The sequence below is a fragment of the Carcharodon carcharias genome, chromosome 22 (genome assembly GCF_017639515.1).
Source record: "Carcharodon carcharias isolate sCarCar2 chromosome 22, sCarCar2.pri, whole genome shotgun sequence".
Taxonomy (NCBI): Eukaryota; Metazoa; Chordata; class Chondrichthyes; order Lamniformes; family Lamnidae; genus Carcharodon; species Carcharodon carcharias.
The window spans coordinates 59727633-60015990 of NC_054488.1; the positions used below are offsets into that span (position 1 = coordinate 59727633).

The window sequence follows — 288358 nt, forward strand, 5'->3', positions numbered from 1 at the left end:
ATGAGGAGTATCCTTGCTAATTGTCCCCTCTGCATATCGCAGTGGCCCCATTAACTGTCTCACCCAAGACCAACTGCATTAACACAGCCTGGTGACTGCTTTCTATATTGTATGATGTACAAAATTAGATATCAATAGAGGATTCTACAAACACATTCATACCTGCCAAAAGATTGACAAGTCATTTTGTAATCTTTTTTAAAAAAAGAGATTAATGTAATTTTGCTCTCCTTGTTGGATTAAGCAAGGCAACTTACAAATCCCTTGCAGCATTAAAAGGTCAGTAAGAACTGCGGAGTACGACACACAGTTCAGAGAAATGCTTAATTTAAATTGAGAAACTTTTGCTGTACGTAACATAGGAGTTTGTAGTTATACAGCATTTCTCTGATTTATTTAATTCCATATCCAATGACAGAATGGGGTATACAATCACACTATACAATACAGGGGCACTCCATCCTTTATAAGATCCACGTAATATAAAAATTGCAACATTAAAAAACCTTAGTGGACAAGAGGATGGATCATAGCCATTCATGATTTATGACAATATTCCCTCTGACTGCCCGGTTGAGGCTGGCAGACTCCAGTGAGGCATTTACAAGCTGGGTCCTCTTCTGAGAGGAAGACACTTGTCTGATCTCACTGCTGTCTGTAACTGGCCCTATTTATAACACTTGTGGAAGCTTTCTAAACCAAAGTTTGTAGCTTTGGGTTGAAAGGGTTTTTTGTGGGGGTGGGTGGGGGTATTTGGCACAGAAAGGGAGGGAATGTTCAGAGGAGAGAGAAGAAAACAAGGAGTAAAAAAATAAATCAAGACTGCTCGTTAAACAATATATGTAATTAAATACTGTTGTAGCCTTGAGCTGGGAAGGGGTGGGCAGAGAGGGCAGGGATATACAGAAAAAATAGTCAGCATTCCTGCTCCCAATCCCTATCCAGTGACCCCTGCTGGAATGTGTGCAGCGCTAATGTCGGATGAGCACTCACACATGGATTGTTAGGCAAGACAGCAGAAGGTACCAGCAGAACAGGAGGGGACGGTTTGTTATTTCTCCATAAGTGTTATAAATAGACTCCATGCACTCAAAATAAACTATTATGCATCGGATTTTTACATTCTTAGACAGCAGATACTATTATTCCCACTGTAATTAAATTAAGAACCCAGCATTCTCCCACAGTTTCACATCACTTTACTGTACAAAAAATGATTTCACAAAACACACACATATACACAGTGGACAGCAATTACCAAGTAAAAGACCAGGGGGAAAAATACCCCAGTAATATAGTCTGCCTTGAGTGTGTAGTAATTCACTGCACAATAAGTACTGTCAACAAGTTGGGATCTTCATGGAAAACTAGCTGCAAGGGCTTCCAGAGTACTTTTAGGCAGCTCCAAGTGCGCACTATCCAAATAATGCAGAAACCTGCAAAAATAACACCAGAGTTTGTAAATTAAAAAGATTTTGATTTGCTACAAATACACATCGGCCAGAATTTTTAGCTTGGCGGGTGGGCGTGTGCCTGACCTGACAGAGCGTGAAATGATGCACGATCGGCCGAGCGTGCCGACATCAACGTGCAGTGGTGCGATAGTTTGGTTGCCGGGCACACACCGGAGTCAGCAGCACGCCCACTGGTAATTAAAAGGCCTGTTAAGGCCATTAAGTTATCAGTTGACGTTAATCTTTCACTGCCCGTTCAACCTAATGGCTGGCGGGCGGGCAAAACGGTCAAGCGGCCTTTGCAATTTTTTTGGAAACCTCATCCATGGGTGGGATGCGGTTTCCAAAAGCAAATAAAAAATAAAAGTTTTTATTTTATTTGTAATTGAAAATGACAATGCTCGTGTGACGAAGTTTTCTTACATTTTTCTGCTCTTTTTTTTAAAAAAAAAATTGTCTCTTCATCTCTAGGTTATTCAGCACTCTCTTGTACACTTGCGCAAAGTTCGCACTAGGCCCGCTCTCCCTCCCTCCCTCACCCCGGCCGCACAAGCAGCCCTGAGCGCTGCCACTCGCATATCGCCCTGGGCGTGCCTTAATTAGCCTGCCAGTATGAAATCACAGCGTGGTGCCAATCACGGGCGGTGGTTGGCTTCCTGACTGATCCCGCAGGCCAAGGGCAAGATTCTTCCCCACCAGGTCAGTCTGTGTCTGATTGAGAAGACAGATGTGGGTTTGTGGACCTGAATCTCCGTGGCGTACGTCCTAGATCAAGACTGTTTTAAACTAGATCTGCTGCAGATAATACACTGCAAGCTCAAAAGCAAAGGGCAGGTTTCTCTAGCCCCAACACCGGTGGGCATTGTTGCGGGTGGGATGGGAAAATTTGGAGAGCCGTTAAAAGTCAATGGCTCTCCAAATTTTTCCGTCTGGCTCGTGACGATGCCCACTGGTGTCGGGGACAGAAAATCCCGGTCTAAGCCTCTGTAAACTGGCAGCAAAATAACTCAATTATTCTGAATCATCTTTGTCGTTCCACCACCATCCCACCTGAATAAAACATTATCATCCCAGATTAAATCACCAAACCCAGACAAACAGATTTTAGTAAACCCTAGTGACTGGTAAATGAAGCAGTTGCACTGTGAACTGTGAAAACACCCAAGAATACAGTTCCAGACGCTGACCTACTTTTTAAAGAGTGAAGTATTGTTGATGTTAGATTTGTCACTAGTGGTAGCAGTGAGAGTGAATTAAAATAGTTAGACAGCCTTAAAAACGTGTGACCCTGTGAAACTATTCCTGTGATACCAATACACAAAATAAGTTGTGATAATGTGGTTTTAAGATATCAGAGGATTAGGCTAGTGCTTCAGTATATGGCTGCATATAGGCTTGTCTGCAATTTATTGTAAAGGAATATTTCCATTCTGTGAGACACAGTCAGTTGGAGGCAGAGTGGCTCCCCACAGGTAGTTTTAATGAGCGAGCAGGGCATATCACACAGGGGCATTGACACAGGTTTTGGCCAACTTAAGCAAGTAGCATGAGGAGAAACCTAAGGGCAGGTCCACCATGGAGGCTGCTGTCAAGAAATAAGTGAGAGAGGAGATGAAACAAATGATAATCAGAAGGTTCAGAACTGAATCATAGTGTTTTTAATTGGTTTAGCTAACGAACTCATGGGCTGAATCTCACCTGCATTCTATCCTTCTAACTGAAAGGAAAATATAATTTTAACATTGAACTTTAACTCTGAGTGGGGATTTTAGAGTGTGAATCAGTGAAGGGAACCATTCTCCTTTGGCCTTTTGCTTCAAATAAATCTTCGCTGATAAGTCTTTAAACAAAGTTGTGGAGAAACATACCTGCGTTTTAGTTTGCCTTGTTCTTTCAATTTCTCTGTCCTGCAGATAGTGCGGAGAGCTGGCAGATATTCCACAGCACTTGCTCGCCTGTTACCCAGACTTACAAATGCCTTGCTAGAGAATACAGTTTTCAGCACCTCTATTCTTTTAGATGCAGTGCTGAAAGACAGACAACACACGCATATTTCAGCATTTCCCAAGTTCAACCTCAGAAAAAAAATCCTTCAAAAGGTGCTACTGATCTCACATTTATTTTCTCCTGAATGTGCAGCAGCTTCTCTGATTTTAAGCTGCTTGTAATGACCACACATCTCTATCCTTCACCTTCCTGCAGCTTGATCTGGATATCAAAGTGACTGGATGTCAATCTTACGCCAATCAATACTCACTACTGCTGTCAGAAGAGTATTAAAGATATCAACTTGTTATTCTTTGGCAGAAAGATCAGCTTCAGTTAAAATACTCAAGAGGATTGAAAGCAGTCTCAGTCAGGAAGGTTAGGCTTTCTTGTTGGGAGTTCCTGCGCGCAGGTGTGAAATGGGACGGAATGGGCTCTTTCAGAGAGAGAGAAGGAAAGGATCTCCCTGAGTGTCTTTGTTTGACTACATAAGAAGTTATGGAAATATGACAATTGGCAGGAGGGCTAAGTGGCAACTGAGCTGAAATGTCAGCATGGCAACTTAACACTCACTCATCTCATGCAAGGAAGAGAGACAAGGGAGAGACAATTTGCAGCAAGTGATTATTAAACTTTTTGGTACTGCTCGCTTTAGTGACTTCACCAAAATTTCAAAGCACTAATTAGACTTTGAACCAAATTGCTACCAAAGCATTGACAGGAGCAGTTGAAAATATTTTCTGGTTTCTAGAGCATATTGGAGATTTGGTGGAGTGGATGGATGGAAGTGAAGGCAGGAAACAGCGAGATACAGGTTACAATGGAATTCCCCTTACATTAATAATCACTGACAAAGTGACAAACTGTTAGTAGAGGAGTGTTGGTGCAAAGTTGAGATATTTGAAGCCTACCATTTATCCTGTACTTGTACAATACATATGCAGAATAACAACCCAAGCAGGTCAGTAAAGTGCATTTATATATTTAATCAAAAGGTCATGGTCAATCTGAACGCTGGAAGGTCTTACAGGAAATAAACTGGATGAATAACTCGTTAACTAACAGCAACAAAAACTGGTTAAGGGAGGCATTGGCCCTTTGTCTAATGCTCTGGTATCTTTTACATCCACCACAATCAATGGGAGAGACAGAGCTCTGATTTAAGATCACATCTGAAAGACAGTTTCAGGAAATCCACCATGCTACAGGAATGATCCATTCAAGGTCTAGTATGAAACTTAGATCTACATCTTTTGACTCAATCAAGTTGACAATGGATAGATTAAGGGAAAAAGAGCCCCCAAGATAATAATTTTACCTATCAAAGGATGTGAGAGGAAACACAGAAAAATTAATTAGATTAAAAATTAAGGAGATTTCAGAGCCTGGACGCAGGGCTAAAACAGTGTGGAATCTCTGACGACATCTCTCATCATATAAAGAAACACATTGTGATGTTTGTATGAAATGTTTGACCCATTCTGCTCTGGTGCAGTTGAAAGAGGAAGTAATTCCAAAATAACACTATCTCAAGTCTCATCTGAGACCGTGAAGGCATGGTTGGTTACACCTCAAAGATCACTCTTCTAAGAATGTGGATGCTTGTTCATTCTACACACTTTCCAGGACCTGCACTAACTGAACTGTAAACAGTACACTACAGAATGTCACTTTGGCACAGCAGTGACAGACCCATTTCTTAAACAGGGAAATGCGGGTTTGAAGTTCACTTGAGCATATAATCCAGACTGGTAGCCAGTGCGGGAGCAGCAGTGCAGATGGAGCGCCGCCAGAGCAGCAGTGCAGAGGGAGCGCCGCGCCACTAGAGCGGCAGTGCAGAGGGAGCGCCACGCCACTTAGAGCAGCTGTGCAGAGGGAGCGCCACGCCACTTAGAGCGGCAGTGCAGAGGGAGCGCCGCCAGAGCGGCAGTGCAGAGGGAGCGCCGCGCCACTAGAGCAGAGGGAGCGCCGTGCCACTAGAGCAGCTGTGCAGAGGGAGTGCCGCGCCGCTAGAGCAGCTGTGCAGAGGGAGTGCCGTGCCACTAGAGCAGCTGTGCAGAGGGAGTGCCATGCAGCTAGAGCAGCTGTGCAGAGGGAGCGCCGTGCCACTAGAGCAGCTGTGCAGAGGGAGTGCCATGCAGCTAGAGCAGCTGTGCAGAGGGAGCGCCGTGCCGCTAGAGCAGCTGTGCAGAGGGAGCGCCGTGCCGCTAGAGCAGCTGTGCAGAGGGAGCGCCGTGCCACTAGAGCAGCTGTGCAGAGGGAGCGCCGTGCCACTAGAGCAGCTGTGCAGAGGGAGCGCCGTGCCACTAGAGCAGCTGTGCAGAGGGAGCGCCGTGCCACTAGAGCAGCTGTGCAGAGGGAGTGCCGTGCCGCTAGAGCAGAGGAAGCGCCGTGCCACTAGAGCAGCTGTGCAGAGGGAGCGCCGTGCCACTACAGCAGCTGTGCAGAGGGAGCGCCGTGCCACTAGAGCAGCTGTGCAGAGGGAGCGCCGTGCCACTAGAGCAGCTGTGCAGAGGGAGTGCCGTGCCGCTAGAGCAGAGGAAGCGCCGTGCCACTAGAGCAGCTGTGCAGAGGGAGTGCCGCGCCGCTAGAGCAGAGGGAGTGCCGCGCCGCTAGAGCAGAGGGAGCGCCGCGCCGCTAGAGCAGAGGGAGCGCCGCGCCGCTAGAGCAGAGGGAGCGCCGCGCCGCTAGAGCAGAGGGAGCGCCGCGCCGCTAGAGCAGAGGGAGCGCCGCGCCGCTAGAGCAGAGGGAGCGCCGCGCCGCTAGAGCAGAGGGAGCGCCGCGCCGCTAGAGCAGAGGGAGCGCCGCGCCGCTAGAGCACAGGGAGCGCCGCGCCGCTAGAGCACAGGGAGCGCCGCGCCGCTAGAGCACAGGGAGCGCCGAGCCGCTAGAGCACAGGGAGCGCCGCGCCGCTAGAGCACAGGGAGCGCCGCGCCGCTAGAGCACAGGGAGCGCCGCGCCGCTAGAGCACAGGGAGCGCCGCGCCGCTAGAGCACAGGGAGCGCCGTGCCGCTAGAGCACAGGGAGCGCCGTGCCGCTAGAGCACAGGGAGCGCCGTGCCGCTAGAGCACAGGGAGCGCCGTGCCGCTAGGGCACAGGGAGCGCCGTGCCGCTAGGGCAGCTGTGCAGAGGGAGCGCCGCGCCGCTAGAGCAGCTGTGCAGAGGGAGTGCCGTGCCGCTAGAGCAGAGGGAGCGCCTTGCCGCTAGAGCAGAGGGAGCGCCGTGCCGCTAGAGCAGAGGGAGCGCCGTGCCGCTAGAGCAGAGGGAGCGCCGTGCCGCTAGAGCAGAGGGAGCGCCGTGCCGCTAGAGCAGAGGGAGCGCCGTGCCGCTAGAGCAGAGGGAGCGCCGTGCCGCTAGAGCAGAGGGAGCGCCGTGCCGCTAGAGCAGAGGGAGCGCCGTGCCGCTAGAGCAGAGGGAGCGCCGTGCCGCTAGAGCACAGGGAGCGCCGTGCCGCTAGAGCACAGGGAGCGCCGTGCCGCTAGAGCACAGGGAGCGCCGTGCCGCTAGAGCACAGGGAGCGCCGTGCCGCTAGAGCACAGGGAGCGCCGTGCCGCTAGAGCACAGGGAGCGCCGTGCCGCTAGAGCACAGGGAGCGCCGTGCCGCTAGAGCAGCTGTGCAGAGGGAGCGCCGTGCCGCTAGAGCAGCTGTGCAGAGGGAGCGCCGCGCCACTAGAGCAGCTGTGCAGAGGGAGCGCCGCGCCGCCAGAGCAGCTGTGCAGAGGGAGCGCCGTGCCGCTAAAGCAGCTGTGCAGAGGGAGCGCCATGCAGCTAGAGCAGCTGTGCAGAGGGAGCGCCATGCAGCTAGAGCAGCTGTGCAGAGGGAATGCCGTGCCGCTAGAGCAGAGGGAGCGCCTTGCCGCTAGAGCAGAGGGAGCGCCGTGCCGCTAGAGCAGAGGGAGCGCCGTGCCGCTAGAGCAGAGGGAGCGCCGTGCCGCTAGAGCACAGGGAGCGCCGTGCCGCTAGAGCACAGGGAGCGCCGTGCCGCTAGAGCACAGGGAGCGCCGTGCCGCTAGAGCACAGGGAGCGCCGTGCCGCTACAGCACAGGTAGCGCCGTGCCGCTACAGCACAGGGAGCGCCGTGCCGCTACAGCACAGGGAGCGCCGTGCCGCTACAGCACAGGGAGCGCCGTGCCGCTACAGCACAGGGAGCGCCGTGCCGCTAGAGCACGGGGAGCGCCGTGCCGCTAGAGCACAGGGAGCGCCGTGCCGCTAGAGCACAGGGAGCGCCGTGCCGCTAGAGCACAGGGAGCGCCGTGCCGCTAGAGCACAGGGAGCGCCGTGCCGCTAGAGCACAGGGAGCGCCGTGCCGCTAGAGCACAGGGAGCGCCGTGCCGCTAGAGCAGCTGTGCAGAGGGAGCAGCGTGCCGCTAGAGCAGCTGTGCAGAGGGAGCGCCGCGCCGCTAGAGCAGCTGTGCAGAGGGAGCGCCGCGCCGCTAGAGCAGCTGTGCAGAGGGAGCGCCGCGCCGCTAGAGCAGCTGTGCAGAGGGAGCGCCGCGCCGCTAGAGCAGCTGTGCAGAGGGAGCGCCGTGCCGCTAGAGCAGAGGGAGCGCCCTGCCGCTAGAGCAGAGGGAGCGCCCTGCCGCTAGAGCAGAGGGAGCGCCCTGCCGCTAGAGCAGAGGGAGCGCCCTGCCGCTAGAGCAGAGGGAGCGCCCTGCCGCTAGAGCAGAGGGAGCGCCCTGCCGCTAGAGCAGAGGGAGCGCCCTGCCGCTAGAGCAGAGGGAGCGCCCTGCCGCTAGAGCAGAGGGAGCGCCCTGCCGCTAGAGCAGAGGGAGCGCCCTGCCGCTAGAGCAGAGGGAGCGCCCTGCCGCTAGAGCAGAGGGAGCGCCCTGCCGCTAGAGCAGAGGGAGCGCCCTGCCGCTAGAGCAGAGGGAGCGCCCTGCCGCTAGAGCAGAGGGAGCGCCCTGCCGCTAGAGCAGAGGGAGCGCCCTGCCGCTAGAGCAGAGGGAGCGCCCTGCCGCTAGAGCAGAGGGAGCGCCCTGCCGCTAGAGCAGAGGGAGCGCCCTGCCGCTAGAGCAGAGGGAGCGCCCTGCCGCTAGAGCAGAGGGAGCGCCCTGCCGCTAGAGCAGAGGGAGCGCCCTGCCGCTAGAGCAGAGGGAGCGCCCTGCCGCTAGAGCAGAGGGAGCGCCCTGCCGCTAGAGCAGAGGGAGCGCCCTGCCGCTAGAGCAGAGGGAGCGCCCTGCCGCTAGAGCAGAGGGAGCGCCGTGCCGCTAGAGCACAGGGAGCGCCGTGCCGCTAGAGCACAGGGAGCGCCGTGCCGCTAGAGCACAGGGAGCGCCGTGCCGCTAGAGCACAGGGAGCGCCGTGCCGCTAGAGCACAGGGAGCGCCGTGCCGCTAGAGCAGCTGTGCAGAGGGAGCGCCGTGCCGCTAGAGCAGCTGTGCAGAGGGAGCGCCGCGCCGCCAGAGCAGCTGTGCAGAGGGAGCGCCGTGCCGCCAGAGCAGCTGTGCAGAGGGAGCGCCGTGCCGCCAGAGCAGCTGTGCAGAGGGAGCGCCATGCAGCTAGAGCAGCTGTGCAGAGGGAACGCCCTGCCGCTAGAGCAGAGGGAGCGCCCTGCCGCTAGAGCAGAGGGAGCGCCGTGCCGCTACAGCACAGGGAGCGCCGTGCCGCTACAGCACAGGGAGCGCCGTGCCGCTAGAGCACAGGGAGCGCCGTGCCGCTAGAGCACAGGGAGCGCCGTGCCGCTAGAGCACAGGGAGCGCCGTGCCGCTAGAGCACAGGGAGCGCCGTGCCGCTAGAGCACAGGAGCGCCGTGCCGCTAGAGCACAGGGAGCGCCGTGCCGCTAGAGCACAGGGAGCGCCGTGCCGCTAGAGCACAGGGAGCGCCGTGCCGCTAGAGCACAGGGAGCGCCGTGCCGCTAGAGCACAGGGAGCGCCGTGCCGCTAGAGCACAGGGAGCGCCGTGCCGCTAGAGCACAGGGAGCGCCGTGCCGCTAGAGCACAGGGAGCGCCGTGCCGCTAGAGCACAGGGAGCGCCGAGCCGCTAGAGCACAGGGAGCGCCGTGCCGCTAGAGCAGAGGGAGCGCCCTGCCGCTAGAGCAGAGGGAGCGCCCTGCCGCTAGAGCAGAGGGAGCGCCCTGCCGCTAGAGCAGAGGGAGCGCCCTGCCGCTAGAGCAGAGGGAGCGCCGTGCCGCTAGAGCAGAGGGAGCGCCGTGCCGCTAGAGCAGAGGGAGCGCCGTGCCGCTAGAGCACAGGGAGCGCCGTGCCGCTAGAGCACAGGGAGCGCCGTGCCGCTAGAGCACAGGGAGCGCCGTGCCGCTAGAGCACAGGGAGCGCCGTGCCGCTAGAGCAGCTGTGCAGAGGGAGCGCCGTGCCGCTAGAGCAGCTGTGCAGAGGGAGCGCCGCGCCGCCAGAGCAGCTGTGCAGAGGGAGCACCGTGCCGCCAGAGCAGCTGTGCAGAGGGAGCGCCGTGCCGCTAGAGCAGCTGTGCAGAGGGAGCGCCATGCAGCTAGAGCAGCTGTGCAGAGGGAACGCCCTGCCGCTAGAGCAGAGGGAGCGCCCTGCCGCTAGAGCAGAGGGAGCGCCGTGCCGCTAGAGCAGAGGGAGCGCCGTGCCGCTAGAGCAGAGGGAGCGCCCTGCCGCTAGAGCAGAGGGAGCGCCCTGCCGCTAGAGCAGAGGGAGCGCCCTGCCGCTAGAGCAGAGGGAGCGCCGTGCCGCTAGAGCAGAGGGAGCGCCGTGCCGCTAGAGCAGAGGGAGCGCCGTGCCGCTACAGCACAGGGAGCGCCGTGCCGCTACAGCACAGGGAGCGCCGTGCCGCTACAGCACAGGGAGCGCCGTGCCGCTACAGCACAGGGAGCGCCGTGCCGCTACAGCACAGGGAGCGCCGTGCCGCTACAGCACAGGGAGCGCCGTGCCGCTACAGCACAGGGAGCGCCGTGCCGCTACAGCACAGGGAGCGCCGTGCCGCTAGAGCACAGGGAGCGCCGTGCCGCTAGAGCACAGGGAGCGCCGTGCCGCTAGAGCACAGGGAGCGCCGTGCCGCTAGAGCACAGGGAACGCCGTGCCGCTAGAGCACAGGGAGCGCCGTGCCGCTAGAGCACAGGGAGCGCCGTGCCGCTAGAGCACAGGGAGCGCCGTGCCGCTAGAGCACAGGGAGCGCCGTGCCGCTAGAGCACAGGGAGCGCCGTGCCGCTAGAGCACAGGGAGCGCCCTGCCGCTAGAGCACAGGGAGCGCCCTGCCGCTAGAGCACAGGGAGCGCCCTGCCGCTAGAGCAGCTGTGCAGAGGGAGCGCCCTGCCGCTAGAGCAGAGGGAGCGCCCTGCCGCTAGAGCAGAGGGAGCGCCCTGCCGCTAGAGCAGAGGGAGCGCCCTGCCGCTAGAGCAGAGGGAGCGCCCTGCCGCTAGAGCAGAGGGAGCGCCCTGCCGCTAGAGCAGAGGGAGCGCCCTGCCGCTAGAGCAGAGGGAGCGCCCTGCCGCTAGAGCAGAGGGAGCGCCCTGCCGCTAGAGCAGAGGGAGCGCCCTGCCGCTAGAGCAGAGGGAGCGCCCTGCCGCTACAGCAGAGGGAGCGCCCTGCCGCTAGAGCAGAGGGAGCGCCCTGCCGCTAGAGCAGAGGGAGCGCCCTGTCGCTAGAGCAGAGGGAGCGCCCTGCCGCTAGAGCAGAGGGAGCGCCCTGCCGCTAGAGCAGAGGGAGCGCCCTGCCGCTAGAGCAGAGGGAGCGCCCTGCCGCTAGAGCAGAGGGAGCGCCCTGCCGCTAGAGCAGAGGGAGCGCCCTGCCGCTAGAGCAGAGGGAGCGCCCTGCCGCTAGAGCAGAGGGAGCGCCCTGCCGCTAGAGCAGAGGGAGCGCCCTGCCGCTAGAGCAGAGGGAGCGCCCTGCCGCTAGAGCAGAGGGAGCGCCCTGCCGCTAGAGCAGAGGGAGCGCCCTGCCGCTAGAGCAGAGGGAGCGCCGTGCCGCTAGAGCACAGGGAGCGCCGTGCCGCTAGAGCACAGGGAGCGCCGTGCCGCTAGAGCACAGGGAGCGCCGTGCCGCTAGAGCACAGGGAGCGCCGTGCCGCTAGAGCACAGGGAGCGCCGTGCCGCTAGAGCACAGGGAGCGCCGTGCCGCTAGAGCACAGGGAGCGCCGTGCCGCTAGAGCAGCTGTGCAGAGGGAGCGCCGTGCCGCTAGAGCAGCTGTGCAGAGGGAGCGCCGCGCCGCCAGAGCAGCTGTGCAGAGGGAGCACCGTGCCGCCAGAGCAGCTGTGCAGAGGGAGCGCCGTGCCGCTAGAGCAGCTGTGCAGAGGGAGCGCCATGCAGCTAGAGCAGCTGTGCAGAGGGAACGCCCTGCCGCTAGAGCAGAGGGAGCGCCCTGCCGCTAGAGCAGAGGGAGCGCCCTGCCGCTAGAGCAGAGGGAGCGCCCTGCCGCTAGAGCAGAGGGAGCGCCCTGCCGCTAGAGCAGAGGGAGCGCCCTGCCGCTAGAGCACAGGGAGCGCCCTGCCGCTAGAGCACAGGGAGCGCCCTGCCGCTAGAGCAGAGGGAGCGCCCTGCCGCTAGAGCAGAGGGAGCGCCCTGCCGCTAGAGCACAGGGAGCGCCGTGCCGCTAGAGCAGAGGGAGCGCCGTGCCGCTAGAGCACAGGGAGCGCCGTGCCGCTAGAGCACAGGGAGCGCCGTGCCGCTAGAGCACAGGGAGCGCCGTGCCGCTAGAGCACAGGGAGCGCCGTGCCGCTAGAGCACAGGGAGCGCCGTGCCGCTAGAGCACAGGGAGCGCCGTGCCGCTAGAGCAGCTGTGCAGAGGGAGCGCCGTGCCGCTTGAGCAGCTGTGCAGAGGGAGCGCCGCGCCGCCAGAGCAGCTGTGCAGAGGGAGCGCCGTGCCGCCAGAGCAGCTGTGCAGAGGGAGCGCCGTGCCGCCAGAGCAGCTGTGCAGAGGGAGCGCCATGCAGCTAGAGCAGCTGTGCAGAGGGAGCGCCCTGCCGCTAGAGCAGAGGGAGCGCCCTGCCGCTAGAGCAGAGGGAGTGCCCTGCCGCTAGAGCAGAGGGAGCGCCCTGCCGCTAGAGCAGAGGGAGCGCCCTGCCGCTAGAGCACAGGGAGCGCCGTGCCGCTAGAGCACAGGGAGCGCCGTGCCGCTAGAGCACAGGGAGCGCCGTGCCGCTAGAGCACAGGGAGCGCCGTGCCGCTAGAGCACAGGGAGCGCCGTGCCGCTAGAGCACAGGGAGCGCCGTGCCGCTAGAGCACAGGGAGCGCCGTGCCGCTAGAGCACAGGGAGCGCCGTGCCGCTAGAGCACAGGGAGCGCCGTGCCGCTAGAGCACAGGGAGCGCCGTGCCGCTAGAGCACAGGGAGCGCCGTGCCGCTAGAGCACAGGGAGCGCCGTGCCGCTAGAGCACAGGGAGCGCCGTGCCGCTAGAGCACAGGGAGCGCCGTGCCGCTAGAGCACAGGGAGCGCCGTGCCGCTAGAGCACAGGGAGCGCCGTGCCGCTAGAGCACAGGGAGCGCCGTGCCGCTAGAGCAGCTGTGCAGAGGGAGCGCCGTGCCGCTAGAGCATCTGTGCAGAGGGAGCGCCGTGCCGTTAGAGCAGAGGGAGCGCCGTGCCGCTAGAGCAGAGGGAGCGCCGTGCCGCTAGAGCAGAGGGAGCGCCGTGCCGCTAGAGCAGAGGGAGCGCCGTGCCGCTAGAGCAGAGGGAGCGCCCTGCCGCTAGAGCAGAGGGAGCGCCCTGCCGCTAGAGCAGAGGGAGCGCCCTGCCGCTAGAGCAGAGGGAGCGCCCTGCCGCTAGAGCAGAGGGAGCGCCCTGCCGCTAGAGCAGAGGGAGCGCCCTGCCGCTAGAGCAGAGGGAGCGCCCTGCCGCTAGAGCAGAGGGAGCGCCCTGCCGCTAGAGCAGAGGGAGCGCCCTGCCGCTAGAGCAGAGGGAGCGCCCTGCCGCTAGAGCAGAGGGAGCGCCCTGCCGCTAGAGCAGAGGGAGCGCCCTGCCGCTAGAGCAGAGGGAGCGCCCTGCCGCTAGAGCAGAGGGAGCGCCCTGCCGCTAGAGCAGAGGGAGCGCCCTGCCGCTAGAGCAGAGGGAGCGCCCTGCCGCTAGAGCAGAGGGAGCGCCCTGCCGCTAGAGCAGAGGGAGCGCCCTGCCGCTAGAGCAGAGGGAGCGCCCTGCCGCTAGAGCAGAGGGAGCGCCCTGCCGCTAGAGCAGAGGGAGCGCCCTGCCGCTAGAGCAGAGGGAGCGCCCTGCCGCTAGAGCAGAGGGAGCGCCCTGCCGCTAGAGCAGAGGGAGCGCCCTGCCGCTAGAGCAGAGGGAGCGCCCTGCCGCTAGAGCAGAGGGAGCGCCCTGCCGCTAGAGCAGAGGGAGCGCCCTGCCGCTAGAGCAGAGGGAGCGCCCTGCCGCTAGAGCACAGGGAGCGCCCTGCCGCTAGAGCAGAGGGAGCGCCCTGCCGCTAGAGCAGAGGGAGCGCCCTGCCGCTAGAGCACAGGGAGCGCCCTGCCGCTAGAGCACAGGGAACGCCCTGCCGCTAGAGCAGAGGGAGCGCCCTGCCGCTAGAGCACAGGGAGCGCCCTGCCGCTAGAGCAGAGGGAGCGCCCTGCCGCTAGAGCAGAGGGAGCGCCCTGCCGCTAGAGCAGAGGGAGCGCCCTGCCGCTAGAGCAGAGGGAGCGCCGTGCCGCTAGAGCAGAGGGAGCGCCGTGCCGCTAGAGCACAGGGAGCGCCGTGCCGCTAGAGCACAGGGAGCGCCGTGCCGCTAGAGCACAGGGAGCGCCGTGCCGCTAGAGCACAGGGAGCGCCGTGCCGCTAGAGCACAGGGAGCGCCGTGCCGCTAGAGCACAGGGAGCGCCGTGCCGCTAGAGCACAGGGAGCGCCGTGCCGCTAGAGCAGCTGTGCAGAGGGAGCGCCGTGCCGCTAGAGCAGCTGTGCAGAGGGAGCGCCGCGCCGCCAGAGCAGCTGTGCAGAGGGAGCACCGTGCCGCCAGAGCAGCTGTGCAGAGGGAGCGCCGTGCCGCTAGAGCAGCTGTGCAGAGGGAGCGCCATGCAGCTAGAGCAGCTGTGCAGAGGGAACGCCCTGCCGCTAGAGCAGAGGGAGCGCCGTGCCGCTAGAGCAGAGGGAGCGCCGTGCCGCTAGAGCAGAGGGAGCGCCGTGCCGCTAGAGCAGAGGGAGCGCCGTGCCGCTAGAGCACAGGGAGCGCCGTGCCGCTAGAGCACAGGGAGCGCCGTGCCGCTAGAGCACAGGGAGCGCCGTGCCGCTAGAGCACAGGGAGCGCCGTGCCGCTAGAGCACAGGGAGCGCCGTGCCGCTAGAGCACAGGGAGCGCCGTGCCGCTAGAGCACAGGGAGCGCCGTGCCGCTAGAGCACAGGGAGCGCCGTGCCGCTAGAGCACAGGGAGCGCCGTGCCGCTAGAGCACAGGGAGCGCCGTGCCGCTAGAGCACAGGGAGCGCCGTGCCGCTAGAGCACAGGGAGCGCCGTGCCGCTAGAGCAGCTGTGCAGAGGGAGCGCCGTGCCGCTAGAGCATCTGTGCAGAGGGAGCGCCGTGCCGCTAGAGCAGAGGGAGCGCCGTGCCGCTAGAGCAGAGGGAGCGCCCTGCCGCTAGAGCAGAGGGAGCGCCCTGCCGCTAGAGCAGAGGGAGCGCCCTGCCGCTAGAGCAGAGGGAGCGCCCTGCCGCTAGAGCAGAGGGAGCGCCCTGCCGCTAGAGCAGAGGGAGCGCCCTGCCGCTAGAGCAGAGGGAGCGCCCTGCCGCTAGAGCAGAGGGAGCGCCCTGCCGCTAGAGCAGAGGGAGCGCCCTGCCGCTAGAGCAGAGGGAGCGCCCTGCCGCTAGAGCAGAGGGAGCGCCCTGCCGCTAGAGCAGAGGGAGCGCCCTGCCGCTAGAGCAGAGGGAGCGCCCTGCCGCTAGAGCAGAGGGAGCGCCCTGCCGCTAGAGCAGAGGGAGCGCCCTGCCGCTAGAGCAGAGGGAGCGCCCTGCCGCTAGAGCAGAGGGAGCGCCCTGCCGCTAGAGCAGAGGGAGCGCCCTGCCGCTAGAGCAGAGGGAGCGCCCTGCCGCTAGAGCAGAGGGAGCGCCCTGCCGCTAGAGCAGAGGGAGCGCCCTGCCGCTAGAGCAGAGGGAGCGCCCTGCCGCTAGAGCAGAGGGAGCGCCCTGCCGCTAGAGCAGAGGGAGCGCCCTGCCGCTAGAGCAGAGGGAGCGCCCTGCCGCTAGAGCAGAGGGAGCGCCCTGCCGCTAGAGCAGAGGGAGCGCCCTGCCGCTAGAGCAGAGGGAGCGCCCTGCCGCTAGAGCAGAGGGAGCGCCCTGCCGCTAGAGCACAGGGAGCGCCGTGCCGCTAGAGCACAGGGAGCGCCGTGCCGCTAGAGCAGAGGGAGCGCCGTGCCGCTAGAGCAGCTGTGCAGAGGGAGCGCCGCGCCGCCAGAGCAGCTGTGCAGAGGGAGCGCCGCGCCGCCAGAGCAGCTGTGCAGAGGGAGCGCCGCGCCGCCAGAGCAGCTGTGCAGAGGGAGCGCCGTGCCGCTAGAGCAGCTGTGCAGAGGGAGCGCCATGCAGCTAGAGCAGAGGGAACGCCCTGCCGCTAGAGCAGAGGGAGCGCCCTGCCGCTAGAGCAGAGGGAGCGCCGTGCCGCTACAGCACAGGGAGCGCCGTGCCGCTACAGCACAGGGAGCGCCGTGCCGCTAGAGCACAGGGAGCGCGTGCCGCTAGAGCACAGGGAGCGCCGTGCCGCTAGAGCACAGGGAGCGCCGTGCCGCTAGAGCACAGGGAGCGCCGTGCCGCTAGAGCACAGGGAGCGCCGTGCCGCTAGAGCACAGGGAGCGCCGTGCCGCTAGAGCACAGGGAGCGCCGTGCCGCTAGAGCACAGGGAGCGCCGTGCCGCTAGAGCACAGGGAGCGCCGTGCCGCTAGAGCACAGGGAGCGCCGTGCCGCTAGAGCACAGGGAGCGCCGTGCCGCTAGAGCACAGGGAGCGCCGTGCCGCTAGAGCACAGGGAGCGCCGTGCCGCTAGAGCACAGGGAGCGCCGTGCCGCTAGAGCACAGGGAGCGCCGTGCCGCTAGAGCACAGGGAGCGCCGTGCCGCTAGAGCACAGGGAGCGCCGTGCCGCTAGAGCACAGGGAGCGCCGTGCCGCTAGAGCACAGGGAGCGCCGTGCCGCTAGAGCAGCTGTGCAGAGGGAGCAGCGTGCCGCTAGAGCAGCTGTGCAGAGGGAGCGCCGCGCCACTAGAGCAGCTGTGCAGAGGGAGCACCGTGCCGCTAGAGCAGCTGTGCAGAGGGAGCGCCGTGCCGCTAGAGCAGCTGTGTAGAGGGAGTGCCGTGCCGCTAGAGCAGCTGTGCAGAGGGAGCGCCGTGCCGCTAGAGCAGCTGTGCAGAGGGAGCGCCATGCCGCTAGAGCAGCTGTGCAGAGGAACGCCGTGCCGCTAGAGCAGCTGTGCAGAGGGAGCGCCGTGCTGCTAGAGCAGCTGTGCAGAGGGAGCGCCATGCAGCTAGAGCAGCTGTGCAGAGGGAGCGCCATGCAGCTAGAGCAGCTGTGCAGAGGGAGCGCCATGCAGCTAGAGCAGCTGTGCAGAGGGAGCGCTATGCAGCTAGAGCAGCTGTGCAGAGGGAGCGCCATGCAGCTAGAGCAGCTGTGCAGAGGGAGTGCCGTGCCGCTAGAGCAGAGGGAGCGCCGTGCCACTACAGCAGCTGTGCAGAGGGAGTGCCGTGCTGCTAAATCAGCTGTGCAGAGGGAGTGCCGCGCCACTAGAGCAGCTGTGCAGAGGGAACGCCATGCTGCTAGAGCGGCTGTGCAGAGGGAGCGCCGTGCCGCTAGAGCAGCTGTGCAGAGGAGCGCCGTGCTGCTAGAGCAGCTGTGCAGAGGGAGTGCCATGCAGCTAGAGCAGCTGTGCAGAGGGAGTGCCGTGCAGCTAGAGCAGCTGTGCAGAGGGAGCACCATGCCACTAGAGCTCCCTTCAAGGGCAACTAGGGATGGACAATAAATGCTGGCCCAGTCACTGAAGCCCACATCCTGTGAATGAATAAAAAAAAAAACTTCGGTTCTGGGGGCTGTGGTTCGAACCCATCGGCTATGGTGCTGTAATTCAGTTTCCCATTTGTCTTTGTTTATGGTTAGCTCATACTAGTTTGGACATAGATACCTCTGGTCCCGCCCCATGGGAAATTCTATCCCACCACTGGCTTGTATTTTTTTTAAATTTTCAATACTGTTGAAGTTATCTGTACTGAACTTCGTTTCATGCATTTCAACAAAGATTTAAATATACTAAAATCTTGCCTGTACTTCTAAATCTACAACTCATCTTTGCATCATCAGTGACTAACTAGACAGCCTAGATTGATACCGAGATCCCAGATTATTTATGTACATCAAGACTAGAAGAGGGTTCAAGCTCAGACTGCTAGGATACCACGCTCCACAGTTACCCTCCCTTACCAACACCCACTCTGTACTCTCATTAGCCAGTTAGTTATCTACATAAACATCCTATTCCGAAGTTAACACACTGCTCCGACTGACAAGCTCAGTTTTTCACAGAGTCAGGAATTTATAAAAATAAAACCATAGTGGCAGAAATTTTGCACACTTATTCAAGAAGTTTCACAAATTTTGCAGAAGTCAGTGAGGCAAATAACATGCCAGAGAGAACAAGATACAAGTGTCAACTGTTAAATCCCACCTTGTGATTCAAGTATGTTCTATTTGTGGCATCACAGATGTAGAGTTTGCAGCAAAATCTTTCTGACTTCCTCTTTTAAAAAAAGAGGAAGGGAAGAACTTGCATTCACTGAACATTTTCAGTCTCAGGGCATCACAAAGCCAACAAAGCGCTTTCGAAGTGTGTCACACTTTTAAAGTACAGAAGTACAGCAGCTACTTTGTGCACAGTAAGCTCCCACTGACAAAAATGTGATAAACAACCAGGCAATGTATTTCAGTGATGTTGACCGAGGGATAAGTAATAGCTCCAGGACACTGGGGAGAACTCACTTGATCTTTTTTGAATAAAACCATGAGAACTTTTAAGGCCACCTGAGTAGGTTTAACACCACTTCCAAAAGACAGCACCGCTGATGGTGTAGCTCTCCTTCAGTACCACACTGGAATGTTGACCCAGATTTTATCCTCAGACCCTGGAGTGGGGCTTCAGCCACATTCTACTGACTCAGGGGGAGAGCACTACCCACTGAGCCAAACGGCTAGTGCAGATTCCTATACCTATACTTACAGAATCATTAAATCACTGAGATAAATACTCATTTTTTTTCTTCACATATAATAATGAGGGAGCCATAAAATTTAAAGGCTGGGGAATCTCTACAAGTTCAACTGCACCACCAACAGGTGTTTAGTGGCATTGCACCCACACAGACAGTACCATAATTGGGGGGAAAAAAAACAATCATTCTTGGGACGTGGGCACCCCTAAAGAGCCAGCTTTTTTTTCTTGTGCATTTCTTGGGCCTTCTTCTTAAAGCACTTACGTAGATGACTAACTGGCTAATGAGAGTACAGAGTGGGTGTTGGTAAGGGAGGGTAACTGTGGAGCGTGGTATCCTAGCAGTCTGAGCTTGAACTCTTTTCTAGTCTTGATGTACATAAATAATCTGGGATCTCGGTATCAATCTACGCTGTCTTGTTAGTCATTGATGATGCAAAGATGAGTTGTAGATTTAGAAGCAGGGGCAAGGTTTTTAAACAGCTTTAAATCTTTGCTGAAATGCATGAAATGAAGTTCAGTACAGATAACTTCAACAGTATTGAAAATGTTGGGAAGGTGCTCCCACTGTTAGGAGGCCCAAAGTTTGACACAGTGACGATGATGGAACTGTTAGGATGGTGTACAACTGGAGGTGACAGTATCCCCACAGACCTGCTGCCCTCCTCTTCCTAGATAGTGGAGGTAACAGATTTGGGAGGTGGCACTGAAAAACCCTTGGTGAGTTTCTGCAGTGTATCCTGTGGATAGTGGATGCTGCAGTCACAGTGCACCAGTGGTGGAGGGAGTGAATGTTTAAGTCAGTGGGTGTGCTGCCGATCAAATGGGCTGCATAAGTAAGAGGATTGCTTAGTACGACAAAACAACAGAAAATGTGGAAACGCTCTGGAGGTTTGTCCATTTCCTCATGACTGGAAAATATTCGGTCAACAGCATTTACAAAAGAACAGAACAAGGGAAAGGGGAAAAGGAAAAAGAAATTGAATGTCTTGGGAAATACTTGGGTGAAGGACTGGAGACAGTTAAATGGCAGCAGGAAACAAAAGGAGGTATAGGTGAGAGAGATCAGAAATAAAAGACGTTTATAGGCATGTGTGAGAATAGCTAAAAGAGCTGGGTACAAAGAGAAGCGTGAAAAGCAGCAGGGTGGGGTGTGCAGCAAAGATTCCTGCTGCCCGGATATCTAACAGAGCCTCATGTACAGGCTGCATCAGCTCGTGGCTCATCGTAGGAATAGGTTGTCCCCAATCCTAGATATTAATTCCAGAACAGGCAGAAATTTAAAGATTTAACACTGACCAAGTCTGTGAGAATAGCTCCCACATAGCTGGGCAGGTGTGTGGTCGTGCTATAAGCACAAACATGTCGTGCAGGGGACAAACAGGCCGTACGCAAACAGTGATCCCTTTAAGAGGCACGCATACTTGGTAAGCTTAAAGGATTGAGCAGTGCCACAAACAGGCCAGACACAGCAAAGGGTTATTAGAGACAACGCTGGTGACAGGGTTGCTAAGTAAAAGTTACACAGTGATGGATTGCAACAGCCTGAGAAACAAGTTCTAAATTTTCCCCTCCACAACTATATATAGGAGTGGGGGGAGGGGGGGAGGTATATATGAACAAGGAACTGTAATAACATTAAAAAAAAATGTCCTGGTGCAATCCAGTGAATTAAATAATTTTAAAACACAGAATGCAGTTATAAGCGTCAAACATACCTGGTGTGATAATGGGAAGACTGTGTGAACACAGCATTACGGTTTTGGTGATTTGGAATGTGAAGGGTGAGCTCCTCCATTGGGTCTTTCGCTGGTTCCTCGCACTTGGTAACTGAAGGATCCACGATTTGTTGAATCTGCGACCGACACTTCTTCCAGCTCAAGGCTTCCACAGTTGCTCTCATCTCCCCAAAGCTGTGGGAGGACCACCAATCTCCCAACTCCACACCCCCCTCATCCAACATGCCGTTTTTAATCTCTGCGGCAGCCCAGTGATAACCACTCTGTCCACATGAACCCTCTCTCTCAACCGCACCTCTGCGTAGACAGCAGTCCAAGAACGAGATACTGTCTGTGAACTCAGCTAGAGATCCGAGACACAAAGATACCGCCTCACAACACTTATGTTCTGCTAGTGTCCTTGGCTTCTTTTCAGTAATTTTGGAGGGATCAGTCTCATTCCTGGAGGGACCATCCCCACTCACTCTGCTAGCTTGGCTTTCTGCTGCTTTTCCAGCAACACAAGGTGAGGTAGGAATTTCATTTGGTAAAGTCACAAAGGTACTGCTCTCATTCAGCTCCGTGTCAAACAAGTCACTATCATCGAACAAGACGTTTCTTCTGTGTCGTTTCGTTCTGCCCGAGATTTTTACAGGACTGGCATCGACTGATGTGTTACTATCCTGAAGCCTTCTTCCAGCTGTACATGCGGGATTGCAGATGGAAGGCTCAGAGTCCTCTGCAATCAGATTTTCAGGCCCCTCTGGATCAGGGACAACTCGGACTGGCAGAGGCAGAAGAAACGCCAAGTTATGGAATATGAAGTCCAGCCGTCTCCTCTGGAACTCCAGGAGAATCTGCACTTGACTTCTCCACTGCTCCAGTGAAATGACCTCCTGCTGAAAGGCAAATCACAAACCATACAGATACAGACCAGTATTAAAAAGAGTCACTGGAGCACCTGCTGTAACCCTCTCAATGTGTCAGAGCTTCAGAAGAAATCTACACTGCAGGCTGTTCTCAACACAAAAGCTATTTAAAAAAAAACATTTGGGTTCACTACTTAAGAGTTTCTTGAATCTACTCATGTACAAGGTAAACTATTTCTTCTGCTACTGTCTGTCCAGAGCACCACATTTGACTCCCTCGATGTATTACCTTACAACCAATGTGTGATGATTCCTCACAGCTGAGTTTTATATTTGCCAGTCTCTAGCAGGCTTGTCTTGTCTCTGGGTTCTTTCCATTATGAGGCACTTCTAGTCAGCCAGATCGTTAACCTGACTCTCGGCCTCTGACCAGCAGGTGGTATGCTGGCCATTAGTTTGGTTCCTACTTTTCCACTGTTTGGATGGGCCAACTAGAAGGTTCAAGTGATCAGCTATTTAACTAATATTCCATTTTAACCTGTCTCCCCCTTTCTCTGAAGGTGCTGACTCCCTATGGGAAATGATTCCACGGGTACTGCCCTACCACTCCACCACCCTCAGTATCTCGCCCTTCACATATGTACCTCAAACAAGGGAATAACGGTTTATATTTGTTAGCAGGGAACAGTTACCTTGAACATGGAAAAGAGATCACTTGAACATCCAGTAGTGTGTTTTAAGCCAAGCAGGTTCTCTGTGCATCCTGCGCTACATTTGGGAACATCCTGCGTCTTTACAATGGAGCCGTTCTTTGATGAATTCTCCAGGGTGTCTTCAGCAGCATCAGCATTTCCAACTGATTCTTCTCGAGCTGGGCTTGGAACCATGCTCATTTCTTCAACTGAACAATGATGAAATCCACATAAAAAGGTAAAGAACGTTTTTTAAAAAAAATAAAAAGTACATTTTTAATTTTGGAACAATTACACATTATACTAGATATGAAACACAATAACAATCTCTGTAACGATCTTGTAGGACATATGGGACCTCATTTAAGGGCCCTCATGTCTCACAGCAATACAGCAATTTCACTAGTTCTGTTGGGAACTGCTATTTTTTTTATTCATTCACGGAAGGTGGGCTTCGCTGGGTGGGCCAGCATTTATTTGCCCATCCCTAGTTGCCCTTGAGAAGGTGGTAGTGAGCTGCCTTCTTGAACCGCTGTAGTCCATGTGGTATAGGTACACCTAACAGCACTGTGGGTCAAAGTAATTCAAAATTCTTGATTCAGTATTATAAATATGAACCTCATTTGGGAAGAGCCAGACTGAAGATTATTCAGGTTTCACTTACCTTCAGCAGGGAGAGGCTTATCCACTTGGTAGCCACCTCCAGTTCTCACCCAGAACTGCAAGTGGAGGATGCTCTGTCGTATGTCACACTTATTAAGAGCAAGTAGCGCAGTGAGGTCCTTAGTATCAGTTCTTAAATTTTCAGCTAGGCACAAGAGCTGGAGGTAGCTGGCAACATTTGTCTGGTGTAAAAGAACAGAAAACAATACCCTTATTTTCATGGAACAAAACAAGGCTGCATATGTAGTGATGTCATGAGTATCAGCCAACTTGGAGATGATTGCAATTCCCCTGTCAATCATGCCTGGAGACCGCTGTGCAGTCTGTGACTGGGATTGATTCCATGCACATAATTTATTTAATGTAACTATCCTTGAACTCACTGCATTTACTGGAGAAATAATCCTGCTTTTATTGGAAGGCTGTGTTTGTAGTTTCAAGATGGGTTCTGTTTGCTGCAGTTCATAGAGACTCTGCTTCAATGGGCTGTTTGTTGTAAAACAGACTGTTTGCTGCAAGTCCAGCCACAAGTCCCACCAATGTTTGACTTATTGGCCAACACAGTGGCGTCAATACTCACTTTGATAAAGTAAGGTAATCTTATGTGAGTTTTAAAAGCTCAATACTAGGCTTGGTGAAAGCACTTCATATTTCAACATATGGCCTTGGATGGTTGGTGAAAACAACAGCCTTAACTGGGCAGTTAGCAGCATCTGGTTATGTTCTGGATCCCCCATTATATGTCATAATGGAGGGGACTGCGCTCCACTTCCCCACCAGGCTTACACTGAAAACTAATCAAGAATTCCCCAATTTCAGGGGTCAATGCCAATGAATGAATATCCCAGCATGTGAATGAAGACAAATACATCATAAACGAAATATGGTGTAACTTTAATCACCAAACAGCAATTACGGAATGTAAACAATAAATGAAGCTAGGCAGTATCCCACACATTTTGCTTTTATCTTAGTGTCCCACACATGCTTTGTTCTGGATTAACTCTAGTTTGTGATAGGGATCAAAAACAGAAAATGCTGGAAAAACTCAGCAGGTCTAACAGCATCTGTGGAGAGAAAAAAAAGTTAACGTTTCGAGTCCTTATGGCTTCTTCAGAGCTCTGAAGAAAAGTCATAAAGACTCAAAACGTTAACTCTGTTGTCTTTCTCTCCACAGATGCTGTTAGGCCTGCTGAGTTTTTCCAGCACTTTATGTTTTTATTTCAGATTTCCAGCATCTGCAGTATTTCACTTTTATCTATGTAATCAGGATGGTAAATGATAGGCAGGGAGTGGATACCAGTAACTGATATTCGACTTACAAGAAGATTTTAAAAGGCAAAAGTCACTTCCTTGTGCTACTCACAAAGCCAAAGTAGAGGTGCCAGAGGTGGGTTTGCTGGTTATTCGCTATCTATAGTTAATGCAATGCTTGAGGAGACTCTGGGAAAACATATATTGTACCCATATTTGAAACCACCAGGGATGCCCTTTCCAGATGACTATTCTGAAAATAAGGCAGTGCATCTTTCACATGACTCCCATTCTATGTTTAATAGTATCATCTGCAACAGTATGCTGAATAATTCCTGCCTGAGCTTTGAAGCAGTTTTGTAAACAGGTTACACAAATCAGTTAAATCCTGTAAGTCACCTGATAGATATCTTGTCATTCTATCACAGGATTTCTTACTGCATGTGGTGCAATGGAGAGAATGAAGTTTAACTTCTTCAAACCAACAATGGGATGAGTGAGGAGAATATAGGGAAGCCACAAATTGATTTATTTCTGTCACAGTTTATAGTGTCAGATATTATGACCAAAATAGTTGTAAACGCATGGAGAGAGCTTGAGACTCCTCTGCAGCATGGATATAAACTGGTTATCTATATTTTAAATTGCAGCTTGTGTGTAAGCTTTCAAATATATTTCATGGGTCCCGCTTTTTGAACTGAGAATTTTCTGACACTCAGGTGAAGGACTCAAGAGCTAAGTGTGCCCATAAGACTATACCTCAGCACCAGTCAGTCAATGCCTGCAGGAAATGTGGGAAAGCAGGAGATGAGAATTCTGTAATACTCAGAAATAAGTAACAAGAACATAGAATCATAAAGTTGATATATCACAGAAGGCTGCCATTTGGCCTGTCGAGTTCATGCTGGCTCTCTCTGTAAGAGCAATTCAGCAAGTCCCAATCTCCCGCCTTTTCCCTGTAACCCTGCAAACCTTTTATCTCCAGGTAATTATCCAATTCCCTTTTGAAAGCCACAGTTGAATCTGCATCCACCAGGAGGGAGACAGAAAGTAGGAAACTATAGGCCAGTTAGCCTAACATCTGCCATAGGGGAAAGCTGAAATCCACTATTAAGGAAGTAGTAGCAGGACATTTAGAAAATCATAATAAAAACCATGTTGAGTCTACTTGATTGTATGAAAGGGAAATCGTGTTTGACAAATTTATTAAAGTACTTTGAGGATGAGTGTGGATAAAGGACAACCAACGATATAGTGTATTTGGATTACCAAAAGGCATTAGATAAGGTGCTACCATAAGAAGGTAAGAGTGCACAGTGTTGGGGGTAGAGGATTGGTTAGCTAACAAAACTAGTCAACAGAAAAGAGTCAGGATAAATGGATCAATTTTCAGTTTGACAAACTATAACTAGTGGTGCGCCACAGGGACCCATGCTGGGCCCTCAACTATCTACAATTTATAATAAAACTTGAATGAAAGGATTGAGCATATTGTAATTAAATTTGTTGATGATACAAAGAAAGGTGGGAAAGCAAGGAGGACACAGGGTCCACAAAGGAATGTAGGTAGGTTAAGTAAGTAGGTAAAAAATTAGCAGATGGAGTATAATGCAGGAAAACAGGAGGATATTCACTTCAGTAGGAAGAATAGAAAAACGGAGAGGGTTACAGAACGCTGTGGTACAGCGGGATCTGGGTGCCCTCATACGTGAATCACAAAAAAGGTAGTATTCAGGAACAGCAAGTAATTAGGAAGGCAAATAGAATGTTGGCTTTTATAGCAAGGGGGATGGAATATAAAGTTGGGAAGTCTTTCTACAACTGTACAGGGCATTGGTGAGACCACATCTAGGGGAGAGTTTTCTCCCCGTCAGGGGGGTTGGACAGGAGCGGGCAGGCGTGCAGCCAATCGCCGCCCACAATCGGCTGCGCGCCCCCAATTCACGTGGGCAGGCCAATTAAGGCCGGCCCAGCGTGATGCGCACCTGGAAGCGCTGAGCGCTCCCTGTGCGGGCGGGGGGAGTAGGCTGAGTCGGGGCCTGTGAGGAACGCAGAAACCTCCCTGAGGCAAAGAGCTGCCTCAGGGAGATTAGTTTGATTTTTTTAAATTTTAATAAAGGCAGAAAAAAATTAAGACGTCCCCCCATGTGACAGTGTCATATGAGCTGGGACATTTCAATGAATTTTATTGAAAAATTTTATTATACTTTAAAAACCTTCATTAAACCTCAACCTGCCCATGGATGAGGTTTCATGATAAATGTGAAGGCCGCTTGGGCTCTTTGCCTACCCACCAACCTTAAGGTTGGATGGGCAGCTCAGTTAAGCATTTTAATTGATATTTAAATGGCCTTAATAGGCCTTCGACAGTTCGGTGGGCTCACAGCCAACTCCAGTGCGCACCCGCTGGCCCTACTGAATATCTAGACCCTTAATGATTTTGAACAGCTCAATTAAATCTCCTCTTAACCTTCTCTTCTCTGAAGAGAACAATCCCAGCTTCCCCAATTTATCCTTGTAATTCAAGTCCCTCATCCCTGGAATCAGCCTCATAAACCTTTCCTACACCCTCTCTTTAAGTCTTCACATCCTTCGTAAAATGTGGTGCCCAGAATTGGACCCAATTCCCCTGTTGATGCCAAACCAGTATTTCATAACTGTTCATCATAACTTCCTTGCTCTTGTATTCCATTGCTCTTTTTATAAAGCCCTAGATCCTGTATGTCCTTTTAGCCACTTGCTTAACCTGCCCTGCCACCGTCAATGCTTTGTGTACATATACTCCCAGGTCTCTCTGTTCCGGCACCCACTTTAGAATTGCAGTTTATTTTACATTGCTTCTCCTAGTTCTTCCTACCCTACAAAAATGTATCACTTCACATTTTGATATTAAATTTCATTGGTCACATGTCAGCCCATTCAGCCAGCCTGCCTATGTCCCCTTTAAGTTCATCACTATCCCCCTCAGTTCACAATACTTCCATGTTTTGTGCCATGAGCATTTGCATAGCACTTTCATGAACTGAGGAAGTCCCAAAGCATTTTACAGCCTATGAGCTACTTTTTGAAGTGTAATTACTGTTGTAATAGCAATATGGCTGTCAAATTGTGCAAAGCAAGGTCCTACAAACGCAATGAGATAATAACTTGAGGAGCTACTTTGTTCTGTGTTAGTTTATTGGCTAGAGACATTTGAGAACTTAAGATGTTTCATTACAAACTACAACAAACAAAAAAACTGAAGAAACTTACTGACGATGGCACTTTAAAGCAGATTTCTTCGAAGCAGCACTCAAACATTAAACTGAAGTTGGGATCTAAGGATCAATAACAAACACAAGGGCTGATAACCATCCAATTTTTAAAAGTACAATATTTCAACAGAGGTGCACACACATGACAAAGCACCAACCAGCTGCCAATGGAACTTCCCCATGTTGCTGACTGGCTGCAGGTGGCACATGACAGCAGACAGACCAGGCACAGATGGCACAATGTTACAATTGGGAGACGCATCAAGACCATTATTTTAAAAAGTAGAACAACCCATTTTAGGGCAACTACTAGATTGTAGTTTGGTCGAACAGAGACACGTGCCCACAAGTTTCCACTCAGACTCCCCATCTCAAGTTGGGAAGCATTTACTAAATGTGTGATGGTTTCTCTCACTCTGACCGCTCAACATTGTATTGATCAGGGTTCCGTATTAGTGCTAACCCTGCCTCTGTACTAACTTAGATTATAATTCCCTCTGTCCTCATCTCAATCTAATTCCATATTATTCACATTGTAATACAGGATTTTTAACCTGAACAGTGACAGGATCTCAGTTTAAAACGTCATCCAAAAGATGATGTGATACAACCCCACTTCAGTACTCAATCTTTTCTTCAGGGTTGATGTCCATGTTCCCATCTACTCTACTACAGCTCCTTATGATTTGGAACACATCTATCAAATCTCCCCTAAACCTTCTCTGTAGTAAAGGAGAATGCTCTCAGCTTCTCCAATCTCCCCACTGGGCTGAAGCCCCTCATTCTGGTTACTTTGCTCCTAAAGCTCTTCTCCAAGACCGTGACATCCTTTTATTGTGGTGCCCAGAATTGGCCACAATATTCCAGCCGGGCCTAATCAAAGATTTATAAAGGTCTAGCATCAACTTTCTTGCTTTTATACTCCATGCCTCAACTGATAAAGTCAAGGGTCCCATATGCCTCAACATTTTGATCTACTGTAAAAAGATATGAGTTTCAACGCTCAAAGATCCTCAATTCCTCAGGGGGAGAAATAAAGGAATAACCTTTAAGTTTTTAGTAACCGCATGCAAATAACTGGTGTGTGTGTGTGTGTGTGTGTGTGTGTGTGTGTGTGTGTGTGTGTGTGTGTGTGAAGAGATGGATAGAATACAAAACAACTAATTTTTGCAGGCAGAAAGACATGGAAATTCCCCAACTGTTGCTATCGCTAAGCACAAGGAAATGAAGCCGTGCGATCTAAGCTTTAAATAGAACGCATCACAGATACTTACCAGTGGTGGTGAGTATAACTGGCCGCTTCGCAGTTGCCATGAAGGTCTTAACTGCATTTAGAAATCCAGCATCATCATCAAATATTACATCTACCTGTTAGAAAAAAACAGGAAGAGCAGCATGAGCATTACTGAAAGCAACAAGCAGTAGAGAGCATGGTGAGTTGTGCAGTGGGTAGAAACTACGATGCAGCATCTCATCCTTAGAAATGACCAGGTTCATTCTGAGGTCCTGTATTGTATAGTAGGTTGAAATTGATAGGGAGATTGCATATACACAGAAACGTGTGTGTTTAAGTGTACAAGTACATGCTTATGCATAAATGCACACAGAATTGTTACAGTGTAGAAGGCGGCCATTTGGCCTATCATGTCTGCACCAGCTCTTCGAATGAGCAATTCACCTAGTGCCTGGTTTCATTTAAACCAGGACCATGCAAGCTTTCCTTCTTTGCATCCACTTAGGCACACTGAAAGTAAACTCACAGGCCACATGTAAAGTCTAAATCGACGTCCTCATGAACTCACATGGATCTCGAGCAGCGGATACCAACAGGTCATGGAGTTTTGATTTAGGATGTATGCAGTAATACAACAAGTGTTAAGAACAGCCTCTCTGAAACTCAAAATTCAATCCGGACAAACCAACGTGTGAAGGGAAAGGCCTTCACTGGAACAGGAGGAGGCTATTTAGCCTCTCAAGCTTGTCAATTAGATCATGGCTGTTCTATATCATCATCAACTCGCTTTGGTCCTGTAATCCTTCATACCTTTGTCTAACAAAACCCATCAATCTTGGTTTTGAAATTTTCAGCTGATCTCCAGCCTCAGCATTTTTGGGAAAAAGAAGAAAGGAGTTCCAGATTTCCACTATCCTTTGTGTGAAGAGGTGCTTCCCACAACATCCTTGAATGGCTTAGCTCTAATTTTAACATTATGCCCTCTTGTTCTGGACTCCCAGCAGAGGAAATAGTTTCTCTTTATTCAACCTATTAAACACTAGAATTAGATCATCCCTTAATCTTCTAGACTTAAGAGCCCGGAATTGCCCAAACTTGGACACCTGCGTGACCACTGCTGAAGTTGGGACATCTCCACTGCAGATCTTTAGCACGTCTAGTTTTATCGAGTGTAATTTCATTTCCTACGTATGCAAAGGAAAACTGTCAAAAGAATACATGTATGATGTCCAAAATCCAGCACCCTCGGGTATGAGGCCATGTGGGATTTTGGATTTTCCAAGATTTTGAACGTTCCACCTGGCGTGTTGCTCGGAGTTGACACGTTTTGTTATAATGCAATAGGTTCAGTCAGAGAGAGTTCCATATGTCAAGTTTACATCCAGTTCTCATGCAATATCAATCTTCAGTTAGCAGCTTGATAATGTCTGGCTTTTTACATTTTGAGAGCATGTTGCTAATCGGAATCAGATATATAGTGAGCGATGATAAGCTCCTCATGGTCCAAGCTAGAACCAATCCAGAATGGGGTTCCCAGAATCCAGTCATCTGTGCAATGTCTGACCAGCATGCCATTTCAAAAATGTCCGGTTACTGAAATTGCTTTACTCAATTCGATGTATTTTCTTCTTTGTGGACAGTCATGGTCGAAGGTACTCTCAAGATAACCTAATGTACGACAGCATGTCAATTAGCAGCCTTTTAGCATGGCAGCTCCGGTTCAAGACTGGCAAGCATTTTTCAAGCAGACAAAAACCAGTGTGCAATGGCTCAGACAATAAAGTTCTCTGCTACAAAAATGTCTATTTCTGGACAATTCCAGTTTTCAGACTGCCGTATTTTAGGTATTGTACCTGCAATGATTTTGCCAGGTAATTTTAATTACCGTAACTGTTCTTTTAGTCATTTTACTTGTTGTATCAAGTTGGGTAAAAACTAGTAATGGAATGTAAACCGGACTGGGATGACTGAACGTTTGTGTGTGTTCATCTGGTTACAATATACAAAATACAGTGGCGCACAACAGCTCATTAAAAAACAGCCGTTAACCTAACAGCTTTGTGATCTGCACTCTGGGAAACCTTGGGCCGTTCAGCATTGCAATTACTTGCAAGAGAAAGAACCTTCCTCAACGATTCTATTATTCATAGGAGTTTGTGCGCTGCTAAAACATGGATACATTATGTCCATCACAAAACTCAAACATTAGCACCTGAAGAGGCCTTATTCACATCTAATGAAGAGCACACTGATTACCAAAAATGCTGAGTCGCTACAGCTCATGAGGTGAAAGACATTGAAGCATCACTGATCCGTTACTATCACACCTAGGCAAAAAAACACTCAAAACTAACAATTTTCATTTATAAAGTATCTTTAACATAGTAAAGCATCTTGAGGCACTTCATAGCAGCATTATGAAGAATAATGTGACAGAGCCACAAAAGGAAATATTAAGGCAAGTAGTTAAATGTTTGGTCACAAAAGTAGGTTTTAATAAGCGTCTTAAGGGAGGAAAGAGAGGTAGAGGAACAAAGAGGTTTCGGGAAGGAATTCCTGAGCTTAGGGCCTAGACAGCTGAACACATTGAAGACATCAGTTTTAACAAAGCAGTATTACATTTAAACCAATAACTCCAAACTTCTGCAATTTATTGAAATGCTTTACTCATCTGACAGGGAGATCTATCGTTGGAAAAGATAGAAGAGATGCCGTGCATGGAGGTTTTATCTTTTTATTCTTTTACCAGTTATGCATTCAGGTGGGCTTGACTGTAGTGAATATTTGCAAACATACCTCCTCAAACAGGATGAGTGACGTGGCACTTTTTCTGCTGGATTCTTCAGAGCCTGTGTCTTTGCTCCCAGACATGGAGGGAACCCTAGTTACATCTGTAACCTGGGGGCTGCTTTTCTGGGCCTTATAATTCTTCCGTGGTTTGTCTAAAGAGAGCAGGAAAATCTTCAGCAACTTTCCACTAATTCTCAGCTTCATCACCAAGTATAGTTTGAAGTCTGGCCAGATTTCTTTTATGCGCAACTCTCAAAAAAATAATGTTAGACATTCAGTAGCTTAAGCAACAACACTCTGTGTGAAAACTGGTTTTCCTGTTTAAAAAAAAAGTTGCCCTGTTTACAAAAGCAACAACTTCCATTTATGTAACACCTTTAAAGTAGTAAGAGATTCAAATGCACTTTACAGGAGTATTTGCAATCACGATCTCCCACATAGAGGGTCAGGCAGCTTCCCCCACAGGAAATTGGGAAATATTTCTAGGGTGGGACTTTGAAATCCTGTGTCACAGAGCGACACCACCTGTGATTTCCAAACACAACAAAATTCCAATTGAGGCCATGCTGCGCGGAGTCACGCTGCATTACTTGATGAGTGCTGGCAGAGTCAAGAAGGCACGTACCATTCGTCTCCTTTTCTTCAAGTTTTTCTGTTTCTTCACTTCTGTTAGGTTTCGACGGGCCTCTGAAGAAATTGGCTAAAGACATGGGCGTTAGGTTCTTCTTTGAGCCCCTTCCCTTCGGGGACTGGGGTGCCTTCCTGGGCGACAAGACCACTTTTCTCGGAGAGTTTGTTTTCTCTGTGGAAACAAGGGTAAAGTCATTTTAATAGCCAAAAGAAACAATTCAGCTTGCTCCCGTAAATGGGCCCAACGGAGCTATAGGGCAGAACTTTGCCTTCGGATGGCGAGCAGGCCCCAATGGCTTGGCGATGGGTGGACAGCTGACCCCCGCCACCGAAACGGGGCCCGCCGCCATTTTGAGTGGGAGAGCCAATTAAGGCCCGTCCAGCGGCATCCCCGGCAGGAAGCGCATAGCAGGGGGTGGAGGAGGGATTCCCCAGCTGTCAAAGTGCGCTCTTTCGCGCATGCACATGAAAGAGTGCACTGCTCCCTGAGACCAAGTGCTGTCTTAGGGAGATCACTGACAGGTTAAAAAAAAAAACACCAAAAATAGAAAAAGATTACAATTATTAACATGCCCCCCCCTCATGTGACAATGTCACACGAGATGCAACATGTTAATAAAAAGGGCATAAACTTTATTAGACTTTTTAAAAACGGACACGAAACCTCATTCCACCAGTGGATGAGGTCTCATGTTTTATCAGAAGCCCGCTGGGATTCCTGGCCTGCCCGCCAGCCTTAAGGTTGGATAGGCGGGTCTTTAATTATCTTAATTAGCCTGTCAATGGCCTCAATTGGCTATTGACAGGTTGGCGGGTGGACAGCTGATTTCGCATTCCGCCTGCCTTCCTGAAAATTTAAAAGGGACCAGGATGACGTTGGGAGTTCCTCCCGACATCATCCGGCGTCATGTTCCCATCGGCGAGTGGGCCCCGCCCCCAAATCGCCGACGGGAAAATCCTGGCCATAATTTGCACACCTACAGAATGGTTTCTCATTTCAACCATGTTATGATATGCGGTTGTGAACTCAGGAAATTCTCAGACTCCAATACATCTGACTGAACTTGGCCTGGTTAGGTCATATTTAACGGTGCAGGCAACTACACAGGATCTATAAAGCGAGGGGTCAATGGCACAGGCATGATGAGCTGAATAATTTAATGATTACTTCAAAGTAAAAGAGCCTTAAAATTGCTTGCAAGCCAACAGCTTAAGTAAACTGACCTGAGGAAAGTGTTCATTGGTGATGTCATTTTAGTTGCAGAGCTACAGAATTATGCAGTAGAAAAGGAGGCCATTCAGCCCATTGCAGGTTCTTTAAAAGACTTATCTAATTAGTCCCACTCCCTTGCTCTTTTCCCAGAGCCCTGTAATATTTTTCCCCTTAAAGTATTTATCCAATTCCCTTTTAGAAGTTACCAATGAATCTGCCCAAGGAGCCCATTGCATTCCAGATCATCATAACTTGCTATGTAAAACTAAAACAAATTGTACAAAATAGGGAATTTGGTGGCGGGGCACTAAGACTTTGTACTTACTCGGAGATTTGGCTGTTTGAGAAGGCAAAAGCTTGTTGCTGTTGAAGAAGGCAGGCTTGAGGGCATTCGCTCCCTGTTTATCAACTTGGTGAGATTGAGTGGCTTCTTTTAGTTGAGAGAGGATCTGTCTGCCACTTCGCTGTGAGGAAGCATTTACTTCAAATACCTAAAAGCATAAACACTCATGTAAGTGACATTCAACACCCAGTCTTGCAGCTTATTCCAACGTCCTACAACAAAACATCAAGGAAAGAACTTTCCAGTCGGCAATGCGGGGGCGTGTGTCCCGACGTCACCGCGAGTCATTTAGATTTTCGGTTCGGCCGGCGCGCAGTCGAGTCAGCTGCACACCTGCCGAGCTGTAAAAGGCCTATTAAAAACTAATTGATATAATTAAATGAGCTGCCCATCCAACCTTAAGGCTGGCGGGCAGGCATGGAGCGCTGGCGGCCGTCGCATTTTTCATGGAACCTCATCCACGGGCGGGATGAGGTTTCATGAAGTGTTTAAAAGTTCAATAAAAATTATTTTAAAAGTTCACTGACATGTCCCAGCTCATCTGACACTGTCACATGGAGAGACATGTTTTAAAAGTTTTTAATTACTTTATTCAGATGTTTAAAAGAGGTGCCTCAGGGAGATTTCTGGGCTCGCGCGTAAGTATGTGGCCCAGACTCAGGGAATACACCCCCCGCCCACACAGGGAGCGCTCAGCGCTTCTGGGCGAGCGTCAGGCTGGTCGGGCCTTAATTGGCTCACCCGCATAAAATGGCGGTGCAGACCTGATTGGGTTTGCACAGGCTCCTGCCCGCCCCCCCCCCGTTTCTAATATTTTAAAAAACAAAGACCTTTAAAATGGCTGAAAATGTGTCTGCCTGTGACCCCCTGAACAAAAGAAGCCACTTAGCAGTTTTAGGAAAACTCATGCCAATGATCTCTGAGGAGCCTCAAATGACCCCCCCCGAGATATTTAACAGTCACTGGAATCCAGAAGATGAATACGAATCCTTCGCCAAAGATGGTGGTGAAGTGGGAGTCATGTGACATGGGCTTCTGGCTTGTGGAACAAGTAATATTGCCTTGCTGAAGTGAAAAGCGCAGTCTGCTGTTTAATATCTGACTAGTAAGCCACACCGAAGGAGCTCTGGCCCAGGTTGGATGCCTGGCTCCATCTACTCTACTTCTGCTGGAAGTCTGTACCATTGCCTACAGGACTGATTCATCTCTGCGTGTCCATCTGATCTTGTGAAGTCCACACCACCGGAAAGCGAATCGGTTTTCAGCCCACGACCTCCATGAGGAATACCTCATTGGACTTTAACTCTCAACTCTGGAACCCCACATGAAACAGTATTTCTTTTCTCTGTGGTCTCTGTACTATAAATCTTTTATTTTCTCTATCCCTCTCTTTACTATCTAAATGTGAGGGCGGGGAGGCATTCAAGCACACTTTTTTCACAATTTGAGTGTGTGCAGATAAACTAACTGGGTTCATCCGATCTCGAGTTTGCTGTAGGGTTATAAATAGAAAATTGGACTGCACCAAAACTGAGGGGTTGGGAAATACGCCATTACTTATAGGAGGGAAACAAATTAGAACACCTTTCTGTTTACGGGCGTGGTGAGAGGAGAAATTAGAGCTGTTTAACTTAACCCTCCTCCTGCCCATAACAGAGGCCAAAGTTATAAACATATCTTGCTCTGAAGATAGATAGCTGACAGCCACATAGTTGAGCACATAGGAACTGCTCAAGTGTGAATGGTGCTATATTAACTTGGTATTCCTTTTCATACCAACCAGTCGAGGTTCCTACAACATAACTGACATCATGAATGCAATGTACTGTGCCATAACATTAAATACACATTAAATAACACAAGGCACATTGGTGACTCATGCACCATCAATGTAACCAACGCGGTGTCTGCTGGCACTCTCGAGGCCTTCCGTGCTCGGTGGGCACCGCGGGAACTGGGGTGTTTTGTTGACCCCTTTAATCACATTTTGATTTAAAGTTTGTAAGTTTCCTTTAAACTTTGTTCTTGGTTTTACAGCTGACCTGAATTAGGGGCTGTGCCTGATTTATCCCAATTTTGTTGATTTGGTTTTCATTTAAAAGATTATCAATGTAACCAACTTCAAAGGGCAGGGAACCAGAGGTAACTCAATAGCAAGACACGGTGGCAGCAAGAACACTAAGGGAGGTGTAACTGCACACTTCCTATTAAAAATAAGATTTCAATTTTTATGGTTGGACTAAATTAAGTTTTATCATTGGAAGCTTATTTTTCTGCCATACCCATGATTGGTCAATCAGTTTTTTTGGTCTACTGTGCAGAATTACAAGGTAATGCAGAATTTAAAAAACACTAATACCCCTCATTTGTTAAATAGTACAGATTTGGGACACTAGATACCTTAAGTTAACCAATGGTCAGGTGGGGGAAGCTACAAACATCCTAAATACCCCTGGGCTGGGGAGCAGATAATCAGCCAGGGTCCCAAACCCTGATAAAAACAAAAACCTGCGGATGCTGGAAATCCAAAACAAAAACAGAATTACCTGGAAAAACTCAGCAGGTCTGGCAGCATCGGCGGAGAAGAAAAGAGTTGACGTTTCGAGTCCTCATGACTCTCAGTTCTGTTGAAGTGTCATGAGGACTCAAAACGTCAACTCTTTTCTTCTCCGCCGATGCTGCCAGACCTGCTGAGTTTTTCCAGGTAATTCTGTTTTTGTCCCAAATCCTGATGGTTATTCAGTAAAGCCCTCCTTCCCACAGAAGTGAACTTATGCAGAGGTTAACTGAGAGTAGGATTAGACCAAACCCAGTATGGGTCAGTGCCTTCAGGAAAGAAAAGTGGAGAAAAACAAATGATACTGTACACACCTTAAATTAGCAGGAAACAACATCTACATGCATTAGACCTAAACAATGAAAGGCATTTCCTTCCATCAGAATCTCAAAAGACAATGACAAATTAGCTTTCAAAATGAACTGCACGTACTTATAGCCACTTGCATTGGAAATTCCTTCGCAGGAAGAGTGGGGGCAGGGGGAGAGTTCTCCTGATTGTCTATTGTGACTTTGACAAACACCAATTTTGTCTCTATCCAGGATTTCCACTGATGTGCTACTAAAGTGAAGGGAGTCGACTGAGAAAATCCTTGAACAAATTCCCAGTGTCTTAACTTCAGCTGTTTGGGGGAAAAAAGGGTAATATACCCAAAATAGGAGCACAAACCTTAAAACCCAACTCCTGAGCACAAGCATAAACTGCAGCCGTTTTCCCAACTCCAGGCGGTCCAGTAATTAGCACGGTATTGCACAAAAAATCCTCATCCTCAGAGCTCTCCATGTTAAAGTCACTATTGTCCCAAATATCTGAGAATAGTTAAGAAGAACAAAACAGCTTAGAGATAAAAGCACAGACACTGGATATATCAAAACAAGACCAGCATCCAAAACAAAAAAATAGCAACTTTGGCTGCAACCGTTAAACTCTTAAATTAAAGCTAGATTTGCACAAAATCAAAATCTTTTTAATTTAAAAGAGCCCTGTGTGTTAACATATTTCATCTTATCTATAATGCTATCATTTGAAATAGCAGGGGCTGAGAAACTACCACTGAATTTGACAGGGTAAAGAAGCATAAAAGAGATTCAGTAAAACACCAAGATTAACAATGATTCTTTCATACTAAAGTCCAAGTCTAGTCCTAAAATAGCTTACAATAGGAACTTAAATTTACTTCATAAAAAATATTGATCAATTTAATAATATGAACCTTTTCAGAGCTCACTGGAGGTCTCCATGAAGAATGAACTCAAGATTTCTATTTCCATGAATTGCTGAAATTGTGAAAACACTCAAAAGTAACTTGCATTTATAAAGTGACTTTCAGGACTTCAGGATTCCCCAAAGTGCTTTAAAGCCAATTACGTATTTTAAACCAGTTCTGTCGAAGGGTCATGAGGACTCGAAACGTCAACTCTTTTCTTCTCCGCCGATGCTGCCAGACCTGCTGAGTTTTTCCAGGTAATTCTGTTTTTGTTAAGTATTTTAAGTGTAGTCACTGTTGCAATGTGGTAAACACAGCAGCCAATTTGCGCACAACAAGCTCCCACAAACAGTATTGTAATAATGAGCAACTAATCTGATGTAGGGATGTTGGTTGAGGGATAAATATTGGTCGGTAAACTATTTTGTTACACTGAATCACAGCATTAAAAACACACAAGTGCATTCCATCATATTTTTATTTGAAAGCTGACAGGGAAAACACCAGTTTCTGTTGAGTGAAGCACACATCTCCAGCTCTTGTGACACACAGAGTGGAAATCACACCTGAACATTTTGAGACACCACACTGAAATCAAGCTACAACATCACACAGAACAGCAAAGTTTAAGAATGCTGCATACCCAGTTTCTTATCCTTTTCAGTCTTTCTTTCTTTCTGTTTTTTCTTTTCTTCCTGATCAGCCCTCTTCTTCCATTCCATTAACCAACTGTTTTATTTCCAAAACACAAAAATATGCATTAAGTGCATAGGACGACATGCATATTTGATTCAGACCTCTCCCACTCCCCATGAATACCGCACTTTGTTTTCCCATCTAATTCACAGGGCTCTTTTTAAATTATTTTTAAATTAAACAATCTGATAGTTTGGTTTGTAAATGTCATTCCTGGTATGATTATGAGTATCGAAGACTGGAGAAGTTCATGTTTAATCTCTGGTTTTTGTTGTAAGTTAATCGTCCAATTCTGGCCCCTTGAGCATCACCGATTTTTTTTTGCTCTACCAATGGTGGCCATGTCTTCAGATGCCTAGTCCAAAGCTCTGGAATTCCATTCTTAAATATTTCCACCTCTCTCCTCCTCCTTTAAGAGAATCCTGAAAGCTTTGGTAACCTGTCCTATTATCTTGTTATGTGGGTTAGTGTCAAATTTTGTCTGATAACATTCTTGTGAAGCTTCTTAGACCATTTTGCTACATTTAAGGGGCTATATAAATGCAAGTTGTTGTTAACTGAACACAAACCCAAGAAATAGGTACAGAAGTAGACCATAGGGCCCAACGAGCCTGCTCTGCCATTCAGTACAATCATGGCTGATTTTGGGCTTCAACACCATTTCCCCACCCACTCCCCATATCCCTCAATTCCCTGAGTGACCAAAAATCTGTCTATCCCAGCCTTAAATGTATTCAACAATGGAGCATCCACAAACTTCTGGGATAGAGAATTCCAGAGATTCACAAGTGAAGTGATGTAATTTCTCCTCATCCCAGTCCTAAATGATCGGCCCCTTATTCTGAGACTGTGCCGTGTTTTAGACTCACTGACCACCGGAAACAATCTCTCAGCGTCTACCCTATCAAGCCCCTTCAGAATTTTGTAGGGTTCATTGAGATCACCCCTCATTCTTTTGAACTGTGGGAGAATATAAGCCCAATTTACTCAGCCTCTTATCATAGCAGAATCCCCTCATTCCAGGTACCAATTTAGTGAACCTTTTCTGTATCGTGTCCAATGCAAGTGTATCGATTCTTAAATGTGGAGACCAGAACTGCACAGAGTACTCTAGATGCAGTCTCCCTAAAATCCTGTTGAACTGTAGCAAGATTTCTTCATTCTTGTACTCCAATCCCATTGCAATCAAGGAAAGCATGGCATTTGCCTTTCTAATTGCTTGCTGCACCTGCATGCCAACTTTCTGCATTCCTTGTACAAGCACTCCCAAGAATCTTTGAACATCAACACTTATAAGTTTCACACCTTTTAAAAAATATTCTTTTCTACTCTTACAACCAAAGTGAATAACTTTATTGTCTGCCATCTTTTTCCCCCACACACTTAACCTGTCTATATTTCTGCAGCCTCTGTGTCCTCCCCACAGCTTACGTTCCCACCTAGCTTGTATCATCAGCAAACTTTGATACATTACTCTGTTTCTTCATCCAAGTCATTAATATAGATTGTAAATAGCTGAGGCTCCAGCACTGAACCCTGTGGCCCACTATTCACTGCCTGACAACTCGAAAAAGCCGTGTTTATGCCCACTCTGTTATTATACGGTAAACAATCCTCTACTCATGCTAAAATATTACCCCAAACTCCTCTACCAGAGTCCACTTGCCAACCAATCTACACTTTCTTCTCAAGGGGAATAAATTGTTGTTCCCTTAACTGTTGGTTTATTTTGCATCTCTGTCCTAATGAGTGCAAGATAAAAAGCTTTAATAGCATGTCTCTTTGTTCAGCAACACTCAAGTTCTGTACTACCAAACGACTAATTCAACACTCCTTAGTTTGACACTCTCCAAGATTCAAAGGTGGCACATATTTGTGAAACTTTATGACAACTTCCAGGAGGCATAATCAATGTATAACTACAGTTATTCAGTAGTGGGTGAAAGTTGAGTATGGGTGTTGACCTTGAAGTTTTGTTTTGACAATTTACTAAGCTGCTTCAAGGTTTTATGATGAAGGCAATGTGCAGAGCAGTATATGTGGGAAGGGGGAGAAGAAAGAAGAATTTTCAGCGTCAAGTGAACAATTACATCTTCATATATAAATATGAGAAATGGGAATGTATAATGCAACTGTCAATTATTGTTTAATTCTATTGACTTTCCAGAAAAGGTTTTTGAAGTCCAATCTGGTTGGGTCAGTGTTCCTGTACGGCATAGGACATACTTGAGGATCAGCACTAATTTTCAGTCCTCTATACTGAATCTAACACTTTCATGCTGTCAAGCAGTTCAATCTGAACCACTGTTACAGGGTACTGAAAGAATTCTATCCCCACACCCAATTATCCCACAAATAGCTTTCTGAATCACACCAATCTGATGGACTATTGTAGTTAGTATTTTCTGAGGAAGGCCTTGGATCTTCTATTTTAGGGTAAATGAGTGAAGCCAATTTCAGACTGCCCAGTAAACACCTGTTACTTGCAAGGAAATTACCTGCGTAATTTCCTGATAGCACTGAGATTTCCGACAAGTTCATTGGAGTGCTGTGGCTGGTATTTCTCTGTCCATAGAAGATCTTCCCTGATTGGGTCTGAAAATGAAAATTCAATTAGAATTTCAAATAAAGGAGAAAAAAAACACCAAAGCTACTTAATGAAGGATATAGAGGGATAAGACTGCCCTCTTCCCCTTTTCTGGGATTAGAATTGCATGGAGATATTAACAGCACCATAACGGAAGGGACAAAGATTGGTCAGCTTCTCCACAGCTGGCAACTGAGCCTTCAGTTGTCTGGGCCCTACGCTTGGAAATTCTCTCCGTAAGCCTCTCCGCCTCTCTATCCTTCCTTTAATTGGTCCTTAAAACCACCTCTTTGGCGAAGTGTTTGGTCACCTGTCCTTATGTCTCCATCTTAGGCAAAAATTGACACCAAGCCAGATTACATTCCGGTGTAATGGATTGAGGCATTTTACTTTGTTAAAGGCACTATGCAAATACAAGTTGTTGCTATTATGTAATATGTCCTACGTGCGGTTCTCTCATACACAATGAGCTTATGATTGCACCTGGATTCCAGTTGGAAGGGCTGCTGAATAGAAAGAAAACTAGGAAGCCAAGTCAACCTCATCACTTTCTTATATCTTGTGGCAATCAACTGAAGAACAGGAATTATAAAAAACTGGGTATAAGTTCTCTGCCTCTTCAGTCAAGGAATTTAACATAGATGGATAAGGCTGCCTCCTCCCATCTTTCTCATAAAGTAATACAATACCCATGGCTGGTTCATTGGGTAACTGCACACATGGTGCTGAAGCACATGTGCAAAGGTTCTCTGCTCAAGAAAATTACTGACTGGGACAATATTACAGCTTTATCTTGAATTAGTACTGTGAATTATCAAGCAAATATTAAATGTATATTTAATATACATTTTCAGAACTCAGCTTTAAAGATTTTAGTCTTTCTGAGCCCAACTGACAACGGGTTTTACTGATAACTGTTAGGGAACAAAAATACAAAGGATAGGGAGCTCAAGGGACTGAAAAATCTCACTCCTGTTCCCATGTACGTGGCAAACATAGATCTGACTAAAATTCAAAGGGCTACTCAGTAATGAAAATTAAATTACCGTCAGAAGCAGCAGCTTCCTCCCTCTTTGGTTGGTCAGTTAATTTGGAAACCCGTGACGGAGCAGGCACATTCTGTGTTTCTGCTGCTCTGGTTTTACATTCCAACTCCTGCTGCTTTATCTTAATAGATCGACTAAGGCGATTTTTGGAAGGAGCCACGCAATTCTGATTTTGGGCGCCTTTACTGTTTCTCTTGGTAGATTTCTCAGATTGTGCAGACACCTCTGGAGTGTATTCTTCCACATCAATGATAATAACAGAGTCCTCATTATTGTCAAGTATTTTCCTCCTTTTTTGTTTCTGGTCCTGTCTTTCCTTCTTTCTCTTCCTTTTACCCAAAGTTTGTTGTGGACTGCTACACAGAGATAATACTTGTTGGGGCTCAGTATCAAGCTCTATTACAGAACTGTCCGATTCATTAGAGGGTCCTGTAAATCAAAGGAAAAACACACACAAAGTTTGTAAACCAGTATAAATATGTCATGCATCCCACATAAAACTGAGGGCCCAGAACTCCTCACAAACACACAAAGCAGATTGACTGAGGTATGGTTCGTGACGGTACACAGGGACAACAAAATCTTCTGTAATTCACCTGATGTTTTGAAATCAAACCTAGTAAAATAATTTGTGCAATAACTTGGAAAAGGTCACTGACAAGGTCATTGATGAATGAACTGGTGAAAATGTTGTGCACTGTTGTCTTTTCCTGAACTCATTTATGGTGTTAAAGATGGCCTAGGATAAACATCTTTGTTAATCTTTTACAATGAGCAGGCTAACCGTGTGTAAATCAGTATAAACATATGCATTATTCTTAATATTGTGCATTTAGCAGTTCTATGATAAATAAATTATCTGCTGGCCTGCAGCCCAAGAGTGTATATTCAATCTGTCTGCTGCAGACGAGGTATATCATTTGACAGGTTGTGGAGTGATCCAGTAAAGCAGAGCTTAGTAATAAGGGTATAGGGTAGACAGTGTAGCTGTGATGTTGCTGGACTAGTAACCAGAGGCCCAGACTAATACTCTAGGTACTTGGGTTCAAATCCCACCATAACAGCTGACGGAATTTAAATTCAATGAATAAAATCTGGAATTATAAAGTGAATCTCAGTAATGGTGACCATGGAACAATAGATTGTCGTCAAAAACTCTCTGGTTCACTGATGTCCTTTAGGGAAGGAAATCTGCCATCCTTACTTGATCTGGCCTAAATATGACTCCAGATCCATAGCACTGTGGCTGACACTTAACTGCCCTCTGAGATGGTCCAGTAAGCCATTCAGTTCAAGGATAGTTAGGGAAGGCAACAAATGCTGGCCTTGCCAATGACGCCCAAAATCCCATCAAAGAATAAAAAAACTCTATTCAATCCAAATCTTCTTGTTGCTTGCCTAAATATTGGCCAGGTAAAGGCAAATTCCATAGCGTAGAGTTCACAGGGTTCATTTAGCAGAGTCATTGGTGACTATGAATTTAAGAATATAGAACATTAAAATCCCAAAACATGTAACCCTTTGCCAATCTCGTTGTTTTTTTTTTTATTCATTTATGGGATATGGGCATCGCTGTTTAGACCAGTATTTATTGTCCATCCCTAGTTGCCCTTGAAAAGGTGGTGGTGAGCTGCCGTCTTGAACCGCTGCAGTTCATGTGGTGTAGGTACACCCACAGTGCTGTTAGGGAGAGAGTTCCAGGATTTTGACCCAGCGACAGTGAGGAACAGCGATATATTTCCAAGCCAGGATAGTGTGTTGCTTGGAGAGGAACTTCCAGGTGGTGGTGTTCTCATGTATCCGCTGTCCCTGTCCTTCTAGATGGTAGCAGTCGTGGGTTTGGAAGTCGAGTTCCTGTTGTACATCTTGTAGATGGTACACACTGCTACCACTCTGTGTCATTGGTGGAGGGAGTGAATGTTTGTGGATGGGGTGCCAATCAAGTGGGCTGCTTTTCCTTGATGGCGTCAAGCTTCAAGTGTTGTTGGAGCTGCACTCATCCAGGCAAGTGGAGAGTATTCCATTACATTCCTAATTTGGGCCCTGTAGAAGGTAGACAGGCTTTGGGAGTCAAGAGGCAAGTTACTCGCCACAGGATTCCTAGCCTCTGACCTGCTCTTGGAGCCAAAGTATTTATATGGCTAGTCCAGTTTAGTTTCTGGTTAATGTTAACCCACAGGACGTTGATAGTGGGGGATTCAGCGATGGTAATGCCATTGAACATCAAGTGGTGAGGGTTAGATTCTCTCTTGTTGGAGATGGTCATTGCCTGGCATTTGTGTGGCCACTTGTGAGCCCAAGCTTGGATATTGTCCAAGTTTAAACATAACTGTAATTTAAATAATTTAATAACCATAATTTAACCATAACTGTGGACAAACACCATCAAAAGATTTCATATCACTGACCTGCTTTGAGAGCCTCTGCAAGGTGTTCTTTTCGTTTCTGAAGTAATGGTTTGAAAAGTTTCCGTACAGGAAAGTCTGGATTTGATGACTTTATCTCTTCAAGTAAGGACTTCTGGATGTCCTGAGAGAATTCTGTCCTCCTGTTAGATAACTGCAGCATAAAATTACAAACTTTAAAGCCGTCTGATTTCTCATACAATGAAAGACAAACTTTCAAAGGGGCCATTTTCCCACAAATTTTATGTACATTCTCTTCCTAATAAACAGCTCCAAAAGTAAAGTCAGTGCTATCATTTAGACTTTATTGAAGCTTAGTAGTGGATGTGTGAAATTTCCATGTAGCAACACTAAGGTTCTACCCTTAATATGGTTCAACAAAGTTTTTTTAAATTCATTCATGGGATATGGGCTTCGCTGGCTGGGCCAGCATTTATTGCCCGTCCCTAGTTGCCCCCTGTGACAACAGGTGTGAAACTTTAATTTTGTGTCTCCAGGAACTGTGGAAAAACACAGCAGTCATAGCAGGACACATTTTATTCCTCCAAAATTGGGTTATATGAACAAGGAGCAGGAGTAGGCCATTTGACCCCTTCAGAGAGGGTATCCTGAGCTGTATGTCATGAAGGTGAAATTCTGGTGGTAGATTCAACAAGGAGCTGAATTGAAAAATCAGAAATGAGGCTTAGTGTAGTGCTTTAAGTATTAGCCTTCTCATGGTAAACTGGTGCAAATAAGCCCAGTGACAACACTGGGGGGCATTTCTAAACACATAACTGGAAATTTTACAATGTAATCCTACTTGCAATATTAAACTATTATCATTGTGTTAGAACTGAGTCATAAGGAAGTAGTTTTGTTAGCTGAAACAGCAATTCATACTTACACTTGTGTCTGAAACATATGAATGCAAATATCAATTACACATTTAAATAAAAGCAAAATACTGTGGACACTGGAACTGCGAATAGCAATTCTGAAGAAGAGTTATATTCAATGTGAAACATTGACTCTGTTTCTCCTTTCACAGATGCTGCCAGACCTGCTGAGTATTTCCAACACTTTGTTTTTATTATTAATTACACATTGCTCAGTACAAGCCATCAGCATCAAATCTAGGGTTTTCTTCCAAATTCGCTATTGTCCTGAAATCCCAAACAGGATCGTGTTTCCAAATTGAAAGAAAGAACTAGGATTTATACAGCACCTTTCACAATCTCAGAATATCCCAAATGCTCACAACAGTCTCACTATTGTAATGGCAGAAAACACTGCAGTCAATTTGGCAACACAGAAGCTGCTGAGGTTGTTGAAATTTCTTTAACTTTCATCTTTTTTCTTTAAGGGGAGGAAAGAACCTGTATTCACAGAGCACTTCCAATTCACAGAGCCACATACAGCCAAAGTAGGAAACATAGCAACCAATTCGTACAAAGTAAGCTCCCAAAAAGAGCAGTGAGATAAATGACCAGATAATTTATTCTTGGTGATGTTTGTTGAAGAATAAATATTTCCCAGAACATTAGGAGAACTCCCCTGCTCTTCTTCAAATAGTTCTTTGGCGTCTTTTACACCCACCCAAGAGTGCAGATGGAATTTCGACCTTCTGACTCAAGAGGTGAGTGTTATCACTGAACCAAAGCAGACACAAAGACAGGTATCCTGCACCCGGTCTCTGTTACTGTTGTTCTGAACCAGTGTACTCTGCTGGCTCATTCTCCAATCTTTCTCCATTCTAAACAGATATTCTAAGCACGATCACAATTGAGCTCTGTAGTAATTAAACATCAATACAACAAATTAAAATTAGAAAGGTACCACGAGAATCACTAACCCCAGTCCAAGATGCAACAGTGGTGGTTGTGTATTTCACTTCAGAGAAATCTCCAAGGGCAAGGGAAACTTTCAGAATTCCTTCTATTCCTTCACTCACATCCTGGAGGCGGTTTAGAATAGCTGAGTTGGGCCAACCTAGGTTCCATAACAATGAAACTAGACAACAAAAACAAAATCATGTTCATTTATAGCAACTAGCTAGAATTAATTTATGAAATGGTGATGTGATGTGCTAAAGGACCACATTACAGAGCAAGCGTATTAGCAGAATGACCAGAAGTACTCGAAATAGATTATACCACGGCCATGTTATAGCACAAGTAAAACTTTCCATTTGTACAGTCCTATCGCCACATCAACCAACTAAATATATTGATCCATGCCAGTGCACAACATGGAAACATCAACACAAGTTTATCTTTGTCCATTTGCCCAACAGGACAGTTTTAGGTATGCGTAGAAATAATGTGGAAGGAGATCTGATCCTGAAAACTACTAGGACATTTCCTGTGGTGCTGATCATGGCAAGCTGAAGGATGGTTACCACATTTCTGGATATTTTGACCATTTTTCCCAGTGAGGATTTATTTTTAAAATGTGTTACTAAGTTGAAGTTTGCTTTAATTGGATTGGATTCTCAGAACAGCCCCATGCTGGGGTGTGAATCAGAAACGAGGTGAAGCATTTAGCTAAATGAGTTCAAGCAAAGGAAGCCCGTTAAGAGTCTTCTTCATCACAAAGTCATTCAGAGTTCTGAAGAATCATACAGACTCGAAACGTTAACTCTTCTTTCTCTCTCCACAGATGCTGCCAGACCTGCATTTTTCTAACATTATGTGTTTTTATTTCACATTTGCCCCTTAAGCCTATTCCACTGCCATTCATGGTTGATCTGTACACATCACCTGCCTTGGCTCCATATGCTTTGTTACCCTAGGCTAGCAAAAAAAAAATCTATAATAGTGCTGCAGCATCTTTATTCTGTTCTCTTAAGCAAATGCAAGTTATGCCCATTAACCTGAGGGATAGATCATAATTCATTTTTGGTATGTTTCACCATAATGTGAAATAAAGCAGGTTAGGGGATTCCAGCCAAACCTCATTTCTACTATTGTTAACTCAACCTACCTTCAAGAGAGATTGAAGAGTTACATGTGAAAGACATAACTATCAGATCCAGATCACAAGGGAATGCAATTGTTATATCTGATTTATGTTAAGTTGCAACTTTAATTTATAAAGCACTCAAAATATAGAAAAAAGTGTTCCAAGAGGCTTCACAGTGGTGTAATGAGACAAAAATGATATTTGGTCAGTGCCTAAGAACTAAGTCAAAAACGTGGGATTTAAAGTCTGTGGGGCAGAGGCAAAATGTTGGAGATGCTGGAAATCTGTAATAAAACAGAAAATGCTGGGAACATGCAGCAGGTCAGGCAGCATCTATGGAGAGAAACAGAGTTAACATTTCAGGTTGATATCCCACATCAGACCCATTTTCTGTTTTTATTCTGTACCATTGTTCTAGGTAACAGAAGGCACAGCCAACCAATGATATGGTGAAGGGAGGCAGGCAAATATCAGAGGTCAAACTTGAAAGAACAAAGTTCCAGGGAACTGTAGGAGGTTAAAGAGATAGCAGGGTACGAGACACAAAATAACTTAAATGCAAGAGTGAGAATCTCAAATGGCTTTCTCTCAGAGGATTTCCTGACTTTGAGGGAGGGGTGGGGTCAGAGTGTCGGGGAGGAGGTTGGTTGATGCTATGTGTAGGAAGTAGCGTATGATGCTGCCATTGACTTTGATTGGCAAGCTGCTCTTTTCCTGTCCCTTCTCACATGTTTGGAATTTTTCAGATGCAAAGAAAGAATTTGTATCTTAAAAACCAAAGTCAAAATCCAAGTATAATATACAAATTAAGAAGCAACATCTCCCAACTCTGTTAAGTGAACACATCATAAACAGCATTACTGTTCCCAAACTTAAAAATCTCACCTTGACTTTTTTGCTGGACATGAACAACGGTTTGGAAAGCAGCACTTGCAGCAGAGTAGACCTCCATCACTGCTGCAGTCTTTGCTATGTGTTTTTTCAACGTATCTGGTAATCCACTCATGAGAAACTGACGCTTAGCTTTAAATTGTTCATCATCCTGAGAGTTTTCTGAACCATTACAACTTTGTAAAACAAACAAACAGTCATATTATATTTCTTGACCACATTTCCGATATAAACAGCGCTCCTTCCAGCCATCAAAGCTTTTTTTCTGTCTCACTGTTACAACATACAAGCTTTGGTTATATACAGGGACAGGGTAGCCACTGAGCAGGCACAGTGAAATGTGGTGCCTTCAACACTCTGGTAAACAATCTCTCAAATCAGAAGCAGCTAGTATTTATACAAGAACGATATTCATCCCACTGAGGTGGATTCACCATTCTATTAGATGATGGGGTACCTTAATCTACCTGCATTGGTTCTGTAATCCTTTATACCCTTTCCTAACAAAAATCTCAGTTTTTAAATTTTCAATTTATCCCTTAACAACTTCTGTAGGGAGAAGGTGGTGTCGTGGCAATGTCACTAGACTAGTAATTCAGAGACCCAGGCTAATGCTCTAGGGACATGGGTTCGAATCCCACCATGGCAGCTAGTGGAATTTAAACCTTGAATTATAAAGCTAGTAATGGTACCGTGAAACTATAAATCGTTGTTAAAAACCCATCTGGTTCACTAATGTCCTTTAGGGAAGGAAATCTTACCTGGTCTGGCCTACATGTGACTCCAGCCCCACAGCAATGTGGTTGACTCTTAACTGTTCTCTGAAATGGGGCAACTCGGTTCAAGGGCAATTGGAGATGGGCAACAAATGCTGGCCTTGCCAGCGATGTCTACACCCCTTGAATGAAGAAAGAATTAAAAGGCCCAAGGTGACAAAGTTTTTCTCTACTCAACCGAAATTGCAAATTTAATGTAACTTCAAGGCAGAATTCAATATTAAGATGCTCTGAAGATTAAAAAAAAACCAAGCCCCATATATTAAACAAATGAGATAATGCGTCAAACACAATATTCCTTTTTTTAAAAAAAAAGGCAGGGGACATTCACCAGAATGGCACCAGAGATGAGAGACTTCAGTTATTTGAATAGAAAAGCTGGAATGGTTCTCCTTAGAACAGAAAAAGTTAAGGGGCAACTTCATCGATGTGTTCAAAATTAAGTGAGGGTTTTGATAGAGTAGATAGAGATAAACTGATCTTACTAGCAGGAGTAACTTGTAGATTGGAATTGGATAAATATTTGAAAAGGAAAACTTTACATCATTAAAGGGAAGAGCAGGCAAATGTGACTAATTAGGTAGCATTTCCAGGGTTGGCACAGGCACAGTGGACTCTTTCTGTGCTCTATGACTCAATTAAAAAGATACAGACACAGCTAATAAGGTACTCACCTGTTATCGTCAATAATGGTGATGGGTCCTGATGGTATAGCTTTGATTGCTTTTTTACCGCAAAATATGGAAGCAACCTTGAGGTCAGCTGGATCAAGACAAAACTTAAAATTAAAACCAGTTCTTCAAATAGTGAAAGTAATCGTGTGCATTTGGAATGACTTGCACGTACAGCACAGATTGGGGGGGGGGGGGGCGCAAACAATTAACAGCATTCACTTCCCAGGGGCAACTGGGAACAGGCAACATTTTTTCTTCTCTTTATTCTTTCATGGGATGTGGGTGTCGTTGGCAAGCCCGGCATTTGTTGCGCATCCCTAATCGCCCTTGAACTGAGTGGTTTGCTAGGCCATTTCTGAGGGCCGTTAAGAGTCAACTATACTGCTGTTGTTCTGGGGTCATATGTAGGCCACGTAAGGTTGGTGGGGTTCCTTCCCTAGTGAACCAGATGGGCTTTTACGACAATCAATGATAGTTTCATGGTCACAATTACTAAGACTAGCTTTATATTCCAGATTTCTTAACTGAATTCAAATTCCACCAGCTGCCACAGTGGAATTTGAACCTATGTCTTCAGAGCATTAAGTATCTGGATTACTAGTCCAGCGACCTTGCCACTACGCTACTGTCTCTCCTTAATTAAAATAAGACAAGTGCAAGGCAGAGTGGATGAAATACTAGAGCAGGAGGATAAAACTTTTCGTAGACTTCTACACAGTTATTCAAAGACTATAATTCAATCTTGTGGCATTGTTTTTTTTTTAAAAACCAAAATGGCTGTTTTAAAGCTTTATGTTAAACAAGTACCGTAGAATTATGTTCACAAAGGGCTGTAAAGATCATTCCTAGTTTTCAGGCCAAAAAAAATTTGGGATTTACTTCAAAAAGGCCACGCAGTGCCCAGTCTATGTTACCAGGAAATAAACAATGTCTAGGAGTTTGCTACAAGAATATAACATATTTGAAAGCTTTGGATAATGTCTAAAGGGCCTGAGCAAAGGTCAACCTTTGTATGATTATTCTAAACCCCACGAGTGTGACTACACATAATTTCTTACCAACAAATTCCACATAATGAAGTCTCTTCAGTATAAGTCTGTTTACTTTATATAATGTGCCAATTTCTTTATGTAAGCAATATTAGATTCTCACATGCCTTTGTCACTTCCAAACTTGACTATTCCAATGCTCTCCTGGCTAGTTTCCCATCCATTTCAGCTCATTCAAAACTTTACTGCCCATGCTCTATCATCCATTATGTTCACCAATCGCCTTACTGAGCTACACTCACTCCTGGTCTTACAGTGTACATGTAGGAACATGAGAAAGCCAGTTAGCCTCTTGACTATGTTCCATTGCCATTCAATAAGATCATGGTTTATCTGAGACCCAACTCCACAGAGGCACTTTCGCCCCATATTCTTTAATACTTTTAGTTAACAAATGCTTCTGTGCCACTTGTCTCAACTACCTACTGCAGTCACACAATCCACATTCTCATCATTGTCTGCGGAAAGCAGTTTCTCCCAAATACTTCATTGGATTTATTAATGACCCCTAGTTTGGGACTCCCAAAAGTGAAAACATTTTCTCTACATCTTCCTAACGAACCTCTTCACAATTTCAAAGACCACTATGAGCCTTCTCTTTTCTAGGGAAAATAGCCACAGCTTCCTCAATCTCTCCTGATGGGTATAATTGCTCAGTTCTGGTTTCATCCATATGTATATATTTTTTTAAACAATTTCTCCAGTGCTTCCATATCCCTTTTTGCAACATAGAGACCAGAACTGTGTATACCAAATGTGGTCTAATTAAGGTTGCAAGTTAGTTTAACACAATTTCTCTGCTTTTCAATTCTATTCCTCCAGACAATCCCCCCTTCTTTACGCAACATCTATTCTTTGATTACACTTTGGGGCGATTTTCCATTGTAGTTCTATATAAAAACACTCTTAGGCATGTAGCCAATGAGTAAATTTACTGCCAGTCCTGGCAGACATTAGTGGCATAATAATACTGTGCGCACAATTGCCAATTCATTATAGACATTTAAAACTTGGCTCTCAGTGCTGACATTGCACATCTTCAGAATTGACACTGTGGCCACTGACCCAAAGGGCATGCATCAATGAAAGGCTGTAAGTTTCTGTTCATGCAAAGTGCTGCTGTTTACAGTATTTAGGAATATGGCACTTTGTTTGAATTTAAATGATAGCGCTTCATTTACTACTAATATTAACTAATTAAATGAGTTTCTGAAATTGTTAAGGAGCAGGATAGTGCAGCTATACAGCATGTTGAGTTGTAGAAACAGGTTTATGCCAGTTTCTGCCACACAGCAAGTTCCTGATTTCATCTACAATGCTATTAGGAAGCATTGAGCAGAGACCAAAAAGAGGGAGAGAAAGTCGTTGTAAAAAGGAATGTCCCAGCAAGTTGTTACACCTTGCTACACAGTGCCACTGATGAGCAACTGGTGGAGATTCTACAGCCTGATTTCTCAGCCCTGGCTGAAGAATATGGGCAGAAAAAAGACTTCACAAAAAGGTGTAAGGCTGCTCCCTTCAGTAAATTACCAAACAGGAAGATCTACAGGGAAGGGAATTATTTAGATTAAAAAAAGAAAATATTAATGGAACTGTTATTTGTTTTAGCATGTACTAACCTGCAGTGCTCTTGGCTGCTGATGTGCTACCTGAATTCTTTCCCAACATGTCACTTATATTCTTCAATGTTTTGGATTTCTTTTCACGTTGGATTGTACAGTCAGAATTGCTTGCTGCACTTGAATTCAACTTAACTGTCAAGTCCTAGACAAAACAAATGTAAGAAATGAAAAAATCTGTTATCAGGCTGCAGTGATGCTCAACAGACAGGACCATCAGAAGTAATATCACTATTACATATACCAGATATGCAAACAGGATTCTGCTGAAGAGTTTTCATCTGTGATTAGCAAAAATAAAATCTTGCGCATTAGCAGCATTCAGGAATCTCAATGAATTTGTAAAACAGTATAAACATTTAATTAAAAAAAACAAAACAACAGTACAGAACAAGGATGCTGAATAAAAGACTACCCTGCTTTAGAGCAACAATGTGTCTTGGAACACAGCGTCATACAATCATCTATATATTTTCCCTCCTCTCTTGAAGAAATGGGCTTCAGCTGGGGAAATGGTTTCAAAACTGACTCACAACTGGAAGCCTTCATACTAAGTGTCAGTATACTCCATTTATCTAATTTACTGTTTGTTGAACCTTGCTGTGCACAAGCTGCTGTCATGTTTTCCCACAAAACAAGTAAATACTCTTCAACAATAACGCAAAAAGCTACACAAGTCACTTCCTTTGGTCTCCCTGCTGGCTCGTTTCCCTCCCAACTTCAGTCTAGTTCCTATTGCCTATTGAAAATTGGAGACGTTTCAGCAGGTTAAATACAGGAAGAAGAATTCCATCAAAGACACGGCTGCCTTTACTGGTGGTTCGGATGGAAATTAAAGATTTCATGGCAGTATTTTACTGGCAGCAGACAGTTGTGCACCTGAACAACATTCCTCTCAAAACTAACATGAAAAAGATGTCAACTGGTTATTCACCCCATTGGCATTTCTGGGATCTTACTCATTGTAATTTGGTTGTTGCATTCACCTACACAACAAGAGTTCTCTGCAATTCATTGTAGGTGAAATGCTGAAGAGTTTCTGACAGAGAAGACAGACACTATAAATGTGAAGGAGGAGTCAAAACTGACAGGAGAGTGTTGCAATTTTTTTTTACTAACAAGTTTGGAGGGTTAAAATAACACAAGATAGGGCTTCACTAGTGGAAACGGAAAGAACAGAGTGTGTGTATAACACACACACACACACACACACACACACACACACACACACACACACACAGACACACACAGACACACACAGACACACACAGACACACACACAGACACAGACACAGACACAGACACACACACACACACACACACACACACACACAGACACACACAGACACACACACAGACACACACACAGACACAGACACACACACACACACACACACACACACACACACACCTGCTAACAGCATAAAGCTGAGCATTTTGGTGGACAGATGCTTTGTAGTGCAGTGCTACACCTTATGAGAATTCTCATTTTTTTTCTGTTCATTGGTTATGATCTAGAATGCAGTGCTTGAAAAGGCAGTGGAAGCAAATTCAATACAGGTAACCAGACCCTGTATCTGGGAAGCTAGGGGCCAATGTGTACCAGATATGGGGATTTTCCAGATTTTGGGTCCTGGGGTGGTGAAGGGCGGGGATTGGGGAGTGAGGGAAAATAAGATAACTGAAGCCGGGCTGATTTCTCCGCCAAGCAAAGGAAGGGACGGGGCAGGCCAGGTTGGCTTCACCGTTAATCCCGGACCCAAAGAACAGGGAATCAGCGCGGCACGAACCAGACATGACAGACAGGAATGCCCAGATGGGGATTGTGGTTTCCAGGGCAGGGACCAGTTTTCGGGTCTTTCCGGATTTTGGGACACCGGATAAGGGGTCTTATCTGTAGTAGATTTCAAAAGGGAACTAGATATATACTTTTTTTTTCCAGGCCTATGGGGAAAGAACAGGAAAATGGGGCTAATTGGATATCTCTTTTGGAGAGCTGGCACAGGTGCAATGGGCTGTCTTCTGTACTACAAGATCCTATGTTGGGGCAGGGGATGTCATCTCAAAAGTGGATCAACTTATAAAATTTTATATGGTAAATGCAGAGAGAATAAAAATTAATACAAAGGGAAGGATACCTTGTGGGATCTTCAATAAGCTGCATTGTAAATTGGCAGAAATTGCATTTAACTTCAACTGCCTGATCTAGACTGTGCTATGGGGACAGGAGGCAGTCAGTCAACAAGACAAGGCAGAAAGCCACCATGAGCCACTCCTGCGCATCTCATTTTGACCAGCACGAGTGATGGCTGGGAGCAGGTCGGCAAAAACATCCTCTTGGGTAAAGAACAAATATCACATACAGGAATAGATATTTTATTAAAATGCTAGAATCTGACTTTGCAAACAGCCAGCTCTCAGGGTGCCTATGCTGATTATTGTTGTTAAGTATCTTTCTTAAAAAAACTAAAGACAAATTCGGGTGATTTAGGACATTCATAGTTAACAAAAGTAAACCAGTTAAAAGCCCTGAATGCGTCAGTCTTGGGAATTAGAATAATGACAATAAAACAACATTACGAAGATTTCCAGCACAGAAACAGGAATTTCAGCCCAACTCGTCTGTGCCAGTGTTTGTGCTATACAGAAGCTTCCTCACACTCCTCTTTATCTCATCCCATCAACAAAGCTTCATTTCTTTTTTCCTCATGTGTTTATCCAATTTCCCCTTAAAAGTATCTATGCTGTTGGCCTCAACTACTCCACGTGATAGCAACTACACATTTTCACCACTCTCTGGGTAAAGAGGTTTCTCAGAATTCTCTACTGAATTTATTAGTGACTGTCTTGTATTTACAGCTCCTAGTTTTGCTCTCTCCTACTAGTGAAAACATCAGCTGAGGTACCATTTCTGTGTGGTGCAGTAGTAAGGGCCCAAATAGCTTTTCAGGTGAAGAGTTCAATATTCATAAATACTCAATTCCCAACAGACTACTTCAATCAGAAACAATGACGTTATAGAGATAAATTTATCCAAGCAAATTTGGATTAGATTGTAACATTTTATAACAGCATTCAGAATGACATATCTGCACACCAAGTGCCTTTTGTGAATCCTCTTCTGATGTCAAACCCAATGGTCGAATTCCACACAAAACAAACCTGTCAGGCATTGTTTAACTTTTCATGATGATAATGACTTGTCAAACTGGGAGTACCAAACCACCACTCCCTGCTTTTCAAATGTTGTTTTAGTTTTTCATAAAATACTTGAAATGCTAGTACCTCAGTCCCATGAGAATTCTCATCAGATTTGGACTGCTGTCGATTTGACCGCCTAAGAGGCGTAATGGGTTCCACAGGATTTCTGCACTTGCTCTGTTCTTTGGCTTTTTCAACTAGTCTCTTTGCTTTGACCATATTCTTGGATCTGCACATTCGCTAAATAACAAAACATTAACAATTAGAAAAATATCATCATATAATGAAAAAAAGAAAGATCCTGCATTTGTATTACACTTTCCACAACTTTAGGCCATTCCAAAGCACCTTACAGCTAATTAAGTATTTCTGAAGTGTAGATACAGTTGGAGTGCAGGAAACTTGGCAGGTAATTTGCACAAAGCTCCCACATGCGATAATGACCGGATAACCTGTTTTTTAAAAAAAAAGTGATATTGGTTGAGGGATAAACATTGGCCAGGACACTGGAAGAACACACTATTCTTCATCAAGAATTAGGGGATAAGAACATAAGAACATACAAAACAGGAGCAGGAGTAGACCATTCGGCCCCTCGAGCCTGTTCCGCCATTCAATAAGATCGTGACTGGTTTGTTTCGATTTCCACATTCCCATCTAACCCCGATAACCTTTAATTCCCTTGCCTAACAAGAATCTATTTACCTCTGCCTTAAAAATATTCAATGACCTCGCCTCCACCACCTTCTGAGGCAGAGAATTCCAAAGTCGCACAACCCTCTGAGAGAAAAATTCTCACCTCTGTCCTAAAAGGGCAATCCCTAATATTAAAACAGAATCATTTACGTCCACCCAAGAGAGATGTGAGCTTCGTTATGTCTCACCAAAAGTAGGCACCTCTGAGTGCAGCATCCTGTAACTTTAGATAATTATACAATTCTCTTTTGAAGGATGACATTGAATCTGGCCCCACCACACATTCAAGCAGAACATTCCACATCCTAATCATACACCTTTGCTTCGTTTGCCATTCACCTTAAATTAGTGCCCTCTGTTTCTCGACCCTGCTATCAAAGGGAACAGTTTCTCCTTATCTAATCTGTCCAAACCCCTCATGATTTTGAAAACCTCTATCGAATCTCCTCTTAAAACTATCTTCTCTAAGGAGAGGAACCCCAGCTTCTCCAACATATCAACATGGCTCAAATTCCTCATCCCTGGAAACATTCTCATGAAACTTTTCTGCACCCTCTCTAATGCCTTCACATCCTTCCTAAAGTGTGGGGCCCAGGATTGGACACAATACTGTAGTTGAGGTCAAACTAGGGTTTATACAGGTTCAACATGAACTGTACACTATAACCCTAAAGTACAGGATCCTGTATACTTTTATTAGCCACTTTCTCAATCGAACATGCCGCCTTCAATGATTTGTGCACTTATAACCCCAGGTCCATCTTTTTCTGCACGCCCTTTAGAATTGTACCCTTTAGTTTATATTCTCTCTCCTCGTTTTTCCTACCAAAATGAATCACTTCACATCTCTACATTAAGTTTCATCTGCCACTTGTCCACCCATTCCACAAGCCTAAGTCCTCTTGAAGTTTACCACCATCCTCAATTAATTAAAATCAATTAAGCACGATCAATTAAAATGTTGATCTCTAAAATTTCTGTATTTGGGAACATTTTGTCTACTCTAATATTTTAAAAATGTGAAACGGTTTTTATAAAGAACTCCAACCATATTTTGAAACATCATTCTACAGATTTGAAAGGACAGTGTAACACATGCACACACACACTTTCTCTCTCCCCCCCACTGGTTACAATAAACCTTATTAAGATAAGGTTATTTTGGAAAATATAAATACCTGGATGCTCCTGGGAGTAAATTCTACGTTCTCATCCATTTTCTTTGCTTTTACATCATTTTTTGACCGAGTGATCCGTGTAAACTTCATTCTGAAAAGCCAGTACATAAAATGTAGTGAAAATCTCATTCTGCATTCTGTTCACATTACAGTTTTACACTGCAACCCCATTATTCTAGTTACAGTTTACTGCACCATACACAGCATCACATTAAATACCACAGCACAGAATTAATCCATTCCAACAACCAGGTCTGTGCCTGTGTTTATACTCCACAAGTCTCCTCACACCTTACTTCATCAACATATCTTTCCATTCCTTTCTTCCTCATTTACTTATCTAGCTTCCCTTAAATATATCTCGGTTATTCATCTCCAGTACTTCATGTGGTAGCATGTTACACATTCTAACCATTCTGAGCAAAGATTGATTCATAAAAGTTTAGAGTATACACGTGGCATTCTAATCATGTATGAGCATATAAGCCACTTGCCCAGTGATGCACAGGTTTAATGTGCATAATCATATTGGGTGTATGATCATAGGAATAATTAGCCCCAAACCTGTTTCTCTATTCTATTAGATCATGATTGACCAGTACCTCAACTCCATTTACCCACTTTTGCTTTGTATTCCTCTATAACCCTTATCCAATAAAAATCCATTGCCCTCAGTCTAGAAAATTTCAATTGACCCAGCGGTTACTTGTTTCATATGCAGATGAATCCATTGAAGACATATTAAGAACCAATCGCTGCAACATCTTATAACAAGGGTACCACCCTCTTCCAGCCCTCCCCCACCCCGCCACAAACTGTGAGGACAGATTACTCACAGCTACCCTAAAGTCATTTTATAATTGTCAACACAGGTTAGCCATGCAAACAATGAGTCCATTTTGTCAAGCATTTTACCTCCTTCTCAGAATGATGTGGTCAGGCTCATCATGCCAAGACATTTAGTGGAAACAAACGATATCTGGGTTGTTACATGCAAGACACTGTCAAGGCCAGGCACCAACACAAAGGGGGAAATCCCAACATTCAGGCCTGTTGGTAAAACCAGCACATAGCCAAGCTAAAAATTTCAGACTGCACACCACTAGCTGGACTCAGCTGGGCAGCAGTGGAGGCACATCTTGCTTCAGTACCTTTGAAGTAAGGAGAGAAGCCAGAGTTCCAGCTCCTATCCAGTAACCCTGCTGCAAAGTCTGTGCATGGCACCAGTGAGGACAGAATTGGCTTCAGCTGTGAGGCCCCCACATGATCAAATATTATCCAGATGTCCAATATCTTAAGTTCATGCTGCGAGGTAACTACACCACACCATGGGTCACCATTCTCAGGAGAGAAGAAAACTGATTCAAACAAAAAACAAACACTATGCAGATGAAGGGAGAAGGAATCTACACTTTCAATCTCTCTGTAGTTGATTACAAATAGAGGCAAATGCTTGTTGCAGGGATCTCCTCAACTTCTAGCTGGGAATGATACACAATCTTCTTTCCTCTAGTCAGGAACAGTTTAACTTTTTTTTAAAAAATCAGGGGCGTATCATATCAAAGATTATAATAGCACCAAAACAAACTAGCTAAGAACAGAAAGCTGTGATTGCACATTCATCAGATTCATTTTAGCCCTAGCTTAATGTAAGTACAGGTGTGTAGGTCTCCAAGTCACCAATAGTCTTCAATCATATGGGAGCACAAGAATGTTACAACTCAAGAATGGTAATTTGAGTCTGAACTGATGGTTTACTTGAGATGGACCTACTCACTTTTTCACTTGTTACCATATCCCTTAACAGCTTACCCCTGTACATAGTTAAAATGGACACATAAATGTTTATTAGTTGTAATTATTGTAGGGATACAAATGTTTCCTGGTTAGAATTCAGTATTATCACCTGGATCATTTAACATACAAATACTCATTTAGTCAACATACACACAAATTGATCAGCTTTAATGTTCTTCCCATGAGACTTGTGTGATGCTCTCAATTCATCCCTTCAAATACCTCCCATCACTAGCACACCTGTAACAGACTTGCAAGCACCAGTAATTCGGAAGAGAAACCCCAGAATTATACAGATATATGTTTTGCCACAATTTAAAAGATATAAGCATGAAAATCATATTTTGCACGCATGCATGCCATTGCACTACAATGGCATCTTTATGGTAACACGGGAATCTATAAACTCATTTTCCATCCCATCCCTCATACACTGAACTGTTCAAGTTAATCAAAGTTTAAAGTAACTTCCCCATTTTATAAGATACAATCTTTGCTTTACCCCAAGTATTTAGGAAGAAAATATATTGGCATGAGTATATGGAATTTAGATTGTCCAAAAAGAAAGGGCTACAGTAATTTCCATAACTGAGGACTGAAAAATAAGTTCTATAATATAATAATATTCAATCACTAATTACAACAGCCTTGTGTTCTCGTATCTCTCTCCTGTCACGTACAGTACTTTCCAACACTTCCCATATTAATATCATTCACATGCCTACTTGGAACGTGTCTTGACCTTCCATTAAGCAACAAATTCTAATTGGCTATAACAAAATGCACCTAAAGCCATCAGAAAGGTGAGTGAATCTCTGCAGCCGGATAGAAAAGGGTACTGTTTATCAAAATTTAACATATGTAACATTTCGGGTGTAAATGTAAAAGATAGATAGATCAAAGAGTCACAACCAATACTTCATCTGTGTGGAGATGTGAAATACACATTACCTGATCGGACTCTTGTTACAGGTCATAGGAATCATTTCTGCTTTGTAGATGCTATTTTCTTCAGAAGACCAACGTGTCAATTTTGGGGTTGACCTATGAGCTGGGACACCCAGACAATCCACTTCAATGGCTTTATCTGGTGTCAGGCAATAGTCCAGAGCATCTCTTTGCTGTCTAAGGCTCCTCCGCGTAATTCTACAGGTTTCACTCGATCGAGTCGTTGCTGGATCAAAAGGCTTTGGGTCTTTTGATTCTTTAGCTATCTTATCGCACGTTTTCAGATCAGGATCAATTTCACAATCATCTGGATTTTTACATTCTGCTTTCCGAACTTTTCTGCGATTTAGCTTTTTGTTCTTTTTCGTGGTTGCACCTCCAGACTCACTTTTCTCCAGCCTAGAATCTTTACTGCCTTGGTTTGACATCTCAGCATTTGTAACCTGGACAAATTCTTCTTCTCCCTTCTCTAGACTGTGCTCATCAACATCTCCTTCACCTTGTGTTAAAACTTGCTTTGAGCTTTTTGGTTTCTGCGCCACCTTCTTGAGTCCATTTTTTTCTGGATCTGAAGAGGGTGGTCGTCTGAAAGCATTCATAAACTGCTCCCTTTCAGCTCGACTACACTTGGCCTTCACGGGACTCTTTTCAGTGGCGTCCAATACCGACAACTCCAACTCCTCTTCCGCTATCACCACATTGGATCTCCTTGCAGGAGCTGGATCGGTGCTCTCGACAGGACAGGGGCTCTCCGGCTGGATTTCAATCACTTCACTTTCAGAGTCAGCTTTCTTGCGCAAAAAGATTGATGCTATTTTTTTCTGTTTCCTTTTGGAATTTTGAGCTGAGGTAGATATAGGGCTAGAGTGAATCTGAACATGAACTGTCACTGTTTTAGGGGAGTTTGGCTGAGGAGCAGCTGAACTCATGTCTTCCAATAAATTGGGAAGCTTGTTACTTTCCTCGATTATCTCAGAGTCGTCCCCTGCTGCTTTTTCAGCTGAAGACTCTTCAGTTTCTTGGTTCTTTATAAAGTCTTCAAATGACACAGTAACTGTACTGTCATTCACCTGAGAAGTCTCGTCAGCTGTAGTATCCAAACCTGTCTCACTGAGACACATTCTTTCACTTTCAATAGCCACAGGAATAGTAGCTCCTTTAGCCTCTGGACTTTCAACCCCCTTTTCACAGCTGTCATCCTTTGCCACAAGCTCAACATCTGGCTGCCTTGAGGGATCTTCATAATTTCCTGCAACCTTTCTTTTTCGTGTTTTTTTGGAGAGTTTTTTACTCGAATGATTGACAAGCTCTTTGCAGCTTTTCTTTCTGTTCCCCGGTTTTGTCCTCCTACGTACAGTATTAACATCCACATCAACATTGTCCTCATTTTCTTCAAATAGTTCTTGGCTTTCTGCACAAAGTTGAGCAATCAGTGCAGCTGTATCACTCCCAAGAACTCCGACACCCGATCTCACGCCGCACACCTCTCCAATGCTCGAATTGCTAGTATCGCTGATTTCTACCACCTCATGACATTCATTCAATTTATGGCTTAAGTTAATTCTTCTACTAAGCCTTTTCCCCTTTGGTGTTTGGCACTTTTCCTCCGAGACTATTGATGTTTCTTTATTACGGTCCACAGATGTTACGGTTGAATTCTTTCTTTCACATTCACTGGATGCATTTGAAGCAAAATTTTGTCTACTTGGTGTTTTCTTGAAGTAATCCATTATATTACTGGATTTGGGTGATGGAAAGCCAGTGTCAATGGATTTTGATAATGGTGAAAAGTAGCTTGTGATTGTGTTTGTGGAGGAATCCTCTGCATCTTTTTTCGGTTTCTTACTCGGCTGTAAAACAAACACATTGAAAAATTCCAGCAGCATATAATAGCACCAATCACCTGCACATTGCATCTCTGTTCCAAAATGACTTTTTAAAATGTGACAGCAACACAATTACTGCCCGTTTAATCATCACCAATAAATTCTTGTCCAGTATATCTGATAAGAACCCTTACACTCTGTTTACTTCTTGCCACACATTACATACTCCATTAACTGGAGCAGCAAAGTAATACATTAAACTATGTAAGCTAAGTGAATGACAGGTTAACAATTGTTATTGTTACTGTACTTTAAAAAAACACAGCATCCAGAAAAATGCAAGAGGTATTTGAAAATAAAGATCAACAGTAATCCAGATATTCTCACCTCATCATATTCCTCCACTGTACCAGCCATAGCAATGATCCCAACCATACCAGCAATTTCTACCCTCCTTGGCACTCAGAAAGCAACCTGTGAAGGGACGAGCAAAGAGCACATGAGAGAAACTTCCCTCTGCAATCACACAAATTGGTTTTCTTGCCCAGTCTCCAGTAGGCATTCAAAAATACACATAAGTTAGAGTTTTTTTTTTTACACAGCAATAGTGAACGATATTGAAACCCATTTCAGACTAAGCCTATCTCCAACATATGCTAATACATTATACATCCATATTCAAAGCCACACACACACTTGCCTTTAAGAAACCTCAGGTCGAAGGCCGTGAACCCACATTTCGTTGCTCCCTTTTTGCCCTCTTACAAGAGCTGGGCCCTCAGCCTGAGAAACCTCCTCTTATAATTTGCCTTTTCAAATAAAACGGAAAAGCCGCCACTTACTCGCATTAGTTTAAAATTACACTGCATGTTTTATAGAAAACATAGTTTAAAATGAAGCTGATTACATTATTTTCCATCCCCCCGGTTGTCTTGTGTTTTTTTCCCCCCTCTGGATACCCCAGAGAACTGGGAGGAGGAGGAGGGGGGTGGGGGGGGGGGGGGGGAGGAGGGCTTGGGAAATCCTCTTTCAAACGGGCGCCCGAACCAGCGAGAAATGGCGCCAATTCGCTTTGACCTTTGACCCACCGCCCAACCGGCCAATCGCGCGGGCCGGCCGGCGCGTGCCCGTCAATCGCAAGGCCAGGCCCCGCCCCCAAGTCCCCGCCCCTCCCCGGATTGGCCCTGCCCACGGGCCCCACTCCCCCCACACACACCCCCCCCCCCCCCCCCCTCTCCCCCTGCCCCGCGGCTGATTGGCTACCCTCCCTTTCCCCCCCCCCCCCCACCCCGTCAGCTGTCAATCACCCGGGCCCGGCGGGGCTTGATTGACGTGAGGAGGAGGAGGAGGAGGAGGAGCGGGGGGGGGGGGGGTGGGGGCCGCTCGAGCAGGCTGAGGAGATTTGTTGGGCCGCGGGCCTCATCCTGTCAGACAAGCCGGACTGGACTCCCTCTCCCTCTGCTTGGCTTCACCTCACCTCATTATGAGCTAAATACTTGGACGGGGGTGGGGTAAGCCTCTTTGAAAAATGCTTTTCTTTTCGGTGTTGAAGTGGGAACCCTCATCTTCTGAATGTCCGCCTGGTCTTTATTCGCCGCAAGCGGTGCCGCGGACTCCCTGAGGGGAAGCGGGTTTTGCCGGATTGGCCGCAGTGGAGCGGCGACCCTTCCAAAATCATTGGCGTTTTGTCTGAATATTATCATTATTTGTTTTGATATCGGACCTTTTTTTTTCCTTAAAAAAAAAAAAATTTCTTACCTGTCTTAGTCTGCACTTTTTTTTTCATTTAAAAAAAAAGTACCTTCGCCTCGAATTTTAAAGAAGTTTTATTTCAATAACTTGTTTTGATTTTATATATATATATATATATGTGTGTGTGTGTGTATATAGACATATATATATATCTATATATATATATATATAGATGAGAATTGGTCTGAATCTCCCCAGTTAACCGGGCGAATGTCGTTTTGGCTGCTGGCAGCACATGGGTTTCTGCTTTGCAAAGAAAGTGCATCGTTTATTTTTAAATGTGTTTCCCCTTTTCTGAGGTTTTGCAGTTCGGGGGGGAGGTGATGCGCCTTTCTCAAGGCGAATTGGAAATTGGGTGCATTTACCATCGGGTTTTTGTTGTTCGGTCTCCCTACTGGTGTTGACTGACTGACTGACTGACTCGGGAAGCCCATGTTTGAGTGGAGTGGAGTGGAGTGGAGTGGAAAATGTGCCTGTTGTGCGTGTGTTCCTTATTCTCGTTGTGTTACTTATTGCAATGTCCCTGATTCCCAGTTCCAGGCAACTGTGCCCCAGAGGGGGTCTCTCTACAAGAAAGGGGGATAATGAAAAGGTAGGTGGGTCAACTTGTGCTGCCCTCGCTGCTGCTGCTGCTGCAGCTGCTGCAGCTGCCGCTTTGCAGAGCTAAATAAGGAAACGTCAGAGAGCAGACCGACTAATTCTGTGTTGCAGGGAGAATGATGAAAATGAAGGATGCCTTCAGTTGCCAGGATGGTATGTGGTGACATAACTTGCAGATGATGAAGGGAGATTAAAGTTAAGGAGTTCTTAAGTGTTTAAAAAAAAAATTACGATTTAGTTCGCAATATCCCCTGAAGAAAAGACCTGGAATATTGAACTAACATCACACTACTTTTTAGTGTGAACATTTCATGCTGTTTTTGTCTTTTCTATACTCTGTTTAGAATTTTCCCTCCTCAGTTTTTAACATATTATTATAAATGTTTTACAATGGACTATGATCATTTCTAACATCCCTTTCTCCAGCCACCCTCAATGCACTGACCCATGTCAGGTTGGCTGCAGTACTTCAACCATTTTTTTTTATGTGCAAGTACAGATGGAATTGAGAGGCTATTTAACTATACAGTGCATTTCAGCCGATATCCATGCATATGTGTTTTTTAGATGGGGTCACTTGATGGCACTCAGGAGTGGAATCCTGTATTTCCCTTCCATCCCCCCTCCCCTCCCCTGTTTCCCAGTTGCCACACTAATTGAGACCAACTCATCCTAACTGAGACCAACTATAAGCCAGAAAGCAGACTTTTTTGTTATTGGAATGTGAGCATTGCTGGCTAGGTCAGCATTTATTGCCCATCCCTAATTGACACTGAGAAGGTAGTGGTGAGCTGCTGCGGTCCATTTTATGTGGGTACACCCACCACAGTACTGTTAGGGCGTAAGTTTTGATCCACCGATAGCGAAGGAACAGTGATCTCATTCCAAGTTAGGATAGTGTGGGACTTGGAGTGGAATTTGCAGGTATGGTGCTCCCATGTGTCTGCTCCCCTATCTTCCTATGTGGTAGGGGTTTGTAAGGTGCTGTTGAAGGAGCCTTGGCGAGTTGCTACAGTACACTGCTGCCATTGCACACTGGTGGTGGATGGGGTGCTGATCAGGTGGACTGTTTTTCCCGGATGGTGTTGACCTTCGAGTGTTGCTGGAGCTGTACTCATCCACCACGCTTGTGAAATGTGCCCAGTAGATGGTGGACAGGCTTTGGGGAGCCAGGAGGTGAGTTACTCATCAGAGTTTCCAGCCTCTGACTTATTCTTATAGTCACATTGTATGGCTCATCCAGTTAAGTTTCTTGCCAGTGGTAACCACCCGAATGTTGATGGTGGGCATTCAGCAGTGATAGTTCCGTTGGATGTCATGGGAAGATGGTTGTGTTGCCTCTTGTAGGAGGTGGCCATTGCCTGGCACTTGTGTGGTGTGAATGTTCCTTGCCACATATCAGCCAAGACTAAATGTTGAATCCTGGGACCTTCTGGGTGTGTGTGGCTCTCTGCTGCATGAAGTGATGGATTCATTCACTGAGCTGGTTGTTTAAATAAATGCTCAGATTCTCATGGTCAGTGCCACAGTGTGGTAGACTACATGTAATTGCTTGCAATATGACACAGGTAGTTTTTCAAACTTGTATTGAAGTCTGAAGAGAATTGTTACAGTTGCCCTGAAGGTTTTTTGGCTGAAAAGTGGTGTGCAGTCAAACTTCAAAGGAAAAAAGCTAACACACACAGGGAGTTGACTATTTTTATATGAAGTGTTAGTTGCACTTCTTTTTGTATATATGGGGTGGGTGAAAAGCATGGATTAGTTTCATCTTCATGGTGCCATGCCAGTGACATGGTGCCTTTTGTTTTAACTGTTCACCCCACCATGTAATGTGAAATTGGGCCAAGCAGACCTGAAGGTCCTAGATGTGATCCCTGGCCTGTGTTGTGTCAACTGGGTACCTTAGTGGTTATGTTACTGAACTAGTAATCCAGACATGAGTTCAAATCCCACAATGATGATTGGGAAATTTAAATTCTGTTAATTAAATCTGAAATAAAATCCTGGAATTTCCCTCCCCCTAAAAGCGATGTGGGTGTACTGACACCACATGGACTGCAGCAGTTCAAGAAGGCAGCTCACCACCACTGCTCTCTGAAATGGCCTAACGAGCCATTCAGTTGGATCAAAACCACAGCAATGGACTGGGGTGGTTCAAGAAATGGCTCACCATCACCTCGGGCAATTGGAGTGAGCATTAAGCATTGCTCACATTCAATGAATGAATAATCATTAAAAAAATAGTCTCTATCTCCCAGATATGGAGAGGAGGAAAGCCATCGGCTATAGTAGGTTCTTGCCTCTGGTCATTAACCTATGATATACAAAGAATGCATCTGTGGGTGTCTGGTGAGAATAGAATCTGGGCTGTGATGTCCTTTGTGGTTAAATAGTCTCATGAACACCTGTAGTGGATGAAAATGGCTGACATATAAATGTGTACTTGAACACCATGAAACTATATGCCAGAGTGAGTCAGCACCTTCAAAGAGATAGAGGTGCGTGGGGGGCAAGTTAGTTTGTCAAACTTCCTTTCATGAAGACCCCTTTTTAAAATGGAGGTCAAGAGTCAGAGTTAACGTACTGTTAATACACTTTGTAATCTGTACGTTATCATTCACTGTGTACATAACTTAGACTTGTAGAACAGAAGGAATTTTATATCATTAAGAAGGACTGAAAATAACACTATGAATGAGTAAGACTAACACAAAGTATGCTGGGTTCTGCTTGGAAACTGGAACACACTGTGTGGACTTGTGGTGTTCATAGAAATCGGGTAGTAAATTGTGCTACACACTTTGCATATAGAAATGTATAGAAAATACTGCATGGTGCTATGCTTCATGGTGCCTAAATATAATCAGTTCATGCGTGGAGCTCAAGCCTCGCCACACCACATGGTAGATGCAAGATTGTATCCGTTTAATTACATATAGTTATTTCATTATGTTGGATTTTTAAGTATTAAAAAGGAAATCCTGTAATTCTGAACATAGTGCACACAAGATGAGCAGAGTGACCTGCACAAGTCAAACATAGACTGATTTCTGAAAGATGGTTCTTTTTATCTCTATTATATTATTTTAAAAAGTGCTGGACTGCAAAAATGATGTAATATTAGCTTGTAGCTTAAACCTGATTGTGTGGATCAAAACATAATTGAGCCGAGGTATCCATTAGAAAATTATATTGCACCAGGAAATCTGCATCTTATTTTCAAAGGGTCATATGTTAGATCCACTGGAACTTAGTGTGCTGGAAAATATATATTTCTCTTTGTTATAGATTTTGCTTCTACTCCTAGGAGTTAGTATTACCAATGATGGTGGAAAAAAATGCCTGAGATTCAATTATTTAATGGATGGGTTGAGCATCGATGGGTCCAAGGCCTTTTCTCATCTCTGTGACTTTACATACTCTTTCTAAAAGGGTCTTTTTTTTTTTTGCTTATAAACCCCTCTTGTATCCATAGTAGCCAGAATCTTTTGACAATACACTGTGGGTCATGTAGATCCAATGAAGGAGCTAGAGGGACCAGTTTGATGGGCTGAATGGCCTATTCTCATTATTGACAATTTTTTTTGAAAGAACCCCACCACATTTTTCCTATTTTAAGTAGTGATTAGCTTACAGTGCATTTTCTGTTTTTATTTCAGACTTAAACTAAAAGCTTGGTGCTTTTATTATCATTTTATAAAGCTGTATGGTAAATGGGCAAAATTTTAATACTCTTTCTCAATGTCAGCACCTGGGTCGTCGTCTTATTGTGTCCACGGACAGTCTATACATGGCCCAGCCAGAACTGGACACATTTTTGCGCCTTGTTGTTGAATTCGGCAAGGCAGAAGCGTTCACGTCGCGGCCCTGTTTCAACCAATTCTACCATCACCACGCACAGCAAGTAGCACCTCGGTGTTACGCTTGGAAGAAACATGTTGCAAGTTTCCAGAAATTTTCTTTTTGAAAACTTCTGCATCATAAAGCCTGATTTTGCTATTTTCTTAAATGATCAATGAGAGAAGCCACATTAATTTGTCACATTCTAGATGGAGGTGATAGCATCAAGGACACTGTGTATTTATCTATTGGCTGGCCTGATTGATGGAAGTTTGTTAGTCTTTTTGAAGAGCTTCAGAATGGACCAGTGGTTCAGTGAATTGGTTAAGGAACAGTGGTAAAACTATGGGCTGAAGCCTTGGCGGGGAGAACGGCATTTGGTGTGAAAGTAGCAATCTGAAGAACACCTCCCCCATCACCACCAATCTGGGTAATCCCGGTACGTTTGTGGCTGTGAAATTCCTGGTGGTTTCTGCTGACACTGTCTGATGAAGCTGATTTTTGTTTTGTAGTGAGTTTTCAAATTTGGTATGTTGTGTCCATATTGTGTGAAAAAAAAAATCTAGTGTGGAGTAAATCGTTTAATGACAGAGCAGGCTTTTTGCTTTTTTTAAATCAAGAAGCTGAGTGGACAGGTATATTGCTGTACAAAAACAAAAATACCTGGAAAAACTCAGCAGGTCTGGCAGCATCTGAGGAGAGGGACACAGTTAACGTTTCAAGTCCGAATGACCCTTCAACATATTGCTGTCTCTAGATTAGGTTGTGAAGAAGATATGAAATATTGTGAAAAGAACTAATCTGAAAAGAGATGAGATAGGTTAACATTTCTGTTATAAACCCTTCATCAGGTAGATTGACAAAGGGTCTATATGTGAGAGGCAGGTGGGCTGAGGTGGTGAAAGAGCTTCAGTGTATTAGCTTGAGAGCACTAATTAGCCTAAGAAAGTACCTCCAGTTTGGAGACTGCTAGTAATGCAAGATTAATGGGCACTGCTGAACACATCATTATCATAGATAATGATTTAATTTGCTATAAGCATTTTAGACTCAATTATTTTAGTGTTTGTTTGTACTGGTGACATTGGCATCATGTACAAAATTGGCACAAGAAATGGGAGGGATCAAAGAAAGGTAAGCATTTCGGAAATGGAGCTCTGTCTGTTCAGCGCAGTGGGTAACTACAACACCTATCCCAAGCATGGCTTGAAGCTATCAATCCCTAGTCTGTGCTTATTTGGTCAATATCGCAGAGTATCTATGCATGTTCTCCAGTTGACCTCAATGCCTCTCATTTGATTCCAACCACTAGTTATCATTGCCCTCTAGGGCTGTGTGGGTGTTAGATAATGCCATGATTGGACTTGGCTGTTTTACTGCTGACGCTTGATGTCTGGGCTCAGCAGTTAGGAGTGGTCACATGAATGAAGTATGAGAGCACTGAAAAAATGAGGCACAACCTTTGGTGATGAAGGGAAAAATATGGAGGTAGGGGAAGGGAAAGATTTCCAAAGCCAACAGTCTGCTTTATGGATGCCCATGGTCACTGGGTCAGGAACTCAAGAGAGGGTAGAAAATTAGCAGTGGGGAGAAAAGGGGAAGTATGAAAATCAAACTACAGTGCAGGGTCATAATGAGAGTATATGTAAATGATACAGCTGGCTGTGCCAGTCTTTCTGAAAGCAGATACTAGAGTGTGTTTTTGAGTGTCCTGTTTTATGTACTCTTAGGTTTTACATCAATAATGTTTCTCCCCACTTGACAACTTGCAGGCGATACTGTACCGAGTGTTGCGATGGTGTCAGTCATGGTTTCACGGGGAGCACTCTTGCCTGAGTCAAAAGTGGGCTCAGGACCCCCATCAGAGACCTGAGCATGTAATTAAGGCTGACAGTGCAGCACTGAGGGGATGTCACACTGTCTGGGAGGGATGCCGTCTTTTGGGTGAGATGTTAAACTGAGGCCCTTTCGTAGAGTCATAGAGGTCTACAGCAGAGAAGAAGGCCCTTTGGTCCATCGAGTCTGCTCCGGTCAAACAAGTACCTAACTGTTCTAATCCCATTTTCCAGCACTAGGCTCATAGCCTTGTATGTCATGGCATCACAAGTGTACATCCAAATACTTCTTAAATGTAATGAGGATTTCTGCCTCTACCACCCTTTTCAGGTAGCGAGCTCCAGATTCCACCACCCTCTGGATGAAAAAATTCTTCTTCACATCCACTCTAAACCTCCTGCCCCTTACCTTAAATTTATGCCCCTGGGTTATTGATCCCTCCACCGAGGGGAAAAGTTCCTTCCTGTCTACCCAATCTATGCCCCTCATAATTTTATACACCTCAATCAGGACCCTCCTCAATCTCCTCTGTTCCAGGGAAAATAACCCCAGTCTATCCAATCCCTCCTCCATAACTAAAACTCTCCAGGCCAGACAACATTCTGGTAAATCTCCTCTGCACTCTCTCAAGTGCAATCACATCCTTCCTATAATGCGGATTCCAGAACTGCATGCAATACTCTAGCTGTGGCCTAACCAGCGTTTTATACAGTTCCAGCTTAACCTCCCTGCTCTTATATTCTATGCCTCCGCTAATAAAGGCAAGAATCCCATATGCTGTATAGCCACCATTGTCGGTGCAGACTCGATGGGCGTCTTCTGCGCTGTGATTCTGTGATGCCTTCTTAACCACCTTTATCTACCTGTCCTGCTACCTTAAGGGACCGATGGACATGCACACCAAGGTCCCTCTGATCCTCGGCACTTCCCAAGGTCCAACCATTCATCATGTATTCCTGTGCCTTGTTTTTGTCTATCTGTCCTTTCAACTCAATGGAAAAGATCCCATAGCACTATTTGAATAATAGCGGTGCTATTCTTGCTGGTGGTCTTGGTCAATATTTATCCCTCAGCCAGCATCACTAAAAATAGATGATCTAGTCATTTACAGCATCGCTTGCTGTACTTAAGCTGACCCAGTGCATTTTCCTACATTTCAATGGTGACTATACAGCACAAATACTTTATTGGCTTAAAAGTTCTTTGAGACATCCAAAGGTGATGGAAGGCACTTTAGAAATGCAAGTTGTTTATATACTTGGCATGAGGAAAGAGCAAGGCTAATGGAAATAACACTTCGATGAATCAGTTCGAGGAATCATTTGGCAGCCCTGAAATGGGACTGCAGTAAATCCAATAAGGAATTTAGAAGAAATCTGTTTACTCAGAGTTGTTAAAATACAGAATTAGCTGATGTGTGGAGTAAGAAGCATAAGAAATAGGAGCAGAAGTAGACCATAAAACCCCTCGAGCCGGCTCCACCGTTCAATAAGATCATGGCTGATCTGATCTTGGCCTTAACTCCACTTTCCTGCTTGTTTGCCATAACTGTTGACTTTCCTATCGTTCAAAATCTGTCAATCTCAGCCTTTAATATATGCAATGATCGAGCCTTCACTTCTCTCTGGAATAGAGAATTCCAAAGATTCATGACCCTCTGAGAGAAGAAATTCCTCCATATCCCTGTTTTAATTGGGAGTCCCCTTATTCTGCAAATGTGCTTCCTAGTTCTATATTCCCCATGAAGAGAAATATCCTCTCAGTGCCTATCCTGTCAAACCCGCTCAGAATTTTGTGTGGTTCAATATGATCACCTCACATTCTTCTAAACTCCAATAATTATAGGCTCAACTTTTGCTCGTAAGACAATTCTTTCATCCCAGGTAAAATGTTAGAAGCTATTATTAAAGATGTCATAGTAGGGCACTTAGAAAAAATCAAGACAATCAGGCAGAGTCAGCATGGTTTTGTAAAAGGGAAATCATGTTTAACCAATTTATTGGCATTCTCATAGTGTAGGGGGTAACACATTGGTATGGATAGAAGATTGACTAGTTAACAGGAAGCAGAGTTGGCATATCTTTTTCTGGTTGGCAGGATGTGACAAGTAGTGTGCCATAGGGATCAGTGCTGGGGCCTCAATTTTTTACAATTTACATAAATGGCTTGGCGAAGGGAATGAAGGAATGGTGGCTAAATTTGCTGACAGCACAAAGATAGGTAGGAAAGTAAATTGTGAAGAGGATGTAAGGGGGCTACAAAGTGACATAGGTTAAGTGAGTGGGCAAAGATCTGGCAAATGGAGTATAATGTGGGCAAATGTGAAATCATTCATTTTGGCAGGAAGAATAAAAGAAAGCTTATTATCTAAGTGTTGAGAGATTGCAGAGCTCTGAGATTCAGAGAGATCTGGGTGTCCTAGTGCATGATTCATGAAAGGTTACTATGCAGGTGTAGCAGGTAATTGGGGAAGCTAATAGAATGTTATCATTTATTGTGTTGGGAATTGATTACAAAAGTAGGGAGGTTATGCTTCAGTTGTACAGGGCATTGGTGAGACCACATCTGGAGTATTGTATACAGTACTGGTCTCCTTATTTAAAGAAAGATGTAAATGCATTATAAGCAGTTCAGAGAAGGCTTACTAGACTAATACCTGGAATGGCAGGTTGTCCAATGAGGAAAGGCAGGACAGGTTAGACCTGTATCCACTGGAATTTAGAAGAGTAAGAGACAACTTAATTGAAACCCTTAAGATCCTGAGGGGTCTTGACCAGGGTGGATGTGGAGAGGATGTTTCCTCTCGTGGGAGAATCTAGAACCAGGGGTCACTGTTTAAAAATAAGGGGTTGCTCATTTAAGGCAGAGATGAGAATTTCTTTTCTGAGGGTTGAGAGTCTTTGGAACTCTCTTCCTCAAAAGGTGGTGGAAGCAGAGTCTTTGAATATTTTTAAAGCAGAGCTAGATAGATTCCTGATTAACCAGGAGTGAAAGGTTTCGGGGGTAGGCAGGAATGTGGGATTGAAGGTACATTCAGGTCAGCCATGATCTTATTGAATGGCAGAGCAGACTTGGGCCGAGTGGCCTGCTCCTAATTTATATGTTTATATGAACCTAGCCAACCTTCTCTGAACTGCCTCCAGTACAAATATATCCCTTCTTTACATAAGATGACCATAACTGTACACACTACTCTAGATTTGGTCTCACCAATGACCTGCAGTTGTAGAAAGACTTCCCTGTTTTTATACTGCGTCGTTCTTGCAATAAAGGCCATTTGTCTTCCTAGTTACTTGCTGTACCTGCATACTAACTTTTTAAAAATTCATCCTTGGGATCCCTAATTGCCCTCATGAAAGACCTCTGCTTTATTGTATAATGTTATTCTAAGTGTCCTGCTACTGCTTTGTTAATAATGTATTCCAGCATTTTTCCATTGACAGATGTTGGGCTACCTGGCCTATGGTTTCCTGCTTTTTGTCTCTCTTTTTTTTGAATAGGGACATCAATTTCCAATCTGCCGGGACCTTTCCAGAATTTAGGGAATTTTGGAAGATTACAACCAATGCGTCCCTAGAATGTAGGCCATCAGGTCCAGGGGACTTGAGAGTCCATTAGTTTCCCTGGAACTTTTTCTTTAGTGATAATTGTTTTAAGTTCCTTCCTCCTTTTTGCCCCCTGATTTTCTACTCTTATTGGTATGCTTCTAGTGTCTTCTACCATGAAGATAGGCATAAAATATTTCCGGACACTTGGTAGTTCAGAACTTGAATGTGGTTGGGAAAAAAAGAGACATGCTGTCAAAGCTTTTCGTCTTACACTCATCAGGACAGATGCAAGAATGCCAAATTTCAAAAGGAACAACAATTTATACTGCATGAGAAAAGGATGCTGATTGGTTGACAAATGGACTCTGATTGGTCAAAGCATTGCCATGGGGAATGCATCAGGGAACGGTTTTCCCCCAAGCTTCTGTTTAAATTCACAAAAGCCAACTGAATGGCCTACTTCTGTTGTAAGAGTTGTTGAAATCTTGTGAAGCTAATATATGCCTAGTAATTTTTCTAATACCATTTTCAATTTTATATTAAACGTTGTCCTTTTTTAATAATCAGCCATTTCAAGGATGTGGTTGTGTGGTTTGAAACTGCTCACAATATATCATGTACTACTTGCCTATTTTTTTTCAAATTCTTTTAAAAATGAAAACTGGTTCAGCTGCATCAGGCGGAAACTTGCAGAAACCACAGTTATTATCTTGGCTTATTTGCCATTCTTGCACTTCTTCATTTAGCTGCAGCATGTATGGTGTCGCTTTCGCGAGCAGCATGCTGGGATTGTGAAGTCCCTGCTGCTCTTTAGAAGGCATGCAAGGATTTTTTTCTTTTAATTCCTGACCACCTCACTCCTGCTGAAAATTCAGAGCAAGACTTAATTGCAAGTGACCTACCTGTCTTGTTATTAGTTTATTCATACCAAGTAGGTTGAAACTTCAGCCCTTGATTTCAATAGACTCCAGGTCCTTCTGGTTTTAGTTGTGTGTGTCCTTTTTTTCATTTCTTCAGTTCCACCTCCCTTGCTATCCCCTTTTTTGCTTTCTTCCAGACCGCTTCCAATTTTCTCCATGTCTTTGAAACACAGTTTTGCTGGGGTTAAGGTTCCATTGTCTCCAAGTGCATTCTGGTACCATATGCAAGTAGCAATTATTTGTGTAAGTATCAGTAGGCTATTTAACCACAGAAGGCATTGAATCCTGGCAGAGGCTGGAATCTTGCCTGGTTTGTTAGCCTTCCCCGGCTGCTAACACTACCGTACGTATTTTCACAAAATCGGTGGAGGAGTGAATCTGGAACTTTCTTGGCCTGTGTGGTTTAGCACCTTAATGGATGGCGCATTTATTGTCAGGGGAGCTGATGAATTCCTTATAGCTTTTCAAGAAAGTGAAGGGTGTTGTCCATTAAATGCTTTAAGGTATGAGGAAAAATGTATTTGACCCAAATACTGTTTATGTTGATCAGCTTTGAAGCAACTGCACCTCTGTTTTGGAGCGAGATGTACAGGTGAGCCTATGTGGTTCAGTACTCATTGAGGTACCACATAGCAGGAAAGTACCAGATCCTTTCCTCTGCTGACTTAGCTAAGCTGTGCATGGTTGTGCATTCTTTCTGTCAGACGGATAAACCACCTTTTGAGCTTGTCTGTGATTGGACTCCAAAATGATGGCACTAATGCATTTGGCCAGAGGAAATCAGAGTGGGGCTGGACTGTGACATTCAGGAACTGAAACAGTAACGACGCTTCGTATTGGGTGTAGGGTCAGTTCGAAGCCAAGTTTAAACTATCAAAGTGCTGATTGTGTTGCCAGCCTGGCTTAGTTGATAGCGCTGACTCCTGTAGGTCCGAGTTATGGGTTCCATTCCCAGTTACTTGAGTTTGTACTGTAAACTGACAGTGTTGAAGGGGTGTTGTATTATGTTAGAGGTGCTGTATTTTGGATGTGATGGTAAAGATCTCGAGGCATGTGAAAAATGGAGAGGGAAAGATTTACCAGTCCATCCAGTCTGTCATACATAAATATGATGCCTTGTGTATCACAGCATAAACATTCCCCATCCTGCCATGTAATCTCCTGGGAGAGGCAAAAAAACCAGATTAACCCAATTAGGGGGAGAAAAATCTGGAAAATTGCTCTGGGTGATTGGACACCACTCTGGCTTTGTGATTTAATATTACAAGGTACCTATTTTGTACATGATGATCTCCCCACCTCAGCAGAAACATGTCTACTTCTTGCTTGAAAGAATTCCCTGAATTGCATAACAGAATCAGAAATACCTGGAAAAACTCAGCAGGTCTGGCAGCATCGGCGGAGAAGAACACATTTGACATTTCGAGTCCTCATGACCCTTCAACAGAACTAAGTAAAAATAGGAAAGGGGTGAAATATAAGCTGGTTTCGGGGGGGTGGTGGGCTTTGTTGGGACAAGCAGCCAGTGATAGGTGGAGATAACCAAAAGCCGTCACAGACAAAAGAACAAAGAGGTGTTGAAGGTGGTGATATTATCTAAAGGAATGTGCTAATTAAGAGTAAAGGACAGGACAGATAAGGTACAGATAGCTCTAGTGGGGGTGGGGGAATACTGAAAGGTAGAAATAAACAATTGGTGGAAATACATTTAAGAATAATGGAAATAGATGGGAAAAGAAAAATCTATATAAATTATTGGAAAAAACAAAACTCTGACATGTCCTCCTTCTTCCTTAACTGAGGTTTTCCACCCACGGTAGTTGACAGGGCCCTCAACCATGTCTGGCCCATCTCCCGCGCATCCGCCCTCACGCCTTCTCCTCCCTCCCAGAAACATGATAGGGTCCCCCTTGTCCTCACTTATCACCCCATCAGCCTCCGCATTCAAAGGATCATCCTCCGCCATTTCCGCCAACTCCAGCATGATGCCACCACCAAACACATCTTCCCTTCACCCCCCCCCCCCTATCGGCATCCCGTAGGGATCGCTCCCTCCGGGACACCCTGGTCCACTCCTCCATCACCCCCTACTCCTCAACCCCCTCCCACGGCACCTCCCCATGCAAACGCAAAAGATGCAACACCTGCCCCTTCACTTCCTCTCTCCTCACCGTCCAAGGGCCCAAACACTCCTTTCAAGTGAAGCAGCATTTCACTTGCACTTCCCTCAAGTTAGTCTACTGCATTCGTTGCTCCCAATGCGGTTTCCTCTACATTGGAGAGACCAAACGCAGACTGGGTGACCGCTTTGCAGAACACCTTCAGTCTGTCCGCAAGCATGTTCCAGATCTCCTTGTCGCTTGCCATTTCAACACTCCACCCTGCTTTCTTGCCCACATGTCTGTCCTTGGCTTGCTGCATTGTTCCAGTGAAGCTCAACGCAAACTGGAGGAACAGCACCTCATCTTCCGACTAGGCACTTTACAGCCTTCCATTCTGAATATTGAGTTCAACAATTTTAGATCTTGAACTCTCTCCTCCATCCCCACCCCCTTCCCATTTCTTCCCCCTCCTTTTTGTTTTTTCCAATAATTTATATAGATTTTTTCCCCACCTATTTCCATTATTTTTAAATGTATTTCCACCCATTGTTTATTTCTACCTTTCAGTATTCCCCCCCCCCCACTAGAGCTAGTTGTACCTTATCTGTCCTCTCTTCTATTCTTAATTAGCACATTCCTTTAGATAATATCACCATCTTCAACACCTCTTTGTTCTTTTGTCTGTGACAGCTTTTGATTATCTCCACCTATCACTGGCTGCTTGTCCCAACAAACTCCACACCCCACCCGCCCCCCCCCCAAACCAGTTTATATTTTACCCCTTTCCTTTTTTTACTTAGTTCTGTTGAACAGTCATGAGGACTTGAAACGTCAACTGTGCTCTTCTCCGCCGATGCTGCCAGACCTGCTGAGTTTTTCCAGGTATTTCTGTTTCTGTTTTTGTTTTGGATTTCCAGCATCCGCAGTTTTTTTTTTACCCTGAATTCCATGTTCAAGTCAGCAGCCTGTTCCACAAGTCCACAATTCTTGGAAAAGATTCATTTCCAGACATCTGATCCTCCCCAATGCAGTTTGGTTGAAACAATCTGTCTACTCAAACATATCAAAAGCCATCATTGTCTTGTAAACTTCAATCAAATCATTCCTAAGTCTTTGCTTCTCTAAAGCATTGAGATCCTGCTCTTTGAATCTGTCTGGATAACTTAGACACTTGTAAAATTTTGAATTAATCTAGTAATCCTTATCCACATCCTTTTAAAAGCCTCAATATTATCCAGCAAGTGGAGAGACCAAACCTGGACTTCGTATTCTAATTGTGAGGCCTAAACAAGGTCTTGTACAGGGATAAAACAGCATGCTGTGTTTTAGTGTTTGTCTTGCAAATGCAAGCTCCTAGCTATTGTTTCCCTATTTGAAGAAGAGCGGAAACTGTTTGGAATATCTGGGGATGAGATTAGATGCTATATAAATGTAAAAGCCATTTCTTGAGGCTGTGATCCTACCCAATAAGTGTTTTACTGAGCCTGGTTTCAAACCATGGCCTGTAGATCTTGAGTGCCATTTGGCCCATGATTCCTAGACCACATGGTTCTGTTTACATTTGTATTCCATACTGCTTCGTTCTCCCGGCTGTACTTAATGTTTGTTGTCTCATCAGAGCTAATTCCAAAAGCAGAATGCTGTGATCTGTTAATATGTGAAGTGATATGATAGTGTAAGTGTCCCAACTTCCTGTCCCACCCCTGTGTGTGCTGTGGCATGATAGGCTGGTTTCTGATTCTTGAAATTTGAGCTGAGTTCAAGTTAACAGATTACCAGATTTGATCTAGCTATTGAGAGAGCTGCTATTCAAACTGAGCTATGAAACCTAGAAAATCACAGGACGTTGTAACAATTAGCCTTGTTAAGGCTATCCTGATTGAATATTTACACTTAGGTAGTGGCTTTCATCTTGAAATGATTCTTAAGTGGTTCTCACAACCTCTTGAAAACCATGACAGTTATTTATAAATCTGAGTTAAAAAACCATTTTTTGTCCCCTCGCTTCTGTTTGCCGTTTGGAATTTTGTTCTCTTATTCCTTTCTGCGAAATTTAAAAAAAAAATAACTCTTGGGCTCAGCATTTCATATTTTTCGAGTGACCCAGTTTTCCAAAGTTCGATGCTCATGTTCCACGTCATCCTTTGGCTCAAATCTGTTAGCATCAGGGACTAGTTGGATTGAGTTGTACTCCTTTCTGTGTCTCTCCATTCCAGTTAATTGTCATTTTACTCTTCACTTTTAAAAAACACATTTTTCTGTTTTCATTCAACAGTCTTAACATTTGCAATTCAAACATGAGTCTTTTTTAAAATTTCTTGGCTCATCCCATATTTGAGTATGTAATGCTGCTCTTAAAAACTGGGCAATGGGGCACTACTGGCATCTGGATTTCATTCCAATTGATACTAATAGGACTAGTTGCTTGTTTTGTGCTTTTTTTTTTTGTTGTGTCCCCTTCTTCCCTGCCTCCACCAGCCACACCAATATCCTGAAATATCTTTGGCCTGGGCTTAAAGGACATTGTTAACTCATTGTGTACGAGGGGAACTTTACTGTGCATTTTATTTGCATTGTGTTTGATGCTGACACTTGGCTTAAGAAGTCTTATTGTCTCGATGGGTTTACTATTGTGTAGCAAAATGATCCACTTTCCATTGCTAATGACTCATTTGTGCTTTTTGTGCACAGAAATGTTACCCCAAATTATAGATTTATGAAAAATGTTTTCTTTAAAAGATAGCTTGTTTGGAAAATGTATTATGTTTAATCTATGGAATAGTTGCATATTTTACCAATATAATTGAAACACTACACTGATTTAAAAAAAAGAGAGTCAGAATTTCAAAAGTTAAATATTTTGGCAATTTCCAAAGTTAGAGAAGAGGTTATGAAAGGTCATAGAGGTCTACAGCACAGAAAAAGGCCCTTTGACCCATCGAGTCTGCACCTGTCAAACAAGTAATTAACTATTCTAATCCCATTTTCCAGCACTTGGCCCATAGCCTTGTATGCTATAGCATCGCAAGTGCACATCCAAATACTACTTACATGTTATGAGAGTTTCTGCCTCTACCACCCTTTCAGGCAGCAAGTTCCAGGCTCCCACCACCCTCTGGGTGAAAAAGATTCTTCCTCATGTTCCCTCTAAACCTCCTGCTCCTTACCTTAAATCTATGCCCTCCGCCAAGGGGGAAAAGTTCCTTCCTGTCTACCCGATCAATGCCCCTCATAATTTTGTACACCTCAATCATGTCCCCCATCAATCTCCTCTGCTCCAGGGAAAATAACCCCAGTCTAACCAATCTCTCCTCATAATAAAACTCTCCAGGCCAGGCAACATCCTGGTAAATCCCCTCTGCACTCTCTCGAGTGCAATCACATCCTTCCTATAATGCAGATTCCAGAACTGCACGCAATAGTCTAGTTGTGGCCTAACCAGCATTGTATATAGTTCCAGCATAACCTCCCTGCTCTTATATTCTATTCCTTGGCTAATAAGGGCAAATATCCCATATGCCTCTTAACCACCTTATCTACCTGTCGTGCTGTCTTAAGGGACCGGTGGACATGCATACCAAGGTCCCGCTAATCCTCTGTACTTCCCAGAGTCCAACCGTTCATTGTGTATTCCCATGCCTTGTTTGTCCTGCCCAAGTCCATTACCTCACACTTATCTGGATTAAATTCTATTTGCCACAGATCAGCCCTTCATAGCCAAAGGCACTATATAAATCTTTATTATTAATGCAGCTCCAGAGCATTCCCAGAACTTTGAGAAACGATATACAAATATAAGGTATTGTGGAAGACTGGGTTCATTGCTCTCCACTGTTGTAACTGAAAACTCAGAGTCTCTGTCCAGACCTTGAAACATTGGCTGCTGTGCCTTTATTTTGGCTCTGGGTTTTGAAAGAACAATTGGTAGGATTGATTCTCTCTTTAGAATCCTTTCTTTAGGCAAATAATGTCTAACTACATATGGCAATAAGTTCTCACGACACCTTATAATATTTGTATGGTTTCCCCAAGTCCTTGGAATGCTCTGGAGCTGCATTAATAATAGAGAAAGACTTAACTCATTTCATGACTTTTCAACGTCCCAAGCGCTTCACAGCCAGTAAATTACTTTTGAAGTGTAATCACTGTTTTAGGAAATATGGCAACCAATTTTCTCACAGCAAGCTCCTACAAACTGCAATGTGATAGCCACCTTACCTGTTTTTGTAATGTGGGTTGAGGTATAAATAGTGACCAAGACACCAGGTACAATTCCCCTGTTCTTAAATTGTTTCAGGTAGCCACATGCGTGCGTGTGCTCTCCCGTGAAAACCTGAAGTAAATTTCAAGCCTTTTTTTTTTAGGACAAATATCATTCCATGTTGATCTGCTCCCAAACATGGAAAGTCACTTGGGTGGGGTTGACTTTCACTAAAATTCTTGCGTGTATGTGAAACAATCCTTAAATCATTACAATATCAGGAAAATCATTTTGGGAAAGAGAGCAAATACTAAGTTGTATTTGACCTTAGGGATGGGATGGGCAATAACCTGTATTTTGAGGCAGCATTTCTAATTATACCTATAGTGTATTACACCATAATCAAAATCTCCAAATGTCACTTTCTAGGTAGTTTTTATTGTGAAAAACAACCAAGAGGGAAACGGTAAACTGGGATTTGTGGTAACTGCTGTGGATTAGAGAGAATGTGGCTTGCATTTTCCATTGCAGTGTCATGATAATTTAAATACAGTGAAAGATTATTGCCATGTATTGTGTGTAGGGAGAGTGGGTTTGAAAGTCAAGTCAGAGCATTTACTATGGGAACTAAAATTAAATAGAATAAGGAAGCTCTAAGGTTGTGTATTCAATCTTTGCTGCTGATTTCAGCTGTGGGACATTTGGTATCTCAGCCATTGTGCCTGGAATAGAGGGGTGGAATCAGCTGTAATACAATCATTTGATGGCTATCCTGAGATTCCTGCTAGAAAATCCTTAAGTTAAACATTGGTTAAGACATGACCTGGCTTGGCTGCGATATTCTCCCCATTGACCTTCACCGTTTAGGTGCATGAGAGACTTGTGGCCACTTGGCTGAGGTACTGAAAACTTTCAGCACTTGGCTATTCATCACCCCTGTTCTGCTCTTTTTCTTATTTGTGCTGTCTGCTTTAATGCCCTTCCCAAGTTATTGCACAATACTCTCCTTTGGGTGAAGAGATCCTCCCTAGCTTTTTTCTTCCAAGTAATTTGTGCGCAATTATCTGTTGTTGTTGAGTGATATAGTATTCTTCTTAAAGCAGTATTATCTTTCCCATGATGATCAAAACTGGTCTATTGCACATGAACTGCCTAAATGTCTTATTACTGTGTATCTCTCTGCTATTGCAACATACCTAGTCTGCCATTTAACTGCAGCTGGGCACTGAGCTGATCATTTCATAGATTTATTCACTATAATCTATAGATATCTCCACTGCTCCGCATAATTTTATCATTTTCCCAGTAAAACCTTGTTACTCTCTGGTCCTTTGCTCTTGTACTAATTATTTTATAGTATTCAATTGCACCTACCACCTATTAGCTCAGTGATCGAAATCCATTTGAGCCCTACTCTTGGAAACTTGGCAATTATATGTACTGTAGCTTTATCCAAGTTATTATATGATATCAACCCTGGAATACTCTGCTTATAATCTCGTTATTGCTTTAAAAGTTGTTAACTGTTTCCCGTTTGCAATGTGACATAGCACTTGGCAAAACAAGAAGAGGGTACTCCGCATAGTGCATACCTCCGCCACACTGTATTAACTCCATGTTGTGACAATTACACTGCTTTTCCTTGGGGCTTTTTCCTGCCTGGTTGATGCTCTAGCTACAAAGCTGAAAGAAATCTTTTTAAGAGCTTCAATCTCACTGAGGAGGCTTCAGGCCAATCCATATCCAACAACCTGCTTTGAAAACTCTGCTCAGGTTTTGGCCGCTGTGACAAATTCTACCACAGCAGTTGAGATAATCCACAACATTTTTTTGAAAAGAAACCCACAACATTCTAGAACAGTCAACACCATTCAAAAAAAAATTCTGCAACATTCTTCCAAGAAAAGTCAATTCACCCTAATATTAACGGGTCCTTTTTAAAAAAAAAAATTCCAGGATCCGGATCTGCATCTTTGCCAGAAACTAATCCGTTCTTCTTTGGGCCATATCCTGTATACCAAGTTTCGTTGGAATTGATCCATTTGTTTTTGAGATTTTTTTTTACTGACAATGGGTGAAACGTTACCTCCACCCACCTTCAGTGGTGAATGTAGTTAGTGTAAGATTGCAATAAATTACTATTTTGTTAGTACTAACCTGGCATGGGGCAATCTGGTTTATAAAGGCAGAATGAGTAAGCAAATAGTTGAAAAATAAATAGAAAATGCTGGAAACAGCCAACAGGTCAGGCAACATCTGTGGAGAGAGAAAAAGTGAAAGTCGCCATAGTCCCAAAGGACCATAGGCTGCTCTCTCATTAGAGAGAGAGAGAGAGAGAGACACGAGTGGTGGTGAGTTTAACTTGAGGGTCACCATACCTTGGGTGAGGTTGAGAAGGTGGGGCCTTCATAGATGCGATCAACCAGTGCAGGAATTGAACCTGCACTGTTGGCGTCACTCTGCATCACAAACCAGCCGTCCAGCCAAATGAGTTAACCAACCCCCCCAACAGAGTTAACGTTTTAGGTCAAAGATCGGGCCAAAGTAAATAAAGCAAATAATTGGCTTTGAAGTCAAATCTTGCCAAGATTTTGTGGAGCTAACTGATGGACACAGTTTCTCACTATTATTTTGTGCTTAGGAAAAAATCACAATGATGGAGATTGAAGCTCAGACTGAGCTGCTTCAAGAAGCCAAGGAGAGTATCGAGGCAGCAAAGAACTATAAGGATGAGCTGGAACAGCGGCTACAAGGACTGAATCAGGCAAGAAAACAGGTCAGTTACTTTCACTGTTTCAGGAGGTGGTCTTTCACTAAGGAAGAACTTGCATTTATCTAGCATCTTTTGCACCCTAATGACATTCCAAAGCACTTCAAAGCCATTGATTTTATAATCTGAAGTGCAGTCTCTGTTTTTTAGCCAAATTTGCATACAAGATTCATCAAATGACTGAGGTGAATGACCAGTTAGTCTTTTGTTTAAATTAGAACATGGATGTCACTGGCAAGGCCAGCATTTGTTGCCTATTCCTAGTTGCCCCTTGAAGGTAATGGTGAGCCACCTCCTTGAACTATTGCAGTCCGTGTGGTGGAGCTACTCATGTAGTGCCGTTTGAATATGAGTTCCATGGTTTTGACCCAGCAGCGATGAAGGAACAGTCATGTGTCCAAGTCAGGATGATATGTGACTTGGAGGGAACTTGGAGTAGATGTTGTTCCTGGGTATTTGCTACCCTTGTCCTTCCATGTGGTGTAGGTTGGGTGGTTTTGGAGGGGTGGTTTATTTTTGTGGGATTTGTTGAGGAATGAATACTGGCCACAGCTCCAAAAAAACATCTATTCAAAAGAGTGCCATGGGATCATTTACGTCCATCTGCACCGGCAGCTCAGTTTACTGCCCATCCACAGGACAGCACCTTTGATAATTTAGCAATCCCTCAATATTTCACTGAAGTGTTGGCCTAGGTGATGTGCTTGAACCACAGCCATTTAATCCGAATGTGGGTGCCACGTTTGAGCCAAACTAACACTTTAGCGTTTCCTAATAATCATGTGATGTATTAGTGTATTTAGAATTTGATGGGCAGAAGTACAATCTGTATTTTAATTATATTCCTAGGGATTATCCCAGAATCTGTTGCTCACTATGATGAGATCTTATATATTGGCACACAGCCTGAAACTCCAAGTACTAACTGTTGGTTTCAGGGGAAATGGGAAGAAAACCAGTGAGGAATATTAAAAACAAAAATAAAAACATCTGGAAAAACTCAGCAGGTCTGACAGCATCTGCAGAGAGGAACAGTTAACATTTCGAGTCCGTATGACTCTTCAACAGAACTAAGGAAAAATAGAAAAGAGGTGAAATATAAGCTGGTTTAAGGGGGAGTGGAACAGGTAGCGCTGGATAGAGGGCCAGTGATTGGTGGAGATAACCAAAAGATGTCACAGACAAAAGGACAAAGAGGTTTTGAAAATAGTGATATTATGTAAGGAATATCCTATTAGGTGACATTAAGGGTGGAAAGCAGGATGAGAAAGGTACAGATAGCCCTCGTGGGGGTGGGGTGGGGGGAAGGGATCGAAATAGGCTAAAAGGTAGAGATAAAACAATGCATGGAAATACATTTAAAAATAATGGTAATAGGTGGGAAAAAAATCTATATAAATTATTGGAAAAAAGGTGGGGGGGACCAGAAAGGGGGTGGGGATGGAGGAGAGATTTAATGATCTAAAATTGTTGAACTCAATATTCAGTCCGGAAGGTTATAAAGTGCCTAGTCGGAAGATGAGGTGCTGTTCAGTGAGGGATATTGTTCATTCCAAATTGTGATCAGTTTGGAGTAGATTTTGGCCAAATCAGTTCAATTCAGCAAGCTGTGGAACTAGGGCATGAGTTGGCTAAACTGAAATTGCATACCTTGGATATGGGTAAAGGTAGAAAGAGTTAGAATTTTAATCATTGTCTGAGAGAATGAACAATTAACTATTCACATGGAGGCATCATCAGAGCCGAAGCCACCTCTTCCTGCAGGCTAATCCTTTTAGTACAGTACTAGGGAGTGCTGCATTGTCGGAGGTATCGTATTTCGGGTAAGACGTTAAACTGAGCCCTTTTCTGTCCTCTCAGGTGAAGATGAAAGATCCCTTGGCATTATTTGAAAAAGAGAAGTGGGGGTGGGGGCTTTCCCTGATGTTCTGGGCAATATTCATCCCTCAACCCAGACCACTTAAAAACAGATAATCTGGTCATTTTCACATTGCCATTTGAGGGAGCTTGCTGTGTACAAATTGGCGGCCATGTTTCCTACATTGCCACAGTGACCGCACTTCTAAAGTAGTTAATTGCCTGAAAGTTGCCTTGAGATATCCTGAGGTTGTGAGAAGTGCTACATAAATGCAAGTCTCTTTGATGAAAAGTATTTATGTACATTTTCTCTTTTTTCTGTTTCAGATGTTTGTTTTTTCTAAACTTGGGTATTTGTTATATGCTGGGTGCAGGGGTAACTGTGGGATTGGAATTTTGTCATCAAACTCCAAATCTAGTTACAGGGGGTAGCTCTGATAGAGGCCTTGGAACATCTCACCTCCCCATCTCTCCGTGTGTGAATGAATAGTGTGTGGAAACCTAAAAGGCTGTTGACAAAAACGTGTTTCCACTCTCATGCACTGTGGTGAGAAATTCTCACAAGGGAGTGAAATTAGGAAATTGAAGCTTGTATGTTTTGAGTTCAAAGTTGCTCAAACAGCTGCAGTTGGAGGACATTTGATTCACTGACAACCTGATCCTGAATAAACACATCTTGTGGATTGATTTAACTCATCATTCAATCTTGGAGGGAGGGTGGGGGCAGGGTGAAATGTGGAGACAACTGGTTGTAAGGTTGGTGGAAAAGACTTCTGGACTGCAACCAGGCATAAGTGAGATCCAGTTAACACTGCTATAATCTTTCACTCTAGGGTCTGTGCAAAATGCCTGTCTGTCATTTCCGAAATCCAGATTGAGGTGGAGGCAATGCTTTATCCTTTCTATTCAGCAGATATCCAGAACAAAGAGACCAGTCGCTTGCCATGGTAGAACTTATTTACACTGTGACATGGATATGATTTCATGGCCATTAGCACCAAAATGGCCATTCGTAATCTGAGTTTCGATGTTGCCTGTCACCAGGCTGCTTGACCCACAGGTCGAGTTCAATCTTTTCTGTGCTTAAGCTCCACACACTTCTTTCTGAAATCACTGAATAATACTCAGAAGCAGCAACCCTGGCTGACTGTCCCCACTCCAAATCCAGATCATTAAGATGATTGTAGCAATCTCCCTGACTGAGGTCAGCTTACTCGGTGCAGACCAGGGATCAAACTTGGACATGCCAGGTCTAAATGGCTTGTTCAGCTGTTCATGCCCTTTAACTGAGTCTGAATGGTCATTTAACTCTGGAAGGAAGAAGGCAAGAGTGAGAGGGGGTTTCTAATCTTTTGGAATGGTTCTGTATCCTTGTTCCATGACTGGTGAGTAAGTTGCATATGATTAAAAATGCCTTTGAGTCAAGCAGAATCATAAGAGGATTGAACATGTGCACATTAGAATCTCAAAGCTTGGCAGCCACTTGCTCTTCACTTCCCTTTCTGTGACCCTGCTTCAGCTGTCTGTGTGCACTTCCTGGTCTGCCTTGTTTCACTGACTCTGCACTACTGCTGTTGAGCATCACTGGGCAATGTTTTGCTGTACAGAATCCTGCTCCGCTCATTTCAGCTACCTCTGTGGTCTTCTCTGTCACTCCATGATGTTTCCCCCCTCCCTGATTTCTGCTGCAATCCAAGAGTACAGATCAGACTGTGTGCAGGCTGGTCCCTTTAAAATAAATGCCCCCCACATGTGCATGGACATGCAGTTAAAAATATCACCTGCCCACCCCATGAAAGATTAGAGGGAATGTTGTTGGTAAGTGATGCAGTGTGCAGAGCAGTTTTGTTTTTGCTCAGCCTAGTATCAGAACAGGGAAGAGGAGGAAATTGAAGCATTTTACTCCTATTGCTTGCATTTATTTAGTGCCTTTCACATCCAAGGTGCTTCATACAAATGTTAGAATTGTTATGACCCAGCCGTTGGTAAAGCTGAGTTACTTAAAAATCCCAGAGGGAAACTTTAAACAACTGTCATAACCTATATTTTTAAGTGGTATGTTTGAGATGCAGCTCTAAATTCAGGAATCAGACCACCAGTTCTTGAGAGGTTTTTATATCAAACTACATGAGATATTTATTAATATACATGAGTTAAACATATCCACATGGCTACAAATTACTACTATCATAACTTTTAACAAATTCCCAAATTAATCTCCATTAAGGCAACAGCAACCCATAGACTTAACCAGACACATTTTCACCATACAAATTGAAAATGAGGTTCCTTTCACTTTGGTTCCTTTGCAGACAGTTGTAGGCTTACAGCTGATGTTACGTACCTCTGCCCTGCACACACACAACTGCTATCGGTTATACCCAGCACATTTTATTGAATATAAATTCTCGTATCACCAGCCCCTTTAAACTTCACCTCTTCTAACAATAAAACCCCTTTCATAGTACCAATTTTAGTGGTAATATAAACATTGCTTGGTCTCTGCTAACTAGGTGCCAGATTTCACCCCCTTCTTGAATGTTCTATTCAACAAAATGCAAATGCACTCTTACATCTCAAAACTAGTATACATCAAAGCACCCAGACTAGCTGGCTTTAATCCAATTGAGACACATCCACTGACTAAGTCTCTATTTTTAAAAAAATTCCAATAATATTATATACATTAATAGCTTCATGACAGAATACAACATTTGACACACTGAGCCACATTGGTCAAAAGCTTGGTCAAAGAGGTGGGTTTTAAAGAGAGTTTTTAAAAGACAATGGAGGAATTCTAGAGCTCTGAAGGCTGCCAGTGGAATAGAAATTGAAGATGTGCATGAGGCCAAAATCGGAGGAGGGTTATTGGGCTGAAGGAGGTTACAGGCTTAGGAACAGGCTGCATATTAACTTAGTTACAGGATGAGCAGAAGAGCATGGTTTCTGAGTTTTGAGGTGCTGGGGAATGGAATGCTTTCTGTTACAGGTACTAGGTGTCAGTATCTGATGCCAAGGGTAGGTGCAGCAGTTGTCTAGATGCAAAGCTCACTCCATGTTGCCTCAACTATGTGCCCAACTTGAGAGGAACGCTTCCTACTGCACCAGTGTTTTATTTTTACAATTTCTTACACTAAGTCATCCTGAGTGAGACTGATGTGTTAAGGGCTGTTTTGTGCTCTACTCCTCGCTTTCAGCAGATTCTGTGCTGTGTCTGAACTGGGCGTCAGACATGAAAATGCCATTGTAAAGAAGATGGAAACTTGCAGGTTACGTGTACAATCACTGATGTTCAGATGTCATCATGGTCTGCCAGTGTAAACTGGCACAGCAGAATAAACAGTCAGCTCTTTTGATTTAAGAGCTCCTGTAATGTTTGATTTGCACGTTATGTGCTTCTTACTATGGAAATGCTATCTTATGAAAATGAAAAGAAGTGTATTGCACTTATTATTTCGGGAGCATGGTTGCAAAGTTAGTTTGACCTGTTTATTTATAGGAGCTCACTGTAAATATCTTTGCGTGGCTGAAAGCACAAGTAGCATGTCACAGTCTTTGTTTAACTGTCTCACTGCTGCTTTATACTAAAGTGGAGCAAGTAAAATTGAGCTGGGCCAGTGGGCAAGGTGGTTTGCTGAGCTTCACTCCAGATTTGGTGGGGAAGGTCCAGTTCCGTTTCCTCTCTTCATCACATCCTCTCTCAGAAAGGGGGGACACCAGCAAGGCTGCATTTATTGTCCATTCCTCACTGCCTTGATGTTAAGGATCAATCATGTAATATGGGACTAGAGTTATATAGAAGCCAGACCAGATAGTGGAGGCAGATTCCCTCCCCTGAAAGACATTAACAAGCCAGTTGACGTTTCAATCTGATGCCTGCCCCGGAATCACGCGCTTGAATGAATTAAGTTCCCTACGCGGGAATTGAATCATGGAACAGTGGGTTCCCAGACCAGTACTCTTAAGCGAAAAGCAAAATATTGTGGATGCTGGAAATTTGAAACAAAAACAGAAAATTCTGGAAAAACTCAGCAGGTGTGACAGCATCTGTGGAGAGAGAGAAAAACGAAGTTAACATTTCGAGTCCAAGTGACCCTCCTTCATAGCACTCTAAGCACCTGGCTAACGAATCCATGCTTGGGGTGGATTATCCCCATTGGCAAAATAAAATGGGGAGGACTGTGTTTTTGCATTAATTGAAGCCTAGAAAGGACTACTGCAGCCTAAATGTGTTACTTCTAATGAAGAGTTTCCTCTAAAAATATTAATCTCTCTCTCTCTCTCGCTCTCATGCAGAATGCAATTTGCACAATGCAAATATTTTCTGTTTTTATTTTATTCAACCTTTTTTTTTGAAGTTTTTAATATAGAATTAAATTGATAATGAGGAGAGGGTAACTGCTTAAACAAACAGTGTTTAAACCCCAGCCGAGCGATATGCACCCAATGTTTTTTCCTTTTAGACTGGCAGCACAGGGTGAAATTAGAATCCCCACACGAGTTATGTGTGAAGTAAAACCAACGATAGTGGAATTTGCCTAAAAAGGAAACAAATGCTCCGTTAAACTAAACGACTTCCTGTTTTTTCCGTAACACACTAAAGGAGAAATTGGCAGCCAAGATAAGGAGGCAAAAGAGTTTGTGGCTCATTGCATCACATCCTTTCATCAACGTGTTGAAATTTGTAAAGCGCACGCATCGTTCAAAGCACTTGTTGAGTGGGTGCAGCAAGCAGGTGACTATTCGCTGAAGTAACAGCATTTATTTCTTGCCAGGAATACTGGGGGAGTTGAAGAGCTGTTCTAAATCCGATTGTTCATACTTCAAACCTTAGCCTATCCCCACCCTCGACCTATGGAATCCCTGACTCATGCTGAGGTGCACTGGCATGATTTCTGGCAATCGGTGTGCCTTCAGCTGATGATCTTTCTCCCTTTAGACACTACTTAAAATCTGCCTCTTTGACAAAGCTTTTGGGTCATCCATCCTAATATTTTTATGTGGCTCGTATCAAATTTTGTTTGATGGTGCTCCTGTGAAGTACTTTGGGATATTTTATTATGTTAAAGGCACTATATAAATCCAATGTGTAGTTTCCTGGCCAATATTATCCCTCAATCAACATTAAGGCAAAACAAATTATTGGGTCTCTATTAATTGCTGTTTGCAGAGTCTGCTGTGCAAATTGGCTGCTGCATTTCCTATATTACAACAGTGACTGCACCTCACTGTGATAAATAAATAAATAAATAAATAAAGTGATTTGAAACGTTCTAAGGTTGTGAAAAGCAATATGTAAAAGCAAGATTTCTTTCTTTATAGAGCTATGGGGCTTGACGTTACTCTTTGTTTAACCAAAAAAGTGCTGTGAAGTATCAGATCTTTTACCTAACTACATGCCTTATGTTTGAGACTGTATACTGGTGTTAGTCCAGTGAAGATGGAATGCAATGGATGTCATTAAGAGTTGAAATCTTGAAATATTCCTGCCCCATAAGGTGTGTAATGATAGGTGACCAGTTTTCAATAATTCCTAGTTATTGAACACTTTGTGGCATCTTCATTTGGAGTATTTCCACTCTGATCAGCTGATGCATCAGCCCCTTTTTTCCTGCCCTCCCCTCTCTCAACATTTAGGTGCCATGTAAAAGCACAGTTTGATAAGCAGCAGGTGAACATTCTTCAGGTGTGGGTCTGGTTGGTGAGGTCATTTACCTGTTGAGGGACAACATCACATAGCATGGTCTTGCCTTCACCCTTTTTTAAATTCATGGGATGTAGTCATCGCTGGCTGGGCCAGCATTTATTGCCCATCCCTAATTGTCCTTGAGAAAGTGGTGCTGAGCTGCCTCCTTGAACCGCTGCAGTCCATGTGGTGTAGGTACACCCACAGTGCTGTTAGGGAGGGAGTTCCAGGATTTTCATCCAGTGACACTGAAGGAACAGCGATATATTTCCAAGTCAGGATGGTGAGTGGCTTGGAGGTGAACATTCAGATGGTGGTGTTCCCATGTATAAAAACAAAAAACTGCGGATGCTGGAAATCCAAAACAAAAACAGAATTACCTGGAAAAACTCAGCAGGTCTGGCAGCATCGGCGGAGAAGAAAAGAGTTGACGTTTCGAGTCCTCATGACCCTTCGACAGAACTAGGTGAATAAGGAAGGGGTGAAATATAAGCTGGTTTAAGGTTTGGGGGGGGGCGGCGGTTGGGTGGGTGGAGAGAAGTGGAGGGGGGTGGTGTGGTTGTAGGGACAAACAAGCAGTGATAGAAGCAGATCATCAAAAGATGTCACAGACAACAGAACAAAAGAACACATAGGTGTCGAAGTTGGTGATATTATCTAAACGAATGTGCTAATTAAGAATGGATGGTGGGGCACTCAAGGTATAGCTCTAGTGGGGGTGGGGGGACCATAAAAGATTTAAAAATATTTAAAAATAATGGAAATAGGTGGGAAAAAGAAAAATCTATATAATGTGAAGGGGCAGGTGTTACATCTTTTGCGTGGGCATGGGGTGGTGCCATAGGTGGAGGACACCCTCCTCCATCACCCCCTACTCCTCAACCCCCACCTATGGCATCACCCCATGCCCACGCAAAAGATGTAACACCTGCCCCTTCACTTCCTCTCTCCTCACTGTCCAAGGGCCCAAACACTCCTTTCAAGTGAAGCAACATTTCACTTGCATTTCCCCACAACTTAGTCTACTGCATTCGTTGCTCCCAATGCGGTCTCCTCTACATAAACGTAAACTGGGCGACCGCTTTGCAGAACACTTGCGGTCTGTCCGCAAGAATGACCCAAACCTCCCTGTCGCTTGCCATTTCAACACTCCACCCTGCTCTCTTGCCCACATGTCTGTCCTTGGCTTGCTGCATTGTTCCAGTGAAGCCCAACGCAAACTGGAGGAACAACACCTCATCTTCCGACTAGGCACTTTACAGCCTTCCGGACTGAATATTGAATTCAACAACTTCAGGTCTTGAGCTCCCTCCTCCATCCCCACCCCCTTTCTGTTTCTTCCCCCTTCCTTTTGTTTTTTTCCAATAAATTATATAGATTTTTCTTTTTCCCACCTATTTCCATTATTTTTAAATATTTTAAAATCTTTTATGCTCCCCCACCCTCACTAAAGCTATACCTTGAGTGCCCTACCATCGATTCTTAATTAGCACATTCGTTTAGATAATATCACCATCTTCGACACCTATGTGTTCTTTTGTTCTGTTGTCTGTAACATCTTTTGATGATCTGCTTCTATCACTGCTTGTTTGTCCCTACAACCACACCAACCCCCTTCTACTTCTCTCTCTTCCCCCCCCCCCCCACCTTAAACCAGCTTATATTTCACCCCTTCCTTATTCACCTAGTTCTGTCGAAGGGTCATGAGGACTCGAAACGTCAACTCTTTTCTTCTCCGCCGATGCTGCCAGACCTGCTGAGTTTTTCCAGGTAATTCTGTTTTTGTTTTGGTGTTCCCATGTAGTCTGCTGTCCTTGTCCTCCTAGGTGGTAGAGGTCGCAAGTGTGGAAGATGCTGTCAAAGGAGCCTTGTTGCGTTCCTGCAGTGCATCTTGTAGATGGTACACACTGCTGCCACTGTGCATTGGTGATGTGGGGGATTGAATGTTTAAGGTGGTGGTTGGGGTGCCAATCAAGCAGGCCGCTTTGTCCTGGATGGTATCAAGCCTCTTGAGTGTTGTAGGAGCTGCAGTCATCCAGGCAAATGGGGAATATTCCATCACACTCCTGACTTGTGCCTTGTAGATGGTGGACAGGCTTTTGGGAGTCAGGGAGTAGGTTATTGTCCAGAATTCCTAGCCTCTGACCTGCTCTTGCAGCCACAGAATTTGTATGGCTAGGCCAGTTCAGTTTCTGGTCAATGGTAACCCCCAGGATGTTGATAGTGGGGAATTCAGTGATGGTAATGCCATTGAATGTCAAGAGGAGATGGTTAGATTCTCTTTTGTTGGAGATGGTCATTGCCTGACACTTGTGTGGCATGAATGTTCCTTGTCCTCACACATTATCTTTTACATGACTCCCTGGATACTGAACAGCAACTGCTCATGTTTTCTTTCCCCTCACCAGCCCATGAATGTTCACACACAGTCTATCTCAGCCAGAGAACTACAAAATCAGCATAGATAATTAAACCTGGAACCTTCCTTGGTACCACGCTGGTTAGTGTATTTGCCCAGAGCTCAACTTGCATTTATATGTAACTACTTGCTATATAATTTAATTTTACCATTTTAATGTGGTAGAATTTCTCAAGGCACTTCACAGAAAAGTTTTCAATAAAATTTGACACCGAGGCGCGTAAGGAAATATTTAGACAGGCGACCAAAAGATTGGTCAGAGGTTTTAAGGGACATCTTAAAGGAAGAGAGGCAAATTGGGAGGGTTAGGGAGGGCATTCCAGAACCAGACAACTGAAGACAATTACTCCACCATTGCTGGTCTTACAATCGTGGGTGCACAATAGACCAAAACTGGAGGAGGGCAGTGATCTTGGAGGGTTGTAGGGCAGGAGGAAGTTACAGAGATAGGAGGGCAGTAGGCCATTTGAAAACGAGGGTGAGAATTTTAAAATCAAGGCATTCCTAGACGAAGAGCCAGTGCAGATCAGTGAGCGCTGTGGTGATGGGTGAACAGGACTCTGTGTAGAGTTTTAGCTGGGTTAAACTTAAAAGGGTGTAAGGTGGGAGGATGGCGAGGAGAACATTGGAATAGTTGAGTCTATAGGTAACAAAGGCTTCATGGATAAGGGTGACGCTGAGGCACAGGTGGCATTGAGCAATGGGGTTAGTGAGTAAAAGCAAAATACCGCAGATACTAGAAATCTGAAATAAAAACAATTCTGCAAATACTCAGAAGATCTGGCAGCATCTACAGAGAGTAAAGCAAAGCTGATGTTTTAATGTGGAAGTTAATACTGGATGGCGTACCCACAGCCCAGAGAGAGACTAAAATGCTGTACTAGAAAACGCTTTGCCTGTATTTCTGTCTTTTGTCCAGTCAGTAATCTCGGGGAAGGATATAATGGAAACATTATTGTGCTAGTACTTTGTCAGAAAGTGTATTGTTAGTTGGTCTATTCTGGAATGGAACACAGACTAATCCCAAAGTGTGCTAACCCACTATGCAATCTAGTTTCTGTATATGATGGTTTCAGACTGGTCTCCGCCTTTTGCTTTTTGTCACTTTATTGAGTTTGCTTTTTCTTTCCAGATCACTGGAAGTGCTGTCCAGACTCGTGACGTTCTGAAACATCACTTTAATGAGCTGAAAGCCAAGCTGACCAAGCTGTTGGATGAACGGTTAGTAATGCTGCTCCAGGAAGTGGATAAAATTGAGCAGGAGAGCATCAGGCCCCTTGATGACTGTCAGAAATTAATCGAACATGGCGTGAACGTGGCAGACGAGCTCCTCCGAGAAGGTAAGACTGATACTTTCTGTCTGCCTGGTGGCAGCCGTGGCTTAGTGAGTAACACTCTTGCCTCTGAGTCAGAAGATTTTAGGTTCAAGTCTCACTTGAGAAACATCACAAAATCCAGATTGACACTCCCAGTAAGGGAGGTAAGTTGTTTTTAATTATTCATTCATGGAATGTGGGTGTTGCTGGCGAGACCAGCATTTATTGTCCATCCCTATTTGCCCTTGTTCAGAGGGCATTTAAGAATCAATCACATGCTGCGGGTCTGGAGTCACATGTAGGCCAGGCCAGGTAAGGATTCAAACCCGGGTCCCCAGAGCATTACCCTGGGTCCCTGGAATACCAGCCCAGTGACAGTACCATTATGCCACCGACACCCTCCCCCACGCCCCAACCACAAACTGTTATTTTGAAGATTAGTATTTTATGGTGGGTGTGGAATGGCAGATAGGAAGAAACCTTTTGAATAAAGGGATTGCTCCTTGCAGATGCTACTTGACTGACTCGTTTCCTATTTTATAGGAGAGGTTGCGGTGCTCTGTGGATCGGCCGAGGAGGAGAAACTTGGAAACTTCACAAAAAAAGCTCTGCAAATCCAACTTGACAGGTCGATATTTTTCTATTTGATCAAATTATTTCTGCTTTTCCTCCACTTTAAAGGTGGGCACGGAGTATATAGATATTAGTTCATTCAGGCTGACACACAGTACAGTACTGAGGGAGTGCTGTACTGTCGTGGGTGTTGATGCAATGCTAAACAGAAGATTTGCTTGCCTTCCTCCTTAGGTGGACATATAAGGTCACGCCCTTGTGCGCTCTCTCGGAGAAGCTGAGATTGTTCTACTTAGACAAAGTTGAGAGGAGATTGGTGCTCAAAGCCATGAGAGCTCTGGACATAGTAGATTGAGAGAAACTGCTCCCATTAGCAGACAGGCCTAGAACTAGGATGATTAGCAAAAGAAGCAAAGGCAACATGAAAAATTTTACACAGTGAGTGGTTAGGATCTGGAACGCGCTGCTGTAAAAGGGTGGTGGAGAGAGATTCAGTTGTAGTTTTCAAAAGGGAATTGGATAAGTACATGAGAAGAGTATTGCAGAACCACAGGGAGGGTGAGGGATTGGGACACTTTGATCTTGCCGAGAGCTGGTACAGGCTGAATGGGTGCCTTCTGTGCTGTAACCATTCTTTGATTTCATCTGGGGTCCTATGATGCTCAGTACACAAGGGAGTATTTTTGTGTCTCAACCTCCTTCCCCTCCCCTCGTATATTTCTCATTTGTTTTTATTATTCATGGAAAGGAGGAAGGCGTCAGTGGTGGCTAGCATTTATTCCCCATCCCCAATCCCTGAAATGAGTGACTTGCCCTGAAGCACGTTTGTGAACCAGTTAGGTTTTTACAACAATCCAGTAGTTTCAATGTCTCCAATCGCTTTTTATTCCTGATTTATTTATTAACGGAATTGAAATTTCCTGGGTGTCATGGTGGGATTTGGACCATTGTTTTTGGATCATTAATGCGGGCCTCTGCATTACTGGCCCAGTAACATAACCACTATACTACTGTTTCTTTCATTTTGTGAAATTAGTGTTTTGGAGAATTGTCGAATTTGAGGCCAGGGCTGCTTTAGGTGATCTGTGGAGATGTGCGCTTGCTGTAGGGCTGGAAATACTAGAGGGGTTCAGGGAGAAAAAGATGCACCAGCATGCAAACACTTCCTGCTTAACTGAAGCCCTGCTGTGTTTTTTACTAAAACAATTCTTTTTTTTTTTTCCTCCCTGGTTTGTTTCTAATCCAGTTTGCCAGAAGTCCCTTCGCTGGTGGAGGTGCAGTGTTTATCAGCTCAGTTAGATGAAAGCTTGCTCAGTTTTGTCAAGGATCGAATCTTTAGCCATGGAGCGATTGCATCGCGCCCTCCTGTCCAGATAGAGGAACTGACTGAAAGGCCTGGAGGGATTCTTGTCCGATGGTGCAAGGTAAGCAAATCTCCAAAATGGTATTGAGCATGGTTCCTCAGGTGGAGAAAAGGGCAGTGGAGGCTGATTTTAGTAATTTTACAAGGAATTGAATAGATATTTGAAGAAGAGAAAATTGAAGGGATATCGGGAAAGAGTGTGGGGTGGGGTGGGGTGGGGGACAAATTGGATAGCTCTTTCACAGCGGATACAGGCACGATGGGCCAAATGGTTCCACAATTCTAAATGCTTTAATATCAAAAAGTGAGACAATTCTGTCCTTGCATTTCTGAGAGCAACCACCAGAGGGAGCAAAACAGCGCGGATGCTGCTGATCTGAAGCATAAACAGATAAATGCTGGAAATACTGTTTATGTCTGCTGTGTTGGTCAATTCAGTTCTGATTTCTGTCTTTGGGTTTAAAATGGTCCAGATTTGATATCCGCAGCTTCAGACTGAATCTCAACTGTTAATCGCACTCAATTTTTCAGCCTGGCTTCATTCACAGAATTGTTCACACTCTACTGTGCAAACTCAGGACAGTGGCAGTCAGTGAATTTGAGATGATGGGTCAGTGAGACTTGAACTTGGTGGTGGTGGTGGGGCTCTTTCTGGTCTCTGTGGCTCAGTGCCACACCAGGAGGTGCAATTACTCACAACAGGCCTTGACTTTGCAAATAATGCACACCGATCTCTTGTGTTTTGCCGTTAGGATGACGATGACTTTGTGGCACAGGAGTATCGGCTGCAGTTCTGTAAAAACATCGCCTGCCAATTCGACGATGTCTACATTGGACCTGATACCGAATTTGTAGTTTTGCACATTGACCCCAATGTTAGCTACACGTTCCGTGTGTGCGCACGGGGAGAAGGACGCATGGAGTGGAGTCCTTGGAGTATTCCACAGAGCGGGTACACCACTCTGACTGCACACGGTCAGTTAGTCCATTAACGGCAAAGCTCTCGGGGATTCTCTTCTTTGTTCACTCTTCCCCCGGAGATGCATGTTATCTCACTCTGTTCTTTCTGCCATGCTCGCTTGCTCGTGCTCCCCCTCTCTCTCTTGCTCATTCTCTCTTCTCCCCCCACCCCTCCTCACAAACACGCACACACTCTTCCCCCTCTCTCGCTCAAGGCCAGGAGCGCTAAAGCCAGTTACCTCAGCCCGTCATACCCAGGCTGACATCGGTTAAATCGGCACAGACAAGATATTAAAGCTAAAACCTTCCTGGTCTCTATACCTTAGTATCATAATATTACACTTGTCCCTTAGTCGAAAACATTCTGTGTATCCTGTATTCCTAATTCTGGGAAACTAAGGGTAAATCCTTAACTAAGAGAGCTGACAAACTTAAATAGACAGAACTGAATACTCATGATTGTTGAATCTTGTTCACAGAGTGGATCACAGGTTGCGAAGGGTTCAGTCTCAGCAGTCGGAGAGACATGGCACTCAGGAATGATTCTCCTTCATCCGGTGTGTTGTACTCCAAGGAACCCACTTACACCAGTGGACAGACACTGACATTTAGGCAAGTACTTCACTATTGTTTTTAAAACTTCTACACTTTGACAGACTGTGATTGTCTCTTTTGACCAGGTATTATCCTAGGGCTGGAAATGGTTCTATGGCAGAAAGAACAGCCTGGCTCTGGTTGCTTTTACTGAACTGCTGCTGTTTAAAAACAAGACACATAATCAGAGGATTTCTCTTGCTAATCTCATTTTAATCGGTGCCTTGTCTTGTTGTGTGCTCCCTCCAGTGCTTGGTAGTAAGGTACAAGGTGGACCTTCAGTGGGGTCACTGCAAACACCTTACAGCTGATGAAATAATTCTGAAGTTTAGGTGCTGTTTATGCAGGGAATGTCTGCCAGTTTGCACACAGCAAGCTCCCACAAACAGCAATAGACCAGATAATCTGTTTTAATGTGTTCACCAGGTTCACTCTATCCAGAGTATGATTTTTGTACCATGGCCTCTGTCCTCACCATCTTTACGGTTGACCTGTAAGGTACAGAAATTGTAGCCTTAACACTCCCTGCCCAATGTCTGTTGGTGTGTAGTTGGTTGTGATTGAGGGTCAGACCCAGCCTATTGAGACCTGCACATGCCAGGGGGTCAGCTCATTAGGCCACAATTTGATTAAAAAATAGGACATCCAAGACTTGCTGTTATTCCTAGCTGATGATGCCTCAACACTTGGCTGAGACATGGAAGAGGTGGGGAGAGAGAGAGGGCTGAGACATGGAGATTCTCTTATCTAAGTATAAAACTTGGAAGCCACATGAAGAAGGGGATGAAAATTGAGTTTGCAGCAGCTGCTGTTGGTAAGGGCAATTTGCCCACACCTGAACCTAGTGGTACCAACTGCAGTCAATGCCAGCGAGACATGGAAGAGAACAGCAAGGTGTCAGTTAAGTTGAACGTCTTTCACTAGCGGTGTCTACCTTCGATCATGGGCATCGCATCGAGAGACAGCATCACCCGCAAAGAAGTGCTACAGCCAACTAGTCAGAAGTGCCTGCAGGACATTGTGATGGAAAAGGCAACTGAAACCTCCCAGATGTACACCCCATCACAGGGAATAGACACCACCAGATGGAAAAAGACGTCTGGGTTATTCAAGGAAAACCTTCCAAAGTGGGACACGACCTGGAGCAAAGGAAATTACAGTGGACCAAGGCTGGTGAAAGAGTGCTGCTCCCATTGTCCTGCATGGAACAGGAGGAACTTGAGTTTAAGCAAGCTGGTAGGGAGGCAGGGGAAAGGCTGGAGTGCTAACGCTACATCTGTGTCTCCCCCTTCACCCTCTTTCCTATTTGCCCCCCACACACGCACACTCCCTTGTCTTGGGCCCTATGGATTTGACTTAAATTTTTAGTTTAATTTTCGAATTCTTTCATGCTCCCTCCACTCCTCTAACACCAAGCTTCTTACCGACCTGTTTTCTCCTCTTTGTTCTGCTATTGATGGCCCTTTATTTGACCACAACAATCGTGCCTCCCTGTCTCCATCTTCTTTGCTTTAAGAAAGTAAACTCCCCAAAACCCTATTGTGCCTTTCACTTCCCTACTTACATTGAAACAATGGGGGGGGGGGGGGGGGGGGAGAAGAGAGTTGAGTAATATATTTTGAACTGTACATGAGGATTACTGTAGAATTGCATATCATTGTCTATTAGTCTACTGAAAGAGCAGTATAACTGTACTGTTCACTAAGTATCTCTTGTGTGTGTCCATTTGTTAAATTATTTCAGGATATTGCAAATGAAAGTAATGATTGAGCCTTGAAACAGTCACATTTTATGGGTAATACAGTTTTTGTGAAGAGTTCAGACCTATTGATTGGAGATTAATTGGGTCACTTTTTTGAGGTTTCTAAACCAACTCTCAATCTGTATTGGTTTATGTTTGGAAAGGGGAGGGTAGCAACTTGTCATTTGTATGCCAAACCTCTTGATGTTTGAAGTCTGTCTATTGCCATATGAGACGAGGGGTGCTATTCAAATGCAAGTTTGTTCTTTTATTTCCTCAGCACTAACTTGCCATTGACAGACACTATATTCAGGAGTTTTTATAGGCTGGGCTTTTTGTTTTGTTTCCAGAATGGAGGCGACAGGACTACCAGATAAAAGAGACAGTATCGGAGTGTGTGTTGAGCCACAGAATGAGTGTGATTCCCTGCAGAGAGACAAGGCTGTTTGCATCAGCTCAAATGGTAAAGAAACTGAATGGGGCTGTTTTTGTGTGGGTCAGGCTGTTTCTACAAAGATCGTTCTTTTGGTGTCTCTCTGAAGTTCTAATGCATCTGTGAGAATCTCGATGGTGACTGTGCTGCACAGTGTCCCACAATGGAGGACACTGCAGATGGCCATGATCCTGACATGTCTGAATAAGCACTCAAAGTAATAACTAATTGCTTTTATAATTGTTGCTTCAAGATCCTCTAGAACAAAAGTAATGAAAGAGAAAACAATGAAGTATGATTGTAACACATGTCCTGACTCCCATTAGCAACATGCAAGCACAGCACCATACATTTCATCCAGAAGTGTTGCTACAGAACATTTGGAGCAGGATCCTCCCTCCCTCCCTCCCTCCAAATCTGAGGTACAAAGGCTGAAATTGGGTGGCTCAGCAGAGACTGGGTATGGACCTTGGCACTGCACTACCAACTGAGCCAAGCAACCAGAGTTTGAGCCCTGTACCAGAAGTTTGAGCTTGACACTTCAGTGCAGTGCTGAGAATAAGTGGTGCATTCCCCTGAGATGTTCCCAACTGGGTGAGATGTTAAACCCAGGCCAGCAACCACCTGTTCTAGTGGTCCAGGTGACCTCCAAACATCCCACAAAGGGAGAGGATTTATTCTGGTGCACTAGTCGGTATACTTCCCTCGACCAACATCATTTAAGGATTCAGCAGGTCTGGCAGCATCGGCGGAGAAGAAAAGAGTTGACATTTCGAGTCCTCATGACCCTTCGACAGAACTCGAAGGGTTCCGCCGATGCTGCCAGACCTGCTGAGTTTTTCCAGGTAATTGTTTTTGTTATGGATTTCCAGCATCCGCAGTCTTTTTGTTTTTATTATCATTTAAGGATTAACTGGTTATTTATCTCATTTGTTAGTCAAGAAATTGCAAACTCTGCACAAAACAGCTGCCTCCATAACAATCATCCCTGTATTTGCAGCAATTTATTTTTTGTAAAATATTGAGTTTGAGATATGAAGTGCAATATCAAAGCAATATTTTTCCTGTCCTGTATCACTAACTTGAAATGAAAGGCTGAAAATGTTCAATAAGCCACTTACCCCAATTCCCATTGCTGCAAACTTTTTTGTCTCCTCAATGCCAGTTGAATTCCGAGTCTGTTTTGCTCCTCATAACAGTCTATGCATTAGATTTAATTCTGTGTGGAGTAGCGGAGTATTTTTGTTACCAGACTAATGATCCAGACACATGAGTTCAAATCCCACTATGGAAGTGGAGAAATTTAGATTCCATTAATTAAATAAATCTGGAATAAATAGCTAATATTAGGGATTCTGGTGTAAAAACTGATCTGGTTCACTTGTCATTTGGGGAAGGAAATCTGCCATCTTTACATAGTCTGGCCCACATGACCCTTAACTGACCTAGCAAACCACTCAGTTGTATGTGCAAAGATGACTCTCTGCCACCTCCTCAAGGGAATTTAGGGCTGGGCAATAAATGCTGGTCTTGCCAATGATGTTCATATCTCATTCCTGAGTAACCAAATTCATTATTTTATTTTTTTTAGGGGCTGTATTTGTGAACGGCAAAGAAATGACCAATCAGCTGCCTTGTGTTTCTACTGGGTCATCAGTGACCTTTGACATGGAAGTTGTTAGCTTGGGTTCAGGCTTCAATGATGCTGCTAGTTTCAAGCTCCGAGTGATCATAAGCTCTGGAAATCGAGAAGTGGTGTTTGACTGGCTGCTTGATCAGCCCTGCGAAGCCTTATATTTTGGATGTTCCTTTGTGTATCCAGGTTGGAAAGTACTGGTATTTTAGACTCCAGTGAGGGGTAAATTCTCACTCCTAAGATATGGTTACTCAATGCCTGTGCAAATGCTGGAAGCTTCACAGTAAAGGATGGTCCTCATGGTGTTGGAAAAACCCTGAGCTACTGCATTGTGTTGAGGGTAGGGCATGGAGAAAAAGGTAAAGGGGCATTTTTATTATCCTTATTTAAACAAAAGCTTCAAAAAAATATTAAAGGTTTAAGAGGCAAGTGGAAAGTGACTGAATTCCTGAGTGTGCATTAAATGTGGAATGTCCTGGTGATTCTGTCACAAGTGCACTATAGTGATACAGAAATCTATCTGTATAGAATTACACTGGGCTGACTCCTGAAGTCAAGCAGCAGAGTTCGGTATCATAGGTGACAAATATTACGCACCCTTTGGATGAGCCACTTCTCTCCTATACTTCCCATCCTGTGCTATGACCCTGCACCTTCAGTTTAAAAGCATTGGAGCTATGGTATATAGGTTGTAATGAATGGAATGCAAGGTTACAAATTATTCAGTACAGCCCTTCAAACGCAGTGGAAGTCAATGCTGCCTCACATCTGGTCCAACAAGGTGAAAGATTTTCTGTATTTGGCCCAGCAGTTAATTGTACTGAGAGAGAATCTCCAGGTTGTAAACGTGAACAGTTTTATATCAATTTGTACCAAGCTCCGACACATGCAGGATAAAGCTGGATTGTAACTTTTATATCTATTCATAAAACAAACTTCCTAATATCCCTGCAGCCACACACAAGAACTTTATATATTTTTAAAATAATATACAAGCAACATTTTGTTTCAATGAACTGAATTGACAACCTGTAAACTTCTGACTACATAGTGTTTACAGCACAGATACAGACCATTCAGCCAACAAGACTATGCCCATATTAATGCTCCACATAAGTTTCCTCCAACCCTACATATCCTTCTATAGTTTTCCTCTTAAATGCTGTTCACCTCAACTACTCCATGTTGTAGCAAGTTCTATATTTTGAATTTTTGGATCTGGTGTTTAATGCAGATGATTCTGCAATCTCTTATTCAACCTTGTCACCTACTCGAATCCTATTTAACAAAATAGATTTTGCCTGGGGTGAATTTTTTAATGTAACATTTCTTAACTGGCCTTCCCATTGCTCTGATAGCGTACTTTTACATAGTAACGTTGCATGTGATTCAAAACACATGACATGCATCGCTTGAGCGCCAATTATTCCTACCTATGATTCTATTGATTTATTGCTCATTTGTTTGAGAAAAGTTGTTCTTGGTACTCTATCGTGGATAAGTCCTTAATTGAATGATTGAAGAAAAAGCAGAGCCAGAAAAGCACTGGTTCTAAAATTAGATGTGGCAGGGAAAGCGTTCCATTTCTCATCACTAACTTTAGATAAGCAGAAAAAATTCTAAAACATTCATGGAATGATCTAGGACTAGGGTGTAGTTCTCCTGTATTTTTACTGTGAAATTGCTGTTTGCATGTTGTTGTATGAACTAATGGATTCCTTTGTTAGATATAGGGAGTGAAGACCAAAACTTCAGGTGAAATGGGGTCTAATTGGATCAGGGTATTGAATAATATTTCCACTTATAAATTGCTGTCAATATTTATCATGGAAACAACCTATGTGAACAGTGACAACATTCTCTCGCCATATTACTATTGCTGCAGCATCTCAGCTCGTGGTAATTACTGCATGGCAAGTTTGCATAGTTTCTAACGATGAATGTAGGTGTATAACATTATTGGAAAAAGTTGGCTGGAAAGTTGTGGATTGTTATCTTTTGTATAGTCATATTTCTCAAAACTATTCAGTGAAAGAAGTGTCCAGAAAGATGGTTAGAGGTTGAATTACTGTTCAAGTGCCTTTGTCCTATAGAAAAGGATGCTTGTATGTACAATCATGTTCAAAAGTGCCTATATACATATTTTTTTTATAATACTGGTTAGATGCATGTAGAAAATTTAAACAAGATTGGACTGTGAACCCAACTAGCCAATGTATTAAATTGTACTTGAAGCAAAGTGAGGGTTTTAAAAAGGACAAATGCATTTTCTGATATGGTGCTAAACTGTGAACCTTAAAGATAGGTTTGTTCTGCAGCTGGGCTGACCAGATCTCATCTAGGCCTGAGAGTTACAGATTAATGTCCCAATTTATATAGATTGGCAGGGGAGCAATGTAGGCCTTCCTCTCCCTCTGGCTTGAATGTGGGGTGGGTTGGAAAAACTTAGCGAGTTTCATCACGGTTATGTGGCAAACATAAGGATATTTACCAATTGAAGATATCCTCTGACGTGAAGCTCACCTGTAAAGAACAACAAAGGTGAAGTATCAGAGGCTATGAGGAACAGGTAACCGATTCCAAGAATGAATGGTGGCTTTTAATGGAAAATTTAACTTTTCAGCTCATTGCTAAAGCTGGGGGGATGCTTATCCGCAGTGCAATACCAACTCATTGAAGGATTGTTATATAAGAGTATTTTCTCAAAGGGAACAAACCTCCAGGTTGATCAGGGCCTCAATGTTGTACCACCTTTTACCTCCATTTTTAAAAATGTTGCATTATTAAGCTTTGTGCAACTTCCTGGCTGTGAAAATCTGCTTGCCTTTAATCTTAATGTATTACAAGTATTTCTAATAAAGTTAAATGTTTTTAACCATCTTATTTCCTTGTATCTGAATTACTCTTGAACAGTTTTCAAAGCTTGATTACTTAATAAACATCCCTCAGCATAGGAAAAGCAGGAATACCAGTAAATATTGGAACAGCAGAGTAGACAGCCATTTAGCCCATTGAAAAGGGTCCCAACCCCCTAGGGAACTCCCCTACAAACCTTCCTTCAGCCCAAAGAGAGGTGAAAGGAGAAGGGACAAAGTTTTTTTTCGTCAACATCGGAGATGTCTTATTGAATTAGCTAAACTTTCCAGACATGAACACGCCTGTTAAAAGCATTTCCTGGGCCACTCAGGATTTCCAAAGTACTTGTATCCTGGACAACTACAAATGCACAAAGTGTATTGTAAGGTGTAAGAGCTTGAGCAGAAGTCACTTGCATTGCTGAGAGCTACAGGATACCATGTTTCAGGAGGTTGGTGCCCCCAAATGGGGAATTGGGACCAACAGACAAATAAGGATGAAATGATGGAGTCCCTTGAGTAGATCTTGCTCAGTGGTATTCTGGTGGGCACAGCCACAACCAAGTCCACAGCATTATGGATGGTTCAGCTGTAAAAGGTGATTTGGGGGTGGGTGGGGAGGTCAGAAATGCATTAGCGTTAGACGATTTGAAGGAAAACCGATGCATCTGTAGACATTACTGAAGGATTGTATGTTAGGTCAGTAGTGCTGGGGCAAGGGCATCACAAAGGCTGCAAAACATATGGGGGAGGGGGGGAAAAAGAGGATGAACATAGGAAGTCCACAGCAGTAGCAATGACTTTGGGAATAAAGAGGGATGAGGAAGATTTTAGGGGGCTCGAAGAAATTAATAAACAGGACTTCAGAAGGTAATCTCCAGATTACTCCTGGTGCCATACACTGAGTACAGAAATAGGATAGGATTGCTTGGAGAGATGATGCCGGACTGGGGGCTTTAGATTCCTGGGCCAGTTGGTGGGATTGAGCCGGGGGGGTGGGGGGGGTGTAGGGTAGTGGAGAAGGATGATTGCATCTCAATGGAGCTCAATAATACATGGAGGTTTGCTATTGCTGTTGGGAAGGGTTTATACCAGCTTGGTAGGGGTTGGGAATCTCTACATAAATTCAGAAGGGAGAGAAACAAAGCTGGAAATGAACAGAAAATTAGTATGAAAAGCAAAGGAAACAGGCTAGAAAATATACAATGTTTGCATTTAAGTATATACACCATTAAAGATTGTCAGAGTCTAATGAATCAAGCAGATAACTTGAGGGCTGAAAGACACTTTAAAGTATATCATAGCTTTGCTGAATTAGAGGACCAATACAGGCAAGTATACTGCCGTGTATTTTATAGACCCCGGGGGAGAAAAAGAGTGTAGGCAAATCTCAAGTGCAGGATAATAGTAGGGGACTTCAGCTGTACAGGGTGGTAAGGAGCCCATGACTAGGTCCCTTGTTTTTTTATGGTGTATCAAATAATATGGACTCAAATGTAGTGGACATGATAATTAACTAGGATAGGTGCAAAATTCTCATTTCATTCAAGAAATTAGTATGTTACAAATCCAACAAGGGGCAGTTCTTGGTTTTGGAGAATGAAACTGGACAAGTGGGAGAGTACTTTGATAGTAGTGATCATAATTCAGTTAGATTTAGTGCAGTATGGAAAAGAACAAAGGTAGACAGTAAAATTTAAGGTGAGGAAAGACCCATTTTACTAAGCTGATGTGATTTTAGCAAAAGTGGGCTTAACTAGTTGAAGACAAATCAGTGGCATGTATTCAAGGAGATAGTGAGTTAAACACATGTTTGCACAAAAAGGGTGGGACTTCCAAGTAAAGAGGTCATTTGATGCCAAGGAACTTATAGGGTAGGATTATGAGAAAAACAAAGGGGAACTTATGTCAAATAAAGACCTCAATACTGTGTAAGCCCTACGAGTATACCAAGTTCAAGGATAAAATTAGGAAATTGAGGGCATTGAAAAAAGTGGCAAGTAAAACCCAAGATATATTTCATAAAATATAAACTGTGGGGTGGGGGGGGTGCTGGAAATACTCAGGTCTTGCAGCATCTATGGAGAGAGAAAGAGTTAACATTGAGTCTCAATGTTAATCTCTTTCTCTCTCCATTGATGCTGCTAGACCTGAGTATTTCCAGCGCACTGTTTTTATTCGATTGCCAGCATTTGCAGTATTTTGCTGATTTATTTATTTTTTAAAAAGGAGCACTTGTGCACCAGGGGTCAAATGGCCTGAATCTGTGCCATATGCAAATTAGAAAAATGAAATCTAACCATCTACAGCAAGTCCAGAGGGAGGTTAGCCATTTGTATTAAGTTAACCCTCACGATAAAGACTGTTGGGAGCATATAAACATTATAGATAAAATAAAGCTAGGACATGAATTTAGAATATCAATGCTTAATGGTGTTTTGGTAATGTCAATCTGATAGAGAACATAACTGATATACAAAATACATTTGGTGCTAAGGGGTGTTAATGGTACCAGTGCGATGGGTGAAAAGCGAAATCTGAACTTCTATGCTAGCCTTTAGAATTCAGGAGACAACATCAGAATGGTCAAAATACAATGGCCCTAGGAGTAATACCAGCTTATGAATATCAAATCAAGGGGTACAGCTAATCTAGAATAATGCCAGCATTTAGAAAATATTTGAACAATTGGTGCCTTATCTCCCTAGAACAAAAAGTGGTTGAAGGCTACAAAACATTGAGGATAAGGGTGTTTACTTCCTCTGGCAAGTGGAGGGTAAATGCATTTACACTAGTTGCTAGAAATCAATATTTTTCCTCCCCGAAAATCAGAACGTGAGGAATGTTTTAACACCAAACTAGATACTGATGCTGAAGTCATCCTTTGATAGGGAATTAGCAAGCATTGAGAAAAGGACAGGAAACTGGGACTAAGAACTCCAGCTAAAAGAACTAGCACGTGAGATGAGCCAAATAGGCTTGTGCAACAGCTGGGATATTGCTGAGTATGGTAAGCAGATGGTTCAGGCTATCGTCCCACCACGCCGGCCGTGGAAATTAATTCAATAAAAATTTGGACAATTCAGGAGCTAGCAGAAACAAAAATTGCTCAAGTATTGTATTCAGCTGGTTCGCCAATGTGATTTGGTGGAGGGAACTTAATGTCCTCTTATGGCATTAAAATCTCTAGGGTCTAAGCAATCAATACAGAAGGGTAGATAAATGCAACCCATAGTGTTTTTTTTATTCTACATTATGCCTTTGCAAATCCCATTCACGTAATTCCATTTTCTCCATGAAACGACTATGGTGAGGTAGTTCTTCAGGTTGAGAAAACTTTAGAAGTTATGGTAGAAAAATTGAGACTAATGGGTTAGTAGATAAATTTGCTAATGGTCCATTCTTGTTTTACAAGATCCCACATTTGGCAATCTCAGCTAGTGACAGTAGAGCTGCCACTATTAGCCTCAGTGGCCAACGTTTAGCTGTTCCTTCCCACGCCCCATCACACTTCTAGTAACTATCTGAACATGGTACAGCTAGTGAGGAGAGGTATTATGTTCAATTATGCCAATTTCTGTGGCAAACAGGCTGGCATACAAGAATTACATGCAGAATAAAGATAGAGGGGGTAGGCAAAATTTAAATGCATTTCAATCACTCACTCACTCGCCCACCACCCAAGGACAGCAATGAAGCTCCAGCAACCAGACAGCTCCCATAAGATTTTCCTCGAGCCCCTCAATTCAGAGATGATCTGGTACCACCAGCCTGACCTCCTTTAGTGGCACATTTTATCTATAGATGGTTTGCACTTGCCTCACTTCTAACAAATGACCATAGCTGCTATTCAAATGCTACATGAGCATCTGAACACCTCTGCTCAAAACAGAGCATCTGGTTAGTTGCATAAATACAGCAACTCAAGCCGTCATTATCAAATCTATGCCTTTCCCTCGTCCTACAATGCCGCATACACTATCCATTGAGACGTCAATGTAATTGAGCTCATTCGCTGCCACTCACTCCTTCCAGGTTCCACTAAAAAACTACTTCACTTACAACTACCCCAAATAGGCAAGAAAATAAACCTAGTTCCAGTCAGTTTACAGCACCTTCCAGACAGTTACTGAGCAACGCAGGTCAGCAAGGTCCCAAGTTGAGATTTCTGGTCTGAGAGGGGTTTGTACATGGTAGCAGAATTGGAGATTTGGAGGTGGAAAGCCATCCTAGATCCAGCTCTTAATCACCATAGTCCATGTACATATATGTGGACATGAGAGGGGGCACAGTGAGCTACAAAGACAAGAGGAATAGCATCCATTTAAGAGAGGCAATGATGTTAGCTAGCCCCTGTGGAACCGCACCCCAGAAAGAGTGTGAAGGGACAGAAAAAAAATGGCTGCAGCAATATTAAATATGCCTGCACACAGCCACCCCCAACATGGGTTAAGACAGGTTAACATTTTCTACATTGTCCCTGATCATAGATGTCCAATTTTATGTCCATGCTTTTTATTCTGTAATTTGCAAGCACCAGAGTTAAAAAATGACATTTGTTTGTGATCCTGTAAACTTTTACATCAAGTTGACTGTCAGCTGCAAGAACCAAGCAAACACAAGTTATTCCCTTAACAAGCAATTAAAAAAAAATAAAGGGAGCACCAAATTGGACTACTCACACCTCCAATTGTTCAAGTAAAGCTTACTGATCCAGAGATTGGATAAGGATTTTAAAAACTATCACAACCTTTAAACTGTACAAACCGCCAGGAAGTGTTGTTGTATTAGAACTAGCGCACCAAAATAATTAAAAATTGTACTTCACAATGCTGAAAGGGAGCATCGTGTGAACTTGCAGTTATCAAAGAGGTGATGAGACAAACACTTGCTGCACTAAAGAGTCATTCCCTGGTGCTATCCTGAGCACAAGGAGCAGAAATCAAAGAGAAGGCAGTAAACTGAAGAAAATGGCTATACTTTTTTTTCCAAAATTCAGTAACAGCCTTGCTTAATTTCCTTTGATGACTTACTTGCAAAGCAGAATGTTCAAACCCACAATTTGACATCAGCATTGCTGCGCCATTTCAGGGTTACTCAAGCTCAGCTTCATTAAGGGGTTTTAAATCTCAATTTCTAAATTACCATTTTAATTTAAACATGTTTTTGCAAGGTTGGCAATTGCAGGCAATTTGAAGTAGGAAAATGACTTATTTTTATTTCTTTTTAAATAGAAAAACCCATTAACATTTCAATGACCAGTTTGGTTACAAAAGCTGACAGGAAAGTGCGGGTTTGTTTTTAAAAGGAAGTCAGTGTAAAATTTCATGAAATCCAAAATTTCCAGCGTTAATTCAAAATCTCGGGCTGTCAAATTGTGCAGACCATGCCAGCATGTGGCAGGAGAGTAAAATTACTTTGCTAAGATAGAGACATTAGCAGCAGGAAAACACACTACAGCACCCCAACCCAAAATACAAAAAATTCTAATTTACATGTGCACAGCATTAGCAGATCAAAGCCACAGACAAGATATGCACAGGCTAAACAGACACTCTTCAAGATAAAGAGAAGAACATGTTTAAAAAAGATTCACAGAAATGCATACTGTTACCGCTGCAAAAAAGTCAGTGACTTGAGTGGGATATAAAAAATCTGTAGCTCAAAGTAATATTGGTAAACAGAAGCCCCCTCCCCCTCATTTTAAATAAGTTTTTTTTAAAAAAGAAAAATACGCACACTTTATGGGAGTTTTAAAAATAAACATCCGAGATGATAATGTCACTCGGCCCACAGTGCTTACTGAGTTTAAAAACCTGCATCCCTGGTACTGCACCAGTAGTGAAGAATCGCTTTCCATTGGAAAAAAACTGTAAACATTTACATTACTCCAAAATGTGTTCTACTTGCACAAATGACTGTGCGCTCTAACATGGCAAAATACTGCGTATAATACATACCTTCCAGCCGTGTTTTTTTTTTTAAGTGTCTCCTGCAATAAATACCCTGTGTATTGATAACAGGAAAATAAAAAGTGTCTCAGAATACTGCATAAAGAGTGTAATAAGTATTCCTGGCCCAAGTCTTGCTGTGCATTTCCACCCCAACCCCTCTAGAATGACAGCACCACCAATGCTCAAGCTGACTACCCCACCCCATCCTCCCTTGTACATACTTTCACCAAAGTCTCTGTCAATAAGACAGTCTTAAAGATGTATTCAGAACAAAGGCATTGGTGAAACGCAACAAAAAATGTACAACCCCTCCTATGCCATTAAAAAAGAGCAGCAGTGCAGATGAAGCACATCAACCACATGTGCATGCAAATCTGACTAGACAACAAACAGAAAGCAACAAAATGAATGCACAGATCTGCCAGTAAGAACAGACACTAGCTATAAGAGAGGTGTGGGGAAAGAAAATAGACGTTTTATCTTGGAACAGGATATAAAGACACTTAAAAAAAAAAGTCCTTCCAAACAGGAACAGAGAAGTGCTCTCCTGTGTCAAAAGGAGATTAAGACCGTGAGATATACACACGCAAACTTCATCCACTATTTAAATTGCACTTTTTTTTAAAAAACAGAAGGTTTTGTTACACTCATGGTTTTATATAGCATACTTCATCTAAAGTACATGCTTTTTTCAAAAATGGAGAATGTAAAGTGAAACCCTATCCTTTTGAGGTTTCTTTGACAAAACTTTTCAGAAAGATTTTAAAACAATATATTTTTTTTAAACTGCCAATGTGGATGTTGAGAGAAAGATTTGGTTTTGTAGCCAAAATAAGTCTTCAAGAAAGAATGATTTCGCACAAAAAAACATTTGCAGCTAGCTGAACTGTGCTTGTTCAGTTTACTGTGGTAAATGCAATGTCTTTTTTAAATTGTACTCCATCCACTAAATTAATTCAACACCAACATTTACAAGAATAAAGAATCTTAATACAACACTGTTGTCTTGTTTCACTGTTACTGATTAACCCAGTGTCCACTTGGAGTTTCGGTAGATTTCAACGTTTATGGAACAATCTTGTTTTGCCCCTTCTCTCCTCAGTGACTATCCACTGTGTCCAGGTAGGGAAAGGGGCAGGATGACATGTGGGGCAAAAAAAGGGGGAGGGAGAAAAGACGGGGCGAATGATTTAGTTTCAGAGCTTGTGCCTTTTGCTCTGTTTGGTGACTCCTGAGGAGAGACTGTCAGTGCTTGAATTTCTGTCTCTCGTGCCTGTACCACTGTCTTCGCTGTTTGGCCGACTCTCGTCCGTGGGCTCCTGTCTCAGTTTTAAAGCAGAATAATCTCTTTGCAGCTTCTGTTGCAGCTCACTGAGCCTGGCCATTACTTTATCTATGGTGTTTAAATTAATTAAGTTGAAGTCGTGCATGCTAACTAAATGAAGCAGAAAGTTCCGACAGAGGTTTTTCTCAACTATTCTTGGTCCGCAAGTCTCTACGAAGAGCAGGCAGGATTGATGCATCTGATTGTCAGCAATGAACCTGCAGAGAGTAATGAAGAGTCTATTAATATATACTGCCTTACAGAACAGATAAGTTTCAATCCACACAATTGAATCTAGAGGTATAATTTCCAGCAGGGGTCAGTGCTTACTCCTCCTTCCTCACTCCAGGGACATGGAGTTTGACTATAACACTAAGTGCTGAGCTGGCTGATACTACGGACCAGGGATGGAACCTTGGACATTCTGGCTTTTATATAGAATACAAGGAGTGAATTTACTCAGTGGTCAGGGTGATGTTCAAACGCTCGTTGAAGTAGGTTAGTGCAACAGGCAAGTGGACTGTAGGCTAACAAAGTAGCAATCACAACTAAAGTGCCAGCTTAGCTTAGTTGGTAGCATTTTCATCTCAATTGGGCAGCAGTGGATTGAAACTATTCTGAGACCAGAGCAGGCAAGTTTGGGCTGATACCACAATGGAACATAGTCAGGTGTGTGGCCCTTTTGAGAAGACATTAAAATGAGACCCTGTTTGTTGTGAAGGGTCAATGGCTGTTACCAGCCCTGCATCACAACTCCAGGAGTGGAGTACAACATTCCTCCTTCAAACATTACTAACAGCAGATTCATCAACCAAGAAGAGCAAACTAAATACACATTAGATGGTTAATATTTATAGTTGCCTTCCTTTAGTTTATTGAACCAGGTGCACAAGTTAGACAGGAATATAAAAAATAGATTGCAAGAACTTTATACAAAAGGAGAGAAGCAAAAGTAAACATTGGTTCTTCAGAGGCAGAAACAGGAGAAATCATGGGGAACAAGGAAATGGTCCAGACAGTGAACAAATGTTTTGTGTCTGTCTTCACAGTAGAAATTAAATGGATATATGAGGGAAATAAAACTTGCAAGGCTTCAGAGATAGCGCAGGAAAATGGGGCTGACTGGATTGCACTACAGAGTTGGCATAGGCTCAATGGGCTTAATGTGCTGTATTGCAAATATGACAGATTATGTGCATTGTTTGACAGGCCACACACAGTTAAAGTCTACATAGGCTTTCTTGGCTGGCAATCACTTATTTCTGGTTCAGGAAAAATATTGCTTAAACATCTAATTCAAGTGCAGACTGTATTCTGTCAAATATAAAGGCCAATTTTGTACATAGGAAAAACCCACAAACATATGAGAAGACACCAGTTTAAGGTGCTTGGATAATGTTAGTTGAGAGGTGGATGCTGGTCCAAGATACAAAATGATCTCCCTGCTCTTAAATAAAATACAACATGATCTTTTACATCCACCCAAAAAATCCCATTTCAATACCACTCAACCACTCGTAATTCCTGTTACTCTTTGTTTACTTCTGACAGGAGGTGAGCTGACCAAAAACCCTCCAAGTAACTGGTTAATTTGCAAGGTAATTCACTACACCATAAAGTAGCTATATATGCTGTTGATAGAGCGATTCCTATTCCAATGCAGTTCATTTCCTCAGCCAGAATATCTCACATTGGGACATAGGAACTGCAGATATTCCCATTTAACAGGAGTATTTTCTACTTTATCCCTTTCCCTGCACACTCCTATAAATCAGGAATTGATCCAATTCCTCTTTGGAAACACTACCTCAGCTGAAACAAAGAAAAAGTTGGTTCCTCAAATTAATGGCTATGTGTGAAATGTTTAATCAAAAAGACCTGGGTTGCCACAAAACAAATTTCTATGTTGTCTGTTGAATTTATATTTTGAAAGTAAAAACAATGAAGTAATTCCATCTTTGGGTTTTTCAAACATTAAACAATTCAAGTTGCATCCAGATTAGTAGTGAATTCATTGCTGGCTTCAGAAATTATCATCCCAATACCATACCCTACAGCAAACAGACCAGCCAACGGAGTGTAAAAGGATCTACAAATTACCCGTGCTTCATAACGTGCAGGTTCCACAGTTTCATTACTTCTTTCTCTCCTTCATTAACATCAGTGAACTCATCGATTTGCTATGGTAAAAGAAAAAAAACAAAGCTCAAACACCAATTCAAAATTTTTTGCAAAGCCTGCCTGATGCCAAGATAACAAAAGTGTCCTTGGAAAATAAATGTTACAGTATAAATCAACACAAAATTGTACTGTGATACAATACCACTAAACTCATATTTAAGTCAGTATACTTTGGACAAAAACAGGTTTATATCGTAGAAGCCCATCAATTTCTTGCAGCGTCTCTTGCAGTAGCACCATAGACTATTAAGATCCCAGGTTCAATTTTCAGCCCATGCCAAGTGAGCTGAATTTAAATCACACAACTAGCTCCAATACTGCACAGGCACTGGAGAGATTTATCTGGAGCTTCTGCAGCTGTTATGTTAGACAATAAACCCTTCAGGGATGCTGAACAAGGGCAGGGCCAGTCCAAGTTGCAATTCTACCCCACTATCCCGAAACAAGACCAAATGTTCATGTGACACATAGATCAAGGTGTCAGCAACAGGCCAAACCCTCAACACCAGTCACCGCCTTTCAGAAAAAGTCGGGGAGGGGGGGGAATGGAAGAGAGAGAATAGAAATCAGCCTAGGTGGGGCAGAACAGATGTCATTTTCTTACCTGACATTCAATGAAAAACCAAAAAAAAACGTACATGTTTTTAAAACTCTCAATCTCAGTATGCCCCATACCCACCCCCAAATGTTACTTTTGTATGGCAGTGTGTTGATGGAGGAAAGTATTGAACACTAACTGTAATGGTCTTCTCTCTCAGCCACTCAGGGTCCTTTTCATCCTCACTGTCCACATCCATCTCCTGTGGTCTGAGGGGGAGACAAGTGTCACTGTGGAAATAAAGGCGATTGTGGCCACTAATGTAGGTCCGCTGTTGCTCCACTTCCCCATCTTCAGACTCCAAGAACTCAGAGAGACTGGGTTTAGTGCGTTTCGGCCTTAAATAAAAGTTAGAAAAGGGTTAGAATGGGCTGGTCTTGATGGACATCTTCCAATATGCACACAAATTAAAGGTTTTATACCCAGAGGAAGCACCTTTCTTTCCCAGGCCCAAAACATGCTTTAAGATATTCATAGACTTGCTTGTTTTTACTGTGACTAATACTTTCTGCCTCCTTCTCTTGAAGCTACCAACTCAAAACATTTCCAGAGGACTGGGGGCCAAATATAGCTCAGGTTTAGAGGGGCTAATCACTCCATCTCCTGATTGTGAGATCAATTAACTGCCCACTGAACCGGAGATCTTCTGTTCTGCATGACTTAAGGTTATACCAGGCAGTGTCTCCAAATAGGCCAATGAGAGCTTCAGAAGTGGCCTGTGGTAGCAGTCTGATGACACCACACTGGTGCACCCAAATGCCAGTGAAGGTTCACACTGACTCCCCAGAGCTCCCTTCTCAACTGGGCTGAAACAAGACAATGGGGACAGCATGTTCGACTCGGTTACTCAATTCTCAGGTCAATCCTGAACTCTTCAAGGTGGCCATGACACCTAAAATTCCACTTAGATTTCACTCCTTGTCATTTGATTACTCTCCAACTTAAAGCACTGGGATGATCACACCAGTGTTTGCCAGTAATTTACTAGGAAAATATTTGATTCCCCACCCTGAATTAGTTTACACCAGTGTGACTCAAGGGTCACTTACAGCCCAAAACCCAAACAGCAAGGCAACAGAATTTTACTGGAATTATATTTTTACACATTGTTTTGTCCCATTTCAGTTTTCTTAGCGCTGTTTACTTCATTGCTGGATAAACCTAAAAGGAGAACGCCAGACACAGTATGTTAATGGGGCCAGTGTATGCCACACATGCTCCATAGCATGTAACCAAGTCACTTAATGCCAATGGTCACATGGCAATGCGGTTCTCCAAGCAGTTGGTAAGATCAAATAAGAAATCAGCCCAATTATAAATCGCAAATATTTACTGCTGCACCTTTGTGGCAACTTGCATGCATCTCTTTGAACTAGGAGGGCACCTTTGTGTCATTACCTGCAGACTAAGATGTGAGTCACTGGCGTCCTTTTCACAGGACCATTGCGGCTAAAGGCAAACCCAGGCTGGGAGTGAATATCCTGAGGATTTCCTGCATACGAACCGTCATAACACTCATTGATGGATACGTCTATCCTAGCACCTTTAGGATGAGGCTAGAGAGAAATACCAAAAATTAAAAGTTCTATGAACCAGTGTTAGTCATGAAGAATTCTACAGAACAGTCAAGGTAAGCATTATAACACTAAGACAGAAGCAGGCTTCTGGAATAATGCACTGCTGTAAAATTAACCACATTCCATTTAACAATAAAAACAGAAAATGTTGGAAAAACTCAACAGCATCTGTGGAGAGAGAAACAGCTAATGCTTTGAGTCCACATGACTCTCCTTCAGGCTCTGAAGCCAAGCCACATAGAGATATTAGGATGACTGGGAGGAGCTTGGTCAAAGAGGTAGTTTTTAAGGATTGCCGTGAAAGGAGGAAAACAAGATAGAGAAATGTATGGAAGGTATTCCAGAGCTTGGGACATAGGCAACTGAAGGCATGGCCACCAATGGTGGAGCAATTATAATTGGGAACGCACCAGAGGGAAGGATTACAGAAGCACAATTATCTCAGATGGTTGTAGGCTGGAGGAGATTACAGAATTAGGGAGTGGCAAGGCCATAGAGGGATTTGAAAACAAGGATGAGAATTTTAAAGTCAAGATACTGCTTGACCAGGAGCCAACGTAGGTCAACGAGCAGAGTGGTAATAAGGGAATGAGACTTGCTTCAAAGACAGGGGCTGCATGCAGAGGTTTGGATGACTGCAAGTTTACAGGGGTGGGATGTAGGAAACCAACCAGGATTGCCTTGGAATAGTTGAGCCTAGAGAGTAACAAAAGCATGAATGAGTGTTTCAGCAGATGAGCTGAGGACAGGGGCAAAATTATGAAGGTGGGAATGTGGTCTTAGAGATAGCATGAATGAGGTTGTTAGCTCATCTTGGGATAAAATCCAAGACTGCGAACAAGGAAAAGAATAAATATTGCCAAGAGAAAGAACTGAGATCATGACTACTCTCAGATAGCTTCAAATTCCTTTAACGAGGCTCTAATAAAGATCACACACCACGTAATTGAAGATGAATCTGCTATGGCAAAGCTTGAGGTGTTTAAGCAGACTGTACAGCTTCCGACAGTTCAACGTGCACCAAGGACAGTGCAAGTCATCTCTGGCTTCAGTTTGCTGGCGTGTATTGTTGTTGTAAAGAAACTGCAAAAATAAACGCAAATAGTTAAAAGAAGCTGAAAGACATCTTTTGCTTTAAACCTGACTTGTCACACATCATGACTGACAAGATTCAATCCATCAGCTCGGTATCCAGGAGATACCAAACTGAAAAATCTAATGCTTTATAGCATTAATAAAATGGAAATTTATTTAACCTACCAAGCAGTTGCATAATTAATAAACTAATTGACTCCCATTTTTTCTTCACTGTAAATAAGACATGTCCTATTACAGTAGATAGAAAGCTCAAATAGTTGGATTTACCTAGCTACCTAGGCAGAAATCAATGCAAAATGAAAACTTAATTAAGTATGAACTGAATCAAATTGTAAGTAGACTCTGTCAGATCACAGCATGTGCTACAGGCCTACTGGTGAGCAGTTTTACATTCATCTGAGGGAGGATATCCTTTGAGATAAGCAGCCATTTCATGTTTGGTCTGGGAGCGAAGAATAAGGGGATTATGAAGGTAAGAGAGTAAGCTGGTTGTTAAGGGCAAGTCACCTCCAAGAGAGGTTGCATTGTATTGAAGCAGAATATTTGCAAACAATCTTAGTTCCTTGCATGATCTGTGTGAATTGATGTTATTGGCAGAACAAGGTTGAAGAATTATGCTACACGACAAGCACTCCTACTCCCCCATTCAGGATGCAACAGAGTGGATTATGGCCAAGCATTCAAACTCATCTGTGGCCCATATAGTACCCATTTCCCCAGCAAACCTGTGCATGACAAACACTACTGTACCTGATAAAATATCCTTAATTTCTGTCGTGGCTCCACTGAAACTTGCTCTTTTTTAGTTTGAAGTTCAGTTGTCAGAGAATCTTTTACAGCTGTGCATTTAAAAAAAAAGAAGTGTTCATTTGGAATTTCTCATTCACACTCCCCATGACTCACACTTGCTCTCACTGCTGATTCTGTCCCACATGCATCTGCTTGTTTCAAAAAGTAGGTTTATTTAAAAGTACTACTCCCAGTTGTTCTTCAGTGATAATGTTATCTAACAGTTCTTATGTCTCATCTTTGAGATGAGACAGCCTGCCTTCTCAGGTTGCTGTGACAGATCCTGTGACACTATTCGAAGAGCAGGAGCACTTTTTCCAGTATCCTGGCCAATATTGGCCCTTCAACCAACATCACTAAAACAGATGATCTGATTGTTTATTTCACTGCTGTTTCAGGGACATTGCTGTGCATAAAATGGCTGCTGTGTTTCCTATATCAGTCAATGAAACACTTTAAAAAAGTGTTTCATTGACTAAAGTGCTTTGGGACATCCTGAGATCATGAAAAGTGCAATATAAATGACAACTTATTCTTTGAGACCATTTACTAGAATGGTTCCAGGGATGGGGGATTTTAGTTACAAGGTTAGGGTTAATCGCTTTGCTTCAAGGAGAACAAGGGGAGATTTGGCAGAGTTGAAATAGAAATTAAATTAGTGCAGCAAATGGCATTTAGGTTAGGGCTAAAGCAGATTGTAGGGGTAAACTTTATTCCCAATTTAAAGCTATACCTGCCCCAAGAGTATTTGCTCTTTAAACTGGCTCTAATAAAAAAATGGGAGGGAGATTGGGTGAAAAATCAATACCCCCTGCCAATGGCCACAAATGCAACAAAATCCTTGACACAGCTCTTATAAATACAGCAGAGAGCTCTCTAAATTTTAGTCACTCAATGATCACACACACAAAATCCAATTGGAGAGAGGTCAATGAAAGAAAACATTCGCAGTAAAGCAAATGCACAGAACAGCAGTTTCACAAATGTTTGCCATTTGGACAATTATCCATTGATTTAAGTAAACCGCGGGGGAAAAGTCCAAAAATAGAAAATTGCAATTCAATACTTACTTTGAATTGGCTCAAGATCTAAATTTGAATTCACTCAAATTCAGAAATGAAAAAGCTTCAGAGCAAGTTGTTTACAATCAAGCACAAATAAACTGCAAGTGGGAATCAATAGTCAGGATGAAATACAACAGGAATTCTTGTACAGAACTTTCAGATTTCTGCTAGTTTTAGTTCTTGTGCGCGCGCGCACACACGAGAAACATGTCATAAAACAACAATGAAAAGTTTCAAGTTTCCCCCACATTATACTTCATCTGCCTTGTTGCTCACTCACTTAACTCAACCATATCCCTTTGAGCCTCTTTGCATCCTCCTTACAGCTTAATTCCCACCTAGTATTGCATCATCAGCGAACATCGGAACATAGGTTTTAGCAGCAGGAGTAGGAGGAGGCCATTCAGCCCTTTAAGCCTCTTCTGCCATTCATTAAGATCATGGCTGATCTGGTTGTGGTCTCAACTCCACTTTGCCACCTGCTTCCCATAGCTCTCAACTTCCTTGCCTATCAAAAATATGCTCAACTCTACCTTGAATAAACTTTGATACACTACTCTCAGTCGCTTTGTTCGTGTCATTAATATGGATTGTAAATAACTGAGGGTCCATCTTTGCAGGATTCCAATAGTTATAGCCTGCCAACTTGAAAATGCCCTTTATCCCTACTCTCTCCTGTCTGTTAACTAATCCTCCAATTCCAATATATCATCGCCAACTCCAAGGGCCCATATCTTGCATGTTAACGTTCTGTGTGGCACACACTTGAATGCCTTTTTAAAAAGTATATTACATTTACTGATTTGCCTTTATCTACCCTACTAGTAACATCCTCAAAAAAATGAGTAAATTCGTCAGACAATCTCCCTTTTGTCAAGCATGGCTGATACCACCATTATTTTCTAGGTGTATTGTTAAGACTTCCTTCAGATTTCAGCATTTTCCCCAATGGCTGGCGTCAGGCTAATTGGTTGTAGTTCCCCATTTTCTCTGTCCCCCTCCTTTCTTGAATAATGGTGTTACATTTGCTAGCTTTCAATCGACTGGGGCCGTTCTAGAATTTTGGGCATTTTGAAAAATCATAACCAGTGCACCCACCATCGCTGCAGCTCTCTTTCAGAACCCTCGGATGTAGGCTCAGGTCCTGGGGATATTACAGCTTTAGTCCCTTAAATTTCTCTGATACTTTTGCTCTGCTATCAGTTACCCTTAAGTTCTTCACTCTTATGATTGCCCTCTAGTTATGGTATGTAATTGTGTCTTAAAAGTCAGTCATTACAGTACAGGAGGCCATTCAGCCTATCAAGTCCATGCCAATTCTCTACAGAGCAATCCAGTCAGTCCCATTTCCCCATTCTATCGCTGTAGCCCTGCAAGTTTATTCCTCTTAAGGCCCATTCAATTCCTACTGTGAAACCAAATATTTGTTCACCATCTGCCATTTCCTCATTCCCCATGATAATTTCTCCCATCTCTGCCTCTAAGCAACATTTACTTTAGCTGCTCTCCTTTTCATATTTCTTTACAAATCAGTTTTATTTTCCTGACCAATTTGTACACCTGGTTCAATTAACTATAGTTTCCTTTCTTTAGAGTTAATTATTAACCAGTACAACACTAATGTGAATTTAGTTTGCTCTTCCTGGATCCCTGTGTACTTTGTCAAACAAACAGTGGAAGATACAACAGGCGATGCAAGCTGCAGGATCCTTTTGTGCACATTCATTCTTCAATCAATAGAATTGGCTGTACAGAATCTCAAGTCTGTAACTCCACAATGTAGCACTTCATGCAATCTGAACAAACTTGCCTACAATGCACATATTTAGTTTCAACCAGGTCAGAATTACATTTAATAATAATAATAAATCACTGTTGGTACATCTGATGCAAAGGTATGATCAAATTTGCATTTCCAATGGAAATACAATTAAAGCAGTAACAGGCAAGCTTCATCAAATTGAGGATGGACTATATTACATAGGCCAAGCTGATGAATTACATGTGTTCAATTTGACAAGATTGAAACAACGTGATTTGACAAGCACCGAGCATATACTCCTAAAGAAATTAATTCCCGTCTAAACATTTGAACTGTTAAACCAAACAATTCTGCAAGAGAAACCCTTTCTACTGCAATTCAAATTAGGCACGATTGTGCAAGCAAAGTATGCATTAATACCAAGCAGTTACACTTCAGTCTGTGCCTGCAGGAACTGTCAGTTTGGCTCGCTGGCAGTGGTCTCCCCACCACAGGCAAAATTATTGGTTCCAAACTCACTCCAGGACTTCACGTCATCCAGGCCGATACTTTGATTCAGTGCTCCCTCAATAATGTACTGAGATAATCTTTCAGGTAAGGCATTAATCTGAGGTCCTTTCTGCTCTCAGGTGAAAGTAAAGGTTTAAAAGCCAGGGCACGCTTCCCTGGTGTCCCGGCAAACATTTGCCCCTCAACCAACATCACCAAAAAGATCAACTGGACATTCGCCTCACTGCTATTTGTGAGCCATATTGTGCACACATTGGCCATGTTTTCCAACAATGATGCTTACAGCACTTAAAAATAACTCAGCAGTAGTGAAATCACAGACCAAGGACACCAAAGGTATCATATAAAATGCAAATTTTTCTTTACTAGATAGCAAACAGCAATTTTCTACACACATCCCATCTGCTAAATGCAAATGTCTGCTAAATGCAAAATTCCTTCATTTGTATTTCAGCTGAAGATGCACTGGATCACGCTTTTAAGGACAATTCGGTGTCTGATTATGCAGAATAACCCTGGGGGTGGGGGCACACAGGGAGTCTGAAACCACTTCCCCACCACAGAGAAATGCCTCCATTCACCATACCACAGACAACAGGGTACAGTAGCGTAGTGGGTACATTACTGGACTAGCAATGAGAACAATAGCTATTTGACAATCTGAATCAAATAGTTTTTTAAACTCTGGAAATAAATAAAAAGCTGGTATCAGTTAGGGTGCCCACAAAGCTGTTGGATTGTTTAAAAAAAAAACCCACCTAGCCCATTAATGCCCTTTAAGAAAACCTGCCATACTTACCTGCCCTGCATCCATGTGGCTCCAGTCTTACATAACATGGTTGACTTAATTGCCTTTGAAGTGGTCAAACGAGCCACTCAGTTGAATCAAATCGCCATAAGGCACCCAGCCACTACCTTCTCAGGACAACTACCAATGGCCAATAGGTACTAACCTGGTCAGTGATGCCCAAATCCTAAGCATAATTTTTATAAAATGTATTCATTCAGTGGTGAGGGAGCAAGTCCTTTCCTGCAGAGTATGAAAGAGAAACAAGAGTAGACTGTTCAGACTACCAGCTTGTTCCATCATTTGAATTGGACCACGATAAATCTATAACTCAATGGCCATTTACAGCTATATTACAGGATCGAAAATGAGACCTTTATGGACTGAAGATCAGTAAGTTTTGCAGCATGCCTTATGTTTGCTGGTGGCTCTTACCAAGGGTCTGTGCTGGTTTCACCGAGTTGAGCTTGGTCTCTGCAGCTGTGGTATCTGTATTGCGAGTTGCAAGAGGCTTAGCAACTGGTGCTGTGGATCTGTCCGCAGCATCTCCCGTCCATCGAAGGGTGAACTGGAGTGTAGGACCCTGAGAAAAGGTTTCAAAAGGAGGTAACCGCTGTAAAATATAAAGCAAGACACTAATTAGTGCAAAAACTTTTGAGACACTGTTGTTAACTTTCAAATTATTAACAAGCTGAGTTTTAGATATCAGAAAAGAAACCATGGGCAGATTTTTAACTTGCTGCCAGCATGTAAGTCGAGATGGTCAGCCAACAATGGAAATGGAAAAGAAAACAAGCAGCCGATATGAAATGCTAGTGTTACGTCTGTGTGACAAGTTGAAAATCTGACATTCAAGAGGCCGTCAGTCAGTCACAACAAATAGAGTTTTTGATTTACCTAGAACACACCAATTCAGCATTGCAACACGTGGAAGTGAAATGACATGGGGATTAATACATACCTTCCCATCCAGAATGGTTTCCCACGTTGCTCTTTTCTTGCTGACAGGGCATTCGTCCATTTCCTGCATGGCTACTTCATACTCCCCATCGAGGAGCTGCAGCCGCCTGTAAATCAACACTGTTAGATTCAGAGGACCACAACTAACTGCACAAAACCCAATTATGTAACAGTGACACCAGTGACCAGAGACATTGGTGAAGACAGAAAACTCCTTTCAACTAATTGGATTTTAAAATTCAAATAAGGCTGGGTGATGCAGCCAGCTAAAAATGTCTCGGACCCATGCTCAAATCAAACCCAATTCTCTACTGATGCAAAGCCATCATGAATAATTTCATGCAGAAGGGGGTGGGGGAAGAGAAATACTGTTCACCAGAATGCTCCCAAAACTCTACAGAGTTTGAGGCTCTCCAACCAGTTCCATACCCAGTGGAGGGACTACATTGTGCACAGGTGAAAAATGTCCCTCCTTGCAGCTATTCTTCATTGACCTTGCACTATACAGTAACAGATGCTCTGTTTTTAATAGCTCAGCAACTCAAGTGAATCTGCCAAAAATGAATGCCCTAGTACTGACACAAGCACTTTTGAATAATACGACATCAAAAGGGCAGATTTGCAATTACCAAACCTGAGAGCTATCTTCTCTACAAACAAAGATCACTACCTCAATGTGCAAGCACAGCCAAGGCTGATCCAGTGTTCACTCAGAAGTAATGCACACATTCCCAAAGGAGCTGTTAGACATCAGAAGCAGAAACCCTGACTGATTTCCCTCTCCCTGGCTCAGGGTTCAACCATTAGCCCTCTGGAGGTCAGCAAATTCAGCAGCATCCTGTACTTCTGCATTAAGTCCATCTGCAAGCTGGTAATGTTTAACTAGCTTAAGTAGAATTTCAACACTGCATGATGACTTCCCCAGCAGTTAAACGATGCTAATGGAGTTAAGTGGGCAACCATTCAGGGCCACTGCTAACCATTTGGTTAAGTGGAGGTGCTTATGGCCATTTTCTCTTCGCTAGTGAATAAATACCAACAGCTTGCTCTTCCTACATTTTACGCACAAGCTTGTTGTTCCAATATAGTCAAAAAAAAACTATCCTAGATCCTTATTTGAGTAACCTATTAGACAAGCAAGCACATACCTTTTTCAAACCTGATTAACTACTGTACATTCCAGCCTAGCCAGACCACCAGTTTGGAACAGAAGTTGGCCTTTATTGCGTACCAAAAGACAAAGCATACACAAAACAAGAGGCAGTTATCCAAACAAACTACAAAGGCCATTTGTTTCCTATCAACAACCTCTCTTCCCAAGGACAATCCCACAATGGGACAATCTGCCAAAGGAAATAGTCACAGCCCCATCACTTGGGATCAAGACCCGTCTTCAGATTATTTCCATTTATAAGTTTTCATATGCCTGGTTTAGCTTGCACTACCCTTATAAATGTGGAATACAGGTCTTAGTCTGCCATGCTGACACAACTGAAGCAGAATATGTATTACTCCATACTGACAGCTTGGCTGTGTTCTTACCTATTCTTATCAAAGACGGTCATCTGAGCTACAAAGGTTTTCTCCCCATCATCTTTGTGAGACGAATTTCGCTTTCGCCTACTAGGAAGCTCATCTGTTACTTCTAAAAACAAAAGTACTATATCAGGAGTGGTGATTTCAGTTATCATTCTGCCATTAAGATCATGATGTTATCAGAACAGCACACTGATGCATTAATTTCTAAGCACATGCACAACTGCAAACTTTCCAGAAACAGTGTAATCATACTCGGCAGTGTAGAAACTGAAATTGCATTAAATTACAATGCTGGCTGCAAACTCAAACCCATTTAGTTTGAAATATTGAACATGCTGTTTTGCAGGAATTTTTGTTGTTAATGGTTCCATGTGTGACACTTGCACCTTAGTAGGAGCCAGTTATAAACTAGTTCTCAAGAACTTAAAAATTACTGAACAATAGTTAAGACAGCCAGCAAGAATGTAACATATTTAGTAGACAATAACTGAGCAACAGTCTAAGCTATTTAATAAATCTAAGGCCAAGAAAAAAAGTAACAGACTTTAGGAAGGGAATATATAAAGGGGGAAAAGAGTCGCTGAAAAACTGACTGGCCAGTTTGATCATAGCAGTTTCCCTATTCCATTTTACACCCACTGCTGACTCCAGCACTGAATTACCAGAACAGAACTCGTAAACAAGAACACATGAAGTTCTTATTGCTGACAGTATCAAAAGGTGGTGGGAATATTGGTTTAAATGGGACTGATGAAATACAGAGTGTCAAATGAAAAAAAGTGCAGCAGCTCATAAGTGCTTAAATGTTAAGACAGACCGCACTGCAGAAAATACTATTAAACTAGGGCTTGTAACATTTAATTCAAGTGCTCTAAACCAATGCAAATTTCTTTACTAAACTTTGATTGCTGGCAACCTTGCCAAAAAACAAAGGTTTAAGCTGATTTCATGGAGGCACTCAAGTGTCAGCCTTAGCTCAGTGGTAGCATTCACATCTGAAGCAGAAGGTTGTACTTTCAATTTCTACCAAAAACATGTATTTCTCTCAAGACAACCAAAAAACAATTTTGGTCATTTATCTCCATTTGTTGGACCTTGCGCTGTGTGTAAACTGGCTGGCTTGTTTCCCTAAAATAGTGACTGCACTTCAAAAAATACTTCATTGGCTATGAAGGGCTGAGATAATTAAAGGGTCTCTATAAACACAAGATTTTTATTCTTTCACACATTGGAAACGTAAGGTGGCTTCAATAATGTAGTAAACTACAGCATTCTGAGAATTTGAAAGGAACATCTTGCTTTCCAAACAGTTCTTTCAACCAGGAATATTTGAGCTTCAAAACCAAGGCACTAACAATTTTTGCAGAAAAGATGACATTCAAACTTTATTAAATTAAATCTGAATAAGCAGAAGTTGCTGATGATTTAGTAAGACCAAAGTCTCAATGCTAATTATTTAGTCAAGTTTCACTTAGAATGAATACCCCATCCCAGCCTCATGATAAACCATACTTACCAATATTTTCATTAATTTCTCCATTGGTCAATCCATTCACCTCCCTCCTGCCTGGACGGGTCACTCTGAACAGCAATGAATAGGATTTTACCATATGGCTGTTGCTAGGCTCAAACTCATTGCTAGGGACTGCTAGGGAAGGGCAGTTGCCTGGTTTGGATTGGCTGCTGTCTGGGTTCAAAGGCACCTGCTTTTTACCTGTAGGCACTTGCTTGATGGGGCAACTAACATCCTTGAAAAGAAAATGAACAAGTTAGTGGACTATCTGCTCAAATTGCAACAATAGTTTAAAAAAGTAATTATAACAAACTTGGAAAGCTTAACTTTCAAACCAAATTAGAGCTGAGACAACAGCTGCTGAATGAAGTGATTTACTGCAGGCTACCGACCTTGGGTTCTGAAATCCCCAGTAATTGACATAGCATGGGCTGGGGGTGGGGAGGTCAACACAGAGGGGGGGGGGGGGGGCGGGCGAGAGAATTATCAACATATTCAAGCACATATTGGAAAAAGGAACAGTTATATCAGCCTGTGGCTAGTCAGATGGGCTTGGTTCTTAAAACGCAGTCAGTGAAACAGTTAGAAGCAAAATCTATTCAATATAGTGTTTACTGAGCCGGTCAAGTGATCGGTTAGAGGCAAGTGTCTAACACTTCTGTTGGGAGCTGGTGTAAAATGCAGGTTTATGACGTGAGTAGCTGGTGAATTTTTTTTTTTTTTTTTTTGTCCCGATCAGGGATTAGTGTTAAATTTATTTCTGATAAGTTGAGCTAATTAATAGAGGCCAGCAGGGCACGTCACAAAGACAAATACAAATCTTGCACCTTGCGGAAACTTCCTGGACAAACATGAGCAGGAAGTATGATCAGCTGGGTGAGCCTGAGCTCTGGGTTTTGGAGCTTAAGCAGCAGCTTACGTCATCACCGTGTATCAGCGAGGCTAAGAACTACATGGATGCCCCATTTCAGGAGGTGGTCACCCCACAGCTTAAAAGTGTGCGCAGAAAAGCAATGGGTGACCTTCAGACAATCAAAGAGGACCAGGCAGGTAGTACAGGAATTCCACAGGCATCATACTCTGTACTCAGCACTCAGTTTGGAGCCATCCAATTAGTCCCACGTCCGTGTTTTTCCCCCATGCCTCCATGTGACTCCAGACTCAGCAATTTGGTTGTCTCTTAACTACCTGCAAAAGAGCTCAGGCAAGCCACTTAGCTGTGTTCAAGGTGGCTCACTACTATCTTCAAGGGGATTTGGGGTTGGCCAATAAACAATGGCCTTGGCAACGTTGTCCATATCCCACAAACAAGTAATAGAAAACGGAGTGGAAAGTAGCACACTCAACATGTTCTTCAATACGAAAGGGGGAAAATCATCCAGTTTTCTTGTTCCTCATTTCAGCAACCCCCACTGAAAAATGCATTTGTAGTGACAATGGGTGAAGGCTGCTTTGGGCTCGGCGTCAATAATATTCTAAGTTCATACATGAACAAGTACCAGAGAGATACTGGCACCCATTAAGTGGTATCACAGTAAGAGTCAGTGCATTCAGCAAAAAAAGCAAGTGAGAAATAATGTTAGCGAAACAGCTTTGTCATTAGGATGAACAAATGGTTCATCTCAAACAGAAGAAAGCAGTCAAGTTTCAACTACACAATTATCTCAAGTCAATTCAAACAAATACCCTGGAACTATTAAAGCCACATGAACTAAACCAATTTTGTCTAAGCTTCATGGATAAAATTAGAAGAGAGACTGTAAAAATAGGTACTTTTTCCAACATATTATAGGTAAAGGTTGCAAAGATTTCACTTACTAAATCACAAGCTTTAGTTGCAATATGGACACATGATTCTTTTGGGCTATTAAAATCTAAATTAGATAGCCAGACAGAGTCTTGAAAAGGGTGGATATGGTTGCCAGATATAAAAACTCAAGCAGAGAATGTAAAGGCCAATTAAGTCAAAGATATTCCAGTACAATCCATTTTCTTATGGACTTTATCCAACTCATTTAATCCAGAGAGGAAACTTCCTCCCTAACCCATCAGAAAGTCAAATCAAGCAAAACATTACATTCATTTTATTTATCCTCAAGTAAACTTACTGAGTACCTCAGCAGGATTATTGGAGATTAAAAGCATGTAAGGCTGCCCCAGTTTTCACTAACCAATATACAATGAAACAAGCATCCCAGCTGACATTGCAGGTTAAGGTAATTAAATATTTGTATACTCTACCTTACGTTTTTTGTGACAGACTTTAACAAGTAGCACCTCCAGGGATACAGAGTTTTGTTCGTTCTCTGAGTTTTGAGATGGCTTTTCTATAAATAGATTCAAACAGTTAAGAGTTAAAAGTTCCAATTCATTAAGCTGCAATTTGAACTGAAAACTCAATTTCATCTAAATATGGTACTATTCTCAGTTACCTACAAAGAAAATGACTAAAAGTAGCTTAAGCTAGTTAAACGTACCAGTCAAGTTGAATTAATACATTGTTTTATGTTGTGCCACAGGTCAGGACACAAGGTTATACCTGCCATTCCACAGCAAACTCAATCTCTGCCAAGCTGTCAGAGGGTACCAAGTGGAAGGCTGGCACTTCCACACAAAAATTCAGGGCTAGTCACCTTGGTCACCCTCTTGCAACTCCTAGTTAAACTGAAGAGGGACATTGGCAAGTAACAAATTCCCTTGTATATCCCTTTATCCAGAGGATGGGAAGCCAGAAACTACTTTAGACTGTAACATGCTGACTACTCAGTGGCACGTCTGTCCCATTTAATGCTGAGCTACAAAAACAATGACACTACATTACAAACTGAATTCTTTCTTAAAGCTGGAAAGGTTCGAGTGTGGTTTATTATACTTTAGATTACATTTCCAGACCTTTGCAATTGCTGCAATGGGTTTAAACCAGCAGATATAAAGAATGGATTTATTCAGAGTGGAATGTGAGAAAAGCAGACAACATCCCCATCAGAAGCAAGGAAATGAAGGCCACATTTAATAATGCTATTGAGAACTAATTTCTATTTAGCACAACACTTTAGAGGAGAATTTGTCAAGTGCTTTTCCAGTGAGCATTTGAGCCAGGGATCAATAAAGACGTAGAGTACAATTGCAGGTTTGTACTTAATTAGCTTAATTACAGCAAAGTAACTGTAGGGGCATTAAGAATTTGCCCCAGTATCTGTAACAGGTCTGGTTAAGCTCCTGTTGGAAATTAATGGAGATCAAGGAAAGCTTAGGCTTGGTTAAGGCTCCCAAGTGTTTAACCTGTGGCAGCATTCTATCCAGTCTCAGACCTGAATAATGACAATTGGGTGAAGGAAGGAATAACTACCAGTAAATGAGTAAGCTCAGGTCACATTGGAACAGCACCTGATCAGGCAAATGGGGTATGTCATCATGCAAGCGGCCCAGCCCAGCACAAAAACAGTTGACTTCTCAACTGCAGCAATACAGTCGCATGATTAACTCTCCAGACAGGAAGTAAACCCCAACCTGTTTACTAATGCCTGATGTACTTTGATAAGGCTGAAAGAGGTTGTATACAGAATGTGTACCAGATTAATGATGATTTGAATTTTCATAGTAAACAATACATCACTGCTCTGCTGAGCTGGTTAAATGATCATGGGGAGCAAGCACCAGTCGTTAAAGGTCATAAAGTGACTGCCATGAGAAAAGACCACTCAACAACCAAATAAGAACTTACTCCTGCTCCTAATTCGTATGAGCTTAACTGGGTGCTGCGGAAGTTATCACTAAACTTATCCAGGGAAGTCTGATTAATATTTCTTCAATGCTCTCAAGTTTCTTAGCCTCTTGGCAGGGATCAACTCAGACACACCACCAGCTCCTGCGTGCTTGGATTCCCTGGATGTGAGATCAGAATCTGTGTTTACTGGAAACTTGTGACAAAAATGTGCATCCTATCACGATGGATCATCACCCTGCAAAGATACAAGGTCATCCAACATTGCCGTGGTTCTCAAAACAAGAATGCTGATACACTATTGCCCCAGGAATTAATGATGCAGTTTTGTTCTGCAGGAGCGTAACATCAAGGAAACTAAAACTCAATTAGTGAATGTGAAGGGGTGCGGGGGGACAAAAAGAGAAGGAACTGATGTGACAAGTATGATCCATTCTTGTCTGTTATCAGCTCCTTAGATTGTAGATAAAGCTGGATTTAACTCAGAAATCACATCTGGTTTAACTCAGTACAATGGCATTAACTGTTGTTCAGTTGGTCACTGGTCTGTTTTCCTGAGAAGATACCAGTGTTCTAAATACAAATAATTTGTTCAAATAGGTGCCCAACTGACAGCTTTTTCAGCTTAACAGATAATTTGAAATTCTGCTTGGCTGGTTATTGCTTTAGAGGGACTTAACACCCATCTCTTAAAATCCATGAATTTGATCTTCAATTTTAAAGAAAACTACTGCAATCTCTGAAGAGAATAAATTATGCATCCACTTAAAATGGATAGAACAAGGTACTGTCTAAATGGTGAAAAGCTAGAACCAGTACAAGTCCAAGTAGATGCACCAAAGTACCAAGAACAGGAATAGAAAAAACAAAAAAAAGGTTAACGCAATGCTGGCCTTTATATCTAGAGTACTACATTAGGAGGTAGAAGTCATGCTTCAGCTATATATAAAGTTCTGTTTAGAATATACCTGGAGTACTGAGAGCAGTTCTGGGCACCAGATATATTGGCCTTGGGGGAAGAGTTGCATAAATTTACTTGAATGACAAAAATTACCAGGTGGTTACAGAAACCACTGGAATTCAGAAGGTTAAGAGGTGATTTAAGATAGAAAGAAACAATGTCCACTGGTTGGGAAGTCTAGGGCTGGGAGGTATAGTCTAAAAATTAAAACCAAGTGCTTGAGTGAAATTCGAAAATAATTTCTGCACACAAAGGATGGTAGAAGTTTGTAACTTTCTTCTGCAAACAACAACTGATGCTAGATCTGATGCTAATTTTAAGATAGGGATAGATGGATTGTTAACCAAGGGTAAAAGAGATATGTAGCAAAGGCAGGTAATTGGAGTTAGATCGCAGGTCAGCCACAATCTCACTGTATAGCAGAACAGGCTCAAGGGGCTAAATGATCTACTTCTGTTCCCATGTTCCATTGTAGGCAAAAAGGGTCATACAATCAAAAAAATTGTTCACTAGAGTTGTACAACATTGATGAGGCGATATCAACATAATGACTAAATATATTTCAGCTATTATTCATTTGTCTATTTACTAGGCTCAAAATGTGAAATGAATTCCAAATAAAAAAGTTCGGTCACATCAAGCCTTAGACTGAAAAATCCTGCAGACTGATAAAATGGAGACAGGCAGAAGTAATTAAGGTTTTGAGAGAAATGAGAAACTAGTGATGCTAAAAATCCTTATTTTCTCATGCCTTTGTGTGAACCTCTTGCCTCTTCACTTCCCCGATCCACTGTGTCCTTTATATATCTTTGGATGCAAAAATCTTCACATAATGCAATGGTTTATTAAAGCTTTAGTGATTTAACGAATTATCCTCCAACCGTATAAAAAATATCTGACATCTTTTGTTCCAAGTGGCGCTACACACAATGTCAGAACCCACCTTTGCTCTTTACAGATACTGACCCATTTCATTTTGGTTATCCTGCACATGCTACACACATTACCTAGATATCAGGGCAAGTGATGCTCTACACTCTGCAAAACAAAGAGCAAGGGTAGAAGCACAGACATCAAAAAGAGCAATGAGTAAAAAGGGTAAAAGAACCCTAACACTCATCACAGTCAAATTCTGTCCACACCCAACATCCTTACATTCTGCAGAGGTAGTTGAATAGCTATCAGAAGGTGGCGGTGCTTATGCATTATCGCTCAGTCGGAATTGCTGTGGCAACATGCACTTTTTACATGTGGATTGTAGTCTGGAGCTATGGATCGTGATGGTAGAGGTTCCAACTCTATTTTCAGGAGGAATATTAACTAATTTCCCAACCCACATACACAGTGCACTTGCTCGCTGACCGCATGGGGGAAATTATCTGTTTCAACATTAAATACTAACTAGAAAACTTCCTTTGGCTAACTAACACTACCTTTGGTTGTTCACTTAGTTATTCATTCTACTCTTTGGTTTTGACCACTCTATTCTTTTGCCATCATTTTCCTGCAGATGTCCATGATACAGACACCAGGCACTTTGCCCAAACAGCCACCTTCCAGCTACAAACGCCTGCATATTCAACTGTGCATAGGTGAGCCTGACCCTGCGCTCTTTTCCTCAAACAACATTCACTTTCAGGGATCATGGGACAGTGATCAAGAACTGTAACCAGGGCTTAAAAAAAATTCCAGGAGCACCAAGACCAACACTACTCAAGATCTGGCTGAACTTATCACAAACCTCAGACCCTCACGGTCTACATGGCTCAACCACTCACTGCCTTTACCAAACAGTTGTGTAAACTTAATTAACCTGTCTTTTAATTAAGAATTGATCACCAACTTCCCTAAAAGAATACATGAACACTGGCACACTGAAAGACTGTTATTTAAGAAAATAAAAATCACCAAAACTGGCTCAAAATGGTACGGTAGAAAGGCTACCTCTAGACTGTACACAACAGGCTTGCTCAGTGATTAAAATCCTGAATTCCAGCCACGTGGCAAGTTCATGCTCCAAGATTACCAATCATGACGAGATCAAGAGATTCATGTACTGCCAGTGAGCTAACCAGATGAGGATTCAAATAGTGGGTGTGCTCTGCTTAATGCCATGAGTGGGACAGCCTTACAGCTATGCATCATATTTTCATTTGTCATACACTAAAGTTGGATAAACATTAACTTTAGCATGAAAATACTGATCAAAAGATTATATTCGTTCCAACTATGAACCAGCTCTCCTCCTCCATCCCATTACTGCTTCCACAAAACAGATTTACAGATGATGAGACATTATACAAAGACACAGTAGGTGGAATTGAGGGATTGTACATCATTATTATAGTGGGCAATAGCACTTAACAGCAACTTCCCTGTACCCAACAGTATAACCAACATACATACCATTTTTATGGAAGAAACCAGTAAATGTAAGTTGCAGATGAGCTGTCAAACTGGGGAAAAATTGAAAAAAATTAATTCCCTTGTAGCTCAGAAATGTTTGTACACAAACAGCAGCGCATTACCTAACACATCCAGTCAGTGCAATCCAACTTGCATGGTGATTAACCTTTGTAATAGCACCATCAACGGCTGGCTTTGCAACTCTTAACTTGATACTGACAGGTTCTGCTCCCACTCTACAAATTAAATTATAACAAATATACTTGGCAAGTATGAAAAATAGTTACACTTAATAGTCTAATAAGAATTCCAGATAAATTCCCAGTAAGTTTAATAGTCTCCATAAATTCATAGTAAGTTTAATAGTCTCCATCTACCCAATTTATACATCACAAAGGAACAGACTGGCCTAGAACAATGAGGTCAGCCACACTGACTAGATGCCAAAGTAGGAAAGTTAAGGTACTGGAGGGATTAGCTTTGGCCCTCTGGTTTTTAAACAGAAGTAAATTCAGGGTTAAAGAGAATTTACTATACTATTGTTTATTCAAAGAGCAACTAGTTAAGCTGCAGTCTTTTTCCAAGTTCTAATACTGAATAAGCCAATTCTACATTAGGTTTTATAGTTAGCAAGTCCTGATCAAAAAAAAGTACACATTATTCACACGTCCATTCTTGACCTTCCTTGCTTTCTACAAATACATTGTGTCAGAACAGCTCTCCATCCTGACTTCCTTTCCCATCCCTGCATCCATAATCATTAGTTTGAGCAAAATTACCTTCAATACAGTATAGTTTACTGTAATGAAAACTGTAAAATTAACAAGGGAAACGGGATTTGTTCTTGACCCACTTTTGATTATTAAAAACAAAATCAGCATTTGATCATACTTTCACATTACAAATCAAAAGCAACCAATGAAAAGCAGCAGGTTTCTGGTGTATGATTAGGACTTAAAACAATACTTCCAAGAATCAACATTGATTAGTTCAGGTCAGGAAAATGAGTTTCAGCAAGGGCTCAATGCAAGTAGAAAATGTAATTCTCTACTACTAGCTTTCTCTACTCACCCAAAAGCATTGACTCATCATAGGGATACAGTTCCACAAGTATCAGTTGTTCTCTGGCACCTTTTACAAGTGACTACCACTCTCATATCAGCTTTGACAAAAAGCAATGACAGTCAAGTGTGGAGGACATCATAGCCATATCTGTTCTTGTGCAGTATGGACATGTTCAATTTTGTCTGGGGAGATTGCTCAGGGTCCAGCAAAGTGTCTAGCTTTTGGCCTATTGTCACACGACAATATAACTTTTATCACTGATCCATTATTGCGCAACCTCAGAACCAGCAGTTATGTTTTTTCAAACTGTCAACAACATGAGGAAGAATGTTCTATTTTCAATGGGTGATAAGGCTAATTAATTGCTAATTACTAGAGACAAAGGGAATTTTCAGGCGCTGATATTCTTTTTTTTTTAAATACACAATTACCTTGTGAAGTAAAAATGTTTCAGTTGGCACTGTTACACCCAATATGGCAACAAAATTAGAAAATTTGGCAGCAGAAAACTAAAAGTGTCAAGCTTTTTAAAAAAAAATCCCAAAGATATTTTCAATTAGTGGGGGTAATTCATAATTTGATTATACCCTGGAGGAGTTCCTCATCATGTGAAACACTTTTTAACTGTTAAAAACACAATGTAATTCCTAGCATAAAAACATTCTGAACTCAAAAATAAACGGGTCAGATGTGTTTGAGACCCACAGTTTGAATTAGGATTTCAGAAATAAAACCAGCAACTGATGACTACAAAATATTACATGTGAAGTAAGGGAAAAGTGTAGTGTATTATGTATAACAAAGGAAAAATATTCCCCAATTCCCAAGAGTTCCAGCCCATACACTGTTCCCACTGGTTGTTAATTAACTTCAACATATCTAGGTTTGCCAGCCAATTAAGCACATTTTACCATTTAACAGATTTGGCATATCAACAGTTGAATGGTTCCTTCTCTAGGCTCTCTTCCCCAACAGCGACCAGTTTTAATTACAATCTCTGCAGATGGATAGTGGAAAACACTATATAGACCCAAAAACTGGAGACTAAATGTGGAAAGGTTACACTGAATTAATATTAAGAGTCAAGCAACACTACATATCAAAATGCACAATATTTTCACTCATTATGAAATCAACTTACCTGGGAGATTCCTGCTCTCCCCTCATCTTCTCTACTTTGGCCAACATATCATTCACTTTAAAAGTTTTCCTGCAGCAATTTAAAAAAGTATACATTTAGCATCAGACATTGGTACAGAAAGCTAACTAGGCTACTAAATCTTAGTGAACTTCCCTCCAATTACCAAATTCACCATCCAGCTTATATTTTGCCTATTTGAACAGTGCAACTTGGAAAGAAAACTTATCCTTTCACGACCACAGGACTTCCCAAAATGCTTTATGGCCAATGAAAAGTACTTCTGTAGGCACATTTGCAATATAGGAAACACAGCAGCCAATTTCTCCATAGCCATCTCCCAAAAGCCAGAGAGATAATGACAGATAATCTGCTTTGTGATGTTGATTGAAGGATAAATATTGGCCAGGGCACCAGGGATAAGCTCTTCTTTGAAATAATGCTATGGTTCTTTTACATCCACCCAACAGGGCAGCAGGGACCTCAGTTTAACATCCAAAAGGCAACTCCAAATAACGGGAAATACAACAAGTCTGAAACAAAAATAGAAAATGCTAGAAACACACAGATCAGTTAGCATCTCTGGATGAAAGACAGCTAATATTTCAGGCTCCCATCCATCAGAACCAATTGAATATTTTAATAATTGGAATCTACAACCTGTTTGAATTGGAGGGAAAGAATGCGCAAGTGAGATAGTGCCGAAAAAAAGTGTACACTGTACTTTCACACCCTCAGGATACCCAAAAATGTTTTACTGCAATTAATTACTTCACAGACAGCACAAAGAACACAAAAAAATGGGAGGAGTAGACTGTCAGGCCCCTCGAGTCTGCTCCATCACTCATTATCATGGCTGATGTTGGGTTTCAATTCCATTTTCCCATCTGCTCCCCATATCCCTCAATTCCCCAAGACCCCAAAAATGTCCGTTTATCCCAGCCTTAATAGGTATTCAACAATAGAGCACCCATAACCTTCTGGGATAAGAGGATTCCAAAGATTCACAACCCTGTAATTTCTAACCTCAGTCCTAAATGATCAGCCCCTTATCCTGAGACTGTGCCCCCATGTTTTAGACTCCCTGGCCAGCAGACACAATCAAACCCTTTTAAGAATTTTGTAGGTTACGATGAGATTGCCTCTCATTCTTCTGAACTCAAGAATATAAACTCAATTTACCCAGCCCCTCATCCCAGGGACCAACCAAGTGATCCTTTGGAGGCAGTACAGCAATGCAAGTATATCCTTTCTTAAGTGTGAAGACCAAAACTGCAGAGGACTCCAGATGCGGTCTCACCAAAACCCTATACAATTAACAAGACTTCTTTATTCTTGTATTCCAATCCCCTTGAAATAATGGCCAACATTATGGGGAGGTAATAGCATAGTGGTATTGTCATTGGACTAGTATCCCAGGGACTCAGTATGATGCTCCAAGCAATCCCAATTCAATTTAAATTCAATAAAAATCTGGAATTGAAAGCCTCAGTAATGGGACCATGAAGCTTGTAAAAACCCATCTGGTTCACTAATGTCCTCCAGAAAAGAAAACCTGCCATCCTTACCTGTCTGGCCCACATGTGACTCCAGACCCACAGCAATGTGTTAAATGCCCTCTGAACAAGGGCAATAAATGCCCACATCCTATGAACAAATTAAAAACATGCCACTTGCCATTAACTGCTTGCTGCACCTGCATGCTAACTTACTGCGTTCCTTGCATGATCACACCCAAGTCTCTTTGAATATGAACACCTACAAGTTTCACACCTTTTAAAAAACATTCTGCTTTTCTATTCTTATGACCAAAGTGAATAACTTCACATTTCCCTACATTATACTCCATCTCTTTGTTCACTCACCTAACCTATCTATAATCTTTTTTGCAGCCTGTGTCCTCGCTACACAATCTTACCTTCCCACCTAGCTTGGTATCAAACTTCCTGATACATAAATGGCTAGGATGAAAAGACAAAATAATGTAGATTGTAAATAGCTGGGGCCCCAGCACTGGTCTTGCACTCCACTATTCACTGCCTGCTAGCTTGAAAAGGCCCTGTTTATGCACACACTCTGCTTTCTATTTGTTAAGTAATCCTTTATCCATGCTAAAATATTACTTCCAACTACATGAGTCCTTATCTTGCTCACTAACCTTCTGTGATACCTTGTCAAAAGCCCTTTGGTAGTCCAAGTATGCTACATCTACTGGTTCTCCTTTATCAACCCTACTAATTATATCTTCAAAAAATTCTAATAAGTGTCAAAAAAGGATTTCCCTTTACTAAAAGAACGATTAAAATCTATCCAGAGTACAGTAACCTGTAGCCCGACTTATCCGAATATTAGTTATTGTTCTTTTCACTTGGCTATTTCTGGCATAACATTTTAGTTTAAATTTGTCTTCAGTCTCAAGCAAAAAGTTTCAACTCTAAATATGGCAGATCCATCTCGTAACCTGGCCGCAACTGTGGTGCTAAGAAATGCTGCAACCATCCAGCTTTTGAAATACAAATAGACATACAATTTGATTACTTATTAGCTAATTAGCAAAACAACTATTTCAGAAGATGATGGTTGGAGCATAGAAACTTCTTTACAGTACAGACCAAGAAGCAGGGGGTGCCAAAATTAGACTACACCACTAACTAGAGGATGTATTTAACTTACATTTATACAGGCAGGTTCAGTTGAACTTCCTAGTTCACATTTCTATAGGTAGGAGGAGGAGGAGCAACTTGGTTGAGAAATTAAAAACATACTGGACACATTGTGTATTAAATCTATTGAGTATAGTTCCTAAGATTTGGGAAGCTTATACAGGCCAGAATGTTCTGGTTTTATCCTTAAACAATGGTGGGTTAACAGGTTTCAGTCATGGAGCAATAGGGGCACTGCCTCAGCAAACCCCTAGGAGAATTCCTGCAAGATAGGTGTGCAAGATTGGAACAGGCTCAGATGTGAAATTAAACTCCTTGCTGGCATTAATAGCCAAAGACACACAAGAATAGCAAAGTATCAATGTCCAGGCAGCACCTGTGAAAGCACAACCCAGCAGAGCACCAAAATCCTCAGCAGAGAAATGAAAGACGACAGGTTCTGGCTTAAATTCCAGTTTTCTGATATTCCACTGGTATTAAAGTCAGCTAAATCAGTCTCTAGCAACACTGAAGTCCCTAGTTCATAGATGCAGAATTGTTGTCAAATTTCAGAAAAGGGTTCAGTAAAAGTATTCAAATGGATTTGGCACTCTTGCACCCTTATACAAAATAGGAAAGTTTGCCAATGCCTAATGAGATTTGTAACTACAGATTTACTTAATAATGAAGTTAATGAAGATAACTAATTTGAGTTGATAACTTCTAGAGGTAACTGCTTCAAAACTACACCTATCATGGATATATTACACCTCAACAGGTTAACTGGCCATTCATCTCATTGTTATTTGTGAAACCTAGCTGTTTTTAAAGTATAATTTCCGTTTCATGACCCACGTACAAAGACTATAATGCAACAAATGCAGTCAGGAAGAGATTGGTCCGGGGGGTGGTGGAGAGAGAGATAGATAGATAGATAAAGAGGCTATACTGGGGAGGGCCCTCACAGACAGGAAATTTCAGTGCATGGGGCCGAGGCAGCTAAAGCACAACCAGTGGTCAAAGTAGCTGTACAAACAGTCATGACTTAGAGAAGGGAAGATTCGACGGGTGTAAGGTTGGAGCAGTTACAGAGAGAGAGATGGAGAGCATTGGGACCATAGAGTGATTTAAACAGGTGAAAGAGTATTTCAAATGGAGAAATTAGGAGGTTGGAAGCCACTGGATAGAAGGAGGATAGTGTGGCTGGCCATGTTAAAAGCTGCAGTGAGGTGGTGGGATAATGCAGGCTCAGTGAACATCAGTGGACCTTAGTTACTGTCAATCTAGGTACAATGGCAGGGAGGAAACTTAAGAAATTTGAGAAAGATGGGTAGGGATTTGCGAAGGAACACATTCGAAGACTTTGATGCAGGGAAACCTAAAAAAAATGGCGCTGTTCATGTAATCACTATGTGGATTTCTTTGTAGAAACTGTCAAAGCAGGAAATACTAAGCAGGTTCACTGGCTTTTAAAAAGGTAGAAAATCCTCATCAAAACCAAAAAGGAACGCAGATGATTCCCTTTACAATTCAAAAAAATTGGAAAGGTGAAACAGCAAGTAAAGGATTCATGTCAAATATGAATTAGCACAGAAGGAACAGTTAACAAGTCTAAAAGTCTGATCAGATGAGAAAACTGTGCCACGTGGACAATAATGGGCTAAAATGCATTTAATTCTTTGCTCTTAAGTTTCTCCAACCTCTCCTGAAAGTGCCAACACTTGTTCAGATATGGCACCTGAGACTGGGAGCACCAATAGGCAAGATTTGAAAAGCATCACCGCCAAAGCCCATGCCTGCCCTCATCCAATAACTACATTTACAGCAACAGCCAGTGAGCTAAGCCAACAACCAGGTGCATACCCACTGCCCCAAACCAGTACATGTCAATGGTAATATAACCCAAAACAAAACACCTCAGCAGCAACTATTTTTGACGGCAAGATCCATCTTTGTACTGCAGTACCAGTGGACAAAGCATTTACCCATTGCAGCAGTATTTGTCAGCAGTTATAAATACTCAATATTAACTGCTTTCAATGAGCCCTCAGCCCAATCATCATTCTTCCATCATTACTATGACCTGTGTGAATCACATCCAAATGAGTACAGTCGTAGGGATGAATCAACATGCCCTTCAAGAGAAAAAGGTACTAAGGCTATCTCACAAACACACCAGATGATACAAAATTTGAATTGAACTTCAAACCCATCAGTCACCAACCTGTGGTGTCAGCTACTCTTGGTAAAACATGCTAGAGTCAGAAAACTGGTGATTCAAGGCCCAATTCAGAATTTGGGCTCAATAATCTGGACCGACTCTTCAGCTGGCATTGAAGGATTTTCACTTTTTAACACATCCAATACTTTGCCAAAACCCTTATCCCCTCTGGACTGGATTGTTACAATTACCTCCTCCCAAACCTCCCACTAACCTCAAAACTCTGTCCTCAGCAAGTCGTTTCCAACTTCACTGACCTGTATTGATTTTGTATCCAAACATTATTAAAATCTTTATCTTCAAATGCCCCAGTGGTCTCAATCCCTTGCAACCTACTCCACTGTTACATACTCTCCCATACCCTTTGGTCCACTGGCTCTAGTTTTATATACATCAGCTTTTCATTGGTAATCAACTTTAATCCATCTCAAACCTTACTGCATGAAATTCCATGTCTAAATCAGTCCCCAACTTTAAAACACTCCAATCTTTTGCCTCAAGCTTTGATAAATCTCAAGTACAATACTGTGGCTCACTATCCTGTTAAATCTTTTTTTCTTCACAGAATGCATGGGAATATTTTCTAACATGAAAAGGTGCTTTGTAAATGGTTACTGCTGTTGATGTGTTATTAATTCCTCTACTATGCAGCAGCACCATGTAATTTTGCTGAAAGTCAATCAGAAAAGACTCAAGAATTGCATACATACAGAAGAGGCGAGGCTTTTTATTGTCCAAATAAAAGGATCAGGACAATATGCAAAAACAGACAGTAATGCAGAGCAGTTTAACTGAACCTGCGTGAGCAAGTCAAAATGTCTGAACAAGATGGATACTGATCCTTAAACTCAAAAAGGAAATTAACCCACATTAAACAGCCCAAATTGTTTAGCCATGGCAAGGAACTGAAGTGTTGAAATCCTGCATACCACAATTTTAAAAAGTGAAAGTGTGCTGTGACACAGACATGAGGTGCCAATCTACAGTCCATCACCTATTATTAATTTACTACAATACTACTGCCTTGAGCTAGCTAATTCAATGACACATGCCAACTGCAAATCCATTGTTGGCTCACAATACACTCTGTCCCTCCCCAAATTTCCTTCTCAACCAATCCAGCTGGGTAACATTTATTGGTAGGTTGAATGGCTCCACGATAGCACAATTTGTACCACTGCTGGAATGAAGAGTGAACTTTACTTATTGTTGTTTCCTGTGAATAATCAGACCTTTACTATATTAAAAAAGGGCCCATCAAGTATTTTAGACAACACTGTTACTTACAACACAGTAAAAGCAAAGTGACACAAAAAAAAGAATGGCTATGTCAAATAACCTTGCAGAACTGGCAATGTCAGAACTGCAGTTTCACTCTGATAAAATTGTAAACGGATGTAGTAATGCACAACTTTAATTTTAGTTAAGGTGTTAAATACAGGGCTATGTACACAGTGCCAATTTTAAGTTACTTTGATACATTGATTACACTTGTTTTCAGGTATGAGGCAAATCCAGTGAAACATTCTCAAGTTTAAAATATTCTCTGCCTCAAACCCAGAAAGCACTGCAAAACGCAATGCCTTTGCATAATTGATGGCAAAAATTAATTCTCGACCGAATTCAGTCAGATCCCCACAAAATTAGTTGGTGTCAATTGCCCCAGAATTTTCTTTAAACAAGTTAGGTAATTTCCAACTGACAGGGCAGCTTCCCACCAGTGATGTAATTCAGTGCATCCTAAAATTGTAGTGACTTGTGTGCAGGGAGTATCAGCTCCAAAATTTACATCTTTTGCCAAGCATTTAAAGCTTAATTGGGCATGATGTTCCATGGTGCAGACAGTGATGGCTTGATGCACTTCATTTGTGCCTTACTTCTGATTTTAGTTACTGAGCACCTATGCCCACAAGCTAAGATGACTCTGAAAAACCAAGCTGCACCATTTGTGCAATAATCACAAACATGCATCGGTCGGGTAGACAGCAGCGCACAAGGCTTCTTTGCCCCAAATGAAACAAATCAGATTAGGAATAGTAAGACACTCAGAGGGCATTAACCTCAGATGGAAGCCTGTTTCTGTGCTGTATGCCCAATGCAATTTTATGCTGTATATCCTATGCAATTTTAACGACCCACAGTCAGGCCCACATCCTGTAAATTTGCAATTTAATTTATACTGGACCAAGTAAAAAATAAATCTTTGGAATTAAAGATAAGTTGAAAGATAGTTATTTTTCCTTTCAAATGCAAAAACCTATAGCTGAGAAGTAAAGTTCCATGCAGCAATTTCTGGGGCTATCAAGTTAAAGAACCAACTACAAAATTGAAGTTTTTTTGTGCAAGAGTATAATTTAGTACTTTGAGGGGGCACAGTAGCAATCTATGTATCCTTTAGTTATATAATTTAGGGGTAAATAAACCGAACATTTGTGACACACAAGTGCTAGGCGATGACCATCGCAACAAGAGAGAATCTAACCATTTCCCCTTAATGTTTAACAACATTACCATTGCTGAATCCTCCAACATACAGGGGGGAACCATTGACCAGAAACTGAACTGGACCAGCCACATAAATACTTGACTGGAAGAACAAGTCAGAGGCTCCAAGGAAATTCTACAGAAATTAAGTAATTCCTGATTCCCCTAAAGCTTGCTGAATGCACAAGAGGAGTGTAATGGAATACTTTCTAGTTGCCTAGGTAAGTGTAGCTCCAACACTCAACATGCTCGACAAAGCTAAAAGTAAAATGCTGCAAATGTTGCAAATCTGAAATAAAAACAAAAAATGCTGAAAAACTCAGGTCTGGCAGCATCTGTGGAGAGAGAAACAGAGTTAATGTTGAGTCCATATGACCCTTCTTCTGAGATATTGAAGTAGAAATGAGAAAAATTTTATCCTGTTTAATAGGGGGTGGAGCAAGATAGAAAGCAGGGATAGTTGTCAGCCAAGGAGAGATTGACAAAGGTGTCATGGACACAAGACAAAGGGAGTGTTAACGGCAGTGGTAAAGACTAAAGAAGATGCTGGTAGTGGCACAAAGGTAACAGCAGAATGTGTTATTGGCAGAACAAGGATCAACGCTCTGAAAGCACAACAGAGAAACCAGTGACATAGCTCATGGTCCGAAGGGCATGTCCATCTCCTCCATCTTTACTCCTTTTTTAATGCAATTGTTTTTTTTTAAATTTTGATTTTTAATTTTTTGACTTTTTCTCCAACCCCTCCCCCCTCAGGGCCACCTGTCACTGGTTTCTATATCCCTGCTTTCTACCTTGCTCCACCCCCTCAAACAGTATAAAATCCATCCCATTTCTATTTCTCTTTAGCTCTGAAGAGTCATGCAGACTCAAAACGTTAACTGTTTCACTCCCCACAGCCTGCTTGATCAGCAACCCATTCACCATCTTAAGTACTCAATCGCTCCATCAATAGCACACAGTGGCAGCCGTGTACCATCTACAAGATGCACTGCAGCAACTCATCAAGGCTCCTTCAACACTCCTTCCAAACTCTCAACTTCTACCTCCCAGAAGAGAACGGACTGCAGGCACATGGGAATATCACCTGCAAGTTCCCCTCAGTCACATACCATCCCAACTTGGAACTAGATTGTCGTTCCTTCACTGTCACTGGATCAAAATGCTGGAGGCCATGCCCACCACCACCCCAACAGAATTGGATGTACCCATCCCACATGGACTAAAGTCAGCTCACCTTCTCAAGGGGTAATTAGGGATGGACAATAAAATGGTCTTGTCAACACTTAAACCCCATACTTTTGTTGGCTGTAATTCATTTCCTCAGGAGGAAGTGAGCGAACTCACATGGCAACTAAATGACAAGCTGCAAGATATTTATGATCTTCTTGGCAAGAGTTTTTTTTGGAGATTGGCTTAAAATCCCTTTATATAGATGGTTTATGTACAAAAACAGACAGAAACAATGAAAACATTTTGTGACATTAATGCACAAGCTTATTCATTTCCACCTGTTGCGACAGTACTTTTAAAGTATTGAAGTTTATGGCATGCAGAAGAGAAAATTAATTCTGAACAATGAGAAAAATCTTCACCCTTCCAGCAGCCTAGGGTTAAGTCAGGAAGCAGCTCGCCACAAAGCTCAGAATCCTTCTCGATCCAGACAAGTCCTGCAGCAGTTAGTAATGAAAACAAAAACTCAATCCCAAACACTACCTTTAACTCTAGAATTAGTTACTGCATGATGATTAGAATTTTTACTATCAGTTTTCCATCATTTCATTCAGCACAGAAAATTAACTGACCCACAACCCATAGCACCAGCTTCTGAAGAGTCTGCTGCTTCAATATATTGCATTGATCCAAATGCCAATGTTATTTTTGCATTGCCCAGATCCTCAAAACTACCTTAATCTCATTTGGCTAGTCTGTAACTGTACCTATACACTTATGAACACTACTTTCCACTGACAATATAATTAGATCCAACTATCTAGAGATCCCTCTAAAAACAGGCAGTCAACCAAAACTTCACAAAACTCAAAGTGACTAGTTGTTAAATTCAGCTGTACGAACTACCTACTGAAGTACACTTAGTCACCGTGTGCATTACAGACTGGAAAAACAAGAATCCACTTATCACGCATCATAGTGCACAACTGGAGATTGCAAAGCTACAGATTGCAACTTTGACGTGACTGAAGCCAAATGAAACAAGAGCATTTACATGCAAGTTGTAAATTGCTAAGCATCTAAGTCAATTCAAGCCAAGTTCTGGGTAACTTTTAGGAGCAAAGTGTAGACAACACTTTGTAAACAAACAATGATGAATGCTTTCAAAGAAAGAATACTTTAAAATTTGATCAAAATATTTCTGTACTAAGGCAATAGTTATTAAAGAGATGGGCTGGGGCAGAGTTACTGAGATATTAACATTGAAACATTCAGACTGCTGGATAAGACATTGTAATAAATGCTTTTTCCATTCAAGTCAAAATACAACCTGGTCAAGACACCTCAGACACTGACGAAAGGTCGACCTGAAATGATAACTTGCTCTTTCCACAGATGCTGCCCAACTTGTCAAATTTTTCCAGTAGTTTTTGTTTTTAAATACAAGTTACACGTGCGCTAGCAGACAGGTGCTATGATTCAGCAACATGTCCATCCTGCTAAATCACGATGCCTTATACTAATGTCAAAAATTGAAACGTGAAAGTGGCTTTTAGTGGAAACCTACTGTTGATTGCCAGCGTCCTTGGCCAAGAAACTGCACATAAGAGACTAATGAGATGACAAACATTGCATTGCAAGGACAATTTCATAGATTAAATAATGAGAAACTGCTTCAAGTGGCAGAAAAAGGTCAGTATTCAGAGGCACAGACTTCAAAGTTTGACTAGTAAAATAACCCGGTGGTGACATGAAGGATAAAAGATTACGCAATTAGGGGTTACAATCTGGAATGCACCAACTGAAAATGGTGATGGAAGCAGATCAACAGTAACTTCCAAAAGAAGCTGGATAAGGAAAGGGAAAATTTGTCAAGCTTTAAATTTAAAAAGCCAAAGCTGACACAGGCACAATGGGCCAGTTAATCATTGTCGTTAGTGCATCATTCCATGATTCGGTAAATAAGTCTTGAGCTCCTCTCTCAAAAAAAAAACAATGCCTGAATTGAAACTAATTTTTTTTTTAAGTAAGACTTTTATAGCAGCAAGTGGTGGCAGTGCAGCAGGTAAGAGCTCAGTCAGTTTTTGTGCAGATAGTTAAATTACAAACAACTAGGGAATTTAATACGTTTTACCTTTATGTAGGGCCTTTCACATCATAAGGAGATATTAGATTCTGTTCCCAATAATGGAGAGGAGTGAATTTCCAAAGCCAAAGCAGAGAATGTTTGATGGACTACAGGACCAAAGGTCAGCCAGATGGAACAAAGCTCGTGTGAAACTAAAACAAGCATTTTGAAATAAAATGTGCTGGGCAGGGAAGTCAATGAAATTCTGAATGAACAGAATGAAAGTAGTTAAGCACAGGATGCGAATGGCACACTCCAGGACAGACATTCTGTATTACTCCCAATACATTCTCTCACAAAGCAAATGCTATTTCATCACTCCACATGACTCAAAACAAAAAACTGAGTCCCTCTCAATGCCAGCTGTCTATCATTAGAATCCAAATATAAAGAGACTGCTCTAACCCACCACCAGCAACTACTTAAGATTTACATTAACATTTCTTCCATTAACCTGGCAGGACCAAAAACTGATTCTGGTCATTTCTTGTTTTTTCATGATTTATCAGGCTCCAATCTAAAGACAAGCTTTTCCAATTTAAAAGCAAAGATGTTACCTATAACTGAGCTTTCTACACCCTGGTGGTACATGTTATTATTAGCTAAACTAATGCGAGTAGTCCTGACCAGAGTTAAAACCAAATGTCAGCTGTCCCTCAATCAGAACAATATTTGCTTAGGGTCACAAGTTTCCACCATGGGCTTTCATGTGACTGAACCGGCTGATTCTCAACCTGCAGATCTTTGTGGCAGGGCATCTAACAAGATAGTCGGATCCAAAGTTAAAGAGTCACTTTTCTTCTTTCCTTCTCCACTGCTGCTCTGCCTTATCATTATGGCATTGGGACTCAAACCTGATGCAGCTTGATGCACAAGTGGTCACCATTCTAACAATTGGTAGCAAGTTCCTCCCAGTCATCAAGGTCAATGCCACTGCACTTCTAGGGGTTTTCTTCATCATTTCTTGAAACACTGGCCATTTGAGAATGGAGAGAACAGGACCTAGCAGGGGAAGATGGTTTCCAGCCATCCAGACAACATCCAGTCTGTCAATGTTGATTTGCCCAAATGCTTGTGAACCTGGTTTCAAGAAGGAAGCTAGCATCTGTTCAACAGTCCTCCCAATGGATCTGGAGCAGGAACCCTGTTGATTAAATTTCTCTCGCACTCCTATGTGTTGTTGATGCAAAGTCCAGGTCTCGCTACAGTACAGGAATACAATGACAACTGCCCTGTATATTAGGGCTTCTGTTGACATGCAGAGGTCATTGTTGTCAAGCACTCTCTGCCATCGTTCAAAAGCAGCTGAACTGGCCCAGCTCATTTGGTGTTGGATCTCCAGTCAATGGTGGCCAAAGTAAAGTGCTCAACATATTCCCATGTTAAAAACATTACATTTATCCTCTTTCACAACATTGCTAAAACTTACCTCCTGCTTTTATATTAGTACGATTTTAAATTGTTCCCAAAAAACAACAGCGTCTCAGACCTTGTACAACTTCAGGGCCTTCCAAAATGTTTTACAGATAATTTGCAAGTCTGTTCCAGATTATGAAATGGAATTTAGTAGCATAAATGTTGGCTGCTGCCTTAAGACACCAACCCCTAGTATAAATGCCATTACAGGTATTCATGTAGGTGCAGCCTCCTAAGACTTCCAAGGAACAAAAACCCCACATTATACCTCATTTACTTTACAGAATTACCTTAACAGCAATAGCACAGAGATAACCCTGTAAATAAAGGTAGTGTCATTATGCTATTAACATCCAAAGCATCAAGAATTCTCCCTAGGGTGAGGTTCCTGAACAAATAAGAGACAGCAGTGTTATGTTTCAGAAAGTCAATCTTTTACACACTTTTAAGTATTTACAGAGATAGACATTACAGACCTCCTCAGCCAGCAACCAAAGTTTATCTGTTCCTTTTTATAGGGCACATGAATTGCCAGATGATGCCCAGCACCTGCATACAATTAACAAACAGCCTACTGACACAAAGTGTGGAATTAATATCAGAAACTTTGTATTATATTCCAGCATTGACAAAAACTTAGTCCTGAGATATAGCAAAAGGCAGTGTATAATTAATAGCAAATATTTAACACTGGCATACAATTATCTAGTATTGTCCTAAGATGGGAGAGATTCATCAGAAAGGGAACTGCACAAACACTTCAACGGAAGCAGTTGTACCATTGACTGAGGTACCAAACCTCAAAGTGTCATCTCACTGCACGGATTCCTTTCCACAGTGCTGTTTACACTCTGGTAGCTTCCTCAAGTCGATATTCCTCATGCCTGAGCTTTTGAAAACAGACTGTCAGCAAGGTATGTTTCACAGCCAAGCTAATCCCTACACTAACCATATATTTATGCATATTGTACCCACACTTAGACTGAGATCAGTTCACTCAAAGACCAGGGATTGAACCCATGTCAAGTTTGATCTGTAGAACTCAACCGCTCACTGGTAAACTTGTTACACTAGTGAAATAAGGGAAAAGTAAATGAAATGTATTTATCCTTCCTTCTTGTTCTATTTCTGCCAGTTCCAAATTCTGGTAAAACTATATGAAACTCTAAATGATATTTAAAAGCATGCCATTGCTTTTAAGTTTTAAAAAAAATTAAGAATCAAACCCACCCCACTATAGGTTATATTTATGAACTCACCATTCCCCAAACAAAAGTAGCTCTCCAAACAAGGTCACTGCATAAATTAGAAAAATGCTCAAATTACTGCCCCCTCAAATTGACCTCGAGCCTAAAGCAGCAAGACTAATTATTTCAATACCATTTTACTATTCTATTGAGGGGTGAATGGGAACTGATGTTTTATAGGTTAAGTACAAACAGGTTTAGCATTAAGGTCCCATTTAAACACAGCAAACAATAGAACATCCGAAAAATGTTGCTGTGAAGCTTTTAATATTTGCTGACACCAAGGGGTATTTAGTCATCCCACTTAAGGGACTTCATTACCCTCCAGTTTTTTTTAAAGAAAACTATCAACTTTCAGAAAAAGCTCTAAATGAAAGTTCAATTATAAATCCAAGATGACAACATTCTTTAAATCATCAGAATAGTCACAAAGTGAATGTCTGACATTACCACAGTGGGAATTGAACAACGAATGACAATACAAGTGGACAATAAACTCCCAGAGCAGAAATGATTAACTGATTTAGTTACATGTTTTAAAAGGATGGGATAGAAAAAGGGGGAGAAAATTCACACTGAACTTAAATCCCATACCCAATTTAAAAAGTGTTTAACTGCAACAGCATCCAATGAGTCTTTTTTTTTTAAAGACCTGTAAACTACAATCAGTATTTTTGCCCGACATAGATTGTATTGATTCAAAAAAAATTTGGAAAGGCACTTGATGGCCCAACCAGTTTGTGGTATAAGCAACAATAATGCGATACAGTTTTGCTTTACACAGGTACTAAAGTTCGATTGTAAAACTGAAGTCAGGTCCTAGATGGAGGGAACCCGATACTGTTCGTATGGAAATTCAAAGAAAGTGACAAGTTTATATATTTTTCCAGAAATATCCACATTTATGCATGACTTCCAAAGTTAATACATTGAAAACCAGGAAGTTATTTCCACAGTAATATTTATACAATGCTTCAAAAAGATGACCTGTATGGATGAGTCTCACTATTGGTAATTGTAATCGATAAGCTTTCCTATTAACTTTAGCATTACCTCCCTACCACCATCCACAATGCACTTAAAGTTACTTTGTCTATCTTAGTCTGCAAAAAATAGAATGTAGAGTTATGACAAAAACTAAAATTGTACTTCTGTAATATTTTGATGCTCCCATCAAGTTTTCAGGTATCAAATGAAAACAACAGCTTCAACTCATTAAGGAACAAGTGATTTATGATTTCAAATTTAAGCCAATCCAGTCAAACAATACAACCATTTTGAAATAAGGGGAGTTTTAGTGTTAAATTTATTACAGATGCACTTTTAACACTTGCATCAATATGTGGATCAAGTGGCAACCAAACTAGCATAGCAAAATTAATATACCACCTGAAAAAAATAACCTCAAGATAGATTGCAGTTTTAAAAAATTAGCACATGGTTTACATGTGGGAGAATTATACTCTGAAGGAACAGTTGGGGAAAAACTGCCAAATTGAAGCTGAATATTTATATAAGAAGCCAAAGGAAAAAGAAACAGACCATTTGTTAGGCATTCACCATTTCCCTAACAATTTTGCCTGAAAAACAAAAGACCATTGGTAAACAGGATTTTCAGCAAAACATATTTTCACAGGTTATCTTTAGTAACATATATATTTCCGGCTTTACATTACTGGATCATTCTTATTCAAATAACTATATACAGGAATAATTTTTCCAGTCATATTTGGATGACATTTCGTGGGTCAAAATCAAAACACCAACAAGGTCCCCTGCACCCCAGTCCAATTATGAAAGCTTCCTCCCTATTTGTTTATTCTGGTTTTGTAATTAAAAATTTGACAATCAACTTACAAAATATTTTCAGAATAGTGCTTTTATGAAATTTGCTCAACTTATCCTTTCACAAATTTAAGATACAACATCTCATTTGCTGACTATGCATTCACATGCATGTTCCGAAGCCTCTGAAAACAGGTCCTTCCCCACCCGTACCGCCCTCCAACACTCAGGTCCATCAATGAAAATGCACTAAGAGATTAGGTGTTAGAAGGAAGTAGGGTCCAAAAAATCCAAAAGCAATGTCTCACTCTGACACTCCATCATCCCTGGGTATTTCTTACTGTTTTCACATTTACTTATTACTTGAACTTTTAATTCCATAAAATACAGCAGTTTTTGAAGAACGTAAATTTGATTAATATTCTACCAATGCCCAAGCACGCTTACCAGGGTTACACAGTCAAATACCCCACAGACTTAAAACATTTTATATATACATTTCAGATATATGGAGTTGAGCCAACATCTAACCAACAGTCCAATGTAGCAGTGAGGGAGTGATACATTATAGAAGGGGCTGCCTCTCCATTGCAATATTAAACTTTAACCCATCTGCTTATTCTAGTTAAAAACCACATGGTACTATCAAAAAGGGATTATCAGTGTCCTGGCCAAGACTTTTCCATCAACTAATATCACAGATAGGTTAACCTGTCATTCTTTACATAATTGCATGCAAGGTGCCATGTGCAAAATGTGTGGTACATCTACCCAAGTAGGAAGAGCAAATATACAGTCCTTGGGAATTGCCTGATATAAAGAAACTGCCTATGTTTTGTATTTATGGGGATGGACAGAAATATATTAAGTTTCTCTAAACAGAGTGCCATAGTGTAAGGCTCTAAAAGACTAAAATTTGAACAAGCGCTGAACAATTTAAATGCAAGCAGGCATTATTCAGACAAGATAACATACACCCAATCACAAAAGCATGCTTAGTTCCAAACCCAAATTACTAGCTTGGAACCTAATCAAGATCTATTCAAATACAATCTTTTTGCAAGATTTCCTAACAACCAACACAGCCTTCAACGGGTTATTTATTTGAGACACAAACCAATTTAGAAGCTGAAAAAATATTTTATAGGAGAACCCATAAAAAAATCTAATCATTTTCTACTTAAAAAGCCACCTGCACTCTGGAATTTCAATGTTTGTTCTCCATTTGAAACAAACCAGAACAGGATAATAAAACCTCAATTCCTTCATCTAACTGTTGATTATCAGTCTGATGTTCCAAGTTGTGACCAATGAAAGCCAGCATTATGACTCAATCTAAATGAACTAGAATCAGAAAATGTAGCAAGTGTGCTGTTGTCAGAGTTTTAAAAGGTTTTTTTTTACTTGTGCTGACTTTCTGTACACTTTCAATATATTCTGATTTTAGTTTAAACAGCCATCATTTGTATTTTTACTTCATGTCACTCCATAGCAGAGTTCCCACCAATACCTGAAGGATCAAAACTCAACCCACCTGCTAATCTCAGGAGTAACAAGTAAATTATTTTGGTAAATCACCCACCTTAAAACAAATTCCTATTAGAGATGTAGGTTCTTTCCCCAGAGAATTTATAAACTCAAAAGAACAAGTCTTATCTCTCAGATTAGAATTAAAAGAGACAAGCTGTGTCAGCTCAGGATGGATGTTAAGGTTCCCGTGGTACTATTCGAAGAGGCATTAAAGGCAGTGTCCCAGCAAATATTCTTCTCAGCAACACCTAAAGCAAATGAATCAGTTGCCCAGATACTTCCGTTGAAAAGACGGTATACAAATGTATGTGCATCCCTTAAAAAAATGAATGGGAGGGAACCATTTGTAAAGTTGTATTATAGTACTTTACACAAAAACTTAATTGACTCTCATACACTGGTGCACAACAGGATGGCTATGTGGGGCTATATTGCAAAACTATTAAGGTTCAGGCAACATCCCTAAAACTTAGTGTTGTTTGCGGCTCTGTGGATCTTAATATCGTGCAATAGATCGACTACACTACCTGTTTCCCCCTTCCAATTTTCTACTGAAGGCAGCAACTCTCACTGGGTATAGCTGCACAGTTCTAGAAACCTTCTGGTGCTCATCCAAGGTGATTTTTCATTGTATATCTAGACACCAAAGCACTTGGGCAAACAGGGAGAACAAATTTGCCATCTTCAGAAACATCTCTGCAAAACTCTGCTTAATATCAATGTGGCACAAGAAAACTACACAAATGTCATATGCATTATTGCTATATCCAGAGGGCTTTAACTAAAAATTACATTTTAAGCAGCAATTCTGCTCACTCTCATGTCACACCTTCTTTCATTCTCCTAATCTGGTCATCGCAATCAGTATTTATACAAATAAGTGAAGTTACGCTGACAATTACAGAAATGTCATACAAAGGAAAGGTAGTAGTTAAAGCACTGGCAAATATTTTAAAACAGATTCAGTAAAAATATTAAGAAAGCAACATTCAAAAATGACTGAATGTTCAGCAGAAGAATAATTTAGAGCTTAATATAGAACATACACAAAAAGGACTATTAACTGTATATAGTTAGATTAAGGGATTCAATAAGTGACAACTCAATCTCAGCAGAAATAAAACATCTATTGCAGCTCTTATGTATTGCGATGGGCATGTTTAAAATATTTCTCATTTTAAAGTACACAAGCTACACGGGAAAAACAGAAACTCATCAATAGGAACACTTGAACACAATTTCACTCTACGCTTTTGAAAAGTAAGGTGCCCCAAAAATCATTGGATATAGAATATTTTGCTGGGTGAGGCGAAACCAAAAACAAAAATAGCTGAAAACTGATCAATAACAGAAGTTTAATAATGTAGTAAAATAGAAGTATTGTGAAAAAGTAAATCCTAAACTGTACATTTTTCACCAGCATCTGTTGCTAGTTTGGAGAGTTAATCACTGGAAATTTAGCCTGAAGATTTATTTAAATGAACATGGACTAAACTCACTGGAGAACATGGGTGACCTTTCACGTGATCAGCAATATGTCCAGCTCCACAGTGGGATTTCCAATTTATGTTTACTCTCTACTTACAATGAACAAAAAAATTAAACCAAGGTGCTCAAGAACTTCCAAAAACCTAACAAGCTCACTTATTCTTATAAGGAAAAGAGCTAGAATTGACAGAACTACAGATACAAACTACATTACATATTGTACAGCCAATTAAATAACTAGATAACTCAATCCAAGCAACATATTACTTAAGATACACATCTTCAATAAACAACTATATAAATTGTACCAAAAATATTACTGGACTGGTAAATGTGGAAGGCCCATGCAGTTTGCAGGAAAGAATAAATTATACCTGCCAGCACAAGCTTAAGGAATGCTTTAGTCACAAAAGCTGAAATTCTGCATGGAGTTAATACTTAATGCGATTGAGTAATACCATACATTAAAATGGCTTTTGTTTAATTTAACCATTCTCATCAAAATATTAACCACAAATTGGACCATTGCTTCCCTTCTTTAGTGACTAAGTCAGTCCTTATTCACTATGAAATCAGAAGAGTTGAAATAGAAGAAACAATTACTGTTTATTATAAATATTATGTTCATCTTGACATTTCATCTCCACTCAATTATGACTAGCTTACCTTAAATTGGGGAACCAACATTCATTCATCTTTACATCTTCAGTCTACATCTGATACTTAGAAGTTCATTCCTGAAGTTATGCACTCAATGTATACAATTACTGGATACCAAGAGATTTTTACTACCTCCTACATTTACAACTCAACACTAAACACACGACAATTCAGGTTGGACAAGTCTCTCAGGAATTAATGTTTGGGCAATAGCGTTTTAATGAGCTAAGTATTTTACCCTCCTGCTCAATTCTACAGTAGGAAGGCAATGAGGGAGACTGGGATTTAATCAAGGTTTCAGGTAAGCATCAAAACAGGACAGACTGGCTTGCACCTTTCCCTAGAGACCTGACAAGTCTTGAACCTGAAAAAAATCAAATTTACTTTATGTTAAAGGCAATTCCTTTCCTTTTGACGTTTTCAACTACAAAATCTAAAAAGATGTTCATGGCCAAAGCCAAATGAACACCCAACACAACAAATGGTTTGAACCAAGAATTGTTTTTTTCCTTTGAGCCGAGCAATAACATTGGAAGCTTTGAAATTACCTTTTGGCATTTGTTCTTGATAACCGGTGTGACATGTAAGTAAGAGTTCTGTGCAAAAAGATGGGCTGAAAAACAGAACAGACTCGTCAGCATATTGCCGTAGGCTTCATCTCCCAATGATCGGGAAGGAATAATTTGCATAACGAGCGGTTTTTTTTAAATTAAATTCAAGAAATAGCACATGTACAAGGTATAAAGAAAGGTCATTTACGGGCCGTGCGGTTAAAAAGATGAAAACAAACACGTTATTAACGGCGATAAAAGCAAAATACTCCGGATACTGGAAATCGTATTAACGCTGACCCATTTAGAATAGCAAAACGCCCGCTCCCCAACACACCTTTATCTCCGGCAAGTGATTCTACATCCAATATACATATATTAAAAAAAATAAACTCACCGCTATGAGGTTTCTGGTTCGGAGAAATCTGTAAATTTGAGTAGGCTCTGGGGAAAACGAAAGGGAACGAATTCGTGTCACAATCTCAACCAGCAACTTTCCCCCCTCTTGCCCCCATCCCACAGACACTCAGACAGCATCCCAATCCCAAAGGGGGCTCTTCTCAACTTTTGGGTGGTGTCCCCACAAATAAAGATCAAACAGTTAATTGTATTTCACCCACACCCCCCAAAGAGAGTACATTTTGGAACTAATGTAAACCAGAACAGATTATCGCGGGAGGGGAGGGGAGGGGAGGGGGGGGGGGGTTAACATTTAAACTCACCCATTAGTTTATAAAATTTAAATTACTTCCCTCCCAGCTTCCCAAGTGTTGAACCTTTCAGGATTTAATTTGGGGGAAAAGAGGGGGAGGGGTGTTTTAAATGGGGTGTTTTAAGGCAGCAAAAACGTGAGCAAAAAAAAATTGTCGTTCAGGAGCTGGTGCTGGTGGTGGGTAGGCGCGCAAACCTGACATCTCCCGGTGCTTAAATGCTGTACAATAGTAAATGGTTGAAGGCGCCGAGTTTCGGGATAAACCCCCTTCCCCAACACCCCCCCCCCCCACCCCCACCCAGGCGGAGGGGGGGGGGGAAGGGGGGGAATCGGCGGGACTGTTCCCCCGGGGTGAGGGGAGGGAGGGAGGGAGGGAGGGAGGGAAGAAAGGAGGGAAGAAAGGCCCTCCGGTTAAAAAAAATTACCCCCCCCCCCCCCCCAGATTAAAATTTCCATTCTTAACCCCACCACCACCAGCTCCCCCTCCTCTCTTCACCCCCGACCCACCAGACCCCGGGGAGGAGGAGGGGGAGAGAGAGAGAGAGAGAGAGAGAGAGATTTGGGGGGGGGGGGGGGCGCCGCCGCAACTCTTTAATATTGTTCAGGTAACGCGGCCTAGTCCAGGAGGTGAATCCTCGGTGTTTACCGCCAGGGCGAGCCGGCTCTCGGTGAAGGGAGGGGAGGGGAGGGGGGAGATGTGACAGGAGCTGAGGGACGGGAGGGAAGGGGAAAGGGAGGGGGTTGATTGGGGGGGGGGGGGGGGGGGGGGAGGAGAGAGGAGGTTGAGGGAGGTGTGAATAAAACCCCCGGGGGGGTGGGGAGTGGGGCTTCCAACGGAAGAAAGATTAATAACCGCTCAAACCGGGGAAACTGATTTTCCAATCTGGGGAGAAATGTTTCTCTCTCTCTCCCTCTCCCTCTCCCTCTGAGGAAAACACAACTTACTCTCGAAGGCCTGCAGGAAAAGCTCGTGGTCGGCCTGGATTTGGTCAATCTTGGGCTTCTTCACGGCGTTTTTTCCCCCTCCGTGTTTGTGAGGAGCCATGGTGGAACTCAGCGGCTCGAAGAGAGGAGGAGGAGGAGGAGGAGGAGGGGGTGGGGGGGGGGGTGTGTGTGTGTGTGTGTGGGGGGGGGAAAATTCCCTCAGAGGGTCGGCCGGCCGATGGAGGGGGAGGGAGGAGGGGAAGGGGGGGGGGAAGGGAGGAGGAAATTTTCCACTGATGATTACAGAGCGCCGGCCTCAACCTAACCTCCCTGGCCCGAACCGTTTCCCCTGCCTCCTCCTCCCTCTACCCATTGGCTCCCTCCCCGCCGTCCCCGGGCGCCCCCTCGCTGCCGATTGGCCGGCAGCTCACGTCAGTCAGGCCTCCCCCCCCCCCCCCCAACGACTTCCGGCCAGCAGGTTTGGTTCGAGCGGCGCCAGGGGTTTTTTTTTTGCCGCTCGCTCTCCTTGAACCGTTTTCGCGGGAAAGGCCCGCACTGCATCATGGGTGCAAGGGGCTGGGTCAACTGTAGCAAGATGCGCAGCCTTGCCCAGGCGGCACCATTGACATTTAACTCTTTAACTCTACCCTATTGAACTATTCTTATAATAGATAATGCATTTTTAAAAAAAATACTGGATCCCATCGCATTGCAATCATGTATATAGCTGAAAAGAAAACTCAAAAAATACAGCAAGATATACACATTTTTATGTGCCAAGGCTTTACCACCATTCGCATTAGCTGTCCTATTAAACTATTTCTTACAATAGTTAATTAGTTTACAAAAGTAAATATGATCACATCATTTTGCAATCATTTATACACCTGATAAATAAAACAAAAAAGTGACAAGATATCCGCACATTTTGAGTGCCAACTCTGTACCAGCATTAGAATTAACTCTATCCAACTTAAACTATTCTGTTAAGAGTTTAACTCTTAAAAATAAAGGCTTGATCTCACCACATTGCAATCACATATAACTGAAAATAAACCCTCAAAGTGGCACGATACACAAACACATTTATGTGCCAAGTCCATCACTATTGCTACTAATTTTATCTATTGTGCTATTCTCATAGTAGTTTTATAAATTAAAAATAAACATTTGATCACATGACATTGCAATCATTTATATATCTGAAAATTATATTCTATTGGAGCAAGGTACACATTTTATGTGCCATGCTTTATCAGCAGCAGTATTAACTTTATCCAACTAAACTATTCTCATAATTGTCTTTAAAAAATAAAGACTCAATTGCATCAAATTGTAATCATTCACATATCTGAAAATAAAACACAAAATGTAGCAAAACACACACACAAAGACATTTCCTGTGCCAATCCTGTATCACTTGCTACTAAGTTTATCCATTGTGCTATTCTCAAAATAGTTTTATAAATTAAAAATAACATTTTAATCATATTGTAATCATTAATATACCTGAAAATAAAACCCCAAATGTAGAAAGATACATAGACATGTGTGCCAAGGCTGTACCACCAGTAGCATTAATTCTATATTACTGAACTATTCTCAAGTCTTTAGGATAGGATTTGCTGTTGAGATCATCTAGCAGTTGATGCCAGAAAGGTACCAGTAGATGGTTTAGAGGAAGCAAACCGATCTTCACCAAGGGTGAATCTAACCACCTCCCTTTGAGGTTCAATGGCATTACTATTATCAAACCTCCCACTGTCAACATCCTGGGGTCACCACTAATCAGAAACTTAACTGGACCAAGGACATAAATACTGTGGCTACAAGAGCAAGTCAGAAGCTTGGAACTCTGCGGCAAGGGACTCACCTCCTGACCCCCCAAGGCCTTTCCATCATCTATAATGTACAAGTCAGGATTGTGAACACCTCGTAATATGGGTAGTGCCTCCTCCATAATGAATCCCTCTGTAGCTCCCCAATCTGTTGACCATCCCACGTTGATCATCTGCAGTTCCTTTGACAGCATGCTATTACTGCTGCCAGAGCTGATTGGCTTCCAAGGCAGCCATGAGACCACCCATCCTGATGCTCTGTGTGTGACAACCTCTCGACTGTACAAATAATCACTGACTACAAGTATTGTGACCAAACCATTTCCTGGGGAAAACTGACAAAGCAGTTGGGAGCACTGGGGCTCTTGAGACTCCTTAGTTTTGATCAGCCCCAAGAAGTGCTGCTCAATCTCACTGCATTTTAATGGAGATTTTCCCAAACACTGGGAACCCTGTGGAGAATGCGTTAAGTTCAAATCACGCTGATGCTCTCATTAGTCTACCCTGAATTAGATAGTAAAATTACTGACCCACCTTTCCAGAGTAGTTTATCCACACCAGCCAAACCTGCCACCTGTTAAAGGGGAAGTAGGCATGTTCATGGTGTGTTTGTATTCAGGTATCTCTCTCATCATAGGGGAATTAAAATAACTCCCTACTCAATTTTTTTATGAATTCAAATGGAAAAAATATTTTCATTGTCCCATTGAAAGACATGAAAGAGACTAAGTGATTCATCCATTGCGCTGTGGGAGAATGGAGAAGGCAGATGATCATTGTAGAGTGGAGTCATCAGCAAAATAGTGAGTGACGAGTGAATGAAGTTAATGATATTAGGAAGTACATGGTGAGAGAGCACTCTAAGAACCCCTCAGCAATCAGCAGATGAGCCAGTGGATGAGTCATCAACTACAGGAGATCAAGGGATTGGAGAGGAAACTAAATAGCCAAGAACATAGCTTTGATGGTAGACCACGCAAAATAATTTGATTAGAAATGGATATCCTGTACACTTTAGCATTTACATACAAACATAAATAAACAACTACACCAAACATACCAAAGACACCACAGAGCATTAGCACAATAGAAGCAGTCAACATCTGTTGAGAAACAATTAAACTTTACCTAGCTATGACTTCCAAACAAAAATACACCTGAGTCATGGGGATTTCATGTGAAAAAATGAAGATAGAAGGAAAGAGAAGAAGTAGCTGGATGGCAGGGAGGGAAGGGAGAAAAGAAGAAAGGAAAGACAAAAATATATTTGAATATTTTACCTTCAGAAGGGACCTATACTAGAAATCATTAGTCTGGATCCTAGAATGTCTGTTCTGTTATATTTTGAACCTGTGTGTAATAAATTGCATGGATCAAATTTCTCCAACATTCTACCCTCCATAATCTTGAGGTCATCCAAAACTATGCTGCCCTAACTCACACCAAGTCCCTTGCATACATCACCTTCATGTTTGCTGATCTAATTGGCTCTCAGTCAAGCAATGTCTTGATTTTAAAATGTTCATCCTTGTCTTTTAATCACTCCATGGCCTGGCCCTCCTTATCTCTGTAATCTCCTGTAGCCCCACATCCACCCAAAATAATGCATTATTCTAATTCTGGCCTCTTGCACATCTCCGATGTTAATCACTCCACCATTATTAGCTATGCCTTCAATTGCCTAGGCCTTAAGCTCTGGAATTTCATTCTTACACTCCTCCACTCCTCTCGCTCTTTCCCCTTTTAGAACATCCCTTAAAACCTCCTTGACCAAGAATTTGATCATCTGACCTAATATTTCCTGATATGGCTACGTGTCATATTTTGTTTTCTAATGCTCCTGTGAAGCATCTTGGAACATTTTATTATATTAAAGGTGCTATATAAATTCAAGCTGTTGTTGTTGCTAGTTAAGATAGGTATTTCCAAATGTTACAGATCATCTGAAGTGGGTGGTGATCAAGGACATCAACCAACAAAGATAAATTCATCAAGAATTTGACAATGTTTGCTTGTTTTTGAAAAGGTATTAAAGGGAAATGCAAAGCTTCACTCAACTGAGTCGCTTTGATTAGGTACCAGGATTTACCCGGACAGGGAATTGCCCACAATTTCTGGAATGTTCCACTTGAGTTCTATTTGTAACGCTGGCATGCACTGCTCTGAATGTGGTCATGAAATTAATGCCTCTAGTTTTCACAAAACCTTTGAGGAAGGATCATCAATGCAAAACGTTAACTCTGTTTCTTTCTCCACAGATTCTGTCAGACCAGCTGAGAGTTTGCAGCATCTTCTGTTTTTTTTTTTCAGATTTCCGGCATTCACAGTATTTTGCTTTTGGCCTGCAGGGTTAACCGGAGTCAAGTGGGAAGAACCCCATCCCAAAAGACAGATTTACTCCTTCAGGTTCTAGAAGTGAGCAGGACTGAGTGTTCAAACATTAACTAGAGTAATGTAAACCTGCCTAGTTTAATGTTAGGATTAATGAGTCTGTTGAACAGGTTGATTTATTTCCGAACCCCCATCACAGCTCACTTTGGAGCTTGTTCAATCCCCAAAATATCCTCCCTCAAGCAGGAATGTCACTAGTTTTTTAGAAAAGTGACAAGAGGACATGGAACACAATAATATTCAATTTGAATCCCAGGGATATCCTTCACGCTTATCATTAACTTTCTAAATCAAACATCAATCAATCTCAGTAAAAATGCTATAATTATCTTTTTCCCTTGGAGAAAGAGAGAAAAACATTAACAGGGGATTTCATTTGTTTTTCCTTTCGAGTGACTTTTGAGGGAAAGTGTGTAGATGTTGGGTAAGGATTCGATTAGACACTGTGATGCTTGTCCATGGATTGCAAATAATTAGCAGCTCCATTACACCTCTCAAAGGAGACAGAATCACAATTGTGTGACTAAAACCCAAATTAGAATATTCCTACTGATTAGGGGAAGCAGGTGCCTGTTTCTATTAAGACAGAAGTTTAGGAAAGGGAGACACATATGGCTGTGTTTGTGAAAGAGGTGGGGAAAGTGAGTGGCTGCAGTTAGAGACTGAAGATATGTGGCTGTGTTCAAAGATAGAAGAACGAAGCTTGATCTCTGTGGTTTTTTCAGAAACAAAGGCCAAATCTGTGAGCACATGATTAAAAAAACACTTTGTGCCTCAGTAAGTATATCCAGTGATTAGCTAACTCAGGCTAGGAACATCCTAGGCTTGATCTCTAGTCTATGGTGGGTTAGGTGGTCGCAACCAGAGGAAGAGTTTAGGGAGAAAAGAAATGGCTGAGGTTCTCAATCCTAATTGATATCAAGCCAACTTCACCGGAAATATGTGTGTGCAGACCTTGGATAAGAGCAAGATCAGCTTGAATTGCATAGAGACTGTTAAAGCTCAAACATGCTTAATGGTGAGGATTAGACATGTGTCCAGCCCACACAGAGCTGTACCATACCAACTAATCAACATCTTCAGGAGGGGATGAAAAAACAAAGGCAGAAAAAAATCTTCAGGGCGGATTTATGGAAGCGTCTCTCCAGTTAATTAATTGCTTCGCAATTGAATTTGTGTTTTTTTGATGAGTAACCCTGGTCAAAATATTCATGGGATGAATGGCCAGTCACATGAAATTTTAGAGTGAAGCCAGCATCGATTAACTTGCACCTCAGCAGATGTTGGTGTATACAAGTGATAAGGAAGTTAGAGAAATGAATTTAGAGAAAGGAAAAATATTATTAAAAATTGGATTGAAGCTAATTAGGCAACACAAATCAATACTGTATCTGAGTTGAACCTTTGGAGATCATCTTCACCTCCCTATAGTTTTCTAGTGAATGAACAGTTTTGTTATTATTCTATGCATTTTTTAGACAAAGGAGTTGCAAAATCATAAATAACATTGGACCATTGATCCTGAATCCTCTGCATTCAAACACTGATTTGCTTTAGTGAATTCTAGTTGACCAAATCACCAGTGAACAAAGTAATCTTTCCAATTCCATTTCCCATGAAAGCTCATTCCAGAACCTTAAGGATACTGTGCAAACATCTCCTTCCCAGAAATAAACATGCTTCAATCTATTTTTTCCAAAGAAGGTGTGATTTCTTTTCCTGTCCACTGCTGACTGGTGAATAAACTGTAATAATATTTTGAGACTTGCTGTAAACTAATCTGTTTCATTGAGGTCTTACTGGCTGTCCATATCCCTTAATAACATTTCAAGCATCGTTGTCTTCAGATCATTTGAGGTTGGGACTGCAGTAAATTGGGATGATGCATTTTTTTGTTCAGTTCTTTCACAATCTTTCAGCAATGCGTATGTCAACAGAAGGAACGCTTATCAGTCAACATGTTAATTAACTTTGCCACATAGATGAAGAACGAGAAGTGTCGACATGTTTTTTTTTGTGTCTATTTTACATTGACATTAATGTATCTTGGGCAGGTGTAGGGATAAGATAAAGTAATATTTCTGGTCAGCTGTTAGAGCAGGAATGTGCTGTGCTGGATTTTGAGGCATATTCCTGCTTAGGGACATTCAACAAAATAAGGCATTTTAAGGGATATTCATGCATTTACTGGTGTTATTCAAACTTTTACTTGTCATTCTTTTGAACCAATCCTTTATAAGATTGGCCCGAAGAAACCCGTCCTTTGGAAAACTTTTTTGAGCTTTGGCAAAGGTATAGTGTGAGTGAATGGTAGTCAATGTAAACCGATGTGAATCTGGGTAAACCAGGGCTTGAGATGTGTAGAGCAGCGTTTATAGATTTATAGTGTTTGGGTATTTCAGTTTGAAACATATAGTCAAATTAACCTGGGCAGAGGACTTCTAAATATTCCTCAGCACTTCCACTTCGTAAGGAATATGTTCCAACAACTTTAGGCCCATCAGACTGCTGACAGCTCTCCAATACTATAAACAGGTCTGTGATCAAAGATCCTACGAAAATGTTCACTGTTGATTTATCCTGAGGTGATCTGGGTGTAGCATCAGCAGCCCAATATCAGATGAGCCAATGTTCAGGACAAACCCTTCTGCTCCCACTGGTCATCGGCGGATCTTGCACAGTCTCCAGTTTCACAATCAACATGGAGATTTCTTCATGTAAGCCTTCGCACTGTTTTCAAATCCATATTCTGGTTGGGCTGCACTTAACCAGGCTCAGCTTTTTGTACTGTTGCACCAGTTGCAAAAGCATGGGCTCTGGGCTCCTCTCTGGTTTGCATTGTGTTACCTGCTTCCCAGAGGTTTTCTGTAAAAGCCATGACTTCAAGCTTACACCTGTCCTTTCTTGAATCCAGAGTTGAATGCAGCTGTATTTTGTTGTACTCAAGAGTGTCAATTGTATTTTGAAGACCCGCCCTGTGTTGTTCAAGTCATGCATTTTTCTGCTGAAGGTCAGGAATCTCATAATTATTTCAGTTCTTGCCAAGACTTGTAAATTGTACCGATATCTTTCATTATTCTTTTCTTTACTCATAATAAGCCATATTGAAAAAAACAACCAGAAATAAACCAATTGCCTCCAATTCCATTGGAACAAAGGAACACATCCACTTGCACTAGGCTTGCAGATCATTTGAAAGCAGGACAGAGGGTCTATTATAAATTGTTCTCAATTGATGTGAAGGAATCTATCTATATAGCAATCTGTGCACAATTCCTGCCAACCTTTTTCTATTATAAAACTTTATGTCCACATTTAAAATGGAAACGTGTCAACCTGTAATTAAACACTCTGCCAGTGGAGGCACTCCAGCAAAACACTGGCTTGAGGATCAATTAGTTACGTGACAAGTTTATATTGCAGTTTCCATTACAAAGATGGACACATAAAATATAAAAATAAGTACAAAATGGATGAATATATTAAAATTTGGGTGGAATGACATTTGCCCTGACTCAATGTCCTCAATGCCTCTGTCCTCACATCACTCTTGCCTCATACCCTGTGTGTAATAGCAGAGATTAACTAGTATATTTGTATGTTTGTGTCCAAATCTTACTTCCTGTTGTCACAATTTTTGGTCATTTTTGTGTTTCTTTTAACCACTGTAAATTACTATGTTACATTCCACATTTGAGTCAGTTGTGTCAACTGTCATGAAACAGTTGGAGGCTCCAGCAAATGAATTTCTTTAATCTCGTTCACAACTACATCACAACTTGTGTATATAAAAAAAACTTATATTGAACAAATGACCATGAGCAATGCCACAGTCAATTAACTATTGTTATATGAATTTTATATTTTCTCTTTTTCCATTATTTTCCCCCCTTTTCACATCCTAGCCTGAAGACAATTATCCCTTGCTGCAGTACAGCTCCATGCGATTGGCAACCCCTCCAGTATCTCACCAAAATGGCTATTCTTCATATATAAGCCAAAATAATGAATGTTGAGAGCTTATTCCATCATGGGAAATATTGTAATTGAGCTTGATTCTAACCTCCCACAAATATCCACACAAATAGACTTTCCAAAAAATAGCATGATCCTCTCTCAATGAGCCAAATCTCATCCCAAACCACTTTCCTGGGAATGGGAGTCCTGGATCTTCCCTCCCTAGATTAAGAGACCATTTGCAGTGTGCTGCTGTTCCCAGTTGTGATCAAATAATTTAGCACGATCTAACAATTGAAAGTATATCTCTAGTCTGTGGGGCTTAATCCTAAACTGTACTATTTATTTACAAAGCTACCTGATGATATTACATGGCTGGCTATTGCTGGCACCCTGACCATTGGAGAACATCTGGCTATCAGCTGGATCACAATTCCCAGTCCTTAACGATATGGTTGAGATTGGAAACTCACCTTTGGGATATGAATCCATGTGCTGCATTTCAAGTTGGAAACCAGAGAAGAGTTTTGTAGATTGTTATCCCAATTTGTATGGGATTTAAAAAAATGTTTTCCCACTTCTAGGAGTTTGCCTGTTTCTGGTTGGGATGAGGAGTGAAAGAAAGACTTGTATATTTATATGTTTTATATATATGGAGAGCCTTTCACAACCTCATCTTATCCCAAAGTGCTTTACAGCCAAGGAAATTGTTTTGAAGTGCATTCACTATGTAATGCAGGAAATGCGGCAACCAATTTGCACACAGCGAGATCTCACAAACAGCAATGAGATAGGTGATGAATGAATCTTTTTTGGTGATGTATGTTGAAGAATAATTATTGGCCAAAGACACCAGGATAACTGCTTTCCTCTTCTTCACTTAATGCCATGGGATCTTTTGTGTGATCTTGCTGTGTGCAAATTGGTTGCCACGTTTCCTGCATTGTAACAGTGAATGCACTTCAAAAATAATTCATTGGCTGTAAAGCTGAAGAAAACAGAGGGTAAATGTTATCTGTGGAGCCTTTTTTATGCCTGATGTAAAAATAGAGCAACAACTAGAATTTTACATTCAGATTGTTAAACCAGATCATTGCATCAGGACTGCCAGAATGTATTGATGTGCTACCTCAATAAGGTAGGGCATTAAGTTGTTGTATGTTTCATGGTCTGCTCTGGGTGACCACAGTCACACACACTGGAGTTTTTCATTTTTCATTTGTGCCTCACTCTTTATTCTTCAACCCAGTGAGTTGTGAATCTTTGGATTTTTCTATCCCAGAGTGTTGTGGATGCCCCCATCGCTGAATATATTTAAGGCTGAGATAGCTAGATTTTTGGTCTCTCATGCAATCAAGGGAATGGGTGGAAAGTGGAGTTGAGGCACAAGATCAGCCATGATCGTATTGAATGGTGGGAGCATACTCAAGGGGCCTTATGGTCTACTCCTGTTCCTATTTCTTATGTCTTATCAAGCATCTGCACTTGCCATGGTTTATGTGGTTAAGATTTAGGGATGCCCATGAGGCGTGCAGAAGATCAGGGTAAGGGATATGCTCCCATTAGGTCTTTTATGAAGTCTTTGATTGTGATTTATGGTGAATTTCATTCGGTTCCCCAAGCTTCATCAGGGTTGAAGATACATGATCAAAGGCTAATTGCGTCTGTCCAAAGATTCACAACTCACTGAGTTGAAGAATAAAGAGTGAGGCACAAATGAAAAATGAAAAACTCCAGTGTGTGTGACTGTGGTCACCCAGAGCAGACCATGAAACATACAACAACTTAATGCCCTACCTTATTGAGGTAGCACATCAATACCCTCTGGCAGTCCTGATGCAATGATCTGGTTTAACAATCCGAATGTAAAATTCTAGTTGTTGCTCTATTTTTACATCAGGCGTGACTTCAAGCAGTGTTGAGGGTCATTGTTAAGGTTCTGCAAAGAAGCTTGTTTGTGTAGAACCATATTCTAGTTTATTTTTTCTTTGAAATTGAAGAAGACAGTCAGAATATCATCCCTTTTTCTTGTAGTGAGTGTTTAGATGACAAATGGGACCTATTTTTGCTTGAAATCAGCAGCTTCAGATTGAACTGCAATCACCAGGTTGGGAATCTTGATTTATCAGATGAGACTTCCTCAGCTGGCATTTACATTTGGCATCAGGGATGCGGTGGGCTTCATCGTAGCAGGTACCTTCTAAGATGGTTTTTTGCCATGCTTTCTTATCTTGAACAAATTGTTTCAGCTTGCAGAGGTCTATTTTGCACTGTTTCAGAGTTGTTTTTAAGTAGTCTTTACATCTCTATTGCTGACCACAATGAAATTGCTCCCAGGTTGTCAAGAATCCTGCACTCCTCCGATCCTGGCCTTTTGTGGATCCTGGCTTTCATCGTTCCATCATCGGTGGCCACCGGTGCTTTCAGCTGCCTGGGCCCTAAGCTCTGGAATTCCCAACCTGAAACTCTCCACCTCTCTTTCCTCCTTTAAGACACTTCTTAAAACCTACCTCTTTGACCAAAGCTCTCGGTCATCTCACCGATTAACTCCTTTTGTGGCTCGGTATCAAATTTTTGTCTGACAACCAGCCACACTTGTGAAATGCCCTGGGAGGCTTTACTTTGTTAAAGGTGCTAAATAAAAATGCAGATTATTGTTGTAGAACCCACAACCAGCAGCAACAGTGCTCAATCTGACACTACATCAGTCAGTCAAGAGGAAAGTGGTGAACTGGTGGAGAGAATTATTGGAGTTGTGCTTTTTTGGCAAAGTAACCAGAAATAAGACTTTAAAAAAAATGATGGCTGGCAAATTTTCCCATATATTCTGCTGCGTTCTTCACAGAAAATTAACATCTGTAAGATAGATACAAATACCGGAACATATCAACATCTGCACAAGTTGTAAATCCTCAGAGAGAGGGAAAGCTGAAGATGCAGCACCAAGTGGTCCGTTACCATGGTAACGATCCCCGCCCCCTGCGATGATGTCACCTGGCAACGGACCGGAAGTGCCGTGGCGGAAGTGGGTGTAGAGTGAAGGACAACAAAGCCTGCGGCCTGTGAGAGGAAGAGCGGGAGGGAGGGATAATAGAGACAAACATGATACCGACTGAGGACGCCTCGGCCAGGAAAAGAGACATAGAGGAGAAACTGCGGCAGGTAAATGGAGGGGCGGTGCAACAGGCCAGGGATGGGGCTGAGTGAAGTAGGGGGAGGGGTGGCTGAGGTAGGAGGGGTACTGAGGCAGAGGGGAGAGGGCTTCTCTGGGGCTCTGAGGCGGAGGGGAGGGAGGGAGGGAGGGAGGGAGGGAGGGGGCTTCTCTGGGGCGGAGGGGAGGGGAGGGGGGCTTCTCTGGGGCACTGAGGCGGAGGGGAGGGGGCTTCTCTGGGCCACTGAGGCGGAGGGGAGGGGGCTTCTCTGGGGCAGAGGGGAGGGGGGTCCTCTGGGGCACTGAGGCGGAGGGGAGGGGGCTTCTCTGGGGCACTGAGGCGGAGGGGAGGGGGCTTCTCTGGGGCACTGAGGCGGAGGGGAGGGGGCTTCTCTGGGCCACTGAAGTGGAGGGGAGGGGGCTTCTCTGGGGCACTGAGGCGGAGGGGAGGGGGCTTCTCTGGGGCACTGAGGCGGAGGGGAGGGGGGGCTTCTCTGGGGCACTGAGGCGGAGGGGAGGGGGGCTTCTCTGGGGCACTGAGGCGGAGGGGAGGGGGGGCTTCTCTGGGGCACTGAGGCGGAGGGGAGGGGGGGCTTCTCTGGGGCACTGAGGCGGAGGGGAGGGGGGGCTTCTCTGGGGCACTGAGGCGGAGGGGAGGGGGGGCTTCTCTGGGGCACTGAGGCGGAGGGGAGGGGGGGCTTCTCTGGGGCACTGAGGCGGAGGGGAGGGGGGGCTTCTCTGGGGCACTGAGGCGGAGGGGAGGGGGGGCTTCTCTGGGGCACTGAGGCGGAGGGGAGGGGGGGCTTCTCTGGGGCACTGAGGCGGAGGGGAGGGCGGGCTTCTCTGGGGCACTGAGGCGGAGGGGAGGGGGGCTTCTCTGGGGCACTGAGGCGGAGGGGAGGGGGGGCTTCTCTGGGGCACTGAGGCGGAGGGGCGGGGGGGCTTCTCTGGGGCACTGGGGCGGAGGGGCGGGGGGGATTCTCTGGGGCGGAGGGGCGGGGGGGATTCTCTGGGGCGGAGGGGCGGGGGGGATTCTCTGGGGCGGAGGGGCGGGGGGGATTCTCTGGGGCGGAGGGGCGGGGGGGATTCTCTGGGGCGGAGGGGCGGGGGGGATTCTCTGGGGCGGAGGGGCGGGGGGGATTCTCTGGGGCGGAGGGGCGGGGGGATTCTCTGGGGCACTGGGGCGGAGGGGCTTCTCTGGGGCACTGGGGCAGAGGGGAGGGGGGGCTTCTCTGGGGCAGAGGGGAGGGGGGGCTTCTCTGGGGCACTGAGGCGGAGGGGAGGGGGCTTCTCTGGGGCAGAGGGGAGGGGGGTCCTCTGGGGCACTGAGGCAGAGGGGAGGGGGCTTCTCTGGGGCAGAGGGGAGGGGGGGCTTCTCTGGGGCACTGAGGCGGAGGGGAGGGGGCTTCTCTGGGGCAGAGGGGAGGGGGGTCCTCTGGGGCACTGAGGCAGAGGGGAGGGGGCTTCTCTGGGGCAGAGGGGAGGGGGGTCCTCTGGGGCACTGAGGTGGAGGGGAGGGGGGGCTTCTCTGGGGCAGAGGGGAGGGGGGGCTTCTCTGGGGCACTAAGGTGGAGGGGAGGGGGGGCTTCTCTGGGGCACTGAGGCGGAGGGGAGGGGGGGCTTCTCTGGGGCACTGAGGCGGAGGGGAGGGGGGGCTTCTCTGGGGCAGAGGGGAGGGGGGTCCTCTGGGGCACTGAGGTGGAGGGGAGGGGGGTCCTCTGGGGCACTGAGGTGGAGGGGAGGGGGCTTCTCTGGGCCACTGAAGAGGAGGGGAGGGGGCTTCTCTGGGCCACTGAAGAGGAGGGGAGGGGGCTTCTCTGGGCCACTGAAGTGGAGGGGAGGGGGCTTCTCTGGGCCACTGAAGTGGAGGGGAGGGGGCTTCTCTGGGCCACTGAAGTGGAGGGGAGGGGGCTTCTCTGGGCCACTGAAGTGGAGGGGCGGGGGCTTCTCTGGGCCACTGAAGTGGAGGGGCGGGGGCTTCTCTGGGCCACTGAGGCGGAGGGGAGGGGGGCTTCTCTGGGGCACTGAGGTGGAGGGGAAGGGGCTTCTCTGGGGCACTGCGGCGGAGGGGAGGGGGCTTCTCTGGGGCACTGGGGCGGAGGGGAGGGGGCTTCTCTGGGGCACTGAGGCGGAGGGGAGGGGGCTTCTCTGGGGCACTGAGGCGGAGGGGAGGGGGCTTCTCTGGGGCACAGGCGGAGGGGAGGGGGCTTCTCTGGGGCACAGGCGGAGGGGAGGGGGCTTCTCTGGGGCACAGGCGGAGGAGAGGGGGCTTCTCTGGGGCACAGGCGGAGGGGAGGGGGCTTCTCTGGGGCACGGAGGGGAGGGGGCTTCTCTGGGGCACTGAGGTGGAGGGGAGGGGGCTTCTCTGGGGCACTGGGGCAGAGGGGAGGGGGGGCTTCTCTGGGGCACTGAGGCGGAGGGGAGGGGGCTTCTCTGGGGCAGAGGGGAGGGGGGTCCTCTGGGGCACTGAGGCAGAGGGGAGGGGCTTCTCTGGGGCACTGAGGCGGAGGGGAGGGGGGGCTTCTCTGGGGCTCTGATGGTGGGTGGGGGAGCAACAGTTGAATCTTTTTCTTCACTTGGGTCTTTATTTCATTTTGGCTACCTCCCTTTCTTGGATAGTGTTACCACTGTTTTGCTTCAGTTCTAAGTCTATATTGTGAAATATGTGGGACTTGAATCCACAATTGTTTGATTCAGAGTTGAGAGTGCTACCCACTGAGCCATAGCTGACAATTCAGATTATTTTTGATGGATTGTGGGGCAGTGGTAAGATAGTGAATGAAGAACAGTTTTCATTGCGTCAGTGATAATGACAATTTATATAAGCTGAAAATAGAACATATTAAACATCACCATCTTGAAGACGTTGCTGTTCTTAAACAATTCATTTTGAAATCACCAATGTACATTTCTTGAAATTTCCTCAACTGAATCTCCATGATTCCCAGAAAACTCGCGAAAGCTTAAAAAAAGACAAGTGGAGTGTCTAATGATGAATATAAATGCAACATCCGGCCAGAATTAAAGACAAAGTAAGGCTGTGGTTCAAATTGGAGGCTGAGCCAAGTCAGCTGATCTCAACCAGACATTGATCAGACCTCTTGCAACCCCTCTACAGCCCTAATCAACCTGCTTGTCCAACAGCATCCAGTCATGAAAACAATTTCCTCCTTTTAAATGTTGGGAAAGCTGGAGCCATTGTCTTCAACCCCCATCATGAACTTAGCTCTCCAGCCACTGATTCCATCATCTCCTCGCCCGCTGCCTGACACTGAACCAGACTATTTGCAGCCTGTGTCCTATTTGATTGAGTTGAACTTGTGACATGACATCCTCTTCATCACAAAGACTCCACACTTCTACCTCTGTAACATCACCCATCTTAGTCCATCTGCTGCTAAAACTCTTGTCCATGCTTTTGACACCTCCAGACTCGACAATTTCAATGTGTTCTGACCGGACTCCAATCCTCCACCCTCCATAAACATCAAGTCATCTAAAGCTCTGCTGTCTGTACCCTATCAGGGGTTAAGTCCTGCTCACCCATCACTCCATGCACACCAACCTAAATTGACTCCAGGTCAATAAAATTCTCTTCCAGATGTTTATACCATTCAAGGCATAATTTCTCCATATCCCTGCAAGTTCTACAGCCAACTCCCTGCCCCTGCCAATACTCTCCATATCTCTGAATCTGGCCTCTTGTCATCCCCATTCCTTTGCCCCACTGATGGTCATGCTTTCAGCTGCTTACCTATCACCCTTCTGCCATTCTCTTCCCCCCCCCCCCGCAATCAACATGCTCCCTTCTCTCCATCCCTAGTCCCCTCCTTTAAGACCCTCCTTAAAAATCCATTTTTTGCAACTCTCCTAATTCCTCTCTGACTCTATCCACTTTTTTCTTTGCTTCTCTTATTAAATGCCCTAGGGTGTTTCTTTGTCTTATAGTTGCTAAATGAAGCAAACTATTTGTTTGCTCATCTGTTTCAGGCAAAGTTGCTAAATTTATACTGCCATTGTGTCCTGAGTATTTGGGAGTGAGCTGCTGTGGTATACAGCCTGAAACATATGGATATAGCAGTAACTCTTTTGGGCTCAGACCAATGTCCAGATGCTATACTTTTCTCCATACACAAGAATTATTCTACACTTAAATTCTATTGGGCCATTTAGGACCGAGATGAGGAGGAATTTCTTCATTCAGGGGGTGGCGAATCTTTGGAATTCTCTGCCCCAGAGCCTGTGGAGGTTCAGTCGTTGAGTATGTTCAAGACTGCGATCAATGAATTTCTATATATTAAAAGCATCAAGGGAGAGAGGGATAGTGCAGGAAAATGGTGTTGAAGTAGAAGATTAGACATGATCTCATTGAATGGCAGAGTGGGCTTGAAGAACTGAATGGCCTATTCTTCCTATTTCTTATGTTCTTATTTACTCTGACCAGATCTTGGTTAATTAATTGAAACATCATTCTTTTAAATAAATTAGTTATTGTTACTGGCTGAAAATCATTGCTCAGTGATCCCCCAAACCTTACAGGCAAGGTTCAATTTCTGGACTCTTGTGCATCCCTGACTTCAATTACTCCATCCTAGGCCCTGCCTTCACCTGCCTAGGTTCCAAGCTTTGGAATTTGCTCTGTAAGCCCCTCTACCTTGTTTTCTTCCTTTCCTTAAAACGTAACCTCTTTGACCAAGCTCTCCTTAAGTGCTTCTGTGTCATACTTTGTTTGGTAATGCTTTCGTAATATATATTTGAATGTTTCATTACGTTGAAGGCACTATACAAATGGGTTGTTGGTGAATTCCAGTCTGTGTCGAGTTAGCTCATCTCACCAGTTGGGAAACTACTGTTGACCCCTCTGCACTGGTTTGTGCTCAGCTTTGATACTTTCCATAGTCAAGTATCATTGAGATTTATATGAAAAGAATGACCAGGGCATGAGTACAGGTGGCTGTAGAGAGCTATCTGAGGTCTTTGATTGGCTGGTTAGGGAATGAGCAAAAGGAAGGAACAATTCTCTGCTCCTCTCTTGAATGTACTGATGATTACTGAGGACAGCAACTCTCCAAGTGAACTGAACACCAAGCGCCAACAGGTTAGTTTAGTGCAGTCACTGAATAGTGATCAGGAGTGGGTGCATTTATCTGTGAGCAGAGCCAAACTTTTTTTAAAATGTTAATGCCTATTTTGTTCCTGTTCCCACAAACTGCAACACATCGTTCTCTGGACAAGTGGGAACTAGGTAACTTGTTCCCTGACCTTTATCATTGATCTCTACAATCGAATGCTTTCAATGGGCAAGGTTTCTTGCCTTTCCATTTAAAGCCTCCTTAAAAAGCTTCGTATGTGCTTGATAACTTCTAGTTTGCCATGTTCTGGGAATTCCTTATATGCAGGAGGGATAACTTTTTAAAAGTTGCTGGTCTGTTTGGTAAGGTGAAGAATTTGTGTAGGTAATCATAAACCCTTGCTTGTTAATACCAATTCCTTGTGCCACCTTCAGTTCAATCTTCTCTTTTGGTACCTTCTGACCTGCAGCTCCTGTTTGTTCCCTGAGTTTACAGAGCTCTCTGCCACCTCACTCATTCATTGTATGAGGATTTCAGTAGGCTGTTGAGGGGTGGGGGTAGTGTTGTGAAGGGAGACTGATGTCCCCACACTTTCCTACAATGCTCCCAACTGCTACATTAATGAAGTTCCACTGCCATTGTGTTGATGATTAAGCAGCAAGTGCTGAAGTGTCTAATTGATTATACATTTACAATTTTTGGGTCTTATAAACAGGAGCAGGAAACCTTGTCATTCATAAGAGAGAGCTTGGAAAAAAGTGACCAACTGACAAAAAATATGGTAAGCTCATTTCACTTCAGGTTTAAATCAGCATTTTCTATATTTGAAGCATTGCTGCCTGCTATGCTGAGTGGGTGGTCAGTGAGCTTTGACAGGTTAATGGGCTGTTAGGGAAGGAGGGAGGGTGTGAAAAACACAGCAGAGACTGATTTAGCTGTGAGTCATGCACACGTGCTAAATGGCAGTGTCTCACATTGTCATTTCACATAGGAGGATCTCACATTTGACCTGGGATTATGCTGTGGGTATTACAGTTTATCCCCTGTCCCAGGATATTGAGAGAAACTGGGGTTCCCACACTGAATGGCTTCTTTAAAATTTGTTCTCAGAATGTGAGCATGACATTTATTCCCCATCACTAGTTGCTCTGGATGTAACTAACTGGCTGCTTTGCTAGGTCACTTCAGAGAGCAGTTAAAGAGTCAGCCATGATGGTGTGAGAACTGAAGTCACATATAAGCCCAGATGGGGTACGGATGCCAAGTTTCCTTCAAAGGGCTTTCGTGAACCAGTTTGGTTTTGGCGAAAATTGGATAACTTCAGGGCAGCTTTTACTGAGACCAGCTTGTACTTCCAGGTTTTTTTAAAAACTCAAATCAAATTTTTGAACGACTGTGGGATCTGAACTCCCATTCTCTGGATTATTAACTCAATGCTCAGGATTACAAGTGCAGCAACCTAACCATATACTTCTCTGCAGAGCTCTGTCCTGGGAAGAAAGACTTATGTAACCTCGGGACACCTCTAACATTTTACAGCCAATGAAGTACTGTAACTGTTGCAGTGTAGGAAACATGTCAGACAATTTATGCACAGCAAGCTCCCATAGATAGTGATGAGATACTGATCGGGCAACCTGTTTTAGTGATGTTGATTCAGAGAAAATGATTGACCAGGAAACCAAGGAGCATACCCTTACTCTTCCTCAATACTGTGGGATCTTTTGCATCCACCAAAGTGGGGCTACGGTTTAGTGCCTCATCAAAAAGATGGCACTTCCGGCAGTGCAGCATTCCCTCAGTGTCAGCTAGAATTTGTGCTCAACCTATTCATATTCCAGAATGAATTGTAAGAATGAATGTTGCCATCTGCCTTGTGCTTCAGCAACCTGCCAGTACTCATTGGTTCCGTAAGAATAATGGCCACCTGCATGAAGCAGTTGGGGGACTGTTGACAGTCTCCTGAGAAGGGGCTGGGAGGGAGATTGCATTGGAAAGCATCAAAATCTGTTTGCTCCATCTCTTATTTCCAGGTTTCCATCCTTTCATCGTTTGAAAGCCGACTGATGCAGTTGGAGAATTCTATCATTCCAGTCCACAAGCAGACAGAAAACCTGCAGCGCCTGCAGGATAATGTGGATAAAACACTGTCTTGTTTGGATCACGTCATCAGCTATTATCACGTGGCCAAGGACACAGAGAAGATCATTAAAGAAGGGTGAGCAGAATTAGAGTGTTGAAGTTAATTTCATTTGCTGACTGTTCATGCTGGTCATCAGCAATCCCTTTTAATTATATAGTGCCTCAAGTATAGTAAAACTGCCCAAGGTGCTTCACAGGAATTTGATCGGACCAAAATTGGACAGAGCCAAATAGAGAACCATTCTAATAGCTTTTGACCACCTGGATTTAAGGGGACCTTAAAGAAGGAGAGCTTTGTGGGGGTGAGTGGGGATGGGGGTTTCCAGCGCTGAGGCTCTAGACAGCTAAAGACACGGCTGCCAGAGCTGTGGAGACTGTTCCTTCGCCGCTCACCCATTGTACAATTGCTTCTGCTTTTGTCTTTTGCCTTGAATCTCCAGTACCCGGCTCTTAGCTGAGTGCCAGTGGGAGCACCCCCACAGGGACCATAATTATTCTTGTCTCCTTCTATTTTTTCTCCCCATTTACTCGTCTCACCATTGAAGTACAGTGTTTGTCTTATGGGTTACACAAGGCACACACCCTGTAAGGGCTTGAGAGACAATTCTTGGATGCTCCTAAGAATCTGCCCTGCTCCATTGGATGTTAACTCCAAATTAGCTTAAGCTATATAATTAGCTATTAGACTGCAGCATTATTCATCGTATACATGGACTTTCTGAACCATGTATTTATTGCCCATTTCCAGCCTCTAGACCTGTGTGTAAAACCTGGTATCGAGAGATTTGTTTAAAGCATTAATTTGTTAGATTATATTCCCCTCTAAAAGCTGTCAATGTAATAGATGGTTTTCCTTTCTCAGAATTTCCATATGTGCCATAGTCTGTCCTCTCAGCAGCTCTGATCAACCTCTTCTGGTTCTGCTAATTAACATGTGTTTCTAGTTCAAATGTTTTACTGGTCTGATGTGACATCAAAATTGCATCTTCTGTTAAAATTCCCCATGGTCGCACGTTGGGTGATTGCTCAAAATGTATCCAATTAATTTTCTGTCTACAATTAAGACAATCTGACTGTAGTTTGGCCTTGAAAACATTGTTAAATAGGCTACTACTTGGCACAGCTGTATCTAACTACTGCAGCTATGATTTGACCTTTTCAGCTTGGCTTGTCATTTTACTTGCCATATTATCTGACAGTTCAATCTAACTTCAAAAAATCTATATCTGAGAGTTGTTTCACTGTATAATCCATATACAGAATGAACCAGCAGTGGGGATGGGGAAACAACAGTTATATTAAGATAAAAATTACTGACTTTATCATGGTCATTTTCTCTTCTCTGCAGTAAAACAGTGCAAATTTCCATACAGCTCAAAATGCTATTGAGGGACCTTTCACTACACTGATTGTCCTCCTCAGTGATTTGACCTTCACATTGTCCAGTCAAGAGGGGTAGTACGGGCATTCTTTTGAGGGGAGCAAGGCAGGAAATTGCATTCTTCTTTTCAAGTTGCAGGTTTTATTGACACCATTTCATTGTCTCTCTCTCCTGCCATCTATCTAATCAGTCCTGCTGGAAGACTGGAGGAGTACCTGAGCTGTATGGCGAGAATTCAGAAAGCAGTGGAATACTTCCAGGACAACAATCCAGACAGCCCTGAACTAAATCGGGTGGTAGGTTGAAGAGTGAATTGGGTGTGAAATGCGGTGATAGACTTTTACTTCTACTTGGGGAAAGTAGGGTCAGTCATTCAGCAACCCCCCCCCCACCCCCCCCCCCCCCCCCCCCGCCCGCCACTGTTCCAAGCCTGGATTGATTAGGGGATACATAATTAGTTATTTTTAAAAATCTAAAATACTAACTTAGAGCAAATACTGTCAAAAGATTGGTTCGGATAGTTGATTAGAACATTGTATTTTCACTTCTGGAACCTGAGTTTGGAACTAAGTCAGACTGGTGATGGGCTGGGAGCCTCTTCCTCTGCTGGCTGCAAGGATCCTTGTGTGAAAATGGCTTGCTTCGTAACTGGAACCTGCAGCCTGTGTGTGTTTAGTGTATAAATTCCCAGTTTCCAAGGTCACCATCTTGGCTGGTGTGGGAAATGCAAGTGTCAGACCTCCTGTAATGACTTGCTGGGTGAATGCAGTGTGATGACCTTTGTCCTGGAAGCAGTATAGTAAGTACAATTTGTAATTTCTTGACTATGTCTGTGGCACCTGCAATTGTTTTTAAGAACGTTTGAAAATTGCTGAAAAAAAGAGTCATGTCAAAGCTTTTTGTCTTGCACTCATCAGGACTTCGTAAGAATACCAATCTAAGGGGAAAACAACATTTAAACTGTATGAGAGAGCTGATTGGTTGGCAAGTGGACTCTGGTAGAGATGTTGCCATGGAAAATGCACCAGTTGATGGCGACTGAGAATTAATTGCCAACATTGTTTGAAATTTAAACCAGGCAGCTCGACCCTGATTGGGCGATGCCTTGACCAGAGGGATGAGTTAGCGAATGGCTGTCACTTATTTTGTTCAGCTGAAACAGGCACAATGTCTGCAAAGAACAGGGCCCTGTGTGTTAATATATGTAGCTTCCAGTACAGGCAAATGCACCACACTGCGAGTCCGACTGACAATCTTAAATTGGTTGTCAGCGTAATTCGTGGCACACTGAGAATTTTTTTAACAAATGTTGTCCAATCACAGAATCACATCTAATGTTGGACACTGATTTGAGTTTTGCAAGCATGGGCTGATTGGGTACAGTCTGTAGCTTGCCTGTTGTGAACAGCGGCTAGGACATGCTGTTTGATATGGGACATGTACCTAGTGTCACAGTGGCACTGAAATTCATCTAGCACATTACTCATTTGTGTGATGGCACGACGTTGTCATTTCGGCTTGACGGCAGCATCCTGCTAATGGTGAATACCACTTGTGTTGCTGCTGCATTGTAGCAGCGTGAAACAGCTAGCTTCACCCATTGCTCAAATTTTTGGGATGCTTTGCCCTTCCAGGGTAATCTGGGGTAGACTGGGCATTTTTCAGGGCCGAAAGTGATGGTCTTAGGCCTGTTCATGAGTTTGCGTGATGTGCAGCGCGAGATGAACTAATCAGGTCATCATTATCCTGCAGGATGCCTTTGATGTCCCTATTTCAGCATCAAGCTTGCATAGTCAATGGCTCTGGCCTTATTTACAAGATTGCCGACAAGACCAATCTTATAGCATGTAGAACTGTAAGAATCCCAACGCGTATATTGACCAGTGAAGGTAGGCTTGTGGTAGATTGTGGTGGAGAACCCCCACAAGTTGAGAAATCTGCCAGTCTGTGCTTGCAAAACTCAAAATACAGTGTCCAACATTAGATGTGATTCCGCGATTGGACAACAGCTAAATAATCTTCATTGTGCCAAGAGTTACACTGACAACCAATTTAAGATTCAGTGTGGCTTGCAATGTGGTGCATTCGCATGTTCTGGAAGCTACATATATTAATACACAGGGCCCTGTTCTTTGCAGATGGAAAGAGCATGTGTACACGTTGTGCCTGTTTCAGCTAAACAAAATTAAGTGACAGATATTCGTTGACTCATTCCTCAGGGGGCATTGCCTTGACCAATCAGGGTCAAGCTGCCTGGTTTAAATTTCAAACAATGCTGACAGTTAACCAGCAGTCACCATCAACTGGTGCATTCTTCATGGCAACTGCTCAACCAATCAGGGTCCACTTGCCAACCAATCAGCACTCTCATGCAGTATAAATGTTGTTTTCCTCTTATATTGGTATTGTTGTGAAGTGTCCTGATGAGTGCAAGACAAAAAGCTTTGACATCCTTTTTTTTTTTTCAGAAATACCCAAGTCCTGTATTACCAAATGACTAAATGTTTGAAAAGGACTTTTAAAAGTTTGCATCAATTGTAAAGGGATTAATTGTAATTTTCTTGAATAATAAGAAATACTGGACCACGTGAGCTGGCAACCCTTGACTTGGAAGTAATACCAACAGGAAGGAGTTAAGATACAGAAGCAGTGTGTGGCCAACCACAAAGGAGAGCTGAAGGAGAAATGAATCATTGCACAGATGCAGTCATAAAGAGACAGGAGATAGAAAGAAGAGAATTTGAGAGATGAAGTCAGCAAAGCTCTCCATAAAATGGTCGATTTTCTGTTTGGTAGTAACAAGAAAAGTAGAAACCCAGCAGCTCTTGCGGAAGTGATGTACGAGCAAGCTAGAAGGGACTGAATTCTAAAAAGTAGTGCGAATAGCTCAGGCATGTAAAAGAGTTGAGCGATTGTATCAGAGGACCAGACTTTGAACTGGATACTGATGCTTGTTTGAAAAGGAACTCTTGAGCGCTACGCCATCAAGACTGATGGTGAATGCAACTCAAGGGCTGAATCGATTGAGTTGGAAGGATTGAGAGATTACACCTGATGCCACATGTCTACGGGGAGTGATGTGGGGCCTTGTGACCGCTGTATTGTTGTTGTATTGACCTATTTAAAGTGAAATTACCCTTTTTTATTTGACGTATTATTTGCCTGTTCATGTTTAATTTACATTGGTTCTGATTAGTGTTAAAGTAAATGTTGCAAGAAGTGAAATCTTATTGGTAATTTCTTCATTTGGGGGTCATTCAGCAGATTTAGTTATTTTGCTTTGTGGTTTCCCCCATGAAGATCATAACAGGGTTATGGCATGAAGCTGGATGATTCAAAAGTTGCAAGGCTCAGTTTCTGCTTTTTGCTAGGGCTGCTCCACTTGGCAAGAGAGATTATTATCCTAATTGTTGTTCACTGTACCACCCCCACGTTGGAAAATAAGTGACAAGTTTGAATGGGCGATTAAACTTGGCTATCTTACCTCCTGCAGTCAAATAGGAAGGTGACGGCCACTATCTATATAGACATGTGAGGATTAGTTGTTCACGGTGAGGTAGCTGAGGGTTGCCAGTATGTGTGGGAGCATATCCCAACAATGGTAGGTGTCTTTAGGAGACAAGGGGAAGTTGGCCACAGTGGTGGTCTGTACACCAGGAGCATTACTGTGCATCAGACTGGAAATAACACGACTCCGACACTAAGTGTCAAAAGTAGAAGGTTCCGTTCCTTAGCACCTCTGTACTTCAACTAGACAGAGCATGTAACTGCCATGGAGATGAGAAGATGCTATCATTTATAAAGAAGCTGAGATCCCCTCTTTGAAAGAAATTTGTGTTGGCGGGGGGGGGGGGTGGGGGGAAGGAAGAGTGGATGACACTCCCACTCTTTGAAGGACATTATCATGTTTTACAGAAATTCCTTTTTGAAAAAGGCAAGGAATCTTTGGAGTCCGAGTTCCGAAATCTCCTTACTCGCAATAGCAAAGCTGTGCCGTCTGTCGTCATCCTGGACCTGGTTGCAGGAGACGATGAGATTGAGACAGCAGATGAAGTGACACTGGAACATCTTCCTGAAAATATCCTGCAGGATTTGATCTGCATTTCGATGTGGCTGGTTGAATATGGAAGGAATCTAGGTAAAACTGATGTAACGGTTTGTTTTTAAAATGGTGAATACCTTCTTGGGAAAAAGCAAAAAACTGTGGATGCTGGAAATCCAAAACAAAAATAAAAATACCTGGAAAAACTCAGCAGGTGCTGCCATACCTTCTTGGGCTTTGGTTCCTGTTCCCCAGTTTGAGAGGTTATTGTCAGCCACATTAATGTGAATGATACCAGCGATGCATATTGGGAGTGGTGGGGTTGAGTGGGGACTAGGTCAATTATCTATTGCGTGATGTCCTTAAAAAGAATTTTAATTTCGATAATGCAATTTGGAACCTTCAGGTTGTCTCAAAACGCTTTACAACCAATGAAGCACTTTTTCAAGTGTGGTCACTGTTTCAATGTAATGAAAAATATTATGGTAGAAATGTTTTTTTCTGGGTTATAGCTTCGTGGGCGCAGGTATCCTTTGGTATTCACCTTCTCTGAAAGTTACTCTTCTGCATGTGTCCAATTGGGCTGCTCTATTAGCCAGTTATATGGTTGTGAAAGGCATCTTTTTCATAAAGGCTTTCTCTCACTTCTCTTGCTTTTCTTTTTACTTTATCTCACTTTTTCTTTTTTTTCTTAATCTCCTGTTTGTCTTTCTCTCATCTCTACCTTTTCTCCCCTCTTCAATCATTCAGAAATAATCACTGGTTGTAAAGTGTTCAGGGAACTAACGTTCATTATCAAGTGCAAGTGCAATCAGTTAAGGAACCTCCCGAGCTGATGCCACTGGAATTATGCACACAGATCAGTCAGCATCTCTTAAGTATCTAGTGAATTCTTTCATCAGAGTTGGTCAGCATTCACCCAACATTTTAATCTAACTTGCTCAAACTCTAATGTGCATTCGTGGTTTCACTGATTATAATGGGCAATGAGAGAAAGCGTGGCCTTCAGGTGCTGTTTACATTTGATTTTCAAATAAATAAATCTGTCAAAATATCAAATGATGTAGTAACTTTATAATTACTCTAGCCAGATGTTGAGTGTTAAGAAAAGGAAGTGGGGGGGATAGTTAATCACTCCTGGAGTTTGAATCACTGCTTCAGTCCCGGCTTGTACTGCTTCTCCCTTGCAGATTTCATGAATGTGTACTATCAGATCCGCTCTAATCAGTTAGACCGATCAATCAAAGGCCTGAAAGAGCATTTCCGCAAGAACAGCTCGTCCTCTGGTGTACTGTACTCTCCTGCTATTCAGAACAAAAGGAAAGACACCCCCAGCAAAAAAGCCATCAAGAGACCAGGTCAGTAATTTCGCTGTCATTTTAAAATGTTCCTATTTCTCCCAACGTGTTTCTATACTTCAAGCAAGTTTGTTATGGAAGGCCTTTTTAAAAATTCTTTCCTAAAATCAGAATCTGTTACTGCTGAAAAGTTACGATTTTTGCTTCCCTCTCGTAATTGATTTTGTTTCTTTTTCTCTTGTTCTTTTATAATTCTCCACTAACTATTTTTCTTTTAAATTTTCATTTTATGTTGATGAATGACAGTCTACATCCCAGGTAAACCACGCTTGTATGTGTGCCCTTTTAAGCCTCGCCACTCTCTGCCTGACCAAGTATTGTGGCCACTGCGTGTGGCACATGTTAAGCTCTATTGCAGGAAGAAATTTTGCCAGTTTGTCTTATTGAAAGCTTATGGCTTATGCAAAATGTTGCTGTGCAATCTTTAAAGCTGACTAACTTAGTGGACTTGGCACCATTAAGAATCTTAAAAAAAAAAGTCAGAAAACTTTGGAGAAATGAAATTTGCTCAGGGTATGTTTTTATTGTTTGGAGAGGAGCTTTCCACAGATTAGTAATTGGATGTTGATGGCCTGTTTATGCCTTTGCCGTATTTAAAAAGTTGATTGTCACTTGCAGGATTGTGACACATGACGGTTATATTTGTTAATGCTGATGTACAATGTGGACGCCTCTGTTGCTAGCACTAATGAATGGAAGAAGGTGCCCTCATCTCTGTTTGTTAAAGGGCAATAATGGATGTTCTGGGCTGAAGATACAATTACTCCCTCTCTTGTGTACTGTGTACATTGTGGGAGTGGGGGTAGATTTTAATCCGACAAGAAAACAGGCCAGTGGGCAGTTAATATGTCGTTGGTTAGTTAGTAGCCCAGACCCTGCTATTTCTATAATTACCACTTAAGTTGTCTGCTCAAAGCCAGTGGAGACTTAATCAAAAATGCGAATCGGTGTCCATGATAATACCAAAGCAAAGTACTGCAGATGCTGGAAATCTGAAATAAAAACACACAATGCCAGAAATACTCAGCAGATCAGGCAGCATCTGGAGAGAAACAGAGTTAATGTTTCAGGCCTGGGACCCTTCCTCAGTTCTGATGAAAGGTCACAGACCTGAAACTTAACTCTTCTGTCTCTCCACAGAGGCTGCATGATCTGCTGAGTATGTTCTGCATTTTTTTCTCCCACAATAATACCTCCTATCTCGGTTATCGATACCTAGTTAACCTAGTATGTGAGTGTTGAACTGTATGCGGGGTTGGTGGGTAGAGGAGTGAGTATGTTATAGATATTGCAAATTCCAGTTTCTAAGTTGCACTCCCATGTATAAGGGAGCCGAAGCTTGTTCTCCAGCTCTTTACATTTCTCCAGAGTTTTCTTTCTTCAAAATATTTGATTAGATGGTACCAGAAATCTCGGGTGGATAGAATTCACGGGTTTGAATTGCAGTCAGCATGTAATAATTAGAAATACTTTTTTGTTAATATCTAAGGCTATGTTGGTTTATGAATGGTAAAGATAAGAAATTATTTTTAAATGTAATGTAACATAACCTATTTAATATTGTTAAACCATTGTCTAACTTTGTATGATTTGTTCTGTTTCTAAGTTTTTATTTTGTGGTGTCCATTCTGATTTAAGAAGCTTTTTGTTTTTGCTTTAATTTCTGTCTTGGTGTGAGAATTTACTAGCAAGTACTCCTAATGTAGTGTGGTGTTGGTGGCAGGGATCTGGTGTTTCACACTGATTTGCCTAGGTCTTGTCTTTTCTGCATCACCGTGGTAACAGGCACAATTCGTAAGGCTCAGAAACTTCTGAAACAATATTCTCAGCATGGGCTGGATGGCAAAAAGGGTGTTTCTAATCTCACTCCCACTGAAGGTAATCATTTCCTTGTCCCTGGGTGCACTTCTTTTGGCTTTTTTCTGCAAAGTCTCGCTTTTTCATTAACCACATCTGCTGTTTTCATTAAAAAGTATTCTAACTCTATTGCAACTTTTGCACACCTTACCTAATCTATGCCTCTGGAAAACTTTAGATGGGAGTTTGAATCTTACAAGAATCTGCAGAGGAGAATTTCTGCTATATTCAGGCTTAGTTCGCACCGAAGTCATTGTTAGTCAGCATGTGAGGAAGAGGAATGTTGGTTGGTGAGCCCTGTCTAGGATAGGAATAGAAATATAGAAGTGAATGGAGAACGTTCCATTGCACTAGTGATAGAGGGTATTTTAGAGCTAATTGGGCCAATTGTGCATCACTAGCTGCAGAGAGTATTCTAGAATCGCTTCTTTTTTTGTTGGTTCTATAATATCTACTTTACTGTAGCACAAAGCTAAAATATTTTGTCAACAATTTCCAATTATATATTCCCAGATTCACATTTAGAGTAGCCTGCTTATATAGATACTGTAATTAGAACACTTCCCAGCGGAAGCGTTGCAGCACCACTACTGGTAGGAGGATGCAATTACAGTGTAACCATTTTACATTGTCAATTTCCAATATAAATATGTTAAAATAAGGACGGAACATATTTAAAATGGGCAATAAATTGTCTAGCATATCCTAGCCAATTATTCCACAGTGGAATAACCCATTTCACCTGAAGACTACCCCTGGTCTTCACTATAGATTCAACAGCACCAAGATAATCTAGTAGAGAAAGCTTAAGTTGCGTTTTTGGTGTAACCAGTCATGATGAGCAAAGTCGATGGATTCGAAAGAGATTTCAAACATTGCGGCCATCCTTCCTGATATTTTTGTGAATTTGTGAGCTCTCCAACCAAGTCCTGTATACATTTAAAAATAATTAAAAAAAAACTCTATAGGACTGATATTAAGAGATTTATTTAAAGCATTTTTTTGTTAGTTTGCACTCCCTTCTAAAGTCTGTCAATGCAATAGAGGGTGTTCCTGTCTGAGTTTCCATAAGTGCCCATAGTCCGTCCTTTCAGCAGCTCTGGATCAACCCTTTGTTTCTGCTAATTAACATCTGACCAGGTCATGATCACGAGTTGCGAGTTAAACATCTCTCAGATACGCTGACTGAGAAGCATGGCCCTGCTGTGGGTAAGTTGCATATTTCTTTAAGAACAAAAAAAGCAAAACTCCAACTTTTTTTGTTGAACTTTAACAACATTTTTAATTTCTGGCATGGAAATCACTGTTCAATTTTAATTGCGCAATAATTTGCCAGTCATACATTTCCCTTTTTTAAGTCTTGTTTTCTCCCTCTTTTCACCTCCACACCTCTCCATGGGTGCTCACCTCCACCCTCTCCTCCTGCTCTCATTGAGTGGTGAGTGAAGAGGTTGCAGGCTCGGCCCAAAAAGTGCCTTAGCAGATTAAAGAGTGTGTTTGACTTTGGTCCAGGTGGGTGATGATGCCATTCTGTCTTCCTGCCAGCCCTTCATTTCCAAAATAACCTTGAATGAATCCACTCCCATCTGACGGATTCATGCAAGTGACCAGTTCAAGCTTCCTTCCACACTGGTGGTGTGAACCGTTTCAACCTCACTGTGCAGCGAAAGTATTAAGTATAGTAATCCCCTAACTCTGTTTTCTTTAGCTTGCCTTGGGAGTTGAGAGATGTGATTTCAGTAATATGTGTGGGGATGGATTGCAACTTGACATTTCCCGGTGTTGAAATTTCATGAGTAACTTCATTGGATTTCTTAAATTCAACAGGTTCTCACTTTTTATTAAGTTAAACCTTAAGGGTTGAGAAGAAGTGGAATGTTCACACTGGCTGTTCATATTGAATTGATTGCTCCACAGTTACACCCCAAGATGACAGTATTTTCTATAATACTGTTTAGGAACCATTGCATAAATCTGCAAAGCTCGGTGACTGTTTGTATGATGATTGATGGATTGGAGGAGACTGGCTGCTGTTACCGGAGCTGATGGTGTTCAGTGGGCGCAGGCAGTGTCATTACTTGTATGACTGAGTAATTCACATTGATGTTACAATGTGATTTAGCCTGCAAAGGCTACAGTTCTGTCATTCTTCCTTCTGTTCTGCCTACTCGATCTCAATCTCCTTCACTAGGCCCAAGATTTTACATGCCGCTGTTTGAGGTTTGAGTGAGTTTTTACTTTCCGATTAATTGTAGGTAATTGGACAATAGGCAGAGGCTACTGCAGATGCAGTTTTAAATTAAAGATCTGGCTCTTAAACTTTATTTAGCTGCCTGTCTTGGTACTTCAGTTTCCAAAACAAATCTCTCTAGTTTCACCTCTTATTGCCCCATGTTAGCAATGCAGCAGTAAGGATAGGCAATTAATAATTGAATCATGAACACACAGTTTGTGACCAATCTGCACCTCAATTCCATTTACCTGCCTTTGTTTCATATTCCTTGATGCCCTTAGAATATAAAATAAGAATCTATCTACCTCCATAAAGGAGAAAGGTAGCAGAACTTAGTGTCCTGTTACAGTATTACATTGGTTATAATGGGGTGTTTATAATCTGGATTGATTAAAGCCTAATAGTTAACCTACAGCAAATCTGAACATTCAAACTTTTCAGGCCTTGCTGCTGCATAGCCACTAAGACCATTCATTTCACTACAATTGTTTTTATAATTTCAAAATAACCCATTTCCCACTCTTTATAAAACAAACGCCCTTGTCTGTCACTATATTTTTCCCTTTAGTGACAAGGGTGATCTGAATTGGGTGACAGAAGCTCTGAGTTCAGCTTATCAGTTCACTGTGTGATGAGGGAGAGTATGCAAAAGTGCTCAGGAGTTCCCACCATTTGGATTTATTTGGTAAAATATTAGTGATGCATAAGCCCTCCCAGTGACTCAGTAATTGTAAAGACTTTACTGAGCAGTAAACTCACTGTATTTCAGCTTCTGAACCAGTTGGTGGGGAAGGCTGATGTGATTTTCTTATGCTGTAATCACACTGGGAATGTGACTGGGATGGGAGCAGTGCAGTGTGCAGCAGCATTAAGGAAAACGATGGAGAGTAACAATCTCTGCTCAACCACCACAATTACTTACTGGGCTTTGACAAATGTGTGCAAACAGCTGATAGATATCAGAACTTGAGTGTGTGTGTCTGTGCCTGAAATGTTTGATATGTGAAGGACATATAGGGAGGATGATGATGGCTGAAGGAGGCAGAGGTTGGGAGTAGGGAACAGAAATGAATTTTTTTGTTGCAGCTGATTTTTGGTTTTTTTTTATTTTAAAATTTGAGTTGTAATTCTTTATACATGCGTGACATGTTATTGACTGAAACTTTTATGGTATGTCTGGTTTCGACATTGTAGTATATCTGGTTTCTTTAAAGTTTGACGTTCACTTGAATTTAATTCCTTTTCGAGCATAAGCAACAATTGGATAAGGTCACAAATCAGGTTTTGTGAAGGTGACGAATCTCTTTGTAGATAAAAGCTCTCCAACTTTTAGCACCTTTTACATGCTTGATCACTGTATTATAGCTCAGCATTTTAGCCAGTGTTCCCAACGTCGGTCTGCCCCTTCCTGGCTCCTGGTTCTTGCGCCCCTTTCCTGAGTCTATGATATGCCAATGTATCTATTCTTGAGGTAAGTTTTCAATGTGTTCCCCTCCCTGAAGGAAAAAGCCCTCCCATCACTGCCCCCAGGCCAAGGGAATTACATGTAATTTGGGAAGAGTGAGGTTGGATGAGCTAAATGTTAAATTTGCATAGGGAATTCAGCATTGTCTTCCCTGGGATCTTACTTTGCCCTGTTTTCTCAGGGAAGGAGGACATGTTGGACAGTGAGATTGACTCTTACATTCACTGCATCAGTGCCTTTGTAAAACTGGCACAGAGTGAGTACCAGTTGCTGACGGAGATCATTCCTGAGCACCACCAGAAGAGAACCTTTGACTCTCTGATACAGGTGAGATTCTCTGAGCTGTTAATGTTGGTAGTTGCTTTTTCTCTATTAAATCAGTTGAGACGTCCAGTTTTGTTTTTGTTAGAATCCAGTAAGCAGGCAGCATTGTTATGATTTGCTGCTGTCCTCTTGGAGTTTGGCAACTCTCCTTAACCTGTTGGTGTTCTGGCCTGAGAGTGCCGTCTGGAATCTTGTAAAATTTGAAGCCTCAAAGCCTGTGTGTTTTGATGCGATTAGTGAGTTTGTGTGAATAAGTCCTAGCTGGTGGCAAGAGCTAGCTGTTGGGTCAGGGGTTGTGTGCTTTGCCCCTGTCTAATTTGACTGATTTCTTAGTGAGCTAGATTTTGTGCAGCATGGCTGCTTGACTGTGTTTACAGAGTGTGGACAGAACCAGGCTGCTCAGTAACAAGTCCTAACCAGAGCCACATTTGCACATCCTTTTCTCTTTATTTTCCTACATCACTCTAACTTTTTACATTTCTAAATGTAGTCACTTCAATGAATTGAAGCAGATTATTTGTGCACAGCACGCTCCCACAAACAGCAATGGGGTAATGGCCAGATAGCCTGTTTTAGAGAGATAAATATTGTCCCAGAGCACTGGGGAGACCTCTCCCCTACTTTAAAAATAGTGACATGAGATCCTTTACCACCACCTGTGATGGGAGACTGGCCCAGGTTAGTCTCTGATCTGAAAGATGGCACCTTCAACAGTGCAGCACTCCCTCAGTAATGCACTACAATGTCAGGAGCTTCTGGAGTGGGCCTTGAACCCATAATTTTCTGACTGGGCCACAACTGATGGAACTTCTGAGAGTTGATTATCTGGTCATTTATCTCATTGATGCCTGTGGGAGGTCCTGTGCTCAAATTGGCTGCTACGTTTGCTACATTACAACAACAACTGCACTTAGGCCATCCCAAAGTGCTTTACCGTCAGAGGTTGCAAAAGGCACTATAGAAATGCCAGTTCTTTCTTTCACTGGGTTAGCCACAATTGGCCACATCTTTTTACCATAGCTGTGTTTCCAGATTGGACCAGAGCTGACAATCACTCGGAAATGTTGCTTCCACCGAATCCAGAAGGATATGCCTGTCCTGTAAACAGATTTTCCAAAGTGATAAGGTCTGGCTGTATGGCAATGAAGGATGAGGATTTCCTTGTTGGAGTTTGTGACCAGTTCCTCTCCCTGTTACAGGAAGCACTGGATGGTCTGATGGTAGAAGGAGAGAGTATTGTCTCCACAGCACGCCGTGCCATCATGCGACATGATTATTCTGCTGTCCTAACTATATTCCCTATCCTTAAGCATCTCAAGCAGATGAAGCAAGAGTTTGATCAGGTTCTGCAGGTAAGTGCAGCAATCCTGTAGAAAGGTGTAAAGTTGGGAGGACAGAGCTTTTAAGCCACAGTGTGGGATTGGTGCCTGTTTGCCAAGATGGAGAATTCTTAAACTTAGACATGCTGCCCAAGCAAGCATGGCAAAAAAGAGTAAACTGGAGGAGCAATAGCTGGGCCTCACCATCTCCTGGATGCATGTAGAATGGGATTTGGAGGCTGAGCAGTTGGGTGCTAGCTAGTTGTCCTGTCCTTGGTATAGTGCATGGCAAGAAGGGGAAGATCAATTAGGAGGTAGATTCGCGCACACGTGGCTTGCTTGCTGCCTCCCACCACCCCACCAGTGTTTGAGCAACCTTTGGTGACCCCCGAGCCATCACTCCCCAGTCTCCACACCTCTGCTACAGAGATTGGAATTGGTTGATGTAAGGAATGGTGGGTTCAGTCCTGACTACCCCCCCACCAAGTCTCTGCCTGTGGTACAGCAGCAGTTGCTTCTCAGCCAATGTGCCACCCTGCAGTTAATAACAATCCATCAGATACCAGCTCATGCCCAGCAACCAGCCTTAAATTAGTGGAATGTTGGGCCGCCCAGATGGTGACGATGGCAACTCAAATTTGCATTTGCTGTTCCCTTTTGAAGTGGGAGTCAGGGGTCAGAAATGGGGTTGAAACCTTTTACAGACAAATGTGCTTCAACAGATGTTTTTGGTAATGCTTGTATCACACAGGGTACAGCTGCTGGCACCAAGAATAAGCTGCCAGTCCTTATTACCTCCATGGAGACGACAGGAGCTAAAGCTCTAGAAGAGTTTGCAGATAGCATTAAGGTAAGTGGTGAATTAGTAAAGTTTCACTTTCTTTAAGTTTAGCAGTTTTTTCAGGATATACTTTCTTGTCAACCGGCAGCTAAAATTTGCTTAAAACTTGTAGTAATAACGTGTCCTCAATGTGTCCATATCATGAGATGGCCTGTCTGCATATTTCTCCATATCTCATGTTGTGATGATGGCATAAGCTCTTTCTGGTCGCGTTGTGGAGAATGTAGGAGACACTGGATGGGTGCTAGGCTTACTACAATCAAATCAACATAGAGGCCTAAAGCTTAAGCCATGTAAGAACTGATAAAGTACATTTGGAGATTGGACTTGTATATAGAGCATTTCTTAGAGCAAGACTGAATCACATGCATGTTAGCACAAAGCCATTTGAGATCGACTTTTTGAAGTCAGATAGTATCTCAACTTCTTGCTGTATTCAAACATCTTTATTTCTTGCATTGGAGCTTCTTAATAAAAACTTCTATACTAGAAACACCTCCTGGCCTCATTGTTTAGAGACCAAACCTTAATCTAATTGCTTGCATCATTCTAAGAAAACCTTGCTGTTCTAAGCAGTGACATGGTTTCCTTTCTTTCATCCTCTTCCCTTTCTCTACAGAATGATCCAGACAAAGAGTACAATATGCCCAAGGATGGAACTGTCCATGAACTGACCAGTAATGTACGTTGGAATGCTATTAAAAGTATCTAATTGTCTTGTTACACTTGCTGTTCTTGGAGTTTAGTGTGCAGTGCGCAATCTAAAATACATATGACTTTGAGAAGTGGATATGATAGAACACTCTGCCCCAGTGTTCAGTTGGTGAAGATGCTGTATTTGAGCAGTACTGTTCAGTTAAGTTCCCAGTTTGTGCTGGGCTAGATGATCTCATGGTGGCGGGTGGGGGGGTGCTACAATTGAGAGCTGGAGTCCCTTTGAGGGTACAGAAATCGCCATCAGTTAATCGACATCTAATACCCCCTGATATGAGGGGATAGCTTGCCCCACCCACTGATAGAGGAAGAATGGGTCGAGGAGCTGGAGGGCAACTTGGGGCCTGTGGGACCAAAGCCCACCAGTGCTCAGGGGAGTGGTGGGGGAAGAGAGCGGAAGTTGTTCTGTGTTAGCTGTGTCCACGTTTTGCCTTTTCAGGTGAGGCAGTAACAGCCATTGATTTCTTCTTCAGGCAATATTATTCCTTCAACAACTGCTGGATTTTCAGGAGACAGCGAGTGCAATGTTAGCATCTCAGGGTGAGTGTGTTTGAAGCTGGTGTGGGGGCGATGGGGGTGTTGCTGTAGTTTTTGTCTGTTGTGGCATATTCCACCCCTCCACTTGAGTACATTTGGATAAATGACTCTGGCTTAAAGGGGTATTGCCCACTTGTGGCTATTGCTTCCCTACCCTCTATTACTGTGACATCCATGGCATTGGAAGAGACCATAGTGCTCTCTGATCTTGTCAACATTCCCGCCCAGCAACTGGGCAGTTCTCAGCTTGGAAAGAAACTTCTGCCAATGAATTTCAATTTTCTAAGAGCTATGTCTCAGGTTTCAGGTGGGCTTGAAATTAAAATCATCACAGATAGTAAAATCCTGGCCCCTCACAGTGGCTTAAAAACCCACCGATGTTGAGTGCAGGTTTTACCTAATTTTCCTTGTTTCTTTCTTGTTGGAAATCTTGTCAGAATATTTAATTATCAGGCATTTATTTTAGAACCCAGTTTAATATTAATTGTTTTTATTGTCTGTCTGCTTATGTATCTGGTCCCTAATCCCCTCGATTCACTCCAGCCTGTTCACTGTTGTATCCACTTGCCAATCTCCGTTGTCTGTCCTGTTTAACTTCTTTACACTCTCTGAACTAATGGACTTCTAACCCTTTTCACTTTTGCACTTCTCTTTGCTCTGCTGTCACCTGTAGTTCTGGGGGACACTTACAATATTCCTTTAGATCCCAGAGGTGAGTTTATCGAATTCCAAGTCTGTCCATGCCTGGCCATCAGTTTATATTTCACTGGAATCAATGTTGTGTTAAACTGTATCCATTACTTCATTTTGTTTAGCAGCTTGTTCTCTCTCTAAACGTATAAAGCTGGGGGAAGGTTTGGAGAGGACAATGGCTCAAGATTCAAGGGAAATCTAATGCATAAATCACTGAAAATTAGTGTTTTTGTTCTTGTGTTGGGCTACTGCTTGTCTTTTTTACACCGTTGCTGGGGATTAATTATTCCGCAATGCTTCCTGAAGATTCATTTGCAAAGTGGAACGTGATTCCTACAATCTGGAAGATCCCAAATTTTGATTCCAGTCTGTGTTGCAGCACTGTAAGGAAAAAAGCCTGGGCCTGGTTGTTATCCAATGACCCTTCTGGGATATGTATGTCTGGTGACATCTAGCGATGGATATTGGTGGTGAAGACTCTCACTCCCTGTCACTCTCCCTTTCCCCTAAGGGAGAATAGCCTGGTGACACTTACTAAGATAACAAAAAGAAACACGACTTGGGTGAGATGTCAGGGAATAACTGGTGTTCAACCCAAAGTCCTAGTGGAGACAGTGAAGTAATCTCATGCTCCTCATACTGTGGGTTACTGTTTAACAATATTTGCCTGAATTCTTTCATCTCTTCCTTTTGAAATCATTCCATCTCGGCTATTTTAAACCTAACTCGTAAATCGAATTGAACTGAGTTGTTGCAGAATTGCACAGTGGGGCTTTTTGTGGAACCCCCGCCCTGAGCGCAGCTCTGGGAGGGCGGGCGTTGGGAGGGCAGGAGTTGGTTGTACAGTAAGGGAGTTAAACGGGAAGGAGAGCACTCCACCTGTCAGTGCACTGCTCTTACATCTCACCAAGCAGCCTGTGTTGCGAGTATTACAGAAGGCCTGGGAGCAGGTCGTTCCTGTGTGCTCTCCTGTTTAAACAAGGTTCCTGGGAAAGAAGAGGATAATGTTGGGAATACTGTGAACGAACGTCTCACTGTTAATTCTTTTTCCAAAAAAAAAAAATTCCCTCCCAACTAAAATGTGTTGATAGGACGTATTTTGATTTTATAACTGAGATTGGAAACGATTGACTTGCAGAGACTGGTTCCTCTACCAGCACATACAACTCTGAGTTCAGCAGGCGGCTCCTCAGCAACTACATTTGTGAGTATTGGTTTTACAGCAAGGTTGTGCTATGTTTTGCTTGTGTTTGAAAGATTTAAAGGTCAATAGTAAGATTTTGCCAGAAGTTCAGGCCTCATAAGCAGGTGATCTGATTAGACTGGAAGTGCCACATGACAACAGACCAAATCAACCTTCTCTAAAAGTGAAATTGATCCAGGAATTCACTATTGGTGCTTTTGACCTGCAGCCTGAAACTTCAAAAACTTTTCCTGTTGATTTGTGCCTGTGCTTACTTAATGATGCTAAGCATTTTAGCAGTAGAGTAATACATTGTTCAGAACACAGTTAATGTACCCACCTTTAGAAAACATTGTCCCGTTCAATTTAACTTGAGCGAGGAGATTTGTTGCCACAAAAGAGTTTCACAGTGTCTGTTGGCAATTCTTACACAACAAAATCTCTGGCATGAGACTTTCAGCACCAGAGCTTGACGGATGTGGGAAGAGTCCGAGAGTTGCAAAATGAGAGATTTTTGTGTGTTACGAACAGCCATATTTGAGCAGTCTTATCTTCATGTGCCGTTTTTCATGTTTAGAAATGGAACGATTTCCAATTCATGGCATCTGGTGCAGTTTAAATTTAAGTAATTTAAAAAAAAATTCTAGAATTGAAAGCCTCAGCTTCATGGTCCCATTACTATCATCGGTTGTTGTAAATACCCATCTGATTCACTAATGTCCTTTAGGGAAGAAAACCTGCCATCCTTACCTGGTTGGCTTACATGTGACACCAGACCCACGGCAGAGTAGATGACTCTTCAAATGCTTTCAAGGGCAATTAGGGATGGGCAACAAATGCTGGCCTTGCCAGCGAGACACACATCCCATGAATGAATAGAAAGGGAAAAAAAAAATTGCTTGCAGAGTTTTGTACCAGATTGGATACTGTATACTTTTACCAAGCTGCTGTGGGCCCGATTATACAAAGAATGGGAAAATATATTTTCTGTCTAATCTTGAGTAACCTTGTATTCATTAAATTGCTGGAGAAGATTTTGTGCTTGAATTAACATTGGCCTATTGTGAAGCAATTTACATATTCAGTATGAAGCGTTTTTCAGGCAGTCAGGTTGAGTGTAGAGGACAGTTTGCTGGATTCTGCCCAAACATTTGAACCTTAAATCAAGTTGTTGGAGAGCTGCTTTATTACGTGACTGTAATTTTTCCACTTCCCACATTACTTACATGACTCATAACATATGAATCACACTGATAATTCAAAAACTAAATGGCAAGCCTCCGGTAAAGGTTCAAGGGGAATATTAACATGAGTGGGTGGGACATAAGCGCTTTTTACTTTTAATTAGTGCTGAACTCTCAATTTTGTGTCATGACTTGCCTCCACTCCGTTGTGGGCTGAGATTCAGAGTTTGTTTTATCTCCTGGTTTGGCATATTGTTCAACTGGGGATTTATGTGGCATTTTTCACAACCCCAAGACATCCAAAGTGCCTTATAGCCCATGAAACCCTTTTGAAGTGCAGTCACTGTTGTAATGTAGGAAACACGGAAAGCTCCCACAAAAACACAATGTGAAAATGACCAAATAATCTGCTTTTAGTAATGTTGGTTGAGGGATAAATATTGGCCAGGACACCAGGGGTAACTTGCCTGCCCTTCCTTAAAATAGTGCCATAGAATCTTTTATCTGAGGGGGCAGATGTGGCCTTGGTTTAATAGCTATGAAAGCACCTCCAAAAATGCAGCCTCCCCTTAGTACTGCATTGGAAATGTCAGCCTAGATTATGAGCTCAAGTTTCTAGAGCAGCCTTGAACTCTCAACCTTCTGACTCCAAGGTGAGAGTTCTTTCCACTGAGTCACAGCTGAAATCCTGAAAGTTAGAGAATGGTGTGTTCGTGTTAAACCGGCTGATTTTTGAGCCTTGAGATTTCATTGGCAATGTTTGCTTATCTCTGCCAAATTGTATTGGAAAAGGTAACCTGGAAACAGGAGGTGATAGACCGGGGGGAACAAACTCAAGGAGCTGAACTATCAGATGATGGCCCCCACGGTAAATATCCTGCCATCATTTCCCACTGAGCCTTGCATGTGGGTAATCGGCACTTGGGTGAATTACTAGTGAAAATGAGCCCATAAGGGATGGCACCATTGGGAAGTAGCAGAGAGAATAAAGACCGAGCTCCTGTACGTTGTATGTAGATATTTTGTTGTTTTCAATTGGAATTTATTTCTGCATCTTTTTACTTGGATTGTTGTGCTTTTTAAAACCATTCCCTCTCTTGCTGTAGGTAAAATACTCGGCAACTTGCAGCTGAACCTGCACAGCAAGGCTAAGGTTTATGAGGACACTGCTTTGGGTGCTGTCTTCCTTCTCAATAACTTTAATTATATCCTCAAATCCTTGGAGAAGTAAGTTTGTGATAATTGTGTCCTTTTGTTCTCAGGCTGTCAAATGTAAAACTGCACAAGATAACAAACTAACTCCAATGTTTAACTCTGTCCTTACCCTGCCCCCCTCGCCAGAATATTTTCCCTCTCTGCCATAATTCTGCAGGCAGGACCCGCCATTTTGTGAGCTGGTCATGAATGGTGATCCTGTCCTGGACTGAGAGCTGGCTCAGCCCTCTCATTCTGGGCCACAAACTGTTGTTTGGGCTGTAATTTATTGGACCAAAACTCTTTAAATGTGTGGTGACAATACTGCTGTGCTTTATAGCTTTTATATGCAGTAGAGCTGATCTTAACATTCCTATAGTGATATAATTAAAGTAACTGACATAGTTTATAAGTGGGTGCAGAGTTCAACTTGTTTCCTCATTCCTAGTCTGATATTTGTGTAGGTCTGAACTAATTCAACTTGTAGCAGTGACTCAGAAGTACCCAGACAAGACATACAAGGGACACATTGAAGAACAGCTCCAAACTTACCAACGCAGGTAATCTTGGATTATTTTAAAAACAAAATGCTGCGGATGCTGGAAATCCAAAATAAAAACTGAAAATGCTGGACAAACTCAGCAGGTCCGACAGCATCTGTGGAGAGAGAAAAACAGAGCTAATGTTTCAAGTCTGTATGACTCTTCAGAGCTCTGAAAAAGAGTCGTACGGACTCGAAATGTTAACTCTGTTTCTTTCTCCACAGATGCTGTCAGACCTGAGTTTGTCCAGCATTTTGTTTTTACCTAGGATTATTTTGTTCTATTTTGTCCTCCTCTCTAAAGGCACTGATTAGGGCAGTTCCACAGACACAAAGAGAATTTCTGTACATCACCCAAGTGGTCGTTTTCTCCATGTCTGTCTACCTGCTATTTGACTGTGGAAGCAACACAGCCAAGCTTGATTCTGTCCTCACCTTAAGGTTGTGTGCCCACGATTATAGGGGTGCCAGTATGTTCCTGGACTAGTAATCCAGAGACCTGAAGTAATGATCTAAAGACAGGATTAGAAGTCCTATCAGGCTGGTGGAGAATTTAAATTCAGTTAATTAAAAAAATCTGGAATAAAAATCTAGCATTAGTAATGGTCACCATGAAACTGGAATGTCAGAAAACCCATCAGATTCACTAATGTTCTTTTAGGGAAGGAAATCTGCCCTCGTTACCTGATCTGCCCTTTGTGATTCCAGACCCACAGCAATGTGGTTGATTCTGAACCAGGATTGTGGGGGAGGAAGGAGCTTGGGCTATTAGAATCTCACTCCCACAAAGTGTTGGCATCTGCAGCGATGAGCAGAAATCGAAAGGTGTGGGCAGGAACATCCACTGCATCTTTTCATTGTGATAGTGGGGGAAAATGGTGCAACTATATAGGGGAGATGTACCTGCTTGACATGTAACTCTATTTTTACAGTTGGTTAAAGGTCACAACGCCCATTACCGAGAGTAACATGCCTACCTTCCAGCCAGGAACAAAAGTAAGTGTCCGTAATATTTGTTAAAGGGGTGTAAAATCTTTGTCTTGTGCCGTAGGCAGCCTTTCTGGGGTTAATACCTGTTGCAATCTTTCTTTCCCTCCTCCTGACTGTTCTGAGGTGCAGATTCAGGAGTATCCAGCACCCTCTGATACCTCACCCACATGGCTGTGGTCTTGGCGAATCTGCCCAGTAACCCAATCCTATCTTCAAATGATTGCAAACCGACTGGAGTTACCAAGCAGCCATCAGACATAAGGACTTTTGGCTGGCTGACTTTTTTGCTGCCCTATTCTTGTCTCGGAGACGGTGCTGGATTGTAGCAATCCCACCAGCTGAATACAGGAACAAGAGGCCTCAAGCCTGTAGCTCCATTCTATTAAATCATGGCTGATCTGTATCTTAACTTCATTTACCTACTTTGGTTCCGTAATTCACAATACCTTGAGATAACTAATTCGGCACAAGCCAAGAGTTGAAATTGGGACTTCCCTGGTTTGCTTGGCGAGATTTTCAGTCAGTTTCTTTTTACTAGTAACTATATACTTTTTTCTCCAGTTAAAAGATAAGGAAAGGCAAGCTATTAAAGATCGATTTAAGGTAAGAGACAACTAATGTGTAAGAAGTTTTTTTAATGTGATGGTCTCTTCCAAAACTCTTGTGACTCACCACCTCCTCCCACCTCTGTACCTACAGACACATGTCCTAACTTCACCTTTTTCCTACTAAGTGCCTCAGGGGTGTTTTATTCTGTAAATGCCTGCTTTAAAGATACAATTTGTTGCGACAAGCTGTGAGCTTTCTCCTGTACAGGGCAGTGAAGCTGACATGCTGTTCCATCTCTCCCCTCTCCTCCGCAGCTTTGTTCTGCCCATCTCTTTGCAATTTAAACCTGCCCTGACTTTTTTTTTAAAACCCAAGGACTAGTTCCACCTGTGGGTCACTTGGGCAGGTTACACAGTCCTTTTGTAGGCAGACTTTCAGGGGCATTGCAGTGACAGCTATGTTTAACTAACAGGCAATGTTTAGAGCAGCTTTATGGGATGCTTGCTTATCGTCAGTCGGTGACTGATAGCTCATCTCATGTTTAACACTGAATAAAAGCATTAAAAATATCCTGTGAACCAGGTGATTAAAACATATGGTAAACTTTTGGTCTTTGGCTGCAGTAAGTGCGCACAGCATCCTCTCTGGGTTAGAGTGAATTTGTGGGACTGCCCAGATTCAGCCCTGTGGTGTACTGAACAGACCTGGACTGCTAGAAGTTTTTTTTTACAGCTGGAGCTTTGCTATTAGAAAGCTTTAATTCATTTAAAGTTTATTTTTTGAAGGCATTTAATGATGGACTGGAAGAACTATGCAAAATCCAGAAATCCTGGGCTATCCCGGATAAAGAACAAAGAGATAAAATCAGGCGTGCACAGAAGGAAAATGTAACTGGGGCCTATCGAGTCTTCTGGCAGAGGTAATCATTGTGTGCAAGAAACAGAGGTATAAAATGATCCATTTGTCAGGTTGCAACAAATGCAGGAAACCCAGGCCAGGGAGGAATGTGTGCCTGAGAGAGTGCCCAGATTTAAATGAATGGATGGATAAGTCTCACAGCTCCACTGGGGATCCTGCCTGGCCTGTGTGTAACCCTGTGGGGTAGCACTTGCTCCTCAGTCACAAGGTTGGCCCACACCAGAGATTTGAGTTTCTGGCTGACAATCCATCAATACTGAGGGAATGCCACACCCACTGGGGCTATCTTTTTAGTTGAGACATTAAACTGAGGATCTTTCTGCCCCCCACCCCTCTCCAAGCTGCTGTAAAAAGATATATTTTGAGGAGGAGCAGGGGAATTCTCCCCCATGTGAAATTAGTTGAGTGTTAAAATATTCATCTAGCACAGAGATTATCTGGCCACTATCACATTGCTGTTTCTGGGATCTTTGTGCCTATGTTGGCTGTCACGTTTCCTACTTTACAACAGTGACACATTTAAAGTACTTCATTGGCAATAAAGCACTTTGAGATGGGGTTGTGAAAGATGCTTTTTTTTTGCTGGATTCTCCTGTATTAGCTGTTTGTATTCCCAGAGTTTAACTCCTCCTTTATGGTACAGGTAAGGTTTTGTGCAAAAATCTTTCCTGGGTAAACAGCTTGGGAATAACTCTGGGCAGAGGGTAAGAGTTCTATGTGTTTGAGACACAAATGTTGGGAGGTTCACACTTGTAAAATGAAGCAAAGATTACTAGTTCACAATCAAAAATGACTCCAGCATTTCTCTGTACGAGCTTCTCATCACTGTTTACAAAGTGTTCATTAACTCTGCAGGTATTCAAATGTTCCCTTTACCAAGAATACTGAAAAATATATAAAATACAGAGTGGAACAAGTTGAAGAGATGATTGAGAGGCTGTTTGATACTTCAGCATGAATTCATTACTCTGCCAGATTCATTTGCCAACTATTATATAATCAAAGTGTTCTCAATTTATGTAAATAAACTGCACTGTCTAAGTTGTATTAAAGATATGAAACACTACTGGTTTGTAATTATGCACTTCTAATTAATTGCTTTGACTAGTGACTTCTCTCACATTCTTTGTTCAATAATCAGTACCTGTATCTCTAATCACACTAATCTTTAGCTCTGGACTCCAATTTTTTGAGATCGGAATTGTGTCCTTTTTCTTCTTTATCCCTGCAGTCAAACGAGTTCAATCCCACCACGGCCAGTTCGAGTTTTTGAATTCAAGTGTCAATAAGTGAAATGAAAACAAAGTGCTGGAAATAGTCACCAGGTTTGGCAGCGTCTGTGGAGTGAGCCAGAATTAAGGTTTTTGACCTTGCAATTAACCCAAAACATTGTTGGTGTCAAGTGAAAAGTTATTGTCTGACCTGTTGAGTATTTCCAGTATTGTTGTACTTCCAGTAAAAGTGACCCTGAAGTTGCCCCAATTGTTATAAAAACTCACTGTCCTTGCCCAATTTGGGCCTAAATGTGATTCCTGTCTCAACAATGTGTTAACTCTTAACAGTCCTCTGAAGTTACCAGCATCTTCTCAGGGCAATGAAGTAGTTAAATGCCTGTCTTGTCAATAGTCAATTATTAAAAAATCTTTAAGTCAAACCTATATGTACAGGCAATTTGGTTTATTGTAATACTAAATTCAGCTTGATTGCAGAGGGGCACAGGATAACATTGAAAATTTAAAAATGCAGTGATAAGATTTCCATGATAAACATTTTTTTGAATATATATCCCAACAAATAATGTACAAAACATTAGAAATTACAGTAGTAAATTAGTATAAAAAGGACATCAGCATAATCTTTGTAAAGCCTTGACATCAGACATTAAATGTTAAATAAAAACAATGTTGGAAATGTGCAGCAGGTCTGGCAACATCTGTGGAGAGAGAAATGGAGTTAATGTTGATGCATTCACTCCACAGATATTCCCAGACCAGCTGAGTGTTTCCTGCAGTACTTTGCTTGTGCTGACATTTAAAATCTTTCCATAAAATACAATGCATTGAAAACAAACTTTTCTACATCTACAAAATCAGTGTGGAATTTACACAAACAGAAACAATTCAAGTTGTTTCGCATGTAAACACTGCGCTAAGTTCTTAATTCGACACAGCTGAACATTCTGAGAATCTCCTGCCTTGTACACCCGGTACAAGTGGTAACGATCTCTGACCCGCAGTGCCAGGTCCACTTCCTGAGCCGAGAGTTGTACAAAGTTCTTCTCAGCTTTGACTGTGGATTTAACTTCGATGAAGGTCTCCACCTGCTCGTCACTGACTGAGGTGAATGTGACCTTGAAGTCATAGGGCAAACCGCTTTCACCATTCTCGTTTGCCCACATCACGTTCTTTGGCTTGTTCTGGCTGTCGCTCTCCTTCCAGTGCATCAGGAAGGCGTGAACCAGGCGCTCCCCCCATTCTCCAATGGCATAATTCTCTGCCTTGTCCTCACTGAAGATGATTGCCTGTGGCTTTTCCACTGTACCATGTATTGGCAGCTCCTCCAGGACTTCCTCATGAGGCTGCTCTTTTGTCCACACTGGGACATCAAGAGGAAGGGCTGGTCGGGAAGTGTTTGTAGCAGCTCCTATGAAATGGTTACTTTTGGTCATGGATGCTGTTGATTGCTGGCTTCTGAGCACAAGCAGAAAAATAATAATTGTAAAACGTGACATTCCCTGGTCCTGCACCCCACACTTTATTCTAAAATAGGGGTTTAAAATAGCCTTTCTCCAACATCTGTTTCACGACCAGAGAGAAGGTGTAGGGTAGAAGAGGAAAGGTGGTAAACTTTCCTGGAAAACTTATCAAATGAAGCTCCTGCTGACTCAATGTGGGTAGTGTCTACGGGTGCCTGATACCCTACTTTGAGTGGCTCCCCTCTATGATGAGACTTGACAGCAAGTATTGCCATGCTATTCATCTGCAAAATGCATCACACTTAAGCCCAATCCTATCCTCCCCAGCCACCCAAATACCAACTGTGGCAACAGGCGGCCAATTGTTCATCTCCCCATTTTTACTGAATGGCAGTGTAAGCTTGGGGAACCGTATGCCCGATTACTGCTCTTACTTCTTTAAGACAGTAAGTTATGAACTGGAATGCACTGTCTGAAAAGCAGATTCAACAGTAATTTTAAAAAGGGAATTGGATTAAATACTTGTAGGGTGAAAATTCTGCAGGGTTATGGGGTAAGAGATAGTGAGTGTGAATAGCTCTTTCAAAGAACTGGCACAGGTACGATGGACTAAATGGCTACCTCCTATGCTGTTAAGGGCCTATGATCATGAGAGCAGTTTGTGGGTTTCTGTCAATTGCATCTTCACTTGAGGGCAGGTCTGAGAAATACTGCATCCCTCTGCATGCAACAAACCTTCCCAATATAGCCAACACGTCAAATATTCTCACAGTTAGTGGTACAAATCCTTGTCCTAGTGAACTGTGGCGCGCACTATTTATCTATTTTAACTCGCTGTGTCATACCTTGGCTGGTCACTTGCAGCGACAGGGGAATGTTCTTGGGCTTGGTTTGCAGTAGGTTGTGGGAAAACAGGCCTGAAATGATCTAAATCCATCTTCTGCTCCAAAGTCGCTGATGGATGGAAGTATTCTGCTGAGGACAAACAGAAAAATGTGAACACGTTTCGACAGTAAAACCTCTCTCATGGTCAAGTTGGTTTTAAAGACCTAACCATGAGCTAAAGGAGACATATACTTCTCCACAACAGGAATTTGGCAAGCTGGAAGCTCTTGATGCCAATCTGGGACCAGCAGCTAATTTTTACAGCCTTGAATTTTTCTTCGCCTGCTCCTGTACATCCCTTGTCTCCACTATTCAAAGCAAAGTTCAGGCATTTCTTTACATGGGGAGAGGGGGAGGTTGGGGAGGGAGCTGCCCACTGTTGGGATGCCCCAGCACCAGCAAGTGCCTTAGAGAAGGTCACCTGCTACCAGTAATGATTTAGCTACAGGAACAGATTCACTTGCAGATCTGGGCTTTGAATTTCAATCTTTTTCAATCATGGCCCTTGAAAGAAATTTATTCCCTTGGGGAAGAAGTCTCAAATTTGGTTTCAGCTTTCCATATTTTCAATCTAGTATTCCAGAATTTTAAGCAAAATTTATGGCTTCAGGAATATCATTATTGTTTCACATCTCATGCAGCTTAGAGCCAGAAGAAATAATTATCCAGGACTGATGTCTGTATTCATTTCCAAATGTCTTCTCCAAAAGTTACAGATTTCAGCTTTAGAAACACATTTCACATTTTTAAACTCTGGTTACAAACTTAGTTCTAAGTTTTTATTGAGTGATGAAAACATAACGGAAATTTTATGAATATGGGAGCCTTGCCTATTGGCGCTGCAGGACAGGGATGTGCTACTGTGATATCCCAGACACTTAGGTGATGTTCCACACTGGAATCAGACCTTCTGTAAAATGACCATTTTGCTACTTTAACTGACTACTTAAAATGACAAGGGAGTTCTTCCCCAGTGTCCTCAACAATGTTTATCCCTCAAGCAATATCTGGTCATTATCACACTGTTGTTCCTAGGAGCTTGCTGTACACAAATTGGCTGCTGTGTTTCTTACATCACAACAGTGACTGCTGTTCAAAAGTACTTAATTGTCCGTAAAGTGCAATGAAATGTATTATATAAAATGCAAGTTATTTCTTCTGGAAACAAAAAATGTCTAACACCTGGTCAAGAGGATAGAGGAGAATGGAGAAAAAATGACGGGTTCCAATTTTAACCTGTTTAATTACCTGTGGCTGCAGGTCGGCCCTGACTGTTCTGCTGTTCCAGCAGCAGGGGAGGATCCCCACTGGCCTTGGTGCTTGTGCTCAGGGTCCTCTGTTGGTCACCTAGATGAAAGAAAAACTTTATTAACTAACCAGTGTTCAATCATCCAGAAAACGACAAAAAAACACTAACAGCTGGTTAGATGGAAACACAATAACTGGCATACAAGAAATAATCTTGGATATTGGAACTTCTTGCTATAGATCATGAATAGGGTTTAATTTTCCCTATCACACTCAATCCCAGTTGGTTATATAAGAGGAATTATGATGTATTGTAGAGGAACATCTAATCAAAGTCTAAGTTTGACTTGCATTTTCTACATTACAACAGTGTCTATGCTTTGGAAGTATCTCATTGGCTGCAAAGCACCTTGGGACTTCCTGAGGCTGGGTAAGGTGCTATATTAATGCAAGTCTTGCTTTTTCTAGGCTATCTCATTGAAAAGTTGGAAAGAATAAAGCTGTATTACATTGTAGACGATGACATTGAGGTGACATTCCAAAGCACCTCATGTCTAATGAGCATCTTTTATGGTCAGTGTTATGTAGACAAAGACCAGTTTAGAATAAGGTTATGTTTCTCAGCAACTAATCTAAATTAAAAGAAGTCTTTTTGTAAAATGCCAAATACAGCCCAACAACGACAGCTCCTTATTTTCAAGATGCACCTATCAGATCAATCAGGTACAGCAGTTCGGAAAGTTGGAAGCGTATCCAATCAAGAGTGCGTGATTTTTTTCTGCACGTTTTCTATTTTGGGGTGTTCAGAAACACAGAGCAGGATGATTAATTCTAACACCACAGGCTGAAGGATCAGAGAATATTTCCTGATACACTGCATTCAAATACTTCTGGAATGCGGCAGGTCCACAGCAGCACCTTGGACAGCTCACATTATTCCAAGAGAAAAGTACTGATGTTGAAAGGGTGCAGGCTCTTATTTGCAGTTAGCAACATTGTGGAACAAGCCTGTAGTTTCATATCTGGGTCACTTCCAGTTTCAACCCTCCTACCCAAGGGGAAACAACATTGACATCCTACATTTATAAAACATCCCAAGTCTCTTCACAGGAGAGAATACCAAACAAAACTCAGGACTTAGCAACATTAGGTTAGGTATCCAAAACCTTGGTCGGAATAGGGAGATTTTAAAGGCGGTGCTGGTGGTGGTGGTGGTTTGGGGAAGGAATTCTAGAGCTTAGGGCTCAGGCATCTAAAGGCACAACTGGCAATAGTGGAGCGATTAAAACTGGTGATGCGCAAGAGACCAGAAATAGGAGCAGGAGTAGACCACACGGCCCATCGAGCCTGCTCCCCATTCAATACCATCAGGACAGATCTTGGGCTTCAGTTCCATTTTCTTGCCCAGAATCGTTACAGTGCAGAAAGGGGCCATTTGGCCCATCATGCCTACACTGGCTCTCTGGGCGAGTATTACGTCTAGTGCCATTCTCCTGCCTTCTTCCCGTAACACTGCAGGCTATTTCTCTTCAAATAATCATCTAATCCCTCTTGAATGCCCGCTCCCCACATCCCTTAATTCCCCGCGACACATCCCAGCCTTAAATATCTTCAACGATGGAGCATCCACAACCCCCAGGGGTAGAGAATTCCAAAGATTCACAAAACCCGACCAGCAGAAACAATCTCTCCGGGGCCCACCATCAAGCTCCATCACAAAGTTGTAAGTTGCAATGGGGGAAATCGCCTCTCATTCTTCTAAACTCCAGAGAATGATCGGCTCAATTTACTCAGCCTCTCATCATGGGACAACCCCCTCATCCCAGGGGCCGGTTCAGTGAACCTTCGCTGTACCACCTCCAATACAATATATCCTTCCTTAAATGTGGAAGCCAAAACCTGCGCACAGTATTCCAGATGTGGTCTCATCAAAACCCTGTACAACTGGAGCAAGAGCAGCAGAGAAATCGGAGAGGATCCTAGGCCAGGGGAGGTTACGCAGATGGAGATTGGCAAGTCCATGAAAACAAGAATCAGAATTTTAAAACCGTGGTTTTGCCGGACAGGCAGCCATGGGGTTGAGGGGGGAAACGGGGCCGGTGGAGTGACAAAAAAGCAAGGAGTGCCCCCCCTTTCTTTTTTGAGGGGTCTAGTTAATTGCTGGGTGGGAAGATGCAAGCAGTGCCGCTGAATAGTGTTTGCCCCTGTGTTATCATTAACCTAGGACTCACCAGTGTGTGGAGGAGGATGTGGATGCTGGTGCTCACTGGAAGGTGGGTTATCAGTCGAGCCTGAAGGGGGTGCAGGAGGTGGCCACATTCTCATGACAGCTTCTGCAGCTTTATCTGAGGAAAACAAATCAGCAGCAACATAAGTAACATCTTCCGACCAGCAAAAATAACTGGCACAATTGTTTACAACCACACTAAAGCTGTGCAGCGTAGTCATATCCTGGTTAACCTTGCTTTACTGAATAGATGGCAGTGAGGACTATGAAGTTAGCGCTGTACCCTGGAACAGCTCGAGACACTGATGTAGTAATGAAGCATAACCACCGAGTGGAAGAGCACAGCTGTGGCTTCTTGCTTGGTGAGCCAGCAGTCTTAACTCTACAGTGTGGCTGGGGAACATGCCCACTGGATACAGAGATACTGAGGGGGTGGATCACACAGCAATCAATAGGAAGATCCAGAGTATTCCGTTGATTAGGCTAAAAGTTAAATTTCTTTGTGAGGGGATCATTATTTTTGTACCCAAAGTAGAGATTCCACCCTCAGTCTCAGCCTATTCTGGGATAAATGCATGTCAACACTGCTGCTTTCACAAGTTCATAATCAGCCACCATAAGTACTTCCTGCTGGCTGCCCTTTGGGTTTAAGAAGGAGTGGGTATGTTACAGCTTGCTGATCTTGGGCAGGATGACATGGAGCTGGGCTGGTGGATAGAATGTGGGGGTTATGTGCAGGCGTAACTCTGTCCACTCCATGTTGACATCAGTCAAATGGTTGGAGCATGAAAGAGTTCTCAGCAGGGTCTGGAAGGTAACAGGAATATCCTCTCCAAAAACTGCTGTCATGAGCAGCCACTTGACAGAGTGGATAAAATAAATCTACACTAACAGGCTTGATTGAAAAGTCACAAGCTGTCCTTCTGCTTTTCAGATGCTGACTGATTTGCCTTGTATTTCCACCGGTTTGTTTTTAGTTCAGATCTGCCAGTGCCTCAAAATGGGGTGGACAGGAGATATCAGCCATAATTTGAACTCCTTCTGGCGGAATCAGATAACCTGCAGGTCTAAACTAGGAGACAACCTAGTACAATCCTCAAAGTGGGCAGCAACAATAAACAGCTGGCTCCTGATCCAAAGAGCACAGAACTGAAGCAGCTACAGAAAATTCTGGAATACAAATCAGGTTGATCAGTATCTGCAGAGACAACTTAAAGTTTCTGTCGCCTGGCAAAAGTTACCCCTCAAAACATTAACCCGCGTATTCTCTTCCAACGCTGATTAACTGGTTTATTTCAAGCCTTTTCTATGCTTCAAATTTCTAACAATTTCTTTTTTTTAAAAGAATCACACAGCATCGATGGAAGGCCATTCCACACACCGCATCATCCTGTGCCAAGTCTGAATGAGCTTTCCAATTGGTTCCCCCCTCTTGCTCTTTCCCTATAGCCCCGCAAATCTTTCCTTTATCCAATTCCCTTTTGAGAATTACTATTTGATCTGCTTCCAGCATTATTTCATGCAATGCATTTTCAGTCATAACATTTATTTTATTCAATTCCATTGCTTTAAAATAAAGATTATACATTCAGGATTGCAATGATAATAAATTACCTGAAAGTCAATCTCAGCATTGAGTGCCCTTCAATTGTGATTACAGTCAGAAACTCACTCCCATTATTCTGTACAGAAAAGTTACTGTCCCATTTGTAGTACCCTGAATAATAGAGGTTATTATTTTCGTTCTCCCCCTTCAACCATGTAAGCAGAGGAATTTCTTACTGGGTATTCCATTGGTGATTCCGTGAAGGGATGATCTGGGAGGCCAGCATGCCAGGGGCCTCTCCCCATCAGTTTTGTTGTCTTTGCTCTCCAGGTTTCCTTTGCTGTGTTCATTCTGGCCGTGTATTGAAATCGTTGCTTTATACGTGAAAAAATAATTGGAGAAGATTGTCACACAACGTATACCGTCAGCAAGTTTTCATTTAAACCTCATCCTTAAGCCTCACCCCACATAACTGGCCAGCCTGATAAATGATGCAGAGGTAGTTCAAGGCCATTTGCCACGTAGCCTGGCGGGGAAACTCGCTGCATTGTAACGTGAAGAGCCACAAACATCACCCTGTTCAGTGGTACTGTTGACAAGGATGAACCCTCTACTCGCCAGTGACCGACTGCTCTGGATACATCCAAAACAGCCCATCCAACGCTGAAAGGCAGCACAACCGAGCGGGAAACAGGTTCACATGAAACGCTTCTGGTGTGTTTAACTCCAGACCTCAGATGCCACAGACACACAACAATTAGAAGCAAAGCCCTGCGGCCCCCACACCCCTCCCCTCCCTCACTGGAGAGGAGGGATGAGAATCACGCCCGAAGAGCTGGAGTCACATATTCTCCTAGCAACGGTTGCAGGATGGAAGAACATTTAATGAGCTAATTTCACTCCCCTCATGACTCATTAGTAGGCCTGGCTGCGTTTGCTGGGCCAGTTGCCATTTTCAGGTGTACAGTTTCTGAAAGCAAATTTATTTAGTGCTAGTCTGACTGCTTCCCTTTGTGGGTTTCATTCATTTCCCCATCAACACCACAGTGTACGTGAAAGGTCTGCTAAAGGTATTCGGAAAGAATAACAACTCATATTTATATTACACCTTTAATGTAAGAAAACATTCCAAGCTGCTTTACAGGAACTTAATCAACAAAATGGACACCCAGCCAAAGACTTTGGACTTGATCCAGGGGCAATGCTACCACCGTCTTTGGTTTTGTCTGACAGCTTATATAAATTGTTTAGACTGTATAAAACGGAATAAATTTTACTGCCACACTTGGCTGCTTTCAAACTCTATATACACATGTGGCGTTCGTTTTGCATCTTCTAACTATTAACTGTTCTATTAACGGTCTGGTCTCCCATTCCTCTGTGATACATAGTCAGGTTCTCTTCCTAGGTGTGTGGGGGGCAGAGGCAGGGCTGGGAGGACAGAAGGGGAAATGAAGAAACCTGTGGTGTTCTCTGTGCTGCAATGTGACAGACTGACGTAAAACTTCACCTAAAGACGGACAGCACGATTATCAGGCAGAAAACAGCAAGAGCATCTCACGCCTGTGCTTGTCCAGTACCTGGAAGCTGTGGTGGTTCCGGTCTCATCTCTACGGCCCTGGGAACTTCCCACTTCTCTTCACCTTCCGGCAATTCATCAACACCCTGCATCTTTAAAAACTTTTTCAGTGCGTCTGCATCCTGGGAAAGGGAGTGATTCAAAAACAAAGACAAAACATCACAAATGTCGCTGTTCAAAGAGCGTTGCCAGGGATTTTGACACAATTGCCGTTATCCAGTTTATAGCGCAATAAATCGTTCACATCTACATTAGGTTGCCCTGTGTCCAATCTATTCCATATTAGAACAGGACCGGTAGTCATTGATCACACAACCCTTCCTGTTCCTGCAGGCTCTCCACTAACTGAAGCTGATAAAACACACCACCCACTACAATGGTCCTGAAGAGAACAAAATTATTCCTAATGGAAGATTAGTGACCTCAAACATTAGCTGCTTCTCTCTCCACAGGCACTGCCTGACCTGCTGAGCGCTTTCCAGCATCTGCAGTATTTTGTTTTCGCTACGAAAAAGAAAGAATTCCTCTTTTGGCCTAGCTCAGCGATCTCCTCACTAAAGAAACCATGTTGATCATTTGCAGAAGATTCCTCTATTCACCTCTCAAGGGTGAAAACTCTCTCCATTCTGAAATGGGCAGAAATAAAGTTTCATAGAAATCAATTCGCTGAATTGCATGTTACGCGCAGAGTGCAGAATGAAGCCTTTTGGGTTGTGGTACTGGAACCTCTATTCACAGCTGCGGTGGAGCTAAACCAAACGCCCAGCTTTTAGGGCACCTGGTTCTAAAAGGGCAATTTCAGTAAAAGAGGAGGGGTCAGAGCTGCAAGTTTTAAACCTGAGATGAATAGAAACAACATGGGCAAGTGCTGCATCAGATCAGTTTTCTTGTAAGTCCTTAAGATTCTTCCACACGTCAGCTGAACACAGAAATAATTACCTCGAGGTAAGAGATAAGACTCTGTAGGAAACGTTCTAGTTCCTTTTCCAGTTCTTTACTCCCAGCGCTAAACAGCTTTACAAATTCCCTGGAAAGGTAAAGAAATAAAAATGACACTAAAGAGAAGTGAGCAACGGTTCACATCTCACAAATTAGACATAACCTGTGGCACGAGGTCACTTCATCAGCTGGTGTTACACGTATCACCTGCTACATTACTCTCACTTTCATTGACAAATCCCAATCTATTCATGCAAGTGGGACTTTCCCTCCAAGGATAGGCTGATATTTCAGAGCAGTACTGAGGGAGTGCTGCATTGCCGCAGGTGCTACCTTTCAGATGGAACATTAACCTGTGGTAATTATGGTTCTATCTAATGTGTAATATACCTTTAAGAAGAATGGCGTTAAGGAAGATCATGTGATCTTGGTACCCAATAGGGGAGGTGCACAGGCTACCTCTGCAGTTAGTGGTGTAGAGATAGAGTTTGAAGTGAAAGCACATGTTTAGTTGCTGCTGAGTACCTTTGTAAATAAACTAAAAGTTTCCACCTAATAAGTGTCTGCATATCAACTCTATCAACAGAACCGACTCAGCCACAACTCAGAACAAACTGGCGACGAGGATCCACAGGATCCAACATAACCGAGGTCCCATGTGCCCCCTCAAGTGAAAATAAAGACCCCATGGCCACTATTTTGAAGAGTTTGTCCCAGTGTCCTGGCTAAAAGGTATCCCTCAAATAACATTACCAAACACAGATTATCTGGCCATTATCGTATAATTGTTTGTGGGAGCTTGCTGTGCACAAATTGGTTGCTGTATTTTCTGCGTTGCAACAGTGACTAAATTCTTCATTGGCTGTGAAACACTGACACAACCTCAGGGTGTTAAAGGTGCTACAGAAATGCAACATTTTCACTTCTTTTATTCTACTTTTAATGAAGGGATGGTTCAAATTGTCTAAGTTAAAATGACATTCTTTGAATCCAGAGAACGTTTTAAAATTTAAAACATAGCACAACCCAAAATTGTTTACCTGCAGATATCTGTGCGTGAAGCGACGTGATCCTTTTGGATATAGAAATTCTTCTTATCCTTCAAGTGACAAAATATGTCCTCGTTCTCAAACACAGGGGGTGTATTAGGCAAAGTTAATTTATAATGGAGATACAGCTTGCCAACCTGAGAAGGCAGAAAAACATTGAAAAAAAGTCTTAAACATCAGTCTTGATTCTCAGCTGCTCCTTGGAACCCCCTCCCCCCAAATCCCATTTCACAACTACACTAAGGGTCTGAGGAACATAGGAACCGGAGTAGGCCATTCAGCCCCTTGATCCTGTTCTGCCAATCAACTAGATTATGGCAGCCCATCCACAGGACACTCTCATTAGCAAGCCCTCTTTCTCTAAATACTCTCCAACCTTGGAGCTCAAAGTGAGATGTTACAGGATGGGATACCCTCCATTTGGAGCACTCAGTGCCAACGTAGAGGGTATAAATAACATGGTTAAATATAGTTTCCCCAGGAAAGAACCAACATGTCCTCTGTGCTGCGTGTAAACATATTTATAATTCTACTAACTTAAGGAGATCCTCCGATGTGTCTCAGCTTCAGTCTCAAGATGCCTCCTGTTGCACCAGTATGATATTTTTCCATTTCCCACACCCACCAGTCTGTGGCCTCTCTAAGTGAGATTGCCATTTCACTGCTGAATTAGAAACACTTTTATCTCACTGGGAACTCTGGATTGATATTTTCTTCCCTCTATCAATTTTCTCTCCTCCCTTTTCTAAAGATATTAAATCCCAAGCGGCTTTCTTGTTGAGAAAGGCCTATCACACTCCAGCGCCATGGCAAAACCACCAAGACGCACATGAGTCCTGGACAGTGACTGATTCCTGGTTATTGATGGGGAGGGTATTAGATTCACAATGGAACCTGATCCTGATGCACATGAGCCCTGGACAGTGACTGATTCCTGGTTATTGATGGGGAGGGTATTAGATTCACAATGGAACCTGATCCTGATGCACATGAGCCCTGGACAGTGACTGATTCCTGGTTATTGATGGGGAGGGTATTAGATTCACAATGGAACCTGATCCTGATGCAGATGCCCAGAAGTGGCAGCTGGATAACAATCATGAACAGAAACACAGGGATTTATTTTCTTTCTCCCTAACCTGGGGCCAAGTGCAATGTCCCTAACACTTTCCGGTATATTAACTAACACAGCACAGACCAGGGGTCAAATCTGGAACTCCCTGAATAAATTCCTGGAGTCGTAGGGAAGCAGCACACAATCTCTGAACTCTAAGGTCAGGTAAGATCACCATTCTTCAAGGGATGCTCCCTCTCTAATGCTCTCCAGAAGCTCTTTGGCAGAAGTTGAGAATGCAGCAAATCCTAATAACTTCAACACGAAAAGCTCAGCAAATCTCTAACCTCATTTGTAAGGTTGTGAAACTTATATCTGGTGATGAAAGTGTCTCCCCCAGTCACTTTCACCTCCAGTTAAATCTAACACGCGATGGAAGCTAAACACAATACACATTAAGCTCACACACTCTGGCTGCACAGCTCATAACTGCCATTCTGCTCAATGGATTTTCTCATTTCTGTTTATTAATTTCTCTGCTCAGATAGTGAGGGATTCAAAATGAATTACAATCTACTGCCATCTAGCGACAATGTTTAGTCAGGTGCAGTTTTTTTAGCCAGTTACAGGCTCCTCTGACACAATCTTACTGTGGCAAAGCCTCTTCCAACTGAATTACTGAGACTTTTTTTTTATACAATGGGGTTCTGAAGGGAGAAATGATCGGCACACCATGAAAATTAGCAGCAAAGTTTCAGCATCTAAAGCGAGCCAGGTAAAGAATAAAGTAGATGCGTCATAAAGCTCTCCTCGCTCTATAAGATAATGCACCTTGACTCCTATTCAGAAGAGCACTCTCTACAGCTCCAAAGAGCATTCTATTCTGTAAATCATGGGAGGGTAGAATCCACTTAATGCGATGGTCTCACACCATCTCAAAATTAGGCTGGCACTGCTCTAACCCAACACGCAATATTAATTGACTTAGAACTTTGTGACTATGTTAAAGGATGCTATGTAAATGCAGGTTCTTGCTGTTAAAGGTGCAAGGAGGAGAGAATTTGTATCTCATTAATTGGAGGTGGAAACAACTAAATGACCCCACCCAGCCCTTCTGCATCAAAACTTTACGCACTATACACAGAGCTCTCAGGCTGCTTTCCTTTCTAATGATAAAGGGTTGGATTTGGCTGGGGAGGCTCGACAGCAAAAACTGTTATTGTTTGGCCGTCGTTGCTCCTTTGAAACTGACCGCAGCTTCCGTGCGCTGGGCATGCACAGAAATGCTGAAAGTGTGCTCTGTCATTCAGGACTCTTAACACAGGCTGCACTGTGAACCTTCTCCCCACCACCCCCCCACCCTCAGAGCTGGCAATCACTGACAACAGTGAGAATTTCAACTTCCACTCCTACATCAGCATTAGAAACCCCTTAAAAAAAAGTTACAGCTTGTTTAATCAGGAGTAATTGGGGTTTTAACAGAATACGATTAATAAACTTGATGAACAATAGAACTGGCCCCCCAAAAAAATAATTTCATAATCGTGCTGTTAAATGATTAGCATATACAAAGCTCTTTTTTTTGGTAATTACTTTTTGTAAGAAAAAAAGGTTTGTCAGAATATTTTATCTTTCATCTTTACCCATGTGCAGGTCCCAATCTTTAATTTGCTCAAGTAGGAACTTTTGTTCTGTGATTTTATTTTACCGCCTTTTTTTTGTTTCCCGTTTTGTGTGTCTTTGAAAATCCTTTAATGTGATTGGCTACGTGGATAGCCTGAAGACATCACCGCAGCCCCACGCTGGGAGTACTCGGTTCAGACCGATGCCGGTCAGTCACTGCGCGGTGAGAGGGGTGACATTCTCACCAGGCAGCAAACTCTGGGCCAACAGGACAACTTGTGTCTATTGCATTTGGGTCTGTTTGTGTCTAATGGGAAAATGAAACTTGTCTAAAAGACCAACTATCCATAAAAAGACAACCAAATCGGATCCAGAAGGATGGTTGCAAATGGATTCTTACTGTACTATAGATTCACATTAATTAGATAAAGTCCAGGGTTAGTGGGGGGAATGAGTTAAAATGTTCATAATTGGAGATTTGTGAACTGACTCTCTACAGCTATGGAAATCTGACAAATGATGGTCACTCGAGATGCTTCATTTCCTATTATTTATAAACTGGCAGCAACAGTTCTCATTTCTAGAACACTGCTTGAGCAGGCAGGCATTGAGGGCTACACAAGGATGCAGATAGAAACAGCTAGACACAAGGGTTGTTCCAGGAAGGTGGATTCATTTTCTGGGAATAATTTCCACCTGAGTATAGAAGGAAAAGCAATAGCGGGCAGGGGAGTAAAATAAGTGGAGAGTTTCTTTTTTCCCTTTTTGGCCAGTGCAGACACAATGGGCTGAATGCCCTCTTTCTGCACCCTAACTGTTCTATGGTAGTATAGGTGACAGCTTGGCTCAGTTGGTAGCACTTTCACCTCAAAATGACAGGTTGTAGCTTTGGGGTCCACTTCAAGGCTTCATCACATAATCTAGACTGTGGCCCTTTGAGGGAGTGTTGCGCTGTTTGGAGGTGTTGCCTTTTGAAGAAAGGTTAAGCTAAAAACTCCACCTGCCTGTTCAAGTGGATGCAGAAGATCCCATGGCACAATTCAAAGAGCAGGGAATTGTCCAGGTGTCTTGACCAACCGTACCCTTCAAAAACAGGTCATTAACTCAGCAAAGCGGTGGTGCCTGTCTGAATGGACACTGTGCATTTATAAAAAGGGAACTTGTTCACCACGTTAAGGCATTACAGTACAGTTTCATTAGATGTACAGTTTTAATAAACAGAATATTTACCTGTATAAAGTTCATCGATTTAAGGTTTGCAGCAACGTTACTGTCTTGTAGCTCTTTATAAAAATTACTGAAGTCCTCACGGTGAAAGAACCACCTCTGGATGAACGGAGCCACTAAATGGATAAAGTTTTGGACTCGTGGACAGGGTCTAAATTCCTCGGTCTGGGCTTCCACAGTGATGCAACTGGAGAGTCGCTCCACCCCACAGATTTCAAAAAACAAGTCACGATCTTTCTCGTTAAATCGAAATTCTAGTGAAAGAGATGGTTACTGATTACACACAGAGGCTCCAAATACAGTTATTAGATTTAAAAAGGGTTCTTTCAGTTTTCTGCGAAAGGTGCCGACCTTTGGTTCCACTACCCACTCTTCCTGTGGGTCCAGACAGAGTGCAAACATGTTATTTGACCAGGCAGAGGAGAATCCAATGCCATGCCCAGCAGTTCTCCATACTTTGCAGTAGATTTAATAAGATAGAAAGTGGCAGCAGAAACCCTGTTTTAATTTCCCTTTCCAGCCCAGTGCCACTGAAAGCAGCTGTCTCTCTCGAATGGCAGACAAAGCTGAGATCAGTCAGTTCGGCAGATGAGACAACTGGGCCTGGGACCTTTTGTTGTGTGAGACTTAGTGATACATCGGGCAACACAGTTACTCGTGAGGGAGAGGTTATATACATTGTTTCTTTACAATAAAACCTACAGGTTCAACATAATTGTGCAAGTAATAGTGAACGAACCTTCTACAAACATATTCTTTAGTTTCTTCCCCACTCCAAGTTCCTCTTCTTCCTGCCAGGGGCTCTCTCTACCTTTGAAAGCACTCAGAGGGATCTGTACATTAGGAGGGTTATTTAAGGGCCTCTTTTGGTTGGGTTTGGGACTCTGCTAATGCTCAGCAAAGAATAAACCTCAAGCTACTTGTCATGCCAGAATAGTCAGAGAAGTAAAGGAAATTAAGATACAGTAAACAGAGCTGTCAAGCACTGAACCAGTCACAGTTCAACAGCACAAACCCAGAAAACTCAGTGAAGGTGCTTCCCAGCACACAAAGCTCTTGTCTTTGTTCAGAAGCACGTTTATTTGGATTTCCTTTACTGCTCGAGACTATTTTATCAAACTCTTTTTAGACACACGTTTTCCCCCCAGTTTAAAATGTCCAGAATGGTAATGCCAGATGGTCTTGTTTTCACATGTGTAGGTCCCAGACACAAAAGGGGAAATGCCAACCACTTTATAGAAGCAATATATGTAATGGAGAAGGAGAATGGGTGGGTGGCGGAGGACTTTTCTGACAGTGCCTTGGGCATTATTATTATTCAGTAGTTTCCTTATTAAATGTGGAGAAATTCCTATTTTCAATGCTGGGTACTTTTGAATCACCTTTCCGCATGGAACCCCACCTAATCTCTAAACCCCTTAGTGGAAAGCTGAACTCTTGTGCTACATGCTCCACAGCATCTGCTGGGTCACTCCCGACGAACGTACCCCCCGGGGGCCTCTGTACTATTCCTGTTCCCACTGGCCAACCAGAAAAGCCTTGCAAATGTCGGCATCAAAGACGCAAATACAACCGTGAAGGAAGAGAAAGCCCAGGTTTACCTTGCTTGTTGCTGTGCTTGGTTTTGGAAAGATTCCTTTCTGCAGCGGGTAAATTGAGCAAACACAGAGAGTGCGCTTTAAAAATCCGTTCCAGGTGCCTATTGTCCGGTATCACAGGGGTGCTGGCCATAGACACCCAACGATTATCCTTGGCAGGAAACACTCTTTCATCCTTTACCATTCCTATTCACACAAACAAGAGGAGTTTACTAGGAGGGACCATGAGTCTTAATGATACTCAAATTGAAACCACAGTAAAGGTAAAATACTGAAGGTAATAGTGGGGCAACATTCAATAGTTCTCAGATATTCAATGGAGTGGTAGAATATGAAGTTAATGTCCATTAAGGGCATCCTCTCATGAGCTCAGCAGTAGGCGCTGAGGGGGTGCTTAGTGGAAGGCATTGTATATGCTAATATGTCTGCTCTCAACCCCCACAAACTTATCCAGTTCATTCACATCACATGATACAATAAGAAAAAAAATAGAAAATGCTGGAAATATTCAGCAGATCTGGCAACACCCTGTGGAGAGAGAAAAACAGAGTTAGTGTTTTATACAATTCTCACCTTTAAGTGTCTGGCAATAGGGAATGCAGCATTCCCATGAGTCATCATATTCATTATATTTCTTGCATTTTTCAGCTGTGTGGACAAAAATAAATTATTATCTTGGGTGATATCAGGTTCTTCATCTCTAGGGCCACTTTACATTCAATACCTTTTTTTTGGACTATTTCATTGCACACATAGCCAGCCTCTCATGTTCTTTCCTTAGCAAACCTGAGGTTATCCAGAAGTCTGCTGCCCATGTCTTAACTTGCATCAAACCCATTCACCCATCAACCCTCTGCTTGCTGATCTATATTGGCTCCCCATTAAGCAGCACCTGTATTTTAAAATTCTCATCCTTGTTTTCGAATCCCTCCATATCGCTGTAATCTCCTCCAGCCCCACAGCCACCCAAGGTATTTGTGCTTCTCTAACTCTGAGCTCCTGAGAATACCCAACTTTAATTGTTGGCAGACAAGCCTTCTGATGCCAAGGTCCTAGAGCTCTGGAATTCCCTCCCTACCTCCCCTGCCTCCTTTAAACCTACCTCTATGACCAAGCTTTTGGTTACCTGCCCTAAAATCTTCTTCCATGACTTGGTGTAAAATTTTGTTTAAAAATTGCTCCTTTGAAGGGTCTTGGGATGTTTTGCTAAAGGGTGCTATAGAAACACAAATTGTAACTATAAGTTGTTTTGTGGAAAAAGAGCAACCAAGTTTAAGGGAAGTAACTCAGGTAAAAATGCCATGTCATCTGGCCATGGTTTGGCAAGATTAAACATTAATGGTAACTCGTGTGGTCCCCCCTTCATTCTGGTGTGATTTTTCCATAGAGGTACTTAACAGTGGGCCCTGTTCTCGGTGGTTCATTTCAACCTAGAGAGATTTGACCTCCCTTTCAGTGTGGTTTCAGAAGCTGGAGGAAAACTACTGAATTTTGACAAGAGCTCCTGCACACAAGTTGTCCTGCAATGGTTAGATCTCTCATGGGGCACAGTGCAAAGCAAAGTGAAATACAGGTTACATCATTATCACAATAAATATTTTCATAGATGGTTGGGTGGAGGTTTCTCCTACATAAGAGAAAATAGCTTCAAACAAACTGAGAATTCCACAGAACCACTTACCTAGAGCTGAATAAATCACAGACACATCCTGCAGGACTTCACTGTTGGGAAAAGACACCTTACTGCACATCAGCACGAGCAGACTTACATAGTGCTTCATAGATGGTACTTTCTCAACATTCAGAGTCTGTCATTGGAAATAAATAAGTTAAGTTACAAATCTAGGCTCTTAAACAGCAATTATCTTGAGAACAGGTAAAGTACCAAACTCATTCAGGGTACAAATGCTATCGTTACCGAATCACAAAATTGGGCAACACTTCTCCATAACTGCTGCTCCTAGTGCTTTGGGGTGACAATTATGATTATGCATATGGTGACTGGAGCATTATTCTTTTTAATGAATCAACAACTGCAGATCAGAATCACTATTCCTGGACCCTGGGACAGTAGCTGCAGATCAGAATCACTATTCCTGGACTCTGGGACAGGAGGTCTAAATAATGGTTCAGCTGTTACCATTTACACCTCACCTGGACCCAAATTTTGTTTCTTTCCTTGCTCTGTTACCATTGCTTTTGCCGTGCACTCTCATCCCTTTGATCATTTAAATCATACCTGCCTTCCATCTCATTACAGACCATTTTCCATTGTTCTTCCTTCCACACCCCTATCAGTGTCTCTGTACTTAATCGCTGTTAAATCTCTAACTTCTGCCAGTTGTGAGACATTAACTCTGTTTCCCTCTCTCCACAGATGATGCCCAGTGTTTACTGTTTTTATTTCAGATTTCCAGCATCTGCAGTAATTAATGTTTGCATGATGTTGTGCTGTATTTGTGGACAGCACTGGCAGAGCTGATCCCTAGTTGCCCTGAGAAGGTAATAGCTTGTTAGTTGTGTATAGCTCAGACTGGGCAGGAGAAGTCCCTGAAAGATAAGCGGCTTTTTTACAATGACAACCCAGCAACGATCCTTTCACGTGAGCGGAATTTGACCCACGGCCTCTGGTCTAGTTTCAGGGCAGACACTCCTGACCCCCCCAATCCACCCACTCTCTCCGCCACCCCCAACTCTGGTTCCCCTCCCGAGTGCTCATGCTCCTGGTCCTCTTGACTCCCACTCTGACTCCCAACAGCCCACACTCCCAGCACCAACCCCACCGATCCAATGCTGCAGTCACCATCTGCCCCAGAGCCTATGACTCAGGTCCCCTCCTGACGCCATTCTAGCCAGATTTTTCTCCACTCACTGTGGAGATACCTGATCCGATAGAAAGGGACCAAGGCCCAACATTAGGGGCTTCTCATCCCTCACCTTTCAGGCGCAAGGATTGTTCCGATCGCCCCACACATTCTATAATGGATGGACACCCTAATTTCTAGGCCATAGAATTCACAACAAAGGGACACAAATTGTGATACCTGGTTTAAGACATACCTTCCAAAATAGGTCTTTCATATTATCCCACTGACTATAGAAAGGAGCGAGCAGGTGAGGCTCCTGGAAAGATCCATCTGTATCCTGAATTTGATATTTATATCGCAGGAACATTCTAGTTGGATCGTTCCAACATACATCCTTCAGATAGTAGAATTTTCCAGTACAAAACGTCTCATTGCTTCAAAAGAGAGTTGAACGTTTATTTCAAATTGCCCGACACTTTTATATAATGAAAAATACAATCTTTCTCATGTTATTTTCTTGCCCCTTTAAAGTTAGCTGCTTCCCACAAAGTGGGCCCTTGGTAAGTACCCTCGAAACAAGTCATCTGATTAAACTTGCATTTATATAGCGCCCACTACAACCCCAGGACGTCTTCAACAGCTTTGCAATGTTGTAATGTAAAAAAAATGCATCAGATAATGTGCACAGCAAGTTCTCACACACTCAGCAAAGAAATAATTATCAGATACTCTGTTTTTATTGATTTATTTTTTTGAGGGATAGTTATTGACCAGGACATCAAGAGAACTTCCCAGTACTTTGTCCAAATTGTGCCATGGGATCTTTTACAGCCACTGGAGAGTTGATGGGGCTTTGGTTCAACAGCTCATTTGAAAGACAGCAACTTTGACAGTCCCTTAGTAATCTTCTAGAGCATCAGCCTAGACTTTGTGCTCAACCAACCATGACTCACTCAGACATTGTTGCCAGTGCACAAGAGGAGTAAAGGTGCGAGTAACCCACCCACTAATTTGCCGCCACACCTTCAGCGGCTCCTGCTATCACCTCTCCCTAGTCATCTGGGAAAGTCTAACATAAACTGGAAGTGTAAACGCCTCCTCCCGCCATATCCCTTGGGATGGAGCAGGCTGCATGGAGTTTCGGGGGTGGGGTGGGGTGGTGGTTTGGGGGGGGAGGGGGTGGGTGCAGTTTCCAAATGTAGATGTGTGTGGTTGGAAACACATTTTCATGAAAAGGACGTGGGAAAGAGCTACAAGTGGAAAGTTCAAACACCTTGTGAACAAGGAGATCCCAAAAAGGAACAGTGAGCGAGACACAGAAACAGAAGACACATCTGGATGAAAGGCTCCATCAGCGTACCAACATTCTTGATCCTCCCCTGCCCCACCGACAGTTTTAATAAAGCCACACATGAAAACAGAGGGTTGCAGATACCTGGTGGGCACAAACACAGCTGGAAAACGCTCAAACAGTTCCTTCAGCTGACGTCGACTGCAGTTTGTATCTAAATATGTGTAGACCCGCTGAACGTGCTCTGCAAATGTCTGAAACTCTGCACCTTCCAAATCACCAGATTCACTGGCAGGTGTCTTTACACACCACGATTTGAAGTGGTTGATCATCATGTCCACGGTTATGGAGGTCTTAATACCTGAGAAAAGTAGAGATTACTACACCTGATCCACGGGACAGACAGCACCACTTTCTAAATGAAGGTTATAAACATCTGCTTTAAGCATTCAGAGCATTCTTTCAAGTTTTGCTTTTTATATTTAGCATCGCAACAAAGCACTTTTCAGGTCAGATAAAACGTGGAATAAAAACATAAAAAAGCTAGAAATATTCAGCAGGTTTGGCAGCATCTGTCAAGACAGAAACAGAGTTAATGTTTCGGGTCTGTGAACTTTCATCATAACCTGAAATGTTAACTCTGGTGAAATTAGATATCACCAGATCTGCTGAATATTCCTAGCATTTTCTGTTTTATTGAAGAATTCCAGCATCCACATTATTTTGCTCTTGTAAAGCACGGACTGGGTTAGTCTGTAGTATTACTCTGCCTTCAGACTGGTCCAGTGTGCTTTCCGACGAGGCAAAAATGATGTCCTTTATATTGAGGGATTAGTTACTGGAGTCTTTCCTGCTGCTCATTTGTATATTTCATCCGTATGTGCATGGTGAGCTGATTCAAGAAACAGAAGCCAAGCTACAGTAACAGTTTGGAGAAATGGCCCAAAGCTTCTTAAAGATTATCTATCAAGAGGCAAAGCTGATGTATGTCGTCACACTGGGATACCATTTGGGCTGTCATCTGATTCAGAGGTGTGAATTCTCTGCAATACTGGTATTTCCACTTGAGTTTGTCTGTAGTGCTATCATCTGTGTCAGGTCATGGGTTCAAGTCCCAGTTCCAGTTCAGTACTGAGTGGACTGATATATATTGTCGTCTGCTCAGTTAATCCCAGATATAAACAGGTGGCCTGACAGGGTGATGAATGTTACCCTACTTGAAATTATATTTTCAATCCAATGATTTCATTTGGGAGTTTTTGTTACAAGAGCAAACTATCACAGCAGTAGATGTTCCATTGCAACATTAATTAGGAGTCCCATTCCTTAAATACCAGAACTCCTGTTTTACCTATCTAGCTCTCGTGAAGATGCGGCACAATGGACTATATGAACCACGTTCCACAAAATGGCTTTTCCCAATCGGAAATGTTGGAAAGCTACTTCACCTTCACAAGTGAGCCTGATCTACTCTGAACACGCTTCTACACAAGTGCTAAACTAAAAGCAAATTCCCGCGAATGCTGGAAACCCGAAATAAAAACAGAGAAAAACTCAGCAGGTCTGGCAGCATCTGTGGAGAGGGAAACAGATTTAACGTTTTGAGTCCGTATGTGACTCTTAAGAAAAACGATCTCCGCAGATGCTGCCAGACCTAAGTTTTTCCAGCATTTCCTGTTTTTATTTTTTATCTACACAAGTGCACTTTCCAACAAGAGTACTGAACAATGATTAGGAACTAGAACCTTGGCTGACTTTTTGCCCTCTATGATCACCAGGATGGCAGAGCATCTCTGCTGTTTCCCCAGGTAAGATCATCTCACCTAACACAGGTCAGGAATTGCATCTGGCAGCTTCTAAGTCTGCAAGGACCAGTTACACACTCATCAATCTTAACAGCATGTCCATAACCCCATTCAAAGGTGCTGAAGGTTCAGCCTGAGGTTCTCCATTCTCACTTACCAACGAAAGCAGCAAAAGTGCTCTTCTCAAGAAGGTCACAACATGTGTAGCTGACACGGTCAGCTAATAGCTCCAGTAGATTGCTTGATCTCAGGTATACCTCAGTAGGACGCCGGTAGGCTTTGCAGAACCCTGAACCATCCACAACTGGACTATCAGTCGGTAACCATGGTAAAGTTGTAAGATAAATTGCGAATGAAGAATTAATGTCATTCTTTAGCACTTTACCCTGGCTGTCGAAGACTTTAGCTGTGCAATACTGTGACAATCGGCAACTGGAACAAAGAATTAAGGAAAGTTGCTTAAAGTACTGGTTGCTTAAAGTACTGAAGAATGTTCCATTGTTCAAGCTAATCGTGCCTTCCCCCACCAACATTATTCTCATTTGGCTGAAGAGAGAACGTCTTCTTTAAAAGGATTATCTCTACCCTCCTTGGGAGTGTCCCCAGCAGAATAGGTGAATTATAGAACCACTCGCAGGCATTTCCAAGGGCTACCTCCAACACACACACCACAGCTGCATGGAGGGCCAACTCCCTTATACTTTAGCCTGACTGTTAGAGTTTTTTCATGATAACATAACATAACTGAGATCAGGACCGGAGATGAGAAAGCCCCGCTCTGTCACTGGTGATTTTCTTATTCACCAACTTAGTCCGCACTAAGTGGAACTCGGTATCATATGAGATGAGGGAAATGTCATAGATGCATTTAAGAGGAATCTAGATAAGTACATGAGAGAGGAAGAAATGGAAGATTAGATTGATGGGGTTCGATGAAGAGGGGGTGGGAGGAGACTCACGGAACTAAGGGATGGCACTGACCGGTTGGGCCAAATGGCCTGTTTCTGTGCCCTAGACTTGACATAATGATATTTAATTTCTGAGTTAATGGGTAAATTATCTCGGATTTTGGCACAAAAATATAACTGCAGTTCTCAGCAGGCCAATAAACAAGGTTTGTGGCTTTTCATAGCAACAGAAGAACATAGTTTCCAATGCTTACGATTCTATAATGCAGTAAATTACTGGTTTTACTGATGTGTTGAGGAGAATGATTTTCTGAAGAGGTGTAACAAAATTCGACTTGCAGCTCTGCAAGCTCCTCAACTGGGAGCAGGTTGTTTGCTCAACACCTTCTAACCTTGGGTGGCTGAGGGGAAGGGAAAGAGGGGAAGATTATGAGGACAGGGTGGATAGAGAGCAGCTGTTCCCCTTAGTTGAAGGGTCAGTCACAAGGGGGCACAAGTTCAAGGTGATGGGCAGGAGGTTTAGGGGGGATGTGAGGAAAAACTTCTTTACCCAGAGGGTGGTGACGGTCTGGAATGCACTGCCTGGGAGGGTGGTGGAGGCGGGTTGCCTCACATCCTTTAAAAAGTACCTGGATGAGCGCTTGCCACGTCATAACATTCAAGACTATGCGTCGAGTGCTGGTAAATGGGAATTAGGTAGGTAGGTCAGGTGTTTCTCACGTGTCGGTGCAGACTCCATGGGCCAAAGGGCCTCTTCTGCACTGCGTGATTGCGTTAAAGAGGAGAGAAGAAGGGAAGAGAAGAAAACATGGGAGAAGAGAAATAAAAAAAAAATCTAACTTGTGACATAAATATCAAGTGATATATGCAGCTAACTTACTCAGAGTCCCAGTTTCTGTCAATAAGTTTTAGCAGGTTAACCCTTTGCTTTTGTTTCATTTGATCAGGCAGAACCTCTGTGGTTAAGAGGCTGTGAAACTCTTCACAGACATAATCTTCCACAGTATATGCATTATCTACTGTGCTGGGCCAAAATTCACAGACAGGTGCCCATGGGCTGGATGCCTGAAAACATAAAAAAAAAAAACACATTAAGCTTCAAGTTTATAGAAATCATCAACATGAGCCAGTTTTAGCTTACGTAGGTGAGGGGTGTAGATGAGCAGGAGACAGTCCAAGCACTTTTGTAGAGGCAATACAGCTAAAAGGGCAATTGCATCCTATGGTTAAACAGTGGCCAATGGTTACTCTGATATTTACACTCAGGCTATTGGAACAGGCAAATCCTCCAAGAAGCATCTCCCCCTCATTTTCAATGGGATAAATCTTAGTGAGTTGACAAGCATCAGGACCCTGGGGTTTCCATTTACCAGCCATTTCAACATAGTGGCTGAGTGCTCAGCTTTTCATCCTTCAGAGTTTCAGCATCTACAAGGCTCTGGATGGGAGTGTAATGGAATATTCCCACTTGCTTGGACATGCGCATCACAACAATCAGAAAGCGCGATACTTTTCAGGACAAAGCACTCCGCTTGGTTATTGCCCTGGCATTGAACTCAGTATCCATCCTTTCCACAATCTGCGCTGCACACCGCCACAATTTCTCAAGCACAGCTCAAACAACAACTCTCGGCACTGCGGTATTTACTATTGAGAAGGACAAGATGAGCAAATCCATAGCAACACCAAAGCCTCCAAGTCAATGCACCATCTTACGTTCCTTCACCAACTAGGAAATATCCGAGGGTTTCCTGACTAAAATCATGGAAGCACTGTCATTCGAAAGTGCTCAGGGCACCATAGATGGGGCAATAAACATGATACTTAACCCAAATACGTGGGGCCTTCGATGACTTATTTGGGAAGCATGAGGACAACTATGATACCGCAAATTCTTTTCCCTTCACCTCATCAGCCTTGCTGCTGAGTGCAGTTAACAAACCTTATCTCTTAATTCAATTATGGGTCCTGACAGGAGGGTGCAGATTACTTACAGAACGTCATGGCTGACAATGTTGTCGTGCAGGGTCTATCTCCCAGTGAGAATTACTTGGTAGCAATCGGGAATAGGAATCCCTTTTCCCCGCTTTTTATTCCAGGGATGTTTGATCCCCTATCTGTCATCAACTACAGCATCCAGATTGAAGTTGAGCCTTGGACCATCTGATCAGTAGGGTAGTAGCTTTATCTACTAGGTCATCAAGAGAGCTGGCTGAATATTGCAAAGGGGTAGCCACTCTCAAACAACTGCAAGAGCAGTCCAAAATGGTCTAGGTGAGGCAAAGTAAGATGGGAGGAGGTTCGTGTGGAGCACAAAGATTGACAGAGTGCTTGGGCTGAATGGTCTGTTTCTGTGTTGTAAATACTATGTACTGCACTATGTCTGCAAGCTCCATTAAACTTTACACCAGTAAAACGATAATAAAATTTGTTTAACTAACCAGTTCTTGTTTTGTGAAAGTACATTTTTTCTTTTGAAAAATAAATAAATCCTGTACGCCAAGGGAATTGAAAAATGTCCTCCATCCTTCAGTATCATTGTCTGTCTTCAGGTAGCAGGGATCCAGTAGTACCCAGTCTACACCTGAATGTGAAAGGAAATACTTACAACTCAGCCTGGACACACCAAGAATTTTCCACACACTTTTAAACCACCACCCAGCTACAGTGTATAAAATAAACCAACAATGCCTCACCAGAGGAGAGCCTTATTGGAACTCCACTGTAATTGGCGGGCAGGGTTGTGCACCAGCAAGTCCCCCACATCACCGGTTACCAACAATAACAAGGCACCAAGCGCTGCTCCATGCTGGGAAGACTAGAGGAAACAGTCCCACCTCTTTGTAGCTGATCAGGCTGACACCAGCACAGACACACGATCAGGTCACCTGCCTGTCTCTGCTGGACAGTATGACCGTAAAAGGAGAGAGAGGTATGGATTGTATGAAAGTCTCATTAAAAATGCATCCAGTGCTAAGCCCTGTTTTACTCAAATTCACTGTTAACCAGCCACAGAAATCAGAACTTTTCTTATTACCCTACACCTCACAGCTCAGAATCAGCCAATGTGTATTTGGCATTTTTTGTGCTGTAACATGTCCCTATATCAAAGGTCTATTCTTTGCCCATTCCCACCTTGTAAGGCTTTGTTTTTTTACCTGGAAGATCCACTGGCAAATTGATGGTATTCTTGTAGTCGCACGAAAAGTTGACATTAACATTCAGGGGACAGACAAAGCCTTTGTTGGTGAGGACAGGAATGTACGGTCTGAACTGCTGGAGCTCATTATCCTGGCAGTGCATTTTGAGGAAGATGCTATAACTGACCACAACACCTTGAGACTTTTCCTGCAAAGAAACAGTAGTTGAGATGGAGGGGAACACACACTAGCCCACTGCAATTACACAGAGGTCAAAATCAGCAACTGTTTTGGGTGAATAAACCCAAGAAAAGATGCGTAACCCTTTCAGTGAAGGTATACACTGACTGAAGCCTCCCCCAGCTCCCTATGGCCAACATCAGCTAATCACTGTCATGACTTGCAATGTTTCCAATGGAGTATAACAGCTTGTATTTAACGGCACCTTTAAGGTAATTAAGTGACCCAAGTGCTTCATAGAGGAAAATGTGACACCGAACCGCATAAGGAGATAATGGGGAAGATGAGCAAAAGTTTGGTGTAAGGAGTGTCTTAGTGCAGGAAAGCAAGGTAGAGAGGTGCAGAGGTTTAGGGAGGAAATTCAAGAGTTTAGGACACAGGCAGCTGAAGGCCATGAATGGTGGGGCAAATAACAGCCGGGGTGCTCAAGCAGCCAGATTTAGATGGGCTCAGATATATGAGGGATTTTAGGGCTGAAGGAGATATGTGTGAGAGAGAGAGAGAGAGAGAGAGAGAGAGAGAGAGAGAGGAGAGCGGGGGAGAGAAGGGAGCCAGGCCACAGAGGGATTTGAAAACAAGGATGAGAATTTTAAAATCAAGGTGATGTTTAACCAGCATTTTGGCGCAAGACACGGTCAGTGGAGCTTTAGATAATGCAAGTTCAGAGGGTGTGGGTTAAAACAGTCAAATCCTTGGGGTAATAAAGGCATGATGAGGGTTTCAGCTACAGAAAAGTCAAGGCAGGGGAGAAGAGGGTGCTGTTATGGAGGTGGAAACAGGTGGTCTTGGTGACAACACGGATATCGGGTTGAAAGCACATCTCAGGGTCAAGTGTGACACTGAGGCTGCAAAGCGTCAGAGAGGAGGATGGACTCCGCAGCGAGGGGGTGGAGATTGTGGCTGTGACTGAAAACACCGACCTCAGTCTTCCCAATATTTAGTTGGAGGAAATTGCTCATTAATTTAAACAAAAATTGATCTTAGAGGGAGGAGACAAAGTGCGAGGTTGAAGGAATGCTCCCCACTTAAAGTGCACCTGCCACACAATCTTCATCGACCTGTGCTCACAGATTGTTTCAGGTCACCAGAAGCCAAACTACTGGTTGACAAAGTGAAAGCAGACACCCCACCATATATTTCTGCTTTTATTTTTCACAACACCTTGACAAACTCCACTTATTTATTGAGGAAACAGATGTGGAGAGGCAGAGGGGATGTCACAGCTGCCAATGGTTGGGGGATTAAGATTGGAGATACTCAAAAGACCAGAATTGAGGACACAAATATTTGAGAGTTGTGGGGCTGGAGGATGTTACAGAGATAGGGAGGGGTGAAAATGTGGAGTGATTTGAAGCAATTTCAACATCAGGGTGTTGCTTAGGGAATCATTGTAGGTCAGCGAGTTTGGACACAGGGATCAAAAGGTTTTGTTGAGCTTAAGTTTATGGTGGGTGGAAGTTAGGAAGCCAACCAGGGATGCTTTTTAATAGCCAAGTTTGGAGGTAACAAAAGCATGGTGAGGGCTTTAGCAGATGAGCTGCAGCAGGGTGGATTCAGGTGATGCTACAGGGGTGAAAATGGGTAGTCTTAGTACTGGGGTGATTTGTGCTCAGAATCTTATCTTGGGGTCATGAATGAATGAAAGTCACCAGAGGACCATGGGCTGCCCTCCCTCGTCAGAGTGAGCCGACGGGTGGGGAGGTTAACCTGAGGGTTACCACACTTCAGTTGAAGGGCGAGGTTGAGAAGGTGGGGCCTTCATGGATGACCTCAGCCAGTGCAGGAATTGAACCTGTGCTGTTGGCGTCACTCGGCATCACAAACCAGCCGTCCAGCCAACTGAGGGTCAAGACACAGAGGGCAAACTGCCTGGTTCAACTTCAGAGAGTTGCCAGGGAGAGGGATTGAGTTTGTAGTTGGGCTGAAGACAATAACTTCAGTTTTCCCAATATTTAGCTGGAGAAAATTTCTGGTCATCTAGTACTGGATGTTGGAGAAGCCGATTGGATGTTGGAGAAGCCACCTGACAAAAAAAAGTGGAGGCGTTGAGAGAGGTAAGGTACAGCTGGGTGTTATCAGCATACACGGGAAAGCTGATGTGCTTTTGGACAATGTTGCCAAGGGGCAGCATCTGGATGAAAAATAAGAGGGGTCCAAGGAAAGATTCTTGGGGAGACACATGAGATATTGGTACAGGAGCGGTAAGAGAAATCATTACAGGCAAATCATTACGACTGGATGGATAAGAATGGAACTGGAATGTGTAGTCTCAGCCAGTTGCACCGTACAGGAGAGGCATTGGAGGAGGATGGTGCTGCTGGCTGTGTCAAAGGCTGAGAAGATGAGGGAGCAGGAGGTGGACAAGGTGAGTTTGAAGAGGGTACAGGAGAGAAAGAGAAAATGGTGCAAGTTCAGGGCCAGGGCAGTGGGGGCTTTGAGGGAAAGGGAGAAAACTGACAGAGACAGCTGAACAGATAGTCTCAATCACTGCAGCAAGGCAGTTCATGCACTGTTTGTGTTTGTTAGAAGCAAGCGTGGAGCAGCGGCGGGTGGGGTTGGTGTAAGAACAGGGGAGATGGTTTAAGAAGTAGAGAAGTTGGGAATATTACAAGTTTGCCATGCCTATTTTTAAATAGTAAATTCAATGATGAAAGAATGACTTGCACAGACACCTTGCACTAAACATGACAGTCTTGGATTTGAAAGCTTACCTTCCACTTTTGCTCCTTTAAAGTGGGTAGAATGTACTCAAGCATGACTTTGTCTGGTTTAAGATAATAAACATCCATCTTTTCCAGAAGCTTGCGAACCTGAGAGTTCCCCAGGTTGTCAAGGCAGGTAAGCACACTGGGGTGCACAGTCTTTAGATCCCGATAAAGATCCTGAATACCTTCAGAGAAACAGAGTTAGGAATCCGATCAGATTTAAGTTGCAGATCATCTCAAAAGGTAAACAAATAGGAACGTAGAGAAGGCAGGGTTAGGTGACTCTAAATTTGTAACTTAAGAATCTTTCTTCAAAAGATCTTGACTGGTTTAAATGTATACTAAGCCCTGGGAAAGCAGCATTCAGTACACTCAGTTTGGTAGTTCTGCAACTGTTACTACGATAACACTGTATCACCGGGTGAAACAAAAGTACCAGTCAACCTTCAGATCAGAAGCAACCGCTTTGACACAAGGGGAAGGCGTGTCTCAGAAAGCTTACAGCCACTGACCGGGTTGATCCCAAGCTACACTGTGGCCATTTTTCTCAGAGGATAGGCAAACCCACTACTGACCTGATAACAAGGACATTAATGGGCAGGTGCACTGCCGGCTAGTAGAACATGAGCTGCATCTACCAGACACTTTCAAGTAGCGTGCAAGGTTTAGCAGGAAAGGGAGAAGAATCAGAATGAGCCCTCAGCTGCTCTTGTGTACCCTGCATTGAGCAGTTAACAGGCACAGGCTGCTGGGGAGAGATTACCTCTCAAAGGAGAAAAGGGAACAGGGAAATCACAGAATTGTTACAGCACAGGAGGCCATTCGGCCCATCGTGTCTGCACAGTCTCTCCAAATGAGCATCATGACTTAGCGCAATTCTCCTGTTTTTTTTCCCCTGTCCCCTTGCACATTGTTTATATTCAAATAATCATCTAATGCCCTCTTGAATGCCTCAATTGAACCTGCCCCCATCACACTTCCAGGCAGAAATTGCCGACAGCGATGGAGTAATCCCTAATTACAACATAGTTCTCTGAAACATCTACACTGGTTATTGCACTAGGCTATGTCACTGCATTTGACCTGTAATTAAGAACAATGCAAATCATCCTCCACCTTTCATAGGGTTTACAAACTGCTCATTCTCTTCATCGTAAAGGGGGAAAAATACGGCCTGATCTTTCAGGGACACCATGCTTCCATCTGCAAGGGGAATGATTGGAACAGATCTCAAATCTTCTAGGAGTTGATGTGAATCTCCATATTCTTGGTCAAAGCTGCGATAGTTACAGACCAGTAGTTTCGCAATCTTCTTCATGTAATCATCTGATCAGGAAACAATTTTAAAAACTTTATTAAAATACTGAAGTAAAATTGATGACTCAAGGTTCTTAACTCCCCCACCCTACCCCCCAACAATACCATCACTCAAAAAAACTCCTGCTTCAACCCTAACCACAGAAGAGGCTAATGCCAACCTTTTGAGATACCCCCAAATTCTTCCAATTTGTATTTCAGGGAACTTTGAAACTGGGGAGCTCCTTAGGTCTCCCGATTAAACCCCTTTATCCTCAAAAATAGTTAGCCATCAGCTAAGCACATTTAGATTTCTCTAACCTTACACCCTGATCTTCCAAACTTGGCAGTGGCCTGCACTATGGGTCTTGGCTCTTCATAATGAGACAAGGATACAGGACATGATGTTTGATTAGACCCGGGGAGCAAGTGTGTGAAAACAACAGCTAATGAAACACAGTAACCACAGGTATAAAAAATCCCAGTCAAGGTGACAGTGACCATCCTTGTGTCCAAGTATTGAAAACAAAACGACATCTGCTGTTACAAACATTAGCTTCTACGAGTCGTAATGCTGTAGTGCTGTCATACTGTTTGTGGACAATAATGGGATTCTCTCAAGCCAGTGACACAAAACTTCAGCCCACCCAAGATCATCAAAGATGATAAAGATTCTACATTTATTTATTTTCTTCGAGAAGCGAAGGGACTGGCTGAACTCCCCAACCCCAACCCCCAGTCGTACACCTTCAGCTGACTGGTTACCAAACCTCAGCCAAGGTTATGGGGAAGTGTGTAAAGTGTAAAGGCACTGGCGGGAGGGGGGGGGTGACTCTTCCACTGAGTGCTTTTTTTTTAATATACTCGGTCCTGTTGGAGACTGGACTATCCTCAAATGCTTCTTCTTGGCAAACTGAAAGCAACTTGGAAATGACAATAATTTCCCCCCACTCTTGTGGTTTGCTAGTTGAAACTGCAACATGGTCTGGCATTCTGTTGCCTTGGAAATGCAACTACTTGGATAACCTGTAAATAGCCACCTCAGCTAAATAAAAAGGATAAGATTAGTACCGTCGAGTACAGCATTGGTCTCTATGACCTCCTTGGCAATGGCTTTGGTGATTGCAATAATATCGGTGCTGTTGAGTTTATGTACACCCAGTGCAGAAACCAGGGCAGGGTTGAGTGCAGACTGAAGCACTGGGCTCAGGTAAGCCAGATTCAGATGTTTGTGGAGTAGCTCTGGGGTGATTACTTCTTGTACCAACTTGTCATGTGTTATAGCAGTCTGGGAGGGTAATCTGTATTCAGTCCTGCCATCTGCAACAACAAAAGAAACGAGACAAGATTAATTTAACTACAAAGAATGGCTCCCCAAACCGTGTAATATTTGTCGTGCAATTTCTTGCACAAGTTTACCAGCGGGAGTTTTGTAACCTGCCATCAAAGCTGTGGGAATCCATCTCAGTTTTACCATCTGGCTCCTCACAGGCAACATGATTGTCCCCTCTCCTACCTTTGGCCAAAGCACAAAGAGACGCCACTATAGTGGGACTGGTATTCTGCAGACTGGTATTCTGCAGCAATGCACTGCCTTCATTAACAGCATTAATCAACAGGAAATGGATTAGTTTAATCAGAGACCAACAGTGGAATCCAGGTTACCTGTAAGAATTATATTTTTTCCCCATATTCCAGATTTCCAGGACAGGAGAAAGAGAGTGAAAATGAGGGAGGAGGGAAAGGGAAAGGGAAAAAAAGTGAGAGGCTGTTTTTGTTATCTTCAGAGTGCACTATGAACTGGGCACCTTTGTCTGCCTTGCAGGATATAAAATTACTGGGACTCCATCAGCCCCAAAACCAATCATTCAAGCAAGAAAGATTTTCTAGAAAGCAACATTCCTGTGGCAGAATTTTTTCACCTTTCAATCGAGTGTATTTATTCCAAATATGCCACTAAGTTACACTTCTAATCCATTTCAGTCAGTCCACAAGGATCTTTTGTACAAATTAATTTTTAAAAAATGATTAAATCACACTGGCTCCATTGTGAGTCGTCTATTTTTTACACATTAATAAGGTGTTAGTGCAACGAACAGACAGAATATCTGCATGAAAATGTTGTCCCACCTCTATCCTCCATTGTAGGTAAACAAGTTTTTGCTTTAAGGAGCTGAATAATCTGCCCAGCAACAGGTTGGAAGAAATCCAAGATCTCGTCTGGTAATGGAATAAACTGCAGAAAATGGCATAGCCCTTCTAGTCCTTTGAAACTTGGGTGATTCTGTTTAGAATATTAAAAAAAAGCACTAGTAACCATACTAGAACCAATAAAAGTAAAAAAAAACCTTGCTGCAAATATTTATACAACATACTTAAATAAACACAAACCAATAAAATATCAGCCATTTCAAAAAAATACATGAACAAATCTTATATTCATCTTCCCTGTAGCTCAAGGACAGATCCATAAACACTTCTAGAATCACACAGGTTAGGTCAAATCATTCTTTACCAGAAACCCCCTCCTTGCTTCCTCTTTAAATGCTGCACATTCTGATTTTCCTTTTAACCCCCTTAACACTGCACACAAAATCCAAACTATTTGCTGTGAATTATTTTTTAAACATCCCTGCAAAACAACCCAAAAACAATTCATTGTCTGTGAAGTACTTTGGGACTAAAGGTGCCAAGAGAGATACAAAAATTGCTATTTCTTTAAAAAGTAAACGCATTTCTACCTTGGTTTAATTAAAGGGGGCTTGTGACACCTGGGCTAATCCAGATGAGACGAGAGTCTTGGCGAAATGGATTGCATCGCCCTTCTTGGTGACCAGTATCAATACTAATTGCTCCCACATCAGGTAAAAGTCTTTTCTAGTCCGCTACTGCCTTCAGTTGTACTAAACCAGGGTAAGATTTTTTCCCCCATATCAGCCATCCTTGTGGCTACTATTGGTTATATCCGTTTAGTGTCGAATTACGGACAGTCTGACTAATCGATAGGACTCACGCCTTTGAGTCACGGGGTCAATGGGCCAGCAACACCCTGGAAGCTTGAGCACAAATCACAGATTGATACTTCCGCGCAGTATCGAGGGAGTGCTGCGCTGTCGAAAATGCTGTCTTTCAGAGGGGAATATAAACCGAGGTCCAGTCTGCACACTCCTGGGTGGATGGATGGACGAATGAGAAAAGTTCCCATGGCAATGTTTTGAAGAAAAGCAGGGAAGCTCTCCCAGTCTCCTGGCCAATATTTATCCCTCAACCAACATCACTAAAACAAGATTATCTGGTTATTACCTCCTGGCTGCGAACCTGCACACTGCCAACTTCCAAAGAAAACATCATTGGTTAGGAATAACTTTCAAAGCCTTAGAATTATGACGAGTGAAATATAAATACAAGATTTCTTTTCACTCTACAGTGGCTTTTAGAAATGCAAAAACTAGGCCGATACTGCACTTATAGGTGGCAGAGTCCAGCATCAATTTTGGTTTGATTCTAACTTAGTAGCTTTCTTTTAACAGCTACATGGCTGATTCCCAATTTCAGCAACTTTTTAAGGTGTCAATACTACTTTACTTGAAAAGAAAAGAACTGTGGAATTACATTGAACGTCTCCATCGCTTTCAGAAACAACTGTGGGATTTCGGAACGTAGCCACTGATTCCATGGACTGTCACGGTCAATATCTTCACGAGAGGAAGGGATATCAAAGTCACCTGATGTGAAGCGAGAGAAAAGAAGGCGCTGAATTAAACTTAATCGTCCATTGCAAAAAACAGAAATGAAAAAAAAACACTTACAATTCCAAGCAAAAGAAATCTGGAAGAGCTAGTCACACTACACTTCTCCAGTCTGAAACCACTGGTTGCTTATTTTCTCTCCTCACTAACACTAGACCCCCACATCACACTACAGCTAACTTGCTGGGCACATGGCAGGCCAGAGTGCCTGAAAGCAATCGAGAAATAACTCCACCTCCAACACTTAATGGAGTGGTTTGGATTTCTCCACTTTGGAGAACAGTGTGGAGCTACTTGCAATGTTCGCCTCTACACACGTTAGCTTTTGTCAAGGGGCTAAGGTCTCACCCCATATTGTTATTAAATATATTTTAGCAGCGCAGAACAAGGGCTCGGTCCAGGTGAAAGCCTGGCCCCATCTACACTGTTTCTACTGGAAGCCCTGAGCCTCTGTATCAGTGGCTACAAGACTACTTTGCCTGTGTGTGCCCACGGCCTGAATCTTCTGGTTGGCGTGTGGGGGCCGGGCCTCGCTCGCTGATGTGTAAAACGATGTGCGGTGACGTCGGGCGTGTGTCCCGATGTCAGTGCGCTTCGTTCCAATCTCCAGTTTGGCGGGCGCACACCAGAGTCGGCTGTGTGCCCGCCAAGCTGGCAAAGGTCTAGTGAGGCCGCTAATAATCTAATTAAGCTGATTGTCCGAGCTGCCCGTCCAACCTTAAGGCTGGCGGGGGGGCAGGTGAAGAGCCCAGGCGGCCTTCGCATTTCTCATGAAACCTCATCCACGGGCGGGAATGAGGTTTCATGAAGGGTTTTGAAAGCTAATAAAAATTTTTATTGAAATTCATTGACACGTCCCAGCTCATGTGACACTGTCACATTGAGGGTGGGGGGGGGACGACGACATGTCTGAATAATTTTCTTTATTTCAATTCTTCATAACCAAAGTGATCTCTGAGACAGCTCCTTGCCTCAGGTAGATTTCTGCGTTCCTCGCAGGCCATGACTCTCCCTCCCCACCCCGCACAGGGACCCCGCTCAGTGCTTCCAGGTGCGCGTTACGCTGGGTGGGCCTTAATTGGCCCACCCACCGTAAAATGGCGGCACAAGCTGACTGCGCGCGACAGACATGGAGAAAATTCTCCCCCATTTCATCGTGGAAGTGACCTCTACTGGAAAAGTGGATTATCCAGCCTCAGTTTCAGCCTGCTGACCTCTGTGAAGGCACACACAATTGCACTTTTGATTCTGGACTCAGGTGAAACAACAATTCTTATTTTCTCTGTGGTCTCTGCTCTGGACCCCTTTCTTTTTGGTACCCCCTTTTTACTGTAGCAACTCAAAAAAACAGGGAGACATTGCGAATCCTCTCCCCGTGTTTCGAGTGTGTGTAAAATAAACGAACCCTCTGATTTTCCCCTATCTTGAGTTTGTTGCAGAGTTATTAATCGAAATCGGAAAATACACCACCGCTTATAAAGGGGGAAATAAAAGTCAAAACACCTTTCCGTTTACGGACGGGTGGTGAGAGGAGAAATCAGGGATGCTTAAATTAAACTCCCCCCTGCCCTTGACACTTTAAACAAAAACTGGACAAACTCCCAAGTCTAATTTGGAATAATAAGGATTTTGTGCTTAGCATGTAAAAACGGTTTTGGTCCAGATACATGGATTCAGGATAAGAAAAAAACGGATGCTCGTGGAGTTGTTTAAGGAATCAGTGATTTATGATGAATTTTTGAAGGTCCTTGGTTCCGGGGAAATTACAGCTCTTTGCAGACTTTGATTATCCAAAATGATTACTCTTTCGAGAGGTTTCTTTGCAATATTGGAAAACTGACAATTATAAATGACTCTTAAAGGTCTTATCAATACAGTTACAATTAACATATGAAATCTGCGCATTGAATCATTTACTTTGTACAGAAGAGAAAAAGATCCCATACTGGAATCGATTGACCCCAGGAGCAAATGGTTTGTTCTCTTCTCTTTTCTGCTGCTGTTTCCTACTTCACCACCAGGAAAAGATTGGCTCAGTGGGTAGAACAGAGTCAGATCATGGGTTCAGGTCTCACTCTTAAGACCTGAACACAGTCTAGGCTGGGGCTTCAGTGCACTACTGCAGGAGTACTGCATTATCAAAGACTCCAACTTTTGATGAGATGTTAAACTGAGCAGCTGCATATAGAAGATCTCACAACATATTCGGAAAGCAGCAAGGAATTCCTAAGGCTAAAGTTCCTCTCTACCAAAACAGATTGTGACAGTGATGGTATCTCAAAAGTGATTCACTGGTTGTAAATCACTTCAGGGCATCCCCAAAACGTGAAAAGGATTTCATGTGCAAAAAATTAATTGGTTTTTACAAGCCAAAGTGGAAAGTCCACTGCAACCTGTCTGGACTTCTCGACTGTGTTCCCTGGAGACAGATTACAGGATTATGCTCTACTCTTCCTGTAAAATAGTCCTATGGTAGAATTCAAATAAAGATTCGTATGAGCCAATTCAAGACTTGACGTATGGGCAAAATTCACCGAACCTTCATTCCTGACAAGGAGCTGAGTCCGAAAGGGACGAAGATCAGAAACAGGGCTGCAGCACTAAAGATTTTTCCACATCTTGCGCTCCCTTTGAGTGCAACATCAGTGAATTTGTTCTATAATTCTCTGCCACATTACTGCACACTTCATGAGAACTAGGACAACTTTGGCACATAAACCTTGTAGCAGCGTTAAAACTAAAAAAGAAACAAACCAGATACCTTGTATTATGAAGCGAAAGCCAAAACTCCTCACTGGCAAAAAGGCAAACACAGGCTGTTTCTCTGGAAGGCATCTCAAACCCAAGCTCTTCTTTAAAGCGTTAAGTTTGAAGGCAAGAGCTAACTCGGTGAATTCCACATCGTCTTTAATCTACAAACGTACAGAATTCAGTTCAAAAAACCATACGTCTTACTTTAAAATTGCTTCATTCAAAGGATTCTGTGAGCAGCACACTCTGCTTCTGCAGTTTTGTGTTTCTAAGCTTGAAGCAGGCTCCATTACTCTAGAAGCCATAGTTTGCAAAATTCAGGTGCTTCCCAGTTTTGACCTTAGTTGGCTGGATGGTCTGTTACCAAACCTCCAACGTCCTCCCCTCTTCCCAGTGGGGGAAAAGCCTGGCCCCCAGCTCAGTGTCCCCAGGCAACAAAACTGAGATCTGAAGACGCAGGTCAGTCAAACCAAAAGGCTAAGAAGCCAACACATTTTTTAAAATCAGGAAATCTCCACGAGACAACTGCCTCTGTTAATTGTTAACAGAATCTCAACATCAGGCTAATAACACTTTAGTCTGGTCCAAACAGCTGATAGAAACAGCTTAAGACCTTAGGCCGAATTTTAGAGTCCCACCAAAGTCAATTGAGTTTTTTAAGGTGCGCTAGTTTACGGCTCTGCCCCACTGAAATAGGCTCGTAAAATTCCACCCTTCTGGTCTTGGCTAAAATCAGAGCTTTTTAAATGGATAACAACTGATTGGACTGCCTAAAATCATTGGTACGCTTAAATGTTATAAACAGCACCTTTCTAAATGACTTTCGTGGTAATGGGGAACAGTTTGGGCCATTTTCCAGATATGTATGGCTACCTGTGATAAGTATGGGCCATCTAAGTGGTGGGGACTGTACCCCACCTCAATAAAATGCAGGGAAATATTGTTACATGGTGAGTGTAATCCTCACCATGAAGAGGGTCAATTCTTTATAAACAGCTCTCCCCGTGTACAAGTGACAGGGCAGCTTGCGCAGGATTACTGAGAATAACTTACCTTTCTTGCATTAAGGGTTTTCTTGATCACCAGCCAATGGTCAGCTCCATCCTTGTGTTTCACCTCCAGTATGTTATTATTGAGATCTTGACGAGTCACCATGAAATCCTGGCCTTTTACCTGTTTAGGAAAGATGGTTTTTATTTTTAAAAAACAACTTTTTTTTTTCAACAAGGTCGATGTTAAAAGCCTGATCATTTTCCTTGTGTATCAATAGAACTTGTTATTCCATTAAGGTTCTATCAAATTGAAAGAAAAGACATATAATGCTGCAAAGATTAGTGGCAGGCCAGAAGATTGGGAAAGCTATAGAAATCAGCAAGTGACAACTAACAAAAAAAAAACAGATTATGAGAGTAAATGAGCAAGAAATAAAAATAGACAGTGTGAGCTTCTACAAGTAGAGAGAAGCTAAAGTAGACATTGGTCCCTTAGAGGCTGAGACCGGGGAATTACTAATGAGAAACAAGGAAAAGGCAGAGACTTTGAACAAATATTTTCTATCGCTTCATGGCAGAAGACACTAAAGGCATCCCATGTATAGCAAGATATCAAACCACAAAAGGGAGGAGGAATTGAAACAATTATCACTGGAGAAAAAGTACTCAGCAAACTAATGGCATTAAAGGCTGACAAGCCCCTCGGATCTGATGGACTGCATCCTCAAACAAAGCAGCTGCAGAGATAAAGGATACATTGGTTCCAAATTCTTTAGAATCTGGAGAGGTCCCAGCAGATTGGAAAACCACAAATGTAACACTTTGTTCAAGAGGGAGACAGAAAACAGGAAGCTATAGGTCAGTTAGCCTAACATCTGTCTCTGAGAATGTGTTGAAATCTATTGTTAAGGAAGTAATAACAGGACATTTAGAAAATCATAATACAAATCACGCAGATTCAGCATGGTTCTATGAAAGGGGAATCATGTTTGACAAATGTATTAGGGTTCTTTGAGGATGTAACAAGCAGAGTGGGCAAAGGGGAACCAGTAGATGTTGAGAACTTGGATTTCTAAAAGACATTTTAAAGCTCATGGTGTTGGGGGTTAGTACATTAATGTATGGGTACAGAATTGGCTAGCTAACAGGAAAGAGTCAGGATTGATGGGTCATTTTCAGGTAGGCAAACTGTAACTAGTGGGGTGCTGCAGGGATCAGTGTTTGAGCCTCAACTATTAATGACCAATATTAATGCTTTGGTGGAGCTAAATTTCCTGAGATAGGTGGGAAAACAAATAGTGAGGTGGGCACAGAGTCTGCAGAGGGATATGGTTGAGTTAAGTGAATGGGCAAAAAGTTGGTAGAGGAATATAAGGTGGGAAAATGTGAGGTTATCCACCTTGTGAGGAAGAATAGAAACGTAGAATATGATTTAAATAAAGAGACTATGGGATGCGGTGGTACAGAGGGATCTGGGTGTGTGTGAAACAAAACAGCGCAGTAAATAATTAAGATGACGAATGGAAAGTTGACCTTTATTGCAAAGGGGATGGTGTATAAAAGTGAGGATACTTACTACACCCGTACAGGGCATTGGTGAGACCGCACCCAGAGTGCTACATACAGTTTTGGTCTCTTTATTTAAGGATGAATATACATGCATTGGAGGCAGTTCAGAGAAGGTTCACTAGGTTGCTTCCTGAAATGAAATGGCGGTCTTATGAGGAACAGTTGAAGAGGTTGGGCCTATACTCTCAGCAGTTTCAAGGAATGAGGGGAGATTTTATTGAAACACAAGTTTCTAAGGGGATGTTCCCATGTGGAGGATATCTAGAACTGAGGACAAGGTTTCAGAATAAAAGGGTTGCCCATTTAAAATGGAGATGAGGAGAAATTTCTTCTCTCAGAGGGCTGTGAGTCTTTAGAATTCTCTAACCCAGTGAGCAGTGGAGGCTGAGAACATGTTCAAGGCTATGATAGACAGATTCTTGAACTATTATGGGTGTCAAGGGTTATGAGGAACAGGCAGGGTAGTGCAACTGAAGCTACGATCAGATCAGCCATATTCTTATTGACTGGTGGAGTAGGCTTGGAGGGGCTGAATGGCCTACTCCTGCTCCTATTTCTTATGTTCTTATATCGAGTGGGCAGCTGTATAAAGTACTGATTTTCTGTTTGTGTACAAGGTAAGGATGGTTTAATATGCTCATTATTCAGCAAACTGAGGCTTAAATGACACAAAAAGAATTTCGAAAAAGGCAAAGATGAAACATCAGTTTTAAATCAATAAGTTGAATCGTAAGCAGTGGCTGGAAGTACTGCTCAATTCTCAAAACAATGACCACAAAAATATGACCACCAGGTGGAGCATCGCAAAGAAAGTTTGTTTTAATTAGAATCACATTCAGTATCTTTCACCCAAGGGCTGTAAACACTTCTTAATTTTTGCAATATTAACATGTACAGTAAGTATCATTAACACAAAACGAGCCCTTCCAGATACACAATATACAATTTCTCATCATTGCAAACTCCAAGGGAAAAGAACCTCGAGAAAAACTTTCAACAGGAGTCAGCTTTGAAATTGCACCATGACTCCAAACATAATTAGGCCAAATCATCACCACATGACCTATTCAGCCATGACCAAACAAACTGAAGGGTGTGTGCTGTGCAACCGCTAACAGAACCTGATCAGTCACAATAACTAAAAGGTTTCAACACGTGAGGCCCTGCAACAGAGAAGAGGCAGGACCTGCAGAAAAAAGGCAATCAAGCCCACTTTCAACAGGATTTTACTTTGACTGGTCATGCAAGCTGCCTCTGAGATTATTTTGAAATCACTGCTCACCCATCCAAATGACAAGTCTTTCTCTAAAATCACTTCCTTGTACTAAACAAACAGGAAGTAAATTAAGCAATAGTATAGCGTTGAAATAATTGAAGTGGTTTTGTAGACAGTCCTATGTCAGAGCAGAACCACCCTCTTTATAAATCAGTTTGTAAAGGCTGGGAAAGTGCAGGCTTCCGAACCACGTTCACTTCACTGGTTCCAAGGAAGAAGTTTTATTGCTGGTTTGTCAGTTTACAGACAGGTTAAACAGAGCCAACAAAACAAATCTTGTGTGCCCAATGGTTCTTTATTGCATGGGGGGCACATGGTGTTGAAATGTATTCCTGCTTGGAAACAAATGCTGCCATTTGTCCCTTATTATCAGCGGTGGGAGAAGGTTCAAGGTCCACTGTGGCTGCAACTACAAGAACGTGCAGAGAAATAGTGCCCTAAATTCAGAAAACTATCTCAAGGCGCTTCACTGAGGTGAAGTCAAAGAAAAATAAATACAAAGCTGACCAAAAGCTCAGTCAAAGAGGTAGGTTTTCAGGAGCTGAAGGTAGAAAAGCTGAGAGGCTCAGGGAGGAATTACAAAGTGCAGGGCCGAAGTAGTTAAGATACATCTGCCAATAGTGGGGTGGTTAGAGGGGGTATGTGTGAGGCTGGGGGAGGTAGTGAACATTTTTTTGACTGGAGGAAGTTAGAGAGGGGTAAGACCACGGCAGGATTTGAAAACATGGTCCGCCATTTAACAGAACCGAGGCTACACTTCAAAATGACTTCATTGTCTGTAATGGCTTCGGGAAATCTGGAGATCTTGAAAGATGTTACAGAAAATGGAATCTGAAATTTTCTCCCAACCAAAGTCTGTGGATGCTGTGAGAATGGGAGCTTTCGAGATTGAAATCAATAGTTTTTTTTAAATGAAGCAAGAGTATCAAAGGATATGGAGCAAAGGCAAATAAATGGAGTTTACAGATCAGCCAACATGTTTGGACATACTTGCAGGGCTGAATGACCTCCATCCACTCCTAATGTTCCCGTATTGTTTGCACGTTTCTCTCTGAAGTGTTATTTCACTTGCTTTTGAGGATTTATACCATGCAAGTCAATTCACATAAGTGGAAGGTGCTCAGACTGCCTAAGAGAGTGAAAATGTGACTGAACCCAAAAAAAACACCCACAACAAACCTTCACCTGCACCAAGCTCCTCTTTAAAACTTTTCCTGAGAACCTCAACTGAATAAGACAAAGGAATTGCCTCTATCTTCAGAGCTATCTTCAGTCCCAAATTTACATTCACCATTAAGTTTCGTGGTGGGATCATACAGCTCACCTTGTTAATGATTGTAATGGAACGAAGCCTGTGCAGAAAAAGCAGCAACGATGGGTCAATGTCATGGAACAGATTCTGTGCCTGCTGGTTCTGTGCCTTTAGTGGCAGGACTATCTTTGTCGTCCATCTGAGAAATTAGAATTGTGCATAAAAATGTTAATGAATCCAGAAAACTCTTCAGTGCATCAGTGGACAAGCATTCCCCCAACCCGGCTAATCTCCATAGCTAAGGGAAGGGAAGGAGTCAAGCTGACAGTTCCAGGCCTCTGGCATGTGGAGAGGCCAGAAGTGGAAACTTTTTCCCTGTCTCCCTGCTACCTACCCCATCCTGTGCACCTCCCAACTCAGGAACCAACTAGCTTCTGATTAGTATCTTCCCAAAATTGTGCAACTGAACGTTCCCAATCTCAGTTGTTTGGTGCAGAGGATACAAAAGCATCTCTTACTACCTCAGATAACAGTATTCTGGTCTCCTAGTCTGACACTCAGTTTTGGGCCAATGTTTATCCCTCAAAACACCTAATAGATGGTCTGGTCATTTATTTTGGTGAGAAGTTATTGAATGCAAGTTGGCTGCCACGTTTCTTACATTGGGACAGATATTTCCCTGAAAAAGTAATTCATTGGCTGTAAAGTGCTTTGGGACATGATAGGTGCTACACAAATCCAAGTCTTTTCTTTTGGTTTAAGATTTGGAATACTTTGCACTGAGCTGTATCACTCTTGGGTAGGATACCCATTTTCCAAACAGCCTGCTAACTCATTACAGCAATACCCTCAATTGCTGTATCCTTTTTAATCTCTCTTCCTTCAGCATTTCCTTCCTCGCTCTGGCTTTCAGCTCTGTACCTGCCTGAGTCCATCATCTGCAGCGTCCTCATTAGGTACCTCAGAACTGAGCACCTCCTTTCCCGGAACATTGCTCATTAGCTTGCTCTCCACCGAGTAGCAACATGCTGCCATCATTTATTTGCCTATCTCAGCTTATCTTCATTTCTCTTCATAAACCGGGTGCAGAAGCTAACACCTTGGACTCCTGACCAATTATGGTTAATATTGAAAGATTAAATTGCTTCGCACTCTTCTCCACCCACTGTCTCCAAATCCCTGACGTTACTTCTAGAAGTCATTATTTAAGTAAAAAAGCTTAAAAAAATACACACACAACTGATTGCTGGATCCCAAGAACTAAATATTACCTTGTTTTCTCTGCTTCTGACCCCATTAAGTTTACAGGCCTCTCATCAGCAGCCCAGTGAGGGAGGATATAACCCATTGGACCACTGTGCTTGTCAAAGCAGATGTGAAAACCATTAGAGTGAATCTCGGGAGTGTCTGTGATTTTGAAAACGGACTTAAATCCGATACCTTTCTGACCTGCAGAAAAGAATAAAAACATGAACCTGTTCGTGGATCATTTTAACTGAGTGAGCGTTGCAGTGTAAACAAATATAGTTGGCCTGTAACAATACATGATTAAGGCTAACTTTGCTGTAGATAGAGTGAAATAACCCAAGCAAATTACATATATGCAACTACCAGTTATTGCAGTTAAACACAGCGCAAATATGCCACTTCCATATTTAGTTTCTATTTATTTAGGAGGGCAAAGTGGAAACTCTGAAACTGAACACAACCATTCCTACAAAATGCTGAATATAAAGAAACAGGTCAGCAATCTGTAAAGTGATACCAGTCAACGCACTGGGTGCAGAGAAAGTTTGCGGGGGGGTGGGGGAAAGAGATGGAATGATTTAGGACTTGGGGACCAAGGAGTAGTGGAACTTGAATTGATTAACTCCTGTTAGTCATTTAATAGATGCTCATCATTTATAGATTATAGCAATGTCAGTACAATGTTTCTGCTTGATGAGGGGCAATTCCACGATATTTCTCTGTATCTTAATTTTTATTTAGTGTTTATCAAATTCCATTTTAAGCGTTCTGATTGACACAGTTTCATTAGACGCCTGTGGTGCTTCATTCTCTATTACTCATTCCCAATTACAGACCAAACTATTTGCCAAACATTAAATCAGGGCTCCCGACAAACATTCCACCAGCTCCTACCTATGTAGCCATATTCGTGTTTTCCCTTGGTACTACAACCCACATCACAAACTGCTCGGATATTTTTCTCCTCAAAACCACATTCGTTATTGAGGAGGATGATGCAGTCTCCTTCCACCACAAACAGCAGGCTGGGGACAGTGTCATTAGCAGCTGGGTAGCTGTTATCATCGGCATTCTAGGAGGAAAGGGGAGACACGGTTAACACGATGTACACTACCCTGTTATAAACCTACAGTACAAGCCAAAAAAAAATACAAAAACTACAAATAAAAACAAATGTAATTTTCTTTTTGAGGTTCAGGGATTCTCCAAGGAGTTGGAAAAGTTGCCTCAAGCTGCTCCCTACATGGTCCCAGTGATGATCACTGTGCAAGACAGCACAGGCACAAACCCAAGAGATAGTCACCTATCCGCAACCCTCAGTCAGGCTGAGCTGCAGAAATATTTGGGGAGGGGGATGGGTTTGTGGGAGCTGGCGGAGTTGGGGAGGGGAGGGTGTGGGAGTTGGGAAAGGGGCGGGGTGGGTGTTAGTCGGGGAGAGACGTCGACAACTGTGGAGGAGGAGGAGGAGGGAGTTGGGAGGATGGTAACTTTGAACATAGGTGAGGTTTTAATTATTTACAGCTATGTACATGTTTTAACATTATTCCTGGAAAGATTGAAGAGGAAAACAACAAATAAAACTGGTACATCTTTACCTGTATCAATTCCAAGACAAAATGTGTGTCTTTACTGTACAACTCTGTGGACAAGCGCTCAAGGCTCCTGCCTAATCGATTCTGATGAACTTCCATCAGCTTCTTCCCCTCATCGTTTAGTTCAATCCCAATGCCAAATTCCCTCTTCCTAAACAGAAAGAAAATGTATAAATATTTAAAATTAATCAGTAATTCAGACAGTGCTTCAAAATTGTCACTTATTACAAATACATCCATCCTAAATATACCTTCTTCCTCCTCCCACCAATTCAACTCCACCCAGTGTTAAAGGTGCCTGGTAATGCTCCCTCTATACTCGGCCCAAACCTCAGCACTTGGGCTAGTGTGAATTTCTATTTAATAAAACAACCAGACTTGCAACTTCTCAAAAGTTACCAATTTCATGTCAATTGTTTTCCCCATTGTGGGCTTTTGCTCTTTAGGAATTGGCATGTTTCATGTAGGACAGTTACATCACAGACAAGAGGAGTCATTTCAGCTGATCTATTCTAGATTCAAGCTCTAAGCCCAGGGTCGCAACTGCAGCACTAAACTCTCAGCCCACTACCAATACCATCACCTAGAACACAGCAACTTCTGTTTAAGAACCAAAGGACATTCTGAAAGGAATACAGATCCTTGAAAAAGAATAATACATTGCTCAGAATTCAGAGCAGTTGTGTGATACGCCTGTTCAATGATCTGAGAGAGGCTGGGCTGTTGCTGCACCTAGTCCGGAGTTTTGGGGAGGGGATAGGTGCTGGAAAAGATTGGGGAGTTGGGAACATGAGGTGATAATCAGGAAGTTCTGCAGAAGGAGAGAAGTAGGTAGAAGTCAAAGTGACGCATTGTTCTAACTTGTACCACAGCCGCTGTTCATTATTAAACACGTTGGAGGAGTTGGGGGGTTGTGGGGGAGGGGAAGAGGGGAAAAGAGGGGTGATTCTAACTTTTGGAAATAATATCAAATGGCCAAAATTGGATCAGCTGTCCATAGCACATCACTCCTGATTTTTAATTTCCATTGACTTCAATTAAAAGTAAAAACTGTGAGAGGCAGCCATTCTGATACCATTAAAACACAAAGACTATCCCCACTGTGTTCCAACTGGTTAACCTGTTTTCAATCCTACAAATCTTTTCTTTCTGCTGTTTATTCTAGAGACGGAAGTTTGTCTCTACAAAGTAGACAAGCACAACAGCCGAAAGGGAACCTCACATTAAACCAAAAAAGTGGGTGGGGGGGGTGGGGAGTGAGGGCACAGAATCGGTGTCATGTCATTTCTCGGCTTTAGTTATTTCAACGAATGCTGAGAATGATGAGGAAGGAACGAGAAAGCTGTGTGTGTCTGAAAATGCACATTTAGGAATGTTTTAAATCTATTTTCTTTGATATCTCCTCAATTCCCCATTTCACTTGTACCACCAAGTCTGGCTCCATTATCATTGCTGTGGCAACAAAGGGACAAGGAATTGGAATCCTTGTTTATCAGCTGATCTTTGATGCCACTTGGAATGCGTTCCATCTGTCACATTCTCTTTCTAGTCCAGCTCCCAACCACAGCAATGCCCCCACCCTGCACCCCCCCACAATGGTTATCTTAAATCCCACTTCAGGATCAGCACTGATTTTGCCTTTGGTGTCATCAGACACACATACCGACCTGATATTCTCGATGATTGCCCTGTATGGGTTCTCCTCCTCATTAGGTGCATCAACTGAACATCCCTCGCTACTTGTTAAATCAGCAGAATCAGGTGGAGCACCATTTAAGATGACAGCATCATTTGTGTGCTCAGATGGTGCTAGGTCACTCATTTCAGTTGCAAGCACAAATTTGTCATCATCCTTGTCCATTTCACCGTCATCTGAAATAAAGAAATCACAAGTTCAATTTGGATATACAACATTTTCTTTCCTCGTACCCTTTAGTGGTGCTTCCTTTCACCCCTGCCTCCTCTGCTAAAGGTACTGAATTGCTCTGAGACATGGTGGTGTTAGACCTATTGGATCTAATCCACAGAGCTGCTCGGACCACCACAGCCCGAATCTGGACAGTGAACAGGCTCATTGCCTGTCGGGCCATCACAGCCCAGGTCCAATCCTGCCATCGACTAACTTTCTGCTGGAAGCCAGGGGCAATGGTCAAGGGAGGAAACCCCACACAACACATCCCTCCAGCCCAGGAACAGTGAACAACTGTACCACTGCCACCCACAGGAGCCAGCAATAAATATTACATTATTCTGGATGGCAGGGTAAGCTAAAGCAATTTAGGGTTTATAAAAGAGAGACAATGTTCATTTATTTATGGTATAGAACAGGTTCGCAGCAGTGTAACATGGAAAGATGGTATCACCATGGATGCTCGGCTCATATGCAGGGTGGAATTTTGCGCTGGTGGAATTTCACTGTCCCGCCGAAGTCAATGGGCTTTTGAACTGCTCAGCGCGTTTTACTGCCCCACCCCTGTCATGCCCATAAACCGAGAATAACCACCAAGAACGAGGAGGATGTCATTAAGATATGGGCAGGGCAAGGCCATTTGTCTCAGATGTTATTAAAAAAAAAAAAATCTGAAAGGCTGCCTTCCTACCCAGAATTTATTTTTTAGTAGCATTCCCATTCCTGATGCTTATACAGTGACTTCTGTATAGGTAGAAACCTAAGCTTGCGTGGACGCTCGATAAGGTTAGGGCCTAGTACGCTGGGGCCTGCTTCATAAAATTGGATGGGGTGAGGGAGGCTTGCATGTGCTGATGGCGTGAACCCCGGCACGAAGCCTTCAGCAGGAGGAGGAAGGAAAGTAGCTTTAAAATGTTTCTTACCTGAACTGGCTGATGCACTTTCATACTTGGAATTAGATTCAGATTCGGTCACATCATAATCTCCATCTTCACTGGGCCCCGTAAGAGAAGACCTGCTGCTCAGCGATATGGAATCCAGAGTCTGGATCACAATTTACACTTACATTTAGAATAAACATTTCATTCCCTCAAACGTAAACCCATGCCCCTCTATAATTGCTCGCTTTTTGTAATTTTGTTTGAAACAGAATATAATGTACCACAGCGTGATCACAAGGCAGTATCTTAAACTGGTGCTGCTGGCTGAGAATGTGAGCTGCCTGTAATACAATAAATTCAGTGTACGGAATATGCATTTCATGGAAAAATTAGCTAAGTATCTCACTGCCGAATTCATCACAGATCCATGGGAGGCAACCAGCCCCTTGGGCTGGACTTTTGCAGGGTCATGGAGACTCCACGGACCTTTAAAAATGGCAAACGGGACCAAGGTTCCAAGATCTGCTCCCATTTGCAACAGATGCCATTCTTCCCGCTGGGCCATCTGAACTCTGTGCTGAGCTCATACTCCAATTTCACTGCAGCAAAGGCCTTAGCCTGCACTGTGGGAGTCACAAATGTTTAGAGCAGATGTTTAACACTCGCAAAGGGCAGATCAGGTCTGAAGACCTGTCAAGCTGTGAAGTTATTTAAATCCCCACCCCTTTAAAAATGAAAATTGAAAAAAAAAATCTGCTCTAGCAATTACAATAGCTGTTTGTTGACATTACTCAAGGGTTATCATTATTAATGCTTGGCTGCTTTCCACAACATACAATTATCTTAACGGGGCGGGTCCTAAGTCCACAGTTTGAATGACAGCTCATAGAGTTTATTAAAGGATTAGCTGTCTTTGATATTGGGTTATAAATACAAGCCTAGGGATTAAGTAATTGGGAGATAGGAGGTCATGGGGACGGGTGGGACATGGGTTGTCATGAGGGCATCGAGGGGGAGGATTAGGAGGTGATGAGGTATGTTGGGTGAGGGTTAGAGGGCCTAAAATTTAAGGAAACAACTGGGATGAAGTTTTAGACAACTGAGACACACCCTTTAACCAGCCCTCCTTGACACCTGGCAGCCGAGGTGGCTGCCTCCGATCTACGGCAAGCAGGCAGTGGGTTCGACTCCAGCCTGTCCCTGCACACCTCCCATCCCCAACACCCAGAGCGAAAAATCAGACCTGATGGGGCAGTTTCCCAATTTGTGCTACCTGCCTCATGCAGCCCCTTGTACGGGCTAATTTACAAGTCTGTTGAATCACCTTCCTGCAAAGTGTGTTCCCAATGAGTGTGGCAGATATCGAGGCCTGTCCCACTCTGGGTTCATCAGCAGTAAAAGCAGTAACTTTGTTTTAGCCCCAGTAATAAAACGGAGGTGGGGGGGGGGGTCCGCTGCTCAACCACCAAGTATTTGGTGAATCTGTCACACCATCTGTTCTCACAGGAGGATGGATTTCAGATTCAATCAAGAGGTTTGCATTAAAAAATGTCTCCTGATTGATAAAGGAGAAAAACCACAATTGCTGGAAATCAAATAAATAATAGAAAACGGTCAAAATGCACAGCAAGATCAAAGGAAGATCTGAAAAATGAAGCACTCTGGGCCTCTAAATCAGAATTAATTCCTTTCAGATGCCAAGCCCCCTCACTGATTTCTATCACTTTGTTTTTACTTTAACAGGAGCAGAGTTGCAGTGATCTGTGCAGCTAGGACTCACCTTTCTTGTCAGCGATGTAATGGGAACAAGCTTTGCTGGATCCAGTTTTGTTTGATAGTCCCTCGTCCATTCTGTGATCCCCAGGAGGATTCCCAGTTCGTGTAGTTGGTTCAGATACCTGGAGGAGGATGCTGCTGCTTGAAGCAGGAGTTCTTTTGATTCAGATTGTCCAATTACTCTAGAGAATGGCTCTAGGAATACCTGCAATTTACAGAAATGTCCAGTATTTTAAAAAGTGCCTTTTCAATTCTGCTTCCCTTTTATAAACCTACAGCTGCCAAAATGAATTTCACGCTTCCAAATCAACATTATTCTGTGTATAAGAAATAGTGCAGGATAAGGAAACAGCTGGGGCTGTTTCTGACTGAGGGAGCGATCAGCTTGCACACAACTGTGGGTAAAGTGTAAAATTACCAAGATCACAGTGATCTCGCAGCCCTTCTCCTAATCCATGGGGGTTCAGAACGAATCCCAGCTCCACTGGCCTGGAGTTTTATGTTTTTCCACCACTCCCAAGAGATCACCTGGTTTTGGGTTAGGAGGGGAGTGTATATATTGTAAAGCCAAAGATGTCTCAATTGTGTGGGATAGGCTGGCTCCTTACCTGTATGTCATTGCTGTACCTCACACTGGCACATCGCATAGAAGCTAATTTGATTGTTGTAACCACAATAGGTACAACCAGTGCACAAGGCACCTTAAAGTATACTTTTAGTAGAAGAGTGCAAATTAAAACTATAGAATTTTGAAACAGTAGATATTAAATCCCCATTTCCTCTCTAATATCTAGAATGGAGGATCTTGTAAAATCCACATAACCCTTTAATCCAACTGCTTTAATCTGAGAAATAAGTAAATTGAAGTTCATCAGATGGAGATTTACCCCCAGTAATTATCTCCTTAGCCTCTCCCCCACCAACATGAGAAGCAGGGCTGAACTGAGTCTCCGCTCAATAATGCATTGATATGTGTCCATGTCATGGCTGGTCTCGAATATTGATGGGGGCGGGGCAGAGAGAGGGGAGAGCTGTCATTTCACAGCTTCACAGGTCTAAATCGAAGGACGACCAAATTACTACAGGTACAGATTCCTCTTTATGACTTGATTACATTGTCACCTTTTTACTTAATGAAAGGTGAACTTTTAATTAATGAGTCACAATTCAAATGCATATTTAAAAAACTTATTTTGACTCGGGAGCTCCAAGTTTGGAATTTCTAATGCACAATAAGGACCACCCTGCCCCTCACCTCATGTTGGAATGTAGAAACAGAACTCTACACAGCAATGCAGCTACTTAGTGTGACTGACAGCAAGGATTAGTGCACCCGAATCCACAAAATGCAAACCAGAAAACAGGTTATGTGGATGAAACTGGTTTTGCTTAGAGTCAACAGGGCAGGAGAGATCTTGAAGCAAATACACAATTGCGAGAAGCTTATGTCTTTTGAGCAGCTGAATTCCCCCTAATCTCTCTCCAGCCAATGCAGCAACTGCAGGAAAGGTGATTGATAAACGCCATTCTGAAGGTTATACAAGAAGCCTCACGGGTGTGGATGCTACTTGCAGGTACAGGGGAGAGGATACTAGGTTCACTCCTTCAGCCTGATTGCCAATGGGATCGCAATAAAGGTGCTCCAATTGGTCTCGCTGCAGGACTGCGCAGTGTGAACACTGGATGAAAGCATAAATTAGTGATGCTCCTGTGTGCCATGCTCACTATTTAGACTCACAAGGGCTGGTTCCTTTGACATTTTTGGCAGATCTGGCTTTGGAAACATCACTGTTTGCACCAACAGAAAGTGCATGATGTGTACAACCATTTATTTACAAGTTAATTACTGCATCATTTGTGGCCATTTTACACTGGCGACATGCTAACGCCAGTACACAAAACAACTCAAGCCATGCAATGTTCACGAACACCAGCTACCTTCTGTAAAAGCGATTTGCAGAGTCTCACTGGAATCCGGATAAGACAATCAAGAATGAATCTGGTGGACAGACTCGAAGATATGCCTTCAGTCACCAAGATGTTCGCTGTGCAAAAGATAAAACACAACTTGTTGGAAATTAGAAACATATTAGCAGGAATCACATTCTGAGAGTAAAGCGGCTCATCTGTTCTCTAGGCTAGGAAAACGAGGCACTCTCTGCGAGGGGTCAAAATGATTAAAATGTTTAAAGGGGCCAAGCAGCAGGTCCCTCCAGCGGCAGCATTTGGGGCAGGGGTGTCCGCGGCCCCCCCTTTGGAGTAGGGAGCCTCTGGTTCCAATGGCCCCCTGGAATGTTGCAGGAAGGTCACCTTGGGGGAGTGGGGGGGTGGGGGGTCACTCTGCTGCTGGTGAGTGCTCCAAATGCACATTAGATATGCAGATTGACTGCCTGCTACCTGGCAGCAGGGACCAGCCCACATTCCTCTCCGCCCCGGGGAGACTCTCTCAACAGCGTGAATGCACTGGGGAGCTGTACAGACGTGGCTCCCCGCTGTATTACAAATCCCCCCCACCCAAATTCCAACCCCCAAACTCCCCACACCCCCCCACCCAAACTCCAAACCCCCCGCCCCACCCAAACTCCAAACTCCCACCCCCACCCAAACTCCAAAACCGCCCCCCACCCAAACTCCAAACTCCCCCCCCACCCAAACTCCAAACTCCCACCCCCACCCAAACTCCAAACCCCCCTCCACCCAAACTCCAAACCCCCCCCCACCCAAACTCCAAACCCCCCTCCACCCAAACTCCAAACCCCCCTCCACCCAAACTCCAAACCCCCCTCCACCCAAACTCCAAACCCCCCTCCACCCAAACTCCAAACCCCCCCCCACCCAAACTCCAAACCCCCCTCCACCCAAACTCCAAACCCCCCTCCACCCAAACTCCAAACTCCCCTCCACCCCACCCAAACTCCAAACCCCCCCCCCACCCAAACTCCAAACCCCCCTCCACCCAAACTCCAAACTCCCCCCCCCACCCAAACTCCAAACCCCCCTCCACCCAAACTCCAAACCCCCCCCCACCCAAACTCCAAACCCCCCTCCACCCAAACTCCAAACTCCCCCCCACCCAAACTCCAAACTCCCCCCCACCCAAACTCCAAACCCCCCCCCACCCAAACTCCAAACCCCCCCCCACCCAAACTCCAAACTCCCCTCCACCCCACCCAAACTCCAAACCCCCCTCCACCCAAACTCCAAACCCCCCTCCACCCAAACTCCAAACCCCCCTCCACCCAAACTCCAAACCCCCCTCCACCCAAACTCCAAACCCCCCTCCACCCCACCCAAACTCCAAACCCCCCTCCACCCCACCCAAACTCCAAACCCCCCTCCACCCAAACTCCCCCCCACCCAAACTCCAAACCCCCCCCCACCCAAACTCCAAACCCCCCTCCACCCAAACTCCAAACCCCCCTCCACCCAAACTCCAAACCCCCCTCCACCCAAACTCCAAACCCCCCCCCACCCAAACTCCAAACCCCCCTCCACCCCACCCAAACTCCAAACCCCCCTCCACCCAAACTCCAAACCCCCCCCCCACCCAAACTCCAAACCGCCCCCCACCCAAACTCCAAACTCCCCCCCCACCCAAACTCCAAACCCCCCCCCCACCCCACCCAAACTCCCACCCCCACCCAAACTCCAAACTCCCCTCCACCCAAACTCCAAACCCCCCCCCACCCAAACTCCAAACCCCCCCCCCACCCAAACTCCAAACTCCCCCCCACCCAAACTCCAAACCCCCCCCCACCCAAACTCCAAACTCCCCTCCACCCAAACTCCAAACCCCCCCCCACCCAAACTCCAAACCCCCCTCCACCCAAACTCCAAACCCCCCTCCACCCCACCCAAACTCCCCTCCACCCAAACTCCAAACCCCCCTCCACCCAAACTCCAAACTCCCACCCCCACCCAAACTCCAAACCCCCCTCCACCCAAACTCCAAACCCCCCTCCACCCAAACTCCAAACTCCCCCCCACCCAAACTCCAAACCCCCCTCCACCCAAACTCCAAACTCCCACCCCCACCCAAACTCCAAACCCCCCTCCACCCAAACTCCAAACTCCCCCCCACCCAAACTCCAAACCCCCCTCCACCCAAACTCCAAACCCCCCCCCCACCCAAACCCCCCTCCACCCAAACTCCCCCCCACCCAAACTCCAAACCCCCCCCCACCCAAACTCCAAACCCCCCTCCACCCAAACTCCAAACCCCCCGCCCCACCCAAACTCCAAACCCCCCTCCACCCAAACTCCAAACCCCCCCCCCACCCAAACTCCAAACCCCCCTCCACCCCACCCAAACTCCAAACCCCCCTCCACCCAAACTCCAAACCCCCCCCCCACCCAAACTCCAAACCCCCCCCCCACCCAAACTCCAAACCCCCCCCCCACCCCACCCAAACTCCCACCCCCACCCAAACTCCAAACTCCCCTCCACCCAAACTCCAAACCCCCCCCCACCCAAACTCCAAACCCCCCCCCACCCAAACTCCAAACTCCCCCCCCACCCAAACTCCAAACCCCCCCCCCACCCAAACTCCAAACCCCCCGCCCCACCCAAACTCCAAACCCCCCCCCACCCAAACTCCAAACTCCCCTCCACCCAAACTCCAAACCCCCCCCCACCCAAACTCCAAACCCCCCTCCACCCCACCCAAACTCCAAAACCGCCCCCCACCCAAACTCCAAACTCCCCTCCACCCAAACTCCAAACTCCCACCCCCACCCAAACTCCAAACTCCCACCCCCACCCAAACTCCAAACCCCCCTCCACCCAAACTCCAAACCCCCCTCCACCCAAACTCCAAACCCCCCTCCACCCAAACTCCAAACCCACCCCCACCCAAACTCCAAACCCCCCTCCACCCAAACTCCAAACTCCCCCCCACCCAAACTCCAAACCCCCCTCCACCCAAACTCCAAACCCCCCTCCACCCAAACTCCAAACCCCCCTCCACCCAAACTCCAAACCCCCCTCCACCCAAACTCCAAACCCCCCTCCACCCAAACTCCAAACTCCCCCCCACCCAAACTCCAAACCCCCCTCCACCCAAACTCCAAACCCCCCTCCACCCAAACTCCAAACCCCCCTCCACCCAAACTCCAAACCCCCCTCCACCCAAACTCCAAACCCCCCCCCACCCAAACTCCAAACCCCCCTCCACCCAAACTCCAAACCCCCCTCCACCCAAACTCCAAACCCCCCTCCACCCAAACTCCAAACCCCCCCCCACCCAAACTCCAAACCCCCCTCCACCCAAACTCCAAACCCCCCCCCACCCAAACTCCAAACCCCCCTCCACCCAAACTCCAAACCCCCCTCCACCCAAACTCCAAACCCCCCTCCACCCAAACTCCAAACTCCCACCCCCACCCAAACTCCAAACCCCCCTCCACCCAAACTCCAAACCCCCCTCCACCCAAACTCCAAACCCCCCTCCACCCAAACTCCAAACCCCCCTCCACCCAAACTCCAAACTCCCACCCCCACCCAAACTCCAAACTCCCCTCCACCCAAACTCCAAACCCCCCTCCACCCAAACTCCAAACCCCCCCCCACCCAAACTCCCCACCCCCCCCACCCAAACTCCCCACCCCCTCCACCCAAACTCCAAACCCCCCTCCACCCAAACTCCAAACCCCCCGCCCCACCCAAACTCCAAACTCCCACCCCCACCCAAACTCCAAAACCGCCCCCCACCCAAACTCCAAACCCCCCCCCACCCAAACTCCAAACTCCCCCCCACCCAAACTCCAAACCCCCCTCCACCCAAACTCCAAACCCCCCTCCACCCAAACTCCAAACCCCCCTCCACCCAAACTCCAAACCCCCCTCCACCCAAACTCCAAACCCCCCTCCACCCAAACTCCAAACCCCCCTCCACCCAAACTCCAAACTCCCCCCCACCCAAACTCCAAACCCCCCTCCACCCAAACTCCAAACCCCCCTCCACCCAAACTCCAAACCCCCCTCCACCCAAACTCCAAACCCCCCCCCACCCAAACTCCAAAACCGCCCCCCACCCAAACTCCAAACCCCCCTCCACCCAAACTCCAAACCCCCCTCCACCCAAACTCCAAACCCCCCTCCACCCAAACTCCAAACTCCCCCCCACCCAAACTCCAAACCCCCCTCCACCCAAACTCCAAACCCCCCTCCACCCAAACTCCAAACCCCCCCCCCACCCAAACCCCCCTCCACCCAAACTCCAAACCCCCCTCCACCCAAACTCCAAACCCCCCTCCACCCAAACTCCAAACCCCCCTCCACCCAAACTCCAAACCCCCCTCCACCCAAACTCCAAACCCCCCTACACCCAAACTCCAAACCCCCCTCCACCCAAACTCCAAACCCCCCCCCACCCAAACTCCAAACCCCCCTCCACCCAAACTCCAAACCCCCCTCCACCCAAACTCCAAACTCCCCACCACCCAAACTCCAAACTCCCACCCCCACCCAAACTCCAAACCCCCCCCCACCCAAACTCCCCACCACCCAAACTCCAAACCCCCCCCCACCCAAACTCCAAAACCGCCCCCCACCCAAACTCCAAACTCCCCCCCCACCCAAACTCCAAACCCCCCCCCACCCAAACTCCAAACCCCCCTCCACCCAAACTCCAAACTCCCCTCCACCCAAACTCCAAACCCCCCTCCACCCAAACTCCAAACCCCCTTCCACCCAAACTCCAAACCCCCCTCCACCCAAACTCCAAACCCCCCCCCACCCAAACTTCAAACCCCCCTCCACCCAAACTCCAAACCCCCCTCCACCCAAACTCCAAACCCCCCTCCACCCCACCCAAACTCCCCTCCACCCAAACTCCAAACCCCCCTCCACCCAAACTCCAAACTCCCACCCCCACCCAAACTCCAAAACCGCCCCCCACCCAAACTCCAAACCCCCCTCCACCCAAACTCCAAACCCCCCTCCACCCAAACTCCAAACCCCCCTCCACCCCACCCAAACTCCCCTCCACCCAAACTCCAAACCCCCCTCCACCCAAACTCCAAACCCCCCTCCACCCAAACTCCAAACCCCCCTCCACCCCACCCAAACTCCCCTCCACCCAAACTCCAAACCCCCCTCCACCCAAACTCCAAACTCCCCTCCACCCAAACTCCAAACCCCCCTCCACCCAAACTCCAAACCCCCCTCCACCCAAACTCCAAACCACCCCCCACCCCACCCAAACTCCAAACCCCCCTCCACCCAAACTCCAAACCCCCCTCCACCCAAACTCCAAACCCCCCTCCACCCAAACTCCAAACCCCCCCCCACCCAAACTCCAAACCCCCCTCCACCCAAACTCCAAACCCCCCTCCACCCAAACTCCAAACCCCCCTCCACCCAAACTCCAAACCCCCCTCCACCCAAACTCCAAACCCCCCTCCACCCAAACTCCAAACCCCCCTCCACCCAAACTCCAAACCACCCCCCACCCCACCCAAACTCCCCACCCCCCCCACCCAAACTCCAACCACCCTCCCCAAACTCCACTCCCGCCACTGTGAAAACTTCAGCCGCTTGAGTTCAGGTGGCAGCTTGAAATTTTGAATTTAATCTGCAAATAAAAAAAGAGAGGCAGTACCAGTAAAAGCTACTAGATTATCAAAAACCCAACTGATACACTGATATCCCTCGGAGGTGGGAATCCACTGTCCTTCCACAGGCTGGTTTATATAAAACACCAGGTCCTGCGCTAACACGCAGGACTCCTAACTGCCCTCTGAAGTGGTCTAGCAATCTGGGTGAAACCCTCAAACAGGAATGGACAACAGGTGCCTAACCTGACAGCAATGCACATAGACCAAGAGTTTTTAAAAAACTTTAACATTTTTTTTTTATAGATTACATCCACCATTTTCTTCACAACCAACTGGAGTTATTCGATCCCACGAACACACACACACACATGGTCTTGCAGTGGTGCGAAAGCGTCAGGCACCTAGGGAGTCCAAACCTAGAGAAGTGTGTATGTTCGAGGTCATGCTTACATACGAACAACGAGCATGAGGAGGCCATTCGGCCCCTCGAGCCTGCTCCGCCATTCAATGAGATCATGGCTGATGTGATAGTAACTTCAAATCTGCCTCCCACCTGCTGCCCTCCTTTGCTTACCAAGAATCTACCCACCTGCTGCCCTCCTTTGCTTACCAAGAATCTACCCACCTGCTGCCCTCCTTTGCTTACCAAGAATCTACCCACCTGCTGCCCTCCTTTGCTTACCAAGAATCTACCCACCTGCTGCCCTCCTTTGCTTACCAAGAATCTACCCACCTGCTGCCCTCCTTTGCTTACCAAGAATCTACCCACCTGCTGCCCTCCTTTGCTTACCAAGAATCTACCCACCTCTGCCATTATTTACTTCATCTTGAATACTAGAAGAGATTGTGAGTCATGCCCCTGCTACTCATTTAAATAGAATTTCTTTGACTCAGCCTAGGTTTTGACTTACTGGTATTCGGTCCATTAAGATGGAAAAAGGCCCCAACCTTGTTTTCCAGGCTAGTCTATTCCGCTATTTTACTCTGGACTTGCACAACAGATTATTTCCAGATCATTACTTTTCACTCAAGGGAGACACAAAAATAACCTGCACTTTTGTTAGCAGCTCCATAAAGAGAAGCTGATGAGAGGCAGTCAACCCACATTGTGTCTGGCTTCTATAACTCCAGAACACCTGAGCTTGGGACTTTATGCAGGTAAATCAGTTTTAAAGAATTTTTTTTTTAACGTCACTTTCAGATTTGATAGCTTTCTTTCCCAGCGCAATCATCTCCACATGGCAACCGAGAACATTTAATTTTGTGAGCCAATTATAAGAACATGCAAAACAGGAGGAGTAGGCCACTCGGCCCATCGAGCCGTTCAATAAGATCGTGGCTAATCTGCTTGTGGTTCGATTTCCACATTCCCATCTAACCCCAATAACCTTTGCTTCCCTTGCCTAACAACAATCTACCTACCTCCACCTTAAAAATATTCAGTGACCCCCATCTCCACCGCCTTCTGTGGTACAGATTTCTGAAGGCGTACAGCACTCAGAAAAAATTTCTCCTCCTCTCTGCCCTAAAAGGGGGGAGACCCCTAATTTTAAAAACAGGGCTATGAAGACATTGACCCCCTAATCAAGGCAAGAGAATTTGAGCCATTGGCAGCACTTGGTGTAGATTGAACATGTCTTATCAGAGAAATGTAATCCTAAACTTGAATACTCCAAACAAAAACGATCTCACCTTCTAAACCTCCGATTGCTGCCAAAGCAGTTTCCACGTGATTAGCCAGCAACGCCAAAGGAGCGTTTCTCAATCCATCTGCAACCACAATGGAAACTAAATGTCCTGCTGTCCCCACAGGATCATGTAGCTTGACGGCCTGAGCAAAGAGCTCAGGGCTCGTTTCTGTGGTGAGTCTCAGCAATATACCCGGCTTAACTTCTAGAGCAACCAAGTCATTGAGCACAGCTGAACCTGCAAGAGAAAAAAAAGAGCTTCCATTTATATAGTACGTTCCACCTGTCTCCCGACGCAATAAAGCTGCAGGGGAATGCAAGAAATATTTTATGCATAATAAAGTCTCACTGTAATAGAATGAGCAGCCAGTTAATTCGCTCTCAGTGCTGTTGGCGGAGGGAAGAGTTTTGGCTCGATCACAGAGGGGAACTCCCTGGTTTTCGCAAATTAGCGTCACAGGAACTTTAATGTCCACTTCAAACAGCGGAACAGGCTCAGCAACTCAGACAGTGCAGCACTCTTGCAGCATCGTACTGAAGTCAGCTTTGATTATATCCTTGGCATGGTGTGCGGCTTGAGTCGAAAAGGACAAAGAAGTTAAATGTCATTAAAAACCTGTAACATCCTTTTCTTTTTCAAATCAAACATTTTGCTAAAAATTAATCAAAAAAGGAAGGAAATTGTTTTAATGGAGTCATGAAAACAGACACTGAGGGGGTTGACTGATGTTCATGTTCATGTGCATGTTGCACAGCTACAACAAGATCACTGAAGCTTCCTAAAGATGTTAATTTAAATTAGTTTAATTAATTGACGGTGTAAATTAAAATTCCACTGGAATTCCGTTATCAGCATTCACCAGGACTAATACTTTAAATCACTTAAGGAAGCCGTTTTGCAGTAACCCAATCCTGTAATTGCTCTCCGCACACCACACTGTTGGGTAAGTAAGTGCAGCTTTTTCAGGACACATGCAGTTCCTCTGCAATATAGGAACAGGATGAAGCCATTCAGCCTCTCGAGCCTAGCCAGCCATTCAATTACACTCCGGTTTACCTGTCCCTCAACTCCACTTGTGGGTCAGGGAGCAATTGAGGAGTGATGGAAACCTGAAAAGGGTGATGTTCACAAGACAACAAAATGACTTTTTTCCCCGAAAGCAAACTATTGTGGATGCTGGAAATTTGGAATAAAATCAGATTTGCTGCAAGTGTTCAGCAGGTCAGGCAGAGAGAGAAACAGAGTTAAGATTTCAGGTTGATGGCCTTTCTAATGGTTCTAATTTGTTTTTCATGGGGTGTAGGTGTCGCTGGCTGGTCCAGCATTTATTGTCCAGCCCTAATTGCCCTTTGAGAAGGTGGTGGTGAGCTGTCTTTTTGAACCGCTGCAGCCCATGTGGTGTAGGTACACCCACAGCGCTGTTAGGGAGGGAGTTCCAGGATTTTGACCCAGCGACAGTGAAGGAAAGGCGATATATTTCCAAGTCAGGATGGTGAGTGACTTGGAGGGGAACTTCCAGGTTATGGTGTTCCCCATGTGTCTGCTGCCCTTGTCCTTCTAGCTGGTAGAGGTTGTAGGTTTGGAAAGTGCTGCTGAAGGAGCCTTGGTGAGTTGCTGCAGTGCATCTTGTAGATGGTGCACACACTGCTGTCACAATGCGTCAGTGGAGGGAGTGAATGTTTAAAGTGGTGGATGGGGTCCTGATCAAATGGGATTCTTTGTCCTGGACGGTGTCAATCTTCTTAAGTGTTGTGGGAGCTGCACTCATCCAGGCAAGCGGAGGGTATTCCATCAGACTCCTGACTTGCGGCTTGTAGATGGTGAACAGGCTTTGGGGAGTCAGGAGATGAGTTACTCGTGGCAGGATTCCCAGCCTCTGAGAGGCACTTGTAGCCACAGTGTTTATGTGGCCGTGCTAGTTCAGTTTCTGGTAGCCCCGAGGATGTTGACAGTGAGGGATTCAGCGATGGTAATGCCATTGAATGTCAAGGGGAGATGGTTAGAAACACTATTGAGCTGAAACGTTACCGAGCTGAAATGTTATCGAGCTGAAATGTTACCGAACTGAAACGCTGTCGAGCTGAAACGTTGTCGAGCTGAAACGCTGTCGAGCTGAAACGCTGTCGAGCTGAAACGCTGTCGAGCTGAAACAGTGTCGAGCTGAAACAGTGTCGAGCTGAAACGCTGTCGAGCTGAAACGCTGTCGAGCTGAAACGCTGTCGAGCTGAAACGCTGTCGAGCTGAAACGCTGTCGAGCTGAAACAGTGTCGAGCTGAAACAGTGTCGAGCTGAAACAGTGTCGAGCTGAAACGTTATCGAGCTGAAACGTTATCGAGCTGAAACAGTGTCGAGCTGAAACGCTGTCGAGCTGAAACGCTGTCGAGCTGAAACGCTGTCGAGCTGAAACGCTGTCGAGCTGAAACGCTGTCGAGCTGAAACGCTGTCGAGCTGAAACAGTGTCGAGCTGAAACGCTGTCGAGCTGAAACGCTGTCGAGCTGAAACGCTGTCGAGCTGAAACAGTGTCGAGCTGAAACAGTGTCGAGCTGAAACAGTGTCGAGCTGAAACAGTGTCGAGCTGAAACGTTATCGAGCTGAAACGTTATCGAGCTGAAACAGTGTCGAGCTGAAATGTTATCGAGCTGAAATGTTATCGAGCTGAAACAGTGTCGAGCTGAAACGCTGTCGAGCTGAAACGCTGTCGAGCTGAAACGCTGTCGAGCTGAAACGCTGTCGAGCTGAAACGCTGTCGAGCTGAAACGTTGTCGAGCTGAAACGTTGTCGAGCTGACACGTTGTCGAGCTGACACGTTGTCGAGCTGAAATGTTATCGAGCTGAAACAGTGTCGAGCTGAAACGTTATCGAGCTGAAACGTTGTGCCGAACTTTTGCAGAATCAGGTCAACTCCGGAGGCCTTTAGACCTGGGTGTGGAAGTCCCGCCTCTATTTTCCAGCAGATCCCATTTTTGCCAGCAGAGTAATGGGCAGTGTGTCAGTCACACAGGTGGGAAACCTGAATTCAGCAGAGTCATTTGAAATTAGTACCGAGTTCAAACGGGCCCCATTTTTGCTGTTCTAAGGGCCTTAACCCACATGGGGAAGTCACTAGTTCATGGAGGAGACGTGAATACTCTCGAAGGGTGGGTAAGTGTTTAAGTGTCATGAACTGAAATGATTTAAATCTCAGCCCTTTAAACATGAAAAAACAGGCTTCAGCCGTTTGAATAAAAACAACCACTGTTGGAGGGAGTGCATTGATTCATAGGCCATCTGGTATAGCTTGGAAAAAAACTACTGTCATATCTTCCTGCAGTTTCAATAAACTTCATTGTTGACATTTCCCTAGTCTAGGGCTAGTACTACAGCTTAGCCCAATATGAATGCTTGGCGGAGTTCCAAAAGCTCCAAAACCACTTATCTCAGGAAGGAGGCTGCGCACATGTTTTGATTGACAGTTTTAAGAGGCTATTGACAGATCATGGGTGGAACTTCAAGGTCCTGCCAAGGTCACTGGACTTTTGAATGGCTTGCTGCAACCCTACTGCAATGTGGCCGTAAAATTTGTCTTTGATGTGGTTAATGAATAGAAATGTGTTTGTTTTTATAACAGACTGATGTCTGGAGGGGATTCAAAATCTATTAATGCTTTTCATGAATGAGAGCTTTTTCAGTTTCAAGTTTGTATGAGCAAGAGCTCTCTTAGATTGTTTGAAGTTTTTCATCTCCGTTTGGCTTCTGAGGTCTGTCCATTGTGGACATTGGGTGAGTGGCTATGGAGGTGCCATGTAGGAGGGGGGGGGCAGGTATGAGGTGGCATGTGAGGGATGAGGGCTAGAAGGCCTAACAACCTTTTATCAAATGGGGCCAAAGTCTCTCAGAACCGAGGTGGGCCTTCTAACCAGCTTGCCTTGGCACTCGCCAGTATCCAAATCTCCCCCAGAGGCAGCAGGCCTGACTTCATCTCAACCACACCTCCCGCAACCCCCCCGCCCCCCCCACCCCCCCCCCCCAGCCCCCCCACCCCCATCCCCTAAAAGAGCAAAATCGTGCAGGCGGGGGTCGTTTCCACAGAGATGAGTCTGCCGAGTCGGGAGATTTCACGACTCAAGCTTCCCACCTCTTGGTGAAAATCCAACCCATTACCTCTCTTTCTCTCTCCGCGGATGCTGCATGACCTGCTGAACATTTCCAGCGTTTTAAGATATTTTTCTAATCAGGTATCATAAAGTAAACGAGGTGCATGGAGACAATTCCAGCACTGCAGTAGGACAGTACAATATCTCACTACGTTCATCCCTTCTTCCACCTCAAAAGAGTTGGGTTGTGGCCAAGTACTCTTTGAACGTAAGGTACATCCCACTACACTTAACAATATGATATTCCTCAGTGAAAAAGTTAACATTTAGTGATGTAGACTGATGATCTAGCTCAATGTCTACAACTGAAGCACAACGATAAATTGAGAGAAGCTGTATAATGGATAAATATGACACATGAAGGGCTTACTTTCCAGACTAAGATGAGCTGCTTTCCTGCTGCAATGTCTTTCAATGAAGTCCTTGAGTGACCCGTGCTGTGGCTCAAACACCATCTCCCACTGCGACCATTCTGCAAGATCTTCTAGCAAGGGGGCATTCAACAGACACGATAAAGCCTGTTCCTTACTCAAATCCCCAAGGAGCCCGACAGAACCACTTGAATCAATGTTGCTGTAACTTTAAAGACAAAATGATTATCGTTATTAATCAAAGCCAAATAATATCCTGAAATATTTTAAAGAGAGAGGATCTGTCACATCAATTCCGCGCCCCCCCCCACCGAGGTGCAGTAGGTTTAATTTTCAGAGCCTCACCTGGATTCTTCAACATATAGTGTGGCTTCATACAGCACCAAGCTCCGAGGGCTGTTATGGCCACTGTGTGACTTGGTTTGGTGCTCTATCATCTGGACCATATTGGACAGTGTCCCATGTCCAAGTTCCTTACTGTCTTTCACCTTAAACTGGCTTCTCAATGCAGCTTCAATCACTGGAAACTGAATCAGAGAATGATTATGTCCAACAACACTACCAGTTTGCATTTGTACAGCACTTTTAATGTATCAAAACACCTCAAGACACTTCATGTGAGTGTGTTATAAAGAAACATTTGACACTGAACCACATAAGGTGACATTGGTCCAAAGAGATAACCAGAATTTTTTAACTCTGGACATGTCCGAGCAGAATACAGTCAATGCACTAAGGAGCTAACCTGCGATTGGTCTCCAACTATGTAACTCTCAGCAAATGGACAATGTTAGGGGAAAATTAAAAATGCTAAAAGAGAACACTAAGAATTTACTGAAGAACACTTCCAAATCTTCAAGCAACCATGGATGCTAAACCTATTGACAGCTGAGGATAAGCAGATGGACATTGTACACAAAAGGGCTTTGAGTTTGTGAGATTTACACAGCTTCAAGAGATGAGCTAATGTCCAGCCACAAACAGAACCATTCAAGTGGTGTAACGATGCAGTGAAGCCTTGAGAGCTGGACTGGAGATAAAACATAACATAAAGTTAGACTAGGTGTAATCCTCTCTCAGGTAGGGATGGGGCAGATGGTTTAGCTTAGATATGGGAGGACACACAAAGACAAGAGAGGGGGCTTTAATGAAACACAAACAGTTCTGAGTTGTGAGAACCAAGGTCTTTGTGTACGTGTTTTAATTTTGATTGGATAATATAATTATGTATACACCCTTTAGAATAATTGGTTAGCAAAATCAGATGTTTATGTGCTCAATAGGATAGTTTTAACATGGTACCTGTGTGTAGGTTACCGATTGGACATATTCAAATGTACTCAAGTGTATTGTGATAAGAAAAAGTACAAAAGTAATGAAATGTAATCAATCAGGGAGCTGGGTCTTCATTCTTAGGAATGATTGCGGCTCCCTTGCAAATGCTTGAATAAAACCGGTAAAGGAAACCTGAGTCTCTCTGGTCGCTATGTGGTCGGGGATTGTAGTTTCTCCTCTGGCCTATGCGGTATTTGTAGGGTGGGAGGGAATACCCTCTTCAGACAACATTGCACATCAGGATAGCAAAGAATGATACAGAGATATTCAGAAAACTTTTAAAATTCTGGGTAATTTCAACAAATTGAGCCATGTAAAATGTAAAGAGTGGAAACTAGGAAATGAAAAGCTAAAAGCAAAAAAAAAAGACCAAAGACAACATAAAGTGGGAAGCAAACTATTGACTTCAAACATATCAGAACTTGTGACTTTGAAATCAGGATCAGAAAGCTCCTGCCTGCTGAGAACAGAGCTGCTTTTTAAAAAGTGTGTTTTCATTTCTATTTCTAATTCATCATCTTGTGGTATACCAGAGAATAGCTGAACATCCAAGAGGTGTTCGGCTAGGAAGGATCATCCATCAGAGAACTCTGAATTCTGTCCTATGCTTCCCCAATTACAGCAGGAGCAACAACTTGCACTTATATAGCATCTTTAACATAATACAATGTCCCAAGGCATTTCACAGGAGCACTATAAAGCATGACACCTAGCCATATGAAGAGATGACTAAAAGCTTGTTCAAATAGGTAGGTTTTAAGGAGCGTCTTAAAAGGAGGAAATTGAGGTAAAGTGTTTTCGGGAAGGACTTCCAGCGTTTAGGATCTTGGTAGCCGGAAGCCATGGCCACAATGGTGGAGCAATTAAAATCATAAGAGACCAGAATTAGAGGAGTGTAGATATCCATGGGGTGTGGGACTGGAGGGAATTAAAGAGACCAGGAGGGGTGAGGCCTCGGAGGGATTTGAAAACAAGGGTGAGAATTTTAAAATCAAGATGTGGCCTGACTGGAAGCCAATGCAGATCAGCAATCACAGCGGCTGGTGCAAGTAAGGACATGGACAGCAGAGTATTTGATGACCTCAAGTTTAGGGGAGTGTAGAACGTGAGAGGTCAGCTGGGAGTGCGCTGGAGTTGTCATGTCTAAAGGTAATAAAGGTATTGGTGAGGATTTCAGTGAGGAACTGAGGCAGGAGCGGAGTTGGGCACTGTGCTGGAGGTGGGAAAAGACAGTCTTAGGGAGGCAGAGATATGTGGTCTGAGGCTCATTTCAGGGTCAGATATGACACCAAGGTTGAAAACAATTCAATTCAGCTTCTCGCGATTGCCATGGAGGGGGATGGAATGTGTGGCCAGGGAACAGAGTTTATGGTGGGGATGGATGAGAATGTCTTTAGTCTTCCAAATGGTTAGTTGCAGGAAATTTCTAATTGTCCCAGTACAAGATGTTGGACAAGCAATCTGACAATTTAGAAAGAGTGGGGTGGTTGGGAGATGTGGTGGTGCGGCAGAGCTGGGTGGCATCAGCGTACAGGCAGAAACTGACTTTGTTTTGAGATCTTGCTGCTAAGTGGCAGCGTGTCAATGAGATATTGGAAGGGGGGCAAGGCATAATCCCTGGGAGGGGGGTGGGAAGGAAACCATTGCAGGTGATTCTCTGGCTACAATTATATAGCTAAGAATGGAAACATATCTGTACCAGCCACATGAGAAACACATTATACTGAGAATGTCATGAACATAAATCATGCTTATCACACTGTGCCTTCACATCTCCTCAGCAGGAGTTTCCATATGCATATTAATCTGTAACCTGTAAAAGGTAACAACTTGCCTCTGCTCCCTCCCATTCCAAGTGGCACCTTTCACTAAGCTCACTCACCATGGACTCCTTGAGGGTTCCACATTGCCTGATGAACTCATACACATCTTGGCGACTAGTTTGGAATCCACAGGTTCTGGCAGCTTGTGGATATAGAAACAGACTGCCCCCAGCAGCTTCTTCTAGCAGCTGTGCAATAAAACAAACCATCGTGGATTAAGAATCTTTCCTTTTTGGTTGTTACACAAGCATTCTTGGTCATTACACTCAAAAGCAAACCTACATTCAGTTTGACACTTTGAAGCAGATTCTATTCATGTGGTATGCACAACGGTTTGTACAGATGGTGAAGACGAATACTGTAAGGCCTGTACATCAACACATTCACCTCAGTATTGATTCAAAATAGACTTAATTGGCTTAGAACACTCATGTAGCAAGGTTTTGGGGCCAAAACGAACAAAGGACAGTTATAAGGAAAGAGAAGCAATTAAACAATGGTCAATGTGGTCCCTTTGTGCATCATGAAAGCATTGACTCCCAGTGACCTCAAGAAGTGGGATAACCTACTTCCTAGTTACAGGCACTGGCAATATATTAGCACCAACAATCAATCCTTCTAGATTCAAGAGAAGCTACTCTAAATTTACTATACCATTACAGCACAGAATATCCTTTTTTGAGAGGTAGAAGATGGTAATTTTCTTTTTTATACACATGCACAATTCTTCTTACAATTACTATTTAGGCTTCAGCTTTTCTAAACAGACAGTGGGTGAAATGAGACTGGGTGGTGAAGTGAGAGAACACACTGTTCTCTCATCTCTTGAACCAAGGTCATTTGCAGCCCAAACTTGGCAGAATGAATATTTCAGCACTAAACTAAACAAAGAATTTTCTAACTTTTACCACAACGTGCAAAATTTACCTCAAATAAAGCACAACACACTCACCTGAGAGTGTTTCACCAGGTATTCAAGGAAAGTGCCGTGCCCCATGCCAACAAAGTCCCTCAGCTTGAAGTGATTAACCAACCTTTTCTCCAGTTTAGATAAGTAGACAAGACTCAAGTACTCAGTCACACTGGAGAGATTCTTCTGTACATATTCTCTTACAGATCCTAAAGACGAAGACAGCAATAAACTCAGCAACACAATACTCATCACATCATCAAGGATAATTGTACAGCTGTCAGGCCAGTGGAGAAGCACAATAACTTGGAGCACTGGTGCACAGTACCACAAGTGGTTAGACTCCTGAGATCCACCACATTCCTCATTACCACATCACAAAAGCTGGGGAGAGGGAAACTTTGGCCCTTGGTGTAGGCATGTGTGACTTGAGAGCAGCACTGGCATACAAGGTACTCGTTATTATGAGAAATATAAGTAGGAAAGAAATAGAGATAAAAAGTTTTAAACATGATGTAACTTTGGATGTTTTATTACGAAAAGGTAATAAAGAAGTGCAAGACGTTGACAATTAACTTGAATTTCCCTTCCATTTGTGGGGAATCAGCCGACTTCTACTCAGCACCTCACAGCAACAGGACAACAGAGGCAGACAGTTTGCCAACTGGAAGTCACTGCACTGTTACTTTAAGAATGAATTGATTCCCAATTATAAAGAAGCAACATGGTACCTATTTTGGTTGATCTTTACCTTGATATACTTTACAATTACTAAATTGTAATTACTAAATTTTGATTACTAAATCAAAGCCACCCTCCATGATTCAGCAGGATCTCAAAATGTAACCCACCTTCACCAGGAGGCGGAGCTTCATTGTTCACACAAAATGTAACCCACCTTCACCAGGAGGCGGAGCTTCATTGTTCACACTGCCGTTTACAGTTGGCTTATTTGGTTTTTCTTTAGCCACCAAGTCCTGAGGAGCCTCCAGTGAACCACAGCAAATGGCTAATTGAAAGAGTGTCCGGGCCAATCGATCATCTTCCACCTTGATCAGGAAGTCTTGAACAAACTGACCAGTCGGGGGTTGGGGAGGGGGGGAGAGAAAAAGTACAGTTAGATGGGCCCTGGCTTAGTCTCCAAAGAATTCATCTGTAGGCACAGGCATGTTCCATGAAGTTAAAACATAGAGAGAAGTAGGAGAGGGTGATGTGTCAGCAAAAACAATAGAAGGATTTTTTTAAAAAATAGGTAAACTGAAGGAAGATTTATATAAAAGCAAAACCAAGCACATCAGTTTAAGAGATTAGTGGGGAACACTACATAAAGAATGCAGGATGGAATCATGCGGGAATAATCAATTAATTTTCAACATAAGAGAAACAGGGTTAATGTTTTGAGCTGAATATGACTCTTCTTCAGAGTTTTGAAGAGTCATTCAACTCAAATCTTTCTACACAGACACTGCCAGACCTAGAGATTTTCCACTACTTTGTTTTTATTTATAATGAATTTTCAGCACATGGTTTTTATTTACATATAATGTATATGACACTCCAGTTGTAAAACTGTACGAATAAAGAATCATAAAATGGTATCTGCTGCATCACTGCATCCACCACAGAACTAATAACTGCTCTGTACTGACAACGTGCTGTGATTGTACTCCACTGTCAGAACGCTTGGCTGACAGACCAGTCTTTGTACTTTTCTCCAGTTGGATGTTGAGAATGGCAATGCCATCATCTTCAGCCACCAGCGCAAACTCTGTACTTCTGCAACCAATTACATCCCCCATCCTGGTCTCTGTCTCGGGCTGAAGCGGACTGTTGGTGCCTTTTCGATGCAGAGGTGAGCTTCAACTCCATCTCCCCTCTGTCACAAGAACTGCCTTCTTCACCGTCTATAATACTTTGCCCCTATTTCAACCCATTTGGCTGCTGAAACACTCATTCATTCTTTTGTCAATTCCAGAGTTGACTATTCCAATACTGTCCTAACCGTCCTCCATGTTCTCTAAAATTCAGCCCATCCAAGATTCTACCTGCATCCTACTTCACACCAAGGTCTGCTCAACCATCATTCCTGTCCTTGTTGACTCACGTGCAGCTTCTACTTTCTTAACACCTCCAAATTAAAAGTCTCATGCCTAAATCCCTTAAGGGTCTCATCCCTCCCCATCTCTATAACCTCTTACAACCCTGTAACATAAACTTTCCATCATCCTGTGCTGTCAATTACCACACCTTCCCCATTCGCCAACATTGGTAGCTGGTGAGGCCCCATGCTCTGCAATTTCCTGACTGAGTAGATCTACTTCTCCGCCCTCCCCATCTTTTTAAAACTCATCTCTAACCAAGTCTTTGGTCACCCCACAAAATATTTCCTCCTTTTGGCCGGTGCCAGTGTGTGTGTGTGTTTTACATCTCCTTGGAGCAGCCAGGGACGTTTTCTACATTAGAGGCACTACACAAACGCAAGCTGCTGTAGTACTTGGCAGTGCAGTTTGACAACACCATAGTCAAAGCTGGAAGCAAAGCAATTGCATCATTGCAAAGCCGCTTACAACAGCAAGGAACAGGTGGAAGAATTCTACTCACGTTTAGATTCATGCACCAAATGCGTTTTTATCACTCTCCTGTATTTCTGTTTGAAAAGAGTTAGAAAGAAGATCTACTCATTTCAAACTATAGAAGACGAATTATTGTAGGAAACTGCCTCAGTAAAATAGAAAGGAGGTTTTTCAGTTGGATAACTGTTTTTGCATTCATTTTGTCTTATGTTAAGGCAGTCTGGCTTATGTTGGGATTATCAAGATTGATCCAGCACTGGCAGTGTCTATGTTTGGCATCAATGTACAAAACATCTTGGCACAGAACGCGTACCAAGAGATAACTGCAGTAAGTGGTTGGTACTAAGTTACCAAAAGAGAGGAACAAGAGTGAAAAGTTAGATCCACTTGATCCCATTAATTTGTTTACCACACATATCGTTTTCTTCTTTTCAAACTTTAATTATTAATTAACAGAAGTGGCGGGTCTGAAAATTCTCCCAGGGAAAGTTCTCTCTTCACTGCCTCCTGATCGTGTATGCCCGAGACACTACCATCAACCCACCCTGTTTCTAAATATTCTGCTTAAAACGGCTGTCAGATAATATCCCAAAGCCTACCATTCAGTAGAAAATAACTGCACGGCACCAGATGCCCACTTTAAAACTGTTTATTCTACTGCATTGAGATGTCTAAGAAAACGCACTTTGCAGGTGACGTATAGTGAAACCTCCAGAAACAGGCACTCCCAGAAAACACTCTTTTTTGACACCCGAGAAAAGTGACACGTAAAAGGTACGAATGCTCATAAATTACAACCAGCCTTCAGTGTAAAAAGTCCTTTGACAACTTAAAACAATCGACACAGCCGGCTGCAAAGCTGCTGAAGCCGGAATCTTTCGGGGACAGCAGTTGTGACTGGCGCTTTCCCCTTGCAGCTTGTTGCCTTATGGCCCCAGAATTCCCTGGTGGCTAGCCCAGCGCAGGGCGAAGCAGGGCCTCATGCTTTTGTGAAAGGGAAGCTTTTTACCCTAATGCACAGCCACAGAGAAACCAGTCTCTCTCCAGGATGGAAACACAGGACAGAAAGGTGTCACCGCAGCTACAGGCGCTGGTTAAAGAGCCTCCCATTTACTGAATTGTTTTTATCTAAACAGTACATACAATGACTTCTGAAAATAAGGACATCGGCAAGAAACACGAAAGAGAGCTGATGTCAGTCCCCAAGGTGACTATTATTTACTGGTTCTGCTCTACCTACAAAGTCAGGGTACCAGGGAGACCTGGCAAAGCAATCCGAAGATTCTTAGCAATTGTACAGCCAACACACATGCAATCCACTTCTCTCACTTCCTCCCCAGTGAGATTCTTGAAAAACCCAATGAAGGCCGACCATTATAATGTTATTACTTTACACAGTCACGATTTCGACCTTGATTTAAAAAACACAATTACCTACCTTTGTCATTTTCTCACTGAAAACCCCTCGTGCATTGATGAACACCTGAAAGACTGCATCTGCTGCAGTCATAGTGGCATACTGCTTCCGGAGAATCAGAGACCCACTGGCAGAATAGAGGTGTGGTCCACTGGCGGGGTCCAGCACAGTTTTCTTAACTTTGTTCAATCGATTGCTCACTTCCTCCTCCATTTCCTTCTGGACCCGATTCCTCGCCTTCTCCACAGTGGCCCGTTCAGTGTTTGTAGTCTTTGCCAGTGTCTAGTCAACAAAGTTTCAACACAAGAAACAATTCATTAATTCCTTTTCTTCACTTTCAATGACCTCTTCCCCCCCTTCGCCTCCCATCTCTCACAGCAACAAACCATCCTCCAGCTGACAGTGCAGATACCGACTGTGCACAGATCCCAGTTCACAGATCTGCTATCAGCAACAAGGAAACCATCCCTATTTTCTCTCTTTCTACAGGGACGTTATAACCAACTCATTTGCAGCAGTAATTTCTAGATTTATGCAGTGAGTAGCTTTATTGTTTATGCAGTGAGTAACTTTATTGTTAAGGGGTGAATAAAGTGCAATATGAAAAGGTAAAAAACTGCCTGCCAAACAAATAGGCATATAGACAGGCAGAGAGAGGGATAACAGGTTGCTTAAAACCAGACCAAGTTGGCAGTAAAGTGCTGTACAAAGTGGCATCAGCTGCAAAAATCAGGATTTTACAACCATTGTTCTAACCAGGAATTAGGCTTCAGGGGAGAAGTTTCCACTCAGTGGGTAAGCGTGTGTCTGACCCGCTCGAGAGTGAAATGATGCACATCGATGTTGGCCGAGCGCGCCGACGTTAACACACAGTCACGCGATCGGCGGGCGTGTGCCAGAGTCAGCAGTGTGCCCGCCAACAATTAAAAGGCCAGTTAAGGCCATTAAACAATCAATTAAACTAAATTTTTCACCGCCCATCCAACCTAATAGTTCCAATCTAACGATCAGTCGTGGGTAGGTGCAAGGTTTACACTCGCCCTCCTCCCCCCTCCCACACACAGAGTGCGCTGAGCGCTGCCGCTCGCCTATGACACTGGGGGAGGTGGGTCTTTACTGGCCCGCCAGTGTGAAATCGCAGTCTGGTGCTGAACATGGAGGGCAGTCAGCTTCCCAACCACCCCCTCCCACCAAGGGCAAAATTCTGCACCAGGGGTCAGTAAAATCTCTGGTATAATTTGTTTTTTTTTAAGCAAGTGCAATATCAGAATGAAGGAAGCATTCGTCAATGATGGTGGTTATGCTGCAGGAGGACAGAAGCAGACTAGTGTTCTGTTTTTGCTTCCTTCTCAACTCTCCTTTCACGAAACATCATTCTTTCCCAAAGGGGGAGGTGACAGGCACCTTAACCTTAGACCCTCCCAGATACTGAAACAGGAGCAGAGAAGGTTGGAAATACACAGCAGGTGCTCCAGCAACTGGAGAGAGGGAGAAAATAAAACAGCTTAACTCAGAACTCAGGAGTTAAATCAGGAAAGATTAAACAGGGGAGGCAATGGCGTAGTGGTATTGTCACTGGACTAGTAATCCAGAGACCCAGGGTAAGGCTTTGGGGATCTGGGTTCGAATCCCGCCATGGCAGATGGTGGAATTTGAATTCAATAAAAATCTGGAATTAATGATGACCCTAATTGTCATAAAAACCATAAAAATCATTTAAAAAATCTGACTCACTAAGGAAATCTGGCATCCTTACCTTGTCAGGCTTACATGTGACTCCAGGTCCACAATAATGGGGTTGACACTCAAATGGCCTCACAAGCCACCCAAGTCTCAAGGACAGTTAGGGACGGGTCACAAACACTGGCCTACCCAACAGCATCCACATCCCCTACACAAATCAACAAAAGAAAAGTGAAGGCTTAGGGACCACCTCTATTAATGGACTGGGGAGGGTTTCTCCACTTTTGGAAGAATCCAAAGCTAAGGGCCACAAATACAAATAAATAAACCCAACAGGGAAATAAGGAGACATTTATTTACTGGGAGTGGTTAGATAGTGGAATTCACTACCACAGGAAGTGACTGAGGCAAATAGCGAAGATGCTTTCAAAAAGAGATCAGACAGGTATGTCATGAGAGAACAGGGAATAGAGAGATATGCTGAAAGGCAGAGATGAGACAGATAGAATGGGAGGAGAATCATGTGCAGTATATAAACACCAGTACAGATAGTTGGGCCAAATGGCCTGTTTCCGTGCTGCATTATTCTATCTGGTTCTGAGAAGGACCATTGTCCAAGATGTTCTACATCGTCGGGCCCGGTAACTTTGCGCAATTGCTGCATAGAATGCTCAACTGAAAAATTCAGATAGATTTGTGAATCAAGGAGAAAGGTTTTGCCTCCAAGGATTGAAAAGGCAGCATTTCACGAAGCAGTTTGGATATCAACTCACAGGTGCAGAGCAGCAGTTTCAGCTGTTAGCAAGAGTCTCCCAGGACTGTATCCCAAATATGAATCTGCATCTTCAGCATGAGGGATAAAAAGGAGGGAAAGATAGATGCTTTCATTTCAACCAGTAATAAATTATCAAAGTAAAATAAAGGCTACTCACAGATATGAGAAGTCCGATGCTAGTAATCCTGATTCCAAGCTCGTACGGTGAGTCACAGTGATATTGATCTGCTAGGTATTGTATGAAATCTGCCAAGTCTATTTTTTGTGCTCTCCGGATTTTTTTATATTGCTGGAGACTCTGGAGGGCAAAAGTAAACCATGAATATCTGCAAATATTTGTGATGACAGTGAAAAGGGCAATAAGGAATATAAACAGAAAGGAACAATCCATCGTACATCAACAAGCAAGACATGCTGAACTTTTATATTGTAGCTTTTAACTCTACCACAGTCCCTAACTCTCCAAGCAGGTGGTAACAGGGAGCTCTGAGAGCTAACTGACATGGGCAGAGAGCAGCAATTTAAATCCTTACACACCACACAGTCCCTGATCTGAGCAGAGTCAGCTGACCTCAACCAGAGGAGGGGTGAGGCTGGGTGGTCCCTGCCTGTTTCCCTCTTCAAAAGCAAACTGGCTGTTGGAGGAAGGAAGGAAGGAAGGGAGCAACATGGATAAGCGCCCATGAGGTGAAGTGGTGCAGCCAGAAAAGGTAACAGCAACGGAGGGAGAGTCTGTAAGCAAATGAACCCTCTGCTCTCTCAATGACAAAGCAATGCATGGCCCAGGATGACAGAATCTAGAGTTCACTGGCTTAGGAAGACCTTACAAAAACCTCACTCCACCGTAGCAAACCTTTGCCCGGCTTCTACGGTAACCATCAGCATCAGAATTCACCCGAACAGTCTAAAAAAAAAAGTTTACATATCTTGCAAGTTGTAAGAAAGCATTATTTTACTGAGAGAGAAAGCTTTATTTACTCAGCTCTAGATGAATGAAGCTAGCCTCTGAATAAACAGAACCCTCGCTCATGCAGACATCATGCCCTTTGAGGACTCGAAACGTCAACTCTTTTCTTCTCCGCCGATGCTGCCAGACCTGCTGAGTTTTTCCAGGTAATTCTGTTTTTATCATGCCCTTTTATACTGATTAAACATGCTACACACTGTACCTGTAAAATATCCACTGTCTCAATTTCAAATATATCCTCATCCTTCAGTGACTGGGGCACTTTGAACAACCTGTGCACAAGTGGCTGTTTGCATAAAGGACCGAGCTTCAGGTCTTCAAAGTTTTGCTTGTTCTTCAGTGCAGCCAAGCACTGGTTCAGCTCATAGAGAGTGCAGACACATCGGATACTTTCAAAAGCCTGAAAATATGGAATTAGAAAGTGTTACTTTGCTTCATTGCAAAAAGGTATCTTGTCACATGTTAGGGCAGAAGAAAAGCACAGGGGTCGATTTAAAAGGGAGAAGCAACATCACAGCTAAAAGCAAAAGGCCTGACCGATAAAGTTGGTTTAGTTCCTATCTCGGTCAGCGCTGGAGGAAAGGAGAGGGTGGGGTAGGCAGAAATCCCACCCTGCTGGAACTCCAGTCCAGAAAAGCCCCCTTCCGTCCACCAATAATTTTCACTTACCTCTATAAAAATTGTGATTTCTCGCTGTGTTCGGCGAAGTTCTTGAATCGCGGGCAGATCTTTGGCAGGTTGCCAGATGCCAATGTTTTTCAGGTTTTGTATTCTGAAGTGTCTGCAAACTCTACTCACCACCTGTACGAAAGAAAGAGACAGAGAGATAGACCACAGACAACAAGGAGGGCGGAGAGTACGATAAGAGAGACAGAAAGAGAGAAAGAAAAAGAAAAGGGAGAGAAGGGGAGAACACAGACTTTTAGTTGCAATGAGCTGGGGTTGTAACACCCAGTTTCTAGCTGCTGGGAAAGAAATGCCCACTCTTGCTTATACCTTATCTCAAAAGATTTAACAAATATATGTCTGTACATGCATCAAAATGTATTTTTGTCAATGTTTATTTTGTTTTAAAACTTGCACTCAGTACTGTTAGCAGTATGTAAACACACATGGTCACATAATATATCTCTTGTCCACAGCAGGTTATCTGAGAAAATTCCTCAAAGTCTCTGTTTGCTTTAACCCACACAGTGATGTCTGAACAGTGGATTAAGGCAGATCTGAGAAGTGGGGAAGGGAAACAGTATAGATAATAAATGTACAAACAGGGACAAAACCCATCAATAATACTTGAGTAGTTTCTCTATCCCAAAGTACTGCCAGTATTTTCCCTGGTATACTCCTCTGGTAATGCAGTGTTAACATTGGTATGTGAGAAAGGCATTTGTATTCTGAGGAATTCTCTACCCATGAGGACTGCTCAGCCAATGAGTATATCTATGACCGAGGTCAATGAGATTTTTGGGCACTAAAGGAGACAAGAGATATGGGGTTAGTGCCGGAATGAAGCACTGGTGTAAACGTTCAGCTATAATCTTATTGAGTGACAGAGTAGGTTCGAGGAGCCACATGACCCTACTCCTATTCACGTATCTTATGCTCTTATATGTGTGTGTCTTTAAAAAATTGCTCTTCTCACTACCACAAGTCAAATGTATGTTTGCAAGGATCCTTTCTTTCATTCCTACATACCTTTGCTTCAGTGACGTGTTCTCCTTCAGCTGCAAGAGCACGAATAAACTCGTCAATCCGCTGATTCACTTCTTCCAAACTGATGTGCACATTTCTATGGTGGGCCAGGAAATCTGGGACTAATGTATCCACTGTCTGCATGACAGAACTATGTTCCTCCCTTACGCGTGGGAAGTAATTTTGGGGGAATCGGTCCTTTGATCTCCTCTTCTCCAGTTCTTTCTCTTTCAGCTTTTTCAGATTTTTTTTGGACATTTGTGTGTCCAACTCAGGAAAGTCATCCGAAGAGACGGTTGGCGGGGCAGGGGAAGCTGGACGCTGTTCTGCCTTTACCGAAGCGTCGATATTGTGGTTAAGCGCGCAGGGTTCGGCCAGCTGCACAGTGCTTACCGCCCACGCTGCAGGGAGAGCAAAACTGGGCACGGACACAGGGTTTTTCTTTGACGTTTCCTCCTTTTGGCAACTTCTCAATTTCGCCCGGGCTCCACCTTTCTCGGAGCCATCCTCCGAAGACGCTGTCGACGATGCTGGTGAGGCCGTTTGCCGCTCTGTGCTAGCAAATGTTACTTGCGGTGCTGGTTGTCCGGATCCAAAGGTGAATGGCAAAGGCATTGATGGAGGGAAACAGGCGAATCCACTGTTTGGTGTCATATTCTGCTTGTACATTGCAGCAGGAGCTGATGAATGAGGGAGGGGTGGGGGTGGGGAGAGAACAACATTAGCCTTTGTCTGGCATATTTCCCTGCAGTTCTTTAACCATCATAATACTGGGCTTAACTTTCACCCAAAGACACTGATTAACGCTTCTTTTTTTTAAATATATAAATGGACAACAATAAACAAACAATATTCAGGGAAAGGGTGGAGAGAAGGATGAGGAATAAGGCTAAAGGAAGGGGTGGCAGAGCAGAAGAACACTCTCCTGAAGGACAAATCAAAAGATGAAACAAGACGTAAATGGTCTTGTCGACTCTGACATCAGCTTTCAACCACATGTCACAGATCCAAAAGATTTGAAAACACATTGTACATTAACCGCACCGGCCCATATTCATTGATGCTATCATAATTCAACAGCCTAAATGTACAGAAAAGTTTGATAAAAACTGCTACCCAAAAGGTCCAATAAGTAAAAATCTTAAAGATTTTGGGGCATTAGACCATGCTGAGCTCAGAATTATTATCTGGTTTAATAAAGTTAATATGTGTTCACGTTACATTGATTTCTCACAAAGACAAAACAGTAAAAGGTGGACAGAATTGGTTAAAATCATGTTCTTTTCAAGAAGGGTGAATTTCAGGATTGTTTTTCAGTTGATCTGATGCTGACCTCTCATGCAGGTCCTTATTGTCTCTATTCTAACACCCTTCCAACTGACCTCCCTCACTCTACTCTCCGTATACTTGAGGTCATCCAAAACTCTGCCGTCCACGTCCTAATTTGCATCAAACCTTCTTGACCTATCAGTCTTGTTCTTGTAGAATAGAATTATAGAATGATTACAGCACAAGAGGAAGGCCATTCCACCCATCTGTGTTAGCTCTCTGCAAGAGCAATTTAGCTAGTCCCATTCCCCTGCCCATCTCCCAGTAGCCCTGGACTCTGTGTTTAAAATAGGTTAAAGAAGCAAGGGGATTTACTCGAATTATGCCAGAACTGAGAGGTTATATCTACAGGCTGGGGCCCTTTTATCTAGAAAAGAGAAAGATGAAGGGTGACCCTGATGCAGCTTCTGGCTCAGAGGCAGTGAGACAACCCATGGCACCACAGGGCCTCCAGTGTGATCTAGTCCTAGTAAATCCAACAGGGAATTCAGGGGAAACCTTCATACCCAGAGAGCAGTGAGAATGTGGAACTTGCTTCCACAAGGACTAGTTGAGGTAAAACAGCATGGATGCATTTAAGGGAAAGTAGATAAGTGCATGAGAATGCATGGGTACACATATCAGGAAAGGATTGACAGGCTGGTTCTCTTCCTCTCTTGAAAAATAAAAGGCCAAAGGGTGATCTCCATAAGGGAGAAAGAAGTGAAGATTACATTGATGAAGTTAGGTGAAGACTGGGAGGGGATCTATGAAGAGCATGTTAAGGACATGGTAACAGGACACCTGAAAAATTACTATGGTTAGTTAGAGGCAACGTGGTTTTATGGAAGGGAAATCTGCCTTCACCTCCACAATGACTGTGCTAAAGTGAGGTACCCAGCCCATGTGTGCGCGTGTCCTGTGCACTGGCTGCGCCTGTGTGCGCGTGTCCGGTGCACTGGCTGCGCCTGTGTGCGCGTGTCCGGTGCACTGGCTGCGCCTGTGTGCGCGTGTCCGGTGCACTGGCTGCGCCTGTGTGCGCGTGTCCGGTGCACTGGCTGCGCCTGTGTGCGCGTGTCCTGTGCACTGGCTGCGCCTGTGTGCTCGTGTCCTGTGCACTGGCTGCACCTGTGTCTTGACTGTGCCTGTATGCGTGTGTCTCCTGTGTCTTGACTGTGCCTGTATGCGTGTGTCTCCTGTGTCTTGACTGTGCCTGTATGCGTGTGTCTCCTGTGTCTTGACTGTGCCTGTATGCGTGTGTCTCCTGTGTCTTGACTGTGTCTGTGTGTGTCCTGTGTCTTGACTGTGCCTGTGTGTGTCCTGTGTCTTGACTGTGCCTGTGTGTGTCCTGTGTCTTGACTGTGCCTGTGTGTGTCCTGTGTCTTGACTGTGCCTGTGTGTGTCCTGTGTCTTGACTGTGCCTGTATGCGTGTGTCTCCTGTGTCTTGACTGTGCCTGTATGCATGTGTCTCCTGTGTCTTGACTGTGCCTGTATGCGTGTGTCTCCTGTGTCTTGACTGTGCCTGTATGCGTGTCTCCTGTGTCTTGACTGTGCCTGTATGCGTGCGTCTCCTGTGTCTTGACTGTGCCTGTATGCGTGTGTCTCCTGTGTCTTGACTGTGCCTGTATGCGTGTGTCTCCTGTGTCTTGACTGTGCCTGTGTGTCCTGTATATTGACTGCCTGTGTGCGTGTGTGTCCTGTGTATTGACTGCCTGTGTGCGTGTGTGTCCTGTGTATTGACTGCCTGTGTGCGTGTGTGTCCTGTGTATTGACTGCCTGTGTGCGTGTGTGTCCTGTGTATTGACTGCCTGTGTGCGTGTGTCCTGTGTATTGAATGCCTGTGTGCATGTGTGTCCTGTATATTGACTGCCTGTGTGCGTGTGTGTCCTGTATATTGACTGCCTGTGTGCGTGTGTGTCCTGTATATTGACTGCCTGTGTGCGTGTGTGTCCTGTATATTGACTGCCTGTGTGCGTGTGTGTCCTGTATATTGACTGCCTGTGTGCGTGTGTGTCCTGTATATTGACTGCCTGTGTGCGTGTGTGTCCTGTATATTGACTGCCTGTGTGCGTGTGTGTCCTGTATATTGACTGCCTGTGTGCGTGTGTGTCCTGTATATTGACTGCCTGTGTGCGTGTGTGTCCTGTATATTGACTGCCTGTGTGCGTGTGTGTCCTGTATATTGACTGCCTGTGTGCGTGTGTGTCCTGTATATTGACTGCCTGTGTGCGTGTGTGTCCTGTATATTGACTGCCTGTGTGCGTGTGTCCTGTATATTGACTGCCTGTGTGCGTGTGTGTCCTGTATATTGACTGCCTGTGTGCGTGTGTGTCCTGTATATTGACTGCCTGTGTGCGTGTGTGTCCTGTGTATTGACTGCCTGTGTGCGTGTGTGTCCTGTGTATTGACTGCCTGTGTGCGTGAGTGTCCTGTGTATTGACTGCCTGTGTGCGTGTGTGTCCTGTGTATTGACTGCCTGTGTGCGTGTGTGTCCTGTGTATTGACTGCCTGTGTGCGTGTGTGTCCTGTGTATTGACTGCCTGTGTGCCTGTGTGTCCTGTGTATTGACTGCCTGTGTGCCTGTGTATTGACTGCCTGTGTGCCTGTGTATTGACTGCCTGTGTGCCTGTGTATTGACTGCCTGTGTGCGTGTGCGTCCTGTATATTGACTGCCTGTGTGCGTGTGTGTCCTGTATATTGACTGCCTGTGTGCGTGTGTGTCCTGTGTATTGACTGCCTGTGTGCGTGTGTGTCCTGTGTATTGACTGCCTGTGTGCCTGTGTGTCCTGTGTATTGACTGCCTGTGTGCCTGTGTATTGACTGCCTGTGTGCCTGTGTATTGACTGCCTGTGTGCCTGTGTATTGACTGCCTGTGTGCGTGTGCGTCCTGTATATTGACTGCCTGTGTGCGTGTGCGTCCTGTATATTGACTGCCTGTGTGCGTGTGCGTCCTGTATATTGACTGCCTGTGTGCGTGTGCGTCCTGTATATTGACTGCCTGTGTGCGTGTGCGTCCTGTATATTGACTGCCTGTGTGCGTGTGCGTCCTGTATATTGACTGCCTGTGTGCGTGTGCGTCCTGTATATTGACTGCCTGTGTGCGTGTGCGTCCTGTATATTGACTGCCTGTGTGCGTGTGCGTCCTGTATATTGACTGCCTGTGTGCGTGTGCGTCCTGTATATTGACTGCCTGTGTGCGTGTGCGTCCTGTATATTGACTGCCTGTGTGCGTGTGCGTCCTGTATATTGACTGCCTGTGTGCGTGTGCGTCCTGTATATTGACTGCCTGTGTGCGTGTGCGTCCTGTATATTGACTGCCTGTGTGCGTGTGCGTCCTGTATATTGACTGCCTGTGTGCGTGTGCGTCCTGTATATTGACTGCCTGTGTGCGTGTGCGTCCTGTATATTGACTGCCTGTGTGCGTGTGCGTCCTGTATATTGACTGCCTGTGTGCGTGTGCGTCCTGTATATTGACTGCCTGTGTGCGTGTGCGTCCTGTATATTGACTGCCTGTGTGCGTGTGTGTCCTGTATATTGACTGCCTGTGTGTCCTGTGTATTGACTGCCTGTGTGTCCTGTGTATTGACTGCCTGTGTGTCCTGTGTATTGACTGCCTGTGTGTCCTGTATATTGACTGCCTGTGTGCGTGTGTGTCCTGTATATTGACTGCCTGTGTGCGTGTGTGTCCTGTATATTGACTGCCTGTGTGCGTGTGTGTCCTGTATATTGACTGCCTGTGTGCGTGTGTCCTGTATATTGACTGCCTGTGTGCGTGTGTCCTGTGTATTGACTGTGCTTGGGTGCATGTCTGTCCTGTGTTTTGCATGTGCCTGTGTGCCTGTGTGTCCTGTGTATTGACTGTGCCTGTGTGTGTGTGTGTCCTGTGTATTGACTCTGCCCCTGCGTGTGTCCTGTGTATTGACTCTGCCCGTGTCTGTGTGTCCTGTGTATTAACTCTGCCCCTGTGTGTGTGTGTCCTGTGCATTGATTCTGCTCCTGTGTGTGTCCTGTGTATTGACTCTGCCCGTGTCTGTGTGTCCTGTGTATTGACTCTGCCCCTGTGTGTGTGTCCGTGTCCTGTGTATTGGCTCTGCCCCTGTGTGTGTCCTGTGTATTGACTCTGCCCCTGTGTCTGTGTGTCCTGTGTATTGACTCTGCCCGTGTCTGTGTGTCCTGTGTATTGACTCTGCCCGTGTCTGTGTGTCCTGTGTATTGACTCTGCCCGTGTCTGTGTGTCCTGTGTATTGACTCTGCCCATGTCTGTGTGTCCTGTGTATTGACTCTGCCTGTGTCTGTGTGTCCTGTGTATTGACTCTGCCCCTGTGTGTGTGTGTGTCCTGTGTATTGAATGAAGCCAGGTGGAGATGTGAGGGTGGGTGAGAGAGTGAGGACAGCATCGATACACAGGTCACACACGCACAGGAAGAGTCAATACACAGGACACACAGAAAGGGACAGAGTACCTCACTTCACCAGAATGACAAACTGCTTATTATTCCTGTTTCACACAAGAAAATTTGAAATCTATATTAACGATTTAAAAATTGAAGTACCTTGTGGCTGTTGAGCAAGTGGAAATTGGCAAGAACTGGTAGAGTTTTTATTTACAAATTCCATTCTCAGTACAGGCGCAGACGCTGGCTTCGACCCTTGAACCTTGTGCGCTCCTGATTTTGCTGTCCCACTGGCTTTTGTGGGCTTTGGTTTGATATAAAAGCTTCCTCCTGGCATGGGGACCATATCCAGCACATCCTTCATGGAGCTGATGAGGCCTCTTATGGAGCTGAATCCGTAAGATTTTGTTATTAGGTTTCGCTGAAATTTCTTCTGGTAGATTTCGGCTAATTTTTTTTCAGGAATGCCATCAGGTTCAAGTAAGAAGAGGTCCAGGATCTCACCACGGACTTTCTCCATCAATTTGACTAGAGAAACACAACACGGTTAATTTTGTACAAGGTTATACCCTCTTTCATGTGAAAGTAGTATGAGAAATTCTGAAAAACCATTTGCACTAATCTTACACATCTTCTATTGGCCAGTTCCAAGGGATCAGTGTAGACTGGAGTGAGGTGACCAGCAGTAATGAAGGATGTATTAAAAACAAAAAACTGCGGATGCTGGAAATCCAAAACAAAAAACAGAAACAGAAATACCTGGAAAAACTCAGCAGGTCTGGCAGCATCAGTGGATAGGAACACAGTTGATGTTTTGAGTCCTCATGACCCAACTGTCAACTGTGCTCTTCTCCTCCGATGCTGCCAGACCTGCTGAGTTTTTCCAGGTATTTCTGTTTCTGTTTACTAAGGGGTATTGTCTGGCACATCATCCACCAAAGAACTGCAGTCACTAGATAGCAACAGCTTGAAATAGGGAAATAACAACATTCCGTGTGTTTTGCTCAAACACTGCTTCCACAGATTGGATTTGCCCAAATAGGGCAGAAGCCATTTTGAATACCTGTATATTCTCTTACATAGAAGCACACAGTCACTATCCTACATATCAACATTTACAATGGGAAAGCCGTATGTAAACACATGTCTGTCACGCTTCGTTAAAGAGCCGATTAAATCACTCAAAAAAAAGCTTTACCCCCTGCGCCACCCGTTAACCAAAATTTTCACGTCCAAAATAAGATTTTTAAACAAGTTTTTAAAAGTCCAAGAAATTATATATTTTGCCAGAAAATGATCAATTGTCTTTTAATACCTTAATGACGTTCTGAGTCCATGGCCTCAGCCAGTTTCATAAGTGTGAGCTTGCAATGGACATTTCTACTTCAATAATTAGGGAACACTCGACCACAGTTATATACGAACACTCGACCACAGTTATATACGAACACTCGACCACAGTTATATACGAACACTCGACCACAGTTATATACTTTGAGTACCCGCAGTATGACAAAGTTCTAAGTTTGCAATCAGTACAGCAGGGGCTGGGCGTTGCGCCGTGACATCCATGGAAAGTCAAGGGTTGCTTTGCGTTTCATAAACAGCTTAAAAATTCAATCTCCATTTTCTCTCAAGAGCTGATTGTGTAGGGCGTTTGGCAGAGAAACAGGCCATTTGGCCCAACCAGTCCATGTCGATGTTTATGCTGCACTCGGGCCTTCTTTCATCTTTCTTCATCTAAATCTACCATCATAACCATCTATTACCTTCCCCCTCATGCGCTCGTCCAGATGGCCCTTAAAAGCATCTATGCTATTTGCTTCAACCACTCTCTGGGTGAAGAGGTTTCTTCAGAATTCACTACTGGGTTTCTTGGTGACCATCTTGATGACCTTTAGTTCTTGGTCACAAGAGGAAACAAATCCTCTCCAAATTCACCCAATCAAAAGCTTTCATAATTATAAATTCCTCTATTAAGTCATTCCTCAGCCCTTTTTCCAAGAGAAATGAGAACCAGCTTGTTGATCCTTTCCTGACCTGTGAACCCATTGCATTATTAATAGGTTAATTTCAGACAAGTAAAGTTAGCAAATGCCGTGTTTCCCTCGTTTTTCCTAATTTAGTTTAATTGGTTTCACTAAAAGAAAAGCAAATGCTGTGTTCTATTATAAACGGCTTATGTACACGTGTGATTAACACTCATGGTGATGGTTACATTAAAAAAAAATGGTTTTTCAGAAGGGGAACATGGCACCAGAATCCAGCCCACACTCACCATCACTGATACTTGTTTTTATTCCAGATTTATTTAAGTAACTGAATTTAACTTCCCCAATTGCAAAATGGTGGTATTTGAACTTACGCCCAGTTTCCTGAACTTACAGCCACTGCGCTACTGTATCTGGCAGAAAAGTTCTTAAATGTCATAGGACAGGGAAATATCGAGAGGGTTCTCGGAGTCAAGGGGAGGTGTGGTAAGCGCCAAAGGGATGATGGGAGGTGTGGTAAGCGCCAAAGGGATAATGGGAGGTGTGGTAAGCGCCAAAGGGATGATGGGAGGTGTGGTAAGCGCCAAAGGGATGATGGGAGGTGTGGTAAGTGCCAAAGGGATGATGGGAGGTGTGGTAAGCGCCAAAGGGATGATGGGAGGTGTGGTAAGCGCCAAAGGGATGATGGGAGGTGTGGTAAGCGCCAAAGGGATGATGGGAGGTGTGGTAAGCGCCAAAGGGATAATGGGAGGTGTGGTAAGCGCCAAAGGGATAATGGGAGGTGTGGTAAGCGCCAAAGGGATGATGGGAAAGGCAGTTGTCCAATAGCCTGAAGAGACACTAACCACCCACATTTTCCCGGATCCTCTTTACCCAACAAGACTGTGAGACCAATTTTTACTTCAATACTGTCAGATGGATCCCAGAAACCCATTGTCACCAACCTGGGCCCAAACCGGTCACCTCCCCCTACCCGCCACAACTCACTACCGCTGGATCCAAGTACTCACTCTTCAGACTTCCCCTCAGCCAATCCCTGAATCCCTTCCATGATTTCCCTCTCCAATTCTCCCAGATCCTCTCTCACACAACAGATCCGAGGATCTGCCCTGGTTTTCCAGGACCTTGAGGCTCCCTGGTAAGTTCCACTAGAACCTCAGACCCCATGATATTCCAGACATTGCCCAACTGATCCTAAGAATCTTCAGCGAGTCAGTAACTCTGATCATCTTGGCACAACGTCCGTGTTCCAAAACAGCTGACTCACCCCAAACAACACCAACAGGAAATTTACTTTTATAAAGAAATACAAACTTAACATCAAAGATTTTGCGAGGCTGTTCAAGAAGGATACAGCCACTGTGAAAATATACATATATATGATTGGAAAAATCACATCACAATACATCTGAACTCTTAAATAACTGCCCATCCTCTAAGTCATCCTAGTTATACATTCTGTAAATCAACTATTGCAATCCCTTCATTACTGTAACTCATTACAGCTTTCTGTTATTTGCAATTCGTAGCTCTGAACACCCTGGCCATTCTCAGCTCTTGACAGTTTGACAAAAACTATAATCCTCACTTTTTATACTAGGGAATTAAGAGATATGCGCCGAATTAAACAATGCTTCTCGATTCTACGTTCCATTAACTAAGAAACAACTTTCAAATTTGCTTAACATATTGCTAGGTTCTTCCAACAGTTAACTGTAGAGGTTCATCAAAACTCCTCTGGCGAAAGGCAGAAAGATCTGTACTAGAATGTGACAGCACTGGTCCGCAGCAGCCACACAACAAACGCTCGACCTCAGTGGTAACATCACAGGGCTGTGCCACTGTAAGGTGATCAGGAATTCCCACAGGAAAGGACTGAAAGGAAAATTATGAAGTCATTCCTGAGCCTACTCTCACACAACTTCTAGCAGCTGGTTCTAGAGGTGCACTGGTTGAACTCCGGAGAACAGGGTCACCCGGCACTCCACTCCACGCACGGGGCTGACGCACAGAATTGTGATCCACAGCAGGACAGAACATACAGAAACCCTTCCTTTTCCCACAGCTGTGTATAGAAATATCCTGTGCAGTAATTTCAATCAAAGACAAAAAATAGCCTTTGAATGCTACAACCACAAATCTCCGGCAATGTAATCTGTTCACTCGACCACCAGAGAAAAGCCTAAATATTAGTACCACCCGAAAAGCATGACCACAATAACCTAAAAGAACACAGTGTTTACCAAAATTACCAAGAGAATAATGTTTACTAAAATCACCAAGACAACACCGTCTTATTTAAATCACAAGGAGTACAGTGTTTACTATAAAAGCTAGTTCTGGCTTACCATACACTGAAGCACAAATTCAGTCAGAAAAAATTACTGTACTCATCAGCCCTGAGCTGAAATAGCAGACACCCAGTAACCAGCTCACACTGTTTCCTCCCTTTAAAAACACTGTACTGTACGTCTCTTTCCTTGTGCTGCAACAGCTACAGACCTCTCACCCAATGAAAAGCATCAGGGTGTGATGATGAAACGAAACTGAAACTGACCAGGCTTCAGGAATGGAAAGCAAGTGTGAAGTAAAAATATTACAAGAAACACAATACCAGAGCTCTTTTTTTCCAAAACAATTTATATCCTAATTTCTACTGGCCTTGTATTTATACAGACAGAGACACTTAGTATGAAAATGTTAAGATATACATGTAAGTGGCTTATTCAAGTTATAAATTGTCACAATTGGGGTGGAAATTTAAAATAAGGCTGATACATTTTTTTTAAAACCCATTCACAGAACGCAGATGTTACTGGTAAAGTCCAGCATTTATTTTCCATCCAATATTACCTTTAAGAAGATGGTGGCCTTCATTACAAACTGCGCTTTCATCGCACAGACTCGCTAAGAACAGCGGCTTTCTTTCCTTAAATGACTTCAGTGGTTTTTTAGGACAATCCACTAGTTCCACCATTATTGGTGCTAACTTTTTATTCCACATTTACTTAATTAAATTTAAATCCCTCCACAGCCAAGGTGGAATTTGAACTTGTTTTTCCCAGATCAAAGGTACAGGTTCCTGAATTAGGAGTTCAGTATTATCACCACTGTGCCTCCAGCTAATTTACATATATCATTTAATGTTCATATCTGTGCTTAAATAGCTTGGTACTATTTTTAGGTACTGTGGGAAGATTCATGTACTCATGGAGAATACAAAAGTCTACCACAAACGCAAGCAGCTAAGTGGGCTTATCCCAAAATTAAAGTACTTGTTTAGTAATGCCCACACTATACATTTCCTGGGTTTACAGCAGCTACCATCACCTTCTCAAGGGCAACTAGGGATGGGCAATAAATGCTGGCCCAGCCAGCGAAGCCCACGTTAATTGCTATGAAGATCAGCACAACCTCGAATTCAGATCTAGATGGGTATTTTGTTACAGAACTGTATTTCTTAAATTCCTCCCAACAGTAAAATACTGAATTCACTTGAAACAAAGACTGTGGATCTGATTTGTTTTTAGACCTGTGCAATGAGTCAGTAGATTTCCCACTTTATTTTCATTTTCAATTTCCCTTTGGGCTCTGAGCGGAGCCTACAAGACTGACGTTATAAATTCCTCAAAATCACATGACGCTGCTCCCAAGACAAACAGATAAGGCTGGTCACATTTAGTTACTAAGATGTGTGGGCAGAACTGAGCGCTCACGATGAGCTTATCCATGATTTTATTTAGCAATGCACCCAAAAATATGCAGATGTGCCAATCCTCACCTTCGATCACTCAGAATCTTGTAGAAACTATGCCCAATCTCACTGCTTTCTAGTCCCAAAATATATGTTCTAAAGTTGGTTAAAACATGCACAACAATTAAAGTTATTATAAGGCTGCATGTTAAAAAGTCCAGAGCCCACAAAGCCTCACATATTGCTTGGCAAGAATTTAAACTACATTCCAACACTCAGTGTCATATTCCAGAGCTCCGAGTTTCCAGCCCCATAACCTCCGCATCACCAAGACTTCCACATTCACAAGATCACTTCTTTGTCCTGTCTCAGCTCATCTGTTGCTGGAACCTTTGTCTGTGCTTTTGTGCCACGTCCAGCCTTAACTATTCCAATGCTTTTCTGGTCAGCCTCACCTCTTCCACCCTCCATAAACTTCAGCTCACCCAAAACTGCTGCCCATCACTAAATCCCATTCACTCACCATCCCACCGTGATCACTGACCTACACCGGCTCCTGGTGCAGCAACGCCTCGATTGTAAAAGTCTCATCCTTGTGTTCAAATCCCTCCACGGTCTTGCTCCTCCCTTTCTCTGTAACCTCCTCCAGCCCCAACACCTCGAGAACTCCACTCTAGTGCACCGCGATTTAAATCACCCCTATGTGGCGGGGGGGGGGGTTGCTGCTGCAGCTGTACTTTTGGCTGTCTAGGTTCTCGGCTCTGGAATTCTGTCCCGGAAACTCTCCATCTCTCACTCCTCCCTTAAGATGCTTCTTCAAACCTACCTCTTTTAACCAAGTTTTTGATCATATATTTCCCTATGTAGCTCAGTGTCAAATTTCATTTGACAACACCCCTCCTCCCGGTGTTGCTTTACTCAGCTAAAGGCGCTATATAAATACAAGTTGTTGTTCCATTTTTTTTTTGAAAGATAGCTATAAACAAACTGAGACCTTATGTCTTCTTATACACCCTGTTACTACATCTCAGATTCAACACTGAAGCATCCAAGGTGTTTTGGAGCAAGCCAAGGAGCAGTTCCCTTCCACATGGAGAAGCTGGGAGTTATCCTCCTGGGAAGGAGGGAAAGGCAAGAGGAGATT

The 288358-nt window shown here is 43.7% G+C and overlaps 5 protein-coding genes across 11 annotated transcripts in view; 2 read left to right on the forward strand and 3 right to left on the reverse strand.

Annotated features, from left to right (window-relative positions):
• Nucleotides 1-378: 378 nt before the first annotated feature.
• On the reverse strand, nt 379-62192 carry atad5a (ATPase family AAA domain containing 5a). Its single transcript, XM_041217408.1, has 24 exons — nt 61957-62192; nt 61644-61730; nt 59434-61280; nt 56686-56776; nt 54896-55051; nt 51611-51755; nt 48943-49030; nt 47487-47668; nt 45493-45650; nt 43662-43812; nt 41254-41682; nt 40119-40215; nt 37568-37653; nt 36387-36526; nt 33143-33308; nt 31600-31776; nt 30981-31126; nt 28225-28318; nt 26949-27013; nt 22444-22624; nt 21780-21988; nt 20219-21117; nt 3323-3481; nt 379-1436 (listed from the first exon to the last, which is right to left on the reverse strand). Exons 2-24 carry the CDS (start codon nt 61689-61691, stop codon nt 1358-1360), a joined length of 5793 nt encoding a protein of 1930 aa, XP_041073342.1. The 5' UTR covers nt 61692-61730; nt 61957-62192; the 3' UTR covers nt 379-1357.
• A 438-nt stretch (nt 62193-62630) lies between these two features.
• Nucleotides 62631-104286, forward strand: crlf3 (cytokine receptor-like factor 3). 2 transcript variants are annotated; one of them, XM_041217152.1, is made up of 9 exons: nt 62631-62767; nt 82697-82831; nt 93920-94127; nt 94647-94731; nt 95923-96100; nt 96792-97014; nt 97479-97611; nt 99685-99797; nt 101359-104286. In XM_041217152.1, exons 2-9 carry the CDS (start codon nt 82709-82711, stop codon nt 101610-101612), a joined length of 1317 nt encoding a protein of 438 aa, XP_041073086.1. In that variant the 5' UTR covers nt 62631-62767; nt 82697-82708; the 3' UTR covers nt 101613-104286. The 2 variants fall into 2 exon arrangements, with proteins under 2 accessions (XP_041073086.1, XP_041073087.1); XM_041217153.1 differs by having other exon boundaries at nt 62640-62767; nt 82697-82819.
• Nucleotides 104287-110810: 6524 nt separating this feature from the next.
• Nucleotides 110811-156328, reverse strand: suz12b (SUZ12 polycomb repressive complex 2 subunit b). The gene is made up of 16 exons (XM_041217330.1): nt 156191-156328; nt 154931-154977; nt 154531-154595; nt 135212-135280; nt 133006-133055; nt 128156-128241; nt 125918-126149; nt 124405-124507; nt 122864-122969; nt 122338-122515; nt 117741-117829; nt 116832-116975; nt 115714-115871; nt 114455-114653; nt 113637-113716; nt 110811-111754 (listed from the first exon to the last, which is right to left on the reverse strand). The coding sequence occupies exons 1-16, from the start codon at nt 156288-156290 to the stop codon at nt 111409-111411; spliced, it is 2052 nt and encodes a 683-aa protein (XP_041073264.1). The 5' UTR covers nt 156291-156328; the 3' UTR covers nt 110811-111408.
• An 11030-nt stretch (nt 156329-167358) lies between these two features.
• exoc7 (exocyst complex component 7) lies at nt 167359-199109 on the forward strand. Of its 6 annotated transcripts, XM_041217073.1 has the most exons (21): nt 167359-167517; nt 173294-173359; nt 174612-174796; nt 176292-176397; nt 180017-180239; nt 181334-181501; nt 181748-181759; nt 183287-183379; nt 184499-184567; nt 187238-187383; nt 188580-188732; nt 189451-189549; nt 190160-190222; nt 190728-190794; nt 192623-192688; nt 194958-195078; nt 195510-195605; nt 196519-196582; nt 197138-197179; nt 197911-198044; nt 198899-199109. In XM_041217073.1, exons 1-21 carry the CDS (start codon nt 167458-167460, stop codon nt 198999-199001), a joined length of 2136 nt encoding a protein of 711 aa, XP_041073007.1. In that variant the 5' UTR covers nt 167359-167457; the 3' UTR covers nt 199002-199109. The 6 variants fall into 6 exon arrangements, with proteins under 6 accessions (XP_041073007.1, XP_041073010.1, XP_041073011.1 ...); XM_041217076.1 differs by lacking the exon at nt 183287-183379; XM_041217074.1 differs by lacking the exon at nt 184499-184567 and having other exon boundaries at nt 167360-167517.
• A 596-nt stretch (nt 199110-199705) lies between these two features.
• wu:fj29h11 (protein NO VEIN) overlaps nt 199706-288358 on the reverse strand; it is a 104056-nt gene continuing 15403 nt past the window's right edge. Inside the window, exons 5-49 of the mRNA XM_041216852.1 lie at nt 281689-282057; nt 275830-276506; nt 274804-274935; nt 274337-274534; nt 273325-273465; nt 270731-270991; nt 267618-267792; nt 266762-266928; nt 265869-265997; nt 262997-263178; nt 262651-262859; nt 258150-258383; nt 250839-250945; nt 248905-249105; nt 247167-247287; nt 246002-246206; nt 244338-244485; nt 243637-243814; nt 242766-242943; nt 241567-241693; nt 237459-237578; nt 236416-236566; nt 233518-233630; nt 232036-232189; nt 230977-231225; nt 229726-229935; nt 228616-228794; nt 225683-225872; nt 224966-225108; nt 223405-223589; nt 221774-222048; nt 219956-220172; nt 218774-218954; nt 217395-217521; nt 216287-216361; nt 215717-215899; nt 214119-214369; nt 210203-210348; nt 209163-209250; nt 208225-208345; nt 206881-207018; nt 205103-205216; nt 202872-202970; nt 201584-201713; nt 199706-200733 (exon numbers count right to left, since the gene is read on the reverse strand). Of these exons, the coding sequence (XP_041072786.1) occupies nt 200145-200733; nt 201584-201713; nt 202872-202970; nt 205103-205216; nt 206881-207018; nt 208225-208345; nt 209163-209250; nt 210203-210348; nt 214119-214369; nt 215717-215899; nt 216287-216361; nt 217395-217521; nt 218774-218954; nt 219956-220172; nt 221774-222048; nt 223405-223589; nt 224966-225108; nt 225683-225872; nt 228616-228794; nt 229726-229935; nt 230977-231225; nt 232036-232189; nt 233518-233630; nt 236416-236566; nt 237459-237578; nt 241567-241693; nt 242766-242943; nt 243637-243814; nt 244338-244485; nt 246002-246206; nt 247167-247287; nt 248905-249105; nt 250839-250945; nt 258150-258383; nt 262651-262859; nt 262997-263178; nt 265869-265997; nt 266762-266928; nt 267618-267792; nt 270731-270991; nt 273325-273465; nt 274337-274534; nt 274804-274935; nt 275830-276506; nt 281689-282057 (8567 nt within the window). The 3' untranslated portion in view covers nt 199706-200144. The remainder of the gene's footprint in view (nt 200734-201583; nt 201714-202871; nt 202971-205102; nt 205217-206880; nt 207019-208224; nt 208346-209162; nt 209251-210202; nt 210349-214118; nt 214370-215716; nt 215900-216286; nt 216362-217394; nt 217522-218773; nt 218955-219955; nt 220173-221773; nt 222049-223404; nt 223590-224965; nt 225109-225682; nt 225873-228615; nt 228795-229725; nt 229936-230976; nt 231226-232035; nt 232190-233517; nt 233631-236415; nt 236567-237458; nt 237579-241566; nt 241694-242765; nt 242944-243636; nt 243815-244337; nt 244486-246001; nt 246207-247166; nt 247288-248904; nt 249106-250838; nt 250946-258149; nt 258384-262650; nt 262860-262996; nt 263179-265868; nt 265998-266761; nt 266929-267617; nt 267793-270730; nt 270992-273324; nt 273466-274336; nt 274535-274803; nt 274936-275829; nt 276507-281688; nt 282058-288358) is intronic.

Excerpts from the sequence above, each read along its gene's own strand:
- atad5a (XM_041217408.1), bottom strand. The coding sequence starts at position 61,691 with ATGGTTGGGATCATTGCTATGGCTGGTACAGTGGAGGAATATGATGAG. Across the intron at positions 61,281-61,643 it reads CAGTGGAGGAATATGATGAG|CCGAGTAAGAAACCGAAAAA; the intron begins GTGAGAATATCT and ends TTTGTTTTACAG. Across the intron at positions 40,216-41,253 it reads GGAAGCTGCTGCTTCTGACG|ACCCAATCAGGGAAGATCTT; the intron begins GTAATTTAATTT and ends TTTCATTTTCAG.
- suz12b (XM_041217330.1), bottom strand. The coding sequence starts at position 156,290 with ATGGCTCCTCACAAACACGGAGGGGGAAAAAACGCCGTGAAGAAGCCC. Across the intron at positions 135,281-154,530 it reads TCAAGAACAAATGCCAAAAG|GAAAACTTTTAAAGTGAATG; the intron begins GTAATTTCAAAG and ends AAATTGCTGCAG. Across the intron at positions 113,717-114,454 it reads TGAGAGAGAAGACCATTACA|CAAATCGATGAGTTCACTGA; the intron begins GTTAGTGTTCAA and ends CTTTTACCATAG.
- exoc7 (XM_041217073.1), top strand. The coding sequence starts at position 167,458 with ATGATACCGACTGAGGACGCCTCGGCCAGGAAAAGAGACATAGAGGAG. Across the intron at positions 188,733-189,450 it reads AGTTTGATCAGGTTCTGCAG|GGTACAGCTGCTGGCACCAA; the intron begins GTAAGTGCAGCA and ends TGTATCACACAG. Across the intron at positions 195,079-195,509 it reads ATCCTCAAATCCTTGGAGAA|GTCTGAACTAATTCAACTTG; the intron begins GTAAGTTTGTGA and ends ATATTTGTGTAG.
- crlf3 (XM_041217152.1), top strand. The coding sequence starts at position 82,709 with ATGATGGAGATTGAAGCTCAGACTGAGCTGCTTCAAGAAGCCAAGGAG. Across the intron at positions 82,832-93,919 it reads TGAATCAGGCAAGAAAACAG|ATCACTGGAAGTGCTGTCCA; the intron begins GTCAGTTACTTT and ends TTTTCTTTCCAG. Across the intron at positions 94,732-95,922 it reads CTGCAAATCCAACTTGACAG|TTTGCCAGAAGTCCCTTCGC; the intron begins GTCGATATTTTT and ends TTTCTAATCCAG.